Consider the following 288,358-nt stretch of genomic DNA (forward strand, 5'->3'; position numbering starts at 1 on the left):
TGGCAACATTGGCTAAGTTGTACGAGAAACCCTCGGCTTCGAATAAGGTATTTCTTATGAAGCGTTTGTTTAATTTGAAAATGAATGAGGGAGGATATGTAGTGGAGCACTTAAATGAATTTAATACAATTACCAGTCAATTGTCTTCGGTAAAAATTACCTTTGTAGAAGAGGTTAGGGCTCTCTTGATTTTATGTTCTTTGCCAGAAAGTTGGAATAGCTTGGTTATGGCTGTAAGTAACTCTGTCTCTGGTAAAAATACTTTGGTATTTGATGATATTGTTGGTGTTATCCTAAGCGAGGAAATGCGAAGGAAAAACACAGGTGAGACTCCAACATCATAGGGTAGTGTTTTGAATGTGGAGAACAGAGGAAGATCAAAGGAAAGAGGAAAAGGCCCTGGGAATGAGAAGTCACGAGGGAAGTCAAAGAAAGGACGCTCTCAATCTAGAGGAAAGAAAGATTGCTGGTATTGTGGAAAGCCTGGTCATCTAAAGAAAGACTGTTGGTCTCAAAAAAACAAAGAAGGAGACAAAAATGAAAATGATAGTAAGGAAGCTAATATTGCAAATAATACTTTACAAGATGCTTTAATCTTATGTTTGGATAATGTTAATGATTCCTAGGTAATAGATTTTGGGGCTTCATTTCATGCTACACCTCATAGAAAATATTTTCTAGATTATGTTCAAGGTGATTTTGGACAGGTATATTGGGGTGATGATGAGCCCTGTCAAATTGTTGGAAAAGGAAAGCTCTGATATCTCTATCATGACCCCAAATATCTTTGACATAATTCAACATGAGGACCCTTTATCCTTCATCCCTCCTGAGCCTATGGACTAGGAAAAGATAAAGATCAAGTTGTAGAATGGTAATGACTGGTTTCTGCTGGAGGTAAGACATGTTCCTAATTTAAGAAGAAATTTAATTTCTGCAGGGCAACTAGGTAGTGAAGGTTGCATAGTTACCTTCTCAGATAGTATGTGGAAGGTCACTAAAGGATCATTAGTAGTAGCTAAAGGTGCGAAGGTAGGCACATTATATCTATGTACAGGGAACACTTACTCTACCCTAGCTACTATAGATAAAGTTACTGCAAGGACAACAACAATAAATATTGCAAGAACAGATTCGATAATGTGGCACCATAGGCTTGGGCACATGAGTGAGAAAGGGATGAAAACCCTTCACTCCAAAAATCTATTGCCAGGACTAAAGAAGATTGATTTAGAGTTCTGTGAAAACTGTGTTTATGGTAAACAGAAAAGAGTCAGATTTTTCAAGGTTGGGAAAGAGAAGAAGAGTGAGAAGTTAGAGCTTGTGCATTCAGATGTATGGGGACCGGCTCAGGTATCATCTCTTGGTGGCTCTTGTTATTATGTTATTTTTATTAATAACTCAACCTGAAAAACATGGGTATATTTCCTAAAACAAAAATCAGATGTTTTTGAAACTTTTAAGAAATGGAAAGCTTTGGTTGAGAATGAGACAGGAAAAAAGTTGAAGTGTCTCAGATCGAATAATGGAGGTGAGTATTGCAGCAAATCATTTGAAGATTACTGCTCCTTAAATGGGATTCAAAAGCAGAAGACAGTTCCAGGAACTCCACAGGTTGTACATACTGCTATCTATTTGATAAATAGAGGACCTTCAACCCCTTTGGATGGTGGTATTCCAGAGGAGGCATGGATTGATAAAAAGGTAAATTATTATTTTCTAAAAACTTTTGGTTGCGAAGCTTTTGTCCATGTTGATAAAGAAAACAAAACCAAGCTTGATGCTAAATCTCAGAAATGTACCTTCATTGGATATGGGATAGATGAATATGGCTATCGATTATGGGATTTTGAAAATAAGAAAATAATTAGAAGTAGAGATGTTATATTCAATGAGAAGGTTATGTATAAAGAATAGATGCAGGAAAAGAAGTATGAACAAGACAAACAAGAATATGTGGTGTTGGATGAGATTCCTGAAAATGAAATGCCACAAGTACCTGATGCTCAGCAACAACAGATTGTCCCACAAACTCCTACAAGTGTTAGATGTTCTACGAGGACAAGTAGACCCCCTGAAATATTTTCTCCTTCTTTGTATTCTATTTTATTAACAGATTCTGGTGAACCAGAAGAATATGAAGAAGCAATGCAGGTAGATGCCAAACAACAGTGGGAGCTAGGCATGAAAGAGGAGATGGACTCCTTGATGAAAAATAAGACTTGGGACTTAGTCCCTTTACCTGTAGAAAAAAGAGCTTGCCTAACAAATGGGTTTATTGGCTGAAGGAGGAGGAAGGAGGTCAGAAAAGATATAAGGCCAAACTTGTGGTAAAAGGTTTTGCATAGAAAAAGGGTATAGATTATGATGAAATATTTTCTCCAGTTGTAAATGACTTCAATTAGAACTGTACTTAGTCTTGTGGTTGCAAATGATTTACATCTTGAACAATTAGATGTCAAAACAACTTTTCTCCATGGAGATTTGGAGGAGGAAATTTACATGTTGCAACCACAGGGATATGAGGTCAAAGGTAAGGAGAACTTGGTGTGCAGGTTGAAGAAAAGTCTGTATGGCCTAAAGCAAGCACCCCGACAATGGTATTTAAAATTTGATAGTTTCATGGCTGAACATGGTTATCATAGATGTCATTCTGATCATTGTGTATATTTTAAGAGATTTGATAATGGCAGTTATATTATCTTGTTGCTTTATGTTGATGACATGCTTGTTGTTGGGTCTAACATGCAACATATAAATGATCTTAAACAGAAATTAGCCAGGTCATTTGCTATGAAGGATTTGGGTGCAGCTAAGTAAATTCTCGGTATGAGGATTACATAGGATAGGAAAAATATAACCTTGAATTTGTCCCAATGTGAGTATATAAAGAAGGTGTTGAAAAGATTTAACATGCAGGATGCAAAAGCAGTTAGTACACCTTTGGCTAGTCATTTCAAATTGACTAAGGAGATGTGCCCAAAGGCACAGGAAGAGGTTAATAAAATGTCTAACATCCCGTATTCATCAGCTGTTGGCAGTCTGATGTATGCAATGGTATGCACAAGGCCAGATATTGTACATGCAATGGGAGTTGTGAGCAGGTTTATGAGTAATTCGGGTATGGAACATTGGAATGTTGTGAAATGGATTCTTCGGTATTTGAAAGGAACTACTATGAAGGCATTATGTTTCAAAGGATCTAATGCTACTCTAAGTGGATTTGTTGACTCTGATCTAGCGGGTGATATTGATTCATGAAGGACTACTACAGCGTATGTTTTTACTATAGGGGGAACTGCAGTCAGTTGGATTTCTAGGCTGCAAAAGGTTGTTGCACTTTCAACCACTGAAGCTGAGTATGTTGCTGCTACAGAAGCCAGCAAGGAGATGATTTGGTTGCAATGTTTTCTAGAGGAATTGGGTCAGACACAAGAGGATAGCCCATTGTATACTGATAGCTAGAGTGCCATTCATCTTGCGAAGAACTCTGTTTTTCATTCAAGGACAAAGCACATTCAGCTCAGGTACCACTTCATCCAAATTGTTTTGGAGGAGGGTCAATTACGGCTTGAGAAGATTCACACAAGTGAGAATCCTGCCAATATGTTCACGAAGGCAGTTCCACAGGAGAAACTGATTTCTTCATCAGTTTCTGTTGGTCTTCTTGATTGATAATTATGGAATTTATACCAGTCGAGTCCTAGTGTTTTATCCAACAAATGTTGCATGTACAATGGTGTCATGTAGTATCAGTCTCCAAGTGGGAGATTGTTGAAATGTGGTGACTGATCAGCAAAGTACTGTACACTCAGTACGTATCCTCGTCGAGGTTCGGGGTTGAGTCGGGCCCTGGGCAGGGGTTCGGGGAGATTGTTGAAATGTGGTGACTGATCAGCAAAGTACTATACACTCAGCACATATCCTCGTCGAGGTTCGGGGTTGAGCCAGGCCCTGGGCAGGGGTTCGGGGGCGGGAGCCCCGGAGAAATTTTTTTATTTTTTTTGCCTTTTTTTTGTTGATGAAAACTAACATTGTAATAAAACCCTAAAAAGGCCGACTTTGTTTGTTGCCCTAAAAACGCATGTTATAAGTGGCTGGGATGCTTAAGGCATTGTAAGGTTGATGTACTATTTTTGCTGGATAATAAGAAAGATTGGATGGCTGTGTATGGTGGACGTAACCCATTCTGGGTGAACCACGTTAAATCTCTATGTTATCTGTGTCCTATTTTATTCCTTTATCTTTTGTATTTAAATCTGCATATAATTGTTAGTTCATATTTGCTTCGGATCTGCTTGAAACCCTAACATTGAAGGGTCTCATTTGGTTAATTCTTAATATTTGATAGTTTTTAAAAACCAAAATAGTGTATGTTGAAGAGGTTTGTTCAAGTACAACACTGGGACAAAAACCATATGGTGAAGATTAGATATAGTGGTGAAAGAGCCTCCCTAGCTAATATTTTTGAAATCCATTCATGGTTTCAATTTGCATGGAAAGGATTTATATATACAATTGAAGATCAAATTGTGAAGTCTTGTAAGCGAGACAAATTGATAAGAGTATATATGGGAATTTACAACAAACATGAAGTATCCATTGGCATGAAATTTGAATCTTGTGAGGCAATTGTGACCACAATACCTAGTCATCAAGCATATTGAGAACTAGGTATTGGAATATTTGACTAAAATGGGTGTTATAAGTTCTTCACCTTATTTCCTTTTCTATTTTAGGTTATTTCCTTTTCTATTTTAGGTCAAGTGTGGGATTCATAGTGCCAATTGAGGGTTTTATACCTCAAATATCGGTCCAAAAAGAGGCATTACAGATTTATGTTAGTAGATTCCCCTTATTGTTGGTGGTCATTGGGTTTTTACCTTATGTTGGGTATTTAAAGTGGTTCATATTTGACATGAAATACATAGAGTTTGTTGGGTTTTTGGGTTTAGAATTATTATATTGAATAAAATTTCTTCCTAGTCATCAATATTCTATTGAGTTGGGTGTTAAGTTGGGTGACTAATATTCTCCTTAGCTAGGTGTTAAATCCCTTGCATTCTTGATGTGAAGTATCTCATGCTAAACATATGAGTTTAATCTTCATTATTGACTAACCTTATTGATTGGGTGATGCAATCACAAATGGAGGGTTCAAATTGGGCTATCCAACTTTGCAGTCTCAATGATCCAAAACACAATTATAACATAAAATAACAAGAACATGCAAAGAAGAATCCACACAACAAAGCCTCAAGACACAATAATTGTCCTAGAAAAATCCTTAAAGGAAAAAAAACCCAACATCAACATGAAACTCTTTATATTAGATTAAAAAACTAATTACATTCGCCTCAATGGATTCATACATGCTAGGTTGTAGCCTAGAGTTACAACAAACCCAAGTAACACCATGGGACATTCTATAGATAAGTTCATGCTTCAAACACCCATTCCTTTTAGTAGACAAGATAGTTTTGCTTCCTTCCTTTTGGCTCCTCATTTCCTTGTTTTCCCCAAGCAACAATCATAATTTTTCCTTATATATCATATGTAACTCTCCGAGACAATATGAGCCAACCACAAGCATAAAATTTCACCATATGTGTAATAGGCTAGGTCCAAAATCCCAGACGTTACTCTAGAAGAAAGAATACACTATATGTTATCGAATGACCCACTCCTCTTTACAAGCCTCTAATTTTTCTTCCTTCCTTTTACTTCCTAATTTCCTTATTTGTCCCGATGAACAATCATAATTTTTACTTATAAATCATCTGTAACTCTCCAAGACAACTTGAGTCAAACACAAGCATAAACCTTCATCATATGTATAATAGGCTAGGTCCAAAAGCCCACACATTACTCTAGAAGAAAGAATACACTATGTGTTATCCAATGTAGACATATTTGGTCTCAATCATCATCCATCGACTATTTCCAATGAGCACACATTACAACCCTCTAACATATGAAACCATAAGAGGAAGTTAGTTGGCCAACTTGCACAGTAACTACTTTGTCAAACTTTGTAGTCATGAAAGCTCAACTCTAGAAACTCCAAGATCTAATACGTGTAGACATACTCTCCTTCCAGATCATAAATCACAACTATCAAGTGTGGTAGAATGTGACACTCTCCAATGACCCCCTCATCCTATAAACTACATGGTTTACACTCTATCATTTCCAAATATATGTGTGGTAGCTCAAATATCTGGAAATTAGAATCTAAAATTCCTCCCTACCACCTCTAACTACCATCTAAACCACAAGGCTAGATAATTAACTATGATAGAATGCAATACTATCCAATGGCTATATATATAACACAACATCCAATCACAAGAAGATCAAATCTTCCAAATTCTCCTGCATGCTCCTACATCAAACTCCCTAGGTTAATTGAAAGTTGCCACCCTCACTTTTCCCTCTGCCTATCCTTCATTTGACTCTTAACTAATGGTTTGTACAAACATCAACTCCACAAGTTTGATGATATGCTCACAATTCACTGCACTCTCAATGGTCAATGGTATCTATAGGTCCTCACTACAACTTTCCTCAAAATGAAAATTCAACTCCACAAGTTTGACGTTCAAGTTACACTCATTGCATTGCCTTAATGGTCAATGGTTTGTATGGGTCATCACTACAAGTTGGCTCAAGATGAAAAATAATTATGACGTCACCTTTGAGTGACATCCTCAAGAATCTGACATAAATTTATTTTGTACACCTTACACAAATGTTTGGAAATGATCACCTTAACTTCCTTTAGATAACCACTAGATGTTTGATTATTCCTCCACAAATATAACCCTTACAGTTTCCTCAATTTCTTGATCCATATTTTATTTATTGTGTTATGATTCAATTCTCCTCCTCCCTTTCCAGTAGAATTCTCCATCTGTTATGCTTCACATGTACCCTTCCTTACTAAGGTTTGTTCTATCATCTCCAACACATGAGTACTTATGTTTGTAAATTTTTTGGAACCTACTTGGTATCCTTGGCCAATCTAGTTCATCAGTCCATCCCAAATCTATCTTTATTCAACTAGATTTAGATTCACCCATCCAACCTCTATTCCAACAAATATTTTTTGAATGATTCTTTAGTCCACATAAGGTACAAGGGTGTAGATCCCAACACATTTCTCTTTTATGTCCTCTTCTCTTACAATGAGTACACTACACATGCTACATTCCCAAAATTGATTTATCTTGAACTATAGCATCATTTTTATTCTCCTTGCCTTTGGTACAACCCAATCCTTCATGCTTTGGTCCAACTATTGGCTCAATGGGATCTCTAATTACTTGACCATGTTTTCCCAATCCCTTTCCCTTTATAACCCATTTTTTCATTATCCTGAAACTAACACTCTTTTCAAAACCAACTTGTGTTGTTTTCATTAAGAGTAGCAATAACATCATCCGCAATCTTACATCCTTCAACTACATCATACTTATCATATGTATCATTCAATGAACAAATCAAACCACTTATATCACAAGAGATATCACACTTTGGAGGATTTGATCTTAAGTGGTCATTATCCTTTTGTAATTGATCATTTTGTTCTCTCAAATTTGATATTTCCTTATTTTATAAATTGTTTTTGCCTTCTATCCTCTTTAATATTTCTTCCAATTTATTGTCCTTCTTTTTGATCTGAAGAGACAACTCTGCCCTTTCTTTTAGTTCTTCAACACTCCTTTCAACATCCCCAAATAGTTCCAATTCTTCTTGTAGTTTCTTATTTTTCTTTTTCACATCCCTTAACTCTTCTTTAATAATACATATCAAATGTTCCTTGTCCTTCTTTACTCTTTTCCCAACCTTCTCCATTGAAATAAAATGTTAAACTTCAAAGATTGAAATGACTTACCAATATTTGTTGCAATTAACTGGTTCTCCTTGGTTATTTGGTGGCTTCTACATCGTTCTTAGATCTCCTTCTTGAATGCTTCAATGAATTGAAAACTTCCTCTTCTTCCTCAACACACCCTAGTAGTCAACCTTTCTCTAATATCATTTGATGTATCCAAGGATGGAGGGTCTGAAATAGATTGTCTAGCCTTACAGTCTAAATTTTGAACACAATTATAACATAAATAACAAGAACATGCAAAGAAGAATATGCACAATAGAGCCTCGAGGCAAAAGAATTATCATAGAAAAACACTCGAAGGGAAAAAATTCCCAACCTCAAGATGAAACTCTTTATATTAGATTACAGATCTCATTACATTCGCCTCTAGTACCTCATACATGCTAGTCCATATCCTAGATTTATAGTAAACTCAAATAACAATATGGGACCTTCCACATATAGGTCAGTGCTTAATCCATCTCTACTCTCATCTCCAACACCAACTCCTCTTTATTGGCGTCTAGTTTATCTTTCTTGATTCTAGTTCCTTGTTTCCTTGTCTACCCCTAGGAATAATCATAAGCTACACTTGTATATCATTTGCAACTCTCCCAGACAACTTGAGTTAGCCACAAGCATAAACCTTCACCTAACATGCAACATGCTAGGTCCAAAAGTCCACACATTACTCCAAAAGAACATGTTATGTGTTACCCAATATAGACATATCTGGTCCCAATGGTCATCCACGTGCTATCTTTGATGAGCACATGTTAGAACCCTCTGACACATTAATTCAAAACAACAACCTAGTCAACTAACTTCCACAATAAATACTCTATCACTTCAAACTTTTTAGTCACAGAAGCTCAACTTCATAAAGTCTAGAATCTGATACGTGTGTAGACATACTCTCCTTACAAATTGTAGAGAACAACTCTCAAGTGCAATATAATGTGGTACTCTTTGTTTACCCCAACATCTTGTAAACTAACATAGTTTCTACTTTTACATTTCCAAATATCTTTACAGTAGCTCAAATCTCTAGATGTTGGCATATGTGCAGAGCATGATGACATGATGATATTGTATGTTGTCATTGATGTCAATATGTTGAAGTATGAATCGGTATGGTGTAGGAAGCAAACTGGTAAGAGAACCGGTATAATGATGTAAACCGGTATTTGTGAAAACGAGAAGCGGTATGTTTGTTCAAGGTGAACCAGTATGTTGGAATGAGAACCGGTAAATGAAAGTTTTGTATTGGGGTTTCATTTGGCATGACTACCAATTGGTAGTCTCAACTTCAAGGTTTCCAGTTGATGCATTCCAAGCTTGTGCGATTCAACCGATGACATCTTGTGATGAGTTAGCATTGTATGAAGACCAGATAAGTGTTGCCATGTCAGCCTTGTGCGCGTGAAGGATTTCCTTGAGGATCTTGTATGGAGAGTGATCCTATCTACCTTGGGAATGTGTGACGTCTTTGTAAACGGTGGAGAGCGCGTGATGAGTTATCAGCTTCCTAGAGCGACAAAGAATGAACATTGAAGAACATCTTGAGTTTTGTTCAAGACTGTTGTATTCGATGCAGTGTGATTAACGGTAAGGATTGAACCAAGTGGATTGTAAAACCTAAATGTTTAGGGTTTAGGGTTTATGCTACCAACCTATCTGTTTCCTATAAGGTCGATGATGGTTTTCATTTTGAAGTTGTTGGCAAATGGTATGTGTGTATCCCAATGAGTGATACTTGATTCTTGCCAGACTGGAGAAGTGTGTTGATACCTGCAGAGTGTGATTGCAAAAGAAAAGGAGCTTAAGTGGATCTGCCTTGGCATTGAGTGTTGTTATCATATCAGTGTATTACCTATTGACTTCTAACCATTTCAACAGTTGGAAAATCCCTTAACCCAGTAGCTTTAACAGGCTTTTGTGTAAATCCTTTAATAGGGTGACTCAATCCAATGAGTTTTTCAAATCCTCTTGTGAAGTAAACTTTAACAGGGTTCTAACCTTTAACCGAGTATTTAGCCATCCCTTAACCGGGTGATCCCTAGCAAGATCGGTTCCTAGCAATACCTATTGTAAAATTCTCTAACCGGACTAGGCTCCTAACATAGCGAACTTCAAAAGAGTTCAATAACAGCTTGTGGGTATTCATCCCCACCGTGGTTTTTCCCAGTTGGGTTTCCACGTGAAAAATTAGTGTGTCATGTGTGATGTCTTTCATGTGATGGTTTAGTGTTTTATGTCAAACTGGTAAAATATGTTGAACTAGCAGTCATTATATTTCTGATGATAGATTACCTGTTTATGCATAAGGGTGAAGTGGAAATGAGGTATTAGATTGTATGGAAAGCTAAGGGTTACCGGTTTATGTCTTTGACATTCTTACTGTGTTTTACAGGTAGTAATCTGGTTTAGACCAGTGTTAGTGCTTGTTAGTCAAAGTGTAGTGTTTGCAGTCAAACCGGTTCAGGAAAAGTGTTTTTGCCTGTACTGATTCACCCCCCCCCCCCTCTTAGTACGGGTTTGGTACTAACTGTTCATCATTTATTCATCAATTGGTATCAAAGCATCTTCCAGGTCCTCTATGTTGTAAGATTAACCGCTTGAGGAAAAGATCCTACTCTAATGATGAAGAGGGAAGGTCCAAAGTTTAACAGAGACAACTTTAAAATATGGAAGGACAGAATGAAGATATACATCAAAAGCATGGGTGCTCAACACTGGAGCTATGTTGAGAATGCTTATGTTATCCCTACCAGTACTCTCACCGATGATCAAAAGAGAAGATTCGGGAGAATGGGCAAGTCATGGAAGCCCTAATCAGTAGTCTATCTGACATTGAGTTTATTGATGTTCAAGATAAAGACAATCACAAAGAAGTATGGGATGCTCTTGAGAATATCTATGGCAGTGATGAGCATGTGAAACAAGCTAAGGAAGAGAGCCTTAGGGGAAAGTTTGAAGACATGCGGATGGTTGAAGGAGAGACCATTCAACAATATGGAATAAGAATCAAAACTGTTGTTGGAGACATCAAGAGTGCAGGTGCTATAATAGATGATTCCACTGTTGTAAGCAAAATCTTGAGATCCTTATTACCGGTCTATGCAATACGGGTTGCTGCTATTCAGGAGTTGAGGTCTATAGGCAAGACAAAGGTATCCTTAGACTCCATCATTGCTAAGTTGATAGCTTATGAGCTAAATAATTATGATGGCAGTATTCAAAAGACTGAATCAACCTTTAGAGCATTTGCTGCACCATCTAGAAAGGGCAAAGAAGCTAGTACCAGTGGTGAACCAAGACAAAGCAGATAAATGGATGATGAGGAGATCCTGATGGAATTTGAAGCTCTTCTTGCCAAGAGACTTCCTAAGGGAACCGATAAATACATAGCTAAGCTTCCTTTGAAATGATTTTCTTGCAATAGAATAGGACAAATTGTTGTAAACTGTCCTAATGGTGATAAAAAGGACAAACCAGAGAGGTTCAAGAAGTTCAAAGGAGGAAACCGGAGAAACTATTTTATAGCAGTTGATGAAGGTGTCACTGATGAGGAATCAGAAGATGAAGAAAGTGAAGACATTGTGTTTGTGGCAGTTAAGGAAGATGTGTCAGACAAGAAGGCTCTTGTCTCCTGCTTTGATAATTCCAATGAGTGGATTATTGACAGTGGTTGTTCTCACCATATGACTGGTGACCGAAGTAAGTTTCTATCTCTAGAAGAGTTTGATGGTGGTGTGGTTCATTTTGGTAATGATGCACCATGTATGTTAAAAGGTAGAGGGTCCATCTCTCTGAATGGAAAAAGCAGTGCTGACAATGTGTATTGGGTAGAAGGTCTCAAACACGACCTTTTGAGTGTTGCCCAATTGAATGATAATGGACTCACTCTGAAATTTAGAAATGGAGTGTGTAAAATAAAAGGTAAAAGTGGTGAACTGATGGCCACCGGTATGCAGACCAAAGGTAACCTATTTCAGCTGAATGCAAATATCAGTACATGTCTAATGGCTAAGTTTGATGATAGTTGGATATGGCATAGAAGACTCTGTCATGTAAACTTTGATAATATTGTGAAGGCCAGTAAGATCAAGGCAGTTAGAGGATTGCCTATGCTTAGCAAACCGGAAAATCCTTTGTGCAGAGAGTGTCAACTGGGGAAAATGTCTTCCTCAACCTTCAAAGGTAAATCTTTCACTACAAACAATTTACTTGATCTTGTGCATACTGATTTGTGTGGTCTTATGAAAACTAGGAGTGTGCAAGGAGATAGGTATTTTATGATTCTTACTAATGATTGCTCAAGAATGATGTGGTTCACATTCTTGAAGGACAAGTTTGAAGCCTTTGGAAAGTTCAAAGCCTTTAGAGCACTGGTTGAAAAAGAAAGCGGTAATAGGATCAAGTGCCTAAAAACTTATCAAGGAGGAGAATTCACTTCCAGCGAATTCAACAAGTACTATGAAGAGAATGACATCAAGAGGCAACTGTCTACCCCCCGAACTCCACAACAGAATGGCCTAGCAGAGAGAAACAACTGGACTGTAGTTGAAGCAGCTAGAACTATGCTGATCCAAGGAAAAGTTGCTCACACTTTTTGGAGAGAAGCAGTGAGCAGTGCAGTCTACACAATGAACTGGGTACTCATCAAAAAGGGTAAGGATAAAACACCTTATGGGTATTGGACCGGTAAGACACCAGTGGTAAGCTACTTTAGAGTGTTTGGCAAAAAATGTTATATCAAGAGGAGTGAACATCATAGCAATTTTGATGCTAAATGTGATCAAGGAATATTCCTAGGGTATTCCACAAAGAGAAAAGCTCTCAAATGTTTCAACAATAAGACTCAGAGAATTGTTGAAAGCATCAATGTTAGAATTGATGAAACCTTTGAGAAACCTGAGGAAACTGACAGTGAGCAAGTAGGAGATGAAACGGTAGTAACCTTCTGGGAACCAGATGCAAAACAACCTAGCACTAGTAATAGTGCTCCTACACTGGTAGATGTTGATGTTGATGAAGATGAGGATGAAGAAGAAAAGCAAGAGGAAACAACTAAGATCATTCCTAGGTATGTAAAGCTGAATCATGATCCAAAGAAGATCATAGGAGACAAGGATGCAAGAATTCTTACAAGAAGAAAGGTCAAAGAAAACTCTTGCATGATCTCTGAATTTGAGTCTAAAACATTCAAAGAGGCACATAAAGATGAAGACTGGATCAAGGCAATGGAAGAGGAACTTGACTAGATAGAAAAGAATGGAACATGGTCTTTGGTACCCAGACCTGAGCATAAAAATGTCATAGGCACCAAATGGGTTTTCATAAATAAGCTGAATGAAGATGGCACAATGGTAAGAAACAAAGCCAGACTCGTGTGCAAAGGATATGCTCAATAAGAAGGAGAAGACTATGGAGAAACCTTTGCTCCAATAGCCAGATTAGGAGGAGTTTGTATGCTTCTTGCATATGTAGCATTCAAGGGTTTATATCAAATGGATGTAAAATCTGTATTCCTAAATGGAATACTAGAAGAGGAGGTGTATATAGAGCAACTAGATGGGTTTGCCCTATCAGAAGACAGTGACATGGTATGTAGGCTACATAAAGCCTTGTATCGACTAAAGTAGGCACCTAGAGCATGGTATGAATGCTTGCACTCCCATCGTGTGAAGATTGGATTTGAGAGAACAAGTGAAGATAGCAATATCTATTTGAAGTTAGAAGGAGATCAAATTCTAATCTGTGAGGTATTTGTTGATGACATAATTTTTGGAGGAGATGACAAGATGAGATGATTTTGCAAATGAGATGAAAAAGGAATTTGAGATGTCACTTATAGGGGAGATTAAGTTCTTCATTGGACTATAGATTCAACAAATGAAAGATGAAATCTTTATCACTCAGTCCAAGTATGTCAAAGAGGTGTTGAAGACTTTTGGCGTGGAAGACAGCAAACGGGTTGGTACATCGATAGTGACCAGCTGTAAATTATCAAAAAAGGATGACTCAAGGTTGGTAAATGAGAAAGAATACCGATCAATGATTGGTAAATTACACTATGTAGTACATAGTAGACCGGACATTGCACGTGCAGTGGGCATTACTGCACGGTTCCAGAAAAGCCCAAGAGAATCCCACTTGGTAGTAGTCAAGCGGATTCTGAGATATCTGAAGGGAACTATTGACTATGGATTATGGTATCCATACATTAATGATTTCAACCTGAAAGTGTTTACAGATGTTGACTGGGCTGGTAATGTGGACGACTAGAAGAGCACAACTAGTGGTGCATTCTTTCTTGGTGGTAGACTAGTCTCATGGATGAGTAAGAAGCAGAGTTGTATCTCTCAGTCTACATCAGAAGCGGAGTATGTTGCAGCATTTATGAACTGCACCCAGACAATTTGGATGAAGCATGTATTAAATGGCTTCAAAGTTCCTATATCTGAACCGATAAGTATATTTTGTGACAACACAAGTGCAATTAACATCTCCAAGAATCTGGTTTTACATGCTAGAACCAAGCACTTCAAGCTCAAGTATCATTTCTTGAGGGAAAAGGTTCAGAACAAAGAAGTTGTATTGGAACATGTTTCCAGTAAGGAGCAGGTAGCAGACATATTCACCAAGCCTCTACCGAAGGCTACCTTTCCCTATTTGAGAGTTGAATTAGGGGTGTTGCCCCTTCAAGAGGTGAACTAAAGGTGTGTGCTCCACATTAGTCAGGTCACATTGATATATCTTTTTCAGGATTGGTGTGTTGAAGGATGCTACTCCTTAGGGGGAGCAACATAGTGGAACATAGATGTGTATGCCTCCACTTTGGCATTGTTGTAAAATGGGGAGAAGATGTGAAGTGGAGAAGATATCTGCAGTATTGGGGAGAAGATGTGAAGCAGAAGCAGAAAGATATCTTTGTATATTTCCATCAATGCTAAAGGGGGATATTGTTGGCATATGTGCAAAGCATGATGACAAGATGATATTGTATGTTGTCATTGATGTCAATATGCTGAAGTATGAACCGATATGGTGTAGGAAGCAAACTGGCAAGAGAACCGGTATGATGATGTAAACCGGTATTTGTGAAAATGAGAAGCGGTATGTTTGTTCAAGGTGAACCGGTATGTTGGAATGAGAACCGGTAAATGAAAGTTTTGTATTGGGGTTTCATTTGGCATGACTACCAGTTGGTAGTCTCAGCTTCAAGGTTTCTGGTTGATGCATTCCAAGCTTGTGTGATTCAACCGATGACATCTTGTGATGAGTTAGCATTGTATTAAGACCAGATAAGTGTTGCCACGTCAGCCTTGTGCACGTGAAGGATTTCCTTGAGGATCTTGCATGGAGAGTGATCCTATCTACCTCGGGAATGTGTGAAGTCTCTGTAAATGGTGGAGAGTGCGTGATGAGTTATCAGCTTCCTGGAGCGGCAAAGATTGAATGTTGGAGAACGTCTTGAGATCTATTCAAGATCGTTGTATTCGATGCAGTGTGATTAACGATCAAGATTGAACTGACTGGATTGTAAAACCTAAATGTTTAGGGTTTAGGTTTTATGCTACCGACCTATCTGTTTCCTATAAGGTCGATGATGTTTTTCATTTTGAAGTTGTTGGCAAATGGTATGTGTGTATCCCAATGAGTGATACTTGATTCTTGCCAGACCGGAGAAGTGTGTTGATACCTATAATGTGTGATTGTAGAAGAAAAGGAGCTTAAGTGGATCTGCCTTGGCATTGAGTGTTGTTATCAGATCAATGTATTACCTGTTGACTTCTAACCATTTCAACCGTTGGAAAATCCCTTAACCGGGTAGCTTTAACAGGATTTTGTGTAAATCCTTTAATAGGGTGACTCAATCCAATGAGTTTTTCAAATCCTCTTGAGAGGTAACCTTTAACAAGGTTCTAACCTTTAACCGAGTATTTAGCCATCCCTTAACTGGGTGATCCCTAGCAAGATTGGTTCCTAGCAGAACCTATTGTAAAAGTCTCTAACCGGACTAGGCTCCTAATAGAGCGGAATTCAAAAGAGTTCAAGAACAGCTTGTGGGTATTCATCCCCACCGTGGTTTTTCCCAATTGGGTTTCCATGTGAAAAATTAGTGTGTCATGTGTGATGCCTTTCATGTGATGGTTTAGTGTTTTATGTCAAACCGGTAAAATATTTTGAACTAGAAGTCATTATATTTCTGATGATAGAATACATGTTTATGCATAAGGGTGAAGTGGAAATGAGGTATTAGATTGTATGGAAAGCTAAGGGTTACCGGTTTATGTCTTTGACATTCTTACTGTGTTTTACTAGTAGTAATCTGGTTTAGACCGGTGTTAGTGCTTGTCAGTCAAAGTGTAGTGTTTGCAGTCAAACCGGTTCAGGAAAAGTGTTTTTGCTTGTATTGATTCACCCCCCCCCCCTCTTAGTACCGGGTTGGTACTAATTGTTCATCATTTATTCATCACTAGAAACTCGAATCTAACACTCCTCCCTACCAACTCTGCCTACCATCCAAATTGCAAGGCTAGATAATGAGCTATGGTAAAATATAGTAGCCTGCAATGGCTATCTGCAACACAACATCTAATCACAACAAGAAATTCAAATCTTTCAAATTCTCCCAAATGCTCCCGCGTCATTGGGTGATGATATTTATGGTAATGCGAGTCCCTTGTTTCTAGTATAGACTTACTTGTTGTGGGTTCTAGTAATTGTGGCCATTTGTATAGTCTTCTGTGTTGGTCTATTCCATGTGTAGCTAGGCTACACATGTTATTATTAGATTGGAGGGAAGAAAGAGGGTTGTTGGAAAAGTCTCGGGTCACCATAATGCCAGTGTGAGGTTTGAAAGCATCTAGAACAACGTGACAGGAGGAGCATGAGGTCCATATAAAGCTAGTTTAGGCTAGGAGATGCCAATATAGTTTCAATAAAGGCTTAAATCTCCTATTATTAAGCTTAGGAGTTTATATTTGTTCTTCTCTATAATCTACTCTTTATTGTAGCAACTTGTCACATGTATTTTAGTCATTTGAAAAAAGTAAATTGTTGTTATTTTTCTTCACTATATTCATTTTATCAACATAGTTATGAGAATCTATGTGAATTCAATGTTTAAAAAATTCATTCAAACAATCTCCACATAAACTTGCAAAAATTAAAAAAAACATTTTATTTACACATACATGCAAATTGATTGACAAAATGCTCTTTAGGGAAAACTGTAAATTTTGGTTAAAAACTGAAGAGGGTCTTTAAATAAAACTTGGAACACTCTAAAACAATACATTAACAATTAAATGAAGACAAATAAATAGGTTACAAAAAAACTTAATCATTGGTAGTTTTAAAATGAAAATGATAGTTTCATTTGAACTTGTATTAGTTGAGCCATGGACCTTTCCATTAGAGAGATCAACTTTGATTTAGTTGTTAGGTTACTTAAGAGAGAACATGTAGCATTAAGACATATCACTAAATCAAAATAGTGGCAAAGGAAAATTTGAATAGAATAAAGAGCATGTAAATAGAAGAAAAAGAACGTGTAAGAAACAAAATACCAAGTGGATGAGTAAAGAGTATATTAACATGCAAGAGCATCTAGACATCGAAGTGCGAATAAAAAGATATGATATAGATGGTTGGGTGACTGAGTATGTGTAGGAGGAAGGATTGCTAGAAGAGGAGGAAGAAGAGGATGGCGACGAGTCCAGTGGCTTGGACTTGGGACCCTTTGTGCAAGGAGAGAAATGGATAGAGAATGATGAACAAGATATTGAGGAAATTACAAAATGTTCTGCCCATGATGCCTGCGCCCTAGAGTGTATAGTGGTGGCAAAGGCCCTAGAAATCAAAATATTATGGAGGACGAAGGAGTATGGGGTAGAGGATGGAGAATATGAAGGTGCTACGCGTTTCAAAGAGGTGTTAGCCATGGAAGACATTGTTGTGGACGACGAAGGTGTTGCAAATCTAAGGGCTCATCTGGATGGTGGTTTTGGCTACTTGGTGGACAAAAAGGCAAAATTTGTTTAGATTTTTTGTTATGTTAATATGTTGGTCAATAGAAGTCATGGCTTCATATTAGGCCACAAGTCATGTCAATGGATAGATAAAAGGATGATAGGATATAAGTTAGAGTATAAGGCTTTGGTGAATGTTCAATCTTCTACTTTGGGGTACCATTTTTGGGGTTTTGGTGTCCCATTTCGATGTATATGAGTAGATAGGTCTTTGCATGCACCATCTCTTTAGAATGTGACAAAGGTAACAATGCAAACTGGTTAAAATTGATGATGTATAATAACTTTTTGAGATCAATATAGTGTGTGTTGGCCCTTACCAACTATTAAATTACCAAAAAAAAAAGATATGTGATAGAGAAAGTCAAGACAATATTTTAAACAAAGCAGCTTGGGTGAAAGAGAAAATGCTATTAGATAGTTTAATATCAATATGATCAAAAGTAAAATAATATATATGAGCAAAAATAAAATAGAAAGTGAAAATGTCAATAGCTCAACTAGGGACTGGCTTGCATCATTTTATGCACAAGATTGAAAGATGGACAACATCTAAAGAAGATTAGATAAATATTATATGTTATTTTTGCACTCCAAGATTAGTGGACATAAAATGACACCACATTATGGAATGTCTGGATTGCAACTACATCTAGATCAAATACATTAACATTTCGAATGTTGACTCCTCATCTACTTTATTTAAAAAGGAAATATAACAAAAAGAACGAATCAATTAATCAAGATTCATACTAGATAATCCAAGATACAAGTAGATACCAATAATGAATAAATCAAATAGTCTCAATACATAATAATTATACCTAAATTAACATTATTTTAACCCTAACATCCTATATAATACTTGCTTTATGAAAAGATTTCATTCTATTCCTCTTTTTAAAAGTGGTGATATTAATAACCCATCCAACTACTGTACTATTATGGTCAATCATCTTTTTGGCAATCTTTTTCAGAGCATGATAAAATATAGAATCAACAACTAGGTAGAAGATGAAGGAAAAAGAGCAAAAGGCTAGGTGAGATTTAGGCCAAGATGCTCTGTCATTGATCATTGGATCACCCTTAGACACTTGATAGAAAAAACATGGGACACTCAAGGTGAGGAAGCTTATTGTTGTTTTGTGGACTTTAAGAAATCCTTCGACGTGGTACCTAGAGATAAATTATGGAAAAAAATGGAAGAATTAAGTTTCCCAAATGTGTATAGTGTAGTAGTGCATAGACTCTATGAGAAGGTTAGAGCTAAAATCAAGCGAAGGAATGCTCGAGTGTTTTGATAGCAACATTGGTGTTAAACAAGAATGCCCTCTATCCCCCACTTTTTTTCATCTATACATTGATGAGTTGGAAGAATGGTTAAGAAAAACAAATGGGGAAGCTATCTAGTTGGCTTGCTATGCAGTGAAGATACTTTTATATGTTGACAAACTTAACCTAATTTCAAAACTAGCTCATGGGTTGAGGAAACATCTAAAGGCCTTAGAACACTTTTTTCAAGAGGTTAGGATGCATGTGAATATTACCAAGATAAAAATCATGATTTCCTCATTAAATAAAAAAGATAAACAAATCACCTTTCTTTTTGAAGGTAGCCTATTATAAAGAATACAAATATCATCGGATTGACTTCCAGTATAAGCTCAGTTGGGAGACTTGTAGAATGAAAAAGATAAAGGGGAGATGTAAAGCCTCATACTTACTTCAAAATAGGTTCATAAAAGATTAACTTTGGGATTGAAAAACCAAGAAAACTCTTTTTGGTTTGTTGGTCAGACTGGTTGTCCTTTATGGCTATTAAGTGTGGGGAAGCAACATGTCAAGTTGTACTTGGATACAATTACTAAGAATCCAAAAACATCTAATCAAAGGCAATCTCAAAGTCAAAACCACGATCTCATATGAAATTATTTTTCTCGAACCATAATTTTTTTCATTGGAGGCATCAAGGATAGCCCGATTGATAAGTTATTTAAAGATGGTTGAAAACATGGATAACTATCATTGGCCCAAAATAGTTGTGGAGGAGGTGTTAGACCATAGGAAGAAAAATTGGATGGAGCAAAACAACAACTAACTAAGCAAGTGGGACATCAATTTGGATGAATGTCCTAATACTAATGAAGAAATTAAAATTATGTAACAACAAAATTTTAAATTTCCATGTGGACAAAACAAATTGGATTGAAAAAAACATACTACGTCAAATATTTTAACCCAAATAAAGATCACAATGACAAAACATGTTTAGGGGTGGATATTAAAGGAAAAGTGAGGCTATTAGTTGTGTAACTGAGAATGAGAGCTCATCACCTTAGACGTGCGATCAATGGGTGGAAGACACCCAAGGAAGCTTGAGAAGAGAGAGGTTGTGTATTCTATAATAAGAGAGAGATGGTTACAAAATGATACTTTATTATATAATGCACAACTTATGAGGATATTTGTACTCAAAATTAAAATAGTTTAGAAGTTGACAACATGGACCAATGATTAACTAGACTAGCTTCCTAATTAAAATTCATAGTAGAAAATCCAACTTAAAAAAATCTAAAGATAAATGAAGGTTGCTATTTTTAGTTTATTGGAATGTTTAATCTTGTGAATGTTAGTCATTTATTCATTCCAAGGGGACATTGTTTTTATCTCTAAGAATGAATGAATAAATGAAACAATTTAATAGCGTCCATAAGGCCGAAGTAGCCTATGAGACCCAATAATAGCACACACCCCTAGAAACAGAGCACCAAAGCTTTAAATAATTCATAAGCTCCTCATTAAATCCACCCTTCAACAATGAACTTTGATCACTAGATTTGTTGTTTTGTCCAACTTTGTTTCCTCAAACAAAATGTTAAATTATCCGTTTTTAGAATGTCCTCATATTTTTTATGGATGTCACTATATGTTAGGTACTCTATGACAAATTGTATAGAGTGGAAAGATTAGACAATGTGTGAAACCATTAGCTTAAAGCTCCATCTGGCTAATCGCTCTGTCTCTACCACTCACATGTTGTAAAATAGGCATATGCTCTTTTCCCACTCTTCTTTAGATATCATCCATCTACCTATTTTGCACTTCAAGTGATGAGAGCTAGCTCTTAATTGAGCTATCAACATTTTTGCTTCTCATTTAGTATATGCTCCTATGCAGGATTTTTACTTATGATCTCCTATTCGATTGAATTCTTTGATATAATAGACTTTTTTACGCCCATTTTTTTACCATAATCTACTCTGAATTTTTCCCTCACAAACTTTTTTATTTCCTCGTTGGTATCTAGACATTCTTTAATATTAATGTCTCATCTGTTCATCCATTTGTCATTTTGTTTCATCCATGTGTTATTCCTTCTCTCTAGTTTTTCCCCTGAAATAATCTTAGGTCAATGATTCTTTTTCATATTTTGAGTTTTCTTTAGGTAACTTAGAAAACATACCATCATTGATACTTATGAAGAAAAAGTGCTAGTTTTAGCCAATAGAATCTCATATGAGACAACAATTTTAATTTTGAGACTTCTTTTGATTATATATTTTTGAATTCTTTCTACTTGCCTCCATTTCTAATTTGACATGCTACTACCCCTAATTTCGCATCAGTATAGGATCACCAGAATGACCAACATACCAAAAAGCATTCTATTGGTTTTCCAGTCCCATAAATTTGCATTCCTACATCTAGTTTGTAAGGAATATAGCATTTTTCATTCTCCTTGAATTCCTTTTTCTTTGCATGTTTCCTAATTGAGTTTGTAACTTTGTTATGAAAATAGATCCAAAGATTCTTGTACTCATTCACCGCTTCTAATGGATTGCCTTAAAAAAGAAAGTTATTTTGTATCTTTTTATTTCTTTTCAATTAGCAGGTCATCACTTTGGTTTTACAAGAATTCACTTGCATCTCAACCTCTTGAAAAAATGTTTCAAGTGCTTTCTCAAACCATAAGCAATTTTAGCTATTAAAATGAGGCCATCTACAATATAGAAGTAATTTTATTACATATTTAGCCAAATAAACTCCTTCCCCACTAATCTTGTTTAGCCATTCTTCCAACTTATCAATGTATAGCCCAAAAAAATTTGGGGGAAAGTGAACAACCTTGTTTGATACCAATATCTCTACCAAAACACTTTGACATCCCATTTGTGGTTCTAATTTTAACCTTGACATGCTCACAAAGCCTATGAAGCACCACTCTAAGCTCATTTAGAAGTCCTAGTTCCTCCATTCTATACCAAATTTTGTCATGTGGCACTATATCAAAGGCTTTTCTAAAGTATACAAAGCAAAAAAAGGCCTCACCACCTTGTGTATTCCATATTTTCTCAACTAAGAATCTAATGGTAACACCGTGGTCAAAAATGGAATTGTTTGGTCTAAAACTAGCTTGTCCTTTAGCTTTTTTTCCTTCTTTTTTTGCCCAACTACTAATTTTTCATTTGATCATGCTTCTAAAAAATTTCTCAAGGAGGGGATTAACCATTGTAGTGCATTAGTTGATGGATTATTTACATCTTCACTTTTGTGAAGGGGAATCACCACACTAGTCGTCCAGTTTTTTGGAAAGCCCTCTTGATTGTCGTTGTTGAATATATGATTGATATGAGGTGCAAGGACCTCAACGCCCCATTTTAAGTGCTTTTCTTGCAGCCCATTTGTATCCTATGGTTTTCCCCCTACTAGCCTCTTTATGCCTTGTTTGATATCTTCAATGGTGAAAATTTTAGTAGTGGCATTGATTACCGAGGGTTTATGTGTATCTTGTCCATGTTCATATAATATCTTTATGTATTCAAGCCATTGTGACCCAATGATAATATTTTCTATCTATTTTATCTTTTGTTGCGACTCTTTTCAAAAGATTTTGGGATTCTATTTTCCAAGGGTAATCAACTCCATCCTTCTTATGTTCACATACTTTTCTTTTTGACATCTTAATAGTTTTTCATACTCTGGGTTACTTTCCTTGCTCATCCTACCTTCTTGTAGGTTTCTTTTTGCTAACTTGCACTCATCATTGAACCAATGATTCGGCAAGAAAATATTTTTTGCCTCTCTTTTGGTTCTACTTTTCTTACACTCGTCTAAAGCCTTCTGGATTGTAATGTCCCCACTTCGAAATACAATTTAATGGTAAATTATAATAATAAAATAAAAATATAAAATATAAAATAATATAATTGAATTTTTATTTAAGTTAATGAATGATCAAAGACATGAAATGAAAAGTTGTCACTCCCTCAAACATGAGATATAAAAGGGAGAAGAGAACCTCATTTGAGGGGGATAATTTAGGAATTAGAGGGGAAGATCTAATTTAAATAAAAGTGCAGATCTGATTGTGAAAGGTTGTGTCCCTTTCAAAGGGGCATAATTATTTAAGAGTTGCACTCTTTCAAAGGGTGTTGATGGTGAAAGGGTGTGCCTCTTGTCAAAGGGCATACATGGTGAAGAGGTGTGACCCCTCCTTCACATTGAGAGATATAAAGGAAAGAAATCCAAGCATCCAAGGAGATCACCATCAATCAGATCAAATCAGAATTGTTATTAAGTTATAGGCAGTAACATCTTTGTTCTTGGTTGGGGATGTTCTTAATATGTATGCTTAATATATGAAGCCTGATAATGTTCTTATGTAGAATTCAGTAGTAATATTAATATAGACTGCAATATGTATGACAATCATACTTAATCCATAATACATGAATCGGGTGGAAAGAAGTAGACTGCACTCAGAATTACATCAACGTCACAGGCGGATCATACTTACAGACATAGACCTTCAAAAAGCCACACCGAAATTGATTGATTGCTTATAACAACATCTAGGTAAGATTACCAGTGACTTCCTTATGCAGATAGAAAACACATACAAATAGCTTAATATGCAGATATATACAAAAGTTCGATCTACACTCTGAATCTGAATGAAAAAAGAATCAAAAGGGAGAATATTTTAGCAAAACTAGAAACAATAAAGGGACTGACAAACTATTTTCCTTTCAAGAAGATAAATGAACCCTCTCTCTAACCCTCCCTTATTAATTGAGAATAGTAATCTAGGGCAAGATTTAGGGCAATCCCAAAAGGGGACATTACACGGATTAGGGAAATGTGTGTATCCTTTCTTACAAGATGATGTTTCATATAATTTGAATTAATCTCATATTCCCTAATAGACTGCTTAAGAGCACCTTTGAAGATTTTTTAATTTTCTTGATTCATGAGAATTCTATCTTGTGATTATGTTTTATTTTGTTTGAAATGGATTTGTCACCCTTGTTGCATATTTATATATGATAGCTTGCTTTGAACATATAGGATTATGATACAATTTTATCCCTATTGGACATTCTCCTATCTCTATCTCCTTTATCCTTGATGTGCAATCTTGTGAGACAATAACATAATCCACAACACTTTGACTGTTGTATGTGTTTACAAGTGACGTTTCCTGAATTTGGCTATGCCTTCATACCATTACACATGGGCATGTTGGGAAAACTACATAATCCTAGTAATTTCACCCCATAGTAATATTACCTTTGCTATCTTGTGAATTTCTTTCCCAAAATTGATCATTCTTTTCTTCTAACCATAGCAAGTCATTTTTTTTCTTTGTAGTTTCCTTTCAAATTGAGGGCTTGGTTGTTTGCTGTCCTAAAATTAAAGTCTCCTATTATTAGGATTCCCCCCATGACGTTAAAACAAAAATGTCTTTCTTTAGTGATGTATAGGGATCTTCTCGATCTAGATTCCCTTTCTTATATGATTTTGATTTGTTTGGAATGAAGTAATACATTCCCAACCTTATCAAAACTTGATTTTCTGTTATTTTTAGCCATATGTAATGTTTGTTTGGGTCTTACTTCTCTAATTTTATAAATATGTCCTAAGTTTCTTTAATTAGAATAGTAACTTCGCAATGCCCTTTTGTCGCTATTAGTTCTTTCATTCCAAAGTGAGTTTTTTTTGTATCTTTCAAACTTTGGAACTTTACACTCATCATGCTCATGTGTCTTTGTAAAGAAGATAATATATTTACCTTTTGCTATAGGCCCTAAACTAGGCCCTCTTCTCCATGGGTAACCCCTACAATTTGAACTTATCATTGTTGAGTAATCTTGGAGGGCCTTGTATTCTTATTTCTTGTGTGCTATCACTGATTTGGGCCTTTCCATTTTGTAGCCATGCCCATTTCCCAATATCTCTTGTTACCTTTACTTTTTCCCATTATGTCATTCTTCCTTCTTGTTGAGTTATGATTATATTATCATCAAGGTATATTTGCGTACCTTTTGTTGGCATTGTGTTGTCATTGATGTCAACTGATATAGCATGTTACCGGTATAGGAGGACAACCGGTATGAGAAAATTGTTGATATGTTGTCTTTAATGTCAACCGACATTGTGGTGTCTTTGGTGTTCACTGGTATAGCTGTCAGTGTTATCAACTGGTAGAGTGGATAGTTGATATTGAACAAGCTTGGGAGAGAAGAGACCGGTGAGTGATATGAACCGACAAGCTTGTGACTGGTAAAGTTTGTTGGAGTATGGAACAATGAAGAGCTTGCAGGTCACCGGTACGCTAGTATGATGCCATCTAGCAAGACTCCCACCAGATGAAGTAAAGGTTGACATAGAGTGCGTTGCTTCAGTGAGCAAAGATGACATATGGAAAAGCTACCGAGATATATGTCAAGTGGAAGATGTATCCTCTCCTCAATGAAGTCACATTATTACCGATAGGTGACATAGATGCTCCTCCATCGATGATTGGCAGTTGAAGTGCAATTGTTTATTCTTTCCACTGGTAAGTGGTAATATCTTGCTTATCCCACAGTGTGCATGGCATACATCATGACTCTCCGGGATAAGATATTCAGAGTAAGAAAAGGCAAGTGATTAGATGCATAGACCGAATGACCAAATTGGAAGATGAGGAAGCCTCCAGAGGTTGAGATCTGAGATGTACACTAGATCAACATGTGAAGTCAAGATGTGCTACTGGGACAGAGAAGGAAGAGTTGAGATGATGAGTTTTCCACCTTGGCAAACCGATTGAGGGGAGAACCAGTCAAGTGAAGATGAGGCTTTGTAGCTGCACACAAGGTGGTTACCAGTATAAAGCAAAGGGCCAAGAGGCAAGTGGAGTGCTCCTATTCAGGTGTTAAGGTACATGACGAATCACCATGGATATCTACTGCTAGTCAGCAAGGTTGATGATCGGTAAATGTGATACATTGACAAGACAAAGAAGGTGATGGCAAGAAGGTCAATCGGTAAGGTGAGATGTACCGGTAGGGTTAGATGATTGGAAGGTGTGTACCGGTTAAGTGTTTCGTCAGTGATCCTGTCTGAACTGACATAAAGGTCTAAGTTGACGAATATCGATAGAGGTGCCACGTGGAGTCGAGGTGACATACATGCATGAATTGGTAGATGAAGTGTGCACCGACGAGGTAGTTACAAAGTTGTTTGATATTAAATGCAGACCCCATAAATCAAGGGATGTGTTGCAGAGGTGTGCGGCTCGAGGAAGGTTGAGCATAGGTGATCCATGGGATGCACTGATCGATGTAGAGTGTCCAGGTGCAAATTGAAGTTGGTGATGCAAACCGCCGAACCATTTATGGTGATTGACCAAGTGCTAAGCCGACGAACTGTCCGTGTTTGCTAAGTATTGGAAGAAAGGAGATATGGTGGAAATGCCTGATTGCTTGTAGGTTGTCAATCTTCGTGCAGAACGAGATCTGATTGGATCCGATACTCCTTGTGATTAGTGCAAGAAACCCTAGTGCGCCAATAGTTTGAAGTTGCATTTTGGCGGGAAAGCTCAGCTATTAGTATGTAGGCAAAAGACCAGATAGATTGATGTTGCCAGAAAGTGAGGTTCTAGATATAGAAGATTAAAGTGTGAGTGTGCATCTAGAGTCAATCAACCGGAGTGTCATCGAAGGTCATCGAAGTGATTGAGTGAGTGAAGATACAACCGGTGGCAGGGTTTTAGAGAGGCTTAATCGATGAGGTCAAGTTAACCGGTGGACTGTCACTATATATGACAGTAGTGTGAATAGGCTGTATGTGAGTTTCAACAAGAAGGAAGAGAGAGGAAGGCAACACAAAGTGAACCGGTGTAGAGTGAGTATTTGGGAAGAACTGACGGGCAAAGAACAGAGCAGGGTTAAACCCATGAGCTGAGTAATTGGTGATGAGGTGCAGAGTATGACAGGTTAGTAAACTGGTAGAGCATGAACTGGTAAGGCAACAACATTGTGTAGAGGAGAACAAAAAGAGGAAAAAGAGGTCAGACTGGGTAGAGATAGAGTGGAAGAGGAATCAGAAAGAATAAAGCTAAGTACCTATGGTAGAAAGGAGCAGTGAGATAGAGGAGTGAAACCGGTAGAGAGAGAAGTCATTAGTTGAGGTTACAAAATACTTTTGTAACCAGATTATAACTAATGTATTATTTTATGTAATCCATTGAAATCACTGAGTTGGAGCTCGGTGTAGGGGTTGGTGCTCCTTGGGTTAGTGCCTTAAAATCAGGGGTTGGTGCTCCTTGGGTTGGTGCCCTAAATGTTGTAACCAATGTGTTTATTGTGAGGCTAGATTGGAGCAGTAGACTCCAACAACATTTCTCACCGAGGTTTTTCCCATCTTGGGTTTTCCTCATATATACCAATGTTATGTGATGTGCTCTTTGTGTGGTTGAATTGTGTTGTCTTGATCTATCTTACCGGTAGGTTTGCTTGGTCCTTAGGTGGGTAACCGATAATATCTCTTGGGGCTAAAAGGGGTAAGAATTTAGAAACAATTAATTCACCCCCCCCCCCCCTCCCCCCCTCCTCTCTCAGTGGCATCTTGTGTTCAACACCTTTGAGGAACCTTTTGTTTCTTAGTATCATGTTCTTGTCTTCTATATTATTCAAAGTAACCCTTACATGTTTGCTCTTGTTATATCTTATCCATTTTTCGATCCTTTGTGCTTGCTGAATTCCTCATAGTCATTGCGGTTGATTTTTAAAATAGTCTCTTGTTAACTTTTTTGTGTTTTCCTTCACTCCATAATATTTTAACCTTTAATGAGAATATTTACAGCCCTATCATTTTCATCCTTTTGTTCTTGTATCCGCTTCCTTACTTGCTTTTCTATGAACTCATTTTATGTGCTTGATGTTCCCTTCATCACTTGAGTCCGAGATTTGACCTCTTCTATTTGTTCTTTTAGTTGGTTTTCTTTTAACTCTATGTTTGCCATTGCCGATTGTATCTCTTTTATTTGTGGATCACTATTCCTTTCTTTCACTTTTATCTTGCTCTGTTTTGATTTGCCTTAACCCCTACCTTATTGAAAACAACTCTTGTTTACCCTTTTCCATGCTATTTTGTAACTTGTATACTTGCTCTTTGAGTAACTTGTTCTCTCTCATTAGCTTCTAATTGTTTTCCACGATGTCCTTTATCTTAACGTGTTCAAACTGACTCCTTAATTTTAGAGATTGAAGTCCTTCATGATCATTTACCCACTTAAATATAAATTTGAGAACCATGTCAAAGGTGTTGAAATATGACTATATGTATTTACGAACCTTCATCATTTTGTATTTTATTTGTTGATTGAGTTTCAACCTCAAATTGTTTTGCAACTCATGTCAAAAAAAGACATCGAACTCAACTTTTCCTTTCCTTTATTATATTTTTGCATGCTTTGAAATGAATTTTATCAAATTTTCCTTCTTTTATTCTATTTTTGCATGCTTTGAACTTGATGAATGTTATAACTTTTCCTTTCCTTTATTCTTGCATGCTTTGACCTTATGAATTTTATAACCTTTCCTATCCTTTATTCTATTTTTGCATGCTTTGACCTTGATGAGTTTTATCGTATTTAATGTTTTAAACACTGTTTTTGGTAGAATAGAAGATGATGCACTAGTTAGCTGCTGTCAACTATCAGAAACACGACCGCCGCCCCCAAAAAGATGGAATCGACGACGATAAGCATAATGGGAAGAGACAAATTACATTCTGAACTTTTCAGTTGCATAACCCTCATGAATTGTCCACATAATGACGATACAGAATAGTAGCCTAAACAAACATCAACATATAATGGAGTGAACGAAACAAAAAGAGAACATACAAGAGCAATTACTTGTTCATTTCCTGCTACAGGGCCATGGAAGCTATCGCAATTTCTACCAGAAGTAGCAATCTACTCCTGTTAAATCTCAGAGCAAGCCGTCATTTATGGAGGCCATCACATCTCCTCCTTCCAAGAAAACAACCGAGATTACCTTTCCAATCCCGTCAATGTGGCCTTCAAATCACTGCATGTAAAAAACTAAACGTGCCCTGCCCGAACGACGACGCCCACGGGCCCGACCATTCAGAGCACCATCATGATGGCCACCGTCGCCAGCACGGGCACGACCATTCAGTGCACCACCATCACGGCCATCATCACCAGCACGGGCACGTGCACAAAAACCTTGAACACGGGCAGGAGGACGGGCAGCTGAATGCGGCTCAGAAGGCTCTACTAAATTTGGCCAAGGCTAGTGGATGGGCCAGTTTAGCTGATTTATTGCGGGAAAATTTCAGGCTTTGCTCTTCTGCCATGGTTTTGCTGCTGTTGGCGGCTCTTTGCCATTATGTTCAACCAAAGGCAGCAGCGAAGTCAGCTCAGAATGCGTTAATTGCACTCGCATTTCCTCTTGTCGCGGTATTTTATTTTTTCCCTCAAAATTTTCATCAATTGAGGCAATCCAAGTCGTGTCTTTTTTGCTTAAATTGTTTCGAGCCTTGAATTAATTTACTATTGTTCTTCACAACTTTACAACGCTTTTCTCTTTTGTACAAGCTTTTCAGTGTTTCTTATACTTCAGAATCTGAAGTGGCATTTCTATTTCAAGCGTGCGTTTTGTTGTATGCTTTAGTCGTTTATAAGTTTAATTTTTATTTGTTACCTCTTGATCACTTTTTGCGAAATGCCGAAATTTTAAATGTTTTCTCTCCTAGAACGTGAAAAGAGTATTCAGTTAAAAAATTTGGAATACAAATTCTTGTTATTTGCGTTTGGCGGCCTTTTGCCCTTACGTTCAATCCAAGGTAGCTGCTACATTGGGGTTTAAAATGAGGTAATGGCGATCACATTTTCTCATGTTGGGGTAAGCATCAAAGGCCATTCTTGCATTACTCAAGACTTTCCTTCTTTGACTAACTCCAGCAGGATTTGCACCACAATTTCTCTAGTTACAGCAATCTAGGTCTTGATATCCTCTTACTTCGTATGTACCAATAAATTTATATATTTTCTCTTCTTGAATTCAGTTATAGCCAATTGTCTTCTTATTTAAGATCCTCTCACCTATCACTATTTCTATTTTAAAATGTCTTCATTTTCGTAAACCTCGGCAATGTTTCTTCTTTTCTCACAACCTAAAATTGCGTTTGTGAATCAATGAAGAACCTTATGATAAGGATGGGAGTTAATGGAGTACAATTCTACAAGCGAAAAATACCTTTATACTTTTAATTGCCTAAGCCTCCTTGCACAGAAACCCTTGGTGGGGAATCAGCAATTTGGAATTTTATCAGATGTAAACTCCTGTTTGTTCCAAAATCGAGACGGTCAATTTCGCAGGCAGCTTTTATTTGTAATGATACTTGGTTGAAAAGAATCCCATTATGTCAAGATGGTGAACTCTAAGTTTCTGGCTGATTTTGCAATTGTGCAATTGGGATGGTATTTGTGTGTAGCAACTACGTGATTGATGGAGATGGCTTCAAGATCTAGAAGAATCTGGATGGTCCTCTCTTGATGTTGCTTAAAAAGGCTTAAAAAGCTAAGATTTTGAATTGTTAGCTTGATAGCTGGTCTTTTACAGAAGGGTCCAGGTAAACTGACTCGAGGAGAGACAAACCTGATATTGTAATGGTGGAAGTAGCATTACTAGAGATATTACTGGAATCATACAGAAATGAGATGGATATTCCAAGTAAAAAGATTTGGTTACACGGGACTATTGAAAGCAAGTAACTTTCTTTGGTTGGCTCTGCAGTTTGGAGCACTTAAATAGGATAGATTGGTTAGTTGAGATTTCTATAGGCCATCTATCTTCTTTATGGTGAAGAAAATGAAGCGAGCAACAAACATAGCATATTTGTTGCTCTCAAACTTAGAGGATTTGGATTAAAGTCATAGATAAGGGGAGTTTTGGTCTTTCCAAGTTAGGAAAGATGTCTGGTTAATGATGGGGTGTGTTAAATTAAAAGTACTCCTCTTGGATATGCTTCGAGTATCTCACCCATCATCCTTATTTGGAGTTATATCAATTGTTAGAAACAACAGAAATGTTGAATGTTCCGGATAACTGAGAGGGGGTGTGAATCAGTTATCAATTAAAACTTTATTAAATTTTCACAGAAACAGATCTGGCAAATATAGATTTCAGATTGCATAACCATGAACAAATGATACCATGAAAAGAACACACACAAGAGACACCAAGTATGACATGGAAAACCCAAGAAGGGAAAACCACGGAGAATGCTAGTTCTCAGAATAAAAACACCTGTTAGGGTGACATCGGTTAAGGTGACTTTAACAAGGTGGCTCACTGCCAGAATTGCTCACTGCATGTGGGCTCACTGCCCGGCTAAAACCGGCAGAAAAAGGAGGGCTCACTGCCCAAAAGAAGAAAGAAAGAATCCGCCATAAGAGGCACAACTGCCACTCTGCTGCAATGCCGGAAGAAACCTTAGGCTCACTGCCACCGGTATTAAACAGCATCAGCAAACAACCACACTGATCAACCACTTTATATTGCTAGAGATAGACCTTCTTTTTACAATCAACTTCCTTTTGCTAAAACTTTCTTCATGATTTTTCATTACAAGTGATCTTTATATAGCAATCTCCAAAATATATTTTTCAAGTCGGCCAAGGAGACAATAACTCATAATTCAGAAATAGGTCTTCAAACTAAGCATTCTCACGGTGGAGAGGAATGAAAAGTGCACCACACCACAATGCAACAACATGTTATCCAAATGCCACAATCACTAGACCAAAAGATAGAACATCTGGGGTTAGCCGGACCAGGTAAGAACACTTCTGGAGCACAACAACACATGCCGAATCAGAATAATGAAGATATATGCACTAGAAGCATGAAACTAGAAATGCAACAAAAGAACTAAAGACGCGGAGCAACACGGAGCTTTGCAAACTCTTTTAGACAAGCATCATCAACACAGCATAAACTTCCGGAGAATACCTTCCGGACCACCAAACCATGAAAGAAGAATCTCAAAATGTATCTGCAATAAGTCTGAACATCCAAAGCAAAACCAAGCACAGAAACAGAGTCAATACGTTGACATCAATGACAACCATACTGAACCATCAATCATCTTCACATTTGCAACAGAACATTCAAGGAAAAGGTCAGATTGATCGACTCCTTATTTTGCATGAAGGATTTTAAAATCCCTTTTCTTGGGATAAACAACATGCTATTGGTTCTTTTGGGTTGAGCCTTACTAAAGAAATATAACAATGTTGGGTTTTTTTATGGTCTTTTGGTTTGATTCTATACAGCTCCATGCTTCATTGAGCGATCTTCCCTAACAGGGATATTTTCACTTGTACTATGTTTGAAGGCTCAGGGTTTAACCACTTTAGTTCTGCTCCCTCTTTTGTGTTCAGTTGCTTTTTTTAATCTAGAATCTTTACATCCAAGTGGTTATCCTTAATTCTTGTACTCTGTGTTGCATTGATCTATGTTGGTCATTTGTGACATTAATATAACGAAATTCTTCCTTTGTGGCTCATATATGTGCTTGGGATGCTAAGATGATGGGAACTTGTTGTTCTAAAGCCAAAACTAAACCAAAATGTAAGAAACTAACTGTTATTAGCCCTCAGAATGTTAAAAGCTTTATAGAATATAGTTCACACCCCGCCTCCCCCAATCTCCTTCCCTCTCAAGTGTGACACTTGCTGGAAGTTTTGTGTTTAAAGCTGAAAGTAGCATTTGAATTTGATGGTAAAGGGTTGAATTGTTTTGAAATTTCAGAAATGATTGTCATCTTTCCTCCTGTTTGATGTTCTTTCATTTAGCAAACTAGAGTTGGAAGTTTGATCAATATCCAGTTCAAGTTGTATTAAACCAAAAGCTACATGTCCTCAACTGCTAATACTGTTGGTTTTGTTTCATCTGTAAGATTTAATCAGAGCTTCACAGTAAGGTGTCTTGTACAAAGATGGATCTATAACATATTTGCAGACAAATAAGCTTTGGCAAAAAATCAGTATATAAAAAAAAAACAATGCAGGAAAAATGTATGGTATATGAGTGGATTAAAAGCTGGATTTGAGAAGCCTCATTTTGACTCCAATTTGATACTTAAATAGCAAAGTTTTTAATTAATATGGTAAGATGGTCATATTTAAATATTGTACCATAGTGTGGAGCTCCAGCTTCTATGTCACGTTCCATTATTTGCTTATTTTAATAATGAATAAAAACTTGATTAAGATATTTATTTAGTTAAATTTTAATTTATTGAGTGGATTAAGTTAAATAGAATATTGTTATGCTTAAATTATATAAAGTGATTAAGATAGATTTTAATGATGTTGCAATGTTAATAATGGAAATTGATGATGATTTAGACTAGATATGTATGATGATAATGATTTTTATTTTAATGGCTGACCTATTAATGTGCAAATGAGTTTAAGTGGATGTAGGATTAGTTGAAGACAGGAACATGGTAAAGGAGAGGGGTCCTAGCCATTTGAGTAAACAATGTCCATGATGAGAACCATATCACACACCACGTAGAGCACACATATGAATGATATAATGAATGCTTCTATCTAAATGCCATGCATACATATGATTATTGATACTTATGAATGACTAATTAGAAAAGAAAAAGTAAAATGTCTTACCTTTTATTTACCTTGCGCGTTTGCTTGATAATAGGTACATGATGGAGTACTATGATAATATGTTGTCATCTTTGTTTATCATACTGTGATATATTTTCAAAATAAATAGTGCCATAACAAGTGTATTATGTTTCCCTTCTATAAACAATTGCACATAGAAGCTTATAAGTTCACATATAAGCATGATTACATCGCCATAAGAGTACGAATATATGGGTGCATATGAGTATATATTTATATGTACATGTATGCACTCACATAGCATATACCTGTGACGGTATAGGTGCGCCTATACGTGCTTATACAAGAAGCTGACGTTGTTACTATGCCATGCCTCATAATAACTTGGAGGCCGATTATACCAATAATCACATCCATTAAAATATTGCAAATGATAATGGTCACATAGCACTTACAATGTCTTAATGGATGGAGCTCTTTTTTTATTATTATATTTCATAATGCTGCAATGTATTGCCAAATCGAATGCTATCCATAGCATTGCATTATAATACTCCCATTTCAAATGTTGTTCTTAATGCTTCAACATATAGAATCTAGAAAATGATATGTTTATAACATCGAATGCATATTATTAGCCAAGTTCAAAGTGAGCAAGGTGGCCGCCAACTTAAAATCAAAATGCCATTGAATCTTTTAAAAAGAAATAAGCCGAATCAGTCTGTATTATAAAAGCCATGAAACAGCTCATACCAAGTGGCCGCAAGTAGGGAAATGACCTGTACAATATTTAAGTTTTGTAACAACCACGCCCAAGAAAAGAAGGACCGATAGCTATGTTTGGTTAAGAATATCATTTTGAGAAGGAAGCCACTATCGTTTTTGGGCTGCAAGCCCATTATTTTGCTTTCAGAAGCCAAACATATTTTGCATGAAAGATTTTCTGAACATAGGCATTCAAGAGGTTTCATCTTTTCATGTAGAACAAACAATATAGAGACAGAGAAGCAGAATATATCTGCTTTGCCCATCACTGCATAGTAAAGCTCACATTTTCATCACTCGAGTCAATATTTTTGAGTTTGAGAAGGGGTGGAAACAAACATAAGAGGGTTATTGAATTGGCAAGGCGTCCAAGTTGAGAACAGTGGGTCGCCAGTATTCAACCCAATCATCTTCAGTTATTCAAGCAGTTTTCTACAATTCTTTTGTGTTTTTCTGAATTTATATAATGAATCTGGGTAGAATCCATATCATCATGTGAAATCTGAAAGTGTGCTTTTTCATAAAAATATTGCATTATTAAAATCTGATAGGATATTGTTAGCACAAATGAGCGCATAATCAGATGTATAAATACTTAAGAATCAATACATCTGAATATGTAACCATTTGGGTATCCAGAGAACCTTAGGTGAACTTGCAACATAGACGAACTATTCTTAGCTGTCCTTTTCCATGACAGTTTGTGATTAACCTTAGATTCTGAACATATGAGACAAATAGATAAATAGCTAGATACTGATTACCAAATCTGCAATCTTCATTATAAAATTTAAGAGCAACAGTAGTAAGAAACATTAGCATCATTCTCTGCATTAAACAGATTAATAAATCATTCAAAAACCACAGAAATTTAGAGGACAATTACCTTCTTTTCTTGACAATTTGAGAACAAGATCGTTACTACAGTTAAAAAGAGCAAAAAACATAGAGATATCAGTAACCTTGCATCATGTTCATCTGAAAATTAGTTAGTTATGAAACTGAATGAGGTAGGCAAAATTAGTTATAGTAGAGAATGTATACGCATATATAAATATGTACATACACATAGGCTATCACATATATGTATACTTCCAGTATACACACATGCGATATACCTTCTCTTTAATTCTAATTTAAATTCTTCTTTCAATTAATGACTGTTGTATAAATCTGCTTTTGTCCTCATTACGAAACTGAATGTTAAATGTAAAATTACTCATAAACATGCATAAATTCTGATTTCTTACTTATCGTGTATTCTTAAAGAACGTATGCTCATATATATGCGTATAATAATATATGTACATGTCATTATATACATACATGTGTCATACCTTCTTCTTAAAATATGTCATTGATCTCAAAATGATTATATTATTGCCTAACGATGCATTGAAAATTTGAAACAGACATATGGAATTATAGAAATGCATATGGAAGTCATATAAACAATCTCATTGGTAATGCATTGTAATAGCCATATACTAAGTTACCGATTCGGGTACGGATTCGACAATTTTTTTTTCTTGGGTACAGGTACAGGTACGGGTATGTCCGTACATATATGTATATATATTTTAATTTTATGTATATATGTATACATATATTATATATATGTTCAAACATCAAAATTATATATATGTTTTGATGCATTTCATGCATCAGAAGGGGCGAAATTAGGGTTTATATGTTAAAAAAAAATTAAAAAAGGTGTTTTTTTATTGTTTTTTGTGTTTTTACGACCCATGGGCCCTGTTTTTGGGAACCCACAGGCCTTGGTTCTCCTGGGTCCACTCGGGTTCTCCTCGGGTTCCTCCTGGGTCCTGCCCAGGTGGCTGGGTTTTATATGACTTTCATGTGCATTTATATCATTCTATATGGCTGTTACAATGCATTACCAATAAGATCATTTACATGACTTCCGTATGCATTTTTATCATTCTATATGGCCTAAGATATCGGTTCTTGGCAAAATGGGCTGGGTCCGGGTCCTGATTCTTGCCCGGTCCTGGTTCTCCCCGGGTTCTCCTTGGGTTCCTCCCATGACTGGGTTCTCTTGCCCCTACGGAAGTCATGTAAATGATCTTATTGGTAATGCATTGTAACAGCCATATAGAATGATATAAATGCACATGAAAGTCATATAAATGTTCTCATTGGTAATGCATACAAAAGCCACATAAGATGATGAATTAATAGTAATGCATCAGAAAGACATGTAGGAGCTGCATTAAATCATCATGTAGAATGTGAATATGTTTAAGATGCATACGAAAAGCCATGTAGGAGAAGTGAGAAGTCTCTTCATAGGAAAATTCATTAACATAGGATGATTGGTGTTTGATACATTGTATGTGGGATAAGCTATGTTTTCGGGAATGGTTGTTGAATGTAGAAACAACAGAGAATGATGATCCTCTTTTTGGGAAATCTGTTTTTAAAGTGCTTTGGCCAAAGCCTAGTTCATTGAAATAGATGAATTGCCTAACAAATTTCACTTAATATGTTTCTTTGCCACATCTGATAATATTTCGTTGCATACTCATATAGTAGATGTGCATGTAGATGTATCAAGCTGCACGATGGTTTCCATCCTGCCATTGTTTTTAGGTAGCTAGGCTTTTCGTTCAAGGTTGGTGGTTCTTCATGTCAGGAAGAACTCTGGTGAAGCATAACTGCTTTGTGGTTGGGCAAAAAAGTACTTGAGCCATGTTCCTGTCCTTAGCTAGTAGATGACCTTGTGGTTGGTAGGTAGCAAGCGAGGACGATTGTATTTCTAATTATTTGTATCTTGAAATTTGTACTTTTCTTATATTGTTATCGTCATGGCAAGTAGCTCATCATCTTTGTACTTAGATTAATATATGTATATGTGCTTTCCTGGAATAAGCACTTGAACTCCATTGGGCACTTGAACTCCATTGGAAATTGTAATTGTAATATTTATTTTATATTTATATGGAACGTTTGATTATAATTAATATTTGATGATGTGTTAAATGAGTTATTTAAATATTTTTATATTTTTTATTTCCGATGTCCTTACATTGTATATTTATCAGATAATTTTCTAATACTATTTGTGCTTATGGTTTACTTTGCTAGTAAAGAACAAATAGAATCTTCAACCATAGTATGTGGCTGACCCTCTAGATTTTGAAATGTAACAGATATCAGCAGCACTTGATGCATTAGTTGACATTGCTGGTGGAAAAGTTAATATCCATGTACTAATGGCCTCAGCTGCATTCGCATCTGTATTTATGGGAAATGCCCTGGAAGGCGGATTACTTCTCGCCATGTTTAGCCTTGCTCATATTGGTAAGGTATTTGAAGTTGTAATTGAGTTTTTTCTAGTCTAGTATACAGGTTTAGGTAGCTGTTCTCTCCATTGCTTGTACTGTGTCATACTTCTAAGAACTGCTTTCTGTAGCGGAGGATTATTTTGCAAACCGAGCAATGGGTGATATCAAGGCACTAAAGGAAAGCAATCCAGAGTTTGCTCTTGTTTTGGATACATTTGATGCAACAGCACCTCTTCATTTTTCAGCAATAACCTACAAACATGTTCCTATGCATGATTTGGAGGTGGGATCATACATATTGGTTAGAGCTGGTGAGGTATACAACTATCTGAAGTGTTGCTTTTCAAATTTTATGTCTGCATTTGTTTTGATGCAAGTAAGTCATTTTGCCAGTAGAATTTTGTTACAAGGTCTTCTCAGGCATCAAGACCCTTTACTTGGGTGGGGTCATTCTCCAAAGTTCCATAGAAAGAACTCAATAAATTCTGAAATTCCTTAGAATATAAATGCCTTTATGTTTCTTATTGATATCCTTCATGTGTATCTGAAATTTCAAGCTAACTCTATTAACAAAAGTAATTACAATATTTATCGGAAATTGCATAAAAAATCATATGAAGCGCCAAAAGGGATTTCACTCCATGGCTGGAACTGCTCTCCAGTTAAGGTCATAAGTTCTATGTAAAAAAAGACTCTAAATATGAATTGAGATTTAAACACTTGGGCTTTCTTTTTGGCACAGAACAATAGAATCTAGTCTACCTTCCATTATGGTCTCAAGAAACATGCATGCCAAGATGACAAGCATTCTCTCTGATTGATATACACACATACATATAGATATCCACATACACATATCCATACACACACAAAACCATTCTCCTTTTAAGGAAAATATAACCGTTCTCCAATCCACCAATTATATGGTTGGTAACCAGGTCAAATCTGCTGGTGTCCCTCCTTGGATTAAAAGGACATACATTTACATACTTATACACACATACATATCTATATACACACGTACATATAGATATACACATACACATTCACATATCCACACACACACACAAAACTATTATCATTTTAAGGCAAATATGATCGCTCTCTAATCCACCAATTATATGGATTTTTTGGTTGGTAACCAGGTCAAAACTGCTGGTGTCCCTCCTTGGACTAAAAGGATATATAAATTTACATACACACACACCCGCACACCCACACTTGTGTGCATGCACACACTCACACACATGCACACACATATATCTACACACATACATATAGATATGCACTTACAAACACACAAAACAATTCTCCTTTTAAGGCAAATACAACTGTTTTCCAACCCACCAATTATATGGTATTTTTGGTTGGTAACCTGGTCAAAATTGCTTGTGTCCCTCCTTGGATTAAAATGATATATACATTTACAGACTTAAACATGCACACATGCACTCACACACATGCATGATGCACACACACACATGCACACATGCCCACACACACACGCATGTCTCCACACACACACACGTCTCTGTATGAATATTGACAAATAAAACTATATTAATTGTGATGAAATGCTGCAAAACTGCTTATTGTACTTTAATAATGATAAGCTAGTGAAGGAGCAAAAGATGACAATAAATCATTGTTCAAGAGAATACTGCTAAAGGAAGGATATAAAGAAAGAAAGGGCATTTGTATGCACACACACATCTATATCTCTATAATCCTATATATATTGATAAATAAATTTGTATTAACCACGATGAAATGTTACAAACTGCCTTTTGTATTTTGAGAGCAATAAGGTAGTGAAGGACTGAAAGGCAACAATAGAACATTGCTTGAAAGTTAAGAGCATACAGCTGGATGAAAAGATACAAAGAGAGAGTGAGAATTCATAGCTTTTACAATGTAAGCATTAAAACTTATGGTTAATGCAGAAAGCAAAAAGAATGTAGTACTAAAGAATTTTCAGCAATTACATTGTAAGGCTATTTAACTGAAGTGAAATACAAAATGGAGAGTGTTCTGAAACCAGCTGTTAAGATTTTGTGCTGCTGCCAATATTAAGCATTAGGTCCTCCATAAGGGCTATGGTAAAGGATCAGATTATTCCCAGCAGTGTTGGGTCCAGTGGCATTGAATTCTTTGGGCTATGTGTCCCAATCTATAGATTGATACGAAGATAATGATATTCTTGGCTATGCTTGATTGGACCATGTGAGTTTTGTTTTGAACTTATTTAGTGGTGCCCTAATGAGTAAAGTATGAATTATTCTCAACCTAATAAAAGAAATTTGAGGCTAAGCTCATTCATTGGACTTGAAATTTGAGGCAAGCAAATTGTCCATTCTCATTGACCAATAAATGTTTCGGTCCAGATTAAAATAGGATGTTATATTAACAATTGCATGTCATGAGTTTTGAAGCTGATAAATAATGTTAACTCATCATGTAAATGAATTAGGCTGTTCCTGTTGATGGAGAAGTATGCCAAGGAAGATCTATGGTTACTGTTGAACACTTGACTGGAGAGGCTAATCCAATTGACAAACAAATTGGGGATGTTGTTCCTGGGGGTGCAAGGAACTTGGATGGTATGTTGATAATCAAGGTATGCTTGTATAATCCTTACTAAGTTTTAACATATCAACAATGTTGTTAAATTTGCTGAAAAACCACCTTACTATTTGTTTATCTAAAAGTAGTTTACTTAAACATATGGGAAATAAACTTAATTTATGATCTTTTATGTGTTTATAATATCTTTCAACATGAACTACTTATTTGATTTATGTACTGAAAAAAATTGCTATTTCTTAAGCCAAAATAATTGTTCTAATTTTTAAATAATTATATTAGTGATCTATCAACATATGTCAACATTGTTTCTGAGGGGCTCCTGGATAATATTGATCTCTACTAAGAGTTTTAACAGTAATCATAAAAGAAACATGATTTAAGAAGAGTGCAGGTATACACTCAAAAGTCCAAGACACATGCAGTGTGAGACATTCAGATTCATGGAAGGAAAAGAATAGAAAAGAAAAATAGAAGACAAAATATTCTAACTAATCTGTTATATTGAATTGTGCCTTTCTGAGCGAAGGAAGGTGACAAAGTCATGAGCTTCAAGACACACATGTCAAAGCCTAGAGTCCAAATATTCCAGACTTTTTTTAGCTCAAAACATATCATGATTTATATGAAACATTTAATTACTTGTCTTACTGCAGGTTGATATGTTTCTTGCTCTCAACTTCAACCAGTTCTTACTATATTTAGTCCTGCCTTTGTGATTGAACACTCTGTCAAACCAGTAGCATGGATCTATAGAATATTTCCTCCCATTCTTTATATTCTTAGGATGGTTATATGCCAAAAATAAGCTAGCAAAAAATTACCTATTTGATAACTCCTATACCATGCTTACAGAAAGATTAAACATGACATATTTTAGAGCTGCTTCTATAGCACAAGTATGAGTTGCATACCTATCTTCACTCAATATGTTAATTTTAGAAGCATGCAGTAGGAATGATATCTAGATTTATGCTATTTTCTGTTGCACATATATGGTATAAGTTGAAGGAAGCAATAGCCAAAATTTAATGTCACAAGACAATCCTTGTTTTGCTCAAAATCAATGAAATGTCTTCACAGCTCAACTTCTAGAACAACATACAGAAAAGATAATAGGAGAATGAAATTCACTGCAAATCTAACACCAAAAATATTGCCCAGCTCAAGCGGCTCATTGAGGAACTCTTGTAGCAGGAGTTATATTATTTTTAATATTTTTAACATACCAAACATTATTTACAAAGCAATGATTTATTTGGCTTTAGCATAACTATCATATGGTTTTCAGGACTGAAACTCATACAACATATTGCCTGAATGATGGGGCATACCTGAAATGTTAATGGTGAAGTCTCAAAGTCCAGTGTTCTTTCTTGTACACCCCTTCTTCCTGCCATCGTGTCTCTATGTAACCAATGTTTCCTTAGCACATTTATTCTGTTTGAGCTGTGACACAGAATTAGGGCATCATTTTTGTCTTCCTACCTGCATACATGATTTCCAATTGCTGTCTTTTTTAATTGCTAGTTTTTTTAAAACAATCAATAAACAGTGTAATTTCCTGTACTTTCAGTGTTACACGATTTGACAATGTACATCTTCTTATCTAGAGCAACTTAGGTCTTAACTCTATGGCTTTTCTCAAATCTCACATTAGGTACATAACAACTGTAATCCTTAATATTCTGCTTCATGTCATGACCCCAGCTATAACATATTAATCATCAAATAAATTCAGAAAATTGTCTTACTCCCTAAGGCTTCACAGTTTTCTATAATCTAATCATGCCAAGGCAAATAGAAAGAAAATACTGACTCTATCCTATTGATCCAATTCAACCCTGATGCTTATGATAATATATACCAAATGACTAGTATGGAACAGCAATGATAAGTTTAAGAGCAGGTTTGTTTAAAGATTAAGAAAGTTTAATAGCCTGTAATGCCCCCTACAGCGATCACATTATCTGACAGTCCCCTGTGAAAACCTAATCAGCAAATGGAGTTTCATTGAACACTGCATCGTCTACTTTCAGGGCTGGGAACATAGAGGACGATATTTGACAGTAGTGTCTGATCGATAATATTGTGCAAGTGCCTAAATGTGTGATTGATAATCATATCCAGTTTGATGAGATAGCATTGTGTTGTGCGTTTTGCACACACCCCTGTCCCAGACAGGAGACCCCCCCCACCCCCCAATTTTTTTTGTTTAGTCTGCCCGATAGAGAGAGAGAGGGCATGTGATTGAAATTGCATGAGAACCCTAGACTTCACATGAGATCATTAGTACCGAAATGCAAAGTGGAAATACAATACTGGCAAATGTCGAGGGTTTACAATATAAAATCGACTCTACCCAAGCTTTCAAAATCACCCAATGTATCCCATCCTATTGTCGAGCCTGCAATTGCCAAAAAATCTCGACTTTGAAATCGCCGAACTTCCACCAAGAAAGTAGAGCCCGAAATAATTTGAAGAAAGGGTGGTCGCGTTAAGATCATATTTGTTGACTTCCTCGCATTTTGCCTGTCAATGCCGAGTTTATCCCCCCTTACCGGCTAAGTTGCGCTTTTAGTCCAAAGGCCGAGTCAAAGAAATTCGTGCATTTCTGTTCAAAAGCCCGAATTCTTCCAAACAAAGGGGCGAAAGAAACTCGACATTTTTACTGGTTTTGTGAGATATAAGAGAATCGCACTTTTTCACCCAATAGGCCAAGTTTCCAAGCAAAGGAGTTGCTTAAAAGAAAAATTGCACATTTCCTTAGAAAAGCCCAAGTTTGGTAAAGAGATGAATTCTCTTAAGAAATTTGGCGTTTATAATAAATTTGCAAAGTTTGGCGATTAAAGTGTTTTTGTTAATGTCTGTAGCTGCAGGAGATTTCATTATTCCTGTGATGATTGTGAATCTATATTGTTCGACTATCTTGAGTTTTGCGTTTGATTCTTTGGGTTCTTCCATAGCTGGAAGTGTAACCGTTCCTTTGATAACTGTCACCGACCTTTGTGTATTGATTATGGCTTCATGGGAGCCTTGTGCTTGGTGGCTGCGTTTCTTTCTTTATCGTATTGCTTCCAATTAAAAGGTTCGGTTGATACAATGTTTGTGTGGCTTGTTTGATAACGGTTTATGAATCGGCATGTAATGTAACTGCCACTAAGCATATTGCATGCCTTAAGCATGGGATTTTTGTCTACCTTTATCTGGTTTAAGCATGGGATTTTCGCCTACCTTTATCTGGTGTGTGGTGGATTGATTTTTTAGAGGTTCACGCATGAAATTCAGAAGAGAGAATACATTTGATATATGCTTCTGTGATCATTTGCATGATGAGTTTTTATCAGTATCTTCTTCAGCGCTTCAGTATTTTTTCAGCTTCTACTGTTGATTGTTAAGTGCTAACAATCTGTGTTTAGATCATTTCTTGATTAAGCTTGAGAGCATCGTATCAAATTTGTGCCTTTAATAAAGGTTGATTTTTGGTGTGGATGCATTTTTCACCCTCAGGTGGAGGGTTTTCCCAGGATAAAATTTTGTGTATCTTGTTCTTGTAAGATTTTCTAAGTTTCAGATTGTTGTGTCTTACCTTTCTTATTCTAACATTAACATGGTATCCGAGCCAGGTTTGAGGCCGTCTCCCTCATAGGAGGTCTCAGGATTCTGGGAGGGTTGCTTGTTTATTGTTTGGTGTTATTCAAACTATGTTTTTTTGAAGACTACACCTTTCTCTAAGTTGCAACTTTATTTCTTCCTATTTCGAATTTCATTTTCCGTTGATCTTTCACAGATCGACAGGACTTCGCCAGAGAAGCAAATCAGAGTAGGCCCTGCCGATATTATTCACAGCCCTGAGTTCAAGTTTTGCATAGTAAGTTCAATGATGATCGCGATATTGTGTTTGGGGAAACTCTCTGTCAACCGACGTATTGTTCGTGGACTGCAAAATTCTGCTGCAAATTTCCACTCTGAAAGCTCAACCTCTATATTGCTCGTCATTTGAGTCTGGAAAGCTCGTTGCTGGTTCGATCTGCTTCGTTTCCTTCTTCAAAGGCGAGCGGTGCAGAAAATGGTGGTTTCAAATCCAGCAACAGGATGTCTAGCAGGTGGAAGGAAATGTTTAAGCTAAGCAACAAAGATTATTTCTGCACCGCATCAAAGGAAGCCGAGGAGGACGACAATGAAGAGAAACCCCTTGTTTCTTCATGATCGCGGTGGTCGTTTTCAAGAAGCGGCGGTGAATTATGAGGTAACGTATTATTTTGTGCTTTGCCGTTTTCCATAAGCAAATCTGTAGTAGAACGCAAGTCGAGGCCGTTCTCGGAACCTCCTTTCTGTTACAGAAGCAAATCCGTTGGAGCTCAGTCGACCTTCAAAGAATCTGAGGCTCTGGTCTCGGGTTCGAAGCCCGCTGATATAGCCGATTTAAAAGACGTCAAGAAAGGTCCGCCAAATCTACCCAAGCACAAAGGCAGTCCAGGAACGACAAGGAGAAGCTCCTCTGTGAGAAGCTACGAGCGAGGTAGTCCTGGAAGGGGGAGCAGGAGGTTCGTGGTTCGAAACTCGAAGACGCTTGTTTCTCCATGCCCTGGAAAACCCATGGCGGATGGGTTGCTTAAAAGCCATTGTAATGTTTCAGGAGTGAGCATGAAAGTGAATCCTGTGCTGAATGTGCCGGCCTACATTGGCCCTATGAGAGGCAAAAACGGCCTTGGATTAAAGGGAATTATTTAGAAATAGGTAACTGCTCCAACATACGTCTTGATCGCTTGAACACTAAAAATATTAAAATTGAGACAAGAGGGCTCTCTCAGTGAGAGGGAGCAGACTGCAAGGAGATTTTTGTTCTAATCTCAGGATGGTCATATTCCAAGGATCATGGTCTTTTCAGCTTCAGAAGGAGTCTGTTATTTCATTAGAGGCAACCTTGGATGAGGAGGTCAGAAGGTTGATATCAGGTTCAGAGGGAGCCACGTCATCATGAAGATTTGGTTAAAGCATTTTTTCTCTATGATAGAGAAATTTGAGGTGAAAGCCCTTGCTAATGAGTTCTTCTCTGTGAGGGAGAAGTTCGAGGTGCAATCCCTTGTTAATGCATTCTTCTTTGCGAGAGAAGTTTGAGGTGAAAGCCCTTGTTCCACCCTCTGGGAGTAACCATGGTGGATGTCATGTCGAGAGACTCCATGAAAACATCACGTTGAGTGACTCCGTGATGAGAGCTTGTGTTTATTTCACACACGGGAGTAGCCATGGTGAACATCATGTTGAGTGAATCCGTGATGCTATCATGTTGAGAGAATTCGTGATAAAGTTTTGTTTTTACACATATGGGTGTAGCCATTGTGTTTGTCATGTTGAGAGACTCCATGACTTGAAAATCAGTAAATGATATCTCCTTTGCTAAGAGGGAGTGTTAATGTTTGTAGCTGCAGGAGATTTCATTATTCCTGCGATGGTTGTGAATCTATATTGTTCGACTATCTTGAGTTCTGTGTTTGATTCTTTGGGTTCTTTCATAGCTAGAAGTGTAACCGTTCCTTTGATAACTGTCACTGACCTTTGTGTATTGATTACGGCTGCATGGGAGCCTCGTGCTTGGTGGTTGCGTTTCTTTCTTTATCGTATTCCTTCCAATTAAAAGGTTCGGTTGATACAATGTCTGTGTGGCTCGTTTGATAACGGTTTATGAATCGACATGTAATGTAACCGCCACTAAGCATATTGCATGCCTTAAGCATGGGATTTTCGTCTACCTTTATCTGGTGTGTGGCGGATTGGTTTTTTAGAGGTTCACACATGAAGTTCAGAAGAGAGAATACATTTGATATATGCATCTGTGATCATTTGCATGATGAGTTTTTATCAGTATCTTCTTCAGCGCTTTAGTGTTTTTCCAGCTTCTACTATTAATTTTTAAGTGCTAACAATCTGTGTTTAGATCATTGATTGATTAAGCTTGAGAGCATTGTATCAAATATGTGCTTTTAATAAAGGTTGATTTTTGGTGTGGTTGGGTTTTTCACCCTCAGGTGGAGGGTTTTCCCAGGATAAAATTTTGTGTATCTTGTTCTTGTAAGATTTTCTAAGTTTCAGATTGTTGTGTCTTACCTTATTCTAACATTAACAGTTTTCACATTTCTTCTAATGGGCCCGAATTTCTCCTTGGGTTAAGCGCAAGAGCCAAACACAGGCAAGGAAGTTCGGCGCTTTTAAGAAAAATGTGAGTTTGTGCGATAAAGACATTCTCACGTTTCTCTTAAATTGTGAGTTTGTGTGATAAAAACATTCTCACACCAAGTCTCTTCCAAACAAAGGAGCGAAGGGTAAAAATGTTAATTTTGTGGATCAGAATTAAAATTTATCTTCTTCTACGTATTATCTATCACTGAATTGTTGTATAAATCTGATTGTCTTCTTTTATGTTGTAGGAGAGGAGGAGCATTTTTTTTCAATGTACATTCTCACACATTTCATTTGGTATATGTAGTGGGCTGGGTACGGTCAAGCGATGCCTTGACCGGCCATGTCTTTTGGACATGGCCGATCAAGACATCACTTGATTGTGCCCCCTCACGATAATAAATGTTTGAATGAGAGACTTCATTTATCTCTCATTCAATCATTTATCTTACCGAGGCTATCATGCATTAACACTCCCTCTTAGCTAGGTAAGATAAATGTAAAAGGTATTGGGAGCAATATTCATAAATCATATGATGCTTATCTTGGGACCATAGTTTCAAGATGTGAATTGCCTCTGTCGGCGATTCTATTCACAAACTCTTGAGTGGATTGCCTCTGTCGGCGATTCTATCCATAAGCTCTTGTGTGGATTGCCTTAGTCGGTGATTCTATCCACAAGCTCTTGTGTGGATTGCCTCAGTCGGCGATTCTATCCACAAGCTCTTTGTGTGGATTGCCTCAGTCGGCGATTCTATCCATGAGCTCTCACGTGGATTGCCTTAGTCGGCGATTCTATCCATGAGCTCTTACGTGGATTGCCTCAGTCGGCGATTCTATCCATGAGCTCTTGTGTGGATTGCCTCTGTCGGCGATTCTATCCACAAGCTTTTACGTGGATTGTCTCAGTCGGCGATTCTATCCACAATCTTGAGTTATTGTAAGATCGTCACCTTCCAATAACCTCAAAAATACTAGTGGAAATCATTTGGAAGTCGTCACTTCCTTATGATTTACACAGGGCCCATAAAATAATTATTAGTATTAATAATAATAATCAATATTTACAATTTTTACCTCAGAAGTGCTCAATCTTGATTAGTAAGCTCCCTCTCAATCACAAGGTATCTTGAGTTTCTTCTAGAGAACATATTTTTCTGAACATATGTCTGAATTTCTTACTTCAGCAAGGGACGCTTGTAGTTCAAGTTTGAGAGGACAAGTTCTTGCAATGTGGCCATATTTGAGACTTTCAAGGAGATATCAATCTGATCTTAATCGGATCTTCCTTCAGGCGGTTAGGCTTTATAGAAGGAAACCTGGCTCTGATACCATGTTAATTTTGTGGATCAGAATTAAAATTTATCTTCTTCTATGTATTATCTATCACTGAATTGTTGTATAAATCTGATTGTCTTCTTTTATGTTGCAGGAGAGGAGGAGCATTTTTTTTTCAATGTACATTCTCACACATTTCATTTGGTATATGTAGTGGGCTGGGTACGGTCAAGCGATGCCTTGACTGGCCATGTCTTTTGGACATGGCCGATCAAGACATCACTTGATCGTGCCCCCTCACGATAATAAATGTTTGAATGAGAGACTTCATTTATCTCTCATTCAATCATTTATCTTACCGAGGTATCATGCATTAACAAAAAACTTTGCGATTTTAATAGTTTTGCAAGAAGTGAAGAAGTTCGCATTTCCTCCCCAATTCACAAGCCAAAAGCATATTGAAAAAAGAGGAAGGGCTCGCGCTATTCACATTCTCCCTCAATATGCCGAACTTGCCCCTTATTTTGCCGATAAAAAATCAAAGCAAGATCCTAAGGTTTTTTGCATTTGCACTTAAAAGGCGGAGTTTTACCCTTTCATTGAATCAGCCAAGTAAAGAGAAAAGAGGGGATTCAAATTAATTTAAAAAGTGAATATTTTTTTAATTTTTCCCTCTTATTCGTCCAAACAAAGCCCGACATTGCCTTAATTTTTTTTTAATATTTGTTAAAATTGTTTATATTTTTAGAGGTGATTGATTCAAGTTGAAATCGATTGTTCGCAGATCGATGTTGTTGGGAAGAGCTAAGGTGGCAACCTAAGGCGCAAATTGAATATAGGATCTCGATTGAGCTGGGTGATGAAGATGATGACGCACAAAGACTACCAAAGGGCGGTGTCAATGAAGAACATGTTGCGGGGTAGAGGCAACCACAACACAAAAGGACCAAGGAGATGATATTTCAAGTCTTTGGAGAGTAGTGGTATACTTAGAATGATACCAATATATGCACACTCAAAAACAACTCAAATTGCACAACAAAGAATATCAAAAAATCCATTGGCTTGTAAAACTGAATTGTTCTAATGTAAATGACTTAATTGATGCCAAATAGTGGTCGGTAGCTGAGGAGGTGGTTGGGAGGACAACAAAAGATAACTAGGCATGTGTTAAAGCTAGCTTCTAGAAGGCAGATTGCAGCCTTTGAATGCAGTTAATCGTGGCCTTTCATTCAAATTGTAAAATCTATAAAAGGAAGATGCCTCTCTTTGTAAAGGGTTAGATTTTAGTAGTTAGATCTTTTAGAATTAGGTAGCCAACAAGTTAGAAGTAGTTGTAGTTAGCAGATTAGGAATAGAATAGAGTTGTAAGAAATTGTTGTAATGACAACTAAAATCAATATATAAACATTGAAGAATGGTGTTTGTTATTTTGGTTTTCTTCTATTTGCATGATTTCCCTTCAGCTGGTTAAGTTGAGTTCAATGGTTTTAATGGTGAAATGTGGGGGGTATTTGATGTATTTCCGGTTCATACCATTAGGACCTGCTGATTGTAAGTCACCGTGTATGGTTAGTTTGAACCCAAAACTGTGCTTAGTTCAACCATGGGTATTTGTTTTAGGCTGCGCCAGAATTGGGTGCCTAAAAAAATGTCCATAGTCTGAAAACCTTTAATTTCCTAGGAGCTTGCACTGTTCTTGTTGAGTTGTGAGGGTGTCTCTGGCAAAACAATGATTAGTTTATGGAAATCTGTCTACCCGCTACATTAATTGTTATCATCACTGTCCTTAGGATCCCTAAACCCTTCCCTTTTTCATTTATTTCCCCTGTCTGAGAATCGCAACATTGTCAGATGCAGACTAGCTTGTTGTAAACGTAAGTCCCTTGTGTTACCAGCAAAACACATCAAACCGTTGAGTTATCCCGCAATGAAGACCTGACATTTGGAACCTTGAGGTTGTCCCCTTTGATCATCTAAAACAACATTAGGGATTTCCTTATTCAAGAGAGGATAGGATACTCAACATTCTATTTTGTGTTGACCAGAAGGAGTTGGTAATCCGACTTTAGCCACGTCAACACATTGGTTAGCATTAGTTATGGTGAAAGGATGCATTGAACCAAAGGTCATTGCCATTACTAACAGGCACCATGTTTAAAAGACACTACTCTCCTCCATCAATGAAGAAGTATTAAAGGACAATTCCAAGCAAGACAAGAGGAGCATCGAAGTATCTGCATTTTCAGCAAGGGAAACAATCACGTACCCTTCAGACAGAGACATACAAATCATTTTATCAACAATCTGAATATTCATATTAATTTTGGTGGTATGATCTACATTATGAGTAAATATACATTTATGTGCAAAATAGTCTTCATATGATTTTAATAATGTCATCTCTTCTGTATTAAGTCTGATTATACATTTCTAAATCTGTATATTTACGTAATAAGATAAAATGAATCAATCCTTTAGAATGGCGAGCAATCAGACGTTCTATTGTGCAGGGGAGATACAGTACATATAAGTAGGGCAAGTAGCCAAAGGTCCATCTGGGTTAAGCAGGAGGTCAAATGATGGATGTGCTTCCATACCCCTGAACTCCAAAGAGTTAAGCAGGAGGAAGTAAGACGGATGTACTTCCATGCCCTTGAACCTGTTGGATTGGCTCAAAGGTACCTGTATGATCTCCCATGGTACTTCACAATAGCAATGGATTGATTGGATGGAGCTCCAAAGGCATTAACTGAAATTATATGTGTACATTGTTGAATATTATGTTTATTTTGTGATACTAACTTGGTTGCAGGCTCAAGATTAAGATAGTAATTCGACAATACACATTTCCAAGCATCATCCAAACCCTAATTAGGGAAATTTACTTTAGGGAAAATTGAGTAGGGTTCCTGTAGGGGATATTATACTTCAGCATATTTTGTTTTTCTTATGTTTGTTTCATGTTCATGTAAAGTCAAAATAAGTAAGGTATTTCAGATCTTCCATTAAGTAAAATTGGTATAATAAATGATAGTTATTAACAAGTGTCAACTCATTGCTAGAGAGCAAGGGCTCTTCTAGTCATTAATTATATTGCCTCATTTGGTTTTCTCCTGGTTGATTTTGTCGATTGTGTTTATGCCTTCCATAGGGGATTTAGGGTCTTGCTAATAGTTCTTGTTCTTGTACCTTTAATACCTTAAATGGTCCTTAAATGCAAGTTTTTTCCTTCATAGCACAATTTGCTGCAGTTAAGAAGATTTCATATACAAGTTACCGTGCCCTAGACCAAGTTGCTTTCCTTCTTGGAGTGAAATTTCCAAGTTTTACCTGTAATTGGAGCCTGAAACAATGCAATGAATAAGGACTGATGATGGAGAGTGATTCAGAGTTATATATTTGTCCTTGGTCTAGTCAATTGCATGTTTTTCCCTCAAATTGGGAATGTGCAGAATTGCCCAGTTGTGCCAATTCATCAACTGTGAGTTGCATGCTGGTTAGTATGCTACCTTTTACCCTTTGAGGGTCTTCTTAGCATTATGTGATTTTTTTTCCCTTGTCCTTACTAGTGCACATTTATTGAAGAACTATTGAATTACCTGAGGGCTTGCCATCTATTTTGTCTGTGTTTGAGGCTAGAACAACACATTCTCATCATTTATTTAAAATTATTTATCATGCCATCTTGTCCAAATGTCTTTTACACTAATATGCTTGTATATAAGCTGTTCTTACTTGTGCTAACACTGAACAACCTCCACTTCTTCTACTTTATCTATATGCTTTTAAATTAAATGTAATGGTTGGTTCCTTTTCTAGTACATTTTGATCTTGTGGTTGGTTTATGTATGTAGTTTGCTTGATTGGAGGAAATCTTGGACTTTGAAAGACATGGCTTCCTCAAACCTTAAGTATTGTTTTCAAATAAATAGTATTTTTAACTAGTAATTACCATATGTTTTTACTCATTTAATATATTCTTTTCCAGGCAACAAAGACATGGAATGAGTCTACATTGTCCAAGATTATGCAGTTGACTGAAGAAGCACAGTTAAACAAACCAAAGTTGCAAAGGTGGCTTGATGATTTTGGCGAGCGTTACAGCCAGGCTGTTGTGGCTGTATCTTTTGCTGTAGCTCTTTTAGGCCCATTTCTGTTCAAGTGGCCTTTGATGAGCAGTCCAGGTTAGTAACAATCATAATGCATTTAATACTTATCAAGACCCTAAGTAAACCATTGATCTATATCCTTGGGAATGATGGCATCACCAACATGTATGTGTTTTTATATTCCTTATAACTCTACCTGATTATACATTCATTCATCATCTCTTTTAATATCCATATTGTATGAGTGTGTGCATTCTAAGACAAGCGAATCCAAGGGGAAAACTGAATGTATTTGAGAAAATTTTGCTCAATGATTTCATTAATGATTGAATGTAATAATATGCATGCAAAAATTTAGCTAGCTCAAGGTATCACTTATAGACACAATTGTTCAAATTATGAACCCTATTGATGCATCAAATATCAATATGTAAAATGTGTCCCACAAAGCTAAGTCAGACTTAATTCTGTTTTTCTTCTTTTTCCAGTTTACATTACTGATTACACATATGTCTCCACCAGACCTGTCATAGCAGATTCATATGTACTCTTTTTTGCCATTTTAAACAGTTAAGACTGTCCTCACACACCCAGTTGCCTATTTCATCCATGATGACACTTGACTGCTGTTGTAACATGGTTAAGTGCTCTTTTCATGGTGGTTTGTAACTTTAAAAACTATGTTTTACTGCTAGGTGCTTCTTTTTTGTATGTTTGTCTTTTAAACCCTTTATTCCTCTTCTAGGCATACTTAAAAGCTACGTATGTCACTCATTAACAGTTTCAGGTACGCCTTTTACTCAATGCTGTCACTTAACACTGGTCTTTGTGCACATGGTTGCCTGTTTTATCCATGTTTCTCACTTTACTAATGGCTTCTCATGTAGGGATGCCCAAAGATCGTCTCTGTCACTTTAGTTATCTTCTTTCACCCCTAGGCACACCCTATACACATTGCTGTCACTGGATGCACCCTTATCACTGCTTTGGCAGGCATATTAGCTCCATCTGTCACTTAAACCTCCTTTAGGCATGCTTTTGAACTGGCATAGTCACCTATCATACTCATTTGGTGCTTATTTTTTGGTGTTTGGGTGACTTGAAGAGCTCAACCCTTCTTCTAGATGCCTGTTTTTGTATCTGTTGTCACATGGAAGATTTCTATCACTACTGAAGCGTGCTTTCCTGCTCTGCCACTAACACTTGGCTGATAGACTCTCAGTCGCACTTGACAGGGATTTCTGTGACTAAAGTCAGCTGAAACTCCTCTAGGGCATGCATTCCTCCTGTGCTTGCCATTTGAATGTTCTAAAGGTTCTCTCTATTTATGCGTATTGACATGCATGTCACTTAAACTCTGATCAAACTCTTTCTCCCCCTTGAAACTTGACAACTTCCTGCAGGTGCTCCAACATGAGTGTTTTTGGTTCTACAAACAGCTTCTCGTGCTTTCTTTTTCTTGTCTTTCCATGTTTCCTGTTCTTATGCATGCTCTGATAAACAAACAATGCAACCTGTTGCCCTCATTTTTGTTTTCAAAAATGAAGGACCATTACATGAAATTTTTGTCAAAAAATGAAAATTTTACTCTATGGCACGCTTCCTGAGGCAATAATTTTGCCTAATCCTCAGTCCATCCTCGAACCACGTTTCGAATTTCATTGCATTCTGGGTTCGTTTGCTATGTCTTTCCTTCAATTTCGGGTTTTTTCTCCCTGATTGCGGGTGGGAAATTTTCCTTGAATTGCAAGTTTTAATGATTTCTTTTGTTTTGGTCTTTGTAGGGAAGTTTTTGGCTAATTACAAGTGCACTATATTGAAAAAAGAACTTGTAACTTACTTTTTATTTCCCCCTTGATGCTTTTTGGCTTTTTAAGTTATAATAGGGATTTTTTGGATAAGTTACAAGTTAACTTGTAATTCTTTTCTAAAACCCCTATTTTAATGTCTTTTGCTTGTAATAGGGATTTTAAACTCCTATTACATGTGTTAAGTTATAAAAACTTGTTGTAGGGATCTTATTTTCCCTTTACAAGTAACTTGTAACTTGCACATCTCTCTCCAAAACCCGATTTTGCCTAGAATTGAAATAAAGTGACAATTTTAAACTTGCTATTGTGCCCAAAAAACCCGATTTTCTTCATAAAGTGCAAATTGGAGAATTTTAAACTTGTAATTGCATTTCTAAAACCCGATTTTGCCTTGTTGAGGGAAAAGTGACATTTTAAACTTGCTATATGGGAAATAAAACCCGATTTTCTCTACTGCATGTAAATTAAAACTTGTATTTCTTTCCCAAAAACCCGATTTTCCTCTCCTAAGACAATTTTGTCACAAATTCTTCCCAATTTTTGTGGAGAAATTCATGGAGCAAGGAGGCGTTTTTGTTACAAGGTGATTTGTGTGAGCTATGGGACACGTTGTTGCTGATTTGGTGAATGATTCAACCCTTATTTTCTGCCAAACGGTTTACCACGTGATCCCTTAGACCCACGTTTTGGGGGATTTAAACTTTACAAAGCTGCAATCTCCTAGGTCGTTTTTGCCTTTCATGCTAAGACATTGAGGTTAATGGAGGATTGACCATTTCTTGTGCCATTTAATTTGCATTTGGTGCCACATTTTGCTGCCCAAGGCGTTTTGGTAAAACGTGGCAAGGGTTAGAATATGGTTTATTCTCTATTGAAGAGTTCTTCCCCCTTCTTTCAAAGATTGATCATCTTTTGAAGAGGCATTTTTCAGTTTTGAAGCAAGGTATGATTTCTCTTCTTTTCATGTTTCATTTTCTTGTTTTCTTGTTTTTTCTTTCTAGTTGTAAATTTGTGTATATATTTATTTTGCCCCAAAAATCGGTTTTGTGAGAGAGATTTTCCCCTTTGTAAAGCAATTTATGAATTGCATTGTTTTTCCCCATTTTCCCTCTTTACTTGTATTCGGGATTTTAAATCCCGATTACAAGTTGGATGAAAATCATTGTTCTTTCCTTACGGTTAAAAGAATTTAACCATCTTTTGTTGAAATCCCAAGTTGCAAAGATGAAAAATACCCATCCTTCCAAAATCGGGTTTTTGAGAACCGGATTGCATGTCCAAAGTTCTTCCCATTTTCTTGGAAGTGACATTCCCAAAATCTTCCCATTTTTATCCATCCATATCGCCTATATCCGTACTTTCCGTTCACGTCATTTCCCGCAAGTCTAATTCTCATTTTTCACTCATTTTTCCATTTTCCGTTTTACAAGTATACTTGCATTCGGGTTTTAAAAATCCGATTGCATGTGCATTCTTCCCAACTTGTATACTTGTAAAATTTTCTCCAAGATCCGAAATTGGTCAAAGTCAAGATTCCTAGCATTTCCCATTTATTTTCCATCTTTCTCTCACAAAATCGTGAAGTGCAAGGGTTGGAGTTCTTCCCATTTGAAGAAAGAAAACTGTTAAACACTTTTAAGTCTTCATCGTAGTATACCAGGTTGTCCTTCAATGTCAGATTTACCTTCATCTCCAATTCCGAAGAAGATGAAGTATAAATATGACAAGTACCAGAATGAAGTTTCACCTTCGCAAGTTTCCTCTCCTTTGCATCGCATAAAAGATACGAACATAGGGCATGTGGACATGTCAGAATTTGTCAAGGGAGTGGAGGATCTGCAGGATAGTAATATGCAGCGGTTGTTGGATAGCCACATCCATCACGCATCCTCTTTTCCAGTGGCTGCCCTAGAACTTGAATTTGTTCTCTTGCGCCCATCACTTTGACAAAGAGACAAGAACCATTAAAAATGATGATGGTGAAGCAATAATCCGCCTTGATGCAAATACAATTGAGAAAGTCTTCAGAATACCACCAACACTTGTTTATATGGAAATTTCAAAGGATAGTGCAGCTGAGTACTATGTCAAGAGGGAAAAGAACTGCAAACGTCATATTAACAGGTGGATTCATGAGCCACGAGCCGCCTTCTCAAGGTGGGCTAAGTTGTACCACTGTGACTTTAAGTGGAAAATTGGAGACATCATAACTCTCCTCAGCAGGATGATGGGTCTTGAACACTCCAATGTTTTTGAACCCTGGATGTATCAGTTTACCATGTTCATTAGGCAATCCCATCATATATCATGGGAGAGAGATTATCAGTGATGCTTTGTGCGAGCAACTTGCAACAGTCCCTACCACCATGACTTTCTACATGAACTCATACTTAGTGTATTTGGCAGCGTCACTCAGACATTTCCCTGGTCTTTCTACCAAGGGTGACCGCTCGCTTATACCTGTATGGGAATATTATGATCAACTGCCTTTGAGACCCAACAGATTGCATTTCAGAAGAGTTCAAGATGCATTCTTTGGCTACTTCATGTGCCAGCTTGACAAGACTCTAAAGAACATAAGGGTGTCAGATGAGGCATGGGAAAGAGTGAATGACTATGGTTGCTTGTTTCTTCAATTCCCGACCTTTACCTATATGAGAGTCGGATGCTATAGTGGGCAGCCATACATGCTCCCTAGATACCCAACTGATAAGATCATTCTTATGGAGTTGGGAAGACAGATCATGGCTGTGCACGCTCATCAGTCTGTTTGACATAAGGTCGGAATGGGGATTTCTACAACAAACCCATTGAAAATTGGCCGGTATTCTCTTGTCACATCCGTCAAAGCCAAAGCTATGGAGACTGAGATGCAAGAGATTAAATTCAAAAGGTTTAAGTCTAGGGCAGATTTTGATTATCGGGGTATGAAGGAAAAAATCAAGAAATCCTTCATACACATGCATTGTATTGAGGATATCTGGGTAGATCTCCGTACAAAATTGGAGGTTCTCAAGATGGATTATTGCAGGCTTATTGTTGAGCAGGTTATTGATTTGAACTTGGTTGATATTCCACAAGGGATGATTGATGATGGGCATGTACTTGATCCCGAATATATTTCACGAAGGGTTGAGGAAGCTCCACTTCCTTTAATCCAATGGTTGCATAAAGAATGCACGTCCATTCTTGAAAGATTTCAGCCTATCTTGGCTAACACCAACACTTGGCTCAAAGGTAATGGTGTTAGACTTGTCAAGATCAAGGTTGGGAAAGAAAATGACTCTACGGGGCCTCTTGGACGTAAGTCTGAGATTCAAATTGACAACAAGGAAGGTGCATCATCTTCTGGCACCAGGATCAAATTGTGTGTTAGTCGGGCAGTAGTGCTTCCTCCTGAGGAGGCAACTGTTCGTAGAAAGGAAAAGTCTCGGTTTCATGTTCATGTGATCGATCTTGATAATCCAGAAGAACGACAACAATTTGATGATGCTCCTAAGTCTCTAGCTTTAGATTCCCTACATGAGATTCCTTCCTCAGTTTCCATTGAGATGCCTCTTTCTCCTCCTGACATAATAGTGGAAGAGTCTCCTCAGAATGCCGTTCCTATTTCAGTATTTGAGCCGCCTCCTGATCATCAACAAGAGGGTGTGCTGGAAGTTCCTGAGGATACTCCTGCATGTATCCAGTTGTCAGAGATTGATACCTCCACTTTTGACTTTGAGGAATTTATGAGGCAATCTTCATGCCCATTGGTTACTGAGCAAACCATGGTCGCCATCCAAACAGATACTCCTCCCAGGGTGACCATGGTTGTTCAAACAGAAATTGCTTCTCCTTCGCTTTCAGCAGCTACTCAAGGAGAACTAGTTGCTTTACCTCCATGGCTTAGTTCTTTTACCCCAAAGAGGAAGAAGAAAAAAATCTCTCCTGATGTCTTGGACTATCAGCAACTCAAACAGTCTAGGCCCAAGGTTGCTAAAAAGGCCAAGACAATCTCAAGAGTGACTGTTGATAGCAATAAGATGAAAGTGGCAGAAATTGTTGAGCCCCTTGCGGATAAGCCACGTGAGGAAATGCAAGCTGCTGATTACAGGGTTACAAGGATAGAATTGGACAAACAAACGCATGAAGTGGTCAAACACTATGCCCAACAATCTGTAGCCTCACTAGTGTAGCGGTATGACAAACTTCTAGCAAAGAAAGACAAGTTAGAAGAGGAGAATCGACAACTTGTTGCAGCTGTTCATAAAATTACAAAACCTGCTGGTGAAGGGAGTAATACTGCAAGTTCTTCCGATTCCCAAGAACCGATTTGTGGAGTTGAAAGAGCTGCTCAAAAAGTACAAGCTTTGGATTCTTGGGTGGATCAACTTCATGATCTATGTGCACAAGGGCTAAAAGACATTTTCCAAATGATGTCTAAGTTGGAGACCATTGAAGAGAAATTGAATCATACCTCCGACACTTTCAAACAGAATCTGGAAAGGGTTGAAACGGTAGTTTGACAATCTGGCGCACCATGCCCCAACAACAGTTGAGTGTTCTTCAGGAGCATGCCATTATTTCTTCTAGGGTCATGTACTTGGAATTTGAATAACTTTTGGAGAATAAAGCCCTTGTTCTCAAATCCCTCATTGAGGAGATTGATGATGCAATGAGATTGCGGGTTGAAGTATTCCAAGGTATTGTTTCCCACTGTGAGAAGGCCTCTTGCAACATAATCAGTCAGAATGGAGAGCTGATACCAGAAGAAGAAGTGCTCGCAGATCTACAGATGAAGATTCATAATTAATGGAGGAGCGAACAATTCTCAGTTGCTTCAATTCAGGTTCTGATGAAACATCAAATCTTTTTGCACGAAATCCAGTCCATCTTGGAGAAGAACAACTCTATGCTTCTTCGATGTCATGATGCCATTGTAAAGACCATGGTTATTGCCAAGAACACCCACGAACCGAATCCCACTGAGCTACGAATGATCATCCAGAAGTTCGAAGGATTCATGTCTTCACACGCTGCAGCTTAAGTGTTTTTCAACACTTAGTTGTATTTTTCCAGAATTGTAATCTCTTAGTTGTAGTTTTTCTTTTGACAAGTTACATGTAAAAACCTTTTATAAATTGTCAGTCAAGTCTTTACTTGCACTTTTGTAATTACATGTAAGGCAACTACAAGTTGTTTTCAGTTAGGACTGTAGTTGGAATAGTCATAGTTAGTTATTGAATAATTCTTGGTGGTTGAGAGAATTTCTCAAGTTAGTTGGGATCCTCCCACCTTTTTCTCATGATTCTTCTCGTATAAATACTTGAGAGGAGTCTATTGTAGTTTTTATCTTTTGGAAAGCAAGCAAAAAACTCTGCCAAATTTGCAGCAAAAAAGTCTTTGAGCTTTTATGTGTAAATTGAAGAATTGAAAGGAATAGAAGAAAATTGCTCAAGCTTTGAGTCTTTGTGCTACATTCTTGAGTTTGTGTTCCATATTACCTTTCTTGCAAGTGTTTCTTTGAGAACTTAATCGAATCTAATTTGCAGTCTTTGAGCTGCAAGTATTGGAGATTAATTTAGTTAAAGTAGAAGTTCTATTGGGAAAAACCTGTAAGACTTTGTGCTTACACTTGTTCTTAACAGAGTTTAGAAGTAAGTAGATTTTATGAGAAATAGCTGAGAGTCTTGGAGCTCACACTTGTTCTTGCGGTCTTGCGTAGAAAGAATAAGATATTTTAGTCTTTGTGCTGTTATAATTTGTTCTTAATAAAATTAGTATGGAAAAGGGTAGTTAGGACTTTACATAATCAAGACTTTGAGCTTGATATTGCTGTCCCGTCCTGAAGGAAGTGACGAAAGTCTTTGAGCTTTCAGGAAACTTCATTTCCTTTCTCTCATTTCATTTTGAAAGTTGTTACTGCTGTTTTATATCAAATCGCTATCACTTTTCTGTGAAGAGAAAAGGATATTGCCTTTCTTGAAAGAAGACGAAAGAATGCTGTCTCATCTTATTTTATTTTTAAAGTTGTAGTTAGGTAGGGGGAGCCTTCCCTTAATTAAGAGAGTTTTTATCACACACTGTGGTTGAAACCACAATTTTGTATATTTCCCCAAGTGTACAAAATTTTCAACCAACACCTAGAAGACTGGTAACCTTGCTTAAGATGGAGCGTTCAGCATAGGCAGCAAGAACCAAAACAAGGCTTTCAGTTCCCACATCCAATACCTTGATAAATAACCTCAGAAAGACAGAAGAAAATGATGTCCAATAGATGAGTTTTGTGGGTGCGTAACAGGATATAATGAGCATGCAACAATGTCAACAAGAACCAAAACAAGACTTTCAGTTTCCACATCCAATACCTTGATAAATTGCCTCAGCAAGACACAAGAAAATGCTGTCCAAAAGATGAGTTTTGTGGGTGCATAACATGATATAATGGATATTGTTTTGACCAGTTCTTTTATATTGTTGGATTGTATGCATCTGCTTACAAATTCAAATGCTCCTCATTGTCTTTGACATGTTCTCTTTTAGGGGGGCTACAGTAGTTCAAAGTTTGATTCTTTCTTTTTAATTCTCAGCTATTTTCTATATTTTATTTAGTTGTTTTATGTCTTCCCTGAATTCAAAAGACTGAACTATTGAGAACTAGATAAAGGAAGTTTAATCATGTAGAGATGATGGTTTTTAAAATTTTGTGGTTCTTCAAATTCTATAGAAACATGTCTACTCTTTTCCTGATATTGTTTTGAATAGAAGATTAATTAACTGAGTTTTGTGTAGGTGCTAGAGGATCCATTTATAGAGCATTGGGCCTTATGGTAGCTGCTTCACCATGTGCATTGGCTGCAGCTCCTCTAGCTTATGTAACTGCAATTAGTGCTTGTGCAAGTAAGGTAACGACCATGGAATTTTGGTGGAATGTTAGAATAGGAAAAAAAATTGTATATTGGAGACTCATCTTCTGAACAAGTTTTATGTTACTTTTGATTGTACTTAGATGCATTTGTGTTTGTGTGTCTTGAAAATAAGGTTTTTCTGAGTTTAATTTTGCTAATATTCAGAGTTTATGAATGATATATTTAGAAAAAGGGCATGCATGCAAATGATCATAAGACTTAAGAGCACACCACTCCAAGAGATGAGCAAAAAAGAAAAATTGATCCACATTAGTATAGGATCAGTCATTGTTTGATGGACCAGTATTTGAATCAACAGTCAAACTGAGAAGTAAATATGCTTTGCGTATGGATTCCTTTGTAAATTCATCTCATGGGTGAGACATATGGTCCCATACTACTTCGTTGTTGAGACTTTCCTTGATGTTTCCAATATGTTGATTGCTAATCTACAAATATGAACCCTGTATCATTGAAAATCTTCCTTTTGTTAACAATTGTTCTGGCATCCAAGCTTCCAGTGGAAACCCTGGTTTTATGGTCAATGCTTTATCTTTTCCATAACACCATAGAATATAGCTCGGAACAAATGACATACATATGTTTATGATCCAAAAATGTTCTAGAAAACATTCAGTTTTAGTTAGTTTATTGGATCGGCCATCTTGTATTAAGAAGTCAGTTTCAGTTTGATGGTGTCAGTGCAAATTTGCAAGGTGAGAATCAAAACAAGGGAAATAACAAGGGCACCATGCTTGACTACAACAAATGGAAGATGTATTTGGGTTAGTGAAAGAATTGCTTGGGATGAAACTGCCAAACTTTCTTGACAACGGGGCAAAAGCATTGCCTATGGGAACAGGTCTGCAATAGAGTTGTCAGCAGTGAAATTTATTAGAAAACAGGACAGCTGAGCCTCTTTTGTGGAGTTTAATCAGTTCTTCTGTCATTTCATATGAGAGATGTTTCAGTTCCTCTTGGCAACTCTTGTGCTCATCTTATGTCATAAATACACGCATTGGGGTGTGCACTAGCTAATGAAGGATTACTGTGGGAGCAGAATTGATAATTGTGAACGAGTTTGAGGATTACAATCCGATTTCACTGTAGGTAATTGCAGGGTTGCAGTCCTTAGCCGTAGGTCTAGTCCTTACTTGTTGAGTCAACAATAGTTCCACTATGTTGGAGGTGAGGGGACACATTGAGTCATTGAAGAATTTCTTGATAGCCATCATGAACGGAATCCTGCTTACTAAAACATTTTGATAGAGGATTCTTGCTAGAGTTGTCATCCCTGGGGTTTCTCTATTGTAAAACACGTGTTATCCTATTCATGTGATGTTGCTTTCTTTTACTCGCTTATGTTTGATTGTTGGAAGTTGCTAACATGTATAGCACAAGTTCAGTAACAATTGAATATGTGCATAATGAATGGATGATGGTTATAGAAATCAGCCGTAGGCTGTAAGAACATCAAAGTTTGCAACCTTAAATGTTGCAATATAGATTATTACATTTTGACTTGAGTTTTAATCTATTGTAGGGACTCAAGGGGATGATAATCAGTAGATCAAAGACTGGTTGAACCGTTGAACCAACTTGGTGAATCAATTAATTTGTAGTTTGAGGTGCCTACTGGCCTAGGTCAGTGTCAATGGTCTCTGATTCCTAAGACGATGGATAATAATTTGGTAGTAGAGGTTGATACCAGTGTTACAAGAATCTGCCAGAATCACTGAGTCTTGCTGATTTCTGAGGAGAGGCAGTCTTGCAGAGTCTATGAGCCTCGAGACTTGGACTCGTCGAGTCTGACTGAGGCTAGCAGAGTCTCAGTAGACTGGCCAAGTCTGACCGAGGCTAGCAGACTCTCAGCAGATTTGTGCATTTAAGATTTATTTATTCAAGTCTCTGAATTTCCTGGTTTTTTCAATTTTCTGAATCTTTGCTGAGTTTTGCTGAGTCTGGGTGACGAGTCCGAGTCCGAGTCCAAAATCAGCTTGCCGATGTTGAAAATAATAGCTAGTTCGGATACCTGACTATGGCAATTTATTATTGTTAAAGACAAATGTATAATTTCTCATGTAATTCGAACTATTGGGCTGGACCCAAACATGTAACGTGGAGGCAAATAAATGGTCTGGACCCAAACATGTAACGTGGAGGCAATTTTGGGCTGGACCCAAATATGTAACATGGAGACAAGTAAAATGTAACTTGTAAAATAACAATCCAATTTAAATAAATAAACAAGCAAGCCGACTTGAGGTATTAGCGCCAAAGGTTGGATGTAAAACCAACAGCAAATGAAGTCATTATCACCTTCATCACAGCACATGCAATCTGCTCTCCAATATTCGGCAATCTCTCTCTCTCTCTCTCTCTCGTGCGAACTTGCTTCTCATCCATTGTGTGAAGGCTGGCTGTTAGGTGATGCAATCAAGATCATCTTGCGAAGTTGATGAAGACTCGCCTTGTAAGAATTTGATGCTGATGATAAGGGCTGCAATCTTCATTATCATATAAAGAGAAATTCAGATCTGCTAACTTGCTGGTTGAACAGCAATCTGAGATAAGCACACTTGCCTTGTAAATTGCCTACATTTGAGATAATACATATTGTACTTTGTAGCTGGGTTTTTCACCTCCAAGAGGGAGGTTTTCCCAGGGTATTGGTGTGTCTTGTCTTGTGTTTTCATTGCTGTTACTGTTCTGTTATAACCTGATTATTTAAAATTAATATCTGATTGCTTAAAACTCACAGCCGAGACCGAGGTGAATTCGGGTCTTGTAACTTTGGTTGATACAGAGGCTGGCTTTGAGATTGTCTGCCCTGTTCACTGGCATGTTGAGGGAAGAGTTTCTTTATTTCTCCCAAGCCCAAATTTGGCAAACCCATATGAGATAGTCTCAATTCATGCATGTCATGATGCACATGATCAGATCAATACAAGACATTTTTTAGGTGATGGGGTCATTTGGCTGCTGCAAGTGGTCCATCTTGTTAGCATTTTAATTCATCATTTTCAAGACAATTCAACAGGACTTGTATGTGAGGTAAAACCCCTCTTTAAATTATAAGGGGAAGCTCCTTGAGATCTAAACTAGTTTAGGGGCCTAAACAGTAAGCTATAGAGAAAGTATACAATTATTGACACCATATGTTACTTCAAGGTGTTTTCCATAAATGAAATAGCTAACTGCCTATCTTTTTGTCTTGGATAGGAGCAGAAGACTAGAAAAAACTCTTGTTTCACAAGTGAGATTTTGTAGATCTTACAAATGGAAGCATATAACCTAAACACAACAAGAACACCTTCCTATTGGCTAAAATAGAGACTAGTAGTGTAGTGCAAATGAGATCTGAAAGGAAGAACAGCTTCAATGTAGGATGACATGATTTTCAAAAACTAAACAGCCAAGTTGAATGCAAAGCTACCACTTAGATGAACAAACAACGTCAATACAAAGCTGATGCTATTATTTAGTTTCAAATTGATTAAAGAAATCACGAACACAAGAATAACAAATTCAATGATATTTCACAAGCACAAGCATAGCATCAACTATCATTAAGAATGTTTTGTGCTCAAATTTGTAGGATACAAGTCACCCAAGTTTTGGCATTTAGGATAATCATTATTTTATCCCAAAAACAATGTTTTAAAGAACAAATGCCTAAAGCTCTTGAAAAACAAGAAAGAAATAACTTTAGAATAGAAACTAATTTAAAGAAAGAATAAATAAAAACTCACATTCAAGAACATAAAAATAGGCCTTCAACACTCCATCTAGAAATAGCAACATTGGAAATAATAACTGCTGTAAATAGCAACACTAGAGGCAAATTTTGTCTATGATAAATGAATGGATCACTTGAGATGATGAGATTCTGTAGAATTATGTTAATAATTTCACTGTTTCAAATATTTGTGTATGCTAGGTGTTGACGTGTCTAAAGTCGCGGAACTACGACTTCATCTGGCCAACGCAGAATAGAAATGCTAAGTATCCTATCCTCTCTTGAGATAAGGAAATCCTTAATGCTGTTTTAGATTGATATGACCTCAAGGTTTCGGTTGTCAGGTCTTGACTTCAAGATCCTAAATGCTGTTTTAGATTGATATGACCTCAAGGTTTCGGTTCTCAGGTCTTGACTTCAGGATAACTCAGTGATTGATGTGATTTGCTGGGAGCACAAGGGGACTTATGTTTTGCAACAAGCTGGTCTGTATCTGATTCTCGGACTGCGAAATAAAAGAAAAAGAGAAGGGTTCAGGAAGCCTAAGGACAAGGATGATAATAACTGATGCAACGGGTAGACAGATTTCGATAAACCAGTTCTTGTTTTGCCAGAGACTGTTTGCCCTCTCGGGTGAATACTTAAAGCATAAAGTACGTAATGCAGAATAATGCCATAGATATCAGACAAGTATCAGATATGTTATTCCATTCATAAGTGTCTCCCCTCACAAGTTACATTCGGAAGTATATAAAGATACCGAGGGGGTGTGAGCACTAACTGTCGCACCGCAACTGCCACCCCTCGGTTGCCAACTAACCAACACAATTACAACTTAATTAACTAGTTTTATTTCCATGTACAATATTGCTGCCAACATCATCCCCCCCAAAAGAAAAGAAGTCGTCTTCGGACGACTTAATACAAAATAGAGATGACATTAAACAGAACTGCTAATGCCAGTCGAGCCCGGAACTTATACATCTGCTACGTCCTCGCCTGAAAACCCTTTTCTGCTACCATCCGATGCTCAAGTGTGGATTTCACCATTATTGCTTCTTTTGACATCCAAGTCCTCCTGTGCCTTAACCAAACTTCTCTGCAAACCACGCTTTTCAGTCTCAGCCTCCACCAACTGCTACTCAAATGACACTGTCTCCCTAGCCAATTTGTCCTTGATAACCACCGACGTTGCCCTCTCGGCATCCAACTCCTGGGTACGCTGAGCTATGTCTCACACTAGTACTACCTCCAACCTGGTGGTCAGCTCCTCCCGAGCCCTCTTTGCATCCACCAAGGCAACTTCACGTCCAGCCGAGACATACTCCGAGTTCCTCAAAGCGTACCATTCCTGCCTGGAGGTGGCCACAACCCGCTGGCACAAAGGCTAGGAGACGCCTCAAATCCTCCATCACACTCCCCAAAGGCTGCTAACTGAACTGAATAACTCTCTGCTGTCATACAATTGCGTGGACCTGCAATGCCTTCCCTCAAACTTTGTTTGTTCGCAACCTCCAAATCCGTCTCCCTCTACGGCTTATGGCTTCCCCGCCAATGCTTAGCTGCAGGCTTCTTTCTCACAGTACGGACAACCACAACACTTCCTGTGACATCTCTAATGCCCTTCGCCCAACTCCAACAAGTGTACTGTAGCTCAAAAATAAACTGGGGGTCTGGGGGCAATGCCCCCAGCGGGGTCGAGGGGTAGTGCCCCCGCGGGGTCTGGGGCAGCGCCCCCCGCGAGGTTCGGGGGCAGCGCCCCCGCCGCCAAGACCAATTTACAACCTTCAGAACCATACGAAAGTCCATGGCGCACATCATTTCTGTGATATTTTATGATGTCAAAACCCTTCTTCTCCACTCTAATATTTTCAGTGTCCTGGTTCCAGAGGTCATCGAATAATTTTCCAATCTGGTCGTTGTCGTTTTTTTTTTTTCCTTTGTAATGTCCCCGATGTCACCCTGTACGGTCAACAACAACACTGACACCTCCAATCGTACGACCACCTTCCCGTGCGGTCAACACCCTTCCACTGTACGGCTATGTGTTTGTTTGTGCGGTGTTGCGTTTATGGTTGCGTGTCTTTCTTCGTGCATGACGGCTGTGGGTTTCCTTTGCCTTTTTTTTTTTCTCTTTTTTTTTTCTTGTAATGTATTTTTTTCTCGGCCGTACTGTCAACTGTCGTACAGACTCGTACGACCGTATGTTTTTAAAAAAAAATAAAAAAAATCAATTTCCCAATTTAGTTGTCTAGAGAGTCGTCGGCTCGGGTCCCCTGTCTCTGGGATCGCCCTTCATCCTTCTCGGTTTTCCTCGCCCAAGAGTCTCTCGCGTTGGTCCCATGCCTCTCAAGTCGCCTGCCCGGCCTCTCGAGTCCCCTTCCATCCTCTCGGGTCCCCCTCCGGCCTCTCGGGTCCCCCTCCGGCCTCTCGGGTGTCCTTCCGGCCTCTCGGGTCCCCTGTGCGCTTCGCGTGGTAGGGTTTCAATTTGGATCCGTTGGTGGCAAGTCTATTTTCAATGGCCATCCGAAGACCTGGAACCACAAATTCTACAGGGACCACGGTCTCCTTCCCGTACATAAGAAAAAGAAGAATAATAAAGATTTTGAAAGCTGCGGCCTTCCACACAGGGTTCCAATCGTTGCCAATAATCTTGGGATTATCTACGTCATTGAGGTTTGGAGCGTCTCCCTTCCAATACTCTTTGTATTCCGGCAGGTACACCTCCTCTGTTACTTGCTCTGGTTCCTCCACTTCGAGCCTGTAGCTCTGGAACATTTCATAATCCTCCATCTGCCAATGGAAGAGCCCGTTCAATGACCTTGTCTCATCCTCGGAGCACTCTCCTAGTTTGAGAATCCCTTCGTCATTGGGCTCCCTGCAGCCCCATCCTTTGTCCCTCGAGTAGCCTTTTCCTTCACCCTCCGATTCCAAAGATGATGTCAGTTCCTCGTCAACAACCTGGGTCCTCAGATCAATGGTGTACTTCTGCCCCCCTTCTCCATAGAAAGGGTGTTCTTTTTCCAGTCGTGGTTCACCTTTGCTGTAACCAGCCACCCTCTGCCTAAGATGGCGTTGTACCCCTTCTTCTTGAGTGGGATTACCACAAAATCTAGTATGAAAGGTTGCGTGCCGATGGTGACCGGCTGGGCCATCAGGGTGCCGAGTGGCTTGATGCCGTGCTGGTCTGCACCTACCAAGTTGAACGTGGATGGCCATAGTGTTGGCTTCCCTAGCTTCTTCCACGTATCCTCTGGCAGTACATTCACCCTCGAACCTCCATCCACGATGGTGTCTTTGAGGATAGCCCCGAGAATTCCCATCTCTACTACAGCAGCCTCGGCTGACTGGAACTTCCGCCCATGTGGCACGCAAAGGTGCCTGTGCAGTGGTTTGTATGGAACTAAAAATGGCGGTTCTTAACTGTGGCATTGTTTCTAGAAGGTCCTTTACCCTTATAGGTACTTCCATCTGCAGTACTTGCCCAATGATGTTATTTTCCGCTTCTATATGGGATGATGTACTCGCCACCTCGTTGTCCCGTCGTTCGGCTGTCATCTCACGTTCAATATTGGCCTTTGCCTCCCGTAATCTCTCCTTCTCCGTACGGGGGTCGGGATAAGTGGTTTTTTTCGTCTGGGCGTGGGTGATCGCCAGTACTTCTTTCTCACCAGTCTTCTCAACCTTCTCAATGTTGAGGAGATTAACCCCTGCCTGTGGGTAATTTGCGTCCTTATGGTCGCCTGGCCCACACCATCGGCAGAGGTGCTGAGGGGTGGCTTCCTTCGTGTAATCACGGGCGAAGTGCCCCCACTGATTACAGGCCCTATATTGGATAATTGGTCGGCCCTTGGCATCATACTGGATACGGCTTCCGTTATTGTTATTGTTGCTATTCCTTCCGCCACCGCGTCTGTTGTCTCGGTAACCTCCAGATGATGCCGTTGTGTTGGTTTGCTGGGCCGTACCCGCTGGTGCGGATGTTGTGGCCTGCTCCATGAACAACACTTGGCTCATTTGCGTACTTCGGGTTTTCATGTTGTATGGGCACTCCTTGGTGGAGTGTCCCATCACTTGGCAAATTTCGCAGAATGCCTTCTTCGGGCAAGTACCCTTTGTGTGCCCCTCCTCTTTGCACTCAGTGCACCATATGTCCCCTTCGGTCCGACTGGTGCTTCTCATTGTTTTGAATTCCCTCCTCATTCACTCCATGTCTTTCTAGAGCGCTTGCACTCGTTTCCCAGCCTCGCTGTCACTGCTGCTTTCCTGTGACGAGTCATCCTCCTCGGACGAGCTATCCTTCTTCTTCTTCTTTTTCTTCGATGTCTTGGTCTCGCTCTCGAGATCCATCGCTCTATTGTATGCGTCTTCGTACGATGTAGGTGGAACGATTTTCATCTTCTTTCAGAGGGAATGCTTTAGTCCCTCCACGAACCATCGCTTTTTCAACCCATTTGCTGGGTGACTCTCCATTTTTCCCAATAGTTCCTTCAGCCGTCGGCTATAGGCTCGGATAGTCTCGTTCTTGTTCTGCTTCGTTCCATAGATCTCAGTGACTATTTTGTTGTCATCTCTCAGGAGGCGGAACTCTATCCCAAACTCCTTCTTCAGGTCGGGCCATGTGCCGACTTTGGCCTTGTCCATATTTGAGTACTAGTCTATGGCCACTCCTCTCAAGGTTGTTGGGAATTGTGTTACCCATTCGTCTTGGTCGGTAACACCGTTCGCTGACCATATGGTTTCGCATGTTCAACAATGGCGGACGGGATCTTCCTTCCCGTCGCCATTGAACTTCGGCAGTTTCTGTTTACTCCCCATCGATGGGGGTCGTCTTCCTGGAGGTGGCTGAGGCTGTGTCTGGGCCCCTGCGCCGCTCCCTCCGGTGTCGATGGTGTGTCCTGCGTCGGTGACTGGAGGTACGGTGTTTTGCTTGCCGAGTGTGGCACCTACTGTACGGTTATCCTCCCCTTCGTTGTCACCCGCGCCCACTCCTGGCTCCCTTTGGTGATCCTCACTTTGTGGTGTAAGGAATAAGTTTCTAAACCGATCCCGAGTCTCTTCGACTAGATCTCTCCTTAACCTTGTTTCCTCCATAAACTCTTCGTGGCTCCGCACCCTAAGGTGTTCTGGTGACACGTAGAAATTTCCGTCAGCTTCTGCACCCTCTGTGACACCTCCTTGGTTCCCCTCGGGCCACCCTTCGGTAGGTCGTCCTTCGGCAAGTTGCCTCAGCCTCCGTCTCCGTTCTACTCGCTGCTCCAGAATCAAGGGTCTTTGCGCGGCCTCCCACTCGTTCGTTTCTGCTTTTTTATTTCTATCTTTATTTAATATATTGGGCATAAATCACTTCCGTACATAGCAAGCACACGCCATGTACAAAAAAACTTATTATTTTTCCTTTCGGCCACAATTTATCTCAACATTGTGTTGGGATTATTATAGGGTTCAATTTCCCCTTCGCCGATTGTTCATCTCATCGACGGGTAGGCCCATCCTGTCTGTGCGCCATCCGCGTTTTCCGTTCCCGAGTACGTCTAGGCAACGACGCCAAATGTTTGCCCTCTTGGGTGAATACTTAAAGCATAAAGTACGTAATGCAGAATAATGCCATAGATATCAGACAAGTATCAGATATGTTATTCCATTCATAAGTGTCTCCCCTCACAAGTTACATTCGGAAGTATATAAAGATACCGAGGGGGTGTGAGCGCCAACCGTCGCACTGCAACTGCCACCCCTCGGTTGCCAACTAACCAACACAATTACAACTTAATTAACTAGTTTAATTTCCGTGTACAATATTGCCGCCAACAGAGACACCCTCACAACTAGACAAGAACAATGCAAGCTCCAAGGGATGAAGGATTTTCAGACCAGAGACAAACACCTACAATTGAATTAAGCACAGTTTGGGTTCAGACTAACCATGCACGGTGACCTACAATCAACAGACCCCCAATGGTATGAACCAGAAATGCATCTAATACCCCTCTACACTTCACCATTATAACAACCGCTGTAAATAGCAACACTAGAGGCAAAGTTTGTCTATGATAAATGAATGGATCACTTGAGATGATGAGATTCTGTAGAATTATGTTAATAATTTCACTGTTTCAAATATTTGTGTATGCTAGGTGTTGACGTGTCTAAAGTCGCGGAACTACGACTTCATCTGGCCAACGCAAAATAGAAATGCTAAGTATCCTATCCTCTCTTGAGATAAGGAAATCCCTAATGTTGTTTTAGATTGATCAATGGGGGATGACCTCAAGGTTTCGTTTGTTAGGTCTTGACTGCAGGATAACTCAGTGATTGATGTGATTTACTGGGAGCACAAGGGGACTTACGTTTTGCAACAAGCTGGCCTGTATCTGATTCTTGGACTGCGAAATAAAAGAAAAAGAGAAGGGTTTAGGAAGCCTAAGGACAAGGATGATAACAGCTGATGCAACGGGTAGCCAGATTTCGATAAACCAGTTCTTGTTTTGCCAAAGACACCCTCACAACTAGACAAGAACGGTGCAAGCTCCAAGGGATGAAGGATTTTCAGACCGGAGACGAACACCTGCAGTTGAACTAAGCACAGTTTGGGTTCAGACAAACCATGCACGGTGACCTACAATCAGCAGACCCCCAATGGTATGAACCAGAAATGCATCTAATACCCCTCTGCACTTCACCATTAAAATCCCCGCACTCTAAAATTTAACCAGCTGAAAGAACCCATGCAAACAGACATAAAACAAAGACAACAAACACTATATTTCAATGTTCATATATTTGCTTCAGCTGCCATTACAACAATTTCTGCAACATCTCTATGCTATGCTTAAATTCTAATCTATTCTAACTTAAAAATCTAACTATCTAACTCTAATTGTCTAACCCCTTTACAAAAGAAAGGCCTCTGCCTTTTATAGAATTTACAATATGAATTAGAGGCTAGGATGGATTGCATCCAAGGGTCCTGATCTACCTCCCAGAAGCTGGCAGCCTTAACCAATGCCCATTAAACTCTTAGTCATCTATTCAACCACTATCTCAATTACCTGCAACTGTCTGGATTCAATTTGAGTCTATCCGGTGGTTGGACATAACTAACCTGTGTCCCCTTTGTTTCAAAATATCTTGAGTGGGGCCCATAGGCAGTTTTACAATAAAACAGTTTCAATTTTCAGAAACTGGACTTCTGGAATATCTTTCAGCTGTGCACTTTTCTTGAGAACGCATGATCGATGCATTCAGAGTGTTCTTTGGTCTTTGGTCCTAGTGGTGGACTTTAGCTTTGTTCAACGACACGCTTCCCAACGCTCGGTTCAGATCTCGCACTCCTGCAATGCGTTCCTACATCTTCTTCTTCAGCTTTCAGCGCCTAGCTTTAATTGCGATCCTTCTTCGATTTGCACTTCAGGCTTTTCTCCTGGTTCTCTGCGATGACGTCCTGCGACCTGCCAATAATTAATCTCACTTTACTAAATCAATTTGAAAAATTAAAATTAATTTAACAAATATTAAATTTTAATGTCTGGCCCAAGAAGCTCTTTGTGAGATGTATCTTTGAATGTTCTCGCTTTCTTCTTTGGGAAATCGGGACCTTTAGGCAAGTTGAGAGATTTCGTTTTGAGTTAAGGCCACTTCTTTTGAATTCATTAGGGCTTTAGGATTAAAATGCGCGAGTTGTCACTTGGTTGATCCCTTGGCAAAACTCAACTCTTTAGCCAAATTGCGAACGCCTTTAAAATACTTTCTCCTTTTACCTTGCAAAGTTCGGCCCTCTGAACCAAAATGAGAGTTTTTGGCTTTTCATTTTAACGCCATCCTTGTGAAATTTCGTGTGATTTTACCTTTAATCACCTAAGTCCTGGAATTTCGAGAATACTGGAGGTTTTGCAAGATATACCTTTTAAGTTTTAACCTCCCTTCAGGCAATTTCGGATTCAACGAGTGAAATTCAAATTTTATTTAAAACCACGATGTTTGCCCACTCAATTTTCGGGCTCTTAGCATTTTGCGAGTTTTAAAACTTATTAGAGTCTCTTTATTTTCGGGCTATGAGGCCATGATTTGAACTTCGTGATTTTAGCCTCTAGTGATTTTCAGCCTGAGGAGGGTATTCAAAAAGTTTGAAGTTCAACGCTTTTCACTAACTTTCTTCCCCCTCCGCGATTTTGGGCTTAGGAAGCCTTTTGAAAAGTTTTGTCTTATTTCATCACACGATACTTCATATTTTTGGCAGGGGAGGCATTTTTAATTTTTTTTAAAAAAAGTCAATCATTCTCCCCTTTTCGCGTTTTTCGGCCTGGAGAGGCCTTTTGCAAAATAACACCTATCACGCGATTTATTTCGTGATCTTCGGCCAAGAGGGGTGTATGAAAAGTTTTTAAGTTCAACGTTCTCATTTTCGCATTTTCGGGTTGGAAGGGGGTTTTGAAAATGTCGGAAAGTTAAAACGCCTTCCCTCCACCGCGATATCCATTTTTGGCCATTTTGTCCATTTTGCAAAGTTTCATTTTAAACGCTTTTACTTATTCCGCCTTTTCAGCTTATTGAGCCGTTTTTCAAGCCTTACGATTTTCGGCCAAGGGAGGTAGATTTCGCGAGATTTGGAAGACTTTAAGTTTTGGGCTAAATGAAGTGTTTGATGACAGACGCAATGGCAAAATGAACTTGCCCTATGACTCCGGATTTGCAGGGTCAAGATGGCTTCGAACTACGGAATGAATCACTCCCTCGCGAGGGCAGAATGAGAGGGGGTCCCCTGTCAATGACGGGGATGGGTGTGCGATACGCACAGCACTAGGTAGCTAGAGTAACTCAGTATGTTCCCTGATGTAATAAGATGTTGATTAGACAATTTTATTTACTTTCTCATTTATGATATTGCTCTTCCAAACAGCATATTAAATATCAACTACGTAAGTTTGATATCTCAATATTTCAATATCTTCCATCATGCATACCATTACAATGCATTGCCATAAGAGTTTCCTGGTATTTCCAACTAACGGTTACGCTTAATACTAGTAGCCTGAATCCCATCATATGCTATGCACATAATCATTACTTAGAGCCCCTCATGATAATTATTAAAATCCCTTTCTAAGTAGCTGTCTGCATACTACTGTTAAGACAATTCAAAGTCTTAACATTTGGTATAATAGTAGGAGGGTTAGTGATTTTAACATCCAAGGATGGAAATTAAACTCCAGAAAAGTTCCGAGTCTTAGGATAGGCACATGAATCGAAATTTTTATCCAGTGTACATCTCTCTTATTTCAATTGGATGGTCATTGTATTGATATGAAAAGTGCTGTTAGGGCAAGTTATATAAAACAGTGAAGTTCTTTTTTTCAAAAACAAAAAGTAGATCTTTTTGGATTTTCCTGATAAGGATGCCTGTCACAAACGATGGGTATGATGTAATGACTGAAAGAATGCAAATTTCTAGTTTATGTATATTAATTGGTCATTTCCTTATGTGCTTTGCTTTTGATTTGTTTGTAGTTCACAGTTTCAAAAGTAATTATCATAGGTTTGACATTAACTTTCCAGATGAAATTTGATTTGCAGGGTATTTTGTTAAAAGGTGGACATGTATTGGATGCTCTTGCATCTTGTGATACTATTGCATTTGACAAAACTGGGACTTTAACCACCGGGGAACTTGTTTGTAAGGCAATTGAACCAATCCATGGACACAGTCTATCTAACCAGAAGAGCAACAATGGTAATGCTTGCTGCATTCCAAGCTGTGAACAAGAAGCACTTGCAGTAGCAGCTGCTATGGAAAAGGGAACAACACATCCTATTGCAAGGTAGAGTTCTCAAACCTAGTTTTTTGTATGGTTGCTCTGGGTGTAGTCATGTACATTGTATGATTAAGCCAAAGCTGTATGAACTATTCCTTATGAGAAATTTAATTATTAGTTTATGTCATAAAAAATGGAATAGTTGGGGGTCACGATGTTCTAAAACTTTTCTCTTGAGAAACCGACATTTCTCAGACTGTTTGTCATCTGTAACAAATGGTGGGCCATATCATAAAAATACATTTAAACATTCACAAACGTTTTAATGCTATCCATTATTGAGTAACCATATCATTTTCTGTCGAGTAATTCCTGACTTGATCTGTCACCCAGCTACTTTCTGGGATGGCTTATGTTCCTGTTAGGGTGTGTTTTGTTCTGTATATTTCATATTTTGTGTTCTGATTGATTCATGAAGAATCCTGTTTGGTGAAAGTAAAAGAATGTGGCAATTAAGATGGTTATCCCATGTGAAAATTGTTCATTAACACTCAGTGATGAATCTGAATGTGATATATATTTTGCAGTTGCATAAAACTCAATGACTTGTAACATATTTGTATGATGGTAATAAATCTTTAATGATTGTTCCATGCATAGTTCGAAAACTTGGACTCAACAAAAACTTGACAGTCCAAAATTTTGATATGGACTTGGCAGCCCAAAATTTTTGGCTTGGACTAGGCGAAAAATTGGCTTAAAAATACTTAAATTATAGAGCTCACACAAGTCTATTTTGATTAACAATTTGTCATAATTCAAAGCTTACATCTCATAATGATATAGTACACATGATCCTTGAACACACTCAAATTTCATATTTTCAAATTTTTAAACATTGTATGATTTAAATTTTAATTTCAACTAAATATTATCTACAGATTTCGCTTCCCCCTCCTAATGCTAGTACTATCTAGCCTCAAATTGGAAGATAAATCTGAGTTTTTATGAAGAGTGAATGATTTCTAAAGAATGCCTTACTGCAGTGCCTCCATTGCTACTGCTTGTCTCTCCAATTTATCAAGATCTTTGGTAGTGAACGTTATAACTACATCTTGGAGAGTCCAATTTGAATATGGATTGATGTCATCAAAATCAATGACATCATGTGAAGGAGCCTCCACCATTTTGGTTTGAAGTTGAAGTTTGTATTGAACAAAGACAAGGTCATTGAAGTGCTTTTGGATCAACCTATTTCTTTTCTTGGTGTGAATGCTGTCATATAGGCCCTAATTGTGAAGCACTATAGGATTGTGAAAAAACACAAGTAGCTAGACTTTGTTGATTTGGGTTCCAACATCAAAAATCTCCCACCACAAATCTACAAGTAAAGCATTTATAAAATCATAAGTACTAAGTAAAGGTTCAAATTTTATTATTAAGGTAAGAACTAAATTGTATTTGTCAAACAAGTTTGTGAATAAAAGGCTAATTCTTTTTCACTAGCTATTGGTTTTCCCTCCATCGAGTCTGTAAATGTGAAGAAATGAGTCTCCCCTTTGCACTGCTGTAGACCTCCAACTCATCTAGAGTTATGTCTTTAAGGTCTTTGTTGAGTGTCATCTCTCTATGCATGTAGTTCGATTTGCCATGACTTGCTTATCAGCCTTAAAGTTATTAGAAAAATTATTATTTACGATTTAGGTAGTATGCCATGACATATTTCAGCAATAGAGTTGGTTTGTTTATTTATGATCAATAATACATAAATGATTTTATATTTCCTCTTGTTTCCACCATAATAATGCAAAATCACCTTGTTGGTCCTATCCATGGCCTCGTATGATAACCCATTGGCTTGTTATCCTCATTGACCAAATGCAAAACCTTGTCCAAAGGTTCTATTACCTAAAAGTTGAAAACTAAATTATAATTTAATACAAATCCAAGAAACAACAATAGAAAACATCCCTCCGGCCCGATAAGGAGATATAAGAAGACAGAACCCAGCGGATGGAATAGGGAGGGATTTAGATCTTATAATGGTAAGATATTAGTATCAGCAGTTCAACTGGTTGTTACAGTCTGGTATGAGTTCTGTGCATAATATAATAAGCGTGGTACTTATATACATATATTTCTGCATACTGATTAATAGCACTACACTGTTGTTATAATTAATCCTATATATATAACATAGTAAATATTAGTCACAGTACTTATTAATCAAACAAATATAACAAGGAAGGAATAGGAAGGCAAGGATACGGTCAGGCAAAAGGGTGTTGCTAATATAAAATAATAACTGTTATCACTATATATGAAATACAACATTTTAACTCAGTCACTTATTAACATAGCAATATTGATAATGTAATATAACATAATGACAGTGTAGGTTCCAGACCAAGTTTTATTTGACATAAATGTCCTTCTATTGTTCTCTCTATGTACTAAAATTGTAATTCTAGGACAGAATATAAGAGGGTCCCATTAGGGGACATTACAGTAAACCTGGGGAGAGGTTCTAATCCTTGCACTCTACCATGGCTCCTTGCTAGACAGAGAAGGCTGTGCTAGTAGATGGCAATGACTCCTCCACCTCATCAATGTTATCCACTGACAATCCGTTAGCTACTTTTGCTGCAGCCACATCCTCCATTGCATGCCTCTTAAAATCAAGAATCTCATCTTCAATAAACAATGGGGGCTCTTCTCCCTACCCAATCATTATAAGGATCAGTTTCATCGAAATCGATGACCTCCTTTGATTTGTCCTCGACCTTTCTTGTGCAAAACGAAAGGTTTTATTGTACAAAGACAAGGTCATTGAGGCATTTTAGAGTTAGTTATTCTACTTCTTTGTGTGAATGGCCTCAAAACAAACTCCAAGTGTATTCACAACAAGATGCACTATCAGGTTGACACAAAATGCGAAGGGCTAATCTTTGAAGATCTGGTTTATTGGCACCATAATCATTTGATGTCAACAAAATCGACGTCTTGTCAAACTACCCTATCTTCTAGCCTTAACATATCATCCAACCCACATTAACATATGTATTGCAAAAAAAATCTGAAACATATCTTTATTACAATCTTCATATGTACATTCACACAACAAAATTCCTCAAGAACAATTATATATGTTGAAGATTTCAACAAGTAACAAAATCCAGAATTTTTTCAAGGGTTTCTAGGCACCTCCTGCCTTCATGTCTTTAAATTTTTATGCTTTTGTACCTTCTTGGCTTCACTCCTATTTTGAACTCTGATTTTTCCATTCATTTTACAGCTCTCATGGCTGCCTTGAACACCTACAACACAAACTGCTATCCAAAACATGTGTAATTCTACATTTAACTACTTTGAACAATCAACAACCCGAAGAAAAATAAGGGCTCTCTTTACATGTAACCATGATATTGATGAGTGGATGATGCCTAATGTCTGTCCACCCATCCATGACTATGCTGTATCCACTTGTGACCTAGGATTCCTTCATATTCTCCATTAAAATATTAATTTAGGAATATTTCTTATCCAAGATTGTGGTTCTCGATTTAGTCTCCCTTGGTGGCACATATGATGGTCCTGCTTTTACTATCTTTGCCACAACTTCCTCATAACAAGGAGAGTGAGCCACATGGAATGGAATACTATGGGCAAGAAAGACTTTGCCAATGGCATCACCTGCCTCATTTCTATAGTAGATTGAATAAGTTTGCTAGTGGGTTTGGAGCATCACTTGTCACCCTGCATTTCGTCTTAGACTCTTCATCCTTGAAGTAGAAGAAATTGGAAAATGTGCAATTGTAATAACCAGCCCTGTTCTAACCCAATTTCCCTTAAAAATAAATGAAGCTTTTTTTCTAATCAACTACCAAGACATTCTGTCAAACAGTTTGCTTGCAAGACAATGTTGGTTTTCTATATAAAGTTTAAACAGATCTCTTTCAGTTATTCATGAGATAATATTCACAAAACATTTTGGACAATGTTTCATTAATGTTTCCAGTGTCACAAATGCTGATAAATAAGATCAGAATCTCCAGTACTAATCTGATTGTAAATGCTTGCTTCAATCATTACACGATACTCAATAAAATTGATAAATGCAATAAGAGTAATTAAACTCAATTCTGACCTTCTTACACTTGTTTAAATCTGCACATAGACCATAACAGCAAACTGGAAGTCTTTTAAATTCAGAAGTCTTTGCTTTGTGAATCAGCAACTAGAACTGAGACTGAAAATATATGAAACTACGCACAGCCAGAGCTCAATATTAGCCTTCAAGTTGCCTCCTTAAACTTCAAATTTATTTTGTCCACAACCAAACAGCAGAAAGGGAACGGTTTCATATTTAAAAATCAAATACTGTAGCTGCAGCACTGTTCATGACCACTGTAGCATTCAACACAGACTCATTACCTCCCAGCAAACTCCAAGACGGGCAGTTAGCTGGAGCTTCATGACCATAAATTCATTCCCCCAATTCTTCAATAAATGCTTCTTTCATAATAAGATTGGCCCACAATTTTCCCTTTTTATGTTCTCCAAACCCCAGCAGCTGTAGACCTGCAAATAAATGATATTTCCAGCTCCTTCTCAATGCCAAATACCTGCAATAAGCTCTTGAAGCCCAAATAACTCCTCAAACTGATCATTGAAGCACAATGTGAATTCTGAAATAAATCCACCAATAGATGGAATTGGGTTTTCGTCCAATCCAAAAGAACCCAAGGGTTTCCTTCCTAGCGCACAAAACCGAAAGTTAGAAGCTCCCAATTTCTCCAAGAGAAAATAATAAACCAAGCTTGCCTGGAAATGAACTCTCAAAAGTCTTTATAACCTTTTCAAGGTGCTTCACTCTTTTCATCAATCAATGTGGGATAAATAAGTCAATTTTAGATTCCCATTGTAAAGTACATGAAGCTCCATTCACTTTTCACTCAAAATTGCTCAGAATCAGATGCAACTGAAAATGACTAGGCCAAATATCATCAGAGTCCTTGAAATATCATTGTTAGCTTTCGGGACCATAGCAAAATAGGCTAATGACAACATTGCTCCCAATAGGTTAGAAAGGGGACATTACAACAATTGACCTTTAATACAGTGCGAAAACACGCAATGGATTTCAAAGAATTGATTGAATGAACAGAATGAGCAAAACGCTCATAAATAATACAAGCTATTTACAAGAATAGCAAGTTTCTAAAAGAAACTGCTGAGAAGATCGAAGACGATCTTTCTAAAATAGAATATACACTGAATGAGCATTAATACTAAAATTAACATATTTTAATATTCTATTACCCTCCCTTAATGCTCAATCTATTAACTACACCTATAGACCCCCTGAATTTTACAAATTTATCAGGACCAAGGGGCTTGGTGAATATGTCTGCTGGCTGCTCCGAGGTAGGAACATACAGCAACTGGATGGATCCGTCTTCAACCAGCTGTCGAATATAGTGACAATGCGTTTCCACATGCTTGGTTCTTTCATGGAAGACTGGATTCTTGGCGAGTTTGAGCACTCCCTGATTATCACAGAACAAGGGAGTAGGACCTGCCTGGGAGACATGCATATCCGCAAGCATTCGCCGAAGCCAAACCGCCTCACAAGATGCCTTAACTGCTCCCCGATACTCTGCTTCCGTCGAGGAGAGAGCCACTGCCTGCTGCTTCTTACTAGTCCATGTGACAGCACCAGATCCCAAACTAAACACATACCCTGCTGTAGACTTACGGTCATCAACTGAACCTGCCCAGTCAGAATCTGTGTAACCACTGAGTATAGGATCAGAACTCCGAGTGTACAGAAGTCCATAATCAGAAGTGCCACTCACATAACGCAGCACACGCTTCGCTGCTAACCAATGATCAGCCTTGGGAGCTGTCATGAAGCGTGAAATGTAGCTCACTGCAAAACTGATGTCAGGTCTAGTAGCAGTAAGATAGATGAGACTGCCCACTAGTTGCCTGAACAGAGATTCATCCACAACTGGTGAGGATGACTGAGCTGAAAGTTTGAGCCCGGGTTCCATAGGAGTAGAGGCAGGTTTGCAATCCTGCATTCTGAACCTGTCCACAAGACTTCTGGCATACTTGGACTGAGAGAGAAAGATACTGGTCTCAGTCTGCCAAACTTCAACTCCTAAGCAGTAATGTAGAAGTCCCAAATCTGTCATATCAAAAGTGCGGCACAAATCCTGTTTGATCCCAGTGATCAAATGTGCTGAACTGCCAGTAATGATTAAGTCATCCACATAGACAACTACAAACAGAATATCATTACTAGTATGCTTGATATACAGGTTTGCATCAGATGGACTCCGCTGAAAGCCATGATCTGTCAGGTACTTATCAATTTTCATGTACCAAGCCCGAGGAGCTTGTTTCAGACCATAGAGTGCTTTGACTAGTCTACAGACCTTCTGTTCTTGACCAGCAACCTTGAATCCTGGGGGTTGCGTCATGTAGACTTCTTCCTGTAAGTCACCATTCAAAAAGGCACTCTTTACGTCCATTTGATGGACTTTCCAACTGAACTGGGCTGCTAAGGCAAGAACGAGCCGTATGGTACTCATTTTGGCTGTAGGAGCAAAAGTCTCCTCGTAGTCAATGCCTTCTTTCTGTGAGAACCCACGAGCAACAAGACGAGCCTTATACTTGTCTAGGGTTCCATCAGCTTTGTATTTTACTTTGTACACCCATTTGCAGCTAATGGGCTTCTTCCCTGAAGGAAGATCAGAAAGGGCCCAAGTGTGATTCTTCTGAAGACTCTGGAACTCAGCTTCCATAGCCTGTTCCCACTCAGGTATACCTTTAGCCTCTGAATATGTCTGAGGTTCAAAAACACTGTGTATGTTAGCCATGAGAGCAAAATTGACTGTATGCTGCTGTTTGCTCTTATTACGGGAGGTTCTACCCTCAATGAGCTCAGTATCCCTAAGATCACCAATAGTCTTGGCCCACCATTTAGGCCGGAGAGTAGAAGTGCTAACATCTGGAGGAGCTGGAAGAGGCTCAGGATCAGGAACAGGAGCAGCAAGAGGAGGATTATTCTCCGGAGGGAACTCAGGTAGTGCATCATCGAAAATAGATTCTGCATCATCCCTCCCATCAGGCGAACCTAATGGGATAAGAACACGGTGAGGCTGATCCTCAGAATTCTGCTCAGAAGAAGGGGACTGAAAAAATCCTCTGTCTTCATCAAATACAACATCACGACTGAAGATAAGACGTTCAGTGTCTATATCTATCAGTCTGTAGGCCTTATGGTGATCACTGTATCCTGTCATCATAAGTTTCTGGCTTTTGGAATCCAACTTGGAGCGCTCAGCATCTGGAATCCAAACATAGGCAACAGAGCCAAAAACCTTCAGGTGGCTGATCTGAGGCTTCCGACCAGACCAAACCTCTTCTGGAGTCTTCCCCTTAACAGCCTGAGTAGGAGAACGGTTAAGAAGGTAGACAGCAGTAAATACTGCTTCAGCCCAATACTTATTCGGAACACTCCTGTGTTGTAACATAGAACGAGCCATCTCAACAACCGTACGATTGCGACGCTCGACAACACTGTTTTGCTGAGGAGTGTAGGGTGTAGTCAACTGGCGTTTGATGCCATGGGTATCACAGAAGTTGGAGAATGCAGAAGAACAAAATTCCCCCCCGTTATCTGTCCTAAGAGTAATGATACTTTGTCCAGACTCTTTTTCAACAAAGGACTTAAACTTCTGAAAGATACTAAATACATCTGATTTATGTTTAAGAAAGTACACCCACATCTTTCTACTGAAATCATCTACAATAAGCAAAAAATATTTGCAACCAGTAACAGAAGATGTATTCATAGGACCACAAATATCAGCATGAAGTAATTGAAGTACCTTAGATGCGCGCCAAGACTTTCCATGTGGGAATGAAGTTCGATGCTGTTTGCCAGCTTGACAGGCGCCGCATACTCCAAGATGCTGAGTCTGAATATCAGGTAACCCTGAAACAAGTCCCTCCCGAGACAGCTGAGAGAGATACTGAATGTTGAGATGTCCATATCGCTGATGCCACAAAGTGCTAAGAGGAGAAACACGAGCTGCCAGAGCCACTTCAGGAGAATCACCAGTGTCAAGGAGCCTATATAGGCCATGATCCTCTAGACCAACAGCAACAGTAAGACGAGTCTCCCGATCAATGATGGAGCACTTGTGAGCACTGAACACCACATCTAGTTGAGGAGAATTCCTCATAATCTGGCTGACAGAAAGCAGATTAAGTTCCATTCCAGGAACATAATACACATTCAAAAAAAGAAGAGTCCTGCCACCAGACTGTATCTGAACAGTGCCTCTGCCAACAACTGTATACTCCTCACCTCCGCCAAATACAACGGAATCACTGAAAGGTGAGAAGTCTGTAAACCAGTCACGCCGATGAGAAAAGTGACGTGATGCACCAGAATCGATGTACCAAGCAGAAGACCTGGCATGATCTGAAGACCTCTTAGCCATAAAAGCATAAAAGGCGGACTCCTTCTGCTCGGAATGTTCTGCAACATGCGCCTTCTGGTGTGACCCTCCCTGCTTCTTTTGTTCAGAAGCGAGCCTCTGACGGCAATCTTTCTTCATATGGCCGTACTTGTGACAGTAATTGCACTGCACATTTTTCTTCTTAGCTCCATCCTGTGTCTGAGAAGAGCCTTTCTGCTGAGAAGACTGAGAGGACTGAAATTTGCCTTTATCCTTCTGAAAGGATTGAGCTGTGAAGGCATTTTCCGAGGAGGCTGATGTAGTACTACTACCAAATTGCTGTTTCCAACGATCCTGCTGTAGAAGTTTGGTGCACAGTTCTGAAAACTTCAAATCAACATTAGTGGAAGTAATATTGAGGGTTTCAATGAAGTGTTCATACGATTTCGGAAGACTTTTCAAAGTGATTACAACCATGTCTTCTTCCTCCATAGTCCGACCAATAGCTTCGAGTTGATCTCGAATGTCCTTAATCCTCGTGAGGTGCTCCTGTAAGGACATACGTTCGTCCATCATAATGGAGAACAACTGATTCTTCAGAAAGAATGCTCGGCTCTTGTCGGATGTCTCATGCAATTCCTTCAGATGCTTCCAGATGTCAGAAGCTGTCTTGCCGGAAGGAATCTGCGGTAACTGATCATCAGTTACTGAGAGTTTGAGAAGCATGACTGCCTCCCGATTGCGTTCATCAAACTTATCTTGATCTGCACCAGGTGTACCAGGACTGAGTTCTTTGCCCAAAACAAGCTGGTCAAGACGCCTATATTCAAAAATGTTCAACATACGCTGCTTCCAGATGTTGTAGTTATGACCATTAAAGCGTTGACTGCCTTCGAGCATCAGATTGGTGAGAGAAGCCATTTGCACGGTTCCCAAGAAAAATTCCTGGCTGACCCAGAAAAATCCAAGGACAACCCAGAAAAGCGTGCAAAAAACCCAGAAGGATTCTCCTGTCAGAATCTGGATTCGCGGGCTCGAAAATCGAGGCACAAAAATCGAGGCACCCAGAAAAATTGAACAACAACCCAGATTAGGTTTCGAAAAACCCACCACGAATCTGCAAGAAAAACTGAACTTCGATAAAAAACGGAAGGAAAAACTTCAATCGAAGTTTGCAGAGGTCCGTTTCCACGCGATAGTGTAGAAAAAACAGTTGCAGGTGGCGCCACGGAGATGACAAAGGCCGAAGCCTGCAGACACAAACAGATTACGGTTGCAGGTGGCGCCGCGGAGGTGACAAAGGCCGAAGCCTGCAGACACGAACAGATGACGGTGCCTGCAGACGGGTTCAGATCGCGACGCGAGCAGATCACAGTGCTCGCGGGTTGCTGGTCGCCGAACTGGTCACGAACACAGGCACTGTTGCAGGTCGCGGGAAGAGATTGCAGGTCGCAGCGCCGGAAACCACGAACCACGAAGCCGAGGACGAACACAGGTCGCGAAAAAACGCGACAATCCTGCAGCTCGCGCGGTAAGACACGACGCAAACCAAAACGACGATCCCGCCCAGAAGCCAAAAAAAATATTTTTCTTTCAAAAAAATAATTTCGAAAATTTCCACTAATTGGAAATTAGGATTAAAAAATTTTCGAAAAAAAATTCCTGTAGCTCTGATACCATAATACAGTGCGAAAACACGCAATGGATTTCAAAGAATTGATTGAATGAACAGAATGAGCAAAACGCTCATAAATAATACAAGCTATTTACAAGAATAGCAAGTTTCTAAAAGAAACTGCTGAGAAGATCGAAGACGATCTTTCTAAAATAGAATATACACTGAATGAGCATTAATACTAAAATTAACATATTTTAATATTCTATTAACCTTTGCAAAGTAGTAGAACTTTGTTTTTGGTAACCCCTCGTCCCTAGTGGCAAAGAAGAAGATGTAGGTGCATTTTCTTCACTAACACCTCATAACTTATTTATCTCAGCCCATTATTTGAAATTTTTGGCCAAATTCTCACATACTTCTACACGTTTGCCTTGGATATGGAGGTGGGAATCAACTCTAGTAATGCTGCCTTAAATTTCAACATTACAAAAGTGGCACTTTGACAACCTAGTACTCTAGATGCCATAGACTTTGTGACTTTGTTGCAAATTGTTGAGAGGGGACTTAAGATTAAAGGGACCTGTTGACGGGTGTTTTGTGACCACACCAACACAAAATAAAGTTTCCAACGGTCACTCTGTCCTCTCTTGAGCAAAGACCCCTTGTATGCTAAGATTGCGAAGATCATAGAGGTGACTCCAAGGTTCCTATTGTGAACTTGCAACTTTATGCTGGATATGAGCTCATTTGGCTTAGTGTTTTATTGGTAATCCAAGGGAGACTTACGTGCAGTGAAAAGGACTTGAACGAATTTGCATTTCAAGGAAATTTTATGAGTGGTTTGGCATTGATAAGTGCTTTTTTGGAACTTTTCTCAATAAAACGTGGAAAGTAAATAGGGAAGGGTTTAGGGAGATTCTAATCTAATCTAAGGAACTCAAAAGACAACAAAGGCTCAAGTGAAATTGACCACACTTTGTTTCGCCAACATTAGACAATTACACAAAGAGAGGTGCAATCTTCAAAGGTTGTGCATAAGATTTTCATATCACCAATGAATACCATTGAGACGAACAATATTCATTCGATAATCGAAGTTAGCCATACATATTCATGAGGCTTAGTCCAACCTTGCATTGCAAGTAGAAATCATCTACTTACAAAAGGTGCGAGCATATGATTTTACCATGAATTAGTGCTATCTATCTCATTCATCTAAGTTTGTGAAAACAAATCTAATTTAAGTGAGGAAGAGAAACCATGCAATTTCAAAATAACTCAAGTAATCACCAAAATCAATGAATCACTCTTATTATCTTGATAGCTTAAAGAAACAGTTTCTTACAAATTTTCCCTCCTTTACAAATGAAGGGGTGAACCCCTTTTATAGGCCCCAAAATGAAAATGGATGGACCAGATTACAATAAGATCAATGGCTAAGATTTACCCATGCAAAACCCTAATTAGGGTTTGACCAAGAGTGACCATATGTGGTGCGAAGTAGTGGGAATGGTTATAAATAAGGAATCACGCCCGTTTGTTTTTAATAAACCATCACTCCTAAATTTGGTGTCCACCTTGCATTAAATGACCCACTAATCCATCAAAGCACCCACAATGCAATAAATGACCCATCACTCCTTCATGCATTTAATAGATTCTCATCCAAAATAGGACGACCATTATCTCTCTCGATGACAAATGCGATGAATCTGGTCATGACGACCTTGACGTTTCCTACGGAGACACTTGGCACGGTATCCAACTTGTATTCCAACATGGCAGTATCCTTTTCACACTTGGAGGAAAACTTCTCCTATCTTGGCACAACCTCCTCGGTCTTGCGCTTTGTGCTTGAGAACAAGGAAACATTCTCCAAATGTTCCTACGAGAAGGATTCCACAAAGAAGAATTCATGCAGTGTGTCCTTCAGGTTGTCCACTGTTAGCTCCTCGTCAGTTAATCTTTTTACAAACAATGCTTCGATGGTATTGAGGATTTCCTCTTGAATTTTCTTGACCGCTGTCCTCAATAGAGCTGACACCATATTAGATCTTTTGAAGAAATTCCTTCCTAGTACTTACTGCATAGAACCACTGAGGGAAGTCATATGCGTCATTTTCCCAGATGACCTCTCCATCTATTGACGCCTCTCTGGGAGTCTCCATTTGTGCCTCAAGACGTAGAATAGTCAAGTTTTGATAGATGTGCGTATCCTCCCATGAATTGTCCACACTTTCCAATCTACCAAGGATAGTCAAGATCCTCCAATAGAAATGTGCCAAATCTTCAATGAATTTGCTAGCTGTAGTGAAGACGTTTTCTACTCATTCCTTAGAACATTGAGCCATTTTCCTTATTTCTTCTAGCCCATCCATTGATTCCTTTGGAATAGAAGAGGGAGGAACAAAAGTCTGATCTTCCTCTCTGAATGGACGCATCAAGCATCGTACATTCTCACGTAAGGCTTTTTTTTTCACTCTTCAACTTCTTGTTTTTCTCTTCCACTCCTTTAGTGCTAGGGAAGATTCATCAAATTCTTCTATCACTTTGCCTTGGTAACACGCCTTAGGTCAATCGCTGTAACATCATACTCTTTTGGAGTAATCTCATTTCTGTCCTTGTCAACCCTGGGCATAGCTCTATGCAAAGTCCTGGATCCTGATTCATCTCTCGTAACTTTAGAGAATTTCTTCATCACTTTCTTCTTTGCTGGCTTGCTTATCCTGTTAAGAAATTCTTCAATCTCAAGTGTAGGATCTATTTCTTCCTCTGGTTCTTTCCTCATTCTCTCTTTCAGCCAATCTGGAGCAGCTGCTTGCTGATCTTGTATCTCAAGTTGTCTGTGAAATGTCATAGTCTTCTTCCTACGTTTGATTTCTTGTTACTTCTCCTGTGAAGATGTTGAATTTTTGCACACTTGAAGAGCTATTAGGCAACTATGCTTCCTTCAACCTTGGCCTCTTTTGTTGTGGTTCCTCCCTTTGAACCTCCTTCCTTTTCCTTGTTTGCGAATTTCCAAGAACACTTTTCTCCTTTCCATGTTCTATCCTTTCCCATGGAATTGCTTCTTCTTGGGCTTGAGCTCTTGATGATCCTTCAGTGGCCTCATCTTGGGATTCCAAGTCTCCCATCAAATTGTAAGTCGGGCAGACATTCTTTGCCTTCAACTTTGTGATGTGACGTTCAACTCAGTGCCTCATGAATTTCATAACTGGCCTCCTAAAGATATCCAAATCATCAATTTTTGGTTCTGACCAGTTAGGTGCTTGAATTGGCTTATCTTTTTGCTTTTCATAATTTGGGTGAATGATATTCACATCTTCTTCTATCTGGTTCAGCACTTGGATGATTTCTCATATTCTTATCAACTTAAGAGACAATTTGGAAAACATCCTTTTTTCTCATTTCATAGTTATCCTTGGCATTAGCCCAATAATCCTCCAACTGCATCTTATACCTGTGCTTCACGCAGTTACCATCCTTGTCTTATCATATGGATTGAAATCCACCCTTGCGGTGTGATGTGCAAGGTGGTAGAATAACAATTCATCCGTTGATTTCTTTGTTGTTGCCAATGATGGGATTGTTTCATCATAATCTCCCATGAGGATCGAAAATTTGAGCCCACTCTTCTTCTTCTTTTGAATTTTGTCATAGGCAATCAGCTGTCTTGTTACATCCAACGACACCATTTTATTTGTTGGATTCCTTGGGAGTCTATAGGGTTAGACAGAGAACCCTTGGACCTTGATATAAGTAAATCTTGAAAACTGAATGCACTAGACCCCATACTTATTTACCAACTTCCTCGCTTCTTGTGACAACCTTGTGTGAACACCTCCTTGCAAAGATCTGACAATGTGCATGGTGCTGTACAAGTGCAACTATGGATAGCACTCATAGACTTTCAGCTGTCCTGGACCGCATCCCATAGGTCCTTTCCCTGATAATTCGCTGAACTTGCCCATTCTAGCCAACATGTAAACAATATATGAGATCATGTAGAAGGATTGGGACTACTTCAAATTCCTCAGCTGCTTGTCCAAGTTGTTGCTTGTTTGAAGTCCATGCTAGTGAGTTGCTTTGGCATATTTGAAATGTGAGGCTTTGGCTTATGCATCCATTTTCTGCTGACGATTCCAGCACATCTCTCAATGCTAGAATCATAAATCAAAGTCACTCTTTCCTTGGTCTTGTACATCATGGATCGGAATGTGGGGATTCCAAAAGCTTCACTGATTGCTTCAGCAGTAAGAATTGCCAAGAGCCTACCATCAGGTGCCAAAATCGCTCTTCTCCCAGCGTCATAATGTTTGGCACATTCCATGATTACCTCCGGGCATTGGATGGCAGGAGGGAAGCCGACAACTGCTACAATTCCGCTTCTAACTATCTTCTTGTGGGTGGCTGATGGAGGATGTCCATCCTGACCAAATATTCTCCTTCTGAATTCTCCCAACTTGAATGTTCCCAAGTTGTCACCGACTTCTCTCCATTTTGAAATAATCTGTCTTAGGGGGGAATCCTCTTTGTTCATTCTTGATTTGTGCCTGCCTGGAAGTGTTTGGCACCTTGCCAGATTTTGCCATTCCACTTTTCTTCATTTTTGCTCTTGCTTCAATTTCTCCAAAAACTTGATGTGAAGAATGAAGCCTTAAACCTTGTTTAAATAGGAATCATCCACCTAGCTGTTAAGTTGGCAATGAGATAATTTTAGCAGTTGCATTAATTCATTCCAATCACACTTCATGTTTCCTTAATGAGAAAGAGACAACTTGTTATTCCGGTGGACGCCACTCGTCATACTTGACTTCAAAAATAGGAACTTCCATAATATCTTGAGTTATGCTTCATTAATGCGGTATATTTCATTTTTGCATGTTACCAACTTGTCTTTTACAAGATTCTTTCTATCCTGAGCGTATATGATATATTCGGGAGGATTTCCTTGCCTTGGAAAAATTTAAAATTTCATGATTTTCTCCATTCCTGAGGAATTCTTGAGCGCATATCAATCCTGGAGGAGGAAAATTCCTTTCCTCGTGAAATTCTGCCATTTCATGTTCTGCGAATGCTTGGGCACGTTCTGTCCTGAAGGAGGAATTTTTTGACACTTAACCATTTTTCCATTTTCCCATTTTCCAAGAATTCCGTCCTGCTAGGAGCCCGGAGGAGAAGAATTTCCAACACTAAGCCAATTTTTCACTGTTTTCAGGAATTCTGTCCTACTTGGGAGTCCGGAGGAAGAAATCTCAACACTTAGCCATTTTTCCATTTTCCCGGAATTCTACATGCATGGGCACATTTGAACCCTGATGGAGGAATTTTGTGTTTTTTGAAATTTCCTCCACTGCCAGTGATACAGAACATATTATAAAGTTTGGTGCTCAAAGTATGCAAAATGCACTGAATCAAGATCTTGTTTGTGTGTGAGCTATGGCCATTGCTTTTCAATGAACATGGAAGACCATTGTATGATAGACAACTTTAATTTGTTGGACACTCATTTGTATTAGTGAGTGATGATTGATCAAATTGAGAGTTTCTATGTATTACTGAATCATCTTGGACACATCCTTTCAGAACTACGTAATTGTCATCAAAACAAAGTCCTCTATAGAAACATTACAGACTCTGATACAAAATATATTGTAAGGTTTGGGCTCAGATGTATGCCAAATGCACTAAATCAATCTCTTATTTGTGTGTATGCCATGACTATTGCCTTTTAATCATCATGGAAGACATTATCAAACAGAAGAGAAAAATCTGCCAAACTGTTGCTTTTTATTTAGCAATAAAAAGTTCTGATTGATGGATTTGAGAGTTTAAAAAAAAATGTAAATCAAAGTTAATTGCCAAAGACTGAATCCTTTTGGTATTACCTTTTCAGAACTAGTAAGTTAATTACATAATTGTGATCAAAACATCTTATAAAGTTTGGAGCTGAGTATGCAAAATTCACTAAATCTTGCTCTAGTTTGTGTGCAAGTATCATCATTGCTTTTTACAGCATGGCAGACATTATTAGAAAGACAATTATTTGCTGAGTTGTGGACTTATTTACATCTTGAAACAAGATACTATTGCCATGTCTTAATGAAGCCAAAAGCTGCACACTACTTTTTTCTTTGTTCAGTAGTCCCTTTAGCCTCATAAACATGAACAAGCAAATCTCTAATGAAAGTATAGATAGCAATTTTTCTTAGAGTGTTAACCTCTTAATTATGTTGGAGCCATTAATTAAACCAAAACAGAGAATCTAGCTGTTTTTATTTTGCTTTGTTCTGAGTGTCGGTCTTGTGTTATTTGATACATGAAGTTTTGTTTGTGTACTGTTTATACTGGAGATATATATTTTTGTCTAATGCATATGATAATTGTCCTGCTTTTGTTGACAAATGTTATCACTAGATTTACTATTTTCCTTTCCTTCTTTCTAACATAGAAAATGTAACAGAGCAGTGGTAGATCACACTGAGGGAAAAGAACTACCTCATGTATCGATAGAAAAATTTGAATCTCTCCCAGGCAAAGGTTTGGTTGCTACGTTATCTGTTGTACAGGTACATTTTTTAGCATTTAGTCAGATGTTTTTGTAGTTTGTGTTCGAGTTTTTTTTGAAATTATGGTGTTCTTCGAGTTTCACTTCTTTTCAGCCTCATTCATATGAATCATGTGCAAATTGACATACTGGTTTTCTGTTTCGAAAAAACATGCAAATTTTTTTAAAATTGAAGTGTAGATGGTGAGAACAAATTAGATATTTAAGTTTTGCAGACATGCGATATACAATGTTTATAAAGCATGTAAAAGGCTAATAGATTGTAAAATCTTATTTAGATCAACTTGAAGGAAAAATACAACAAATTATTCTGATATACCTGACATAAATTGATATCTAAAAGCATGGACAGCAAACAGATGGAGAAACGTAAACAAATGCCTTTCTTATACTCAGTTGCAATATATGCCATATAACATTGAGCCTTTTGCTTATTACAGACAAATTACATCTAGAAGGGGTCAAGACAATTGTACCAGCTGGACACAACTGCTGTACACATGTATGATGTTGGGCTTAGGCCTATGAACATTGCACTTAATTTAATTGTAACTTTCATAAAATCAAAGTGCTTTCTATTTATAGACAACAAATGTAGGTAAAGCATGACACGTATGATCTCTATCAAAATTCTTTTGTACATTAAACCTTTACTTAAGACTAGTCAAAGTCCTCGTGGATGCAAATCAAACACAAGTGCAGGCCTCAGATGTAGAAGTAGGTTCTCTGGATGATGAAAGAAAAGGTAATAAAATAAAGTCTATATAGCCAATGTAGTAGAAGGTTTTACTTGTTGTCTCACTTGGATAATTGTACATGTTGACAGAGTGCAAGACAACAATATGTATTGCATGGGTGATCACATACCAATCATATGAAATTGGTAAGCCAAAACCTGAAAGGTCTAGAAATAATTAAGGCCATTTACAAACCATGTAGGATACCTCCCATGTCAGTCATTTTTTGGAAGGATTTACTGTTGTTGAAGTCAAACCAAAATGTCTTCGTTGTTTAGCTAATTGACAATCAGTGCTGACAAAAGTTAAATACGATAATGCAGTTCAGTTATTTCCACAATTCATTACTTCCATATGTCTTATATCTTCTGGTCAAATTGCATACGGACTGTTCATCTTTCAACATTTCAAGTCAACAACTAGCTCATCCTCAAGGTTGAGATTTTATTTTCAGAGAAAATCAATGAATACACTCTTATTATACCTATAGTCAATGATTTTAAGTCAGACATGAATACCCATAATAAACATTTGATAAATGTTTGGGTGGAAGACATGTTGGTAAGCTTTGAATTATCTATGTTCCACTCAATGTTTATTTGTTATTGATATTTTTGATGATGATGTTTTTCGGCCTCATATTGCCATTGAATCTCAAGCCATATTCTTGGTATAAGTTCTTTGAATTTCAATCGCTTGTCTCAGCAATTTGGAACCTTGAAATAATAACATTAGCATCCTTAAGGCAAATGTTATGCTTTGTTGGCTGACTTTTTTTAACATATTATGGTTCATGGATATTTCTTTTTAGCCTCGAATAGATTGACTTGTTTGATCTATGTATGACAACAAGAACAGCGTATTATGTATATGTCTTGGAATAAATATGTGTTTAGTGCATCTTATACTGAACTTAGAAGATTCTTAATATGGTAGGGTGGCAAAGATTGTCCTTGTGTGTTTCTTTTAATGAGCATTGGAAATATTGTTTGTAATACCTTTGAGCATGGACAATATCAAATTTTCTAAGGGCTGGAGTTTATATTATGTTAAAGAACTGTCAAATTTTGAGAAGGATGGTGATCTCAATGCGCTTAAAGGTACCTGACTGTGTGTATCTTCTTTCTCTATACTTAGTGCAAGAGCATGTCATCAAATTCTTTGAAACTATCTTCATTGTGAACTACATTGGACTTGGAGGCATTCACATCTGTTCTGTTGCTTTCCTGCAGTTTGTTTAGGAGTAGATTTTGCTAGTCAATTGGGATTCTTTCTCAGATTTCTAGTGAGTTTCATGTAAAGATTGCTCATCTGTAGTGAGATTGAACTGATGTTCCTTTTTAGCCTTCGTATTTTGTTATAATCCCTACAAATTTTCTCCACAAACTTGTTTATGCTTCAGTTCAAACTCATAGATATTTTGTCAAACAATTCAGAAATCATAAAATCAATCAATAAATCTGATTTGAAGGGTTTAAAAGAGCTGCAACTCTTAATATCGATTTCAAGAATAATCACAAACAGTATCTGTACTTGAAGATAGTCATTGACAGTTTTACAAATACTTGGCATTCAACAATTAATTGCTGATAAAAGTTTATTATGCAAATACGCAGCTGAAAGGTAAATTTTGCTAACCTTTAATTCTTGAAGACTCTCGTGTACATAAAAAATTTGATAAATTGATCCTTTTTGGCCTCATACCTGGTTGTAGAAAATGATTCCCAACCAGAGATGTCCAAACCTTTTTCTTGCATTTTTGATACATTACTGATCTGGCGAGTCAAGTTCTTCAATGAGTTGGCATGTACTTGCCTAGTTTTCGACGAGTACTAACCAAAACACTTGGTATGAATTTCTAGCAAGTTTATCTTGTGAATAATCAGGAGTTAAAATAAGTCACAAGTACTTGGTGACTCGCCAAGTTAGCAATCTATGTTCCGACTATTAGAAATTAATTAAAGATGCATAAATGGCTGCAAAAAGTTCCCACCAATAGTTCGTAGAGAATAACTACAATTGCAATGCAACAATTTAGCTTAAAAAATCCATTCAACAATTAAAAAAAGTCTTTTTAACCAAAACAGAGTGCCCTTTTCTTTTCCTCTACTTTCTTATGTCTTTTCCTGTTACAGAATGACATATTATTGCCATATTTTCTCGTGGGGATGTGGAACATCAAAAAAAGGAAGGCCAAAAGACACTTTCTTGGCTGTTAAAAAACAAACGATGATATTTTACATCTTTTTAAATTATTGTTGAAACAAATTGACGCATTTTGGACAATTTTGGCACAAGAATAATGATTGTATGAGTCTACTAACCCTCCAAATGCATCTGGTCATGAATTACATGTCAAAAACAAATCATGGAAGACGGGTAAATATGGGTTTTTCAAACTAGGAAACCATTGGTAGTTCTTTCAACAAATTCTCCATGCACTATCCTCTTCTCAGCCATATGCTCTTTCACAGCTGTTTGACTCCATGAACATGTATTGACCACCCCTAAATTTTTATTGTTATTTTACCAAACATTAGGAAAGATCAACATGCAACGTGACACAATAACATTTCTGCCATTATAAAGATTGACGGATCAATACAAACATATCAACAATGTGATTTACTGATATTAAGTACTTGAACAGAGAGCATATATAAATTACAGTTGATCATTTTTCCACAATGCCCAATAAAATTAGAACAATACCGTTTGAGACTACAATGATGTACCGTAAATGAAAAGGTCTAATAGGCTGCAAGCAGGTCTGGCTTGCACTTATGTCTACTGTTCAGGAGCAGAACCAACTGGCATGTTAACTGGAAATGCTCAGAATTTCACTTACACAGTATGCCCAGGTCACTTAGCAGTGATCAGGTCAGCATCGACAACTCCAGTCACAATAAAGATGTTGCAGGTATGACAGCCACCCCAAACACTAAAACTCCTCAAAGGCAGAATACACCATCCAAGGTTGTTCTTCAACTTCAACACACTCAGTACCTTTAGATAGCAGCTTGTGGCAAGGAAAACCCTGATAACAGTAACCAAAACATGCACAAAGACACCTTCCAGCTGTCGCAATAGGCCTGATATGTTTGCAGCTGCTCCAGTCACTGTAAATGGTCAAGTGTAGGCAGCTACAACTCCATTATTAGTGTAGGCAGCTACAACTCCATTATTCATTTGCAGACATTCCCAGATCAGTTCTGGGTGCTGGAACAGTTAAGATTCAAATCTGCAATACGAAACACCCAACCTTCAAAGAAATACCTGCAATCTTCACCCTTTAGCTTGGCACCACCTTTAGAAGGGATTTCAAGCCCAAAGACTCAGCACTTCACCTGAGAAAGTCTCATGCCATGCCTCATTGGTACCCTGTAGGGCCTTCCTAGGAATTTGTACCTGTTTTTAATCACTTAAAAAATGCTCCCAAACAGGTCACCCAGTTGTTAAGTTGACTTGCATTAAGTTTTGTCACCAACAGTTTTCAAAAATTCGCAAGTTTGTTTTGCTCCTGAGTTTTCACCTAAAACTTGCAAAGAAAACTCGTTGAGTTTTTCGCAAAAATTTGGTGAGTCTCTGGCAAAAACTCAGCTGCATAAAAATAAAGACACCCAGACACATCAAAGGCTTGCACTCCCTCTATCGTTGTTTTCTTCTCACATCTAACACCTTTTGCAGCTTGCCATTGCTTCCCCTCAAACCCAATGTGTTCTCCACTCCCAAACCCCCACTAATTATTTGGATCTCTTGTCATATAAGAAATTTGATTATAGTGAGGGGGTTTAGGAGTGGAGATCAGAATCAAGAACTTAGACAACTAATTTTATCACTATCATAATATCATCTACGTTACTTGGGGACACATCCCTAGTTTTTTTTTCAAGCGTCCCATCTTGGGGACAGGGGACTCCTAGGGGATGTCCCCATAAATTCTGCATATGGACAGTGAATTTTGACAATGAATTCTATAAGCAATTTGACTTTGACTCTTAATTTAACACAAATTTGGCATAAGAACTCTGCTAGTTCTTATATGTTAAGGTTCTATAATGTATATGTGCATGCTTTATCCATGTTTTTATATAATATTTTTAATTTCCCTATTTTTATATAGCCGTCTTGTTTGCCGTCCCCTAGCCGTCCCCAAAATTGGCAAAAATATCACTGCCCCGGAAAGGTGTACCCCTCCCCTGCCGTCCCCATCCTGGAAACTTGGGGTAACATAGAATATCATTGATCAATGATGAAACATCATACTATCAGTATCAAAGATTTAAATGTAATTATTAGAAATTTAGAACTTCGAGACCTTTCACTAGACCAGGGGAAAGGAAGATGTAAAATGTTGTAATATGCAATTTATGAATTATGCTGAATCATGATGATGTTCAAAGGCAATCATCATAGATTTGTAATAGTTGTCAGCTAACTATTATATCAGGATTCCACATGAGAATGTGATTTTGTACTCAATTTGCATTCATATTAAATAAAATTTAGTTGAAAACACTTGTTTACTCATTTATGGACTTGCTGAATACATCTTGTCATTGAATTTTGCAAAAAAAAATGTAGTTCTAATGAAATTTAAGCAATTTTTTAAGTTGCCAAGTTTTTGCTGAGATGTATTTTTCGGGCTTGCCGTTTTTGCCAAGTCTGAGTTTTCCAACTATGCTTCAAATCACACTTCCCAATGCACACCAAGTTGGTACAGCCCAACTAGGGCATAAGGATAATCCTTCAATTCTCATGGACAGCAAACGCTCACTGAAAATGCAATGAAATAACTAAAAAAATCTCTGCAATGTTCATTAAACACCAACCCAAAAATTAGCTTTCAAAATACCTTGAATGTTTTTTCTTTTTTCTGTTTTGAAACCCTTGTTTGAAACTCTGTAAATAATTTTAATGGTGACCCCTATGTAGAATCACTCAGACCAGCTAGGGACCATCTCTCAGATCCAAAGCCAGTGATTTGATGAGGGTTTTTGTTCTCAATCAATCCTCGGAAGAACTCTTCAGTTCAATCCTACAACATCCTATTATGTGTACTCTTCTACATAATGAAAATGAGAGCCCAAGACATTTTATAGAGTCGGAGGGAAAATAATCCAATTTGAAATTTAAAATAAGATATTTCTTGCACAAACACCTTTTTGAAATATTTAGATGTCTCGAGTGTTAGCCCCCTTTCCCTTGGCATCCACTTTAGGGGGACATAATGTTACTTTATAAAATTAAAACACTAAAGTAGTATAATATATAACCCTAGCCTTATAATTTTAGGGCATAATTTAAATATTTTCAATCAAGTTATGGAAAGCACCACCAACGTACCCAAAGCTGAAACTGACCATGCCAAGAAGAAATTGAAGCTGAGGGAAGATGTCAGGTGCCAAAATACGAACTTACTAAAAATAGGCATGCTCTCAAACAAGTGTGGGAACAACCCAAGAGGCCAAAAATGCTTCAAAAAGCATCATTGCAATTAAATCACCAACTGAGCTCAATGCCATCATTAGATACCAAGGAAAACTGAACCCAAGCTCTCCAAGATCTTAGCACACCCAGAGGCTTAAGAGAAAACTTGGAAATGGGCCAAACGCTCATGGAACAACATTGCGTAAAAATGGGGACATTTTAGAACATGTGTAGTCTTTGAATATAGTTAACTTTTTTAGCATGAATAGGTCCATATTGAAAGTAGCTTGTACAGTTTATAGCATCATGGTTTCTTGTCACTTGGAAAAAGCAAAAGCTATTCAAGTTGTCCTCTAGAGGTGCCTCTAATGTGAGCTTTTTAGGTGGAAGAGGTGGTCTAAGTCTTTATCGTTTTTGTTTTTCCTTTGAAGATGCCTTTGATATTGACAAGCTGGACCATTTGGCTGAAATTGTCTTTTTAGATCTATCACATTAGTCACTACTCTTTGCAAGAGTCTATAAATAGAACATGAGATCTTTGTCTTGATTGAATCTCTTCTGATTTTGCTAGAGGTAATCATGTTAGCTTCTAACTTGGCTACTCACTCCTAAGCCTCTTCAAGCTCATCACTCATAGGATTTGATCATGAAAGCATTTTTTGATGGAAGGGCATTTATAAATAAATTTAGAAGGATTTCAGGAGATTTGGTTCTTTCAACATGATGCTTTGAATTCTCTCATGGGTTTGTTGCCATCCTTCTTTGCATTTGATAGTTAGGCAAAGAGAATATGATTGTCTCTAGTTTGAAGTGTGAAAAAGTTTTCTCCTGCATGACTTTCCAACTTTTGATTGAACTCGTAGTGAGATGGTGGAACCATTTCCATGCTCCTCCAACCAAGGTTCCGACAAAAAACCCTTTGTGACATCTATGGGTCACTTCGAAAATATTGCAAGCTATAGTGAAATTGAAAATATATTTATCAGGGTGGCATTTTCTGTGACAATGGAATTTCAAATTTGCTCGCCTTGAGCCTTGTGGAAAAGTTTTACACTTGCACCCACAGGACCAATGCTAGCTCCCCATAACAAAGAAGCAAAGGAGGGCCATTATGATTATAATGGACATTGTCACTCTTTGCTTGAAGTGGTTCTTTATCTAATGCAAAAAGGACTTCTATGAGTTTAGGAATGGGCAAAAAAGAACTTTTACTTTAGTATGATTGATCGAAAGCTAGGAAGTTAGAATCAAAGGGATTAATTCTCCTTTGCGACCTTTCTGAAATATCCCTGACACAGTCTAAATATAATTTTTTGTGCTTTCCAAAATTGTTGTACCTTTCATGCATCAAAGTTAGATCAAAAGGGAAAAACATTTTACCTTGAATCTCATTCAGATTGAACACCAAACATTTATTATTAATAAGATTCAGCTATATAGACTTTTCAGATATAAACAAGTTACAGCGATACAACAAGTTACAATACAGATCTCATATTTGGTCTGCTAGTATTGACTACGAAGTACAGAGCGATTCATTGGCATTGGAAGTTGCCAATCCACCTGGAGATGTCCCATGATATTAAGCTTCACTTCTGAGCACCCTTCGATTGACCACGATGAAGCTGTAACCCCTTTAATATGATTCTAGTCTCATGAATAGCCCCAGTTCCAATTATAAGTGTGGCTTGCTGCAGATAATGTCAACGCTATGATCGTTGTCACAAGTCCTTGATATGAAAGGTCAGCTGCGCAACCCGAATCTCAAATAACAATCCCCTATCGGATGAATACAGTTCTGTGCCAGGATTGCTGTAATGTCCCCATTTTCATGAGCATCAAAGTTCGAAGGATTAGCCTATTATTTGGACTCTCGTAGGCTAACATTTGGGATAGAGAATCTCAATGACAGTTCCACTTCTTCAATTCAGTCTTGGTTTCAGTTCCAGGGCCTTTGCAGTCAGTGTATGGGCTTAGTTGAGGGACTTACTATTTATAGTAAGTCAATTTGACAATTGTGATATTTTTAGTCAGGGCACTCGGACACATGGGGGTTATTCAGTGTTGACCCCAGCTTTTGACGGCACGTCAAAAGACTTAATATTGACTGAATATTGAGGGAATTATAAGCCACTTAAATATTATAATGTGACTTTATAAAAAATTAAAAGGTCACTTAAAATATTAAAAGTGATTTTAAATCATTTAAATGTAAAAGTGCGTCCAAGATGAATTTAAACTATTGAAAAGTGATTTAAATACATTTAATGTATTTAAAATTGCATTTGGGCATACTTTCTTGGAATTTGTGCTTTTGGGGTTATAAGGGAATTGAAGGCAATTCAAACTCATATTATTGATTATTAATTATTTGACATTGCTTCATATTTTCTCTGTGGATTGTCTGAGACAAGGGTTTCAAAGGGTTTGCTATTGAAGAATGTGTTAATGCATGAAAGCTTCGGTAAGATAAATGATTGAATGAGAGATAAATGAAGTCTCTCATTCAATCATTTATCATATTGAATAACCAGCAAAAAAACATCAAGCTATTTTCATCTGATAATCATTCCTCTCTATATTGAATCTACTTAGTCAATCAATATCGATAGCATGGTATATCGGTGATCACTGATGGTTATTCGGGTTAACTATGTATTCCGATTTACGTCGGATGTGTTCCTTGCGATAAACAAATAATTATCAAGTGCGTTCGGGTGGCAAAGTATGCACCGCTTAGGATATATAACTGTTAGTTAGTGATTGGTGTCAATTAACATGGACACCGATTCCCATCGGTTAATATGCCAGGCCAACCCCATCGTAAATACCGATTAGCATATACTCTATGTTACGTGAACCCCGATTACTATCGGGCTGGTAATAAGTTAAACACCGGTTGATAACATATACCAAGGGGTGCGATCAAGTAGTGTCTTGATTGGTCATGTCCATAAGACATGACCGGTCAAGGCACTGCTTGATCCTTCCTCTAACATATATGTATCATTCGATATTTGTGAAGAGGATATTGAAATTGATAAATACTCCTCTCACCTGTCAAATAAAGAAGATAGTCAGATTCATAATAGAGATAGAAAACTACATAGATATAGAGAATACATTAAGAATACATCTTGCATATTGAATTGTAAATTGCACATCATTTAACATGGTATTAGAGCTATAGTTAAATCAAACCTGAGGCTGTTCAATTTTACGTAAAATTCAAATCAAGCATATATTCAACATCACAATTCTCTCAATGGCTAGTGCTATCAGATTTGAAGATAGACTCGGAGAAGGTGATGACTTCTCCGCATGGAAATTCAGAATTCAAATGATTCTAAAAGAAAATAAAGTCGAATCATTTGTAAAGACTGAAACTGTAGAACCTGAGACTGAACCTGACAAAGCAATTTGGAGAGAAGGAAATGATAAGGCCATTAAAATCATAGTTGATGGAGTAAGAAACAATATAATGCCCATTATAAGGAAACATGAAACAACCTTCAACATGTTCAAAGCACTTGAAGATGCCTTTGAGATATCTAATGCCAGTAGAACCTTGGCTTTAAAACGAGAAATAAATCACATAGCCATGATAAAAGGAGAATCAGTCAATGCCTACTTCATGCGAATATTTGCCCTAAGGGATGAACTGGCAACCATTGGATATGAGATCCAAAGCAAAGAATTAACCCTCATTGCTCTAGATGGGTTGCCTAGCATATGGGAAACATTCGTCCAAGGCATTAGTGCAAGGGATGAATTCCCAAAATTCAATAGGCTAAAGGTTGACTGTCTCTAAGAGGAATCAAGGCAAAATAAGAAAAGAATCAAACAGAAGAATATAGATGAAGATCTTCAAGTTCTAAATACGACCTCAAACAAGAAAGGCAAGCAGACACAATTTAGGAAGAGAAAAAGTCGTCACGGCAAGAACTCCTTCAAGAAGGACCTTTCTCAGATTCAATGCTACAGATGTGACAAATTTGGGCACTATGTTGCCAAATGTCCAGAAAGAGCTAAGCAAGCCACATTTGCCAAAACAGGAAAATCAAAAAGGGAAGATGACTCCGAGAAGTATGTACTCTACTCAACACTTACAAAACAAGCATCAAACAAGGTTAACTCCTGAGTGATCGACAGTGGCTCATCCAGACACATTACAGGGTTTAGAGAAGTGCTAGACTCCATGATAGAGGAGAATGATGAGGAAGTGACTATCGGAGATGATTCCACACATCCAGTCAAAGGAGTTGGAACCTGCACCATCAAACTAAAGTCAGGCGTATCATTACAACTTAAAGGAGTACTATATGTCCCAGACATCAAGAGAAACCTAGTCTCTATATCAGCACTAGAGGATAATGGGTACAGAGTGACCTTCATGGACAACAAGGTGTTGGCTTGGTCAAAGAATTCATCTATCAAGAAAGCTAAAACCATTGGTCAAATACAAGGCTACCTGTATGAGCTGTGCACAGAGCTCAACCTAGCCCTAATCCATGAAACTACAGATGCTAATGAAGTTTGGCATAGAAGACTCGGTCACCTGAATTTTTAGAGCTTTATCATCAATGGGAAACCTTGTCACAAGCCTACCTAAGTTAAAGCAATATCATTCAGGGGCATGCAAGGGATGTGCATTAGGTAAAAATGATAAAGGTGTTTTTCAAAATGGTACCTGGAAAACAAGCGAAGTTCTAGAGTTAGTTCATTCTAATATATCTGGACCTATGTCTGCACCTTCTTTAGGGGGATGTTTGTATTATGTAATATTTGTTAACGACTACTCTAGGAAAACTTGGATCTACTTTCTGAAATGTAAAGAATCAGAAGAGATCCTTAATAGGTTTAAAGAATTCAAATCACTAACAAAGAACTAGGGAACTACACAGGAAATAAAATTAAAACTCTAAGAATTGATAATGGGGGGGAATACACATCAAAATGATTTAAAGAGTTTTGGTAAAAAATCAGGGATTAAGAGGGAGTTAACAATACCTTATAACTCTCAACAAAATGGGATAGCTGAAAGGAAAAATAGGACAATCGTTGAAGTTGCCAAAGCTATGATTCTTGATCAGAATCTAAATGTCAATCTTTGGGCAGAAGCAACTAGCACTGCTGTATATATTCAAAATAGATGTCCTCACTCTCATCTTGAAGATAAGACCCCTGAGGAAGTATTTACTAAATCAAAACTTGACATTAGCCACCTTAGGATATTTGGATGCCCTATCTATATTCATGTACCTAAGGAGAAGAGATTAAAATTAGAGCCTTCTAGGATATAGTGAAACCTCCAAGGCCTACATAATCTATATACCTGGTCAGAGGAATATTGAACTGAGTAGGGATGTAATCTTTGAAGAAGACTTAGCCTTCAAAAGAGCCCAAAGCTCAATAGAACCTGAAGTCTATATCTTCACCCCTAGAATAGAGGAAGACTCTGCTCCTGAGCTTCAGAGGGAGAGTCTTGAGGAAAATGTAGGTGAAACTCAAAACCTACCTAGAGAGAACCTCAAGAAAAGACCACTATGGGCCACCAAAACTGTAGAAGAAGCTCAGAAGTATGCTGCTCCTTTAGGAACCTTCAAAAGAAGTATACCTAGAGCAACTTGAAGGGTTTGAAATTTATAATGCAGAGTCTCATGTGTGCAGACTCAAGAAAGCTCTCTATGGGCTTAAACAGGCTCCCAGGGCTTGGTATGAAAGAATTGACACCTATCTCTCAGGACTAGGCTTCTCTAAAATAATGCAGATCCTAATCTCTACTACAAAAGAAATAAAGGTGATATGCTAATGTTGATTCTATATGTTGATGACTTATTAATCACAGGAAATGATTATCCTATAGATCAATGCAAGAAAGATCTATCCAAAGAATTTGATATGAAGGACTTAGGACTCCTTCATTACTTCCTAGGATTGGAAGTATGGCAGAATCCTGACAACATTATACTAACCAAGGAAAGTATACCTTGGATATTTTGAAGAGATTCAGAATGCTAAAGTGTAGGTCCATGACCTCTCCTATGGAAACCAATTTACATAAACTTAAAGAAGCAGCAACAGAGGCACAATGCACTAACTCTACTCAATAGAGACAAATGATTGGGTCTCTGATGTACCTAGTGAATACAAGGCCAGATATCTGTTATGCAGTTAATGCCTTAAGTCAGTTCATGTGTGAACCTAAGGAGATACACCTGGTTGCAGTAAAACATATCTTGAGATACCTACAAGGTACTCTTAACCTTGGTCTCAAATATGAGAAAGTTGACATAAATCCACATGGATTTACAGATTTAGATTGGGCTGGAAGGGTAACTGACAGAAAAAGCACTTCAGGGTGTTGCTTCAGTCTAGGTTCAGCCATGATATCTTGGATCAGCAGGAAGTAGTCATCTGTAGCTCAAAGCTCCACTGAGGTAGAATACATTGCAGCTTCTATGGCTGCTCGAGAGGCAGTATGGCTTAGGAAGTTGCTTGTGGGGTTGTTTGGAGAACCTATGAAACCCACTATTATACATTATGACAATCAAAGCTGCATAAAACTTTCAACTAATCCAGTGTTCCATGACAGATCCAAACATATTGAGATCCCATACCACTATGTGCGAGATATGGTAGACAAAAATGTGATTCAATTAGAATATGTTTGTACAAGAGATCAAACGGTAGATATTCTGACCAAACCTCTTTCCAGAGTGAAGTTTGATCACTTCAGAAAAGGTTTAGGTATGATAGAAAGGTAATTTGCTTTGTAATCTGTATTTACATATCAATAAGATGTTTAATGTGTAAACCTCTTTGTTATGATAGGACATTTTAGATTTTTATCCCCTGGGTTCATATCTAAGAGGTGACGATCTCTCAAGATAATGAACTCTTGTATGGAGACATTATAAGGTGACGATCTTATAATGTCCAAACCAGTTATCATGTTGGATCTCTGGTGTGTCATGGATGAACCATGATTGTGTTGTGGTAAAACATTTATATGAGATGTTAGTGCACCTACCACAACTTGGATAAAGATGAGAATTGAATATTTCTCATATGATTATCCTTAAGTATTGCATGCTTAGGCAATTCTGATATCACATGCTAAGGTGATATCCTATCATCACAAGATTGATTTGATTGACACTTTGTATCACGTGTTTAGGTGATACTTCATATCATGTGATTAGGTGATATGATTCCCTAGAAAGTTAGATTATGTGAAGGAAAGCTAACAATCATTTGAATTGTGATGCTTGATATACTGCTCTCATTTATCTTACCTAGCTAAGAGGGAGTGTTAATGCATGATAGCTTCGGTAAGATAAATGATTGAATGAGAGATAAATGAAGTCTCTCATTCAATCATTTATCATATCGAATAACCAGCAAGAAAACATCAAGCTATTTTCATCTGATAATCATTCCTCTCTATATTGAATCTACTTAGTCAATCAATATCGATAGCATGGTATATCGGTGATCACTGATGGTTATTCGGGTTAACTATGTATTCCGATTTACATCGGATGCGTTCCCTGCGATAAACAAATAATTATCAAGTGTGTTCGGGTGGCAAAGTATGCACCACTTGGGATATATAACCGTTAGTTAGTGATCGGTGTCAATTAACATGGACACCGATTCCCATCGGTTAATATGCCAGGCCAACCCCATCCTAAATACCGATTAGCATATACTCTATGTTACGTGAACCCCGATTAGTATTGGGCTGGTAATAAGTTAAACACCGATTGATAACATATACGAAGGGGTGCAATCAAGTAGTGTCTTGATCGGTCATGTCCATAAGACATGACCGGTCAAGGCATTGCTTGATCCTCCCTCTTGCATATATGTATCATTTGATATTTGTGAAGAGGATATTGAAATTGATAAATACTCCTCTCACCTGTCAAATAAAGAAGATAGTCAGATTCATAATAGAGATAGAAAACTACATAGATATAGAGAATACATTAAGAATACATCTTGCATATTGAATTGTAAATTGCACATCATTTAACAGAATGTTCATTCTTCATGGATCTGTGATTCTGAGGCTGTGAAAGATCAATTGGTTACTGAATTATTGCAAACTGAGAGGGCTTCACAGAGAAGTTTTTATGTGCTTCGTCAGAGTTTATTTGTGTTAGTTATTTGCAGATTTTGAATAAGGAGGGAGGCATTACAGGCTAGACGCCTCATTTGTAGAATTCAATCAATTCAATAAGCAGCCATACCAGTATTTCTAGCTAGCTGTACCAATTAGCTTGGCACATGGGGTTCTAGAGAAAGGTGTTTTGCTTGGGAGGCTGGAACGCCTACCCAAAGTGCATTCTGAATGCACATTTCCCAATGCCTAGTCCTTTCAAGCTATTCCATCACTTTCTGACTCAGAGAAATCACATTCTGGAATTGTACGGCCTTTTTGGTCAGTTTCCCAGTTTTGGCTAGCAAACACCAAATTTCTTCACTTAAAATAAGCTAAGGACCCACGAGTATGCAATTAGCAGTAGAATTTATTGTAGCAGGTATCTTATTCATAATATAGTTGCTGTTGCTCTCAATTTTATTTCTATTTGGTTTTATGTGCAATTCTTGCCTGGCACATGTGTTATTTTTGCTTTAAAATTGTTCAAAAACCTTGAAAATCCAAAAACACAACAGCAATAGTATTTCAGGAGAGTTAGAACCAGTAGGGTTCTTACAATTGCCCAATGTAGACCAATGCGAATGAAACTAAATACCATCAGATTTCTTCCTCACACGAAGAAGATATCTTTATTTTCTTTCATGGCAAAACTTTAGGAACAACGGCTGATATAAGGGAGCCAATTATATTATTCACTCCGGCAATACTTCCCACTTGATACCAATATTTGCCCTTACCAAATGAGAGTAGCCTGACACCTTAACATCCCTCTTAATTGAATCGACCTTTCTAATAATCTCTGCATAATTAACACTTTATGATATAAATCAAATGGCCATAGGAAACATAATATCGAACTCCCCCTAATATATCCTTTATTACAGGGACTCCTGGAAATTTGTCTCCACAGGAGACTTTACAAATTTGGCACAACTGAGGACTCCGTCACGAATCCCCCCCCCCTTTTGGAAGAACTAGGGTTTCTTCTAGCTCTTCTGACACTCTTGAAGGTTTTCGTCTCCAGAAAATCAATAATCGTTTGTCAAATCATAAGCATACCCAAAACATCATCACACACCCCCTTATAAAGATCTCTGGGAAGAATCTAGAAGATAGGCCGACTTGATGGAGAAATATATTTTATAAACTGATATTATAATAATATTTTATGCTTTATTATTATTTAATTAAATTAATTAATATTAAGTCATCATTTATATATTTTATTTATTTTTTTGGCAACTTAATAAAAATCAATTTAATTAATTATCACTTAAAAATTGGGGACCATACATAGTAATCCTTGTAAGCTAGATTTTTTTAATTCCAAGTAAGAGGTAAAACCGGTCTTTCTACTACAAGATTAGCTTTTCATTCTTCTTCATCTAAGTTAGTAATAGCTACTCTCCAATGCATAGGACTTTTCTTTTAATAAAAAATAGAGCTCTTTAGATTGTCCAAAATATTTTCTTGTTCATATTCATTCCAATTCAAGTTAGACTGCAAAATAGGTGCTCAGCTTGAATGGTCATTGTTGTGGGATAAAACTTTAAAATACACACACCCCTTAGTGGGTGCCAAAAATTATCGGTGTTTTAATTTGTCTCTTGTAAGACAACACGAAATGAAACAACACACGACAATAACCTCTCTTCAAATTAGCAAGGGAATCTCTAAGATCTAAGTGCTACTCCTAAAACTTAAGGTTATGAACAATAGAGCATCCTGTCCTAATCCAAATTTGCCTCATGGCCTCCATCATTAAACTCACCTTGGAATATTCTTTTTCAAGGATGGTAGTACTTAGTATATATTCTCCATGGGGAGTAAATGTGGGACCAATAGAAGCTACATCTTTGAACATTTGTTTGAAGTACGAAGAACATGCTACATGGAATGGGATGGCATGGGCAAAGAAAAAAATGGCAATGGATGAATTTGCTACTTGAAACTGCCCCTACCTTCTCAACAGCACTAGCATTTATCTCTCCTTTTATAGAAACATCACCATTACCATTACCAACCATAGAGGGAATAGACATAGCTGATTGTGTTGGTGTTATCACACCCTTAGATTTTGCTTCTACCTCAATATGCAATCTATGGACCTCCACTTTCTTATCCTCTTCTATATCTGGACCCACCTTAACTCCATGTCTTGTAAGGCCCAAGAGATGAGAATATACCCTTGTGTAGCTCCCTCTAAAATCTATTATGCAAATGTGACACAAGCACTCTCTACTACCCCCTAAATTTTCGATCTTTGTCTAGGGTTGTCATGAATCATAAAAGATATTTTTTGGAATTAAAAGGGCCTTTTGCATAAGGTTTGGAAATGGTGGAAGGGTACTTAAATGGGTTTTGTGGCTGTTCTGTCTCACCCACAACACTCCAACCCTAATGAACCCCCAATTGAGCTTGCAAGTCAACTTTTCTTTTTTCCATCTCATGTTCACTACTCTCACTGCTGCTGTTCATGTTATTTTGTGAAATAATAATACAAGTGCAAACTGAAAATTGAAAATAGAAAAAAAGTTCAGACATATTTTCCTTCAAACAAAAAAAATAAAAAAAATAAAATAAAAGAATCACTAACTTGTTGCACTTCTCTTGCTATCTCACTCCTCACCGCTCACTGATTTTGATTTCTCCAGCTCCACCCACAAACCTTTGAGACGTTTAAATGCAGTGAGATAGCCATGGGGACAATCGGGGAACGATTGAGATGTTCTCAGTTGTCTTGAGGATGTCTAGCCATCCCCTCACTGTCCACCCTTTGGGGTGTTCCCTGCCATCTTAGAGATGTTTGGCCATCCCTTCATCGTCCTCCTGTCTTAAATGTTTTGAGGATGGCTAGGGTAAAAAGGAAAAATCAAGGACAAACAAGTATGTCCTTGAGTTGTCCTTGCATCCCCAGAACACTCTTGAGATGGACACGACTAAAAAACCTCAGGGATGCATCCTTGGGAAACATAGGAAAGATAGAAAGTTCTGAAAAAACATGAAAAAATCTGAAAACACTTACCTTTCATTGAGTAATCTCTTTTGTGTAAGCTAATCCCCTCTAATAGCACTTAGCAAACACATTCTATGCCTTTGCAAACCTTCACCTTTAAAACAAATACTAGCAAGTGTCAAGAATGAATAATGGCAACTTGGAATGATATTGGAGGTTTTTATATCCTATGTTTGTCAAATGAGTTGTTTTATTTATCCATATTTTAGGGTTTTAAAAGTGATTTAGGTTCACTTGAAAAAAATTGTTTCAAAAACTTTAAAAAAAATTTGGGCACATTTTTACATTTGTTGGCCACGAGTTCAGCCCTTCCATCCTGGGTATCTTGTGAGTGTGTCACCCTGCCTCTGTTCCATCCCAGTTCTAAACCCATCTTGTCTGGTACAGCAATGGGGGCATTTTTTGAAGGACTCGGTAACAAGTAGTAGTTCTTCCTTTTATGTCCACTGTGCAGTTCAACCTAGAAACTGGTTGGTATTGATACCATGTTTGTAGCTATCTTTGTGTTTGGAATTTTAATATCTGTGTTTCAATTATTGTAGGTTGTCCTCAATGTATGACTCTGACATAAATTGTAGACGTAATAGATTGAAATGACACGATTAATATCTCCGAATTTGATTTTAATTGGGAGGCTGATGTTTCTCTGAAGGCATAGTTGTAATTTGTAACAGATTGGAATGATATGGTTAATAACTCTGAATTTGATTTCAGTCAGGAGATGATGTTCCTCTAAATGCCAGACTTGGTTCACTGGAGTATATTACATCTCTGTTCAGAAATGATGTTGAGTCAAGGCAAATAAAAGAGGCAGCAAGTACATCTCTGTATGGGTGTGATCTAGTACGTGCAGTGCTTTCTGTGAACAAAAAGGTAAAATATGACATGGAGCTTTAAATATGGCTCATGTTTCTTTTTGACCTATGTGTTGATTTTCTTTTTCTAGTAGGACTCAACATTTTTCTTTATTATTTGTTACTTGTCAGGATGTTTCAAAAGATTGATAGGCAATATTTTGCTGTTTTCATTTATCTAAATTCATTGTTTTGTATTTGAACATAGGTGCTTTGCCTTGAGTTCTCTAATTATTTTAATTATTTATTTATTTTGTTATTTTCTCTCCTGGGTTTTTAAAAATACTTTTAAATTACATCCAAGGGCCCCTTTTTAAATTATATCTTCAATAAAGTGTTAAAAGCACTTTTAAAATAATATTTAACTGGCTTTTTTTGAAGATGACATAATAATAAAAATAATATTTTAAATGGACCCAATTATGTCATCTTCAAAAAAAGCCAGTTAAATATTATTTTAAAAGTGCTTTTAACACTTTATTGAAGATATAATTTAAAAAGGGGCCCTTGGATGTAATTTAAAAGTATTTTTAAAAACCCAGGAGAGAAAATAACAAAATAAATAAAAAATTATTTTTGTTTTGAAAATGGTACATGACAAAGTGCCACGTGAGCAGGGTTGAAGTAAGTCAGCAATAGAGGAACCAAATAGGGAAAACATGATTTGAAAAAAACAAAGACAAAAAGACAACACATTGCCTACTACTTAGTTATTTAATACATGGGTTCTTACTATTTCTGGAATGACTTTTGTATTATTTGTTAGCTAAATTATAAGGAAATGAGACGTTTCCATAGATGCCTATAAGTTTTTTGTGTGTCTATTGTATACTATATTATAGTGTTCTTGTACCTTTCAATGCATCTTCAGAAATATAAAAGCAGTTCCAGTGGGAAATTTGAGTGGTATTCTTTTACTTGTCCTGATGTTAAAAGAGAGAGTTGTAAATTACTCTGCGAATATGTTATGGTATTTATATTACTCCCTTGCAATGCTGTTGTAATATTGACTACTTACGCAATGCATTGGCTAAAATGTTGCTAACTTAAAAGTTTTGTTGTTAGTTTCTACAATGTATATTGTGTACAAATTTGTAGATTAAATCTACAGTTGTGCTTGATTTTGTTAGTTATAAAAACTTATAGTAAGTAGTTACAAAATTTGAAACCACCCCAATAATTGCAGGTGTAAAATACCCCATGCTACGGTGAGAAGCATATTTCCAGGACAACTAAGAGTAGACTTGGGAGCTGGAAGTTGATGCTCCACTAGGAGTTTCTGACTTTGGGCAACATAAGATGTCCAACTACTTCAAGGATTTTAAGCTTCTACAGTGCATTATTATTGTAAAAAAACTAAGTTACCGGTTCGGGTTCGAAGAACCCGGTACGCCGGTACGGCAAAATTTTGAAAAGGGGTTTGGGTTCGTTTGGGTTCGTTAGTACAAAAACATGTAAATTATATATATATGCAACCTATAAGCATGAATTAAGATTAGCATGTCACATAGCATCATATAAACAACAAAACCAACATAAACTTGTAATCGTAGCATCATGATCATACCATAACAGCATCATATACATCAAGTCTAATATCAAAATGATAAAATATTCAAGTATCATTGTTTCAACTTTCAACAATTTAAAGTTTGATCATTAAATGGATTCAAACTAAGAACATCCAAGTTTAATTTTTCAAATTGAGGACCTGGATTTTGCCGGCAACACCCCCAACGGGGTCAAGGGGCAACGCCCCTTGCGGGGGTCTGGGGGCAGCGCCCCTTGCGGGGGTCTGGGGGCAGCGCCCCCAGCGGGGTCAAGGGGCAGAGCCCCTTGCGGGGTCGAGGGGCAGCGCCCCTTGCAGGGTCCCGAGGCAGCGCCCAGGGCCCCCGCCGCCAACACCAAATCACAACCTTCAAACCCACACGGAACTCCATGGCGTGCATCAGTTTTCTGTTTTTTTAAAACGTCTAATTTTCTGCTTATTAAGGTTATAACTTTCACTTTTTACAAGGCGGAATTGAAAAAAAAATTAAATTTGCATTGTTTTTTGACTTTACAGGCCGCCCAGCCACCCAGGTTCGACTGGGTCTGCCCGGGTTCAACTGGGTTCGACTGGGTTCGACCAGGGTCGAACCCACTCTGGGTTTTTCGAACCCTGGTCGAACCGGACCCGTACCACGGACCCGGTCGAACCCGGACCCGTACCAGGGGGGCCCAGAGGCGAACCCGGTAACTTAGTAAAAAAAGACATCTTTTTCTTCCAGATGATAACCGTGATAAGATTTTTGGTTATAGAAGCGAAATATATAGTTCTTTACGGTAGAAAGTAAATTGTTGAAGATTTTGGTAATAGTTGAGTGTAATGTCCCCTACCCAATTAACATAATTAATCTATTTCGATATACTAAAATTGATTGAGAGACTAATCATGAAGCCAGTCATTGATATTCTTCAACTTATTAGTTATTAACAAGTGCTTATTTATTTTCCTCATTAGATGATTGATTTCTTTTTCATAGTTCTTAATATAGTTATCGGACCCTGCTACTACTTCAGTTTTAAGGGAGAAGGGTCTATGTATGTTACCAAAGCCCTTAGAGATCAAATACAATAGGTTCCCTCAAAGTTTACAGATCCAAGCCCTTACCTATCTTGGGTCTATACCCTCAAGGCTTATGGGTCACTGATCCCCCCCCTATCTTGGGACTTAACTTGTTGCTTGGATTTAGACTGCCCCTCTTTGGAACATCTCATTCCCATCTTCTTAAATACTAACAGTAATAACATGATTTAGACTATAAGTATACTAATTTCTTATTTATTTTGGATATATATGAAATTAAGTATTACTGTCATACATATTGCAGTCAATATTAATATTACTATTTATTCTCCATAAGAACATTATCGGGCTTCATATATTAAGCATACTTATTAAACACATCCCCATGCATACAACCAAGAACAAGCATGTTACTGCCTGTAACTTAATAACAGTTCTGATCTGATCTGATCCATGGTGCTGTCACTGGATGCTTTTGATTCCTTTCTTTTATATCTCTCAATGTGAGGGAGAGGTCACACCTCTTCATCATGTATGCCCTTTGGCAAGAGACACACCCTTTGAAAGAGTGCAACTCTTCATTATTTCTGCCCTTTGAAAGGGACACAACCTTTGACAATCAGATCTGCATTTCTTATATAAATCAGATCTGAACTTCTCATTTTTCCAAATTCTCCCCCCCCTCAAATGAGTTTCTCTTCTCCCTTTTATATCTCATGTTTGAGGGAGTCACAACTTATCATTTCATTCCTTTTGACCATTCATTAACTTCAATCAAATTTTAATTTTTTTTTATTTATATTTTAATTAATTTTTATATTAATTCTTTTGTATTTAATTATTATTATTTATTATTAAATTGTATTTCAAAGTAGGGACATTACATTGAGGCTGACTAGTAGAAAGAAAGAAAACATTAAGCATAGAAATCTGTCCTAGCTGGCCCTCCAAGTTTCGGAATGGTGAAAACTCAAAATTTCTCAGAGATGTTTTGATAGTGAGAGGTGAAAAATCTATTGTTTTTAATTTGCTTGTGATCAAGGTGGTCATCCAAGCATATCCTATAGTGTTTTAAACTTTTAGAGGCATTGCGTATCACAAATGATAGGGAATTCAAGCACATATAACTATAGGGCCAAGTTAGTGTGATATTGCCAAATACATGAGAAAAGAAAGGTTGACAATGTTGACATATGAAAATGATAGAACAATCTTGATGAGTTAAATGAATTGAAGGGCAACCTATGGAGAGTCAGCAAAAGACAGTTTTATGATAGAAACTATCGAGAATTTGCACCTTGAAGGGGGGTTGCCTTTGTTTCATTTGTCTCAGCTTGCATGGGGGCCTACTATGTGGTTCCTTTTGTATATTAGAGTAATATTATTATATTTAATGGTCTTTTAAGTTTAGTTAGTAATTTTCAATTTTATGTCAGTTTGTCTTTTTAGTAACTTCTGTTTAGGCTTCTTTCGTGTTTCTATTCTCGTCATCTTGTATTCTCTATTTAAGGTGCCTTTCGTCTCCTCCTGTAATTATTCAGTTTTATCAATAATATTTACATGGCATCAAAGCGGGAAAAAGATCCTTTGACGAATTTTAAAAATTTGTGCCTCTTACCTGGAATTTTTTCCAGATTTTTTTTAATCATTTTTTAATGAAAAATACGTGGTTTCCTCTCAGGCGTTTTTTTGGTGGGTTGTATTTTTTGAACTTCGTGGAGGTTTTCTGGGTTTTATACGGGTCATGTGAAGATTGCATCTGTTGTGAGAAAGAAATCACATTTTTATTTGAGGATTCGCGGGTTTCCTTCTCTGATTGTCGAGGTTTTTTATTTCGTGCCAACTCTATTTAGGGTTGCCAAGGGTCCCGTTCACAGTGATGGGTTTGCAAATCACTGCTACAAATGGCGCGCAGTGTTTTTTTGGAAAATCATGGCTGGGTTCAAGTTTTTCCTGTGCCGGTGGAAGATAAATAGCATCGAGTTTTCTTGTTGAATGTTGCAAACATAGATTTTTTTATTTATTTTCATGCGACAGTCTACTGGTTTTTTCTTGTGCAATGGGTCTACTGCACGATTTCGAGGCAAAACGACATGTTTTTTCTCTAACTAGGCACTCTTTTTTTGTCTTCTGTGGGTTTTGGTCTAAAACTCATCGTTTTCTCCTTCCAAAACACGCGCAAGGGTTTTGCTCACACGGGGTGCAAATTTTGCACAAGTACCGGTGCCTAGACCAAATTGTTCTAGGTACATATACTTGTCCTATAGTGGCGGACAAAGACCAGGACAAGTTTGATGAGTGTAACCGAGAAGCGGTTATGTTGCTAAAGCTATCAGTCACCAACGAAATGCTTCTAGAAGTGCCGTTTGGCAAGACAGCTGCCGAGATTTGGATGCATTTGAAGGATCTCCATTGAACGTCAGAAAAGAGCCGAGCATTCTTTTTGAAGAATATGCTATTTTCGATCATGATAGACAACATTCGCTATCAACGGCAAGCCATTGGTCGCAAGATGGATGAAGAGGCTATGGTGGTAATAACACTCAAAAGTTTACCACGATCCTAACAACACTTCATTGAAACACTTAACATTACTTCCACGAATGCTGACTTGAAGTTTGCTGACCTATATGACAAGCTTCTGTAGCGAGATAGGTGGAGACAACAGTTTGGTAGCAGTAGTAGTGACACAACCAGTGTGGAATAGGCGTTTACTGCCAAGGACAAAGGCAAAGCTGAGTCCACTCAACAGATAGGACAAAGCAAGTCTGAGGAGGGTTTCAAAAAGACTATCACGTCACTATTGTGGTAAGCTTGATCATATCTAGTGGTTCTGCAAAAAGCGGTTGGCTGATCAGAAATCCAAATAGGGCGAGTTTCAACAGTAGGCTCATGTCGCAGAGCATTTTGACGAGGATTCCGCCTTCTATACGTTCATGGCCAAATGGCCTATAGATTTTGTCTAGTCTTTTGTAGGGTAGTTAGTGGAATGAACGTTAAGGGAGGGTATTAGTGTAATATTATTATATTTAATGTTCATTTAAGTTTAGTTAGTAACTTTCTATTTTATGTTAGTTTGTCTTTTTAGTAACTTCTGTTTAGGTTTCTTTCGTGTTTCTATTCTTGTTGTCTTGTATCCTCTATTTAAGGAGTCTTTCGCCTCCTCTTGTAATCATTCAGTTTTATCAATAATATATACATTGTATCCCTATTGGCACCAATGTGGCTGTTGTGATGTCCATATTTAGGCTTTCTTTTTCCTTATTAATGTTTGTGCACTATTATTTATATTTTAGACACTTTTACCCTAGTCTTGTTTTGATGTCGTGTTACTGAATCTTTCCCCAAAAGCCTTGGAATTGGATACGAATCACACCCAGTACGGAATTTGGTACAAAACCATGTGGATTTGTCTAGGGTACTGCTCTTTTTGTCTAGAATTGTCTGTGTACATCCATGGATGTACCTAGGTGATTCTAGATGAAAAATACAGTATCCCAGACAAATTCAAGTGATTTTGCAAGGATTTTTATTTTATTTTAATTTTTGGCTCTTGAGCAATTCTATAGGAAGTTTGAAGGGTTTACATGGTGTTTTTTTCATATAAAATGGATATGATGATCTTAAATGTGTTCTGATGTTGCCAATGAGAAGCTTTTCCATTGATATGGAAACATATTGAAATATAGTCATATTTGAAATGGGGGCATATTCAATGCATTATTTTGTCTTCGTTTGCCCAACATAGTGTTTGATCATTCATGATTTTATAGTGTTCACTATTAAATGTAGTACATCGATGAGGGTATCTTTTATACTTAGACTATTTTGAACTTGGTTCTACCCCTATGAAATTCAATGTTTGTAGTTTGTAATTACTTTTTCCATTTGTTCTCAAGGACATAGTCATTGTGTTTGAACCAAACTCAACTTCTGTTTTCCTAGTCAGTTTGCAAGGTCATTAGTGTCAAAAGTTTTTCTCTTCAAACTAACAATTTTCACAGGTTGATAAGGATGCAACAATTCTGAAATGAAATAATGATGAAAATCATAAGTTTTAGAGGCAATATCAACAAAAGACAAGGGTGATCATAAGGTATAAACAAGAGTAGATCAGTAAGAAGTTAGATGGCTCCTATCAAAGTCACCTAGAATGCAATAAAAAACTGGTTCAAATGACATAAATTTCTGCCTTGCAATGTGGGTGAAAATTTCCACCTGCTATACATCAGAAAGTTCCATCCCTAGGACAAATTGGCACTTGTCAAAGATGTTGGCACTTGGCACACAATCGGCCAGTTAATAACTCCGGCAGGCATGGCTCTACCAAGTGAAACCTCTGCCAAACAGACTTTAAGTGGCAAACATCAATCTTTGTCACTGCCCATACACATTATTGTAAAGCTTGGACCATCAAAGAATTCCACTGAGAATGGATCTAACCGGAGGTGGTATGCACCCAGCCTGGCAAAACCATTAGTCAGTTCTGTCAGGCACACTTAGGACTTGGTTCAGCCATTGATTATTTTCACCAAACAGCAATCTGAGGTGGCAAATGTTACAAGTATCTTTGCCTAGGTATTCACTTAGGCACACTTTTTAGTGGGTTAAAGGCATTAAGCCATATCAGATTGCCACTGGGCAATTGTGACTAAAATTCCGCCTTTGTTAAAGGGCCAAAGTGAAGCAAAACTTTTCTCGAAGTTCCAGGTACACATTTTCATTGGCAAACCATCTGATATCTCAGCCAAACATAAAAGTATGATTAAGTGTCAATAAATTGTGCTTGGCATGTTAGAAAGTGGCAAATGTGAACAAGGCGTGCACCATGATGTCTAAGCCACTAAAATGTTCTGCCTGGCCTTTCAAAGATGGCTAAATCAGTTCAGAATTCCACCTTAACACAAGAAAGTGGCAAAAACATGCCAAAGGTATGCCTGGGTAGTGATCAGCAGCAAGTATTCATAATAGTGAAGCTTTTCGATCAGGTCAGTCATATTTGTATGAGTTGTAAGAGCAATTTCTGTATTAGCATTCATACCTGCTGCATACCCATCACAGATAGTCCTTTCTTATTTCACTGTGCATTTATATCAAATTCATTAAATTTCCAAAGAATTTTCAAGAAAGACAGTGCCTACATGAGCATAAAATCCTACAAACTGCCTGTTTAACAACTTTAAGACAATGTGACCATGGAAATTTGCAATCAAAGTGTTTGAAGTTTCATCTAACTAGAGTTCTCGTTTATTCCAATTGCAAAGTGATGCCTCTAGTGACATTGATGTTAAGATCTAGAGGTTTGACAGTTGACCACATCACTTTGAAGGTAAGGATACAAAACAACCCTTCTAATTAATTGGATCATCAGAATTGTTTCTTGTAGTAGTGAATATCTCATGCGATGAAGAATATGGATGGACATAGATGTTGACGTGTCTAAAGTTGTGGAACTACGACTTCATCCGGCCAATGCAGAATAGAAATGCTAAGAATCCTATCCTCTTGAGATAAGGAAATCCCTAATGCTGTTTTAATATGATCAATGGGGATGACCTCAATGTTTCAGTTGTCAGGTCTTGACTATAGGATAGCTTAGTAGTTGATGTGTTTTGTTGGAAACACAAAGGGGACTTACGGTTAGATGGAATTGGTTTCGTACAGGTTCCCTAAAGTCTTACAGTCCTATCTCATCTGATTTGCTTCTAATTGATGCTATTTTAGCTTGACTGGCGGGCTTCTTTAATAAAAAAGGAAAAAAGGAGGGATAAGGATAGAGAGTTAATAAGAACAGCTAACTAATTTAACTGAGACAACATATTTTAACACATAGACGGAAGTCTTAAAATAACTAGAAATTACTTTGCTAGCTAATTAGCACGACTAGGCAAAAACCAGTGCAATCATCTAAGGATTTTGAATTTTCAAGCTACTAAATACAATTGATGGACTCTTACACCCATTCATCCAAATCTAATAACCGAAGTTAGCACAAAAGGGGCTCAGACTAACCATGCAGAGGAAACAATAATCATCTATTTCCTAATGGTATGAACGAAGATTTTCCATCAAATACATGCATAAATAACTGTCTGAAAGTAAATACAGTTGTAGAAATATAAAATAAATGGAGAAGAGGACCATGCACTCACAGTAAAATAGACACAGCTATAACATCCATTATATTCTGTATATATTTTGCCAGAGTTTTTGCAACAATCTTTGTTTTCTGCCTCTAACAAAGGAGAAACTAACTCCTTTATATAGAGTTCCCAAAAATGGATGAATGGCCATGATTAAACTTAAACAAGCGGGCCAGATTCATCCTCTATCAAAACTGCCCATACCCATAAATGGGAGGCAAAATATCAACAACAACAAAAGGAGAAACAATAACTACCAAAAAGGTAATCAATAACTACCCAAAAAGCTGCTCCAAAAAGTGCACATGCACGGAGCTCAAGATTTACAACTATTTTGGTAGTTTGGAATGAACTTTATGTTTGAAAAGTGCTTTTTAAGATTTAAAAAAGAAACTTATATTTTAGGAAAGCACTTTTTCTTTTCCTGTTGTGGACTCTTTTTCAATAAATTCAACCTCGTCGTGCAAGTACTCTCCCCAGATATCCCGATCGGCTGCACGCTCTACCCGAACGTAGTTCTGGAATCTTAGGCTTAACTTGAACAGTTCGGTTGTTGGAGGCATAGGAGGATTAAACAATTTATAATGAATACCATCTAGGAGGCTATCTACATTCTCCAGCTCTTCTCTCCAGTATGATCTATGATTCTCAAAGCACGATATATCTGCCTGTAGCCCACTAGCAAAATCCAGGTCCTCCATGGAGTAGGTGACCCTGGCTTGCAGCCTGTCCTCCCACTGTGGTTGCACCTCATTGTCCATCATACTACTTTTCCAACCAGGAACCATAGATCTGAGGATCTTTCACCAAGATCCTTCACGTTTGACAAAGCGTCTTCGCACTTATCTTGCATTTTGTTGATATTATCCTTCATGTCGTTCTTCATGCTGAGAATTCAATACCATTCCTTGAAGGTATTGACATCATAGGGATCTAGGATAATATCAAGTGTGGGGATTTGAGAGCAGGTCCAAAATAGAGCCCTTATGAGGGACAATGCCTTGGCAATCGCCTCATGAGTTTTATAACATTCTTTCCTTAGCTTACACATTTTGATAAGAGTGGAAATCCTATGGAGAGCAATTTCTCGCAGATCTTTCAAGATTTGCTCTCCCTTTTCCTTAATGCCTTGAATCCATTCCCTGACAACCTTGGCGGTATCACGTACTCTGTCAAATTTAGTTGTGGTCCTTTGTGTTAATGCCAATGGGGGAACATGGGATTCAGTGGCATGTTGCAACGACTTCAGCAGGTGATCAATATACCCCTTAGCTTGCTAAGCACGAGCTCGGTACATGTCTCTCTTAGTGGTCATTTCGTCGAGCTATTTGAGCATATTCTGCACGAAATCCTTGAACTCTTCCCTTTCCTGCTCTTTAGTGGCTCACCCTATTAGGATGGTCGCAATGCTATAATCGGCTAATGCAATTTGATCCGCTGGCTTATCTATAGGCGGGGTAGCGATATGAATGGTGCGGTTCCTCTGCTCATCCTTAGTTATCCTGGAGTAGGTCTTGGGCTTTTTCTTACCTTTGGACTTTATCTCTCCTATGCGAGAGAAGATATCCTCCAGGTTGATAAGTGGCTTGATAGTTGCTTTCCGCTATGCATGAGCAATTAACCAGTCTTGAGGGATGGTTTGTCGGGATGTTATTGCCAAATTCCCACTTTGTTCCTTGGAGGTATCAACTAGCTCACTGCATAGCTGCAATTGATCGGTCATAGAAGGAACGAATGTAGTATCCAATCCCTTACTCATGGCTGAGTTCTCCCCTACCTCGCTAAACAACTGCCGGGTATCCCCTTGTGATGGTTGCTCTTCAGTTTTGTCGGGCTCCTGGGTCTCATCCCCCTTTTGTTCTCCCTCAATGGTGGTGTCATCTTTTCCGGCGCTATTCAATTGCAATTCATGTCGACTTCCTTGTGTGAGCTCATGCTTACTAGCCTCTTGATTAGGTGCAATTTCTCCCTCAACTTGATTTCTAGGTTCATCAAAGCCAACGACGCCTACCTCTGCATCTGGCTCACCTTGTGCCTGAGGATTATTTGCCTCGAACACATCAACATCACTCTGTGAAGGCGGAGCAAGTATATAGTCAAGTTCAACTACATCATCTTCCGAACTGGGGTCTTTGGATGACGAACTAACTTCCGACCTCCTAATAGGTATCTTTTCTCTTCTGGTTCTTTTTGATGTCTGAGTCCCCCTATTGGCTCTTGCTTTCTTCCTCTTTTTTCCAGGTTTCCCAACCTTTTCCTTTGGTGCGCTTGAGGTTCCTTCATCCTCCGAAGATTGGGAATCGAGACTACCCATCAGATTGTATGTAAATTCAATACCCTCATGGGTCAGTTTCTCTATTTGCTGGGATAACCAGTGATCGGTATACCTTCATGGAGCCTCCATGACCGCCTCAAAATCAGTAATTGGATCGTGAGTCCAATCAATGCCTAGCAAGAGGTATTTTACCGCCTCAAATTCTTGGACTTGCAAGCAATTACCATAATCAGTCACTTGATCTGGGACCTGACGGTACTCATAAAGCCGCATTTGCTGGACACGTAGCCTAGAATACTCACGCCGTCGGACCTCATAGTCATCGGAATAGTTGCTCCAATAATCCTCAATTGATGCCTTCGCCCTATAGCGCCTGCCATATGCCCTCTTTGCCAATTTATCATGATCAAAGCACTCCCTAGGAAAATGTTCCTGTAGGCCATAGGACGCTAATTCAGCAAACACCTCCTTAGCTTGCATTGAATTTTTGAAATACACATCGAGGGCACCCAAGATCATGGGGAAGGTGAATCCAGACTACTTCTTATCTCTGAGTAGGCTGCCTGTTGGGTGTGTCTGTCTTGCAACCTCCATAAGGACTATTTTGTCCATTGGATAGCGTGGAAGTTGGAATGGTGCTCCCTCGAAGCCTGCTATCCTGATGTAAGTGAACCTAGGGAATTGGATAAACCATGCACCATATTTCTGTATCAAAATGGTAGCCTTCTCTGAAAGCCTTATGTGCAATCCTCCTTGCATCAACCTGACTAGGCGCATTGTAAAGGCATCATTGACACGCTCATACTGATCAATTGCGTAAGCAATGTTATTCTTCTCTCTTTGAGCTATGTCATAATAATGCAGTTGAGGGTAGCTTTCATATACTTTTACCTGATTCGGTCCATTCCCGATCTCACCTTTCTTGATTAACCCTGCTAGTGGTTGGTGTCGGGCAAACATGTAAATTAGGTAGGAAGTCATGGTGAAGTACTTCTTTTCTTCAAGCTCGACCAATTGTGTATGGATATTGTCGTTGATGATCTGAGCCTAGTCGAACTTGGACTTCCCAGCAAAGACCTGCTCAGTAAACTAGAACATCCATTCCTCAAAAAAATTAGATTGAGGGAGTCCCATAACCCGGCTGAGTAAGGTGACCATATCAGCATACTCATTATAAAAATCACTTCTGGGGGTCTTTTTACTGATCCTAATGCTTGGGGGCCTTCTTTCTTTGTACCATTCTTCGTTTATCAATGTCTTGCATTTAGCGGGATTCATGTCATAAGCAACCTATGCCTCATCAATAGATGTAGCAACAAGATTATTGGGAAATGGGATATCAAATGCCTCCCCAATGGCCTCAGGTGTGAAATCAGCTAGCACCATCCCCTCTAGGACCACTAATCTGGTTTTTGGCTGATAATGTCTGGCAGCCTCAACCACTAGTTCATAATTTTGCACGACTGAAGGGAAACCTGCTGCCTGAGCAATACCACTCTCCATCATCCGCCTGGGCTTGCCATAGGCGTTAGGAGAGTATACCCTGTTCTTGAGATCCTGAATGTCTATGTGGCCCAAATCAGTGTCACCTATGTTCTCCCATATGCTCTGGACCTTCGACTCCCTAACTCCTCCCCTTTGGTATTGGTACTTCATTTTCTCGCCTCTGCGGGGAATGTCGGACTTGGAAACCCGAGACGTTTCGGTTGCGCCAGGTGTCTTTGAGGATTCTACCACCAATCTAGGCATTTATCTTGCACAACCAAACATGGATTACAAGACGAGATAAAGGAAGCGAACGGGTTAGCCAAAACAGAGGACGATGTTAGCGCATAAAACCAATGATCAATGGGAACACCGAATTTGAAAAAAGCATGACGTTTTAATAAGGAAGAGCTTAATTAATTGGAAATAAAACGCTACTTTGAAATAGGAAATTAAGTTGGTTCTGTTTTAAAATTTGCTACTTGGAGCGGGTTCCAAAAAGCGCCACTTTCGACCAATTATGATGGTACGGGCAAATGCTCAATTTTGCAGCTCAGGGCTCGGATGTTTTAATGATTGCCAATTTTCGCATTTGGAAAAGAGTTTTGCCTAAGTTCAATTTTTAAGATATTCAAAATTTCTCTAAGTTTGAATTTTATTTCAATGGTCAATTTTCCAAGCCGGTTTTGCTTTTGCGTGCTATGCTTGATACTTTCAAAAATTATGACCAATTTTGCATAAATTAACGATTTAAAGGAGGGAATCGAATCCTACATGGTGGATTGCCCAATTGTAGAATGAACTTCGGAGACTTGGGTGGTTTTGCAAATTGTTGCGCCTTTGTACTTTTCCCTATTGCGTGATATTGGATTGCAAGGATTTTGCAAACTTGCTGAGGTAAAATCTCGCCTCTCTATCTTCCCCTAACTCGCGTTTTCGAGTTGGAGAGGGCAAATGAAAATGCAGAGATAAAACCCTATCACTCGAATTCGGACTGAGAGGGCCTTATGCAAAGTTCGAAGAGTTATAACGCCATCCTTTGCCTTCGCGACTTTCATGTGTCTGCCAATTTTCGGGGTAGAACCACTAAAATGCACACTTATAAAGTGACGCCATGCCCTATGTGTTACGCGATTTTCCTTTCCTGCCCAATTTCGGGGGGAAACTACCTTTTGAGAAGTTAATGAAGTTTAACACCCTCTTGTTTTGGCATTATCGGGCCAAAGTCACAAGATTAAAACGCCTTTACCTATTCTTCTGATTTCCATTTGCCTGCCCATTTTCGGGCTGGAAGCATAAAATGCAAACTTTTTAAAACACCTTTTATACATTTCGCGATTTTCAGGCAAGAGGGGTGTTTTGAAAAGTTTATCACTTTTCGATTTTGGATGCTTGGCGATTTTCGAACTAGAATGACCTTTTGAAAAGTTATTAAAAAAAGACGCCTTTTATCATTTTCGGGTCAAAAGGACCTTTTGCAAGATGTTTTAAAGTTTCGCGATTTTCGGCCAAGTGAAAATGTTATAAATTATAAATGCCTTTCTACTAACTTGCGATTTTCGACCAAGAGGGGCCTTTTGCAAAATAACTCCTCTTCACTTGTCATTTTCGGGGTAGAAGGCTATTTTGCAAAGTTTTTTAAAGTTTGTCCTTTTCTTGTATTGCGCGATGTTCGATTGGAAAGGACTTTATGAAAGTTTAAAAAAAATCAATGCCCTTTCAACTTGCATGATTTTCCTCTTGTGATTTCGGGCCAAAACAGACTTTGAAAAGTTTTCAAGTTTAATTTTTAACGCCTCTCTAGTGATTTTCGGGTTGAAAGCACCTTTTGAAAATTCTGCGATTTCCATGTGTTTGCCCAATTTCGGGCCAAAACAATCTTTTGCAAACTTTACAAAACGCCTTACATATTGGTATTTTTCGATTGGGGGGCGATTTTATAAAGTTGAGTTTAACGCCAAATTCAGCCTAAAAGGCCATTTTGCAAGCCCATAGATAACTGACATTCTCGCCCACTTAGCCAATTTTCAGGCTTATGCTAAAACTAGTCTCCCTTGGAAGAAATCTTGAACATTTCAGATTGCGAGACTCTTTGCAAATTGACCCCCTGGCCTTGCGACTAAGAACTTACGAATGCCCCATCCCCTGCACGGGCTGATTTAATCCTCTCCTCGCGGACGGGATCATGCCTGACCTTTTACGAACTCCTTCGGACTTAAGGAACCGGGCGGGCTTACTCTCCTGTAGGATCATTGGTTCACTACTACCTGCTGCACCCCAAAATGGCAGATAAAAATCCAAAATCCTACACTGGGCGAGATGAAAATTGGAAAAGAAACAAGGGGGACCCTGTCGGCGACGGGGAGTGTGTGCAAGGCACAACAATAGACAGTTAGGGTTTCCAATATATCAAGAGGATGATTTGTTTTATGTTTCTTTTATTTATGAAGGATTTAGGGTTTGGAATTCTAAAATTTCCTCGCTTCTCATGGGGACTGTCAAATTGGATTGATGGAGTTGTTAGTAGATTCGTGGTGCTAGCGTTTTAGTTTTTTTCATATGGTTTCACCATATTGTAGAGTATATATTTGTTGCTTTAGAATTTCGAGGACATTCATGTGAAAATTGCTATTTTTAGCAATTGTTAATTATGGCAATGAATTTTAATAGTGTTTTTTCCAATGAGGATGAGGGCCTATTTTATTAGTGGTTTTAGAATTGATTTGCTTTAAATTCCTTCTTTCCACTTTCTATGCTACTCTTGCACGGGTTTACTTTAAAACATCTATTTTTGGCATATTTGATTATTATTCTCAAATTCTTAAAAGAGATTCTTTTTAAAAATAAATAAGTGCCTTGGGCACAAGACATTCTTAATGAGAGTTGACACTACGCTTATGCCATAAAACTATTGTTCAAACCAAATATTTTAAGGTTGATTGTGTAATTGTTAAAATTGTGTGTTGTTGTTAGTTTCAAATGCTTCTTTACATTGAATGGCTAGTCTCTATTTTAGCCAACTTGAAGGTGTCAGTTGTGTGTTTAGATTATTGTTTCATTCTTAATATCTAAAATCTTGTCTTCAAGGCATGATCGTTAACAATGCAATCTATGTATCTGTGTAATGTCCCCTCATTGAAATAGGATTTATTAATAAATAATAATAAATTAAAATATAAAAGAATAAAAGTAAAACTTAATATAATTAAAATTTAGTTTAGTTTAATGAATGGTCAAAAGGCATGAAATGAAAAGTTGTGACTCCCTCAAACATGAGATAGAAAAGGGAGAGAAGAGAACTTCATTTGGAGTGAAAAGGGGATGAAGAAAGAAAGAAAGGGAGCAAAGGAATCAAGGAAGCATTAATGGGAAGAAGATAAGGAAGTGACACTTTTAAAGGGGCAGCAACGATGAAGGGTTGTGACCCTTTCGAATGGTGGTAATTGTGAAAGGTTGTGACCATCATGAAGAGGTGACCCTCCCTCACATTGGAGGATATAAAAGGGAGAAGTTTTCAATTGAGGAGGAGATAAAAAGGGGAGATCAATTTGGGGAATAATATGTTATTCTCAAGGGCAACAATCAAAAGTGGTGACTCAATTCTTATGAAAGGTGGTGATCCTTCCACCAATAAAGTATAAAGGATAATTTATTCCAAGCATTGAAGGGGACTTATCAATCAATTGAGGAAAGCAATAGAATTAACATCAATTCTCCTAAGAAAGCAAAGAATCTTTAGCAGTCAAATACAGATCAAACCATTCAGCAATATCACTCATCCAAGTTAGCAGCATTCAGATTTCAAAGATGGAAACAACATCAATTGAATCTGTCCAAATTACCACAGCAGACTGAAAATACATTAACTGCAGTAATTCTACATGTATAATGGGCAAGATTTAGTGTCCTCCCTACAGGGGACATTACAAATGGTATCAGAGCATGATCTCGCCAGCCTGCAAGGTAAGGATAAATTGATTATGTATTCTCATCAATGAGAAGGGATACACTAACTTTGTCCAAAAATATGGCAAAAACTAAATGACAATGGCAAGACAGTATGAGAGATTGTTAAACATACGTGTATTGCGCGAAGAAGATAATCAAGTATATAATATATATACCAGATTAAGAGAGAATATTATATGAAGATCTAAGGTGAAGTATATTAAGAGTTTGTAACAGACCTTTGATAAGAGATTGTGGATACTTTATGATAGTCTTATGATCAGATTATAGAAGACTCTATAGCAGATTTGTGGAAGAGATATATTGTGAATTGTGGAATAATGATTACTCCAAGGGATGGAACTGGTCATAGTTGGACGTTCTTGCTTCTTGTGGGCCAAGTGATGAATTAATTACCCCAAGAGATGGATTTGGTCCTGGTTGGACATTCCTGCCTCTTGTGGGCTAAGTGATGAACTGATTACCCCAAGAGATGGATTTGGTCTTGGTTGGACGTTCTTGCCTCTTGTGGGCTCAGTGATGAATTGATTACCTCAAGAGATGGATCTGGTTGTGGTTGGACGTTCCTACCTCTTGTGGGCTGAGTGATGAATTGATTACCCCAAGAGATGGATTTGGTCCTTGTTGGATGTTTCTGCCTCTTGTGGGCTGCGTGATGAATTGATTACCCGAAGAGATGGATCTGGTTCTAGTTGGGCGTTCCTGCCTCTTGTGGGTTAAGATATGAATTGATTACTCGAAGAGATGGATCTGGTCCTCGTTGGGCGTTCCTGCCTCTTGTGGGTTAAGATATGAATTGATTACCCGAAGAGATTGATATGGTCTTGGTTGTTCCTGCCTCTTGTGGGCTAAGTGATGAATTGATTTCCCCAAGAGATTGGTATGGTCTTGGTTGGACGTTCTTGCCTCTTGTCGGCTAAGTAATGAATTGATTACCCCAAGAGATGGATCTGGTCTTGGTTGGACATTCTTGCCTCTTGTGGGCTAAGTGATGAATTGATTACCCAAAGTGATGGATCTGATCCTGGTTGGATGTTCTTGCTACTTGTGGGATGTGATGCAAATGGCCATGACTTGGATATTGTGTGCTCTCGAGCTTAGTTGTGTTGGGCAGTTTATTGGTGCCTTTTTGAGTTCCTACCGAACTAAGCAATGATTGGTTATAGGTTGATTAGCTAGTCATAATGTTTATTGTAATTTGCCTGTTCACCATGTCTACATATATTCATGTGTATGCTTTGTGTTTTCATGTGTATGCTTCATGTTTTTATGTGTATGCTTTGTGTTTAGTTCAGGCCTAATGCGTTCCCAGCATATCTATTCCATGAATCTCTATGTTTATTGCCTTGGGTTGATCTAGAATATGAGAATAACAAGAGTAAACCAAAAATATAAGAATTTATTTAGTGTAATAGATATGTGCCATGCTTCTAATCCTCATCTTAATATACGTTAAGATCACCCATGTTATAACACAAAGAGATATCCATAGTATGGTGCAAGTGCTGGGTTAACCAAATTAAAAAAGAAATGCCAATCTCCAAGGGTTGAGTTATTTGGTTCTTAGAAACCTACATTGCTTGAGGACAAGCAATTTTGGGAAAGGCGGACTGTAATGACCCCTTGTTGAAATAAGATTTATTAATAAATAATAATAATAAATTAAAATATAAAAGAAAAAATAAAATTTAATATAATCAAAATTTAGTTAAGTTTAATGAATGGTCAAAAGGCATGAAATTAAAACTTATGACTCCCTTAAACATGAGATAAAAGGGAGAGAAGAGAACTTCATTTGGAGAGAAAAGGGGATGAAGGAAGAAAGAAAGGGAGCAAAGGAATCAAAGAAGCATTAATGGGAAGAAGATAAGGAAGTGACTCTTTCAAAGGGGCAGCAATAATGAAGGGTTGTGACCCTTTCAAATGGTGGTAATTGTGAAAGGTTGTGACCATTATGAAGAGGTGTGACTCTCCCTCACATTGGGGGATATAGAAGGGAGAAGTTTTCATTTGAGGAGGAGATAAAAAAGGGGAGATCAATTTGCGAAATAATATATTATTCTCAAGGGCAAGAATGAAAAGTGGTGACTCAATTCTTATGAAAGGTGGTGACCCTTCCACCAATAAAGTATAAAGGAGAATTCATTCCAAGCATTGAAGGGGACTTATCAATCAATGGAGGAAATCAATACAATTAACATCAATTCTCCTAAGAAAGCAAAGAATCTTCAGCAGTCAACTGATCAATCCATTCAGCAATTGCACTCACCCAAGAGAGCAGCGTTCAGCTTTCAAAGAGGGAAACAACATCGAATTGAATCTGTCCAAATTACCACAGCAGACTGAAAATACATAACCTGCAATAATTCTACAAGTATAATGGGCAAGATTTAGTGTCCTCTCAAAAGGGGACATTACAATCCGAGGCTAATGATAAGTCCCTTATTAATCATTTCCTAAAAAAGACTGAGCTAAGGCAAAACAAAATTCCAAAATTCAAAAATTAAGGCAATGACGATGAACAATTCAAAATCAAGACAATAAAACCAATATCGCCATACCTCAGGAGAGAGCTAACTCTAGAATGCAAAATAAAGGAATTCGCCTAGGCAAAATTTGAAATAAGATGGTCTTGATGTGATCTTCAAAAGAACGTTCCTCTTATCAACTTCGCTCAAATGGAAACTTCAAGTTCGCACCACCTTGCTTTGAAATAAAATTCGCTCCTTCAAACACACTCGCACTTCTCCCTTTGATCGCATTTGAATGATAAAATGGTGATGTGAAAATGAAGATTCTCACCCTCCCTTTATAGCGCTCACCTCATACTTACCTTAAGGCCGACTTTGTGAAAATAAAGCAAATTAAACGATTTTTTAATAAATAACAAGGCCGACTTTTATAAACCAATAAAATACCAAGCGCTCCTTTTGATTTTCTATTAATTAATAAATAATTAATTAAATGCCTTTGTCATTTAAATTAACAAATTCGATTTTTTACAAGGCAAAATAATTTAATTAATATCAAGCGCAATATTTAAATGCCATTTAATTGAATTTTCAAAACTTATCGAATTTTAGCATTTAAATAAATTCAAAAATGTTTGTTTAGCGCCCAAAAATATGAAAATGGAAGGGACGTACCTCATCGCCCTAGTCCCTTGGAGAGGGACAGGAGCGATCCATGATTTTGTCTTGATTTTTGCATTTTTTTTACGTCCAACTCCTTCATCTCCACGTTCAACATTGATCATTTTGATGGTCCTTCGAATTTGATTGCCTTGTGTGCGTTCATGGGTCCCTTTTGGATGTTCATCGCCCTGGTCCTTGTCTTGACTTGGATTGACCTTGAACTTTGGAGGAACGACCTTGAACTTGCATAGGAAGTATCATCACCATTGTATCGCCCTGGTCCCTTGGAGAGGGACAGGAGCGATCCTCCCTTTATGGCCTTTATTTTTACTTTGCCAGGTTCCAAGTTTATATTCAACGGACTCGTCATGCTCTACTCCATTCGTCCATGCCCTGACATTGTCTGCAACTTGGCCAAAAAATCAATTACAACAAAAATCGCTCTGGTCCCTTCCTGAGGGACAGGAGCGAACTGGGTCTTAGCACTCTTGTGGACGTCTAAAAAAATCTTCAATTTATATTCAACGCGTTCATCTCCTGTTCTTCCTTGCTTTTGAACGTACACTTGTCTTGATTTTAGCTCGGATCTTGCCTAATGAAGGAAATCGCTCTGGTCCTTGGGAGAGGGACGAGAGCTACAAGGTACCTCGCCCTGGTCCCTTGGAGAGGGACAGGAGCGATTTTAGCATTCTAGGTCATTCTCCTTCATTTTTGCATCTCAAATTATATTCATTTGGCAAAGCATCTTCCTTTAGACCTCTTCAAATTATCATGTCATCAAAATCTTGCAAGGACAAGGCGAAATTTGATTTGTAGCTCCGGTCCTTCACTGAGGGACAGGAGCGATTTTCCTCCTGGAGGCATTTCTGTGCTCATGAAAATCTTCAATTTATATTCAATGGAAAGATATCGCCGTTCTCCATCACTTCCAATTCGTAATTCATCTTGACTCTGCAGGAATAGTAAAATATTTGAAAACGAGCTCCCGTCCTTCACTAAGGGACAGGAGCGATTTTGCTCCTACAGGCCAAAATAACATGATTTTACACATTTTAACACTTCACAAGGCGAAAACAAATCATTTCCAATGCCCAGGATCAAATATCAAAGAAGGTCAAAATTTGGTCAAAATATTCAATCGGACAAAAATTCACATTTCACTTTCAATACTTAGACAAATTTAAGCTCTGCATCAACATTCCAATTGAAAATTAGACCATTCTGGCGAATTCATTGCATTCAAAATTTGCATCCTAGAAAAGGAAAATCAAAAAGCTCTCAAAACTGACTGGATTTTGGTCCGAAAAGACGGTAATTAGAACCCTAAGGCTTGACCCTAAATCCAGACAACTAACAAACTAACAAAACCCTAGAAAAGCAAAGCGAAAACGAGCAAAACGAGCAAAAAACATGGGTCCCCATTTGCAATGGGGCGATGTGTGAAAACGTCACAACATCTAGTTAATTAAAGCTGTCTGATTTTGTGGATAGTTCTGCCTATTCTACAAGTGTTACCCTTGGAATAAAACAATCACAATTTTTTATGTGCAATCAATTGGTATTTACTATCATATTGTATTGAAATTGCAGCTGGTAATGCAATAGTTTAGTAGTAAACATTTAGCGCCATTGTGTTAGATTTTAATAGAATCAAATTGGTAAAAAATACCTATTAACAACTGCACTTCAGACTAATGAAATTAATGCCATTAAGTCCAAACAAGTTGGAAAATCACAATGTGGTTGGGGGGTGGACCATGAAACCAAATGATCCCCCAATTTGCGGAACAACAAGAATGAGGGAAGCTACCATGGGAGGTAATTGATTGTAGAAATCCATTAGACTATTTTTAGTGCTGAAGTAGAAGTGCAAGTCAAATTCATAGTTGCGAATAAAGGAATTTACACATCCAACTCACTTCAAAGAAATGACTTACGAAAGATTAGTGGGTTGAAGTTTCTAGGCAACTTCCTCATCCCAAAGAAGGAACTACAAATCTCTCTAACCAAGTTAGGTTGGAGGTTGCAAAAGAGGAAAGTTTTCATTTTAAGGAGAGTCTAAGTACTTTTTTCATAGGAGCATAAAGAGAAGCATAATAATGTAATAGTTAATACCCTTGGTAGTGAGCCAATCTGCCATTCGAAGAAATGGATTGGAGAGAAGAAAGCTTTAGGGCAATGGCAATAATGTACAAATCACCCCAAGTCTATAGAAAGGATGATGATTATGATATGTTTGAGCATGTTAAGGGAGCAAAGGAAAGTCCAAATTAGAACTTCTTGAGGAGAAAGTTCCAGTCACTACAGTTGCATCAAGGATAATTATCGGTGGTAACTCCACTAGCTAGTCCAAGTGTGGAAAGGAAAAATTTGCCTATATTGACCGACAATGGATCTAAGGATCCTGTATGGCATTGCAAGACATGTTTGATTATTTGTATTGGCAATGGGAAAATTGATCAAAATTATTGGCTATGTTCATTATCAACCACCCTTAGAATAATAGCAATTGATTGGCTCACAAACATCAAAGTAATTGATAGATGTCTATGATGAAAGTTATGACAAGGCTTACAAAAAGAATTCCGACTTCTTCAAGATGGCAATGAAATTGTTGTTGAAATATAGAATACTAGACAAGAGAAGCATGAGAATGTGTAAGCATACAATCTAGGCTCAAAGAATTTCGTGGGAAATTGGATAAACAATTGGTAGATGGATTGAAGAAATGTTTTTTTTTAAAGGTTGTGACCTTCATTACAAAGTAAAATGAAAGTTGTGCCAACATCTTTGTATAAAGATGCATACAATAGGGCAATGGACATTGTCAATGGGGTTGTGCTCTAGTGGCAAAGCTATAGGGTTTACAAGATGGAGATCCATGTTTGAATCCCCAAAGTGACATCTAGTGTTGGAATTTGAAATGCTGGCTCTTGGACTTCCATTTTGGCTTCTTAGTCTAATATGCTGATTGGGGAGGAGGTACCCCTTGTGATCTCTTCTAGACTCGGGCCTGGCTAAAAATTCTGAAACTTGCTGATAAAAGAAAAACAAAAACAATAAGGCGATGGACATTGAGAGCGAAAAAAAAATGCCTTCACACTCTTAAAGAAGGAATGAAGAGGATGACGGCTTAGATGCAAGCAACTTTGGTGAACAAGGAATGGTTCAAAATCTAAGAAGAGATTTGCTACCAATGATGAAGATACCCAAAGGTGAGACCAACAAAGAGACGAGATGGTTTGCAAACTATGAGATGGAAGGCCACACCAAGGCTAACATAAAAATCCCTTTGAGGCTTTCAGTGAAATTGTGTCATTTTTCCCATGTTCATATCATTAAACAATTGGTAATCTTCTGATAATGTAGGTAATTGTGATTTTCTGGTTTATACATTTAGTTTGCAAGGATACTAAGCCTGAAATACATCATAATTATAAACAAATCCTTCAGTAACAACAATACAACATTGATAATTCAACAATATGCTGCAAGCAATGTGAATCTTATTTTGCAAATGATATTCAGAAAGTTTCAGAAGTTTATAAGATTCTTTCTGACCTTATACAGTGCTATCACATACAAGATTATGCTGGAAGGCAAATAAGTTTTGTTAACAATCCAAGCTTTCAGTTGCAGAAGTTTAGATGACAAGAATAGAGTCCACCATTAAAGAAATCGTATTGATGAAGAATGCCCATGGCTGATATAGAGTGTCCATGCCACTTGTGTAGGATTTGCGATTTGAATATTTAATCAAATAGTTGCCTAACTCTCATGGTTCCTTCCCACTGATCTGAATGCCATTCCAGCAACCAAATATAATGCCAAGACCATGCCTGATATATTCCACGCTATTCCTCATGACTCTCCAAAGTGCTATTGGCCCAATATGTTGATGATTAAACTCCTATGCAATTCCTAAAGTTTTCCATGCCAATATTTTATTGCTCATAATAATAATACATTCTCACGCCACCATGTGGAAGGTTTTATCACCAAAGCTTTACACCATGAATTGCAAGGGAAAACCACACTAAACACTTAGACAACATAATCACAAATGCTATACAATAATTCTACCCAATAGTGACAGATGATCCTGGTAAAACACCATGTCTATTTTCAATATACCCAGAAGAATACTCGAACCAGGGAGATGATGAAACCGCTGTTTCTCAGATTGCACCAACATTTCAGTATAAACTTCATTTGAACAATTGGTGGAGAGACCAGAATAGTAACAAATGCTAGATTTTGAGGTTTATATAGGTACTAGGAACCTAAGGTTTCACACTAGAAGGAATCAAAATGAGTTTTGAGATACATCTATTGTACAATGGAGTATGGCCTAGAATATAAATAAATCCACATTTACCTTTGATTGGATACGTTGGTGTGGACTATGCAAGTTCTTTGGATGAGAACTTTACTTCAAGCTTTGTTTTTTTTGAGATCTTCCTAATATCATCAGGGAGTAAAAAGAAAACCACTGTTGCTTGCTTGTTGATAAAAGCAGAATATCTTACCACCTATGGAGCTGTTTGCAAGAAGATACGGTTGTGTAACATCTTGGCAAGAACGGGCATCCTATAGTTTTGTTTTGCAACAATCAAGGAGTGTTGAAGCTTGTTTGTAATCTTGTTTTTCATGAGTGCACCAAACACATTGAGGTTCAATGCCTCTACCTTTGTGAGTATATGCAACAACATGTTTAACTTTGAGCAACATGCTAACATCTTTACCAATTCTCTTGCAATAGTGAAGTTCAAGTTTTTTCAAAACTTCTGGATTTTCGCTCTTGAGAAAATGATGTAATAAGAGGGAGAATTGTTATTAAATATCATACTACATTGCAATAAATAATAACCATTATAATTATTGTTAACCTAACAACTCATTGGTGGTTGGTCTATTCCCTTTTCAAGCCAACATTTTTCATTGTATATATTCCTCGAGTCAATAATAGGATGCTCATTGCTGAAAAATAAATTGAATGAATGATTCAATAATTGGATGATTACATTGAACGATATACACATATATATAGAGGTTATAAGACGATGTTCTATAATTAGAACATAACGTTAAAGTAAAAGATTAAAGAGCTAAAAGCTAATTAATTAAAAAGAAAAAGCTAAATGCTAAATAAAGCTTAAAAGCTAATTAACTAAAAAGCTAAATGACCATTAAACAAGGAACTAAATATAGGTGACTAAAATATAATTAAATATTCTAATACCCTCCCTTAATGGTCATGCTATCTATCACACCAAGCTGCCCTCTAAATTTGAGAAACTTTGCCGGGCTCAAGGACTTGGTGAGGATATCTGCAGTTTGATCTTCTGTAGGAATGTACTGCAGTATCACTGATCCATCTTCAACATGCTGGTGGATGAAATGACAATGAAGCTCCACATGCTTTGTCTGTTCATGGAAGACTGGATTTTTGGCTAATTTTAGAACCCCTTGATTATCACAAAACAAGGGAGTAGGTCTTGGTTGAGACATTTGCATGTCTGCAAGCATCCTACGTAGCCAAATTGCTTCACACGCTGCCTTAACAGTTCCCCGATACTCTGCTTCGGTCGAGGAAAGAGCTATTGCCTGTTGCTTCTTGTTGGTCCATGTGATTGCACCTGTACCCAAGCTGAAAACATACCCAGAAGTTGACTTTCTGTCATCAACACAACCTGCCCAATCTGAGTCTGTAAAACCAACCAGCCTAGGATCTTTGCTTCTACTGTACAGAATGCCAAAATCAGGAGTGCCCTTCACATATCTAAGCACACGCTTCGCTGCAACCCAATGTTCAACTTTTGGAGCTGACATGAAGCGAGAAATATAGCTCACAGCATAACTAATGTCAGGTCTAGTGGCGGTGAGATAGATGAGGCTGCCCAAGGGTTGCCTGAATGAAGACTCATCCACTATAGGTGAATCTGATTTGGCTGATAATTTGAGCCCTATCTCCATAGGTGTAGATGCAAGTTTACAATCTTGCATTCGAAACTTATCTAGTAGGCTCTTGGCATACTTTGACTGAGAAATGAATATGTGGCTATCAGTCTGCCAAACCTCTACACCGAGACAATAATGGAGAAGTCCCAAATTTGTCATATCAAAATGTTGACAGAAATTCTGTTTGACCTGCATGATCAGATGTGCTGCATTGCTAGTAATGATGAGATCATCAACATAGACTACTAGAAATAGAATATCATCACTAGTATGTTTGACATACAAATTGGGATCTGAAGGACTCCTCTGAAAGCCTTGATCAATCAAGTACTTATCAATTTTGATGTACCATGCACGAGGACCCTGTTTGAGGCCATAGAGTGCTTTGACTAGTCTACATACTTGGTGTTCCTTACCGGCAACCTTGAAACCTGGAGGCTGCGTCATGTAGCCTTCTTCTTGCAAATCACCATTGAGAAAGGCACTCTTGACGTCCATTTGATGGACTTTCCATCCAAATTGAGCTGAGAGAGCGAGGACAAGCCTAATGGTACTCATCTTGGCTGTGGGAGCAAATGTCTCTTCATAGTCGATGCCCTCCTTCTGTGAAAACCCTTTTGCCACCAACCGAGCCTTGTACTTATCATTCCATCAACTTTATACTTGACTTTAAACACCCATTTGTAGCCAATGGGCTTCTTTCCTGGAGGAAGATCAGACAATACCCAAGTGTTGTTTTTCAGAAGACTATGTTGCTTCGCTGCCATAGCCTTTTCCCATTCAGGTACACCTTTAGCCTCTGTATATGTTTGAGGCTCATAAATATTGTGAATGTTGGCCATAAGAGCAAAATTAACTGTGTGTTGTTGGCTCTTACCTCTAACGGATCTACCCTCAATGAGCTCATCATCATGAAGATCACCAATGGTCTTGGCCCACCACTTAGGCCGGAGAGTAGAAGTACCAACATCTGCTGCAGGATGAAGAGTGCTTGGAATATCTGGAGCAAGCTCCTCTAGATGTGGATCGAGAAGATCTTGAGGAAAGTCAGGGGGTGCAATGTCATGCCTGGGAAACCCCACAACTTCAGAGTCAACTAAATCCCTCCCATCAAGTGGAGCTAAGGGAAGACGAACACCCATACTTACAGCCTTTGGAGGGTGATCCTCAGTGCTCAAATCAGGAGAGGAAGGCTGAAAAGGCCCTCTTTCTTCATCAAATACTACATCTTGACTGAATATGAGGTGATTAGTGTCTATATCAACCAGCCGATATGCCTTGTGGTTGTCACTGTAGCCGATGAACATCAATTTCTGACTCTTTGGATCCAGTTTGGTGTGCGTGGCATCTGGAATCCAAACATAAGCTGTAGAGCCAAAAACTTTCAAATGACTGATTTTGGGCTTCTTGCCAGACCAAGCTTCCTCCGGAGTCATCTTCTTAATGGCCTTTGTGGGAGACCGGTTCAGAAGGTAGACTGCAGTGAAGACCGCTTCTGCCCAAAAGTGTTTTGGAACATTTCTATGCTCCAACATAGACCGAGCCATCTCAGTGACTGTATGGTTTCTGCGCTCAACAACACCGTTCTGCTGTGGGGTGTAAGGTGTGGAAAGCTGATGCTTAATGCCATGTGATGCACAAAAGTTGGTGAACTCTGTAGAACAAAATTCCCCTCCATTGTCGGACCGAAGAGTGACTATCTGACAGCTAGACTCTTTTTCCACTAAGGCCTTAAATGTTGGAAACATGGTGAACACCTCTGATTTCCGCTTAAGAAAATAAACCCACATGCGTCTGCTGAAATCATCAACAAATAATAGAAAATACCTACATCCAGTGACTGATGGAGTGTTCATGGGACCACAAATGTCTGCATGAACGAGTTGCAAGACCTTGGATGCTCTCCAAGCGTCTCCATCTGAAAACGGAGTCCGATGCTGCTTTCCAGCTTGACACGCTCCGCAAACTCCATGATTCTGAGTTTGAATCTCAGGTAATCCTACGACTAGATCCTCTCGAACCAACTGAGAGAGATAGTGGACATTGAGATGCCCATATCGCTAATGCCAAAGAGTGCTGATGGAAGTACTCCTAGCTGCCATGGCGAGCTCCTGAGAACTAGTAGAATCAACAAGTCTATAAAGACCATGATCCTCAATACCAACTGCAACTGTAGTACGAGTCTCCCTGTCAACAATGCTGCACTTGTGCAACCCGAAGACGACATCCAACTGTGGTGAATGCTGCATAATCTGACTGACTGACAGTAGATTGAGCTTCATACCAGGTACAAAGTATACATTGAGGAATATTAAATCCCTCCCACCAGATGAAATCTGAACATTGCCCTTGCCGACAACAGTATACTCTTCACCTCCACCAAAGATCACTGAATCAGTGAAAGGCATGTACTCTGTAAACCAATCCCGACGATGTGTGAAATGTCGAGAGGCTCCAGAGTCAATGTACCAGGCTGATGATTGAACATCATCAGAGGAGGGTTGGGCCATGAACGCATAGAAGGAAGATTCCTTCTGATCAGGATGCATGGCAGAATTGGCTTTCTGCTTGGACCCTCCTTGTTTGGATTGTTGGGATGCTATCAATTTCCGGCAATCTTTCACCAAATGGCCATATATATGACAATAGGAACACTGTAAGCTCTTCTTTTTGGAAGACTGCTGAGGTTGACCTTGACCTTGTCCTTTCTGTTGGAAGGACGAAGCTTTACCCTTGTACTTATGCGAAGCTGAGGTTGTGAAAGCCTGTTCAGTGGATGAACTAGCGCCGCTTCCAAACTGCTGCTTCCATCGATCCTGTTGGAGCAGCTTGTTGCAAAGATTAGGTAACTTCAAATCAACACTAGTAGAGGAGATATTGAGCATATCAATGAAATGCTTGTAGGATCTGGGAAGGCTTTTCAGCGTGATCACTACCATATCCTCTTCCACCATGGTTCGGCCTATAGCTTCTAACTGATCACGGATGTCCTTGATCTTCGTAAGATGTGCTTGGATAGATGAGTTCTCATCCATCATGATAGAAAACAACATATTCTTCAGAAAGAAAGCTCGGCTCTTGTCGGACGTTTCATGAAGATCCTTCAAAAGATCCCAGATCTCTTTTGCTGTTTTACCTAAAGGCACTTGTGGGAGTTGATCATCTGTGACGGAGAGTTTGATAAGCATGAGAGCCTCTCGATTCTTCACATCATGTTTGTCTTGATCATCACCTGCTGTTGTAGGACGAGATTCCTTGCCCGAAACAAGCTGATCAAGGCAACGATACTCAAAGATGGTAAGCATATGCTATTTCCAGGTGTTGTAGTTGCGGCCGTTGAACTTCTGACTGTGTTCCAACATGATGTTGGTTAATGATGCCATCACGGAAATTGAGGTTGATTGAGGTCAACTAAGTGAAAGCAAGAGACAGAAGAATCTGAGTTTAAAAAAAATCAGAATAGAAACCGCTGCTGAAAAAACTGAAACTCTATAGGAGAATTCTAGCACGAATTTCAAGGTTTGGAAGAAACCCAAAAAATTAAAATTTTCTGCACACTTAAAACAGCATAAATGGTGCCCAAAAAAAAGCAAAAATCGCAATGTCCACAGAAATAGCAGAAATTGTGAACTGTTTTTAAATTCCAAGGCAAATTTGCTGGCACAAAAATCGAGGCATGGAAAACGAGGCACCCAGAAAAATTTGAGACCAACCCAGAAAAGCTCTCGAAAAACCCACCAAGAATCTGAAAATAGAATGCAGATTCGACGGCTTAAAAATCGAGGCACAGAAAATGATGCACCCAGAAAAATCTGACAACGATCCAGTTGAGCTCTCGAAAAACCCACCAAGAATCTACAACCAAAATAAAATTTCGACTTGAACATAAGGGTCAAAACCCTAGTCGAAAATTGCAGAAACCCTAGGAAAATTGTCAACCTGCAAAAAAAAAAAAAACTGCCCAAGAAGAGAAAAAAATCTCTTCAAAAAAAACTTCGAAAAATTTTAATAATAAAATTTTTCTAAATTTTTAATTTCCATGCTCTGATACCATGAAAAATAAATTGAATGAATGATTCAATAATTGGATGATTACATTGAACGATATACACACGTATATATAGAGGTTACAAGACGATGTTCTATAATTAGAACATAACGTTAAAGTAAAAGATTAAAGAGCTAAAAGCTAAATTAAGCTTAAAAGCTAATTAATTAAAAAGAAAAAGCTAAATGCTAAATAAAGCTTAAAAGCTAATTAACTAAAAAGCTAAATGACCATTAAACAAGGAACTAAATATAGGTGACTAAAATATAATTAAATATTCTAATAATTGCTTCCCAATTCCATTATTCATAAACTTGTGATTGTGATTGAATATTGCTTGATATTTACTTGTAGCAATAGTACTACAATAATTACTGATTGAGATATGTGGCCTTGTATTCAAATATCTGCATTCAACTCAACATAACCTATGCGTTGTTGATCTAGTTCTTTTGTTAAACTCTCAACTTTTAATCTTTACTTTTAGCTAGAGAGTGTACACATTTGTTAGATATTGTAGGTTTAATCTGTTGACGTGTGTTTTGTGACACTCTCAAACACAGAATAAAATACTAAGTATTCTATACTCTTGAAGAAGGAAGCCTCAAATACTAAAGATATGATCAAATAAGGTTAATTTAAGGTTCTTATTGTCAGGTCTTCTTGTTGCAATGGATAGGCTCAGTGAAATGATGTGATTTGTTGTTCTCACAAAGGGACTTACGCTTTTCACTTCTACAAAGCAATTGGTACTTGAACATTCGATATAGTAATTTAGGTGATGCTTTCTTCCTAAACTAACTTAAACTTGTACCAAACAAAGATCAAAAGGATAAGGGTTAGAGACTCTAATCTAAGATCAATGAACAATGATGATAATGGATAGTGCTTAGATAGACAAATTCCTTAAATCAAGCTTTGCTTTGCCATGAGGAAACAACTTCACAAAATTGATGCAATCTCCAAAGGTAGTGAAATATTTTCATATTGTAAAACATTCATCCAAATACCGAATACTGGCACAATCCAAATGAACATCCACAATTGAACTATTGCTAAATAAGGTTCAAACTAACTATACACGGCAATTTGCAATCAACAAATTACAAATGGTATGAACCGAAATTTTATTGAATAACTTTACATTTCACCATTAAAATCAATCAATTATAAGTAAAACTTGAGAAGTAGAAAACATGCAAAATGCTGAAACAACACACAAAGGTCCACCATATCTTCAATGAAAATTATGTATTTATTCCAGCATAGTCTTGGCAACAATTTCTAATCTCCTCCTACTACTTCTAACCACTTCCTAAAGAACTATTAACCTTTACAAATGAAAAGGCCAAGCCTTTTATAGACTTCCCATTACAAATTAAGGGCCTAAAATTGATTCTAAATCAATGGCCAAGATAATTCAATGAAAACCTAAGTGGAGTTGGTTATAACTACCACCTCATATAGTTAATGCTATCCAATGAGAAAATTACATGTCCTCGAATATATATCCTTTTGAGGAAAAGGACAAATGAGAAAATGAGTTGTAACATCATATTAAATGTCCAATGAGAAAATTACATTTAATGCCATCCACTGAGAAAATTACGTCCTTGAATATATATCCTTTTGAGGAAAAGGACAAATGAGAAAATGAGTTGTAACATCATATTAAAATGTAATTCAATGTGTCCATTTCCTTCTTTGTAGGAGTCAGGTTCGATGAATCTGGACATGTTGACCTTGAATTATCATTGGTGGAGATGAGTAGATGCCACCTCAGCTTATATGTTTTGCAAAGTTTCTTCTTCCTCCATCTTTGTTTCAACTCCACTTCTATATCATCATAAAGAAGTTGCTTCATCTCCGGCAATATCTCTTGGTACTCAACATCATCCTCTTTGTCATAGTTGTATCCTCCATGTTGTAATGATCTTCTTTGTCAACTTCTTTGAATATCTTGATGTTGTCTTCCATCAATCTTGTTAAGTCCTTTATCTTAGAGCATTTCGCTCCCTTGCATTTCTTAGACCTTGACATCTTCATGTGTTGAGATATCTTCATCTTACTCCATCGTTCACCATCATCCCATTCATCATTCCTTGCATCAATCCTGAAAAAGATCATAATTGTGAATGAAACCCTAGGTTAGTAAAATGCAAGAAGATTATGATAATCAAATGAAAGTTCAACTTTGCATTCCTAATTTGTTTTGAAGAACCTTAAAAGAATTTTCATGATGATCAATCTTCTATGGAAAGTTGTGAAACAATATCAATAACAACATAAATAATTTATAAAAATTGCTTCATAAACCCTTCCATAGTCTGGAAATCAAACTTCTAAACCTGGATTTCTTATGGAATTGCTGTCTCAGATCTGGAAAATGCTCAAAATAATGAAGAAATTGCTCAGATCTGTATATTAACAACTGGTCATTTCCTTTCAGAAATGACCTCCTTTAATTACTTCTGATCTGATCCTCGATGAAATTCGTCCTACCTTGCCTTGCTTCTCCTTCAATACTTTGTTTTGAAATTGGTTTTCCTTGCATTGTATTTGCTCCTTCATTTCATTATTATGGGTAACTGATTATGGACATCTATATTTATTGTTTACAGTTTATGTCCTTCCATAGTTGATACTTGGAGCCTTTGGTCATTTTTGTTATAATTCTAATATAATATGTATGCATATTGACAATGAGTATTTGAATTTTGTTAATTTGTTTGTCGATTCTCAAGTGAAATCTCAATTCAAGTCTAATGCTCTGTATTAATTTTCTAGAATGTCTTTGATGAATGCTTTATCAATGTTATGATAGGCATATTTGAAATTTCTCTATATTTTTAAAAGTTTCCCTATTTTTTTAACAGCCGTCCCCTTAAAAATGGCTCAAAAGCACCCCCGTACCGGAAACACGTCCCGCCATCCCTGTCCTGGAAACTTGGTGGAACATAGATCCCAAGTTCTCACTTGATTCTATTTATTGTTATTTTGAGCAAGGACTTTTGTTTGACCAAAAATATGCTGTGTTGACTAGAATTCTTTCTGATTTGACTTAACACTGCTGTTTTCACCAGAAGTTTAAGTTGGCTAATTTGACTTGCTATTTACTGTTGTTTATGCCCTTTGATATTCTTTAACAAACAAAACTAGCAATTGGGATGCTGATAACCGGATTTCAATAGGAAATATCTCTGAAATGGAGCTTGTGGGTAGGCAATCCTCCTCAATTGCTCTGAGAATAGTTAGACATTTCCCCCTTATTTGCTTAAAAAAAAACGCAAGAGAAAAAAACAGAAAAAAAATATCTTGCTTGGACAGATTAGATATTATTATAAGGGTAGCTGCAATCCATCAGCAATCCTTATAGTCATGATCGTGTAAAATAATCTCACAATGAAACGGGCTTATATTGCTCGGACATCCGAGCAATATTATTTAGGAAACCATCCAATTTTTGTCCTTATCAACTTGCACTAAAAAAAGAGATTCTTTCTCTGTACAGATCCACTCAGAAAGTCAAGGCTAGAGAAACAATCTGCTTTTACCACAGAATTTGTTTTCCTGATATTTTAGTTTTAGAAATTATCTATGATGGCTTTAATACTGATTTGTAGTAAATTCTATTTGGTCTTGGTGTCAACTTTGAAGAATTATTATGACCAATTGAAGAGATTTTTTATAATATGATGCATATTTTATGAGAATACGAAGGGAGTGATTTTGAAATAACATGTTATTGTTTAAAAATTTCAATGGTTAGCATTATGACATAATGCTTTTTAACTGTTTTATCAGTTGCATAGAAAAATCTTATATCATAGGAAAAGGGGGTTTTATAAGTAGTAATCCACTTTGAAAATGAAATTTTCCAGGTAACACTTTTTCATTTTGAAGATAAACTTCGTCCTGGAGCTGCAGATGTTGTATCTACTTTAAAAAAAAAGGCTGGCATCAATTTAATGATGCTGACTGGAGATCATGAATCAAGTGCATGGCGTGTTGCTAAGGTTGTTGGTATCGATGAAGTCCATTTTGGTTTAAAGCCTGAAGATAAACTCTATAAAGCGAGAATTCTCTCGCAGGATGCTGGTGAGTAAGAATTTTGAGTAAAAGCTCCTAATTTTGTATTGACTTAAGTAATGGCAGAGAAATTTGTTCATTTCTTTATATGCATTCATTTAGTTTGTGTTGGAAAGGGTCATCATGGTTAACCATTCGTGACTTCTTTGTGTTTCTGTCCACTTCTCATTTATTTTAATTTGTTATCATGACCTTTTAATGTTCAAGTTTCACAAATCATATCTATGCTTCATATTAATTCTATTCAAGCAGACAGTTTTATAGAATCTCATCAGGCTCTTGGTTCAGTTGTGTTAATTTTATCTTCTCTTTGGGCATTTTGGGAGGTTTTTGAGGGCATGGGTTACGTTCTTCATGAATGTCAGACAAGTCACATCACTGACCAAACTCCATGCATCCAATGCCACATCTGCAAAATCTCCACTAATTCTGCACCAATTTTTTGCACGATTTACCCTTCCAACAATTGTTGCTTCACACTGTTGGTATGGCTTAGTGTATAATGCAATGCATGTGCACTTTGGTATATCTTGTTTAAAGAGTTTTCAGATTTCATTGGACATTGCAAGGAGATGACATCTTATAAATGATTACAGAACATTCAAGTATCAACTAGGATTTTTATCATAAGAAATTTAATACAGATATCTTCTGGAAGATATAGAAATGAGTTGATATTTCTGACTTTATTTAGCAAAGATATTCATGCAAACATCTGAAACAATACATGGATATTTAGATTTATTAACAGCAACAATTCCAAGGAAATTCAATCAGCTTGATGCACAACCCTCAGTATTTGAAAACCAGCGACACAAGGAATATCTGGAATATGCATAGAATCCTGCTCTTGTTCAGACCTGAAGCAAGGTCGGCCCTCAGAATTTTCCAGCACCTTCACACGCCCTTGGGAAAACACCCTACAGCCAGCAAAGTATGTTGCACCTGAAATGATGAAGGGGGCAGCTCAGAAGAATCTTTCCTAATTCGAGACTTGCTTGGACTCACTCTCCACATTAAGCAGGGGTAGATGTTGGTGACCAGCTTGCTATGAAGAATACCACGATTCCACCTCTTTTGCAGCAGAGATCATGTTGCTCAGAAATTGTTTTGAAGCTCCAAAGAAACTAATTCTTCATTAAAATGAATACAATAATATAGAGTCCTGTCCAAGGAAGCCTCATGTCCCAAAGAATGTAGTAGTTTGAACCCACACAGGAGAATAAATGCCATGATCAAGCTTGAAGACCACATTGCCAATAGGGACACTTGTCTATGGTTTTCATGCCAATACCCAAGGGTCCATGCTCAGCAATAAAGATGTGTCACACAAACAGCAGCCGATAGTCTCAAAGACTCACACCATGACAATAAAATAACCAGTGCCAAGGAAGAAATGGGTCACGCCAGGGAAAGACTGTAATGAAATAAATAAATAATTAATTAATTATTATGTTGTATATTATTTAAGGCACCTAATAATTAATTAATAATTTTTTTTTTTTGATAGGTAATAGGCCGTAGCCGCAATATTTTGAATTATTATTATTATTATTATTATTATGTTTGATTATATTTGACCCAAGACCTTCCCCATTCTATGGAAGGCCAAGAGTCACAGCTTAGAATTCCACTTTAGATGTCCCTATTGGGAATTGAACTTGGGTCTCCACAGTGAGAACCCAGTGTTTTAACCAGTTAAGCTCAACCCCTTGGACAATAATTAATTAATAATTATTGAAAGTTAAAGTGATTTTTGATGGAAAATAAATCAAAATGTTAATCACCTTATGACTCAACTGTTAAATAAAATGGTTGCCATTAAATTATTATAAAAAAGGTGGCATTAAAGAAGATTGGGAATTATTTTATTGGGAGAGCTTGTTACAAGTTCAAACTCCGAGGATGGAAACCCTTGGAATTTTGGGAAGTGGACGAAAACCCATTCCTAGTTGGAGGTGCCAGTCAGGCATTTCACAGTGTGCTTACAGGTCGGATTTGTTGGAAGAAAGTTGTTTGATTATAGATGTGATGATTTTAGGAAATGCTTTGCATTTTGAGACAAAACACATACATAAACAATAGGCTATAAAATACCCTAAACATTTTGCATTTTAGGATTGCACACAGGGATGCTGAAAATACCAAGAAAAGTGCATTGGCAAATTTATATCTACAACAATGGAAACAAAAAGAAAATATTGTATGCATGTTATTGAAGCTAATGAATGAAAAGAGTAATTGTTTCCTAACTCAATAAAAAATTGCAGATTACATGTTAGTGCATATTACTCCCATGTCACTAGACTGCCACGAAAGGATGCATGCCACAACCATGAGAATAAGGTGGACGGATTCAAATATGGGATGAAAATTTGACAAAGTATAAGGGCTTCATAATCCAACTGCTTGTATGATTAATTGAAAGGAGAAGACAGCCTACTGTATATGTTTCTGTTATTTTTGTGAAACATTTATGATTCGCCTATTTTCTACAATGTTTGTGCTAAGTTCTGAAGAATAGGCATGGTATACTTGGAAGGCTTTGAAGGCTGATTTCAAATTGTTGTTGTGAAGGTTTTGGAACTGGAAGTATAATATTTTTAAAGCCGTGTAAGGTTCTAGTTGAAATTATGTATTTCAATTCTTTATTTTTTGGCTATGGACTTGAGACTGCCACTATGTAAAATTTTTATTCATTACAGCAAAGAGGATGAATTTGTCTGGTATAAAATTTGTAATAAAAGAATTTTTCTATGGAGGACTTAATATTCTGTAGTAACTAAGCATACATTTTATAATACCACATAGTATTAAACTAAAGATACAACTCACCTTCTGAAGATGTAAGGAATGAGAATAACAGATTATGCCAGTATTTCTTTAGTTGATGTCATCCTCAACTTTGTGAAAATTTTATGTTACTTTTACAACATTCTAAGTGTTGAACTTTTTATTTTGAACAGCTAAAGGTTTAATAATGGTGGGTGATGGTATAAATGATGCACCGGCATTGGCTGCTGCAACCGTGGGAATTGTTCTTGCACAACGTGCCAGTGCCACTGCAGTTGCTGTAGCAGATGTTCTTCTCCTACAGGACAATATTGGTGGTGTGCCTTTTGTTATTGCAAAAGCACGGCAAACAACTTCCTTGGTAATAAAATCTTTACAAGTCTATCAATGCAGAACTATAGCTCTTGAAGATTTCAAAATATTGTTTACTTAATTAGATATTACTTCCATGTTTCAGGTGAAGCAGAGTGTGCTACTCGCATTATCATGTATCTTTGTTTCAGCGCTTCCAACAGTGATGGGTTTCTTACCTCTTTGGTTGACGGTATAGTAAATGTGGATGCTCTATCTGTATGTGAATTTATATGTGTGGGTACATACATTTCAAATGTCAAATCTTCTCTTGTTATATGTTTAGGCGGTGATTGTCACTATAGTTTACACAACAGGTTAAAATAAACACTACTCCCATATTGTTTTGGCCTGATGCAAATGGTTTTGGCTTTTACATTTGTTTTCAAACTATGATATATGAAATTTGAATGCAAATCAAACCATGCTGCACCCAAGAACAGCAGGGAGGACATTTTACAAGCTGGCTAACAGACATCTGTCTAATTAACCTACAACTTTCAATAAAAAGTGCAACGGAAATGTTAATAGGAGAAAAAGGACCATCACATGTTCAATGTAAGAAAGAGACAGCGACAACAGAACTTCATTTCTCCTTGAACATATATAATAAATATGATTACAATGCTGGAAACGAGAGAAATTCTTTCTATCCCTGTGGTCCTAATACAGAGATGAACTGCATGCCATGAGATTGTGAATATGTGATTGCCAATAACCATCTTAACAATTTTGGTGGCAGAAGGCTTTAGAAGGTATAAACTAATTTTCCAAAGAATCGAATTCTTTACAGTTATAGGCTTCAAGATAAAATTACAATCAATTCAATCTTCCAATGTTCCAATGTTCTATCCTTGGTGCTATCATGAATTTGAAAATGAGACTCGTGACATGGCTCAAATCAAGTCTAGTGGCTTTAAGGTATATTAAGCTCCCCACTAGTTGTTTGTAGGCTAATTCATTAACTGATTAAGAGTCAATGTTTGGCTAAAAGATTCAGCCCTTTCTTGATAGGTGTAAATGAGATTTAACAATCTGTTCTAAATTTGTCAATCAAACTCCTGGCATATTTGATTTATGAGACAAAAATGCTACTCTACCTGTTTGCCAAATTTCAACACCTAGGCATTATCGTAGGAGGTCTAGTTTAGTCATGTCAAAAATTGTATTCATATTACATTTGATCAGTGCAATAACATGTCGTATGAACTGTAATAATGATTTCATTTACATATATGACTAATAGAATGAGATCATTGCCTATGCTTTTGACACTTGTTGGAATCTAAAGGACTCTATTGGAATCCTAGTTCATCCAAATTCTTGTCAATTTTGATGTACCATGCCTTGGTTGCCTGTTTTAGGGCATATAGAGTTTTCTTCAATCAAAACACAAGATGGTCCTTCCTTGAAACCTAAAAAACCTATGTTTGATATATATATAGATTTTTTCCTCCAAATCTCTATTGAGGAAGACACATTTCATGTCCATTTGATGTTAGTGCAATCAATTTGAGTTGCCATGGCTAGGACTAATTGAATGGCTCCTCATAGTCGATGCCCTCTCTCTATGAGAACACTTTTGTGACCAACCATACCTTGTACTTGTCTAGTGTGTCATTTGCCTTGTACTCAAACTTGTACTCCTATTTGCAAGCAATGGGTTTCTTCCCTAGTGGAAAATGTGTGAAATTCTATCTAATTTTCATTAGATTCTCTCATTCAATTGCTATGGCCTTTTCTTGTTCATTTTTTTTCTTATTACAATCTCAAGGAATACCCTACCAGGGTCTGCAAATCTCAAAGAAGAGGGTTTTCCTTAATCCTATGTATTTGACCAAAAACAATCCTTTTCTCATGGCGTGTCCTCCATAACTAAGATACCATGTTCCATTGTCTCACTTTAGGTAATAGTAATAGAGGAAAGGGTAGAGCCATCATCGCTACCAATGACTAGTTCTTTGAATAAATCTTCATTGAGATCATGGAATATCTAATAGATTGTATCCATATTGCAATAGTTAATTAAGTTTTTTGTCAGCCCTTAAATAAAATTCTCGACAACCTCTTTGCTTTTAACAAGCCTAGAACTTTTCCTCTTCCCTATCCTTCTCCCTACCTCAAATTGTACCAAGCACCATAATCCATAAAATTTGTCATTGATAGAGTAAGCAAATAGCTAAATAATCCTTTCAAAACTTTCCAATAGAAAAACAGTAGTGAGAGGAAAAGCAGTGCCAAATTCACAATTTGGTTCCTTTCCCAAGTGAGACCATAATTTTTCTAGGACATGCTAGACAAGGATTAACAAGAAGGCAAACAAGGGCAAACCACTTCCCACTGAACTAAGATATCAAAAGATCTCACATTACAACTTTCAGGATCTTTCACAAGTCCCAACCAATTTTTCCTTAAATTGAGTATTTGAGTAAAAACAAAGCTACTCCTAATCCAGAAGGAGGTCAAATCAAAGAAAAGTTAAAATTCTTTGTCTACACAAAGAAATAGAGCCCTTCACACAAGAGAAAAGCCACATCTAGATAATTGAAAAGTTTACTAGAATCAATTTAGTGTGTTCCAACCTGATCTAGTATGCAAGGGTTGTTGAAGTAGAATTCCATTGCTAATTCACCGTATCACTATAAAGAGAGTGGTAAGTGGAATATAAAAGACACGAGAGGATTTATAGCTTCCCCATGCAATCACACATGATAGCATACAAATACTGTACGAACAATGGGGTGGGCAAATGCTTGAATGAACTTCAAAATAATCTGATTTCCTCCTAAAGCAGGTAAAATCCTGATCATGAAGACAAAATTTAAGGTCAGTTTTTAGCTAAGAGGGGCTCATTTAGAATGGATTCTTGTATCATTACTTTGGTCTTCTTAGAAGAAAACATCTCAATGCCAAGGATTGCTAAGTAATATGCAACTTGGTTCCCCTCACTTAGTATCTTTGATTGAAATGTGCAACCCAATTCTCCTCCCTTTGGATGTGCATATATTCTTTGATTGAGATGTCATGGATGAGATAGTCCTGTACATTGTTGTTTTTCAATGGCGATTATGTCTCTTGAGAGCAACATCTAAAATATGTGAGCTGCTTTCCTCTACCAAATTGCGTTAACCTTTATTCTTAGCAATTTGACATACAAGTTGTGGGCCTTATAATATACTACCATGAAATCTCAACCTCCTCCAGCCTAACTTGTATTTCCCTTAGAAGCATAATCAAAACTTAATTTGATGAAGATTCTTCTAGGTGCTTTTGAAATTGGCTTAATATTCTTCTTTTTCTTTCCACCACCCCTTAACAAGTAATTTTATATATGTTTTTCCTGAGAGAGGACAATAATTTGATTCTTCTATTTGTATACATGTATGTATTGAAGTGAGTGTAGTTTTGCATGTAAATGGCTAGCCATGTTTCATTCTCAAATCTCTTGTACAAACAAATATAGTAACTTTGAGGAGCAAGAACTTTGGAAGTATCAGATAGAGAGAGAAAAGTAGTAGAAAGAATGCATCTCTTATAGTGTTGTAAGGAGATGCATCTTCAATCCTTTGATATGTGTCTTGGGGATTAGGATGTGTTTCTGGTATTGGAAATGGATATAGAGATGTCCCAAAATGCAAGAAATGTCTCGCTTGTGTTTTCTTCTGCTCCCTCATGAAAGCCCCGAATTGTGGGTCTCAGCCCCTAAAATGCACAAAAATTGAAAAACAAAAAAGAACTCTAAAAGCATCATGTGATATTATTTTTGTCATTGTTTGCACTATGATTTTACATTTCTGTTAGGTGAATTGATTTTCACCACAATCTAAATTGTTGGATTTTGCTGTACGGCCAGGGAGCAGTTGCAAACAAGAGATGGGTTAAAAGAAAAACCCAATTTTGTAATAAATATAGTGGGTTGACATGTGAAATTTCAAGCTGCAGCATAGAAAAACAGTGAACATTTGAAGAGATTTTAGAGGTGTGAGTAGAGGTGGAGCAAGGTTGTTTCACTTTCAAACAATGTTTTCTATTCTTAGACAGTCCATTTTCTATAGTTTCTTTCTTTTCTTGAATGCATTCCGCCTGTTCCTTTTCATTGTGTATTTTCAATGGAACTTCTTCCTTGTCACTACATTCCTCCCACCCTTGTTGGACAAATCTCTTGCATCCTTACCTACAAAATGCCATTTAAGCTGTCATTAGTTTTTTTCAAAATTTTCTTCTCATGAAACTTGATGTATATTCAAAGTTTCAATGTATCTATATACTTGTAGTGATAGGGTTAGAGGAACTCCTTTTGTTTCTTCTAATGTACCTCCATCTAATGTTGATGATGATGCTTTTTATTAAGAGTGATATGATGATGAATTTTGATTTTATTTTTTATATTGTACAACGAAATTTCATAATATTCAAGCTTGACAAATTGACATCAAAATAAATTGCATATATGTAGTGGACGTTACAATTGTCTTCTTCTTCTTCTATATATATATGTTATGTAGAGGTGCCCAAAGCATGCCCAACCCCAATTTTTTGGTCATATCAGCATAACTAAATCCATGTACCCATATTGGTAGCTTAATAGTTAATAATGAACAATGCAATTTATTATGACATTCAAGTTTGACTAATTGACATTGAAGTAGTATTTTATATATGTATGTATGTATGAAGGTGCCCAAAACATGTCCAACACCAATTTTCCTTGTCATATCAGCATAATAATATCCATGTACACCCATATTGGTAGCTTAGATGTGGAAATATTGCATAAACAAGATAGATGAAATTATCAGAGTTCCACACAGTTTCCTAACAAGGGGACACATGGACAAGTTTCGGGGATAGTCGTACCAAGGGCCTAAATTTGGGGATGATGATTGAGTGGTGGTGTGTGGGGAGGGGGGGGAGGGGGGGTGTGTGTGTTGCTAATATACAAATTGAGGTGAATTGAAATCTTCACGGCGAAATCTGCAATATTATATCTCTTTGATTGCCCCATGAAAGGCAAACTAGTTTTCACAAAGTTAAAGGTTGCAATCAGTATGTAAGCGTGTGCCATATAATAAGTGACCCAGTGATGTCCCCAACGAAGGTGGCAGTGTTGTGGGGGAACATTTCCCCCAAGTCCTCTTGTCCCAAAAATGTCCTCATCCTAGGGATGTGAGGTTTTTTGGGGGGGACACTTCCTTGTGGAACACTAGAAATTACCATTGTTGTAGGATTGATGTTTGGAATCCAAGTTCTTAAAAATAAATGTGGCAAAATAACTCCACCAGTTGCACTTGTAACAAAAGAATAACCATAATGAAGAAACGATATCTAATTGATACATTACTCTTTTATGGAAGCACTCTTGCTTAGATTCTAGAAGAAGTACACTCTATTCATGGCCTTGAGTGGATTGTAGAGGATGGGAAAAAATGCCACCTAGATCCTGTTGATGTGTTTTTTATGCGCATGCAAACACAAAATAAAATACCCAAAAGTATTGTATCTTCTCTTGAACAAAGCTTCTCAAATGTTGAAGATTGGCTTAAGGATCACTTGAGACAACTCCAAGGTTCTTGTATGTCAGGTCTTGACTTGTGGATAAGCATAGTTGGTTGATGTGATTGCTGGTATCACAAGGAGACTTACATTGAATTGTTGGATGCTTGAATCGCTAGAACTTGATCATCTGATGTTGCAATATGATGATGCTTTTTGTCCTAGACTAGCTTGAGTTTGAAAAAATGGCAAAAGATGAAGGGTTGAGAGAGTCTATTCTAAGACCTAGAATGTAAGAAGATGAGTGAATGATCAGATGGAATCCTACTGGGTGAGCTCTCACCATCAACTCGAACAATTTGACATAAACTCAGTGCAATCTTCTAAGGACATTTCAAAGATGTTCAAATCATTACCATCGAACTTGATCACCATTCAAGTTAATGCATAAACAATGGACGCGTAACAATTTGAATTTAAGGTCATATCATTCCAGTTGACCACACAAGGCACACTTACAATCAACAAGAGGCTAGTGGTATGGACTAAACGATTCCACACAAAATGCATTCAACAAATCCTTCCATCCAATCTAATCAACATGAAAGCAAATTGAGAAGTAGAACCACAAGGCTTGTTGAAATAACAAATTTCACCACAACTTCAATGAAAAGGGTATCTCATTTACAAGTCATAACAACAATTCTTCCTTCTCCTAATCTAACTTCTATTCTAATCTAGCTACCATTTTAGCTCTATTCACTATTCACTACTCTATTCACTAACTACTCTTCTATTCACTTAACCTTTACAAATGAGAGATTTGAGCCTTTTATAATGCTCTCAATACAATTCAATGGCTCAGATCAATTTGAGATCAATGGCCGAGATTTTACAATGAAAACCCTACTTAGGGTTTGTTACAACAAACTTAATTCTGGCTAATGAAATAATTGCAACACTTTGACACATGTCATCTCCAGAATATTCAGCCAATGGATAATAGGGGTAGGTGCCTCGAAGCTTGTAGGGGTAGGTGCCTCGAAGCTTGTACCATCACGGGTGAGTCAAGTACATTGCATCTGGACACGCTGAAGTGAAGCTTCTTTGATTGGTGGAGTAGTGCCTGGGATGATGACTAGGATACCACTTCAACTTGCACTTGCAGGCTTGATAGATCATCATGAAGGAATACTCAACATTATCCAGTTTCAGCGATGATGATGATGATCTTCTAACTTTGATTAACTCTTCTGAAACAATCCTCTTGAGGGCTTCAATCATGGAGGTGTGAGGTGTAGATCTTATCTTCTTCTTAGTTTTGAAGTATTGATGTTGCCTTGGAACGAATTCTTGATGGCACAACTGCTTCTCTTCTTTGGAATTCTTTCTTTGCGACTCCCTAGTGCTGTGAGAGTTGAGATTCCTCTTGGGCATTCTATGCTTGTAAATGAAGTTTTCTTCCTTGCATGGTGATGTAGATCTTACAATCTTTCTCCTTCCACTTTGCAATCACCATCCTCTCTCATCTACCAAACAAAACAAACATGATATCAAATACATAATATATAACTTTGATAGTTCTTCTTAACTTGATACATGCCTTGATTTTATGTGTTTTGCAGGTTTGATAAGAGGATTTAGAGAGAATTCGCTTTCGTGAAGGAGTTATTGAAGTTGTTTTTCGCTCCTAGAGAGGAGCTTTTGAAGTTCACTCTACCCCCTGATGTTCATGAAGTTACCCTTAACTTGTCTTTGAACTCACTTTCATTCATTTATCTTCATTCTATGGGTTCCAAGGTTGAGCCTTTCCACCATTTATTGATGCAAATATGATGAATTGCCCTTAGGGAAGACTGCTAGAAGAAATTCGCTCCCCCTGCTCAGTTTATGAGGTTCGCTTTCAACTCAAAATCACTATTTCTTTGCATATGAAGTTAATTCTTGGAGGTTATTACATGAAATTCTCTCTCAAACTCATTCTCATGAAGTTCTCTTTCCATCTACAAGACATGAAGTTCGCTCATATACCTTGAGTTGTGAAGTTTGCTCTATTAATTTTAACACTTTCAGATTAATATAAACTTAGAAAACCAGAATTTAGTTTCTAACTAAATTGATTAGATGAAAGATTTATAGTTTTCCAGATTTAGGCATAACAAAGAAATGAACAAAATAAGAACAAGACACCGTTACCCTGGGAAAACCTCCTAGGAGGAAAAACCCAGCCAGAAAAGATCCTCAGATCTGATTATGGATTATATTCATATGAAGATTACAACACTTATCTCAAGTACTTGAAGATGATTGAACTTAGGGCTGATAAGGTCTTCCACAAGACTGCACTTTCATAAGCATCAAGTCTTCAAGTCTGCCCCCTTTAACACTTCCAACAGCAATCAGGTCCAAACCCTAGGTCTGCATTATATTGCATCTGGAGTCTGCACTTTGCTGGACTGCAACCTTAGCACCTCAGTTCGCACTCCTTATGATGGTATTTGCACTTGAATTTCGCACCTTTAATGACTGATATAATTCGCTGATGTATTGCTTCTTCAAATTCGCATTAGGCAGATGTATATATTTTGCATGGAAGAATATTGAATGTGTTTGAATGAGGTGAATGTATCTTTACTTATATGTGATGCAAGATCCATTTATGTCGGCCTATGATAAATTAATCACCTTTAATTTATTGTATCTCTTTAACCGAAATGCATTATTAGATAGGGTTGGCCCTATTAATGTTAGCATGTTATCTTGCATGAGGCATGCAGTTTTATCAAGTAGCGTGGGGTTTTATGAAGTGCCGTTAGGTATAGGGCCCAGCCCTACACGTTGGAGAAGGGGCTGGCCCCCTTGGGCGGATTCCAATGTTGCCCAAGGCAATTGGAATCCGCCATTCCCTAATTACAATCAACATGCTCATCTACCTCAAGTTGTGAAGTTCGCTCATGTACCTCAAAACATGAAGTTTGTTCATTCCTTCTAGTTCATGAAGTTCGTTCACTTATGCTCAAAGATGAAGTAAACCTCTTGAGGGCTTGGAGATGAAGTGGATTTCAAACGAGCTTTCCTTCAATCATTTTGTTGCATATTGATTCATTCCTTAGGTTTTGCTCAAACTCACACTCAAACAAGGCTTTTAGGGAAATTTTGCTTTAATGGTGACAGTCATCAAATATGCTCCTGAGGGTATGCACATGAAGTGAAGGTTTGAACTCACTCATTTCACACCTCACACAAGGCTATCCACCTGACTCCTAGCCTTTTGAGCACCTATACCCCTCTAATGCAAAGGCTAATAGCTAAGGGTCTAACACGATCTAGAAAGTAGGAAAAAAATGGGGGTCCCCATTTGCGATGGGGCGATGTGTGAATACCTTACAACAAATCCTTATAAGAAAAAATGTTATGTTATGATTGTTACATTTGGGAGTTGGTTTTCCAATTGATGTACACAACGTGCTTGACTATATGTTAATGATTGAGAACTTGTTGAGGGAGATCTCTATTAGGTCATTTACCTAAGTCATATTGTTGTCCATATTGGGAACGACACATTAAATTCTTTTGATGATGTGAATATATGACAAATTTCTATTGTAGCTTTGTGAGTTTTCTATTGGTATTTTTGTAATGAGTATTCAATTTGTTCTTGTTGTGTATAAATCATAGTTTGAAGTCTCAATAAAACTCACCGAACTCATAAGTCTTTGAGCTGTCCGAGTCAAGTCGACCAAACTTCCGAGGTGAGTTTGGCTGAGTCTTGGAGAGCACTCGGTTGAGCTCTGCTTCAAGATTCTTGAGTCTTATGCTCAAATTCTTGAGTCTTGAACTCAAACTCTTCTGGTGCTTGAACTAATAGACATAGCAATTGAAATTTCAAATTTTGAGAGTTTGAGGGTCATATGTCGTGTAATGTTTAAATTATGGCAAAGTAAGAGTCAAATTAGACTTTTATGTTCTCTAAATGCATTTATTTATTTTTTTGTGTAATTATGAGGTTTTTTTTGTTGAGTTTGTGCCGAGTTTTTAATAGGTCCCAAGTTCGAGTCAATTTTTGGACTCCAACTCAAGTCCAAGGCCGAGTTTTTGAACTATGGGACATATACTTAAATTATGTTTTTTGTACTATAAAAAAAGGTTTTTACTTTACTATCTTATGCCATGGTCACGTCACTATAAAATAATTAACTCTTGAGGTTTCTTTTGTTGTTAGTGTTGGGATTTCCTCTTGGATCTATTTTAGAGATTTTTGCTACATGCCATGACCTTAATCTAATCAACCAACTTCCACCCAAGTTCCTGCCTTTATTGCATGGGGAGTACTACCAAGAAGTAGCCCATAGTTTGAAGAATAGTTTGCATACTAATACTTGACTCGGTCTTGGAAGACCAGATTTTTTTATATGGCAACTAAAAAAGTTCTTAAATTTCTTTAAAAAAGAAAAATTTTATGCAAAATAATCAACTCTTGAGGTTTCTTTTTTTGTATAGTGTGGGGATTTCCTCTTGGATCTATTTTAGAGATTTTCGCTACATGCCATGACCTTAATCTAATCAACCAACTTCCACCCAAGTTCCTACCTATATTGCACGAGGAGTACTACCAAGAAGTAGCCCATAGTTTGAAGAATAGTTTGCATACTAATACTTGACTTAGTCTTGGTAGACCAAATTGTTTTTATATAGAAACTCAAAAAGTTCTTAAATTTCTTTAAAAACACAATTTTTTTGCAAAATAGATCAAATGAGTCTACAATACATTGAGGAGATTCTATTAGGTTTGAATACAAATTAAGTACAAAATATCTTCGTCATGCAAATACAACATCTAGTTGATAGCTATTATGAATTTATGATGATTTTCTTGGAAAATCATCGTCATGGATTTCATATCCATGTAAGTTACAAATTATAATCATTTACAATTTCCTCTTCCCCATTCCAATGAAAAATTGGGAATAAGGTGAGGGTCTATTCCTCACGCTCAATTGTGGTTTCGCACTTAGCCTAGATGGCTATGGCTCCATCTTGCCACTAGATAGCACTAACTCCTCTATCTCCTGTTGTGCACAATTTGCAATGACGCCATCCAATACAAACTCTCCTACTTCAGTTACATCTACACCCTCCACAAATTGTCCTTTATAATTATCAAGATCACTGTTAATGAACATGGGTCTCCTCATCATACACAATCTAGACATTGTAGGGATTAACTCATGCGAATTGATAGGCTCCTATGTAGATGTGTCCACTTTTCTTATGCAAAGATGAAGGTTGTATTGCACAAAAACAGAGCATGGAATTATTGTGGAATCAATATATTGTACTTCTTTGAGTGAATGGCCTCAAAAAAAATCTAATTGCATTCACATCCAAAAGCTTTACAAGGTTGAGACAAAATTTGGGTGCCTAGCTTTTGAAGCTTTGGGATATTTTGACCCCAATATTTCCACCAAGAACTTGAAACTAAGATACTCAAAAATTGTAAGGAATATTAATAGTTGTAATTTGTAAATTGTAAGATATCAATAAAGACTTATCTTTGTTACCTAGTGCTAGGGTAGATCTCCCTCAGCTAGCTAATGGCAAAGCAAAGAGCCTCCCCCTAATTTGCGTGTAATTCTACAACTCTAAAATAATGAGGTCTCTCAACTAAACCTTGGGTGTCATTCTTTCAATGCGTGTTGAGAGGCCATCCACTACCTCTCCATTAACATTGGTGAGGCTAATGAATGGGTTGGTGGAATCGATTGTTCCACCTTCAATCAATCATCTCCCAAAAGGAATCAAATTTGTTTCTACCCCCATAAAAATATTGGATGGCCTCATTGGTCCTATCCATAGGCTCATAAATGTATCCCACCGGATTTTTCTCTCTAGCTTCCAAGTTCAAAACCCTCACCTAAGGCTTTGACACCTAAAAGCAAATTGAAATTACAAACTTACAATTAAAGTAATACTTGGAAAATTGATAATAAAGGTTTCAATTTGAATTTTAAATTGAATTTTGAAGCTACTGTGATTATCTCCTTGGTTCTCTTTGCAAAGCATCATCAAAAACTATCTTTTAGTTCTCCTTCAGTCAACCTTCTTTGAGTCTTGCAAAGCTTGACTTACAAACATTTGCTTCAATGGTGTCAATATATTAGAAATTATTTGTGATGTGGCAAAGTTAGTTTAAAACCTCGTGAAACCCACTCAAATAAGCTCTTTTTCATTTGTGTGATTTCTCATCAAGCTAAGAACCTAAAAATGATTATAAATGTATTTTGTTATGTACCTAGCATCTTCCACAATTATTCACCTAATTAAGTTTACTTATTTTCTCTAAAACGAGTTCAAGGCAATGGGATGAACAAGGTGTTTGAAATAGTGATGGATGTCTCTCCTGAAGCATTCTACTAGTCACTCTATATGCCATCACATTATCAATTTCAACTTGCACCACATTCTCAATGTCCACCTCTAAGTCAAACTCTTCTAGCATCATGCTCAAAGTGCTTACATTCTTTATTTTGTTATAGGCATCAGTTCACTTTAGGAAACCATCTCATGGTTCACCATTTGAAGCCACCAAAGAATTGATGAGGGTGCAGTTCCATCCATTCATCCACCCATCTGAACTTTCACCTCAATTTCTTTTGATCTTCCAAAGTTGTGTTTGCATCTATAATAGCATTCTAGAGCAATCAACCACTTAAGTATTTTGCAAAAGGGCTTCTTACCCTTTCCCTACAATTGTCTATCCATTAACTAGATACTTCTAGTATGGACCTCACCACATTGAAGAGAAAGTGGTTGTAAAACTAAAAATTAGCACATGCCTTTTTTTGTTGGTGTTCTTCCTTGTGCAACCCTATACCTTGCAACAAAGGTTGTGCTCTAGGTAGGCTACTAGGCACAAAAAGCCTAGTGACTAAGCTTTTCTTAAGTTGGATGAAGTGGACGTGTTATGTATGCATGAACCACAATTAGAGCCCACAATGTTTGTCATATTTATCTCCATTTTCTCTACAAAGTTGGAATTAATGACTACCAGTATGACTGCTTGTGCCTTCATCTTCTCTAATTTCTCTTCATCCAACAATTCAAGGACTGCTTGCCTCTCTTGTTTTGCCTCTTTTGTGGCTTTTTTACATGACTTGTATTATAGTTAAGAAAGCTCGCAATATGATACTTGAGGCAATTGATTGCTCCATTAAGCTTCTTTGTGCACAAAAGGAAATCACATTCCCCTAGGATGATCCCATCACAACATTTCCAAGCAAGGTGTCTACTTCCAACAGGATGAAGTCCACTTGTTGATGTGGAACCTGATGCACGACAGGTACCATTGTATGTTAGCTTGCAACATGTTCAAATCCCAAAAAATAAAATAGTTAAGAAATCAGCGATTTCAACAAGCAAGATAAAATACAATTCAGATAGACTACATTTGACATGCAATACAGTAATTGAATAGCAATAGTATTAATTAATTTAGCTAAAATAACATTTTTTTAAACTCTAAAGAATAAACCCTATGTTTTGGAGGAGGAGAAAAACCAGCAATTTCAGTCACAAAAAATTTACGTAAATCAGCAATAAGAATTACCTAAATTCTAAGTTGCTGGTCCTGGTTCGAGCTCGGATTTGGGTTCGAGATTCTTGTTCGGCAAATTTTTTTTTGGGGTTCTGGGTTCGTTAGTACAAAAACATATAAAAATAAAAAATATATACATATATGCAGCAGTAGTTAAGTTCAAAATACACCACTATGCTAATAGTCAAATAACATAGCAAAATACACCATCATATATTAAAGTTTTAGTTCAAATAACATTGCAAAATAGTAAATACACCACCATAAAAATTTTTTTGTTCAAAAATAATAATGTCAGGCTACAACAATCAGCCATCACTGATCAAATATCATATGGATCATCAAAAATATCATCATCATCTTCCATATGCTGTGATAGATTAGAAGAACCACAAATAGTGCCATTGGGAGTGGCACTAGCACTAGCACTGACGTTGGCACTGGCAATAGCATTGGCAGCAGTACTAGCATTGCCAATCTCATGATTAGTAGGTAGCTCATGGTCATCAATGTCATGAAGTCCAAGTGCATCAAGGCGGGCAATTGACTCATCCAACTCGGCTGTTCCGGATCAATATCCCACTACTTTTACCTTTTTATTGTTTTAAGTCATCCAATTAGGGTTGGGAGGGTTGAATATGCTTTTCTGGCATTAAAAAATGATTTAAAAAGGTAAAAAATTTTCACTTTAGTACCGAATTCTTCTCGGGTTCTGCAAAATCCTCCAAAATTCTTCTCGAGTTCTTCTGGGTCCGGCAGGGAAGAACCCACAAGGCATTTGTAGGACCCTGTTCGGACCCAGGGAGGACCGACCTAGGACCAGGACCCAGGGGGAACCGGCCCAAGTTTCGGGGGTTAGAGGCAAGGAACCCGATAACTTAGCCTAAATTGAATACAACACATTCAAAATTGTAAATCTTGTTTACAAACCTAATATAACATGCTAGAAACAATTAATATTATTGAAAAAAAAAACTAACCTGGAATCCCAAAATTCTTCAAATTTATTCTTACAATTCACTATAAAATCCTTCCAAATCACTCAAGAATGCTCAACTACTATGTGACTTTCACCTGTGGTTGTATAGGATTTAAAAAGGCCAAAAAACCTTGTTTTTTCAGGTTGAATGAGTGTTATTATAACTCACCAAAAAATGTTCTGGTGAGTAATTTGCCAAAGCTTTTGGCCCATGAGTACCCATGAGTTTTGTGAGTACTCTACATGTTTTTCTACTATGGTTCTTCCTACATTGACATGTTGAACTATGTATGGCAAGTTTTATGATCGGACTCACCAAGTACTCATAGCCTGACAAGGCGTAAAACTCACTAGAAAGTCTACTAACTGTTGTGACCATTTCACACATCGCCCCATCGCAAATGGGGACCCCCTCTTTTTGCTCGTTTTTCGCTCGTTTTCGCTTTCGTTTTTAGGGTTTTGTTAGTCGGTTAGTCGTCTGGATTTAGGGTCAAGCCTTAGGGTTTTAATTTTTGTCTTTTCAGGCCAAAATCCAGTCGTTTTTGAGAGCTTTTGAGCTTCCTTTTCTAGGATGCAAATTTTGAATGCAATGAATTCACCAAATTGGTCTAATTTTCAATTGGAATGTTAATGCAAAGCTTAAATTTGTCTAAGTATTGAAAGTGAAATGTGAATTTTTGTCCGATTAAATATTTTGACCAAATTTTGACTTTTTTTGATTTTGATACTGGGCATTGGAATTGATTTGTTTCCACCTCGTGAAGTGTTAAAATGTGAAAAATCATGTTATTTTGGCCTGTAGGAGCAAAATCGCTCCTGTCCCTCAGTGAAGGCCGGGAGCTCATTTTCAAATATTTCATCATCCCTGCAGAGTCCAGACAAATTTCAAGTTGGAAGTGATGGAGAACGGCGATATCTTTCCATTGAATATAAATTGAAGATTTTCATGAGCACAGAAATGCCTCCAGGAGGAAAATCGCTCCTGTCCCTCAGTGAAGGACCGGAGCTACAATTCAAATTTCGCCTTGTCCTTGTAAGATTTTGATGACTTAACAATTTGAAAGGGTCCGAAAGAAGATGCTTTGCCAAATGAATATAATTTGAGATGTTGAAACGAAGGAAAATGACCTATATTGACCAAATCGCTCCTGTCCCTCTCCAAGGGACCAGGGCGAGGTACCTTGTAGCTCTCGTCCCTCTCCCAGGGACCAGAGCGATTTCCTTCATTATGCAAAATCCAGATAAAGGTCAAGGTAAGTTTACGTTCAAAAACAAGGAAGAACATGAGATAAATGCGTTGAATACAAATTGAAGATTTTTGGGACGTCCATAACAGTGCTAAATGCCTAGTTCGCTCCTGTCCCTCAGGAAGGGACCAGAGCGATTTTTGATATAAATGATTTTCTTGCAAAGTTACAGATGATGTCAAGGCATGGACGAATGGAGTGAAGAAGGACGAGTCCGTTGAATATAAACTTGGAACCTGGCAAAGTGAGGTAAAGGCTACAAAAGGAGGATCGCTCCTGTCCCTCTCCAAGGGACCAGGGCGATACAATGGTGATGTTACTTCTTATGCAAGTTCAAGGTCGATACAAGTCAAGACAAGGTGGCGAGGGACACTTCAAGACGTCTTTAGCAAGCACAAACATTCAAGGGTCGTCGCAATGATGAAATTCGCACCCTATAGCCTAGATCGCTCCTGTCCCTCAGGAAGGGACCAGGGCGATGTTGAATGCATTGGTCATTTCATGCAAAATTTACGTAAGGACAAGATGTTGCAATGTTTTAGAAGGTCCATGGTATGATAAAAAGATGATATACAAGGGTTTTGAACGTAAAATGATCATCATTTTGAGCATGGAGACTATATCGCTCCTGTCCCTCTCCAAGGGACCAGGGCGATTTGCTTTGGATTCCTCGTTTTGCTTCAAGTTCGAGCTAAGTCAAGACGTCATAAGATAGCATATGGTCCAAGGCATCGTTTGAAGATAATTCGCAAGAGTGTTGAACGTCCAAACATCGCCAAATAATGTAAAAGCCTCACATCGCTCCTGTCCTTTGGACAAGGACCAAGGCGATACTATCAAAAAACACTCACGTTCCTTCAAGATCAAAGCTAAGCGAAGTTAGGTAAGGTGAAGGACGACGCTTGAAGGACATCGCAAAGGAGATCAAAGTGTAAAGTTGCCAAGGTCAAGGAGAAAACGTGGATCGCTCCTGTCCCTCTCCAAGGGACAAGGGCGATGGTCCCTTTAATACGTCCAAACACATAATGAAGACAAATGGAATAAGCGCAAAAGGAATGGGCATAGATGTTATTCGCTAACAATGAAAGATCGAGGAACAAAGATGCATATTGAACGTGGAAATTTGGAGATCGCTCCTGTCCCTCTCCAAGGGACAAGGGCGACGAACACTCAAAAGGTATTTAAGTACGCATGCAAGATGATCAAATGCGAAGAACCTATCAAGATGATCGATTTTCAACGCGAAGATGAAGGAGTTGGACGTAAGAAATGCAAAATCAAGACCAAAATCATGGATCGCTCCTGTCCCTCTCCAAGGGACCAGAGCGATGAGGTACGTCCCTTCCTTTTTTCCAATTTTGGCGCCAAGTGAGCAATTCGAATTTTCCTCAAATGCTAAATCAATTTAAAAATTGAATATCCATTTTATTTAGCATTTAATATGGCGTTATCTTTTATTAATTATTTTTTGCCTTTATTTAAAAATCGAAATTCACATTTAAAAAAACGCAAGGCATTAATAATTAATTAATTAATTAATAAAAATCGATTTGGAGCGCTCAATTAAGCAAGTCGGCCTTGTTATTTTATTGCAAATCATTTAAAAAAAATGGTTTTATTAAGCAAGTCGGCCTAAGGGGTGAAAGGATGAGCGTGCTATATATGAAGGGTGAAAGATTTCATTTTTACATAATCATTTTTTCATGCGAATTGAGGAGAAGTGAAGATAGTGCGAATATTATCGAAGGTGGCATAGACACTCCAAGGGTGGTGCGAATTCAAACCAAGGGTGGCGCTTAGTTATCAAGGGTGGTGCGAATTTGAAGACCACACCAAATGCGAACTTGAGGAGACATTAAGGCGAATTTGCTAAAGACTTGGAGGATTTGTTTGAGCGATTTGTCAAGGACAAATTTGAAGATCATTTAAGACCACGTCTAAGGCGATACTTGAAGATCACGTTCTCTCGAAAGGCGGCAAAGTCAATTTTGAGGAGACCACATTGAAGACTATTTTATACTTCAATTTTTGCCTAGGCGAATTTTGTTTTTGCATTCTAGAGTTAGCTCTCTATCGAGGTATGGCGATTTTAATTATTATTGCTTTATTCATTCATCGTCATATTTCAAGTTTTGAAATTTTGATTTTTGAATTTCTCTTAGCTCAATCATTTATTTTAGGAAATGATAACTCTAGAGACTTATCATGATGTTTCCTAAAAAATTTATCTCTCTTATTTACGTTATTTATTGCAAAATCTATTTCTTATAATGAAATGTTGTGTAGGTATGGCGACCCCGAAGGCGGGAGCATCCACCAGTCGCTCGGCTCTCATGAAAGAAGATCAGAAGACCGAAGAAGTGGAGACCAAGATCGTGTCGAAATGGAGCAACATTGGAGATACCAACTTGGGGAACTTTAGCACGAAGAAGTTTCGAGAGGTCCCTTACATTGGCAAGCCATCACCTGTCGCCCGGAGAGTAATAGAGAGTGGCATCATCAAGGCGGCCGGTTTTCCTCCAGCTATTCAGTGCCACGAGTTGATGATCGAGTGTGCCCGTCACTACAATCCACAGTCCAGGACAATTGTGTCCAATGAAGGAAACACTTTGGCGTACCTCTCAGAGGAAGCCATAAGTGAAGCCTTCCATCTTCCAGAGCACAGGGACATGATATACAAGAGCATTGAAGGAGCCAGATCAGTGTACGATGATGATCCAGATGCTTGCCTAAGCATAATTAACAAGAACTGGCTACTCAAGAGTCGTCCCCGTCTAAGCAAGGTACCGAACACACCGCATCGGATTGATTTCCAGGAGGAGTACAGAGATGTGATTACCATGCTCAACAGAGTTACAGGAGCACCTCATGCCTTCTATTTTGAGAAGTGGATGTTTTACTTCATCCAGGTGATTGTTCAAGGAAAGGGTATAATACATTGGGCTAGAATAATTAGTCATTGCTTAGACGTACAGTTGAGAAGACTCAGGGCTACTAAGTCCTTCCACATGAGTTCATACGTCATCTATGCCTTAATCAGGAGCGTTGAGTACGCAGGACTACCTCACAGAGGAGTGATTGGAAGAGGACCCGGCGAGGTCAGAGCTTGTGAATCCTATACCTACTTGCATCATCCGCTAGGAAAGAACTACAAGTTAGTCAATGATACTTTCACGATGAACATCACAAGGACGTTGCAAGGACAGATTCACAACAGATTATCTCAGGATGCCCAGGAGTTCATCAAGAGGTACGGTGCTTGGTTCATTCAGTTTCCCAAGTTCACTTACATTAGAGTGCATGGATGTCCTTTACCTCCATACATGTTGCCAAGATATCCGACAGACAGAATTGTGTTACTTGAAGTAACAAGGCAGTTGGCAGCATATGTGAAGGCATTCAGACACAGACATCAGAATGGAGTTCAGGTACCTATTATTTTGGGTAATTCAGTTGAGGTATGTCCTAATGTCTTAGCCATGGATGACGCAGAGAAGGAGTTAGCCTTGTATTCTTTTCATCTTTTGCTTGGAGGAATAGTTTTGATCCCCATGGACATTTAGAGGAGACAGTCGGTAGAAGATTTAGACATGAGCACCAAATTGAAGATTTTATGATGAACCTCCTAGATGATCTTGAAGTGAAACGTAAGATACATTCTAGATTGCCTTTGGATTTCATCAGGAAATGCAGGATTTACAGAGTGGCCGACCAAGCTCAGGACAATGGCAGGCACATCCAGTCTTCATATGATAGAGAAAGCAAAACAATAAGTTTGAATTGGAATGAGCCCGAGGTCGTGGATTTAGATGATTTGATGGCACCAGTCTTGTCTTGTACTCGCAGATGGGTAGACGTTCAGCATCAGAAGTTGAGAGAACAAGGCATAGCTATGTCTTTCACTTTGGAAGATAAACCAGCTGAAGGTGGAGCAAGTGTTAGTGAAGGCAATCCTAATCCTAGGAATTCAGGTGAAGGTAACCTTCGATGTGCCAGTGAGGGCAATCTCCATTCGAGAGGTTCAAAGAGAAAGGAAAGATCAGAAAAGAAAGAGTCTTCCAAGAAAAAGCAAGGTGCTAACAAAGATCAAACACCAGGTACTTCTTCCAGACCGGAAAATAGAACAGTTCGAGTGGAAGAGTCCATGGAGTCGATGGTACAAAATGACAGGCAGGAGGAAGGACAGGCACAGCATGTTTCGTCAGATGGATCTCTCCAAGACTATGATTTAGAAGAAGATAATGAAGTGACATCTCCTCCCAGACAAGAAGAAATAGTACATAAAGAAATTCAAGTTCAAGAGACAAGATCGAATATCCCAGATTGGTTGAAGGAAAGATTGACTAGGGTGATCGTAATTGAGGACGAGGACAGTGCAATTGATTTAGAGAGCCTTGTTGGACGTTCACATATGACAACAGAGAAGAAGAAGGCTACAAAGATGTCCAAGATGATTCGAGATGAGACTGGATCCCGAAAACTACAAATAGCTACACCGGCAGCAGATAAATATGAGGGTGAGATCCTAGCAGAGGATTATGATATACAGACTTTTGAGTTAGGACCATCCACAGCAGAGCAGACTTTAGATGATGCCACCGACACATTTGAGGCATTGAAGGACAAGTTTAGAGAAGAGGTGGAAAAGAATAGAAAGCTTGAGAGAGAGGTCGGTGCATGGAGGACATATTTCAGTCACATCAATGAACCTTTGGGACGTCAGGATCCAGTTAGATCACCAGTGCAGGCATTGCCCCTTCAATCGATCAATGAAGCAGAAAGATTCAGGAACCTGGTCCAGCGTACATGCAGTTGGATGGATAGATCTCATACAGTGGCTATAGAATTTGTTACAAGGATGTCGAAGATCATTCATCAGGCTATCCAAGTTCTTGAGATAATCCACAGATTGATGGCAACAGTAGCTGCATTTGCCCATACCAAGGACGTTGTCGTCCCTGTCTTGAAAGTAATAAGACACACATCCAGAAGAATTTTAGCGCAGGAGAGGATCTTAGAAGGTGATTCTCATAGTTTGTTTCAGTGGTCAACCTTACTCCATATAAAGAGTGTTCTCTTCGAGGACATCAGTGTTAGATGTGGTCAAGTTGAGGAGGTGATCAATCCGATCCAGGACAGAGTATTTGAGGTACTTCGTACCATTCTTGGCAGAAGGATCGAGGTCGAGACAGATGTGGATATCCAGGAATTTGAGGATAGAATCAAGATCATCTTTCGCAAGGACGCAGATGTTACAGATGAGCAGTATGATCAGATGTATGCCACCATGCTCCTGATTGATAGAACAAAGGAACTTGAACCTACTTGGGACGCAGCTCTTCTAGATGCATTCGATCAGGTCATCCACTTAGAAGAGAGTATCAAGAATCTTCCCGAGATTCCAATCACAGAAATCGAAGGAATCGTGACAAAATTCATTGCATATGCTAAGAAAGAGAATTGGAAAGGGAATAAGATTCTAGATGAAAGGTTGTTACAGATGACATGACATCTTATTTCTCATTGGTTGATACCTCCTAGATTTTTGTGCCGAATTTAATATTTGGCTATGTATTTAATATTGTTCAGTAAAAGGGAGGTCATTTGTAACAAACCCTAATTAGGGTTTAGGTGTCATAATCTTGTCCATTGATTTACTTTCAATCTGGACCTTTCATTGTAACTGGGGATGCTATTTATACCCACATTTTTCATTTCATTTGATAATAGTGAATAGTTAATAGTCAAATAGTCAGATAAGAGTGAAATAGAGAGGTTAGAGTTAGAAGCAATTCTTATTTTGTAGCAAGATTGAGTCTTGAAGAGAGAAATTCAAGCAATTGTTGTATATGATGACTTGGAAATCAATAAAATATTGAAGTTATGGTGTTTTGTTGCAAATTTCTTGAGTTATCTTCATGGTTGTTGGATGTACTTGAATCACGCTCAATCAAAGTAGTTTGTTAATTTGAAAGACTAAGTGTGAGATTTGATATTTGGTAGGATTCGCTATCCAAACCACTAGCTTCTTGCTGATTGTAGGAACGCCTTGCGTGGTCGACTGGAGAACATTTTGAGTCCTTAACCTTCAAGCATTTTCGTATCTAGGATATGTACCTTCGTAGTAGTGTCCTTGGTCTTTGATGCATTGAACATCATTATTACCTTAGAAGATCGCACTAATTTCAATTGAGTTGTTATCTTATGGCAAAATTGAAGTTGGTTGAGTCTTGCCAAATCTCATTCATGCTAAGTCATTCATAGGGTTAGGCTAGATTAGACCTCTCAAACCCTATCTTTTGCTTTTTTTTTCGAAAGTTCCTTTAGTTTAGTAAAATCTTCGAGCTTTGAATACGTAAGACCCCTTGGAGGAAACAGCAAATCACATCATACCACTAAAAAGCTTGTCCACACGTGGAGACCCCACTAAAAGAACCTTGGAGTCCATCTAACTGATCCTTTTTGCAGATCTTCAGCAGTTAGAGACTATTTTCTCAAGAGAGGATAAGATACCTATTGGTATTTTATTCTGTGTATGATTGTGTATAAAATACACGTCAACACTAACCAAGTCACAAGTTTAGCTACAAGTAACTTATTTTTCAAAATAAAACTTGCAAAGTCTGCGAACCATGATTCCAAGCAATGTTACAAGAGTCCAATATGCTCAAAACTTGGCAAGCTGATTTTTGATCGAAAGAGACACTGCAGACTTGGCAAATTGAAAAACCCGTGAAATTAAGAGATTATTAAGGATTTAAAATTTGTTTCATGCACCTTTTAATAAATAAACCTTAAAGATACAATAAACTCATCAAATAGAAGCTACTTTGATCACATACACAAGTATACATTGATCATGTAAGTATAAACACAAATTTTATTTGAAGATATGACACATTTAGATATATAAATATTGTCAAATGTATACAAAACTCATGGAATATGAAATCCATGGCATCAAAAGCTCAAAACAAATATCAAAACAAAAACTAGAAATCTATGGTTAAAAGTAGCCGACATCACTCGACCCAATATTATGACAAGTCTTGCATAGGTGTCTAAGATCCTGGATTATGATGCAGCCATGATATCTGCCTATGTCCCAGTGACACTCACCCCAACATCCGAGTTGTCTACACATGATGTATCCTCCTCTACCATGGCTACTACCTTTGTGCCTCTATCCACCTAGTCAACCCAATCAAGGCCCTCATCACTAAAGACAAGATCCTCAACCTTAGCGACCCAATCCGATTGTGGATCAACCTCCTCTAGTGTGATGGGTGATAAGTCATTGACCAAAATCTGTTTGTGGCGAAGACGAAGGTTGTAATGAACATAAAATAGATCATTCAACCTATGCACTGATAGTCTATTGTCTTTCTTGGAGTTTATGTGTTCAAACATATTCCAATTGCACTCACAACCTGAAGCACTGAATAGTTGGCTCAAGACTCAACTGCAATCCTCTGAAGATTTGGTCTTTTCGCGACCGAGTTTTTCCCATAGGAATCCTTAAGTGGTGAGTCTGGTGAGCAACTGACTGCCAAATTTCCCTAATCCATTCAAGGTTGCTTGCCTTGTGACTTGCAAAGTTTGGGCAAATTTGGTAACTATGGTTTCAAGAATGACCTTGAAAACTGTTCATGCCTTGTCACTACTCTTTATATCCAAGAAAATGTTATGCAAAATGGGACAAATGTATTGTGCATCTTGTCAATTGTATTCAATAACAAGACAAATGCATTGTTCATCTTGTCAACTTATTATTAGTGCGCTAGCCAAAGGAAGGGTGATCAAGATCATGCATGAATCTGGGTACTTGTGGTCGACATTGTAGAAACAAGCAATCTAGGATGAGAGCATCGGGAAAGCCACCATTCAAGGTTTTGAGAGGACTGACCTTGTCTATAGAACCCAGGCCAGGCCTGTTGTGCCCAACTGGCAAGCTTGTGACTATATGAAAGAAAGTGAAACTGCATTTCAACATTTCAAGGCCCCCCCACACGAGTACCTCTATGAAAATTTGTCATAAGCTCTACCAGTTCATTCATTGCCTCTGTTGTGTTGGTGTCTGTTTTATCATCTACCAAACATTAGAATAAAGTACCCAAAGATAATTTATCCTCTCTTGAAAAATCACCGCGTATGCTAAGATTGCTAGAAGATCATATGGCGATTCCAAGGTTTCTTTAGTTAGGTCTTGACGTGTGGATAAACTCAATGGGCGTTGTGATTTGCTGGTAATACACAAAGGGACTTACGTTTAAATGAGTTGTCAACAACTTTGGGATTTAGATGGATTTATCAATTAAAGCTCTTTGTCTTTTTGGGATTTTCGGGATTTAAGACTTCAAAAAAGGTAAAAGAGATAAGGGTTGAGAGATCTACTCTAATCCTATGAATTCCAGAGACGGTATTGATTTGGTGAACTCAGTAACCACACTTTGCTTCGCCTCACTTAGGACAACTACACAAAGTGTATGCAATCTTCAAGGGATGTGTTTATGATCGGAAGTTTAAGCATACACAAAATGAAAAGCTAAGACTAACTTTGCATAGTAAATGGAAAACATCCATTCACCAAAAGTATGAGTGGAGATATACCATTAACCAATACTTATCAGATCTTTCATTCAATCTAATAACATGAAATAAATTTTAACTATTTGGTAGATGAAATTGAAAACCTTGCTTAATCACTCAAACAATAGGGATTACAAATCCTTAAGAGAAAGCACACATGTAATATATTATCTGAAAAATGACCCTCATGCAACATTATTTCAAAAACCTCACTCTCCAAATGAGAGGAGGCAACCTTATATAGGAGTCCAAATTTTTTGAACGACCGAGATCGAACAATGATCAAGGGCTCAGATTAAAAGTTCAAAACCCTAATTAGGGTTTCCCCAAACTCTAACAGTTAAAATGAACAAGGAGGAGACAAGTGGCACAACTGCTATTCTCACTGAGGTGAGTGTCCAGTTTCCTTCTTTGTAGATTCGATGTACCTGGACACAAGAAGTTGCACCTCTATGGTGACACTTGGCAAGTTGCTAATTTGGAAGTCGACCATATCCACATCATTAGTATAGGTGGCGAGAGCATCTTCCCAGCCAATTGCTTGTGTTAGGAAATTTTTCGTCTATGCTTATGAAGCTTGAAACTCTGGAGATATCCTCCTTGAGAATTGGCCCTGAAACTTTGAAGAAGTTTCCTTGAACTTTGGCCCTTAAATTCTCTGCACGCAGATGCTTCTCTCGCACCTCATCCTATTGCAATATCTCAATTGTCACAAAGAAGACCTTGTCTTGAATATCTCTGATGGTCTTTTCAATTTCTGAACACTTAGCCTTGGGTTTTTTTAAAGATTCAACCCTTGTAACCAAGGCAAAGTACCAAGAACTGAAATCATATAGGTCACCAGGCTAGATGACTTTTCTGTCTACAAGATCCTATTGAGAAAGTCCTCTGATTGCTTCAAACATGGAATGATTCTTCTCTGAATATCCTCAACATCTTCTCAAGCTTCGGCTGTGTCTTGAATTCTACTCAATAAGGAAGATGTGGAGTCATGTGTTGATATTAGGTTCTCAATAAGTATGTCAGCACGTTCTGAGGCATCAATCGTCCATTCCTTAGCTTCTCTGAAAGTTGTCTTCATGTCCTCATAATCCTTTAATGACTCTTGTGGAAGAGGTATGGGCAGAGTAACTAGTACCTCCTCCCGATCTATAGGTTTTGTCAAATGTTGAACATATCTCTTCCATTACTCATTTTCATCTTCAACCTTCTTTCTCTTTTCTTTTTCCTTGGCTAGTCTTGCCTTGAGAGCGTTGCAAGAATCGTCAAAATCTTGGATCTCTGGGGCTTGAGTAGGCCTACCCAAATTCACAGTAATGATTTTATAATCCTCAAGAGTGATGTTATCCTGAGTTTTCCCTGCCTTAGGTACTGCCATCTGAATTGTCCTGCATCCTGCACTATCTCTTTGAATTAAAGAGAACCTCTTAGCTAGTTTGGGTGGTCTTATCTCAACTGGTTTACTCACCATAGCTAGGAATGTTGTTGTGTTCTCTTCTGAATGAGCTTCCTCAGGAGCCTTAGCCTTTATTCTTTCCCTCAACCAATCTGGAATGGTTGACTGCTACATACCACTCTCATCAAACTTATCCTCTATTCCCTTTGGTCCTGTAACTATACCATCTAGGAATTCCCTTGGCGACTCAGGTTCTTCAACTTCTACATTCCTAGCAGAATTTGGCTCTTGAGCTGGTTCTTCCATTATCTCTTCCACTGAAGGGGAAGGAGCTCTTACTTCATTACCCCCTATATCAGCATTCATCCTCTGTTCATTATCTGTAGCCTTGACTGGAGCAGTGGATGCAGCACTTAAGGTCAAATGACCCTCATCAGATTTATACTTTCTGCTTGCATCTCAAACTATCTTCTTTCCTTTACCCCTCAAAGAATTTTCAGTGGGTTCTTTCTTTTTTTTGGATCCAACACTTGACGAAACACCATGGTTTGAAGACATTGATTCATTGGTTCCCATGAGATCATATGTGAGATTGATACCTTTGGATCTAAGACCCTTTGTCTTCTTCGTTGCCCACCATTTTGAATATTCAATCACTGGTCTCATGAGGTCGCTCAAATCAGACCTCTCAGAATCCGACCAATCGACAAGGGGCTCATTTCTCAGTTTATCAAAGTGAGGCTGCTCAAACTCGGGATCATCTTCAAGCTGATTTGCCACTCGAAACACTTCTGTTACTCTAATCAAATTCAGGGGAAGTCTGGACCACAATCTCCTTCTAATTTCAAAACTATTATCTGCATTAGCCCAATTGTCTTCGAGATCAGGTCTATGCTCGAATATCTCTCCATCAACCTTTTTCATCTGGTGAAAATGGTCAAAATGTTTTTTGGCCTTATACTAGAAGAATGGGTACCAAGCAAGCTCCTTTTCAACACTAGCGGCAGCCTGTGATGACGGACATGTCTCCAATCCATTTCCAATAGTGAGAGAAGATGTTCTTGCCTTCTTTTGCTTCTCTCTCTAAACAATCATATAATTTTCAAGTTGCCTAACAACTTCAGCAACACTACCCTGTTGGTTGGATACATAGGTAACTTGTAAGGAGGTCCAGAGAATCCTTGAATTCTCAGATAAGTAAATCTAGGGTATTGGATGTACCAATGCCCGAATCTGCTGATAAAATCTTTAGATTCCTGAGAGAGCCTTTGATGAAGACCACCTTGGAGCATCCTAGTAATATGCATCAAGAATGTATCATTGACTCTCTTGAAGTGAAATTTTTCCTCCAAGTGCAATTGTGGGTAGCAATCATAAACAACAAACTAATTCTCCTTATTTCCCAATTCTCTACAGGTGAGTCCTCTATATTTGTAAGTTCGAGCAAGAGAGTACACCAAATAGGAACTCATATAAAATGTCCTTTTCTCCTCTAAGTTCTTCTGTTGGTCATCAATATTATTACTTATAATTTTTGCCCAATCAATCATCTTTGCTCCTGTAGTTATCTCGTTGATGAAGTAGTACATCCAAGGCTCAAATGGCATGCCTTGTGGACTACCCATGACTTTGTTTAATAAAACTATCAAGTCTCCAATATCTTCCTTGAAATAGACTCTCACAAGATCCTTGGGTAACTTGGAAGCACCCTTCCTTGGCTTATCCAACCACGAATGGTTGATAGGCTTCATATTCTTCAATATTATCTTGGTATAGCCGTGTTGCTTCCTCCTTGGTCATGTAAACAGGGTTATGATACTCAAGGATGTGGAAAGCTTCCCTGATAGCAGCATCACTAATGTTTGCCAAGACTCTCCTGTCAGGTGATATGATCTCTCGGTCTATAGAATTGTAGTGTTTAAAACATTCTACCACCAACTTAGTACACTGCATCGCTGGAAGGAAACCAGCAGCCTATACGATTCCATTTCTCATCATCTTTCTGGCAGTCGCTGTAGGCATCAAGTTGTCTAGGCCATACATTTGCTTCTTGAATTTCCTTAGGTTGATATGTCCCAAGTTAGTGTCTTCGACCAGCTTCCACTTAGACCTCATCTTGGATTCCGGAGGGGAATCTTTATCCACCTGAAACTTCATCCTGGCTATGAGATATTCCAAAAGAAATCTGCAAATCAATCAAACCAACTTAAGTTAAATTCTATACTTTTAAGCGTAGTTTGTGAGTTTGGTGGCTAAGTAATCTGTGGTTTTTACTTTCTTTTCAACACTTAGTCACAAAAAATGAGATTTTCCACACTTGACCATTAAGGTTTGATTCACTTCAAAATCAGATTTTGAAATATTAAGTTCAAGAAATTCTATTCAATATTACTTCAACTTGCTCCGGAGGGCAGAAAATAAGAAAGAGAAGAAGATTAATCTGTGAAATTTACTCTTTCTTTTCAACACTTAACCACGTTAAAACCTTGATGAACTTTCACCTCCAAAGAATGAAGAAGAATGAGAAAAGAAGCCGTCAAAAACAACTTTCAGATGCTACACTCAGAAAATCAGTGGGTTTTGCCTTCCAACAGTAAGAAATTTCAAAATCTGAGTATAATTTGATGGACAAAACATTAAAAACTCAGGCTTCTAGTCAAAATTTCCTCAAAACACCCTCAATCTGCAAAAAACACTTCAAAATAACCTTCAACCTGCAAAAGAAATCTCAAACTTGCTCTCAATATGCTTAGAACTTCAAACTTCATATGTGAGAATGAAGGAATGAATAATGTATTTGTAATGAAGTTCGAATCTGCAGTTAGAAACACAATATCTTCTCCACAAATTTGTTTCTAATCTCATTTCAGTCTTTGCGTGTTTCTATTTTCATGCTTAGTTGTTTGGTCATCATTCCTAAACTTGAAATCTTATCTTGCAACTTCAAATGCAACTTTCTAATTCAATTTTCAGTCCCAAACTCGAACTCATCTGCCGCATACCCTTCAAAGAAATTTTCTATTTTTGGCTTAAGTTCGAACTTCATGAAGATTGTGATGACATTGTTAAGGAATATTCTTTAACTTTCAAATTTTGGCAAGCATCTCCCTGGGGCGGACTTTGTTTGACTTGTTTCAACCTCCATCAAAGATAGGGCAGACTTGGAGAGAGTTGGGAACCTTTCCCAAGCTAGCATGGCGGACTTCTTGATGTTGTTTACCATCATATGCTGATGTAGGGCAGGCTTGGTGAACATTGTGGCACCACCCCATACTCTTAAGTTCTTAACCATAGGGCAGACTTTACTGATTCTCTTCCCCAGTAGAGGAAGGTGGACTTCATTGATCACTGTGAGCTTTACTTGCAGCAGGGCGGACTTTATTTGACTTGTTTCAACTTCCATCAAAGATAGGGCGGACTTGGAGAGAGTTGGGAACCTTTCCCAAGCTAGCATGGCGGACTTCCTCACTTCCTTGCACCTTCTTCATGAGTGGGGTTCACCAAACTTATGCATATCATACCCTCTCTTTCTAGGGCGGGCTTTGTTTTTCATTTGACCAAGGTAAGGGTGGACTTTGTCATCTTTATGGCACCGACATCAAGGCGGACTTCATCTCATTCAAGGCAAGGCAGACTTTCTTTGACTTGTTTCAACCTCCAACTCATGATAGAGCAGACTTTGTGAAGATCATGACCCACCTCACCTTTCCCAAGGCGGGCTTGAACAAACTTGTGCACCAACATCAAGGTGGACTTCATGAAGATCAGGAACCACGTGATCAAAACTTGAAATCTCCATAACTTGTGCAAATTTTACCAGATTATCTTGAAATTTGAAAACTATACTTCATTCATTCATCGAATTCCTCAGGGTCCCTAAAATTTAGGAAATTGGCTTTTTGGGTCAAAACTTGGATTTAGGAGGAATTTGTCGATCATTTGGTGTATCTCAGTGTGAATAGTGCAAACCCTAGATTCACTTTCTAAAAATAAAAAAACAAGGTTCCCAAAAAAATAGGAAAAACTTTCTAAAAATAGCCATTTCAGGGATCGTGCTCAAAATGCCAAAAATGAAACTTCCTAAAAAATAGGAAAAAGCAAAAAAGCAAAACCTTCCCAAAACGGAAAGTTGTCCAAATTAGCTCAAATCAATTGCAATCTTCGTCCTTTGGGCTTTCTAGACACAATGACAACGTCTAGACTCTGCTCTAATCATGGCTTGCACACACTGACTCATAATGTTCAAAACTCAGGTCGCTCAAAACTGACAAACTTGGCAATACTGACGCAGGGAGGTCACGAGGCTCTAACAAAACCCCTAGAAAGCAAGAAAAAGGGAGGGTCCCCATTTGCAATGGGATGATGTGTGAAAAAGGTCACAACATGTTGTGGAGTCTATAATTTGCAGACTGCTTGATGGAATGTTGGTATTGATGCTAGCAGAGTGGAACAACTGTTGGACTTATTTTTTATATTGTTTACAAGAAACAATATGTAGGACTTGTGTTACTGTATATAGTATATGTCAATAGTCTTTGGAGGTGCTTTTTGGCATCTTGGTTGTTGCAATGTATGGCCAAAGTACTTCTTAGAAGATGGAATCCTAGCGTCTTGTTATTTTGTCCAAATCATAGTTTGGGATGTTGTAAACATTACAACTTGTTGATGGGGAAATTTTGCACTTCCGTCAACACAAAATAGAATGTACAGAGTCTATCCTATTCTCTCTTGAATAAGAGAACCTTGTATGCCTTTTGACTGTCCAAACAAGGTAACATCAAGGTTTCTAATGTCAGGTCATGACTAAGCTTAGGATAACTCAAGGCTGATGTGATTTGTTGGTAATCTCAAGGGGACTTATGCATCTGACAAGCTGACCTGCATCTGATATGGCCATCTGATTGATGCTCCACTTCTCAAACTGGATAAAATAAAGAGCAAAGGGATAGGGTTTAGAGAACCTAGGGACAATGATAGTAATGGTTGGTGCTTCGGGTAGATAGATTTCACACAAAACTAGTTCCTTCTTAGCTAGAGATACACTCACAACACCATAGAAACGGTGCAATCCCCAAAGGAAAACAAAAGGATTTTCAGACCATGAACATTCATTTGGACACCCAATTCTGGCGCAATCAAAACTAATAGCAATAAGAGGCTGTCATGTCCCCTTTCTAGAGTGGACATCGGAGACGGAGGAGTTGGCCTATCATTGGAGTCTCGTAGGCTAGCAGAGGTTGATTGGGACTCATTCAGTGCATATAGTGATTGGATTTTGGCTTTACAGGCAGTTTGAAGCCAGTTTGGAGCAGTTCCTAGATTTTAGGGGGTATCCCTAAATTTTAGGAGGTCGTGACAGTTGCCAGTCGTGAGGTTATTCATGACCTTTTAGATGGTTTCAGTTTCAAAGAGATTGGGCTTGTTTCCTAAATTTTAGGAACATCCCTAGATTTTAGGGATGAGACTACCAGTGAATCCTTGATTTCCGACTTCAGTCACAGACAGGTGACAGGATGATTTTAGGGTTTGTAATGTCAGTTGGGCATTTTGTGGCTATTTGGGTTATATTTTTAATATTTCCTAAGTTAGCGTTTAATAATTAAATAAGGCTAAGTTGTTAGCCATTTTGGAGTGATAAGGGGTTTTTGGCCTCATCTGGATGCGTATCCCTTGGTGTGATAGCTCGTTGGAAAGGTCTTGGACTTTTCTAAATATTTCTCTTTTGACTCAGATCCTTTCGGTGAACGGATTTCTTTATATTTGAAAAAAGGTCATTTTCTATGCACTTGACAACTTAAAATGAGAAATATAACATTTTAACCCTAAACGCCCCATTGAGTCACTTTTAGGGTTTGAGCTTAGTGGGAAGGTGTTATAAGGAAGTTGAGACCTAATTCTTATTATCTTTTACACATTTTACATCTTGGATTTGAGATTTGGCTCTGGAAGAGCTTTTCAGCATCTGGGACGCCAACCCCAATGCCTTGCCTGTTTGGGACGTAGCCCCCAATACAGTGGTTTGGATTTGTTTGCAGCTATTAGCATCTTGGAGATTGTACGGCATTCTTTCTGGAGGTTCAGCAATTCTGACAGAGTTCAGCGTAGGGTTTGGGGTTTCTAACCAGTTGGGTGTACTTGGCAGCCGTACGGCTGTACCTGGCAGCCACTTTCCTTCCCACGTGCAGCACTTGGAGGGCTGGAATCTTGCCACAAATTCATTCCTAGTTATGTTACTCTTTCAGCATCCAGGTTGGAATTATTCCTGATTGTAATCTTCCTGAAATTATTGGAAATCTTCATCTGGTCAAATATTTGATTTTATATTCAGAAATCTGCCTTGAATCGAATTTGTTTTGGCTGTATATGAACTTCATTTTCAGTACTTTGTTCATGTACTTGTACTTCATTATTTACTTGTTGAAAAATCATCAAAATACAAAAAGAATTCAACCCTTCTGCAACTTTTGTCTATTTCTGAAAGAAAATATTAATAAGTAGGAAAAATCAATTTAAATAAATAAAAATTACAGCAGATTGGTAAAAGAGATCCATCAGGGATCTTTCAGTGGTATCAGAGCTTTGATCTTGCCAGCCTGTTGGGTGAAGATCAAGAGTTCTAATTCAGATTTGAGTTTAGTTTGGTTGAAAATCAAATCGGACATCATGACAGGGTTGTTTAGAAATAAACAAGCAGGAAAAGAATTTGAACAAACACCTTCAAGGAGTTCCAAACAGTCTAAGGGTACAACTCCTTCAACAAGTACAAGGAGAAGGTCTCCTGCCAAGACATTCAATGATATAGTTATGAACAACTATGATAAGTATTGCTCTCTTCCTAAAAAGATACGTGACCACCTTTCCTTCACACAATTCATGGGTGTACCAGTTGAAGATGACTTGATGTTTTCAAGTCCACGTCATCAACCAAGAACAAAACAAGAGTCAATTGAGAGCAAGGGAAGCAAAGGAAGAGGAGCAGATATGATGTTTACCAGTGAGATTGGTAGGAAACTATTTGAAGATTTTGAGAGACATGTAGATCCAATTGGTGCCTCTTTGGTTGGTTACAACGCTGTCCCATCATTTTTGGTGGAAGATGTGAAGGAAGAGTTTGTAACTTCAAGCAATACACAAGACATTCATGAGAGGTTTGATGAGTTTTCAGATTGCCCAAAGACTGATTTTGAATCAGCAATTGATGAAGAACATGAGGTTGAAATGGACAGCGTAAGTTTGGATTCATTTGTCACACTACTTCCTCTTCTCAATTGGGAAGACCATGAGGAAAGTCGAAATTTAATGGTGTGTAGTGAATCCAAAGATTTGTCACCACAGTATGATCATAATTCTGAAGTCCATAACAGCAGTGACGTAACTTATCTTCCTCAAGATATGACAGCCTTTGGTCATGAAGAGAATAGAGATTTGCATTCTACATTTGCGGGTGCTTATGGTACAAGCATGGGTTATGCTGATGCAAATAATACAACTCACCATAAGTCTGATTTTGTGTACTTTGGGGCAGCTGATATAAAACATTGCCAAAAGTTGAACGAAGATTGGTTACATAGAGCTGCCCAAGCAAAAACGCTTGCTGCCCAAGCAAGACACCACCTCCAAAGAGTCAAAGAGCGTCACAATCGGTTAGATGACGCAAGGATACAAAGAGAATCATCCATTAGATCTTTATTTCTTCCAAGGGAAGAAAAGGACAGCGAAGATATATTGAATGGAAATAGAAATCAGTTTGATTTTCTGAGTTTGATCAGCAATTTTCCTTCATCTAATGAGTCAAATTTGAAACCTTGCATTGAGAACATTCAAGTTGGGAAGACTAGGTGTGAAGTTTATGAGTTGTTAGGTGGCATTCATAGTGGACCAGCCACTGAAGGTTTATCCATGTTGCAGAACAAAAACATCTACTATTCATTTGTGGACTTGTCACCTCTTTCATATGATAGGGCAGCGATGTACTTATTAATTGGTGACTCAGTTTTCTTAGATGTGATAGTGGGCTATGAAGATCAGCGTGTAAGAGACTATATTTGGTGCATGGCTAAACAATATATTTATTTGGCATCCTCCAATGAAGACATACTAACTTGTGGAGAAATTGGGCAAGTTGCAGCCGCTGATCAAAGGTTTTGGAGAGGTTTCCATCACACTTTGCTTGTTGGAAATTGTCTTATTGATGGGTCCATTTCAACATTGAAGATTGGTGGTATTTATGGTTTCACAGTGGCTATAGAGAGACACGGTATCGAGGATGCCTCTTACTATCATTGTCTCTTCATGACAGATGGATGTGGATTTAGTTTTATTTGGGATCCAGGTGTTGATTCATTTGATACAGTGTCTTATAGGGATTATAGTATGTTGCTCCAGATATTAAGATTATATGGCACTTATATCAGAGGAGAGCAGCAGGAGCAGTTTATGTCCTACAGGTGGTTTGTGTGGGATCATGGTATAGACATGTGTAGTACCTTCCTTTCGTGGATCCTACATGGGTTGCTTCACTTCAGATGTATAGATGTAGTCGTGGGTGTACAATGGTTGTTGACACTTGGACGGTATGTTCGGAATATCACGAGGATGGAGCTGGAGTTTACCCACTATCCCTCTCAGTTTATCGAGCAGAGTGGGATGACAGTAGATCCACAGGTTGATTGTCATCAGATAGCTGGCGTGGATGAGTTATGTGATGTTACTCCTAGTGAGTACTTTGAGCCAGTTGATGTGGCAATTTCACCTGATTCTCTAGACAGGGTGATTGTTTCATTGCTAGTTGGTGATTACATATTTTTAGATGCCAGCTTGGAGAGTGATGATTTTAGTCAGTATTATATATTGTCTAGTGAGTTGGCATTAGATCTTCCGGCACATCAGCAGCAGTGTGTGGCAGTTGTGTGTCACTTGTGTCAGATGGGGTCAGATCACAGAGGGTCTTCCATGGATTGGCATTCATTGGATATTATGACGGATGTTATGCATGTTGGTGATCACAGACACACTAGTGGTCTTGGCATTTATGGATATTTGATCTATGGAGATGATATAGTTTTCCATTGCTCACTTGAGGTATTCAGCGGGAGCTATGCTTCGCTCTGGGACCCAGACAGTGTTGATTTGACAGCACAGGTGCTTCAGCATTTTGAGGAGCCATTCCAAATCGGGGCATTGCATGTTGTTTATATCAGAGATGAGCAGCAGTTACATGCAATGATTTGTTTACATCTTATTTGGGATGGTGGAGGATTGGTGTTTCAGTTGCTTGTGGGCAAGCAACTCTGAGAGGGGAGGCTTGTCATGTCCCCTTTCTAGAGTGGACATCGGAGACGGAGGAGTTGGCCTATCATTGGAGTCTCGTAGGCTAGCAGAGGTTGATTGGGACTCATTCAGTGCATATAGTGATTGGATTTTGGCTTTACAGGCAGTTTGAAGCCAGTTTGGAGCAGTTCCTAGATTTTAGGGGGTATCCCTAAATTTTAGGAGGTCGTGACAGTTGCCAGTCGTGAGGTTATTCATGACCTTTTAGATGGTTTCAGTTTCAAAGAGATTGGGCTTGTTTCTTAAATTTTAGGAACATCCCTAGATTTTAGGGATGAGACTACCAGTGAATCCTTGATTTCCGACTTCAGTCACAGACAGGTGACAGGATGATTTTAGGGTTTGTAATGTCAGTTGGGCATTTTGTGGCTATTTGGGTTATATTTTTAATATTTCCTAAGTTAGCGTTTAATAATTAAATAAGGCTAAGTTGTTAGCCATTTTGGAGTGATAAGGGGTTTTTGGCCTCATCTGGATGCGTATCCCTTGGTGTGATAGCTCGTTGGAAAGGTCTTGGACTTTTCTAAATATTTCTCTTTTGACTCAGATCCTTTCGGTGAACGGATTTCTTTATATTTGAAAAAAGGTCATTTTCTATGCACTTGACAACTTAAAATGAGAAATATAACATTTTAACCCTAAACGCCCCATTGAGTCACTTTTAGGGTTTGAGCTTAGTGGGAAGGTGTTATAAGGAAGTTGAGACCTAATTCTTATTATCTTTTACACATTTTACATCTTGGATTTGAGATTTGGCTCTGGAAGAGCTTTTCAGCATCTGGGACGCCAACCCCAATGCCTTGCCTGTTTGGGACGTAGCCCCCAATACAATGGTTTGGATTTGTTTGCAGCTATTAGCATCTTGGAGATTGTACGGCATTCTTTCTGGAGGTTCAGCAATTCTGACAGAGTTCAGCGTGGGGTTTGGGGTTTCTAACCAGTTGGGTGTACTTGGCAGCCGTACGGCTGTACCTGGCAGCCACTTTCCTTCCCACGTGCAGCACTTGGAGGGCTGGAATCTTGCCACAACTTCATTCCTAGTTATGTTACTCTTTCAGCATCCAGGTTGGAATTATTCCTGATTGTAATCTTCCTGAAATTATTGGAAATCTTCATCTGGTCAAATATTTGATTTTATATTCAGAAATCTGCCTTGAATCGAATTTGTTTTGGCTGTATATGAACTTCATTTTCAGTACTTTGTTCATGTACTTGTACTTCATTATTTACTTGTTGAAAAATCATCAAAATACAAAAAGAATTCAACCCTTCTGCAACTTCTGTCTATTTCTGAAAGAAAATATTAATAAGTAGGAAAAATCAATTTAAATAAATAAAAATTACAGCAGATTGGTAAAAGAGATCCATCAGGGATCTTTCAGAGGCTCAGACTAACCATGCAGAGGGACTTACAGTTAGCAAATTCCCAATGGTATGAACCAAAAAATCGTTAAGATATTCTCACACTTTTGCCATTAAAATCACTGAACTTTAACTAACTTTGATGAAAAAACCATGCAAACAAGTAAATGCCAATTTCAAAACACCATGCTTCAATGTTTTATTCATTTGCTTCAATTGCCATTACAACAATTTCTGCTCAGCAATTCCTATTCTACTCCTAATTCTAACTTCTACTTTGTACCTTCTAAACTTCAAACTATTTATTTTTTAACACCTTACAATGAGAGAGGCACTAACCTTTTATAGATTTTACATCTTGAATCAATGGCCAAGATCCAATCCATTCAATAGCTCAGATTTGCCTTCTAGAAACCCTAACAACTTTCAGTTAATTGTCTCAACAATTTCCAACCACCTTTCAACTACATTCCAACTGCTTTCAATTAATCCCCCTAGAAGACAAAAGTCCACAGGGCTCAAGACAAAAAGACAAATTTGGTAGCTGGGTGAACAATTAACTTTAGGCCCCCTTTTGTGTTGCGTTAAATTGGGCCCTAAAGTTGTAATTTTACAATAAAATAATTGCCATTACAATAAATTCAAATTCTTGTCATCTCCAGCTGTTCATACTCCATTTCTGCATGCTCCTATAGCACTCCGTGTCTTGTCACTGTCTTCCAGAGTTTTGGGAATGATCTCATCCTTGTACTTTGTCTTTGGTGACCTCCTTGCTTCATCACGATCACATCTTCAATTGGTGCCCTAGATTGTAGTGTTGTGGAGCCTCCCTTTGTCCTACGCATCTCGACGTCGCCTCTTGGTGGCCTCTATCCCTTCGATACTTTCATCCTTCTGACTCCCTTTGGTTGTCATCCATCCTGCATAGACAAGCAATTTCAAGAATCAATCACATTTTCATTTAGTCATTCATTCATCACTCTCATTTTGACTACCATCACATTCATTGGTCCCCTTGCAACATTTTAGCCTTATTGAACATCATTCTGAAATTATGTCCCATGAACTAAGAGCTAGGAAGGTCACTTTGGCCTTGGAAAGGTGATCAAGAAATATGACCTAGGACCAACCTCGGCACTAGGATGAGTTTTGGGAATAAAGGGCTTAGTCTAATTTGAAGTGCCAACACCACATGAAATATCCCCTTGAAACCTGGACTTAAGACTGCTGCAAATGGAGAATTTTCTCATCCAAACCCCTAAGTTTGGAGAAGGCTTCAAATTTGGTGTTGAGAATCTTAGGAATAAAGCATATTCTTCTTTTGACTGCTAATGCCGAGTCTTGAGGAAGGAAAGCTCAGTTTAGAAAGAAATTCGGTGTAAAACTCAGTGATGGGAACATGCTTTAGAATAACACTTAATCCAGCCTTTGTGCAACCACTGAACTTACAGGGCTAGGGGCAAAACTCGGTCAAAACCTTGGCCTTAGGAACTTTTTTAGGAACAAGGCCTAATCCTCATTTAACTGCCACCACCAAATTTGGAAAGCAGGAGTGAAACTTGGACTTAACCTCGGGGGTAGGAAAGGTTTCAGGATTAAAGGCTTTATCCCAATTTTGCTGCAATCACCGAGTTTGGGAAGAACCGGGGCAAAGTTGGGTGGTAGTAGACCCTTTTAGATTAAGGCATGCTTCTGATCAAGGTGCAGAATTCACTGTCTGTGCCCATGAACTTCCTCCATCTTCTGATATTTTTCACAAAGTCAGAACGTCATGAAGAAATTCTGCTTTGAAGTTTGGATTTTGACCCTATCTTCAGCTGATTCTGTAAACTTGGGCTAAAGTTTGCTCCTAGGAAACATTTTAGTATCCAGCTTATTCCAAATTTTTATGCAAGTACCGAACTTTGTAGGGTGATGGGTGAAACTCGGGCTAAAGTTTGGGGTTAGGAAGACTTTAAGGATTAAGAGATTAATCCCATTCCAAATGCAACCACTAAATTTTTGGGGGATTTGTGGAGAACTTCAGTGTAGGGAAAGGTTTTTTGGAATAAGGTCTTATTCCAATTATGAGTGCAAACACCGAGTTTTTGGGGAATACTCCAAAATTTAATTCCAAGTGTGGGCTGGCCTATATTTTGCTGTGTTCTATGTATCCTCTTGGATCAAGTTTTGGCCCTTGGATGATCTTCTTCCCTCCTTATGGCGTTGATCCAGTCTGCCTCTCTCTTTATTCACTTTGCTCCTTTCATGCTTGGACTTCACCTTACGCATCATTCCATGCTTCTTCACTTGCCATGCATCCTCACTTGCTTCCAAGATGCAATGCAAGTAGCCCCAAGGCAACACTATCTCAACTTCAAGCCTAATGAGGATTCCTAAATACCCTATAGCTCAATGGCCAACTCTGACAGTAACTTCCTCAGAGTCATTCTAGCTGAAGCCCTGCTCTTCTAGTCTGATTTTCTATATTCAGGGGATATATCTTGGCCTAGGCTTAATATTTCTCAGAAGGACAAAATTGCCTCAAAACACTGGCGAAGCCAGTAAAAGAAAGGGGGTTCCTGTTGGAGACGGGGAGTGTGTGCACAGCACAACACAATCCTCCAAGCAATACATTGTAAACCTAGTGGAAACAAGCATGCGAGGGAGGACCTTATAAATGCAATAAAGGACAAAACTTTAAGGACTAGGTTTGAGGTGTCAATCATATGAAATATCACAAAGCATACCTCAAGAGAGGATAGTCACAAGCCATACATGCAAGCTCAAAAGGAGTTGTGAAATTATAATATTATTGTTAAAGTATGTCAAATCTTTTACAACGATCATGGAAGGGTTGAAAAAACTCCTAAACATTATATTCCGACCTCCAAAAAGAACCCTCCATATTCTTTTGGCTCTTAGATGGATCAAGAATGCTCTTTATTAAGTTGCATACTTTACATTAATTCCTTTTCACATAAGTAATTGCCAATACCAATTGTGTTGTAGCTATCAAACAGTAATTGAATGTGGAATGTAGGAGAATACCAGTCCATATAAGATTTCTGGGCACATTGGCCTTCATTTTGGGCCTCCAATCTCCACAAAAACATGTGCAAATACAAACTACAAGATCTATCTGTATATATCTCTGTATGAATGAGTAAAGGATGTCAATATCGAATGGAAAAAAGAAGGTTGGGCATATTGGTCATAATTCTGGATCCCAAAGTTATAAAAAACATGCATTATAATGAGCTGGATTTTCAATTTTGTGTTCTTTTATTGAACAAAACATCTGGGCTAATATATGCTCTAAATAGCAAAGTTAGGGTACCCAGCAACATTTCTTCATTTCTCAAAAACTGCTTCATTCAGGAGGCCATAATCTTAGATTTCCTTCTCTGAATTGAACACTTTTGCCCATTCCATTGTCAAGAGCTTTCTCTTAGCAGGTAATAGCCCATACTCTGGATATATATTGGCATAATCAACGGGCTATCAAAGTTGTCCTTGAAAATCTACTGCAACACTGTAGGAGAATGAATCTCCCTCCATAATCTGATAAAGATTAGTAGAAACATTTTCGATGTGGAGATTACAGAAAATAGCTCTGAAGGTTTGGTTGAGCCTCATCTCCTTTGGTGTTTCTCCCACCAGAAACCTAAACAAGCTTTGCTTGTCCTGCAAAGGCTGTCAAAACCTTGTTTGTGGTCATCAGCTGGTGCTCAAAAGATTTCTTAGCAGCTGACTCTGCTGAGCTTTGTTGCCTTGTTAGTTCAAATATTCTAAGCTTGTCTATATTTTTCTGGCTTTTCTTAAAGAAACTGATTCATCCCTTGGAGCTTTTTTTTCCATGAATAATGATATCATCAACCCTGTTTACATCTGGTTTTAATAATCATGGGATCTTGGTTTCAAGCTATTCTCTATTAATATTTGGAGACTTACGTAGGGGTTTAACAATAGCTAGTTGAGATTTTTCTTCTTGGATATCTTTTTTATTTTTGAAGCTAGATACAAATTCCTAAATAAGTTATTATTAAAGGTAGTGCTCTTAATAATGCACGTCTTTACATAAACTAATCAGAAAATGTAATTTTTTTTCAAGCAATCGTAATTATGTGTTTCTAAATTTCTATTTCTTAGATCAGTTTTTCTTAGGAAATTTTCACTTTACTATTCATCTTTTTTTGACTGTCTCCTCAGAGGATTAAAATCATGCTTACGCCATCTATTGGTGTTCTTGCATTGGAAAATATGGCAACCATAAAGCATTTTAATTAATTGCACGCAAGTTAAATTTGATGTTTTTAGATATGGCACACAAATAGGGTTTGATTGATTCATCTTTTTTCTCTGCAGGTTTTGTTGCATGAGGGTGGAACACTACTTGTGTGTGTCAATTCAGTCCGTGCATTACATAATCCTTCTTGGTCATGGACCCATGACTTAAGAAGACTGGCAAATGATTTTATTGCATTGCTAACAAATACATTGAAAAGATTGACCTCTTCCAACAATGTTCAAGCAGCATCATCGTAGCCCACTATGTAGGCTTTGGCTTTGTATTGTTTATTCTGTATTTACTAGTTTTATTGTCATTCACATCAAGGTCACTGAAGGGAATTGGAATATTAAATGTTCCAGTCACTTTTATGAAGTGAGACCAATAGCAATGAATCTTCTCTTTCCTCATCATATGGTGACCTTTTTCTACACTAATGAAAGTATCTTTTATGGTGGAGGCCTTCTTTCCTTGTTGAACTAATTCGCAAGAAACAGCTAGTTGTGTTACGAGAAGGTTGTAAAATTTGCAATTTGTAGAGAGGGGTTAAAAACTATGTTAAGCGCTAACATGGATGCTTAAGAGCTACAGAAGTGTTAATCATAATGTCTTTAATCTTATTAAATACATATGTTGTAGCAACCACAGAGCATATAAGAAATTCTACAGATGCAAGAAATAAGATTATATTTAAAAACTTTATTCCTTTTCAAAATGCAGTATTGTTAATGAGACCATCCATGAAAACAACAATAGTGAGTTCAGTTCCAAAACATCAAAAATCTATTGAATATATATGCAGGAGCTCTAGGAGAAATGAAAAAGCTCTTCAGTTGTAACTGAACAATAAAACATCTCTTTACTCTGAATATGATTGTTTTGGAAATTGTATATGATGAGCTTTTTGGTATATCTAGGGGCAATGAAGAACCAGAACCCATGTATTGAAACATAATCTTGTGTGAAAATAAAGGAAAACGTTTTTCTCTGGCAGGAAGAATGAAGTAACCTTTCAATATTCCATTGGGACGGCTGTGAACTATGGCACTAGTGACACATTTAAAAGAAAAGTGTTGCTCTGTACTAGCATTGATGGATGAGATGTAGGTGGCAGATCCAAATAGAGGAAAAATATTATACGGCAGGGTTTCGTGTTTAAAATGTCGAATCTATATTAAAACCTAACTTTTATGCATCACATGTGCTACTTCAATGCAAGGAAACTGCTTTTAGATGTATCACCATTGGACTTTTGTGGTATCCTAAATGATTTATTCAGAACCTTGTATTGTCATCACGCTCATGATGATGGATCTGCCAAAATAGAAGATGATGGCTGCATGTTAGGGAATGATGATGATATACAAATCACAGCAAATTTTTATTCAATTGTAAATGACCAATATGTGAGTGTAAATACATGTATCTTGGAGTATAGGCCTTTTCTAGTCCGTATATGGATTAGACTTGAGTTTATATAGTATTTCTGAAGTTACTGTTAAGAATATTTATGTAAATATGGATGAATTTATAAATATCTAATAATTAGTTGACATAGTGCCAGTCTTAGACTAAACGGCAGTTGTAGTTTACTCTACATGGCTTACACACCCAGTTGAGTACACCAAGATTAACTATGTGAATCCTAGATCTTTGCAAGATGGGTATTTGCCATTTAATTAGTTTTTATTTCTGTGCTACATCTGTAGCAAACTTTTGTTAAATCTGTGCAAAACTTGTGGATAAGGTAGATCCTTGCAAATCTAACAAGTTCATATCAAAATTCAACACTGCACAATATCGTCTAAGCTAGGAAGGAGTGAATGCCTTTAGGTATTACACAATAATTTTTATTCTAGTGTAACATTTGGTGTACGGAAATTTTAATGATGTTCCAAAATTGAATTTATCTTTTATATTGCTTTTCTTAACACATTGGTGGATCCACTAAAACATGGAAAGAAAGGAGTCTAACTTACATAGCTAACCTTAGGGCTATAAGTTAAGCCCAATTAATTGATTTTGGTTTTAGTTGGAGCCATTTTCCCATGATGAAGTTGAAACATTCTTGTTTGGAAGGTATTAGATAATAAGGAGAGAATCTAGCCAGATAGGACAGAATGACTAGTTTGAGCATATTCTTGATGGCCAAGGAATGTAATTTACAACTTTTTATTGCCTGTTATTCCTATTTAAATGGAAGATTTGTAAAGTTGGATGCACTGCTGCATTTTTGGTAAGTGATCAAAATTTTTGAAAAGGAAAATTTGACACTAGTTTGATAGCTTAATCCTCTTAGTTGAGCAAACTAGGACCTACAAGTGGGAAGAGTGTACATGAAGACTAAAATTGATGGATTGGCTGGTGCAATGTTGGTAAATAAGATGAAAAAAAGAAATTATTTGTGAACGTTTTCAACAATGAGATCAATAACATTAGTAACACACTAATCAAATATACCATAGTTATGGATCTATCTTGATTCCCAAGGACATTAATGTTAACAGAATGCCTGGAAGAGTTGGAAAAGTAGACGTGACTGACAGTATAACCACATTCAGTCTATTGAAAGGAAATGTTGACACCATTGGGCTTGCTAAAATCTTGAGGTTGTTGAGAAAATGAAGCAGCTGCCAGAAAAAAGTGTTGGATTACTAAAATGAAGGGATTAGTCATATTGTGTTTCTAAATCTAGTGTCTTCGAGGAATTGTCTCTATATAAATTTGTTGTTGTTGACAATGATAAAATGAAGGGATTAGTCATATTATGTTGCTAAATCTAGTGTCTTTGAGGTATTGTCTCTATAAATAATTTGTTGTTGACAATGAGGAGATTGAAAACATTAGGTGAGACTATTTTCATATGTACCATGTAGAATGGGTATTCCTCGTTTCACGGGGGAACGAATGCTAATAACACGCATGATAGAATTTAGAAATTATGTTACCAAGGGAGCTTTTGGTATAATCACATTCAAATTATTTGAAAAGTGTCAACTGAATATAGTGAGGATATATTTGGTTAGTCTTTTTACTTCTTGAGGTTTTCTAAGAGGCTGACAACACAAGATTAAGATTGTACACCCTTGTCTCATTTACTATATGTACATACATATCTTTTGAGCTTATTGAAAAGGCAATTTTGGAGTGGAATAAAAATATCTGAATACAAATTTCTTGACACCAATTTTTGTGGCAAAATGTCTTGGAGGTCATGATAATTGAAATTTTTCGTTGCAGTCTTTGCAAGTGTACCCTTCTAGATGGTTTTCATGGAATAAATTATTCATGCAAATTGGGAGGATAAAATGCAATATTTCATCATGAAGTTATTTTCAGCTTTCTAATTAATGTTGAAGTCCTCATAATTATAGGTAGGTGTCACTTGCAAATTGAATATCATGCAAAGGTGGTTACATAATTTATAGCAATATTGAAGTGTCATAATGTATTAAGGAAAAGTCCCTTTTTTGTGTTAGCAAGGTTTATTTTTTAAGGATGGGGACACTCCAATTAATTTTTTTAAGAAGATCCATTCTAATCCTTCAAATGCCACCAACATACCTTACTGCTCAAGCATTGTAGGAATGTATTACTTCTGAAGTCTTCCTTCCAGTTATGTACATAGCTACAAGGAACATTGCTCCTTAACCCTTCAAAAGGAGTTTGCCACCTATGTCCAAATGGGGGCAAGCAAAACAACACAAAATTTGGTTGGAGCATACTCATTAAACAATTAGGATTTACAAGGTTTTTTTGCTAAATCACATGGGTTCAAGAGCCCATTTAATGAACCTATTTTTTCATTATGTAAAGAATTTATGATATCTAGTATCAAACATCCTTTAATCCGAATATTATATTTAATTAAATTTACACTAAAGGCATTCCCCTTTATGCGAAGGGACGAGCTACCTTTTTGGATCGAGGACTACGAACTTTTAATAGGGATTATAGATGAATGAAATGATTTAAGCCAAACATAGTTCTCATTGCTAATTGGTAAAAGTTGTCACTAATGAGCAAATGGAATGAATGACATCCATCAAATCATAACAAAAAGGGGGATTTTAGATAGATGTTGCAATCTCCCTAGTAGTCTTTTATTCATGGGTGATCTCTCATATGTCCATGTGGAGCCACATAATCACGTAGGTCACAAAAACTACCACATGGACTATACGAGCACAAGGCACATGACTTGTTTGGCATAACGCCTCAAAGATGTGTTTCTTGTTTGGCATAATTTCTTTCCCAGTTCTAATTTGAAATAGGAATTGGTTGTAGCAATCTTGCAAGAAAGTCATACTCTACTTTATGTTTTTGACTAGTTATGCATTCTCTAATATGCTTAAAGCTATCCCTCCGCAGTCCCTTCCAAGGCAAATTTTCCTTAACCTATCTATATGTTTTTTAATATCTCATATGCCTTACTAATGGTGTATCATAGAAAGCTCTCAAATTTTTCTCCTTCATACTTGACGGTGGAATTAGGAGACTTCTATTCTTATGGAGGATAAAACCATCTATTGTTATGTATTTATCATCTTTCACTATACCATCAAGAAGATTAGTAGCAAATACATTTTTAATATATTCTACCACTATAGTAGTCTTCCAATTGGCATAAACAATAAAAATGGAACATAGAGTTGGCATCCTAGAAAGTGCACCAACAATTACATTCTTTTTACCTTTCATGTACTCTATGTCAAAATCATAAGGTTGAAGCTTACTAATCCAATTTGCTATATATCACTCAAATTACATTGGCCAATGAAGAACTATACACTATTGTTATTTGTCTTCACTTCCAATTCCCACAAACCAAGTACTATTTGAGCATGGTGAAAGTAGGCCTAAAGGCCAATATTTCTTAATCATAAATGGAGAATCATTTTTCTAATTTGTTTAACTTCCTACTTTCAAATGCTACATGATGCCCCTTTTGTTAGATTTTAGGTAGACTAGAGCAATAAAAAATATTAAATATAATGCTAAATAAAAGGCAAAAATAACAATTCACAATAACATAAAATATGTGTGGTTCACCCAATGTGGGCTACATCCAAAAAGAAATAGTCATCTACTTTCTTTTATTGTCCAATGAAGAAGAACCAAATTACAATCTCATGATTTTTTGCATTCCGTATCTACTTGTTTATCAAGCCTTTTGGCAATTTACAAAGGTCATTGTACATAACAAAATAGCAATTGACTCTTTTATTAAACAATAGGCAATTTTTTCTTCAAGGGCGTTGCCCATAGTAGATGATTTTGGGACATTGCCCCTAGACCCCTACTGTGGGCTTCACTCCTAGGCCCCTTCTAGGGGCGATTGTCCCCATAGTCCTGTAAGAGGAGCTCTTCCCCTGACGCTCCCTCGTTAATTAACTTGGGAGAAAAAAACGTTTGTCAAAGTCACCAAAATTTAAGCTTGACAACATGATTGGTCACCACATACCAATGATTAGGCTCAAAACAAAACAATCTCCCATTTGGAGATCAATCGCAGAGTAACACCATTGTACCTATAGTTACCACTAGTTCAACACACCTAGATTTGAGTTGTTTTTCATTTCCATTATCATGATTGAAGACCAACAAAAATTAAGCAAAGAACTCAATTTCTCTTGACTTACTACCTTTGTTAACATATCTACAAGATTTTGGCTCATGTATATCTTTTTCAACATCAACCATCCATCCTCTCAAATTGATTTTATGAAATGGCACCTAAGTTGTATATGTTTAGTCTTAGAATGAAGGGTTGAGTTGTTTGTAAGATGAATGGTTCTCTAATTATCATTATATAACATGCTATTCTCCTACTACTTTTCCAATTCCTCCATAAACCTTTAACCAAACCATATCTTTACTAGCTTCTATAACAACATATTTTTCATAAAAAAAAAGATAGAATGAGGAGCGATGAGGGAATAGGTGGGAAGGGCAATTTCAAATCTATGTGTAGGGAGGGAATTCTAGGTTCAAATCTAGAGGTAGAAGAGGATGAACCAGATGTAGGAAGAGAGACAAAGTGATTCGAATGGTGTCTTGGTAGATAAGCTTGATGGGGTAGAGGGGGTTATTGTGGATCCCAGAGGACTTGTCGCATCCTATCCGGTGGAAGCGAATATTTTGGCTCAGATTCTTGGGGATCCATGTGTGAATGTTGAGTCGAAAAAGGGGAAGTGTAAACCGAGACTTGAGTTGAAGCATAAACCGTGGGTTTTGCTTTTTGGGGTGAAACCCACTGGTAAATCTTCCCATTCTCTAGTCTACAACTTATCAGGTCCAAAGTCGCTTAAGTTCACCATTGTTGTTCTTGACTCAGTTATTGATTACAACATTTCTCTAATCGGCTCCTCCTTAGTTGGAAAATTTATGGGACCAAGACTCAATATTGAGATTGTTAGATCTTTTGCAAAAAGAAAATGGTGTCTTAAAGGTCAAGTGGAGGTCTCTGCTTTACCAAAATGATTCTTCTCCTTTGGTTTCTCCTATGAGGAGGACGTGGTTGCTATTTTGTGTGGGGGAGCTTGGGTTATTGGCAAGGCTTCCTTGGCCTAGAAAAAAATGGTCCCCAAAGCTAGATCTTTTGGACTCTAAATTTAAAGTCATCCCAGTCTGTGTTCGTCTTCCTAGATTACCAATTGAGTACTGGAATGAAGATGTTTTTAAGGGTATAGCTAGTTCTTTTGGGGAACTTCTTTCCATTGATCCTATGACTGCTACAAGGAAAATGCTAGTTTATGCTAGAATATGTGTTGGAATCATCCAATCTAAGGATATGCCCACATCTATTGATATTGTGTCAAAGCTTGGCACATGGGAGTAGATTGTGGAGTTTGAGACTTTACCGTTTGTCTACTTTAACTGCAAAAAGTCTAGCCATTGGGTTAAGAAATGTTGTGAAATCCTGAACAAAGTTGTGATGCCTAGTGAAGGTAAAATGAAAGTTTGGAAAGCTAAACCCAAGGAAGGAGGCAATATCTCTAATAAGCCAGGATCATCCTCAAGGACCACATTAGTTGATCATAATATCAAGGAGGAACAAAATATTGATGGGAATCCCACCAATCCTGAGAAAGATGATATTATTGTGGGAGCTACCCTTCATGAGAGTAAAGAGGGAGATCGGGTTTATGGAGGGCTTAGCGTGGATAACATCCCTAGAGTTGAAGGGAACTTGAATATGATTTCTTCTATAGGGAATAACAGGGACTCTGTCCCCCCGAACAAGGTTGAAAGTATTGATACTTATGTGAATGGTTCAGGGATGAAGGAAAATGGGGATCATCCTAAACCCAAGAATGGAGAGACTAAATATTTTGATGATTATGTTTCTCTATCTCCTCAAGTGACTTTGTCTACTTTTGGAGATCAAAGAATGCATATGCTAAATGGTGAATCATCTATCTTAGTTGATTGCTTTAAGGAGTCCCCAACTCTAGGGGAGAAACCTAGCCCTTCTAAGAAATCAGGATCTGGAAGGCTAAAATATAGTGATAAAGAAAATAAACGCCAAGAGGAATTAGAGGTGGAGGAGGATCCACCATTTTCACAAGTGGAAAGGAAAAAGGGAAACAAAAAGGCAGCGACCTTTGGAGTTTACATAAGAAATAGAATGAAGGTTGACTATGGGAATACTAAAAGCTTAGGACACAAGTCTTCAAAGTATTACAGATGGGATACAAAAGACTATCCTTGAGATATGTCTAAACAACAACCCCTTAAACAATGACGATTATGTCTTGGAACATAAGGGGGCTCAATAGCCTGCATAAGCAAGATATTTTGTCTAATTTCATTAGAGATCATAAGACAGATATTATGGTTATTCAGGAAACGAAAATGCCAAGAGATAAAGTTATGAAGATGAAATACCTTGAGAATTGTGGAACACATTGTAATAGTTCGGATGGAGCTTTAGGAGGTTGCACCATTTTTTAGAATGAAATTTTTTTCTCAAGGACTTTTATAAGTGAAGATGCTAATCATATATCTGTTAGATTGAAGCATATTAGAGATGACTTCTCCTAGATTTTGTCCAACATCTATGCCCCTAACAATAAGTCTGCTAGGAGGAAAATTTGGAAGAGTTTAGCTATTTTTAGAGAGCAATTTCAGGATGTGAATTGGATAGTCATTGGTGACTTCAATACTCCTCTTCAGGATATGGAGAAGTTTGTCGGATCTCAAATCCAAGCAGATAGTGAGAAGGACCTTTTGGATTTTATTAATAATCAATGCCTCCATTATCTGGATTTCAGAGGGGCTTCCTTTACCTAGACCAACAAGCATGCTAGTACTGATCTCATTCAGGATTATGCTTGATTGTGCTCTTATTTCTAATGGTTGGTTTTTCAAATGTGTGCACTCTTAATGCTCTTTCCAGAGTTGGTTCTGATCATTACCCCCTTAGCTTTCTAGTGGAACCCATGTCGGGGAAGAAGAATCCTCTCTTCTGCTTTGAGAGAATGTGGACCCAACACCCACAGATCAAAGCCAAATTTTTTGAATGGTGCAACATAAAAGTTGAGGGTTCTACCATGTTTCGTGTTGCTAAAGAGCTTGGTATGATTAAGTCTAATATTAGAAAATGGAACAAAGATTGTTTTGGAAATATTTTTCAAGCCAAAGCTAGTATCCAATTAGATCTAAAAGATATCTAGGATAAAATTCAAAAGGAAGGTTATATTGGAGATTATTTATTCAAGGAAAATGAGATCCTTATTCAATACCATGACATTATATCTAAGGAGGAGGATTTCTTGAAACAAAGATCTAGATCTATTTGGTTGGCCTCTAGGGACAAGAATACTAAATTCTTCAATATGTCAACACTAAAACACAAGGCTGCTAACATAATATCTAATATTCATAGGTATGGAATAGTTTTTGATAGGGAGAATTCTATTAGAGAGGAAGCAGTGCGTTTCTTGTCCAATATGTTAAAGGTTGAGGATTTTCTAGATGAAGTCAAATAGAAGAATTTCATTGAAGCTATTCCTAGACTGGCAGATGAAGATTGTAACAAACATCTTGGAGCTATATCTTCCCTTCAAGAAATTAAGAAGGAGGTCTTCTTGTTTGAAGGAAATAAGGCCCTAAGGCCTGATGGTTTTCCTATGTTTTTCTTTGAATAGATGTTTTGGGAGATTGTGGGGGAAGATGTGGGTAATGTGGTTAAGGAATTTTATGGTTCCAGAAGAATTTTAAAGGATATCAATTCAACTATCATTATGTTAATTCTGAATTATCTTGGAGCATATTTGTGTGAGGCTTTCTGTCCCATCAGTCTTTGTAATTCTCTCTACAAAATCTTTTCTAAAGTTTTGACGTCAAGATTATTGGAGGTGTTCCCTCATTTCATCGCCGCTTAATAGAATAGATTTGTTCCTAGTCATCAGATATTGGACTCCATCATCACAATTCATGAGAATATCCATTCTCTCGAGAACTCCAACTGTCAGGGTTTCTTGCTTAAACTTGACCTATCAAAAGCTTATGATTGGGTTGACTGGAACTTCCTTATTAAGACACTAGCTTCTTTTGGATTTTGTTGTAAATTCATTGATTTGATTTGGCAACTCATTACTACTTCTAGATCTGCGGTGATCATTAATGGGGCCCCTTCAAATATTTTTGAGGTCTCCAGAGGACCTCGTCAAGGAGATCCTTTATCTCCTATCCTTTTCACTCTTGTGGTAGAGACTTTTCGAAAATATATGCTCAAAATGATTAGAACTGGAGGATTAAAAGGATTAAAACCTTCGTCTGATGTGCTTATGTGTCCACACCAACAATTCGTGGATGATACCATTGTTATGGGGGAAGCCTTGGTTGGGGAAGCACGATCTCTAAAAGAAATGTTGGCGGATTATATAAAAGCTTCAGGACAATGCATACATTATTCAAAAAGCTCACTCTACTTTATTAATACTCTTGAAGCTAGACAAAAGAAGATTTCTAACATATTGGGTTGTTCAATAGGTAAGTTACCTACTATTTACTTGGGTCTCCCACTCTACTCTAAAGTGCCCGATTCTTTCTAGATATCTTTGATTGATAAATTTCACAAAAAAATGGCTCGATGGAAAGGTGCTTTGTTGAGTCAGGCTGGTAAAGTTCAACTCTTAAAAGTGACCCTCCAAATTCTTCTAGTGTATTCCCTTGATTTGTTTAAAATACCTTCTAAATATGTTGAAGCAATTGGAGGTATTCAGAAGAAGTTTCTCTAGTCTGGAGTTGAAGAAAAAAAGAGAATGCCTCTTGTGGCATGGGACTATGTTTGCAAAACTAAAAAATGTGGTGGTCTCGCTCTGAGAAGTATTTTGGACTTCAACAATGCCCTCCTTGCCAAGCAGATTTGGAGAATCTTTAATTTGAAAGGGGAATGAAATGTTATATGGAGAAGGAAGTATCTTCAAAATATTGATTCAATTAAAAAAAAAATTGGTAACTAATGAAATCCCATTCGACTCAGCTCTATGGAATTTTACTGTTCGAGCGAGGACCATTGTTAACACTGAAGTTGGATGGAATTTGGGGTCTGGTAGGGAATTTAAATACTTGAAGGATAGCGGGATTGACCATGGAATTCTTTGCAATCATACAACTTTTAGCAAGTATATGGAAAGATGTAAAGTTAGATTTGGAAATTGGGTGGCTAACTACTTTGAAGATAATAAGTGGGTGGGTTAATTTGTCTGAAGTTAATGCTGATTTGCAACCTCTTCAGTTGTCACTCTTCTTTTATGCTCAATCTGAATGAGGAATCAAATGGTTTGCAAGGGCTTCTCTTTGGGAGAATTTTCAGTTGCTTCAACCCTGGCTTCTCGATTTGAGAATCCTCATCCCCCTCCCCCTTGGGTTGGTGTTTGGTTTAAATTTCTTATTCCAAAGATTAATATACTTTTTTGGATTGTTGCAAAACAAATTTTTGACAATTGATAATTTGTGTAAAATAGACTTTTATCTAACTAACATATGCATTCTGTGTATGAGGGAGGCAAAATCTAATTCTCACTTATTCCCGCACTGTGATTATTCTTCCAAAGTTTGGGGGTCCCTAGGGTAGTTATGGAATGTGGATTAGGCCATCCCTTCTTCTCTTGTGGAGTCCTTTGCCCAATGGAGAGTGGTGACTACTAATTATTCCTTGAAGCTGCTTTAGTCCTTGTCCATTCCCCATCTGGTCTGGAGTCTTTGGAAAGAACATAACAATAGAATCTTCAAGAATACTGCTTCACCTCTTGTAGTTGTCTTCAATAAAATGCGAAGTGCCATTTCTAAGAACTATTTTTTTTCATGGGCAAACTATAAATTCAAGGTGAATAGTGTTTCTTCATATGATGCTGAAGTTGCCTCTAGATGGAGCATAAAGTTAGAATATCCCAGTGATCCTAGACTTGCTAAATCGCCTAGGGATAATGCTCATTGGATCCGTCCTCTAGTTGGATGGGTCAAAACTAACTTTGATGGGGCGGCTAAAGGAAATCCAGGGCCAGCTGGGTGTGGGGGACTGATTAGAGATGAATACAGTAGGATTTTATCAGTGGTCGCACTCCCCTTGGGTTGTCAAATTAACCACCTAGCTGAAGTTGTGGCGGCCTACCATGGGTTAATGCTGGCTAGAAATATTAATGCCAATTTAGTTTGGCTGGAGGGGGATTCTAACAACATTATTCGATGTCTAATGCGAAAACAAAAATCTTCTTGGAATATCCAAATATGATCAATAAATCTAGGAATATTATAAAGTCATTCCAAAAAATTAAAATCTCCCACGCCTATTGTGAAGCTAATGGGTTGGTTGACCACTTTGCTAATATGGGCGTTAGGAGTAATGATAAAAAAGTATGAGGGCTTGGTGATTGTTTATCAACTGAAGTTAAGGCCCGGTTTCTATATGATTTAGACTAGGAAAGACAAGTCAATATTCTTGAATAAATGCATATGAAACCTCTTAATATGATGGCTTGGATTTTTATGATTAAGCGTGTCATTATTTTTCTACTCCTATATGCTTCACATGCTTTCTGGGTATTTTGTGGCCTATTCTGGAGCTTTCTTGCCCTGTGCACTACTATCTTTGTTGATGCCATGGGAGGAGAAAGGAAAAGGGTTGAACCCTAGAATTGTGATTAGATCGGGAAGAATAAAACCATATGATGCATATTGGATCGTGGTGGGATTACCCTATTCATAGAAAGATTGCATGGTGCAGATGCTAATATCATAAAGAAATTAGCCAAGGGTTTGAAGGATGACAAAATCTAAATTGGGGGTAAGAAGGTTGAGATAGATGAGAAGTTAATTGCTAAGGTCACTGGTCTGTCAATGGAAGCTGCAAAATTCTAAAGAGAGAGGAAAATGTCAGATGCTCTCAAAAGATTTCCTAGAAATAAGAAGGAAAGGGAAAAGATGGCCAAAGTGGACAAGATAAACTACGATACAGGTAAAATCAAATCCATTTGGCGCTTTGTTCTTGTTGTTTTAATGATATATGTTACCCTAGATGGTAGATATAATAGTGCCTTTGGACATCATTTTGTTCTGCTAAACCACTTTAGGCACAAAGTGCAGATTTCTTTCCCCTTCTTTCTACTTGCGTCCATCAATGCTAGCATTAAAGATCACAAAAAGAACAAAAAATTTCTTGTCCTTCATGGGGGTTTGATTTTCTTGATCCATGAACATATTAAAACCTTGCCCTCTCTTTCATCTAGGGTTCCTAAAGGTTCTAGCGAGTCTGAGGAAGATGATCATGTTAGCCTCTCCTTTGATGAGGAGGAATGGAATACTAAGATGGAAGAGTTTGATTTTGGATCAAAAGCTTCCTTGAAGATTGGTCACAAAGTTAAGAGATGTAGAGAATCCCCTATGTCTACCTCTAATTTTGATTCTTTGCCCTCTCACAAATCTATACTAGATACGTCCATTCCTGCCCTGAACAGGAGTGATAGACCCCCTTTCTCAAAGGACCTCAATGTAAATTCCTCTTTTCTCAGCTTGGATAGAGAGATCCCAAATGATGTCCTATCCATCGTCTGTGATTAGGCTGCGGATAATTTAATGATGTTTAAATGGGCTTTCCATGAGATTAAGGACATCAATATCAACCTCTGGGCAATAAACAACAAACAAGAAAATCAAGGTACAAAATAGTGGACTAGAGAAAATCAATTGTCTACTCCATGCAGAAAACGGTGAGCATTGTAAGTGAAATAAAGAAAGACTATGATAGCAGAATATCTTGTCTAGGAGAAAAACTCAAGGACGAGTATGAAGCTAGATTGAGTCAGATGGAGAAAAAATTCCATAAAATTAATGAGAACTTGATATCTTTAGTTATAGTCATAAAGTGGTGAAGAGTTCTGCTGAGCATAAACACCATGGTTGGGAAGCTCGAAACTCTAAATCAGGAAGGGGCTACTGTGGATGTGGATTCCATGGATAAAAACAAGAGGAAACAATTGAGCCCTCTAAAAGAACCAGAGCCAATCTAAAGAAGAAATATGCAAATCAAGAAATTTAGGAACTCAAGAAAATTGCTTTAAATATGACTCAACTGGAAATTGAGGCCGTGGAGGCCCTTAAAAACTTGTACTAGTTTCTTCCTTTTTGCTATCTCATTGCTAGGTTTTGGCTTGTTGTTGGTCTTTTGCTGACTCCCAGCTGGTTTTTAAAATAGGTGTATCTCTATGCATCTTTTTGATGTAGAACTTTGTTAAAGGTTTTTGAGTCCCTTCAAAATATGTTTGTTTCGTAATTAAAAACAACAAATATTTTTCTTTTGTTGTTGCAAGTGCAATGACCTTTTACAAGCATGAAATCGAACTAGCTATGATTTTGCCTACAATAAATGCATACCCTATGGTGCTCCTCTTGCTATTGTTATCACCTACTAGATCTTAATCAACATATTCCTATAGAGTTGAATGAAAACCTCCAAAACATGATTTCTAAGTTGTAGTATGTCTCAAATACCTAAGAATCCATTTTATTGCATTCCAATCCTCTTTTCTCGGATTGTTCATATACCTACTCACAACTCCCATTGCACATGCAATATCCAACCTTGTCCACACCATTGCATACATCAAGCTAGTAACTGTTAAAGATTATAGAACCTTGGATATTTACTCCATCTCCTCTTTTGTCTTGAGACATGTCTCCATAGTCAATTTGAAATGACTAGACAAAGGTGTACTAACAAGTTTTGCATTTTTCATTTGAAATGTTTTCAATAGCTTCTCTATGTACTCACTTTGAGACAATGCTGATGTATGATTTTTCCTATCTCTTGTTATTCTCACATTGAATCAAGTTTATAGAAAATGACAATTATTTTTTCTCAATCTCATTTATAATGCATATTAGATATGGAAAAAAACATGTCATACATATCATAACAAAATAATATAGCTACCATTATCCAATCTCTTCAAGTAAACATAATAATTAGAATGGCATCTATTATAACCTTTTTGAAATATAAAACAATCAAATTTTAAGTACCATTGTTAGGGTGCTTACTTTAAGACATACAAGCTCTTCTTTAATATACACGCTAAGTCCTTCTTACCTTTGAACTCATATCCTTGTGGTTGCTCCATATAAATATCTTCCTCCAAATCCCCATAGACAAAAGTTGTTTTTACATCTAATTGTTCAAGATACAAGCCTTTTGTAGCCACAAGACTAAGAATAGTTCTATTGAAGCAATTTTAATAATAGTAGAAAATATTTCATCAAAACCTATACCTTTTTTTTGTGCAAAATCCTTTACAACAAGTCTTACCTTTTACCTTCATATTATTCCTTCATCATATAAAACCATTTGTTTTGCAATCCTCTTTTACATTTAGGCAACTAAACCAAGTTCCAAGTCAATTTTTGTATGAAAGAGTCCATTTCCTCTTTCATGCCTTTCTCCCACCTCTTTTTGGTTTCTACTTGCATTGCTTCTTCTAAACCAAGTCCCAAGTCAAGTTTTTACATGAAGGAGAGTATCATTTACAAGGTCTACTTATTTTGATAGATCTTCTTGCAAGAATTTGAGTTACCTGTTGTTGTTATCATTGTTGAATATTTTGATTTTCTGGCACCTTTGGAACAACATTTTTCGAGATTTCATCAAGAACCATATATTATGTGTTTTCCTTTTCCTATTTCTTTCTTTACAATTGATCTTTGTACATGAACTTCTCATTGAATATCACATATCTACTCTTAATGATTTTGTGATTTCATAATCTCATAAACGATAACAAAAATTAGTAACTCCACATATCTATTAAAAGTACACATCTTGGATTTTGCCTCAATATTTATTCTTGTGTAGGGGAAAAAGTGACACTAAGCAAACATGCCCTAATCTCACTTTCAATCACACACTTGTGGAATACGAAAGAGCCTAGAGGTATCACACAATTGGCTACTTCTTTTTGTGGAAAAGAGAGCCACGGGCTACCTATTAGGATTTCTATTCCTTTGTTGCAAATGATAGATAGAATGATGCAAGTTCAACTATTAACCCTAAAGTGTAAGTATGAACTAGTAACTTTGAGCACAAGATTGTAGAATTGAGATTTAATGATGAACAATTGTAAGGATAAGAGGAGAAACGTAAATGTGGACCTTGAATGGATTTGATTCTGCAAGATCTGCCGCTAAAGCCGGAAGCCTGAAATACTGAAGCTGCTACCTCTGAAACTGCTAAAATTCACTGAAATGGACAGGGACCAGGGCGCCCAGTGCCCCTGTCCTGGCAGGACCAGGGCGCCCCACGCCCCTGTCCTAGCTTTCTGGGTTGGAATTTGGTGTGAAGTTCTGTCTCGGTCCGCTTTCGTCGGATCTGCAACTTGCGACATCCTTCAAATTCGGAAATCTGCACTTATATCTGAAAAGGGTTGTAGGTGGCTATATAGGGTTTTGCCTTAGTCAAACCCCCGTTTTGGTGATTTCCACCTCCACGAATAGCCAAGTTGTATAGTAAAAGTTGTGTGTGCAGACCTTGTGTGTGTGCAAGATCCTAAAATGAAAGTAAGCAAACTAGAGTAACCTATAAAGTAAACCCTAATTGCTTGTAATTGACAAAGTAAAATGCTCTAAATCAAGATGCAAAGTGATCTAAAGCATGAGTGCAAAGGATGTAATGAAGCTTGTGCAAAGATATGAAAACAACATGAAACCATACCCAACCCCAAGGGAGGGGTACAAGCCAATCTTTAGTCGATGATCTCTTATTGTTCTTCTATGTCTTCAAAGCCCTAAGTTGATGAATGAAATTGAATGCTTGATTAATGGATGTTGAGTGTTGTTGAAGATCCCACAAGACTTTCTCTTTTGCTACAATGCCTTCCTTCTTATTGCTTGTTGTTGTTGTCTCCATTCATGATTCTTCCTTATATGTCTCTTATGCTTTCAATTGAGAAAAGAGAGTCTTTATATAGGAAACCCTAGGTCTTAATTTCACTTTAGGCCGACTTAGAGATTGAATCTCCCGCCAATTTCTTGGGGTTAAGCTTTATTTTATGATTGGATCGCGCTCCTAAAATTTTGGGAAAAATGTCTGGGACCGTGTGCACTCCAGGCGCCATGGTCCTCTCCGGGCGCAATGGTCCCGACAACTTTTCACCAAATTTTCAGGGCCGTCGGATATGATGATTTTAGAGAGAATCCCGAAGTTACAGCTGATTTCAAGATGTTTTGACCCCCAAAATTAGGCCTTAAAGTTCAAAATAGGACCTAATTAGGGTTTTAGATTAAATGATGTATTGGAAGAACAAAATGAAAGGGGCACACTTTAATGAAAAGGGCCCAACTTTATGATATGGGAGATGATAAAATAGAACCTTAGACCTAATTAATTTAATTAATTAAGTGCTAAAGGGGAAATGCAATGCAAAATGCAAAATGCAAAACTAGGTGTGAAATTGTACCACCCTAGCAAATGCGTACAATTTACGATGCTACAATTCTATTTTTGTCAATATGGACGAATGCTTCACAACCATAAATTTTCAAAAATGAGTTGTTTACCTTTTTACTCATCCATGCCTCCTCTAGAATACCACCATTTAAGAAACTTGAAGACCTTCTATTGTTAAGTAAACAAAAATATCCACAACATCTACTCATAATTGTAACTGTAATCCTAGGTGCAATCTCATACTCACATGTTACATGATTGTTCTATTATCATTCTAGACACACCATTTGCTTGTGGTGTTTCTAGAATTGTCTTCTGTCTATGAATCTCATGGTGCGAATAGTAACTATCAAATTATATCTTGCAATATTCACTTCCATTATCTAATCTGAAACACTTTAACTTATTTCCTATCTCATTATCAACTAAAGCTTCCCATTTCTTAAAAGTATCAAATACATCATATTTTCTAGGAATAAAATAAACCAGTTTTTCTAGTTGCAACATTGATAAAAGTAACATAATGATAAGAGCCACCAAGAGATGATACTTGAGCTAGTTGTCATACATCTAAATGCACAAGGTCTGAATTTCCACTCTTCTTTTCCTTCCCAACTTTGAGAAATATGACTCTCTTTAGTTTTTTTATAAATACATTTCATGAAAATCCAAATCAACCTTCTTCAAACCTAACAATAAATTCCTTGAATGGAGTATCTGCATCCCCTTCTCCCTCATGTATCCAAGCCTATTGTGCCATAATGTTGTATTTGTTCCTATGGAAGTTAAGGAAATAGAAAACTTGAATTACTAGTACATGTACCTACCTATTCTTCTATTTCTATTATCAGTGAATCTTTAGTGACCTTCCATGAATTTCTAATAAATATAACCGTGCAAACTTCACTTCCCAATTGTCTTGTTAAAATTAAATTTCTCCTCAAATCAAGACCATGCCTCAACTCTTCCAACAATCATTGGTTTCAATTTCATAATTTAATATGTATTTGAACCTTTCCAACAACTTTGTTGTTAGCAATTGACACTCATCTAGTGGATATCGATGCTTGATTAGTGGTTTAGGGTTGTCATTGATGGAAACTCTTCTTGAGATTCCTATCCGGTAATCACGGATCTTGATATTCGGAAGCGAATGTCAATCAGTAGCCACTTAACCGATATTTTAGGTCGAGGAGAGCAATTTTGGTCTGGAAGCTTCCGATGATTGCAGTGTTATGAATCATGCATGGGATGATTGGGCCAACATAGAGATATCATTTTATCATCGATTTGGTGATCCACATTTTTTTGGGTGATCCGGTCAAGCCGTCGTGATTACACGTTACTTCATCAGGCCGACTTGATAAACAATTATTTTGTGATTGCAGATATATAAGACCGGTGTAAAAGATATTTTTGGTGTGTGGTATGATTGATATGTGAGTGAGTGGTGATTGAGAATCCTTTGTAGTTTCACATGTACATTCTTGATCCGGTAGCTAACCGAGACAATAAATAGAGAAAATTTACAGAGCAGATACAGTCAGAGATTTGGCACTTAACCGAAACTCATCCAGGCATTGTTAGATGATATTTTGGAGTTATTTAATTGTATTTCATCAATATAATTGATCAGTAAGGCAGTGAGCCTTCCGGGGTTGTAGCCCTTATTGTAATTGAGTAGTGAGCTCTAGGCAGTGTGCCTAAGTTCTTGTGCATTCCCCCTCATATAATATTGTTTTGCTACTGGCCATAGTGGAATAATATAGCGGGTTCAAATCCCATCGTGGTTTTTCCCATTTGGGTTTCCACGTAAAAATCTTCGTGTTATGATTTTGTGGTTGGTTGTTCTGCATTTTAGTTTCATGCTTATGCTGTCGGTGGTTTAAAGTTAAATTAAAAAATTTGAAAACCGGTAGAACATTGATTCAACCCCCCCCCCCAACAATTGGTATTAGATCCTAGTTCCTCTGAGGAAGTCTAACCACCTAAGGAAGGTTTGGGAGATTGAAGCAATGGATTCCGGTTTTCAGAGATAGTTTAGTGTGGCACTTGAGGATCTTGATACAACAAGAAATGAGATCAGCTCCTTAAAGAGAAACCTGAATGCAACTGAAGACTTCATTAATGACTTGAAGGATCAAGTGAAGGATCAAGTGAACACTTCAAGAGACAAGAGGAAAGATCTGATGGACAAGCTGAAGGAGAAATTAGATCAATGCATGGAGAATTAGGACAAAGTTCTCAAGATTGAGAGAGAGAATGTTGCATTGAAGAATGAGATGCAATCCATTGCGATGAAGGTGACTAAGGATATTGAGGACCAGAAGAATAATGAAGAGAATTTGAATCAATCATTGAAGGAAAGAGCAGATGAATGCTTCAAGCTTACCTATGAGAATGATCAGTTGAAACTCAAGTTGAAACAATCAAGGAATAATGGTCAAGAAATTGAAAGATAGATTGTTGACCTAAGAGATGAACTTGCTACTGCAAATGAATACAAAGGCAAATTCAATGCTAGCTCAGTAAGGCTAATGAGATGTTGGAAAGTCAGAGACATGGAAAGGACATGCAAGGACTTGGATTTGAGAAAGGAGAATCCTCTGGATTTGGACAAAGCAATGCAAACCCTAAGAACAAGAATCCTCCGATAAGACAACCTAATTCTCATAAATTCAATGGTAGATGCTTTAATTGCAATAAATTTGGTCCTTTGTAGAATCAATGCAGAATTAGGGTGAATAATGGAATGAATAATGTGAACAATGGTCCTACCTTTACCGGTCAGTGTTTCATATGCAATAATTTTGGTCACAAGTCAAACATGTGTAGATCAGCAATGACTAATTTTCAAAACAAGAGATGCTATGCTTGTGGGATGTTTGGACATATCTCTAACCAGTGCATGGTGAGACCAAATCAAATGAACTTTAGACCCATGTAGAATGTTGTTTTCCGTGCATGCAATAAACCGGTCACATTGCAAAATATTGTAGAAGCAAAAATGTGAACAAGAGTGCTCCAGTAGACAAGAACAAAGCATATGAGAAAGGAAAGGTAATGGTAGAGGAGATCAGAGACAAGCATGGAAGATGTGGGTCAAAAAAGATGAATCCAAGGCACACAATGGATCTGCACATGAATCCAGTGCAAGATCCTCATCTAGTAACTAGGGCTTTTTGCCTTAGGGGGAACTTTTCATGCAGATTCTAAGAACCCCCTCTTCGGAGATTCGCAATCAATTCCAGAAGGTTGCAAAATGCCTAAATCATATATGCATAAGTTATCTTGAAGATTTAGTGAAGATTTGATGCTTCGGTAAGAGACTCCATGAAAAATCAAGGTAACCGGTTGCAACATTTATTACAATGCAAAATTAGGTTTTCGAAGGTTAAAAAGGCATTTCAAAGCTTTATTTCTTACAATGCGATCAAGAGAAAGTGCAGAGTAGTAGAGAGAAGTAATTTGATGATCTAAACAACTATTACAATGATCCTAAAGCGAATTTATGTCCCCGATTGAAAATTGAGGTATTTATCCATTTCAAGCTATGAGTTTTTGGAAACCATAAGTTCTTAATGGCATCAGTATCTGGAATTGCTACCCCACTGGTTGTGGAAATCAAGGATAGGGCTCAACCCATTTTCAAGAAACATCAAATCAGTCGAGGATGATCCAGAAGGAGCGTTTTCCTCTGTACCCTATGACGTTCTTCATAATGAGGACATCAGGGCATATATCCACTGCGATCTTGATGAACTCGATAATGCTGACATGTTGACCCTGTACAACAATCATCTGGTAGACAACTTGGGGAATCTCAAGCTGAAATATCAGTATTTGCAGGTCAAGGGTTTCTCTCAGTTCGTACACTTTTTGACATTTGATGAGAAATAATGGATTCGATAAATACTCAAAAAAATTCACGACGAATTTATGTGGTTGGATAAGCCTTATAAGATCACTATGCAAGCAATTCAGGCCGTGACTTGTCTGAGCATATCTAGTGAAGTTCGTATCTTAAGGAAAATATCAAACAACACTGTGATTGTCGCCATTGGTTCTCAATTTGATAGCAGAGCTATGACAACGAATGACATTCTAGAGCATGATGTCAAGTTTGCATCAATGGTGGTTGGATATAAAGTATACTAGTCAAGTAGACAAAACTCTGTCTCTGGTACAACAATATACTCTTCTTATCAGATGTTGAAGGAAGATAAGAGGTATGATTTATGTACGGTTCTCTTGAATGATTTACTAAGCAATTTGAAGAAAATTAAACAAGACAAGAAGCACACCTTCAAGTTTGGCACCCTTATTATCTGTTTGGCTCTATATTTCATGAATGAAATTCCCGGTGTTCAAGGAAAGGTCTAATGGGCCTATGACAAGTCAGTTTCTATGCAAATCAAGGAAGGGATTATGGGGATTGATGATAACACAATGAGGATATCCACTTTGTGGGGTTATTTCAAAACTTTTCAAGCCATAATGAAGAACAGAGAAAGAATCCCAAAAGAGATAGTGGAGAAGTATGAGGAAACAATTTGCTTTATGGTTGATAAAGACCAATTTCTAATGGAAGAAAGAAAGGGAGAAAAATGCTTAGATGGAAGATAAGGAGGAATCCGAGAAGCCTAAGGCTGAACCAGTTTCCTCTAAAGCCAAGCCAAAAGAGACCAAGTTTTCCCCTACTCCAGTAGTACCATCATCAGGACAAAGCTCATCCGAAAAGGGAATTTTGAAGCAAAAGGAGAAGTCTAAATGAACCTATGTTGTTGTATCTCCAGTAGCATATGAGATTGAATTAGATGAAGAGCATATAAGGCTAAGAAGAAGGGAAAATTTGTAAGGGTGGTGAGGAAACCATAATCTGGTGGAGCCTCGTAGAGAAAGAAAGCTAAATCCGAACCTACCCTTACCGGAAGACCCTCAGGGAAGACCCAAGAGGGAAGACAGATTATAACTCAACTTGATAAAGATCTTGAATACAGTGATCAACAAAGTAAATATACATTTGTTCCTGCAATGATAACAGATCAATTGATTGATGAGATAATTGTTGATGAAAATTTGAAAAATATTGGAGCATATTATGAAAATCTTGTTGAAGTAGATCAGAGAAAAGTTGAAGGAGCTGTTGTTTTGTATTTACATAACTTTAGTAAAATGTTGATTGAGATGGAGAGGAGAATCCGTAAAGATCTATACAATATAGTTGATGCGAGGAGACTGACTGCTAGCAAAATAGATAAGGAAATGAAAGAAAGAGAATTGATTAATGTTTGTACCTGTATCTCCCAAGATGAAGCCAAAAGGCTCATTGAGGAAGCAAATAAGAATGAATTCAAAAGTAGAAATAGGGTGAATAGGTTGATGATTAGCAGGGTTGAAGAGGCGAGGAAGGAAACTAAGGGTACCTGGAAAAGAATCATGAAGAACAATACCTTGTATAGTGATGCAGTTCAGAATTCCCATCCCGAAGTAAAGGGTATGTGCACAAAGATGGTGGTAAAAAAAGTGGACACCACCCAAAAAAACATGAAAAAATAAGTAGCGCGTACGCGGTTATAAATTTTGAAATCACCATGTATGCGCTTAAGTCCATTGTTCCCGAGCCTAGAAAAGGTAGCGCGTACATGCTTCTTTTAGAAAAGTGAGTGCACACGTGCTACCTTTAGGAAAGTGAGCGCGTATGCGCTACTTTTAGGAAAAATGAGCACGTATGCACTAATAAGCCATAAAGGACCGCGTATGCGATACTTGTAAAAAAAAGTTAAAAAAAAAAACTAGGTCTTATTTTTCCATGACAACCACGTTTTTTTCCCCATTTTCTCCACCAAACCATGAATAGGGTGCCTCATTTCTCCTCCAAACACTATGGATCAAGGTTATTTTTTGTTAATTTTTGTCTTTCTTTCCCGTTTGTTCAATTTGTTTTACATTTTGAATTTAATTTCATTAATTTTGATTAGGTTTTTTCATTTTTTGTTTCAAAAACCAAATTTTGATAGTCCACAACAAGAACAAAAAAATGCACCTCCTAAAAACCCACAAGATACACCCCCAATTCCTCCTTTTGACCGCACACCTAAAACATAGGAGCAATTAATTAATCAGTTAGGACAAAATACGTCTAAAATCAATAAACTGATTGATAAATTGAAAACATCCAAACTTGAGCATCATAAATCCCTCGCCACTAGCCTAGAACGATTAGCTAGTGGTGCCATAGCTGTTTCCACACAAATTACAAAATGGGGAAACTTTAGGGATAGGTGTCGTCAATACTATGTTGATGGGTTATCATACGAGGGAGTGAAAAACAAAAATATTAGTAAACAACAAATATGTGCCCTTTTTGTTGATTCTAAAACTAGTCAGTCGTTACCTCTTAATGCAAAGAGGTTTCCCATACATTGGTGTACCAATGTGCATATGAAGAATCTTTTTTGGTAGAGGTGGTGGATGGTCTTTGATGATCCACCTTGTAATAGTTATGAGGCATCATTGTATTTTTTGAGAAAAGTATACTGTGATTTTGTGCTCAATGTGCGGCCAAACTATTTTGACATGAGAGAGTTCCATGGTAGAGGTGGCGGCTCTGCCCAAGATAGATCTGGAGCCCGTAGGCAAGTAGACCCGAAGAGTCGTCGCCGCCTAGCACCCAAACCCAAGGTGCATCAGGTTGTCCCAGTAGAGATGAAAGAGTCGATGGAGCTACATACTCTTCAGGCGGCCACAAAATTGACTGGTGCCATCATCCAAGATGGGACGTTTTTAGCACACCCTATTGTACTAGATGATGAGCCATTAGTTGCTCCAGGTGGTGACAAAGAGACCATTCAGCATATGTGTGTCAATTGAGTAGGGATATGCTCAGGGATAGATGATGCGACTGATGCAGATGGATCCACATCTCATCTGTGCACGATTTGCGGGAGTAGATGTTAGGCCCGCACGATTGAGGATTTTGCGCTGACAGATGAGTTGATGGACATGGTGTTTGCCCATCAACGACAGACACAGGTGTGTTGATTTGAATTTATATCATTTTATTTATCAGTCACTTTAAATTTGTAATTACATAAATGAATTTTCATTTATACATCAATTTAAATTGAGACAAATAATATGCATTTCAGGATGCAATAGTGGTATCCCATACTCCTCCCCCAGTTACTACAACTGCAAATTTGATGCGTGAGGTATAAATTTTGTAACATGTTAAAATAGAATAGTACACTTTGAATTCAAAAATATTATAAAATATACTCACTATCTTTAATGCTTGGTCCAATTTTTGGTTTGTAGGTGTTGACAGGGGACCAAATGTCCTAGATGATGACATCACGGTCTCAGCGATCGATTTTGGCCTACAAGGCTATATGGTATCATATTTTGTACAACCCTTTTTATGTATTGTTTTGATGGAATATGCAAGTCATTTCATTTTATATTTTTGAAATTATGTTTAATATATTATATGTACTAATATCTCATGTTAATTTTGTTTTTTTAGGGTACCCCCTCCATGTCTAGGCCTCGTTCTATGAAAAAGAATTCCTCGAAGACGCCAAAACGTGGGAAGATGGTAATTGAACACATTTTTAGTTGTACAATTGTTTGAAAATGTTGAAATCAAGTATTAGTTGGGGTTTGTAGATTGATTAGTGTTTTTTGTCTATTTTACATGTACAACAACCATTGAGATATGTGGATTTGTTGAATGCATCTAATTCGCCCGTGGATCAAAAGAGGGCAGAGGTATATATCTCTACTTTATTTTCTTGATTTCATGATTATATGCACATGTACATGTGAACTTGTGATATATTGTAATCTTATAATTTTTCATACAGGAAATATCAATAGCTGTTTCATCAATGGCGAAGCCTCCGTGTACTGGAGAAGAATCTCAGGATCTGGTACACTTTTGTTTGATATATTACATTAATTATTTTTAACCTACAATACTTATCATTATATTAATTATATTTAATCTTTGATCATTTTTTGTATAGGTAATAGCGACAGTTTCTTCATTGATGGTGAGCCATCCTCAGTCCATTGGAGAAGCATCTCAGGCACCGATACATCATTGGTCTCTATATTATAGCTTTTAAGTGTTTTTGATATATTTATGTTAGTACATTGTATTAATTGTACATTTAATCTACAATAGACCCCTTTGCGGTACAACCATAATGTGGATCCTTTTAAGTATGTCTTCAAGAGAACTCCTAAGAGTGACAAGGAGAGGAGAGCGAAGACATTAGCTCCTAGATCAACCAATGAGGTAATATACATTTCAATTGCAAAGGAATTATAGTTAAATGCATAGTTATGTTGTTAATTGTGAACTATTTTCTACAAAAGAATTCTAACTTGGCTTTTGAATTGTGGTTTTGCAGTCATCTACAGAGCCACATACTGCATCGAAGAGGCTTGATTTTGATGATCCACCACAAATTTAGGATCATATAGTGTTAGTTTTGGTTATAGAATGACCAATACATGTAGATATATTCTAAATTTTTATTGTATATCGATTTGGACATGGCATATGCCACATTTTTGTAATACTTGTATTGACTTGGCATACATGCCTTTATATATATAAATGTTGATATTCGATCCAATAAATGTGTACTGAGTTCATTATTTTGTATTCGTTGTATTTCTTGGCCCTCCTTTTATAAAGATAATTGATAATTTCCTATGTAATCAACAATATGAATATAAACAACAAAAATCTATGATATAAAACATTGCAATCGTCGAATATGATTTGTTTAAATTTCTAAAATGTTGAATTAACCCTACAAAACTCCTTGTATTTAGTTCATTATTGTGTATTCACTGTATTTAGTGGCTGCCCTTTTATAAATTTAAATGAATATTTGCCTATGTAATCAACAATATGAATATAAACAACAAAAATCGACAATATGAATATAAACAACAATATGTGTGTGGTGCGAGAGCACCTCACGCTCACAATGGTCAAATTTTGGTTGTCATGTGCAGAAAACGACGTTACGAGTGCATTCAGGTGGGCAAGTTTATGCTAGGCATGCTCCTCTCGTGCATCCCAAAGCGTCTGAACGTTAAGAGTCATACCCTACCGATGCGATCTCTCAAGTGCCTTGAGTCCAAAAAATTGTCAAACTTTGACGGACTGTTTCTTCCAATCCTAGAAACATATGATCAATCTGTTTGAACCTGTGGGGTCGTGTGAGGCTCCTCTACAATTGCCTATCTCAGTTTTTGATGACTCAGAGCCATTTTCAATTGGTAGCATTTTTTGTCCGCTGCAAAAACCATTAGTTGCATGCAATGCAAAGTTGTAGGATAGGCTAGAATTGATTCGGTTCGTCGTGTGCACAAATTGACACCACGAGCATGTCCAGGTGGGCGATTTTACACTAGGTATGCTCCTCTTGTGCATCCCAAAGCACTGGAACGTCGAGAGTCATACCCTACCAACGCGATCTCTCAAGTGCCCTGAGTCCAAAAAACTATCAAACTTTGACGAACTATTTCTTCCAATCTAGGATAGATATGATTGATCTATTTGAACCTGTGGGGTCGAGTGAGGCTCCTCTACAATGGCCTATCTCAGTTTTTGACGACTCGGAGCCATTTTCAATTGGTAGCATTTTTTCACCTGCTGCAAAAACTGTCAGTTGCATGCAATGTAAAGTTGTAGGATAGGCTAGAATTGATTCGGTTCATTATGTGCACAAACCGATGTCATGAGCACATCCGGGTGAGAAATTTTACGCTATGCACGCTCCTTTCGTGCATCTCAAAGCGCTAAAATGTTGAGAGTCATACCCTACCGATGCGATCTCTCAAGTGCCCTGAGTCCAAAAAATTATCAAACTTTGACATACCGTTTCTTCCAATCCAGGAGACATATGATCGATCTGTTTGAACCTGTGGGGTCGAGTGAGGATCCTCTACAATGGCCTATCTCAGTTTTTGACAACTTGGAGCCATTTTCAATTGGTAGCATTTTTTTGCCTGCTGCAAAAACCATTAGTTGCATGCAATGCAAAGTTGCAGGATAGGCTAGAATTGATTCAGTTCATCGTGTGCACAAAATGACGTCACGAGAACATCAGAGTGGGTAGGTTTACGTGAGGAATTCTCCTCTCATGCATCCCAAAGCGTTAGAATGTAGAGATTCATACCCTACCGAAGCGATCTCTCAAGTGCCTTGAGTCAAAAAAATTATCAAACTTTGACAAACTGTTTCTTCCAATCCAGGACACATATGATCGATCCGTTCGAGCCTGTGTGGTCACGTAAGGCTCCTCTACAATGGCCTATCTCTTTTTTTGATGACTTAGAGCCATTTTCAATTGGTAGAATTTTTTTGCCTGCTGCAAAAACCGTTAGTTGCATGCAATGCAAAGTTGCAGGATAGGCTAGAATTGGTTTGGTTCGTTGTGTGCACAAACCGACATCATGAGCGCATCTGGGTGGGCAGGTTTATGCTAGGAATACTCCTCTCATGCATCCCAAAGCGCTAGAACATCGAGAGGCATACCCTACCAACACGATGTACAAGTTGCTTGACAACTTTTTTGACAATAATGACAATTTTTGTTCAAATTGTATCTAGACTCAATTTATGACCCCTATGACCTGATAATGACTCAAATAATCCTCCATGGTTATACAAGAATCAATAATGCTCATGATTGACCTTATCACATCACATAAACTCAAAGCATAGACACAAAAAATACTCACAAAACATTGTCACATATTATTCAAAAATTTATCTCTAAATATGGTCAAATCAACTCTTGGTTATTTGAATATATAAAAAAATACCTTACAAATCATCTCATGGGCTTTAATACAAAATTTGGCATTACAATATTTGCGATTCAGCTCATCGCCATTTTAATATACAAAATTTGACATAATTATGCCCCTAAACATGTAAAAATCAGCTCATGGGCATTTATATATACAAAAAATGAATATAGAATAATTCATCGATGATATATATAAAATTCTCAATATCATTCTACTCTAAACTATAGAATCAATCAACTGAGCCTTCAGGATCGGCTCTAACCCGTATTGTGTCAAGTATTGCCTCGTGGTCAGCTTCATGAACTTTCCATAAAATCTTGTTATGAGGTCTACCACGATACTTTATCAAATGAATATTGTTGCAACAACAAGGTTAGAGAAATGAAGAATATGTCTGTGTGTTTCAATGTCCTTGAACAACCAAACATTAGAATTCTTGATAGGGTATCTCCTAAGCCATGTTCATGTCACGACAACAGACCTGATTGGGTACTCAATACCCTCTCCATCAATGATTGTGGTTGTCAATTTTCTTTTTGGCTCAACACAACGACACAAATAGTAATTCGTTCCTTCTTCATTGTTCTATTCTGCAACAACTACATACACATGACCTGCATTATATAAAGTGTTAATTAATACCAAAAATAAAGTATGATGTACAACAAAATGAACCAAAAAGAATACTTGCAAAAAATTTAACTCAAAAAATCACCTGAATCCACTAGGTCAAATACATGGTCAAAATCCACTGATGCCTCCGTCTGGCTCAATTGTAGTGCTTTGGGAATTTAATATGTATCAATGGGAACCAATGGTCTACAAGACCATTTGTCAACCCACTCTTGTGATTCACATTCTTCCCATAAACAATACATGCATGGAGAGAAAAAACATACCATCTATCTCATATAAATTAGTAGTGAACTTGAATTTGAACTCATAAATGAGTGCATGTCACTTGATCCTGTAACTATACAACAATCTAGATAGTTTTCAATGTTAGATTCAGTGATCAACCAAAAATATCTATGAACCATTGACGCACCTAGATTACTTGGACACATAGTAGACTTACACCATCACACAATTGTTTCTGCATCTATCAACTCAACACCACCTTTGTACTTCAATTCTTCTCTAGCTAGGGATCTTTTTACCCATGCTCCTGCACCATCGTGCTCTCCCTTAACATGTCTAGCCTCAGTGAAATTTCAAAAATGTTGTACACCGCTTGTCATATGCATCCTTGTCAACCAATAAAACATCCTTACATTCTTGAATTGTGCGGTGCAATTATCTGACTATATTAAGTGTCGGTTGTATCATATGTTCCTTTCCCTTAAACTATCATAGAAAACTTTAAAGCATCCTTATACAAACTCTGATGAATGAGTACGATCATCATTTATGTAGAAGTGATACTTTCTTACAACCTTTCTATCTTCCTATGTGCTATCATTTGCATGCATGAATGCTATGTGTACAAAAATAGAAATTTGTGTAGAATGATAATACATAGATTTCACTTCATTTTGAGGTTGTAGTGTATAATTTTCAGCAAAATCAACGATAGAGACAATGGTGCCAAGAGGAAATGTGTCCTTACATAACTTGAATTTGTCATCTAACCATCAATCTCTATGTGTATTCACTATGTACTCATAAACTAGTTTCTCTTAAAAACATTTTCATAAATTCAGCTACACATATATCATTTTTCACTAGCTCACATCTCTTAAAATCTTTTCCATATTTTACTCCATATGTGATTGTCTTGTATTTTCCAAAAGAAACTAGTTTCCTACCAATTTCATGTGTGCTCTCCAAATATACACATCTTGGTAAATTTTGCAAACCACCACATATAGCACAAAATCCTTCCAAACAAGGCATCTTATAATAAATGCAACCATCATGTCTATTACATATCACACTTGAAATAAATTCTCTTACTGACTTAGGAGGTGCTTTCATATTGCATTCTTACAAAACATCGTTAGTGTGCAAAGTAGAACAAATATGACGAAAAATATCACAGTGCATGGAAAATTCAATATGCATCCTACAACAACACGTGGTGCGTACATGACTAATCTTAATATAAAAAGTTTTTGCCATTTCAAAAATCTTTGAGAAATTTTTATTTGAGGAAACTTTTGAAGGAATCTTTCATAAAATTTAGTTTGAGTCATATCCAAATAGTGTTTGGCATGTGGCTCACGATTTGTAGACCCAATTCGCCTTCTAACAACATCTCTTTGGTTGGGCGAAACTCTTGTGTTGTCATGCCAAAAATTTTCAATTAATATTCTTAGTGCATCAACAACAACCTTGTCTTTGCGTGGTAGTCTACCCGAGAATGCCCAAAGAGAATTATTGTTAAGTTCCTCTATTTTTTCTCGCCTCTGTAATGCTTTACTTAATGTTCTACTAACATTTAATGACTTGCTTGTTTTTCTTATCAAATGATCTTTTTTTATTTTCTTGCTCATTATGGTTGATGTAATGACACATCGAGTAGCATTAGAATCTTTAGTATGTGATTTTGAACCAATAGCTTGATATGCATCAAATAGATTTCTCACAATAGTTCTTTCACTGTTACTTTCAGATGATCATAGGCCTAGAATTTTCATTCTCTCTCTAAAATTCAAATTTTTAATCATTTGAACAATTAATTGACATCTTGTGGTTTGATTTAAGCTTTCAAAATAGTTTTTCCATATTATTTTAACCACTCTCCTACAAGTTCGTTCATTCATTTTATCAGGCATTGGCTTCAATATATTCTCATCAATGTCAATTAGATACTTTGGTTTCCTACGAATGATTCTAGGAGGTGTTAACATTGGTGCATTATGTACATTCAATTCATCAAATAGAGAAGGTGTATGTTCATCATTTAATTGATTATTCAATGTGGTATCTTCTTCAATTGCATTAGGTTCATATAGTAAATCAAATGTATCTTCTTCAATTGCAGTAGGTGCATTATGTTCATTTGGTAAATTGAATTGAGATGTTGAGGATTACATGCCTTCTTCTCCCATTTTTCTTATGTCACGTAATTTCTTCATACGCTGCCTTTGTCTTTCCTTTTCAACCTCTCATTGTTCCATCGTTCCTTGCTTGTTTTTTTCCCATGGTTGATATCGGTTGTCCTAAATAGAATCATATTACATATATATGTAAATAAAAGTTCATAAACAAACAAATAACCATAAATATGCATCTTATCATTATTTTTTTGAATCAAAGCTATTAAAAAATCACAATAATATTGACAAAACTAATAAGAACAACAATTCAATCATTTGAAATCATGCAAAAACAAAAAAATCACTTACTTCTATGTATAAAACAATGATAGAAGTGCAAACATAGTTGCAGTGGGGCCTTCAATGACCTTAAAAACTTTTTTTGAGGCAATTGAGGCTCTTGGGAAAATAAAAATATGTCTAAGTACCCTGTACGCGCTATATTAATAACTATGTGTGCGCTGTTAGTCCATAAAATGTTGGCAAGCCCATCGATATTTTTTTCCACTCTATACTAATAAGTAGCACATACGCGCTCCTACGACTTAAAAATGTTATGGCAAGGCAGTGAACTAATAGGCTCAATACCCCATACGTGCTTACAAGTTATAAGTAGTGTGTACACGCTCCTACACCTTAAAAATATTATGGCAGGGTAGTGAACTAATAGGTTCAGTATCCCGTATGTGCTATTTGTAGTAAAAAAAATGTGAAAAAGAGAGAGAGAGAGAGAGAGAGAGAGAGAGAGAGAGAGAGAGAGAGAGAGAGAGAGAGGGAGAGAAGAAGGGGTATGGAGGAAGAGAGAAGGGGAGAGAATAAAGTCTCTATTTTTCACTTAAGTCTCTCTCTCTCATTCTCTATCTCTGAAGTCTCTTCCTCTCATCCTCTATCTCTCTATCTCAATCTCCCCTTCTCTCAGGTGTATCTCTCTCTCATTCTCTCCCTCTCTCCTCCCCCTCTCTCTCTCCCTTTCTCATTACCTTTCTTTCTCACTCTCTCCCTCTCTCCCTCTCTTCGCACCTCTCTCTCTAGTCTCTTGTACTCTCATTCCACCCCTTCCTCCCTCTCACTCAGACTCTCTCTATCTCTCACCCTCTCTCACCCTCTCTCTCCTTCCCTCCGTCCACCTCTTAGGTATCTCTTTCTCTCCCAATCCCTCTATCCACCTCTTAGATCTCTCTCTCTCTCTCTCTCTCTCTCTCTGAGTCCCCTTCTCTTTGTTGCTCTCTATCTCTATCTCTCCCTTTATTTTCCTCTCTCTCTCTCTCTCTCTCTCTCTCTCTCTCTATCTTTGTCTCCCTCTCTCTCTCTCTCCATCTCTCTTTCTCTCATTTATCTCTTGTCTCTCCCTCTCAGTCTCTATCTATCTCACTCTCCTCCTCTCTTAGGTGTATCTCTCTCCCATTCCATCCCTCTCCTTCCCCTCTCTACCTCTCTAGGGTAATGTGGTATTCTTATGGGTCATATGGTATCCTAGACATCCATGCATGTGTCCTAAGGGTTCATAGGACACCATATGACTCCTTAGGACACCATATGACCCATAACGACACATAAGAGGTCATATGGAGTCCTAAGGGGTCATAGGACACCATATGACCCCTTAGCACACCATACGACCCATAATGACACCAAATGATGTCCTAAGGGGTCATAGAACACTATATGACCTTTTAGAACACCATACGACCCATAACAATACCATATGGACTTCTAAGGGGTCAAATGGTGTCCCAAGGGGTCGTCGGAGACCATATGACCCCTAACGACACCATATGGTGTCCTAAGGGGTCATAAGGTGTCCTAGGGGTCATAGGACACCATAAGACACATAACGACACCATATGGTTTTGTAAGGGGTCATAGTACACCATATGACCCTTATAACACAATATGACCCCTAACAACATATAAGGGGTAATAGGACACTATATGATCCCTTAGCACACCATAGGACCTATAACAACACCAAATAGTGTCCTAAGGGGTCATATAACACCATATGACCCTTTAGGACACCATATGGTGTTTTTATGTGTTGTATGGTGTCCTGAGGGGTCATATGACATCCTATGACCCCTTAGGACACCATATGGTGTTGTTGTAGGTCGTATGGTGTCTTAAGGGGTCATATGGTGTCCTAAGGGGTCATAGGACACCATATGACCTCTTAGGAAACATTATGACCTCTAATGACACCTAAAGGGTCATATGGTGGGCTAATAAAATGATATATTATTTAAAGTTATGAATAGAACATCATACAATAGAACATCAGTAGTTTAGTTTTGATATAGCTAAGTTAGACCATTATCAGCATAAGAGAGACTCCAAGCGAACAAACAATGAGGCTTCACTAGAAAGAAAGTGTAAGAGCTTGACCTAACCCTAAGAGTACTGCCTTTCTAAAACATACGATGCTCTTAAATTTGCAAGGCTATAGGATTGATCTCGATTGTGACTATAGGAATTACACACTTGATTTCTTTCATGGGTATGTACCCTTCCAAGCCTTTTGACAAGTGACGATCATCATATACTACCACTGCCATGCTTACAATAAACTTCATTTTCTTTAGATGACAGGCGTTGTGTAACAACATGGGAACTCTCGCATACCCACCACTATCATTATTTGTGACATCATCTGTGTTACTCTCCCTCTTTCTCTTCCTATTGGTTGTTTCCTTCTAAAAAACATATTGCAGGTAGTCTGACTCATCATTTTGCTTTGTTGACACTATTTTCCACATCTGCTCAGCTCATTAAAAACACATTCGAGAAGAATATTACTATAGGTTTCCTTGTTTGTCACAGTAATGCACTCGTGGTTCAATTTTAGACCCTTCTTCCTCCTATTCAATATACGCACACAAATCCATCAGTCAATTTTTTTAGGAGAGCATACATGACAAAAATCAAAGAGGAAGTTGTAGACAAGAAATAAAGTCACTTACTTCTATAAAAGTGCAGACACAGTTGCAGTGGGGTATGGAGGGAGGGAGGGAGAGAAGAAGAGAGAGAGGGATGGGGTATAGAGGGAGGGAGGGAGAGAGAGAGAGAGAGAGAGAGAGAGAGAGAGAGAGAGAGAGACACCTTGTATGCGCTTGAGAGGGGGAGACAATACACTTATATGTGTGTATATATAGTTAATATATTATATATATACATATATATATATATATAAATATTATATATTATATATTAAAATTATATATTATATGTATATATACATATTATATATACAGTATCATATTATACACACACCCAAAATTTAAACAAATGTAGCGTGTACGCGCTGTTTATAGTAAACATAGCGCGCACACGTTGTTTATAGTTAAGATAGAGCGTACACACTTCTTACACCATAAGTGCCCTATACGTTCTTTTTATACCATAAGTACCCCGTACGCTCTTTTGACTATTTAGGCTTGGAAATAGGCTTGGATGACAAAGCTACAGTTTGGAAGTTTGATTTCCCTCCACTTCCCCCCTTTTTGATGTGTTTTATTTTATCAACTTGGTTTCTCTACTTTGTCATCATCAGGCTTACACTTCATCAAGTGGGTATTTCTAAAATTGCCACCATATTTTCGTCCATCTTCTGAGATTTATAACCATATAATTTAAAAAATAAAAATGAACAACAATAACATATTATTATTATTGAATTTCTTTTACCAGTGTCTCCATAGTTCTCACAGACATAGGTGTGCCATTTTTTTAATAACTTTTGATATACTTATCCAGATTTAAAAAAATTTATATATTATTGTAGTGCACTTGATTCTTTACAATTTAAAAAAAATAAAATTGTATTTTGGATTTATTTAGTGCAACTTATGCTTCGCGCACGAACAGGTACCTAATTTTCAGGATGTGCTCGATTGGAAAAATCATAAAAAAAAATACTCAAGAAATTAAAAAAAAAAACATCTTCTAGTGCTCACTCTTAACTATCTTTCTGCCAAAGGATTTGTTAAAATACTAAATATAACTGACTTTTTTGATGCGCATGTCAGACATTATGTATGTTTTTCAGAAAAAAATCAGGGTCTATTTTTCGTGCGTGAAGGATTTGACCCCCTTAATCTTTATCAAATTTTGAAAAAGTTTAGTAGTTTGGAAACTAGATTCAGAGTACTACAATATTTGTTCTTTGATTATCTTCATATCTTGAGTGGATGACTTTCAAATTTTGCCTCCAAGTTCAGGTTCACCTGTTTTCAAAAAAAAGTGTCCACTTATATCCCCTTTTTGACCACCATCTTTGTTCACTTACCCTAAAGGAAGGTGTCTCTAATGATCTAAAGGATGAAACTCAGACTGAGAAGCATCCAGAAGACCAAGGCCATATATCACTTGATGTTGAGATTAGTGTGAATCCTCTAGTGGTAGATAATGTTGGAGAAGTTCCCAAGATTCAAAAGGATGATACTGCACCAAGTGGCAACACCGATGCACATGATAAAGGGGATGGTGATGGGAAAAGGAGCTAGAGAAGACAAAGGTGCGAGATACAGAGGTAGATAAAGGGAAGGGAGTTGTTGATCCGGCAATTGACACGAGTCCCCTAGTCACAAGCACTCTACCCCAAATCTCTATCAATCTTGATGGTCCTCTAGATCTTGGACAACTGTCTCCTACTAAAACGTTGATGCTTTTAGTAGCCATACAAGATCAGGCCAGTCAGGATCTGGTCAAATTAGAATCCGAAGACAAAAAGATTATTTTGATATCTATTGATGTGTTGCAGAAGGTGGTTCCGGACTAGCCCCTCCGGTAAATTATTACAATTGATTAACAATGTAAATACCAATTTTGATTCTTTGGAGAAGTCTACTACTAATTGAGTATTAGATATATTCAAGGAGGTAAGAATGTAGACATTTCGGAAAATGATAGAAGATGACAACATAAGATTGAATAAAAGTTTACAGACTATTTCAGATACATTGGCTAAAGGCAGTAAAATATATGTCTTGTCTTATTTTGCCAAAGTTCACAGTAGATATAGACATGCAAATAAGTGTTTGCCAAGGTAAACTTGTTGGTATTTCATAGTCTTTTGATCCTAATATATCCCTAACTAACAGTGTAGAAGGGTAGATAATGGTTCGCAATGATCAAATCTCGAGCCTTAATGCAGATAAGGACAAAATTTTGAGGAGAGTTGGCGAACTCTAGAATTTTATTACCCCTCGACTGGACACCATGTTTAGCAATAAGGTTGATTGTATAAAGGCTATGCGACAACTTGTTCCATTTGAACTGAAGGATGTGGAGATTCATGCATATGTTTTAAGTGCCTTCATTACAGTTTTGGATAACTTGAAGAGTTGATGGGACACTCACCTAGGATTTTGAAGACCATTTTTGTTGATATCTTCAAATACTTGTAAAGCCTCTGGTAGATATCTCTGAATATAAGTTTTGGATAGCACCCCATCTTGGCATTGCTATCAAAGGGGGATAATTAAGGTGAAAAATATACAGTGTAATGTACAAAGCATGTTATAGGTTTCAGAATTATTTATCTAAGGGGGAGCCTTAGAAATTTTGATCTGATGTACAGGTTTCAACATAGTCATTTTTCACGAGTGTTGCCATCAATGCCAAAGGGGGAGATTGTTGGCAATTGACACTTATCCAGCGGATATTGATTCTTGATTAGTGGTTTAGGGTTGTCATTGATGACAAATCTTCTTGATATTCCTATCCGGTAATCACATATCCTGATATCCGGAAGCAAATGTCAATTGGTAGCCAGTTAATCGGTATTTCAGGTTGAGCAGAACAATTTTGGTCCAGAAGCTTTTTTTTTATTGTGGTGTTATGAATCATGCATGGGATGCTTGGGCCGATATAGAGACATCATTATATCATCAATTTGGCGATCCACATTTGTTTTTGGTGATCCGATCAAGCCAACCCATGATTACACGTTACAACATCAGGCTGACTTGATAAATGATTATTTTGTGATTGCAGATATATAAGACCGGTGCAAAAGATCTTTTGGTGTGTGGTATGATTGATATGCGAGTGAGTGGTGATCAAGAATCCTTTATAGCGTAGTTTCATGTGCACATTCTTCATTCAGTAGCTGACTAAGACTTGAAACAGAGCAGAGTTGCACAATAGATATAGTCAGAGATTTGGGACTTAACTAGAACTCATCTATGCATTGTTAGATGCTATTTTAGAGTTATTTCATTGTATTTCATCACTATAATTGATCAGTAAGGCAGTGAGTCTTCCAGGGTTGTAGCCCTTATGTAATTGAGCAATGAGCTCTAGGCGGTGTGTCTGAATACTTGTGCATTCCCCCTCATGTAGTATTGTTTTACTACTGGCCATAGTGGAATAATATTGTGGGTTCAAATCCCACCATGGTTTTTCCCATTTGGGTTTCCACATAAAAATCTTGGTGTTATGATTTTGTGGTTGGTTGTTTTGAGTTTCTGCATTTCAGTTTCATGCTTATTCTTCCGGTGGTTTAAAGTTAAATTAAACAATTTGAAAAACGGTAGAACACTAGTTCAAATATAAAATCTGTCACATCAAATTCACATTTAAATTCCTTTACAAGAAGAGCTTGTTGCTCTAATATACCAAGATTGAATCCAAATGTTTCAAATGATCTTCTCACTTCTTGTTGTAAATAAAAATTTTAGAACACATTTTCTCAATTTCTCACTAAATACTTGATTTTACATTACTTGAAAGCAGCTTGAGCATTTTTCAAGACAAAAGGCATGACAAAGAACTCAAAGTGTCCAAAGTGACAAATGAATGTTGCTTGTCCGTATCCTCATCCATTAAACAAAACTAGTGGTATCCTAATATCAAATTAAACGTTGAAAAACACATATTTATGAAACCGATCAAATAGTTCATTGATCTTAAGAGTGGGGTATCTACATTTGATTGTCTTCTTGTTCAAAGATTTGTAGTCAACACACAACCACATGGTGCCATATTTTTTCTTCACAAGAACAATGTATGGAGAAACCTATCAAGTGGTAGTCCTATAAGTAAATCCCTACACACCACACTAAATTTATCCAAATTTTGTAAATATCAATATGGTAAGTGCATTTATTACCCATGAAAAAAATTGGATGCATCACATGCAATCTTGCTACTCATGCAACTTTTCCATGACAAAAAGTCCTCTCCATTATCTTAGTTGTGGCAACTCGTAGTGTTCCATATCAAATACCTCTAAGCACTACACCCTTCCCTTCAAATTTAAAGTAAAGTTCTATGGAATGATAGTTCTATGAAAATTCACTAAGGGAATTGAACCATTATACACCTAAAATCATGCTAGACTATCTTGAACCAACAACATAGAAATTGTCACATTCCTTATGATCTCAAATGACTAATGCTAGCAAGAAAAGTGGGTCATAGATTGGAGTTTTGAGACCAAGGAATTCTATATAAGTTGTATTTATAGCCCAATAGAAGAAATCAAAATGATTAGAGTTTGAAACATAATATGCTATTCATACCAAGCTACCAATATGATCTATTGACAATAATCAATCCGAGAGTATACATATAATACCTCTAAATTATATTCATGAGTATTCTAATAAATTATTGTATTTGTCCCTTTCATACATGTTCTTGTTCTTCTTACATTTTACTATATCTTACTCTCTTTTACATATATCTATCGTTCATAAATATATTTTGTTTGGGATGTGTCCCTTCACATTGCTATTCATGTGATAATATGTAAATGCGAATCTAAATAAAATAGAAACAATTCAATGTAAGTTCCAAAACCCACACTCACACTCACTCAATAGATCCTAAGATCTATGCATAAAACAAATGATAAATAATAATACCACAAAAAAAATTAGATTGCTCCATTGTTACTTGACAAAACTTAGATTATTGATGTAGATTGCTCTGATATTTTTAGCATAACCTTGATATTAACATGATAATATGAAGGCTTGATGCTTGATAATGATAGTGCTCACGTAAATGCTAGTCAAAACTACCCTTGATAATAATGCTAGCTCTAGGATAGATTGATCATGATATGGTCTAGTAGAAATGAATGGGTGAAAGTATCTTTATATGCCTCACACATTTGATCAATGGTGTAGATTAATTTGAAAAATCAATGGATGAAATTTTCCAAGAAAGGGAAAAGCATATAATTAGTACATGGATTGATGAGGTGGAAGGATAAAGAAGGCTATAATGCATAAAGGAAACAATTAAAAAAATATATTTTATTTATACGAGGTAGGAAAATTAAATGAATTATTTAAAATTTATTTAATTTTAGAGGAATTGTTAGCTAATTAAATAATTTAAAAAAATATCTAATTATAGTAGAACAAAAGATGCATTAATTAAATAATATAATTTTCTAATTAATAGTGGAAGAAAAATAACGATTTAATAAATAGTGGAAATGTTAGCTTGATTAAATCATTAATATGGAAAGAATGTGAGAAGGTGATGACATGACAATATGACAAATGTATTAGTCATTTTTAGGTGTTTACATTTTGCCCCTCTTTGAGATAATACTTTTTATGTTGTTGTTTCAAAGAAAAAATATACTAATGACATACCCTAATGATAGGATACATGCGTAAGATGGATAGGATATGTAAATGTGCAAGTGAATGAATGTACAAGATCAAAGATCAAGATTAAGATAAAATAAAAAATGATAGATGTAGTAGGTCAAAAGATAGATTAACAAGAAAAAGACAAAATGGAAAAAAAGTCAACAACCAACATATCTCTTGCCAAAATGATATGCTTAGTGTAGATAGATAGCGTCTAATATATGAAAAATACATCTATCAAAGTGTAGATATCTAGATAAGGCCTAATATATGGAGGATACATCCATCAAGGAATGAATAGTTGAATATAGATGGATAAGATATAGATTAGGCAAGCAGGTATGGAGGAAGCCGAATTAGTTCAACATCAATCCCTCACTTATGATTTTATTGAAATCTCAATGTCTTGTTTCGTGAAGTGCAAAGTTTTTCTTTTGGTTATTGTTTGAGTGTATGTATATTTTTTTTCTTGAAATAAAAATGTAGATCCACTTCCATGATTAGGTCAAGAAGATGCCCACAATTAGGTATGAGGTATGGTGAGATAGGATGGTTGGATGAAGCATTATTGTGGTATGATTGAATCTTGTATCAGGCTTGTTGATTCCATAATTTGAACTTACAAGTTTGATTTTCTTGTTGTTACCACTGTGAAGATGATTTTGATAAGGTTGTAAAAGATAGCTAGATAGGAGAGCTAAGAGATATATTGAGATCCAATGTGAGATGCGAAGACATGGTGAAGCAGTCATCGGTAAGGAGGGACCTCAAAGAGATCAATCTGGACCGATCAGCAAGAGTAAACACAACAGAAACACACATATATGATGGAGGAAATACATAATAGGTTATTTTATTGCATGAAATTTGATTACATCCAATTGGTAACAACTGGGTTACAACATACCAACACACAGGCCTGGTAGAATAGGTCTCACTAGGACCTTGAATTGAAATATCTATCTTTTATGTACAGTCTAGCTATCCGATTCGTTGATTTTCAATTACTTCCATTCGAAAGTATAATTACAAATACATATACCGATCCAAAGGATCCAATAGTCCCAAAAGGGATCAAAACCCTAAGAACAAGACCTAATATGAAAATAACGAAGGTCGGCCTTTGCCAAGAGATTCCTCCGAAAAATCCAAAGGATGAAACATAGAAGGTCGGCCACATGCCAAGGAAAAATGAGATCAATGCCCAAGGCTTTGCAAGCTTCAGAATGAGTTCCGATAGATCACCAAAATAGGTCTCAGGAAACTGGTAACAAAGGAACAATCGGTAACAAGAAACTATCATGGAAACCAGTAGCCTTATCTTGTCGGAAAGTGATCTAAATGTGATGCAGTCTAAAATAAAGAAAGATGATCAAGTCTTCAAGTAGAATCCGACTCCACAGGATCTGGTGAGCCAAAACTAGGACACACATAAAGGAAATATGAAAACAAAAAACAAAACAGAAATGAAAATGTGATGCAAGATTGCTGTGAACCGGGATGCTTTTGCATCAGACATCTGGGTTTATTGAAAAAGTGAACCTCTCACTTTGTTGGGGTCAAAGGAAAACCAAGGCGGTCTGCCTCTACCTAAGAAATCCAAGATGAATCTTCAATTGGACTGTCCTTCCACTTCACAAGATATTCCTTATACTCACTGCTACGGGTACTACGCCCAATCCTACTGTCCAAAATCTCTTCAATCTGATTTGGTTCCTTCCGAGGCAACTATTTCTCCAAGTCTGCAACACTATCCTTATTGAATTCTGGTTCATGGTACTCATGAAGATCCATAAATGTTGAATATAGGTGAAATACTTAAACTATATGTTAGCTCCACTTCATATGCATTTCCAGAACTAAAAATCCTCAAAATCTTACAGGGTCCAAACTTCTTCATTTGCAACTTATTATAAGTTCCAACATGGAATCTCTCTTTTCTCTCAGATATACCATTACTTCATCGCCAACTTCAAATTCTTTATGTCTCCTTTTCTCATCTGCCTTCTCCTTATATTTGTTGTTCATGTCTTCCAAATGTTGTTTAACCTGAATATGCAATGCTACCATGTGATCTGCAAAATCTTCTACTTCTGAACTCTTCTGGTCTTTAGTGCTAATGTCTCTCAATTCTGCTATACCTCTAGGGTGCACTCCAGTAACAATCTCAAAAGGTGTTTTTCCAGTACTTCTATTCACTGAATTGCTGTAGGCAAACTCTGCTTGTGCAAGGATTAAATCCCAACTTCCAATTTTATTTCCCACTAAACATATCAACAAATTTCCCAAACTCTGGTTAACAACCTCTATCTGTCCATTAGTCTGTGGATGAAAAGTAGAACTGAACTTCAAATCTATCTTCATCTTCTTCCAAAGTGTTCTCCAAAAATAGCCAACAAACTTAGTGTCTCTGTCTAAAACTATGCTCTTAGTTAATCCATTTAATATCACCACTTCCTTGAAAAATAGGTTTGCTACATGTAATGCATCTGATGTCTTCTTACAAGGTATGAAATGAGCCATCTTCAAAAATCTATCCATTACCACAAATATAGAATCATCCCCTCTTGGTATCTTAGGCAATCCAAGTACAAAGTCCACACTTATATCCTCCCAAGGTCTTACCGATATTGTCAAAGGTTTATACAATCCCACATTCTGACTACTACCTTTTGCAAATTGACAAACTCCACAAATCTGAACATATCTCTTAACATCCTTATGAATTTGGGGCCAAAAGTACTGCTCACTCACCAATGCAATTGTTTTGTCAATGCTAAAATGTCCAACTAGTCCTCCGCTATGTTTCTCCTTTATTAGGTTCTCTCTCATGGAACTCTTAGGTATTCCCAATTGAACTCCCCTGAATAACATTCCATCCTGAATGAAGTAATCCAACCATTTGCTTCTATCTACCATAATCGGTTCTCTACATGCTTTCCAAGGTTTTGCAAAATCTTGGTCTTCATCATACAAGGTCTTCAAATCTTCAAAACCTAATACTGTCACTCTCATCTCAGTCGAAAAATTCCTTCTCCTACTCAATGCATTAGCAACTTTGTTATATTTTCCACTTCTATGCTTCAACACAAAGGTGTAACTTTGCAAGAATTCTACCCATCTCATATATCTCTGATTCAACTTACTCTGATTGTTCAAATACTACAAAGCTTGATAATTTGTATACAACACAAACTCCTTAGGCAATAAGTAATGTCTCCATTTCATCAAGGATTGAACTATGGCATAAAACTCATGATCATACACTGAATATCTCCTCTGGGCATCATTCAATTTCTCACTAAAATAGGCTACTGCTCTCCCTTCTTGACTCAAGATTGCTCCTATTTCTATTCCACTTGCATCACAATCCACTTGAAATACTTTATTGAAATCTGGTAAAGCTAACACATGTTTCTCAGTCACTTTCTGCTTCAACAGTTCAAAACTTTTGTTTTCTCCAGTGGTCCACTTGAATTCCTTTCGATCTCCTCTCATGGTCTCAGTCATAGGGTTACAAACTAAATTGAATTTTCTGATAAACTTCCTGTAAAAACTAGCCAACCCAGGAAATGATCTTACCTCTCCAATGCTTTCTGGTGTAGGCCACTCAACAATGGCTTTCACTTTCTCAGGGTCCATCTTCAAACTATCCTTAGATATCACAAATCCTAAATAGACTAACTCATCCTTCATGAAAGTACACTTCTTGATATTGATCAACAACTTTTCCTCTCTCAACCTCTGCAAAACTTGTCTTAACTACAACAAATGCTCTTCTTTTGTCTTACTAAAAATCTGAATGTCATCCAAATACACAATAACAAACTTACCCAATAATTTCTTCAATGCCTCATTCATTAGCCTCATGAAAGTACTCAGTGCATTAGTAAATCCAAAAGGCATCACCGAGCATTCAAATAGTCCTTCATTTGTCTTAAATGTTGTCTTCCACTCATCACCTTCTCTGATCTTGACCTGATGATATCCACTCTTCAAATCTATCTTTGTAAATTATTTTTCTCCACTCAAACAGTCCATTATGTCATCCATCCTAAGCAAAGGAAATCGGTATTTCACTGTGATCTTGTTTATTTATCTTGAATTGGTACACATCCTCCATTCTCCATTCTTCTTAGGTTCTAATACTGCTAGTACTGCACAAGGGCTCAGACTCTCCCTGATCAAACCTTTCTTCAACAACTCTTGCACTTGTCTATTCAGTTCTTCATTCTTTGTCGGTGTCAACCGATGTGCAGCTTTGTTAGGCAAAATAGCTTTGGGAACCAAGTCCATGCAATGACTATTACTCCTAATAGGTGGCAATCCATTGGGTACATTATCTGAAATGATATCCTCATATTCTGTCAGCAAATATCTTATCTCTTCTGGGTGTTCTCCTTCCAATTCCAGTCTCTCAATCTTCTTAGGAATTAAGGCAAAATACACATTCTCATGTCTCAGTCCATCCATTAATTTCCTTCCATCTATTAAACAGATTCTGACATTTGTACAAACTACATTCTTCAAAGGTTCCTCCAAAGGTAACAAGGTTTTCTTCATCCCATTGGCCACAATAGTGTATGTATTCTTCCTTCCATCATGTATTGCATGTTTATCAAACTGCCAAGGTCTACCCAACAAAAGATGACAAATATCCATAGGCATAATATCACACAAAACTTCATCATGATAATTTCCAATTTTCAATTTCACCAAACATTGTTCACTTACTAACAACTTATGTTCATCCTGAATCCATGCTATGTAGTAAGGCTTAGGGTGTTTCAATCTCTCCAATTTCAACTTATTCACCATCTCTTATGAAACAAGATTATCTAAACTACCACTATCAATAACAACTTTACAACACTTATCGGATACCTTACATCTGGTCTTGAACAAACTCTTCCTCTACAAGGGCTCTCCATCTCCTCCGGTATGACACAAAGATCTCCTCATCATCAACAATTATCCATCTTCCAGTTAATTGTCTGATCTAGTGGGGTTATCTTCCACCACTGCTGCTCTTCTAGTAGCCTCTATATTCTTACACTCAAAGTCATGATGTCTTTCTCCTCTACACTTAAAGAAAGTTCCTCTAACTGTCATCCTATCCCATCTTCCAAAGTTCTCATTTTGGTAATCATCTGGTTCTCTCCTTCGGTATAAATTTATATCATCCTTCCGATATGAATTACCTTCTTTACTCACTTCCTTGTCCTTGTTCCGATCTGTACTGGTTCCTCTTCCTCTAGTATATCCTCTTCCTCCTTGAAATCTTCTTCCGGTAAACCTTCCACCTCTACCTCTCTATCTCTTCTCATGTCTTTTGTTCAATTTTTCTTTAGCCTTCAGAGCATACTGGTAAGCCTCTTCAACACTCTCCAATTTGATCACAATGAGTTTATATTGTATATACATATGCAACCCATTCAAATATCTTGCAATTTGTTCAACTTCATCATCAACACATCTGGATCTGATGTTACTCCTTCACACTAGATTCTTTCTGTCTCAGATTCTGCAACTTCCGAAACAAATCAACTTGATAATTTGTTGGCACAAACTTTGATTTCAACTTAGCAATCATCCTATCCCATGTCTTAATATTCTCTTTACCTCTTCTCTGTCTATCAACTTGCAAATGCTCCCACCAAAGAGACACATGGCCTTTCAACTGGGTACATGCATATTTCACCTTCCTCTCTTCTGTAGTGTTTTCGAAATCAAAATATTTCTCCATCTCTGAGATCCAATCCATCAATTCATCTGAATCTAACTTCCCATCATATTCTGGTGGGGTAAAATGAGGTTTAGTATTTGCCCTACTCAAAACCCTTGAAAACCTTTCTTCATTTGGATCAACCGTTGGTAGGTTTACTTGTTCTACTAGGGCTTCTTCTCCTTCATCTTCACTCACATCTTCAATATGTTAGCCTCTTCTCTGGGATGTCTCGAAGGCTTTTAACCGAGCTTCTATTCCTCACAGAATCTCCATCACTACAGGGTTTGCATTCCCACGCACTCCACCATTCCTAGTTCCTCTTCGCGCCATCAATTCACACTAGTCCTCTGCAATTGAAAGTTGGATCCCCAATCCACCACCCTACAACAAAAATTTAGGACACGCAACCTTCGAAATGAAACTTCGCTCTGATACCACTTGAAGCAGTCACCGGTAAGGAGGGACCTCAAAGAGATCAATCCAAACCGGTCAACAAGAGTAAACACAATGGAAACACACATATATGATGGAGGCAATGAAAAATAGGTTATTTTATTGCATGAAATTTGATTACATCAAACTGGTAACAACCGGGTTACAACATACCAACACACAAGCTTGGTAGAATAGGTTTCACCAGGACCTGGAATCGAAAGATCTATCTTCTATGTACAGTCTAGCTATCTAATCCTCTGATTTTCAATTCCTTCGATTTGAAAAGTATAATTACATATATATATATACCGATCCAAAGGATCTAGTCGGCCCAAAAGGGATCAAAACTTGAAGAACAAGATCTAATATGAAAATAACCAAGGTCGGCCTCCGCTAAGAGATTCCTCTGGAAAATCCAAAGGATGAAACATAGAAGGTCAGCCACATGCCAAGGAACAACGATATCAACGTCCAAGGCTCTGCAAGCTTCGAAATGGGTTTTGATAGATCACCAGAATAGGTCTTAGGCAACTGGTAACAAAGGAATAACCGGTAACAAGAAACTATCATGGAAACCAATAGCGATATCTTGCCAGAAAGTGATCCAAATATGATGTGGTCTGAGAAAGAAAGATGATCAAGTCTTCAAGTAGAATCCAAATCCACAGGATCTGGTGAGCCAAAACCGGGACACACAGAAAGGAAATCTGAAAACATAAAACAAAACAGAAAGGAAAATGTTTTTTTTTTGGTTGATGCAAGATTGCTGTGAACCAGGGATGCTCCTGCATCACATGGATATGATGAGAAATATATGATAAATAATATAGATAGGATAGTGAAGATCAAAAGAAGGAAAAATGCATTTGGATAGGATGAGGGATATATGATGTGATGGATGACTTAGAGGGGTATGAAACTTTTGAAGGAGCGAGTTTGGACGCTAGTCTAGGTTGTACCTTGACATGTGTTGCTTGGACATGGATGGTTGGATCTTGAGATGGATTAGGATCAAGTTAGCCTGCAATAATGAGTCTCACTATTTGGCCAAATTAGGATAGTGAAGTCGACATTTTACACCAAATCTTCACTTTTGACCACCTATAGCAGCTAAATCATGAAAAGTTCAAAGATGACAAAAACTAGTTATTTGTGACATTTTTTTCCAAATTCCTAAATATATTAAAAAAAAGATAAAAAATCAATGAATCTTTTTACATAACCTTCAATAACTTATTATTTTATCATAAACAAAATTTTGAAAAAGTGATGTTTATGTCAACATGCATATCTTTTTTATAGAAAGGATAAAATTCTAAGTTTTAAAATACATATTTGTCACATCAATATCTAGAGGGTGGATATTTTTCATTATTTATTTTTGTTAGACAGTTCAAATAACCGGAAGACAACTGAGAGGGGGGGAGGGGGGGGGGGGGGTTGAATCAATTTTCACAGATTATTGGAACATTCAACAATTAAACTTCAATACCGGAACCCAAAAAATTAAACCAAAATAGCAGTTAATCAATTAAGCATAAACAATAATCACATAATAAAAGCCATCCACACAACACCAAGACTTGTACGTGGAAAACCCAGTAAAGGAAAAAACCACGGTGGGAAGCCTACCCACAGTCAAATAATACTTTTGTAGTAAGTATGTGAATTACAATTGAGGGGCCTGCACTTGTAGGAAGGCCAACAACCTAGAGCACACTTCTCATCACAAAAGGAGCCTCACTGACTACATAGAAATCCAGACTACAATCCAGAGAAGTGTTGAACTACGAAAGATAACATCTCCTATGCCTGAGTATAGTTCTGGTTAAGCTCAATACCGAAGGACTAAATCCTCTTACATAAAGCCAATTCGATCTCCAATGATCAACCAACTCCTTTGCCTAAATGATATTACATTATTCACACATTACATTCCTTGACCATGACCTCTTACATTAACCATGATGATCTACAATGAGATCTTACATCTATATATACAAACCCTCGACCATAAACAATTAGTTCGGCCACTAGACAATGAACCAATTACATAATTATAAATCATGTTGGCCTTAAGCCAAGCAAGTAATATCAACACATAAGACATCCCATAAATACAACAATAGGTCCTATCCACATGTTACATTAAAGTCGGTCCATAACCTAGATCAACCGGGACCAAGTATAGGTCCACACACTTCAACAATTATCTCCAACCACCAAGTCTCGAACATGATCACCAACAACATCCTGAAACTCCATTAGAAGCTGCACCAACTCCAATAATGCAATTCATCAAATATCTCCATCAAAAGATCTGTTGGTGAAACCCTCACCGGAACCAGAAACCAATCTTCTAAGCAAGCAAGATAGTATTTGATCACTAGACCAAAACCAACTGACCAAATATGAATATAAGTATCATGAAAAAGCCAATTCCATCACCAAATTATACCGAAGCCTACCGGATCATGCTAGATCCAAGTTAACCAGGAACTACTCAACCTACCGGGACCAGAAGGGTGCCGGTAAAGCATCCAAACATCTAGTGTTGGCATCAATGACAAAACATCAATGCAACACATAATCAATTCCACCAAATGGCCAACAATATCCCCCTTTGGCATTAATGGCAACACTAGATGTGAAAAACATCTAAGTACCAAGAAATGCCAACTAGTCTCCCCCTATGGAAGACAACCAGCAATCACCTGCATATAGCTTTGAATAACTCTCCCTTTTACTTTTCATATCTCTCTCCCTTTTACTTTTACTTTTTCTTTCTTTGTCTTTTTCACATTAATATCTCCCCCCCTTTGACATTAATGCTAGAAATCTGACATAAATATTAAAGCAAAAACATAAGCCTCTGAATCTCAAAGCTAACTACTCCCCCTGAGCAATAGAATTCCACATCAGTGCCGAAATGAATAGTATCTCAGATAGTGCATGACAGACTGATGCCAAACCACATCAATCAAGTCTCTACCGGAGGGGCATAAAATCCGCATATGTTTCTCAAGTACTCAAATGATTCCTTTGATAAAGGTTTAGTGAAAATATCTACAATCTGCTCTTTAGGGTTCACATAAACTAGTCTAACTTGATTTGCTTCCACCTTGTCCTTCAAAAAGTTATACTTGATAGATATGTGCTTTGTCTTAGAATGAAATACCAGATTCTTTGATATATCAATAGCAACAGAGTTATCACAGTGAATAACTACCGATGCATCACAATCCACCTTTATATCCTTCAACATTTGTTTCATCCATAAAACTTGTGTACAGTTAGTAGCAACAACAACATACTTAGCTTCAACAAAAGATAGAGAAGTACATGACTGTTTCTTGTTGATCCATGAAACCAACTTTTTTCCAAGAAAGAAAGCTCCATCGGAAGTATTTTTCCATTCATCAACATCTCCAGCCCAATCAACATCTGTATATGCACATAAAGTAAAGTTATCATCCTTAGGGTATCATAAACCATATTCTGGTGTACCTTGCAAGTATCTAGAAAACCTTTTCACTACCATTTCATTATTATCTCTAGAATCACTTTGAAATCTTGAAACAATACAAACAACATTCATAATGTCAGGCCTAGTCCGAGTCAAATAAAGCATACCTCCAATCATAGATTTGCATCTTGTAGGATTTACCAGTGTAGAAACATCTTTTCTTGTCAATTTCTCACTTGTAACCATAGGAGTACTTACCGGTTTAGAATCTCCCATACCAAATTTCTTCAATAATTCCTTAGCATATTTAGTTTGACAGATGAAAATGCCTTTGTTAGTCTGAGTAATCTGCAAACCTAAGAAAAATTTCATCTCACCAATCATAGACATCTCAAATTATTTCTCCATATTCTTAGAAAATTCTATGCATAACTTATCTTCACCTCCATAAATAATGTCGTCAATAAATACTTCAACAATCAATATATCATCATCAGTGATTTTATAATATAAATTGTTGTCAACACTGCCTTCATTAAAACCAAGCTTCAAAAGATATTTATCCAACCTTGCATACCAAGCTCTAGGTGCTTGTTTCAACCCATATAAAGCTTTCCTTAACCTGCAAACCATATCTGTATCATCTGATAGTGAAAATCCATCAGGTTTCTCAATATAAACTTCCTCATCAAGATCCCCATTCAAAAATGCACATTTAACATCCATCTGATAAACCTTGTAGTTTTAATAAGCAAGATAGGCAAGAAATAATCTTCCAACTTCAATCCTAGCTATAGGTGAAAAGTCTCTTGATAATCAATTCCTTCCTTCTGAGAATATCCTTTACAAATCAATCTAGCCTTATTCCTTATAACTTGACCATCCTCATTCAATTTATTCTTAAAAACCCATTTAGTTCCAATAACATTTTTATTTTTAGGTCAGGGAACCAAAGTCCATGTGTTATTTTTCTCAATCTCATCTAATTCTTCTTTCATAGCTTTTAACCAATGTTCATCTTTACATGCTTCAATTACTGATATCGGTTCAACTTGTGAATTTAAACATACCTTATTAGTTTCCAGTCTTCTTCTTGTCATCACTCCATTGCTCTTATCCCCAATGACTTGATCTTCAGAATGATTCAATCTCACATACCTAGGAGTCTTTTTGTATTTTGTTCCTCTTCCCCATTCTTCAATTACTGTAGAGTTCTCTGATATTGCCAGAGTAATTGGTTAAACTCTCTATTTTTATAAAGGTGCTACCAATTCATATATAATCATTTCCACTGCCGGTTCCTTCTCATAAACTCCGATGTGACTTCTGTTCAGTTCATCTACTTTGACATTAGCACTCTCCACAATTCTCTGCAATCTCTTGTTATAACATCTATATGCTTTTCTTTCATTAGAATAACCAAGAAATATGCCTTCATCACATCTAGGATAAAATTTCCCAATAGTATCATCTCTCCTAATATAACATTTACTACAAAAAATTATGAAATACTTAACTGTAGGTGTATTTCCAAACCATAATTCATAACATGTCTTAACGGTTTCCCCTTTGATAAGTACTTTGTTGAATGTATAAACTGTTGTAATCACTGCTTCTCTCCAGTAGATATGAGGTAGATTAACTTCCATAATCATTGTTCTAGCAGCATCTAAGATAGTTTTGTTCTTCCTTTCCACAACTCCATTCTATTGAGGTGTCCGGGGAGCAGAAAATTGTCTTCTTATACCATGCTTGTCACAAAAGTTATTAAACTCATCGGATGTGATTTATCCACCATGATCTGATCTCAAATATTTAATCTTCAATCTTGTCTTAGTTTCCACTTTAGCCTTAAAGATTCTAAACTTTTCAAATGCTTTAGATTTTTCTCTCAAAAAAGTAACCCACATCATTCTAGAATAATCACCAATGATTAGCATGAAATATTTATCACCATGAAAACTTTTAACTCTAGCAGGGCCACATAAATTGGTATGAATAAGATCAAGAACATCATTTGATTTATCTTGTATACTCCTAAAAGAGATTCTGACCCATTTACCCATTTGACATTATTTGCATACCGAATTATAGGGCTTCATAATCTTAGGTATATCCCTAACTGCCTTAGTTGAACTGATCTTCACAATGCAATCAAAATTCACATGAAATGGCCTTTTATGCCATAGCCAACTCTTGTCAATATATATAATCAAACATGTCTTCTCACCGGAGTTCAAATGAAATATATTACCTTTTGTTTGTGTATTGGTTGCAATTTCCAAGCTAGATATGTTAATGATTTTGCATTTTCCATCCTTGAACTGTAATTGAAATCCCTACCAATTGTCCTACACTCAAAATATTATGCTTCAAACCTTCAACATAATAAACATTGTCAGTATTGTTCTTACCATCCAATGATATAGTTCCTTTTCCTTTGATCATACATGCCTTGTCATCTCCAAATCTAACTAGTCCACCATCAAATTCTTGCAAAGACAAAAACTTCCCTTTATCTCCAGTCATATGATGTGAACAACCACTGTCAATTACCCATTCTGTTGGTTGAAAATTTTGTACACTTGGGGAAATATACAAAATTGTGGTTTCAACTACAGCACACGAGTAAAAACTCTCCTAATTAAGGGAAGGCTCCCCCTATCTAACTACAACTTGGAAAATAAAATTGGATGGAATAGCAATCTTTCTTTTTTTTTTTAAGAAAGACAATATCCTTTTTCTCTTCACAGAAAAGGATAGCGATTGAATAACAACAGTAACCACTTTCAAGTAAAATGAGAGAAAGGAAGTGAAGTTTCCTGAAAGCTCAAAGACTCCGGTCACTTCCTTCGGGACGGGACAGCAATATCAAGCTCAAAGACTTGACTATTGGAAGTCCTATCTACCCTTTGCTATACTAAATTTTACAACGAATAAAAGATAACAGCTCAAAGACTGAAATAATCTATTCTTTTAACACAAAGACAAGAACTAATACAAGCTCAAAGACTTGCTGTTATTTCTTATCAAACAGTAATTTTCCTCAAGAATAGACGCAAGCTCAAAGACTTGCTGCTCCTTCAAGAGAGTTTCCTATTTTAATTAATCTTCTCTACTTGCAGCTCAAAGACTTCAAATCAGATTGGACTAAGCTCCTTTAGAAACACTTGGCATAGAAGAAATAAAAGATTCAAACTCAAACATGTAGCTCAAAGACTCAAAACTTGAGTAGTCCTTCTTTATTATTTCTTCAAAAACTTTCAATCCACATACATAAGCTCAAAGACTTCTTGCTGTAAATTTGGCAGAGTTTTTGCTTGCTTTCCCAAAAGATATATTTACAATGGACCTCTCAAGTATTTATAGAAGAGGAGCCTTGAGAAAAAGGTGGGAGGATCCTAACTAACTTGAGAGATTCTCTCAATCACCAAGACTCCTTCAATAAATAACTGAGACTTCATTAATTAACTAAGAGTCACTCTAACTAACCAAGACTTATTCCAACTACAGTCCTAATCGGACATAACTTGTAGTTGCCTTACATGTAATTACAAAAGTACAAGTAATGTGTAACTTGTATTTTACAAAAATTACTTTTACATGTAACTTGTCAAAACGAAATTACAACTAAAGATTATGAAAGAGAGAAAATTCAACTAAGTGTTGAAAAACACTTAGGTTGCCTTTTGTGAAGACATGAATCCTTGAAATTTCCGGATGCTCGCTTGTAGTTCCTCGGGATTCGGTTCATGAGTGTTCTTAGCAACTACCATAGTCTTCACAATAGTGTCGTGACAGCGGAGGAGCGCGGAATTGTCTCTATCCACGATGGATTGGATCTCATGCAAAAAGGCTTGATGTTTCATCAATGCTTGAATTGAAACTGCCGAGAATTGTTCACTCCTCCATTCACCATGAATCCTCATCTGTAAGTCCGCAAGAACTTCTTCTTTTGGAATTAGCTCTCCATCCTGACTTACTATATTGCAAGAGGCCCTTTCACAATGTGAGACAATACCTTGATAAACTTCATTCCGGAATCTCCTTGCATCACTGATCTCTTCGATGAGGGACTTAAGAACAAGGGTTTTGTTTTCCATGAGTTCCTCAAATTCCAAGTACATGACCCTGGAAGAGATGATGGTGTGCTCCTGCAAAATACTCAGCTGTTGTTGGGGCATGGTACGCCAGATTGCCAGACTTGTCTCAACACTTTCCAGATTCTTTTTGAAAGTGTTAGAAGTCTGATCCAATTTCTCCTCAATGGTTTCCAGCTTAGACATTATTTGAAAAATGTCTTTTATCACTTGCACACATTGATCATGAAGGTGATCAATCCAGGAATCCAGTGCTTGTACTTTTTGAGCAGCCCTTTCTACTCCACGAATCGATTCTTGGGAACCGGAAGAACCTATGGAGTTACTCCCTTCAGCAGCAGGTTTTGTGATTTTATTGATGGCTGCCATGAGCTGTCGGTTTTCTTCTTCTAGCTTGTCTTTCTTTGCAAGAAGATCGTCACACCTTTGCACTAGTGAAGCAACAGAAAACTGAGCATCATGTTTAATGACTTCATGTGTCTGCTTGCCCAATTCTACCCTTGTAACCTTATAATCAGCAGCTGACATTTCATCAAGTGGTTTATCTGCAATAGGTTCCACAATTTCAGCTACTTTCATCTTGTTGCTATCAACAGTTACCCTGGAAATAGTCTTCGCCTTCTTAGCAACTTTGGATCTGGACTGTTTGAGTTGCTGGTAGTCGAAGGCATCAGGTGAGATCTCTTGCTTCTTTCTTTTCGGGGTGAAAGAACTAAGCCATGGAGGCAAAGTCATCAACTCACTTCCTGTAACAGCTGTAGGCAAAGGAGAAGCAGTTTCTGTTTGAATCACTGTGGTCACCCTGGGAGGAATATCTGTTTGAATAGCGACTATGTTTTGCTCAGTTACCAACGGACATGAAGATTGCCTCATGAATTCTTCAAAACCAGAAGTGGAAGTATCAATTTCTGATAACTGAATGCAAGTGGGATTATCTTCAAGAACTTCCAACACACTTTCTCATTGTTGCTCAGGAGAAGGCCCGTACGCTGAAATGGGAACTGCGTTCTGAGGAGACTCATCAATGAGCAAATCAGGAGGAGAAAGAGGCGTCTCAATAGAAACTGGAGGAATGACCTCATGAGGCGTGTCTGAAACTGGAGACTTAGGCGCATCATCAGATTGCTGCCCCTCTTCTGGATTATCCAGATCGATCACCCGAACATGGAACTGTGATTTCTCCTTCCCACGAGTAGTTGTCTCCTCAGGAGGAAGCACTACTGCACGACTAACTCGTAACTTGATCCTTGTGCTTGAAGATGAAGCACCCTCCTTATTATCAATCTGAATCTCAGACTTTCGTCCAAGAGGCCCTGTAGAATCATCTTCTTTACCAACCTTGATTTTGATAAGTCTAACAGCATTGCTTTTCAACCATGCGTTAGTGTTGGCCAAGATAGGCTGAAATCTGTCAAGAATGGAGACGCACTCTTTATGTGACCATTGGATCAAAGGAAGTGGAGCTTCCTCAACCCTCCGTGAAGTGTATTCAGGATCAAGTATACGCCCATCATCAATCATCCCTTGTGGGATATCTGCCAAGTTCAAGTCAACAATTTGCTCAACAGTGAGCCTGCAGTAATCCATCTTCAGGACTTCAGCTTCTGTGCGGAGATCTGCCCAGATGTCTTCAATGCGATGAACATGTACAAAGGATTTTTTGATCTTTTCCTTCATACCTCTATAATCAAAATCAGCTCTAGGTTTGAACCTCTTAAGCTTGATTTCCTGCAATTCAACCTCCATGGCCTTAGCCTTCACAGATGTGACAAGGGAGTATCGACCAATTTTCAATGGATTTGTGCTGGAGATCCCCATTCCAACCTTGTGTCTAGCAGACTGAAGAGTATGAACAGCCATAATCTGTCTACCCAACTCCATAAGAATTATCCTATCGGTCGGGTATCTTGGTAGCACGTATGGTTGTCCATCATAGCACCCAATCCTCATGTAGGTGAAGGTGGGAAATTGCAGGAATAAGCACCCATACTCAGATACCTTGACCCATGCCTCATCTGATACTCGCTTATTTCTGAGATCCATGTCAAACTGACACATAAAATATCCAAAGGATGCGTCTTGGACTCTTCTAAAATGTAGTCTGCTAGGTTTCAAAGGCAGCTGGTCATAATATTCCCAAACTGGTATGAGAGAGCGATCACCCTTGGTAGAAAGACCTGGAAAGTGTCTAAGTGATGCTGCTAAATATACCAAATAAGAATTCATAAAGAAGGTCATAGTGGTAGGAACCGCTGCAAGTTGTTCGCACAAAGCATCGCTGATGATTTCACCCCATGAAATGTGATGCGACTGCCGTATGAACATGATGAATTGATACATCCATGGCTCAAAGACATTAGAGTGCTCAAGGCCTAACATTCTGCTGAGAAGAGTGATGGTGTCTCCTATCTCCCACTTGAAATCACAACGGTACAACTTTGCCCATCTTGAGAAGGAAGGACGTGGCTCATGAATCCACCTATTGATGTGGCGCTTGCAATCTTTTTCTCTTTTCACATAATACTCTGCTGCACTTTCTTTGGTGATTTCCATGTAAACAGGTGCAGGAGGTATTTTGAAGACCTTCTCGATTGTATCCGCATCAAGACGAATTATGGCTTCACCATCATCATTTTTTATGACTCTTGACTCTTTGTCAAAATGATGGGCGCATGCAAGAACAAATTCAGGTTCTAGGGCAGCCACCGGGAAAGAAGACGCATGATGGATATGGCTGTCCAACAGCCGCTGCAAGTTGTTATCCTGTGGATCTTCTACCCTGTGAATGAATTCTGCCATATCAACATGCCCTATTTCTGTGTCCCTGATGCGATCCAATGGCGAGGAGACCTGGGAAGGTGTAACCTCATTCTGGTATTTATCATATTTGTATTTCATTTTCTTTGGAGTTGGCGATGCCGGCAAATCTGACATTGATTGCGAACCTGGAATGCTGTGATGAAGACTTAAAAGGGTTAAGGCCACATCATAATCAGCTGCAAATATCATTCTTTCTTTTTTCAAATGGGTAAAACTTCGATCTCTGAATTTCACGGTTTTGTGAGAAGAAGAGAGAAGACATGTGGAAATGGGAAAATCTTGACTTTGACCAATTTCGGATCTTGGGGGAATTTTTGCAAGTATACAAGTTGGAAAGTATATACATGCAATCGGGATTTTAAAACCCGAATACAAGTATACTTGTAAATTCGAAAATGGAGAAACGAATGAAAAATGGGATTTTGACTTGCGGGAAATGATGGAAATGGAAAGTGCGGATATGGGGAACGTGAATGGATAGAAATGGGAATATCCGGGATAGTCATTTTCATGAAAATGGGAAGATCTTTTCAACATGTAATCCGGTTTTCAAAACACGAATTTGCAAGAGAGAGGTATTTCACATTTTTCAAGCTTGGAAATTTAACCAAAAATGATTAAATTTCTCAACCGTAAGGGAAGAACAACAATTTCCAGCGAACTTGTAATCGAGATTAAAAATCCCGAATACTAGCTAAGATGGAATTTTGAGAAGAATAATGCAATTTAACAATTGCATTTCAAAGGGAAGATTTGTTTCATGAAAACCAATTTTAAGGGAAGAACAACACATGTGAAGAATGCAATTAATAACAAAAAAATGAAGAAAACATGAAAATAAAAAGAAGAGAAGAAAGGAAGAACATACCTTGATTGGAAAATCAAAATGCTTCTCCAACAATGCAATACTTCTTGAGATGAAGAAGCAAAACTGAACTTTTAAACCCTTATCACGTTTTTGTGAAAATGCCCCCAAAAATGGTAGCAATCTTAAACTTGCAAGAGTAAAATGCCAATGAAAGTGTTCATTTCAAGTTTGTTGCAACAAAACGATCAAGGTATTTGCTAAAGCAATAATACCAAAGGTGTTTGAAGAGGTATCAATGCCAAAGGATTTAAAACGCAGCCAAGAGAGTCACGTTTTTGTGAAAAACGTGGCATTCATTACACATTACACATTCAATGCACCATTAAATGGTGCGAAACCTTTCTTACCCTCCACGCCTTAGGAAGAAAGGCCAAAACGATTTAGGAGTGTGGGCAACATTGAAGATTTAACCGCTCAAATCGTGGCATTCATGAGGCACGTTAAAAAAAAAACGCAGTTGCTGTTTCTTAGGGTAAAAACCAGCGGATTTGTCCTTGGAATGGCATGATAGATTTCCAAAAATGCAAGAAGATAGGATACAAACCCAAAACGCCTCATTCATCCAACGATTCATCCATGAATTTCGCTTTGAAAAAGTCCAAAATCGCTTCCCTCTTGCATTTCGGGTTTTGAAAAACAAATGACAAGTTCGATTTCTTCAAAAGGAAGCAAATCGGGTTTTAGATATAAAATGACAAGTTCGATTTGCACTTTTTCCTCTTTCATGCTTAAAATCGGGTTTTGGATATAAAACAACAAGTTTAAAATTTCACCTTTTCACTCATTAAACCAAAATCGGGTTTTTTTGGACAAATGACAAGTTTAAAAATTGTCAAAAATGAACTTTATGTTAAAATCGGGTTTTAAAAGACAAACTGCAAGTTTAAAAATACTTGTAAGGGGGAAATAAAATCCCTACAACAAGTATTAAACACTTGCACACATGTAATGGGGATTTAAAATCCCTATTACATGTAAAACCCATTAAAGTAGGGGTTTTTTGGACAAACTGCAAGTTTACTTGCAGTTGAGCTAAAAAACCCCTATTTTAACTAAAAATGACCAAAAAACAACAAAAAGATAAAAACATTAAATGGGAAACTTAAAATAAATTACAAGTGACATATTTGAAATAAAAAATGCACATGTAAGTGATCAAAAATTCCCCTACAAAGACCACAACAATGAATATCATTAAAACTTGCATTTTGAAGAAAATTCTCCACCTGCAGTCTGGGTTTTAAAACCCGAAATTGAAGGAAAGGCATGGCAAACGAACCCAGAATTGGATGAAATTTGAAACGTAGTTCGAGAATGGACTGAGGATTAAGCTAGTCCAAGGATTAGTCAAAATTTTGCCTCGGGAAGCATGCCATAGAGTAATAATTTTCATTTTTCATAAAAATTCCATCGTAGTGGTCCTTCATTTTTGGAAACAAAAATGAGGACAACAACAGGCTCTGACTGGGGAATTCTTTCGTTTATCCTTCAAGATTATGAGAGAAAAGAATCCAGAACTCTAAATGCCTTCCTCTTATCCATTGGGTCATAGAGTCAAACAAAGCAAAAACAAACAAGCAAAAGGCGAAAAACAAACAAGAGAAAGACATTATTTACAAAAAGTTACCTCGAATCTTCATTCAAAGTAATGCTTCAAATGCTGACCATTATATGGCAGCACAAATGGAGTTCCATCATGATAAGACAAGATAAAACTATCTTCTCCAGCAATACGGTGAATGGTGAAGGGTCCTCGCCAAAGAGAATCAAATTTGCCATGTAAGCCTTTCGGTTCCCTTCGCTTATCCCAAAGCAAAACACGATCACCAACTTGGAATCCTTTTTGTTTTGCTTTCTTGTCAAAAAGAATTTTAACTTGTAGCTGATGCTGAGCAATTCGGTCTACCACTTGTGTTCTTTGTTCTTCCAGTTGGGAAAGATACATGATCCTTTTATCTAAAGCATCCTCATAAGTTTGATCCTCAATTGCTTTAGATAACTTGAGAGCAGGAAGTTCCAAAGTGATGGGTATTTCTGCATTAATCCCATAAAGGAGCTGAAATGGAGACATACCAATAGCCCTTTTGGGTGTAATCCTGTCTGCCCATAAAGCATCAAAAAGAGCCTTATGCCAGGACCTTTGATTTTCCTCCACAAGCTTGCGAATGATAGTAATCAAATTCTTGTTACTAGATTCCGCTTGACCATTACCTTGAGGATAATAGTCAGATGAATGAGTTAACAAAATATTATACTCAAAGCAAAATTGTGAAATTTCTGAGGAAGAGAAAGTAGCCGCATTATCAGTCACAATCTTGAAAGGAACACCAAACCTGGAAATAATATTCTCCTTGAGGAACCTGCATACTACCTCAGAAGTAGTGTTCTTTACTGGTATGGCTTCCACCCACTTGGTGAAATAATCAGTAGCTGTAAGGACATAGGAATGACCCGCACTTGAGGAGGGATTGATCACACCAATGAAATCAATGCCCCATTGCCGGAAAGGTTCTTCAACAATAACCGGCTTCAATGGTAATGCTGCAAGCTTTGGTTTACCTACAAACTGCTGACAATGTACACACTTACGTACCCACCGAAAAGCATCTTGAAAGAGTGTAGGCCAATAATATTTTGCTCTCAAAATTTTATGAGCGGTCACTGGGGCAGAAAAATGTCCACCACAAGCCTTGTCATGAAAAGATTCCAGCAATTTAGTTTGTTGCGCTTTGTCAACACAACGGAGGAAAGTACCGTCAATGGCTTTCTTGTACAAACCAGCATCCCATAATATGAAGTTTGCAGCTTTCAACTTGATACTTCTCTTTTCCTTGAATGTCAAATGTTGTGGACATTCGCCATAGGTCAAGAAAAATGCTATATTAGAGTACCATTCATCAGTAGTACTAACAAACAACACCTTGGGAAGATCTTCTGAATCATTCAATTCTCGCTCCTCTGGAATACCTTCCGCCATCAGCTGACAGAGTCCTCTTCCTCGAACGAGCTTTGTAGGCTTGATTTCCAAGTCATATTCTTGGATTTTAGCAATCCAATTTCCTCTTTTTGTACCAAAATCCTGTTGTGTTAAGATAGATTTGACTGATGTATCAGGAACTAACACAACGGTATGAGAATTCAAGATGTAAAAATGGAAATTCTTAACTGCTTTTACCACCGCATAAGCATTCTTCTCAATAGAGGAATACTTGAGTTCATGAGACTTCAAAGGACAACTCATGAAAGCTATAGGAGATTCAATTCCTTCTGAATTTTTCTGCATCAAAATGGCTGACAAAGTATGCTCGGAAGCATAGCTATACATAATGAACTCCTTGGTGTAGTTAGGACAAACCAACACGGGTGCATGAGCAATTGCATCTTTAATTTCATTGAATGCCGCTCTTCCTTCAGAATTCCAATGGAAAGAAGACTTTCCTTTCATCATGTCCACAATATGACGAGTCTTCTCTGCAAAGTCAGGAATGAATCTTCGCAAAAAATTAACCTTACCAAAAAAGGAATGAACAGCAGTCTTGTTGGATGGCAAAGGTAGATTCTGAATTGATTTAACCCTCTCAGGATCAACTTTTATACCCTCCTTGGAAACAATGTGACCAAGAAGTTTTCCCTCTGTCACCCCAAAAACTGACTTCTTGGGATTAAGAGAGACGCCATGCTTGCGACATCTTTCAAGTACATCTTGTAGATGAAAAAGATGATTCTCACGATCTTTAGAAAAAACAGTAAGATCATCAAGATATACTACAATATATCTTCCAACAATACCACGGAAAGCCAAGTCCATAGCTCGCTGGAAAGTAGCTCCTGCATTGATCAACCCAAAAGGCATTCTTCGGTATGCAAACGTACCCCATGGAGTGGTGAATGCAGTCTTGTGTTGATCAGGTTCACTAACCTCAATCTGATTGTATCCTGAAAATCCATCTAGCATAGATAGCATCTCGGAACCTGTCACCGTTTGCAAGACTTGATCCATGATTGGCAATGGATAATTGTCTTTGAGTGATAGCTGATTAAGATTTCTAAAATCCACACAGATACGTATTTCTCCATTCTTCTTACGCACCGGTACTATGTTTGCCAACCATGTTGAATGATGGATGGGAAAGATAATCCGAGCATCAAGCATTTTTTGAACTTCAGAAAGAATGGTACCTGAAATCTTTGGATTATATTGGCGTTGCTTTTGTCTGAAAGGTTCCGCACCAAGCTTGAGAGGAATGTCATGCTGCACTTCCTTGGGTTGGAAGGACTTTAGATCATCATATGAGTACGCCAAGACATCATGATATTGACACAAAAGTTGAATAAACTGATTTCTCTCTTCTAAAGTGCAGTTATTGCCAATATTGACAAACTTTGGATCTCCGTCAGATCCAATATTGTATTTCTCATATCCCATAAGAGAGTCAGTACCCTCTTGTTGTCGTCTCTTGATATAACGATCATGTTGATTGAAAAGTTTTTCAAGAGAAACCAATCCCTTAGGGATTTTATTTCCTTTCAGCTGAAGGATATTTTCATCTGATTCAGATGATGTATCAGGCACTGGATCTGAAGACGAAGAAGAAGGAGAATTACTTCCTTCAAAATACAAGTTGTTGAAACCATCCTCAGCTTGCAAGAAATTATTAATCTGCTTATCATCATTGAAGATCTGCCAATGATCCCAATTATCAGGCACACTTGGTCTGCAGATTATCTCAATGATGTATTTATCCTGACCAAAGTCAAGATGTGGAATTAATGAAGTAGCTGAAACAGCAAGAGAATCAGCTCTATCATTGTATTCACGAGGAACAACTGAGATATTGAAAGAATCAAACTCTTCAATATTCTCCCATACCAAATTGCGATAATGCTTGAGCCTGTCATTCTTAGTCTGATATATATTTCTCAATTGACAAACAATTAATTCTGCATCGCCTTGGGCATGAAGGTTTCTGATTCCTCTTTTCAATGCAACACTCATTCCCAACAAGAGCGACTCATATTCAGCCGTATTGTTGGTATTAGCAAATTGTAATTTGAAAGAGTAAGGGAAGATCTCTCCCTTGGGAGATATAAGAACTACACCAGCTCCGGATCCATTCGTAGCACAGCTACCATCAAATTCAAGAGTCCATACATCATTTGAACTGTTGTTTTCATTGGAATGATTAGAGCTGCCTTCCTCCGAGATGAGTGCATTGTGAAAAGAAAAGTTATCATCTTCTTCCATAGGAGAGGATGAACTTTCCTCTTGAACAGACGAAGAATGAAGCTCTTCTTGTTGAGGAGGTGATGGAATACTTTCATCAGCAACTGAAGATGCGACCTCTTCAACCATAACATATGAACTGGATGACCCACCTTCTGATGTTTGATCCTGATCAATATCAACAAAACTTTCATTTGCCGAAAGTAATGAAATGTCAGAGCTGCTAGAAGGATAATCTTCAGCAAATTCTGAAATTTCATCAACATGGAGGTAATAATTACCAAAACCTGAAGATTCAAAAAGAATCTGAGCATGAGGGTCATTAGATTTGACAACCGTGTACTTGGTCTCTCTTTCAGGAATTAACTTCTGCACAACACCTTTGACAGGTATTCTTGCTTCTGTCATATCCATGTTGAGTTCACCTCCAACATCTTTACAAAAATTACGGCCAAGCAACATTCCGTATGATGCAGGAACGTCAGCCACCAAGACAGTCATCTTTATCTTATTATCCGGAAAAGCAGCAAATGCAAATTGTGCGTCCTTGATTTGTCCAATAAGGGGTACTTGCTTGTTCTCCATGGAATAACAATGACCAAAAGTTTTGGTCAAAGTCAGCCCCAAAGCTTGAGCAACTTTCGCGGGCATGACGTTATCAGAAGCACCAGAATCCCAGACACAATTGCTTAATTGAAAACCATTGATCAACAAGGAAATGTAAAAAGGTTCTATTTTTCCCTGGGTGGTAGATGGAATGGTTACCAAATGATTAGGCAACTTCTTGGGTTCTTGTGAGATAGTGTTTTCAAGTATAGGACGAGTCTCCTTGCTTCTAACAAAATCAGCTAATCTATCAAATTGATCAGGATTAGCTTGCAAATACTCAACTTCGGACATCTGGATCTTAGTCTTCCTAGCATGGTCAATAATATCAAAGGCTTGAAATGAACCAGCTAGAAAAGGATTAACATTGTCTGATAATGTTTTGGGGTTGGGCATACTGGGCTTGGGATCAACAGATGAAGCAAGAGGAGGACTTTTGTTACTTACTTGGTTTTTCGCTGCATCCTTTGAAATATAAGGCAGCGGTGTTCCTCTTTGAGCAATAACAACAGGTGTTTGTAAATCACTTGCGATCTTTGCAGCTTCTTCTTGCTGGGCCAACCGGGTCTGGGATCTTGTCGTTACAGCAAATGCTTGGCTATGAGTCCTGTCGGCAGCAACAGAGTCATCATAGTGCATGTAACGTATAGTAGAGTCGCCAGTCACTTCTTCTTCTTCTTGTTGAGGAAGAGCAACTTCATCGGACTGATAATCAAAATAAGAAGACTCATTTTGATCAATCTCATAGTAACCAACTGCTGCCCTTGAAGGAGGTGGCTCAAGCGCAAGTTTCTCCAGAGGGGGAGGCAACTTGGGTTGATTTTTGGCAGCATAACTGGCAGCAGCATTAGGATATGTCCTTCTTGGGATATCCTTGTATGGTGCGGGGTAGGAATTCTGAGACACTTGCTTCTTCAAAGCAAGAAGTTCATTTGCCAATTTCTGTACCATTGGATCGGTAGAACCAGAAAATGAACTATCCTGGTGCGAAACTCCTTTGAACCGATTAGAATCCTTCTTGATCTTACCAGCTAAGATCAAGTCGTCCTCAATTTCAGTAGCCATTGATTGAGCAACTTCTAAATCAGCAGGAGATGCTCGTCTTAAGAAGAAACTAACCTCAGGCAATTGAGTGTTGATGAAAAAACACTTGAGGTTTTCAGGAGTAGGCTTAGAATTAACGGGAATTCTATTTGCTAATTTGTTAAATTTAGCAATGAATTCACGCATGCCTTCATGCGTATCCTTCTTCATTTGTGTCAACTGGGCCAATAAGGCGTGCTCATCTTCTGCAGGCTTAAAACGTTCCTCGAACTTGTCTCTCAACGAGTTCCAGGAAACAATTGAACCAGCCGTAAGATTGAAAAACCAGTCGGCTGCAATACCTTGAAGAGTCTCTATGAACAACCGAACAGCAACATCTTGATGTTCAACCCCAAGAACACCACATGCCATATAAAAGGACTTGACATGTTCATCTGGGTGTTGCTTTCCATCGCCATAAAATTTGGGAAGATTTTTGCGCGAACCTTGTGGAAGCGGATGAAGAGGCGGGGTTAATGCCAAAGGCCCAAAAGCTACTCCCCATGGACCGGGAGGAGGAAGTGGAGGATTAGCCATATTAGGTAATGAAGGAATTAGTGGTTTGAAAAAGAAGGAAGAATTTTCACTTGGGATGGATTTCTTCTTCCTTGAAGGAGGATAACTTGTGGTTCGTGAAAGGGAAGATGTACTAGCGAGCAAAAAGTATCTAGCTCTTTCAGCAACAGATATTTCTTCTGAATGTTCACCTTTCTTCCGACGAACGTAAACACGCGAACTTTCCAGCTTAAAGAAATGAAGGAATTTCCAAGATCTTCTTTCAAAATGGTAGGACACTAGTCTTCAAACGAAAGCGTGAGGCTCCCGAATGCGTCCGTGTCCCCAGCAGAGTCGCCAAAAAATTGTTGGTTGAAAATTTTGTACACTTGGGGAAATATACAAAATTGTGGTTTCAACTACAGCACACGAGTAAAAACTCTCCTAATTAAGGGAAGGCTCCCCCTATCTAACTACAACTTGGAAAATAAAATTGGATGGAACAACAATCTTTCTTCTTTTTTTTAAGAAAGACAATATCCTTTTTCTCTTCACAGAAAAGGATAGCGATTGAATAACAGCAGTAACCACTTTCAAGTAAAATGAGAGAAAGGAAGTGAAGTTTCCTGAAAGCTCAAAGACTCCCGTCACTTCCTTCGGGACGGGACAGCAATATCAAGCTCAAAGACTTGACTATTGGAAGTCCTATCTACCCTTTGCTATACTAAATTTTACAACGAATAAAAGATAACAGCTCAAAGACTGAAATAATCTATTCTTTTAACACAAAGACAAGAACTAATACAAGCTCAAAGACTTGCTGTTATTTCTTATCAAACAGTAATTTTCCTCAAGAATAGACGCAAGCTCAAAGACTTGCTGCTCCTTCAAGAGAGTTTCCTATTTTAATTAATCTTCTCTACTTGCAGCTCAAAGACTTCAAATCAGATTGGACTAAGCTCCTTTAGAAACACTTGGCATAGAAGAAATAAAAGATTCAAACTCAAACATGTAGCTCAAAGACTCAAAACTTGAGTAGTCCTTCTTTATTATTTCTTCAAAAACTTTCAATCCACATACATAAGCTCAAAGACTTCTTGCTGTAAATTTGGCAGAGTTTTTGCTTGCTTTCCCAAAAGATATATTTACAATGGACCTCTCAAGTATTTATAGAAGAGGAGCCTTGAGAAAAAGGTGGGAGGATCCTAACTAACTTGAGAGATTCTCTCAATCACCAAGACTCCTTCAATAAATAACTGAGACTTCATTAATTAACTAAGAGTCACTCTAACTAACCAAGACTTATTCCAACTACAGTCCTAATCGGACATAACTTGTAGTTGCCTTACATGTAATTACAAAAGTACAAGTAATGTGTAACTTGTATTTTACAAAAATTACTTTTACATGTAACTTGTCAAAACGAAATTACAACTAAAGATTACGAAAGAGAGAAAATTCAACTAAGTGTTGAAAAACACTTAGGTTGCCTTTTGTGAAGACATGAATCCTTGAAATTTCCGGATGCTCGCTTGTAGTTCCTCGGGATTCGGTTCATGAGTGTTCTTAGCAACTACCATAGTCTTCACAATAGTGTCGTGACAGCGGAGGAGCGCGGAATTGTCTCTATCCACGATGGACTGGATCTCATGCAAAAAGGCTTGATGTTTCATCAATGCTTGAATTGAAACTGCCGAGAATTGTTCACTCCTCCATTCACCATGAATCCTCATCTGTAAGTCCGCAAGAACTTCTTCTTCTGGAATTAGCTCTCCATCCTGACTTACTATATTGCAAGAGGCCCTTTCACAATGTGAGACAATACCTTGATAAACTTCATTCCGGAATCTCCTTGCATCACTGATCTCTTCGATGAGGGACTTAAGAACAAGGGTTTTGTTTTCCATGAGTTCCTCAAATTCCAAGTACATGACCCTGGAAGAGATGATGGTGTGCTCCTGCAAAATACTCAGCTGTTGTTGGGGCATGGTACGCCAGATTGCCAGACTTTTCTCAACACTTTCCAGATTCTTTTTGAAAGTGTTAGAAGTCTGATCCAATTTCTCCTCAATGGTTTCCAGCTTAGACATTATTTGAAAAATGTCTTTTATCACTTGCACGCATTGATCATGAAGGTGATCAATCCAGGAATCCAGTGCTTGTACTTTTTGAGCAGCCCTTTCTACTCCACGAATCGATTCTTGGGAACCGGAAGAACCTATGGAGTTACTCCCTTCAGCAGCAGGTTTTGTGATTTTATTGATGGCTGCCATGAGCTGTCGGTTTTCTTCTTCTAGCTTGTCTTTCTTTGCAAGAAGATCATCACACCTTTGCACTAGTGAAGCAACAGAAAACTGAGCATCATGTTTAATGACTTCATGTGTCTGCTTGCCCAATTCTACCCTTGTAACCTTATAATCAGCAGCTGACATTTCATCAAGTGGTTTATCTGCAATAGGTTCCACAATTTCAGCTACTTTCATCTTGTTGCTATCAACAGTTACCCTGGAAATAGTCTTCGCCTTCTTAGCAACTTTGGATCTAGACTGTTTGAGTTGCTGGTAGTCGAAGGCATCAGGTGAGATCTCTTGCTTCTTTCTTTTCGGGGTGAAAGAACTAAGCCATGGAGGCAAAGTCATCAACTCACTTCCTGTAACAGCTGTAGGCAAAGGAGAAGCAGTTTCTGTTTGAATCACTGTGGTCACCCTGGGAGGAATATCTGTTTGAATAGCGACTATGTTTTGCTCAGTTACCAACGGACATGAAGATTGCCTCATGAATTCTTCAAAACCAGAAGTGGAAGTATCAATTTCTGATAACTGAATGCAAGTGGGATTATCTTCAGGAACTTCCAACACACTTTCTCATTGTTGCTTAGGAGAAGGCCCGTACGCTGAAATGGGAACTGCGTTCTGAGGAGACTCATCAATGAGCAAATCAGGAGGAGAAAGAGGCGTCTCAATAGAAACTGGAGGAATGACCTCATGAGGCGTGTCTGAAACTGGAGACTTAGGCGCATCATCAGATTGCTGCCCCTCTTCTGGATTATCCAGATCGATCACCCGAACATGGAACTGTGATTTCTCCTTCCCACGAGTAGTTGTCTCCTCAGGAGGAAGCACTACTGCACAACTAACTCGTAACTTGATCCTTGTGCTTGAAGATGAAGCACCCTCCTTATTATCAATCTGAATCTCAGACTTTCGTCCAAGAGGCCCTGTAGAATCATCTTCTTTACCAACCTTGATTTTGATAAGTCTAACAGCATTGCTTTTCAACCATGCGTTAGTGTTGGCCAAGATAGGCTGAAATCTGTCAAGAATGGAGACGCACTCTTTATGTGACCATTGGATCAAAGGAAGTGGAGCTTCCTCAACCCTCCGTGAAGTGTATTCAGGATCAAGTATACGCCCATCATCAATCATCCCTTGTGGGATATCTGCCAAGTTCAAGTCAACAATTTGCTCAACAGTGAGCCTGCAGTAATCCATCTTCAGGACTTCAGCTTCTGTGCGGAGATCTGCCCAGATGTCTTCAATGCGATGAACATGTACAAAGGATTTTTTGATCTTTTCCTTCATACCTCTATAATCAAAATCAGCTCTAGGTTTGAACCTCTTAAGCTTGATTTCCTGCAATTCAACCTCCATGGCCTTAGCCTTCACAGATGTGACAAGGGAGTATCGACCAATTTTCAACGGATTTGTGCTGGAGATCCCCATTCCAACCTTGTGTCTAGCAGACTGAAGAGTATGAACAGCCATAATCTGTCTACCCAACTCCATAAGAATTATCCTATCGGTCGGGTATCTTGGTAGCATGTATGGTTGTCCATCATAGCACCCAATCCTCATGTAGGTGAAGGTGGGAAATTGCAGGAATAAGCACCCATACTCAGATACCTTGACCCATGCCTCATCTGATACTCGCTTATTTCTGAGATCCATGTCAAACTGACACATAAAATATCCAAAGAATGCGTCTTGGACTCTTCTAAAATGTAGTCTGCTAGGTTTCAAAGGCAGCTGGTCATAATATTCCCAAACTGGTATGAGAGAGCGATCACCCTTGGTAGAAAGACCTGGAAAGTGTCTAAGTGATGCTGCTAAATATACCAAATAAGAATTCATAAAGAAGGTCATAGTGGTAGGAACCGCTGCAAGTTGTTCGCACAAAGCATCGCTGATGATTTCACCCCATGAAATGTGATGCGACTGCCGTATGAACATGATGAATTGATACATCCATGGCTCAAAGACATTAGAGTGCTCAAGGCCTAACATTCTGCTGAGAAGAGTGATGGTGTCTCCTATCTCCCACTTGAAATCACAACGGTACAACTTTTCCCATCTTGAGAAGGAAGGACGTGGCTCATGAATCCACCTATTGATGTGGCGCTTGCAATCTTTTTCTCTTTTCACATAATACTCTGCTGCACTTTCTTTGGTGATTTCCATGTAAACAGGTGCAGGAGGTATTTTGAAGACCTTCTCGATTGTATCCGCATCAAGACGAATTATGGCTTCACCATCATCATTTTTTATGACTCTTGACTCTTTGTCAAAATGATGGGCGCATGCAAGAACAAATTCAGGTTCTAGGGCAGCCACCGGGAAAGAAGACGCATGATGGATATGGCTGTCCAACAGCCGCTGCAAGTTGTTATCCTGTGGATCTTCTACCCTGTGAATGAATTCTGCCATATCAACATGCCCTATTTCTGTGTCCCTGATGCGATCCAATGGCGAGGAGACCTGGGAAGGTGTAACCTCATTCTGGTATTTATCATATTTGTATTTCATTTTCTTTGGAGTTGGCGATGCCGGCAAATCTGACATTGATTGCGAACCTGGAATGCTGTGATGAAGACTTAAAAGGGTTAAGGCCACATCATAATTAGCTGCAAATATCATTCTTTCTTTTTTCAAATGGGTAAAACTTCGATCTCTGAATTTCACGGTTTTGTGAGAAGAAGAGAGAAGACATGTGGAAATGGGAAAATCTTGACTTTGACCAATTTCGGATCTTGGGGGAATTTTCGCAAGTATACAAGTTGGAAAGTACATACATGCAATCGGGATTTTAAAACCCGAATACAAGTATACTTGTAAATTCGAAAATGGAGAAACGGATGAAAAATGGGATTTTGACTTGCGGGAAATGATGGAAATGGAAAGTGCGGATATGGGGAACGTGAATGGATAGAAATGGGAATATCCGGGATAGTCATTTTCATGAAAATGGGAAGATCTTTTCAACATGTAATCCGGTTTTCAAAACACGAATTTGCAAGAGAGAGGTATTTCACATTTTTCAAGCTTGGAAATTTAACCAAAAATGATTAAATTTCTCAACCGTAAGGGAAGAACAACAATTTCCAGCGAACTTGTAATCGAGATTAAAAATCCCGAATACTAGCTAAGATGGAATTTTGAGAAGAATAATGCAATTTAACAATTGCATTTCAAAGGGAAGATTTGTTTCATGAAAACCAATTTTAAGGGAAGAACAACACATGTGAAGAATGCAATTAATAACAAAAAAATGAAGAAAACATGAAAATAAAAAGAAGAGAAGAAAGGAAGAACATACCTTGATTGGAAAATCAAAATGCTTCTCCAACAATGCAATACTTCTTGAGATGAAGAAGCAAAACTGAACTTTTAAACCCTTATCACGTTTTTGTGAAAATGCCCCCAAAAATGGTAGCAATCTTAAACTTGCAAGAGTAAAATGCCAATGAAAGTGTTCATTTCAAGTTTGTTGCAACAAAACGATCAAGGTATTTGATAAAGCAATAATACCAAAGGTGTTTGAAGAGGTATCAATGCCAAAGGATTTAAAACGCAGCCAAGAGAGTCACGTTTTTGTGAAAAACGTGGCATTCATTACACATTACACATTCAATGCACCATTAAATGGTGCGAAACCTTTCTTACCCTCCACGCCTTAGGAAGAAAGGCCAAAACGATTTAGGAGTGTGGGCAACATTGAAGATTTAACCGCTCAAATCGTGGCATTCATGAGGCACGTTAAAAAAAAACGCAGTTGCTGTTTCTTAGGGTAAAAACCAGCGGATTTGTCCTTGGAATGGCATGATAGATTTCCAAAAATGCAAGAAGATAGGATACAAACCCAAAACGCCTCATTCATCCAACAATTCATCCATGAATTTCGCTTTGAAAAAGTCCAAAATCGCTTCCCTCTTGCATTTCGGGTTTTGAAAAACAAATGACAAGTTCGATTTCTTCAAAAGGAAGCAAATCGGGTTTTAGATATAAAATGACAAGTTCGATTTGCACTTTTTCCTCTTTCATGCTTAAAATCGGGTTTTGGATATAAAACAACAAGTTTAAAATTTCACCTTTTCACTCATTAAGCCAAAATCGGGTTTTTTTGGACAAATGACAAGTTTAAAAATTGTCAAAAATGAACTTTATGTTAAAATCGGGTTTTAAAAGACAAACTGCAAGTTTAAAAATACTTGTAAGGGGGAAATAAAATCCCTACAACAAGTATTAAACACTTGCACACATGTAATGGGGATTTAAAATCCCTATTACATGTAAAACCCATTAAAGTAGGGGTTTTTTGGACAAACTGCAAGTTTACTTGCAGTTGAGCTAAAAAACCCCTATTTTAACTAAAAATGACCAAAAAACAACAAAAAGATAAAAACATTAAATGGGAAACTTAAAATAAATTACAAGTGACATATTTGAAATAAAAAATGCACATGTAAGTGATCAAAAATTCCCCTACAAAGACCACAACAATGAATATCATTAAAACTTGCATTTTGAAGAAAATTCTCCACCTGCAGTTTGGGTTTTAAAACCCGAAATTGAAGGAAAGGCATGGCAAACGAACCCAGAATTGGATGAAATTTGAAACGTAGTTCGAGAATGGACTGAGGATTAAGCTAGTCCAAGGAATAGTCAAAATTTTGCCTCGGGAAGCGTGCCATAGAGTAATAATTTTCATTTTTCATAAAAATTCCATCGTAGTGGTCCTTCATTTTTGGAAACAAAAATGAGGACAACACATTCATCCTTGTCTTTAATTTTAGCAGCAAGTGCCTTCTCCTCAGGTACATTCTCTTCCAGTGTCGGATCATCTTCCTTGATATCCAGGAACACCCCTTCCTTCCCATTGTCGAATCCACTAGCAGAGTCTTCTATCGGTTCATCATATGAATCAGTAATCTTCATCCGTTATGTAGCATGATTTGTCTCTATTTTTCTTGTATTTATACTTGTTCTGATATCCAAGGTTAGGCTTAAATGATCTTTTAACTCTTTCTTCAAATCTTCAATTCCTTTCAGGACATCTAGATGCAAAATGACCAATCTTATTAAATGCAAAACATTTAAAAGGTGTTTTTCCTTCATACTCACTTCCTACCGGTCCTTTAGGTACTCTTGTAGAAAATAGTGCTTCAAGTTGCTCAAACTCATCATCTTCTCTCTTCATATCTTCTAACTCTTTTTCATATAAATCTTTCTAGTCTTGCTTACTGGTTGTAGATGTAGATGCATGAAAAGCAGGTTCAGTATTCACAGCTCCAGAAGGTCCAAATTCCTCAAGCTCAAAAGAAGATAGTTTCTCAACCAAAGTATCTCTATTGACATATGTATTAGCCATTGTTCTCAACTCATTAATAACAATATCCTTCATTTTGTAAGTCAGTGGTAGGGCTCTCAGGACTTTAGAAACAATTTCATCTTCGCTCAGAGTTCCACCACAACATTGAATTCCCATAACAATCTCATTTACCCTTTCCATGAATGCAGTAATCCTTTCATCTTCTTCCATCTTCAGGTTTTGATATCTCACTCGATAACCATCAAGTTTAGAAATATTCATTGTAGGGTCATCATCATTGAGAATCTCCAACTTATCCCATATAGCCTTTCCAGATGATTTGTCAGTTAATCCCATTAGTTGCTGATCAGAAAGTGCACACAAGAGGGCTTCTCTTGCTCTACAATCATTCTCAAGCTCCTTGTCCAGGTTTTCTGAAGGAGGATTGCTAGATCCCAGATTAAAGGGTGTGACACCATTCTGTGTGATCTCCCAAATCTCCTTGCCAAGACATCTTAGACGAGTCTCCATCTGAATCTTCCATATTGTGTAATTTGTTCCATCAAGCCTCAGAACATCCCTTCGAAAGATAGCTCTAGAAGAATTGGATGAACTTGAATTGTTAGTCGCCATAGGATCTTCCTCAAGTAGTGAAGCTTTCTGTAGAGAGGATCAAAGCTCTGATACCAATTGTTAGACAATTCAGATAACCAGAAGACAACTAAGAGGGGGTCGGGGGGGGTGTGAATCAGTTGTCACAGATTATAGGAACATTCATCAATTAAACTTTATCACTAGAACCCAAAACATTAATACCAAAATAGAAGTTAATCAATTAAGAATAAACAATAATCACAAAATAAAATCCATCCACACAACACCAAGATTTGTACGTGGAAACCCCGGTAAAGGGAAAAACCATGTTGGGAAACCTACCCACAGTCAGATAATACTTCTACAGTAAGTATGTGAATTACAATTGAGGGGCCTACACTTGCAGGAAGACCAACAACCTAGAGTACACTGCTCATCACAAAAGGAATCTCACTAACTACATAGAAATCCAGACTACAATCCGGAGAAGTGTTGAACTGTAAAAGATAACATCTCCTATGCCTGAGTACAATTTTGGTTAAGCTCAATACCGAAGGACTAAATCCTCTTACATAAACCCAATTCGATCTCCAATGATCAACCAAATCCTCTACCTGAATGATATTACATTATTCACACATTACATTCATTGACCATGACCTCTTATATTAACCATGATCATCTATAATGAGATCTTACATCTATATATACAAACCCTCGACCATAAACAATCAGGTCAGCCACCAGACAATAAACCAATTACATAATTACAAACCATGTCGGCCTTAAGCCAAGCAAGTAATATCAACACATAAGACATCCCATAAATACAATAATAGGTCCTATCCACACGTTACATTAAAATCGGTCCATAACCTAGATCAACTGGGACCAAGTATATGTCCACACGCTTCAGCAATGATCTCCAACTACCAAGTCTCGAACATGATCACCAACAACATCCTGAAACTCCATCAAAAGATGCACCGACACTACTTCGCAATTTATCAAAGATCTCCATCAAAAGCTCTACTGGTGAAACCAGAACCAGAACCAGAAACCAATCTTCTAAGCAAGCATGATAGTATCCGATCAACAAACCAAAACCAACTGACCAAATGTGAATATAAGTATCATGAACAAGCCAATTCCATCACCAGATTATACCAAAGCCTATGAGATCATGCCGGATCCAAGTTAACCAGAAACCACTCAACCTACCAGGACCAAAAGGGTGCTGGTAAAGCATCCAAACAACTAGTATTGGCATCAATGACAAAACATCAATGCAACACATAATCAATTCCACCAAATGGCCAACAATTTTTGCATGTATTTATTAATTAATTTTTGAAGTTGAAATAATTATAATTTGGATAGAGGTGTATTGCCATATCACATAAACTTTTTGTATGCATTTGAATTAAGTTCTTCCTTTTTTGTTGAAATGGGGACATTAATACCCAGGGAACAAATTTTTTCTCTATTTTTTAATATTTTTCCATATGTGAAACCACTTTTGCTTTATCTTTTAGGGGATCAAATGAATTCATTTAAAGTTATGTTTTGTAAGTATGTCCTTATTATAAGCTTTCCAAATAGTGCAAAATCATTATTCAAGGTTACAAATGCATAAAAGAATTAGACAAAGGAGAAATTATAGGTTACATATGTGCAATAGAGTCATAGAAGTGTAGTTTCAAGTGACATACGCAAAACAAGAAGTTGTAGATAAAGAGAAAGATTACAAAATTGTAGTTTTACTCAATATTCTCATTTTTTTCTAAAAGATATTCCTTTGGAAGGAGTTTCAGGCCATAAATAACCATTTCAATGCATGAACATAAAATGTTGAAGGTATTCACAACTTTAGATCCAAGAATTTAAAGAAATTTTTTATTGTTTTTAATGTGTTTATGATTTTTTATGAATTTTTGCAATGAAATATCCAAGTACATACAATAAATGAATGCAAAAGATATACTTCACTATAGCTTAAATATGGATAATTATCCCCTTTTGGTTTTAAGTAGGGAGGATAATATGAACACTCAAAGAAGAAAGACATGCGAAAAATCCTACTCAAATGGGTGTTTAATCATTGTAGGCACAAGGTACCACAAGAAAAGATGGCCAAAAAGGCCCACTAGGATTTAAAAGCTAAACTAGGGGTATCCTCAATATACCACAAGGGTAAATCAAGGCCTAATTACATGGGTGAAATGAAACATTAACAAAAATCTAGGAGGAAAGGGTAACCTACTATCCACCTTCACTTATTTAAGGTATAAATTTCTTAAAGGCTTAGACCAGATTGATAATATTCCACTTTCAAGGGGCATGATCTTTTGATTCACCCTCTGATCTTTATACTCTATTCAAACACAAGAGATGAGGTCATCCCCTAGAGTGATCACCACTCTAAGAATGCCTCCTAGAAAAAAGAAATGCAAGATCACCTAGTTTTGATCCTCAAGATCTCCCTAGGATGCAAGAGGAAAGCATACATAAGTATACCTAGGGGATCAAAACACACTTGTTCATTCTAGATCCAAAATCTAAATATGAAAGGTTGATTTTAGCTCAATGCCAATATGAATAAGATGTTGAACCCAAGGTAGGGATAAAAGGGGGGTGGTGAATCAGTCTTGAACAAAATTAATGCAACATATAAATATTTAATGAACAACACATATCTAACAATTGAACACCAACAATTTCTACTTGGAAAACCCAAACAGGGAAAAACCACGGTGAGCACTTGCCCACAAAATATATCCACTATGTATATCAGATTACAATGAATGAGCTCATTGCTCCAAACTTGTAGACCAAGGCTAATTGCTCTTGGAGAAAGATAAAAAAGGAGGACTTGCAAACCTGAATCTAACTGAAACAAAGCAAGATACAAAAAGATTTGAAAAGAAGGATCTCCTGATCATGAAGTTTCTTTGAACCCTGCATCAAGGGACCAACATCAACATACACAACTCAGATCTCAATTGTCAATACTTTGTCTCACACTTCTGCCACAGTCTCAAACAACTCACACATCATTCAATCACAACTCTTCTTCTCTTCTCTTCACCAAATTTCTTTCACTATCTTCACTACACATACTTCCCACACTTCCACACATTCGCATCCATACAACTTAATCACATACATCCTTTATATACAAGATAGATCATCAAAGCTTGAACCAAGTTGGCCTGAACCAAAATACACCTTCCAGACCCAAAAAAAACATGTTGATCCACTCCTAGAGAAAGAGAGAACCAAAACACATCTTTCAATTATCAATCCATTGATCCAAAATCACTAGAACACAACTAACAACATATCAACACACAACACATCCATATAGGCAATTAATAGTCAAAACATATCCTCCAATGCAAATAACTCCACTTCAAATCTCCACATGCTATGACAAGAGCCATAACACATCCAATAACCTTCCACAAATCTTATCCAGACCCAAACATAGGTTTAACAAAGAAATATCACAATCAAGTATGAAATAAACCACAACTTTTAGAGAACACAAAGATGTTTTTGGACCACAGAACTATCACATCCATAATACAAAAAACATAACCAAAGAAGATAACAATATCAACAACACATTCTGGACCTGAAAACTTCTGGAACAACCAATAGAAATACTGCAACACCAACAACTATCTAGACCAACAAGTTTGACATTAATGACAACCACAACAACACATACTTCCAACAATCTCCCTCTTTATCATTGATGGAAACACTTGACTAAACTCAAGAATTGACCAACCTACAAAACAATACTGCTCTATCTCTCTCAAAACTACTCAATCTCTCCCAAAACTTCTCAATCTCTCTCTCTTTGCCATCAAAGACAAAGGCCATAGCAATACTACACACTCCACTACTCCCCTTAAGAGCAGCCACAACATCAATCCAGAAAAATAAATAGGCATGAAAGCTCCCCCTGGAAAGGTGGATCTTCATAATGCATCTAGCTAGAAGGAGGGGAAATAACCCCAAGATTCTCCCAAAGAAACTCAAATGTATCCTTTGCCAATGCCTTAGTGAAACTATCTGCTACTTGTTCCTTTGTAGAAATATATTCCAATTGAACTTCCTTCACAACAACCTTCTCCCTTAAGTAGTGATATTTGATTGAAATGTGTTTTGTTCTTGAATGCATAACCAAATCCTTTGAAATGTTTATTGCACTTGTATTGTCACACATAATAGGAATTTATTCATCATATGTTAACTTGATATCTTTAAGAGTTAGTCTCATCCACATTACCTAAGTACAACAAGATGTTGTTGCAATATACTATTCTTTAGTAGTAGATAGGGAAACTGAATCCTGTTTCTTATTGAGCTGGGAGACCAATCTATCTTCTAAAAGGAAAGCACCATCACTAGTACTTCTCCAATCGTCAATAATTCTAGCCCAATATGCATCAGTGTAATATTTAACATTAAATCTCCACCTTTTTTATACCAGGGTCCAAAATCTATAGTACCTTTCAAATATCTGAAAATTCTTTTCACAACTTGCTCATGTGTCACCTTTGGATTTGCCTGAAACCTAGCTACCAGACAAACATGCTACATGATATATGGTTTGGATGTAGTCAGATATAGCAATCCACCAATCATCCACCTTTAATTCTTTTGATCAACCTCCACAGACTCCTCATCTTTGTTCAACTTGCATCTAACAGTTAAAGGAGTTGTAACCACTTTAAAATTGTAGACACCTAAAAGTTGCACAACAAATTAAGTGAATTTTACTCATTTAATTATCCATATTTCTTCCAATTAATTAAATCAAGATTTAATTAATATCCAAATTTCTCTAAATTAGCCTATTATTAATTTGGTTAATATTTCCCTTCTTCTATCCTAGCCATTTAATTAAATTTACACTTAATTAAAATCTCCCTCATATCCATTTAATTAAATTTATATTTAATTAAAATCCCCGCCCCCCCCTAGCCATTTTAATTAAATCTACATTTAATTAAAACCCCTTTTACATGTAAATAAATCCAAATTTATTTAAAAATCCCCCCACTTGAAAAATCCTACAAATGCAAGTTGCAACCAAAATTAAAATAAATAAATTTTATTTTAATTAAATTATTTTTTCCTTCACCCACTTGTAAAATCCTACATCTCCAACTTGCCTCCTAAACCTCTTCTAGAGCCTTCTAGATTCTTCTAAACCCTTTTAATTATCCTAATCAACTCCTAATCATGTCCTTTCCCTAAATTTGAGGAGGCCACTTCTCAAATTTGGAAAAAAGTCTTTTAAATGCATTTAAGACTTTCATTTTCTTCAAAAATCTAACTTGTTGAGTTCCCCAAATTTGGAAGGACTCTTACAAATTTGTCCCCAAAGTCTTCCTAACCATTAATGGTTAGCTCAACCTTCCCACATGGTTAGAGACTTTCTCTCTAACTTAACCCTCAGCTAACCCAAGGGTCTCATCAAGAACTCATGACTTTGACCCTAGTTATCCTATTAACCCTTGCACAAGAGTTTACCCCTTGGGTAAAGGTTTTATCGATTGGTTATCCACTAACCTACCCATAACCTTACCTCCTAAGGAAACCTTCATGTCTCCTTAGGCATTTAATGCCTCTTACATCTCCTCTCAAGCCCTCTCAAGATGATATTTGTCAACTTGAGATTGGACTGAATCCCTCACATGGATTGATAACTTTAAAGCCTAGCCCTTGTTGAGATTATTCAATCTCAACCCTCCATTGCCCTATTTTCCCTATAAATAGAGCTCTCCTTCTTCATTCTAAAAAATAAAGTCTTTTGTGCATCAAACTTATAGTCATTTTGTAGGTTAAGGAGCTCTCTTTGTTATCTTCAAGCATCAACCATTCATCTCATAGCATTTTATTTTCATTTAGATTAAATGCATATCCTTTTCTAGCTTAATTAACTCATCTAGTATCATTTAATCTCCAATTTGGAATTAACCTAGTTTCATATCTTCATCATCTTGAACATTTAGTCTTGCATTTTGCATTTCATCTTAATCCATCATCTTAGCTTTCACTAGGATCTTAGTTGCATCCATTTTGATCCTAGAATAATTTAAACCTCGTTCTCTAGGTTTTCATCCAAGAGATCAAGTGCTCTTCCAAGTGAGGGCCACTTTGAATCTTGAGGATCTTTAGAGATAGAGGAGCATGGAACGTGCTTAGAGTTTGGTGATCAAAGCTAGCTTCTTGGTTTTGGATTTTGATTTCTAACGTCTAATATAATGTTTCATGTGTATGTTTGAAGTGTTCTTCTCTATTGCAGGTTGATACCACATTCCAGGCATACATTAATTGGCACAACAACAAATCTCAATTTCTTGCAAAGGATTAAAAAGAACAATCAACTTTATTATTGCAAGTTAAAAACAACAAGCCACAAATTTTCAATTTGCCAAGCAATATACTTTCAAGCAAAACGTGCTTTACTTTATGCTGACCAGGATTTCAATTTCCTAGTTAGACAAGAAATTGATTTGTGGGATAAAAAGAACACCATGCTTGTTGGAGAAACATCTCCAAATAGGACTTAGCTAAAAATTGCTTTGAAAAGGTTAAAAATAATTTTGATTGTTGTGTCTTTAGTGGTAGGTGTATGCTCTCCCCTTAATTGGGTGATCAAAAAGCCAAACCCACTTTTTCATTTCTTTATTTACTTTCAAGCATTAAATCCTTTAGAGGTCCTGCCTTCCCAAAGCCTCAAAAGGGCTAGTGAGAAGGGTACGACCCAAGTGGGTAACGACTTTATCACCAATTTTACCAATCCACTATAATCAAATGTGGAGGCTAATGAAAATCCCCTCCAACGGAAGTGTGTATTTGATAGCCTTCCCCTAGTATCCTTGTGATGCGAAAAGCTTTTGTTCTAAAGGTTGGGAAGCCTCTTAATTGAGTTTATCATTTATCGGTCTGAACAAAATCCTTACTACAAACCTTAGCATTAGAATCTTTGAACCAAGTCATTTGCCATACATTAGAAATATCATATTTCAAAGGTGGGGAAGAATCTGCCCCCAATATTACTTACCATATATGTCCCAAGATAACTACTCAATTGTGAAGCAATTCACTTTGGGTTAATTTCTGGCAAAAGGCAGAAAGTGGGCGCCCTCTAGGGGGTGACAAGGTTGTTTGAGCTGACGGAGTATCGAGACTAGTGGGTTATGATATTGTTGATGACCTTTGAATAAAGTGTTTATCTGATGTGTCCTTTATTATAAATCAAACCAGTGAAAACATTGGGGATTTGAAAATATCCTCACAAAAACATACACTCAATGTTTAGCATAGGGATGATCATTGTTTTCATGTGTGCTATGTCTTCTTGTTATGAACATTGAAATATCTTGCAAATCAACCAATATAACAATAAATTCAAAACAAAGATCAAAGAGCAACCTTAGAGAGAAAATAATTTCCAAATCCAACAAAGCACCTTTTTGAGGTGGTTATCAACTTTTCAACTATGTTTAGGCAAGACTTTCATCCAATAAGATTAGGGGAGTATCAAACTAAGTGATTAAGAGTTTATCATCCAACTATCTCAATGACAACAATACCTAGCTAGGTATTCAAGTTAGTCAAATCAAGTTTCCATATTAGGAGACTTTATCCATATCATTTGATGTGCTTTGTCATAGGGGCCTATCTAGCAAATCCTCTATTTGACTTACTAAGCTTGAGTATCTTAAACAAAGTATCCATCAAGTCAAGAAAATCAACCTATCTAAACTGAATCTTTGATCACTCATGTGACCATCCCTTGTCACTTGAAAAGAAGAAGCTTATTCAAAGGAAATGAGTCCTAGCCTAAATCAAGACCAAGATACCATGGCTCTCCAATCTAATCTGATTTTTTATCAAGATCCCACCTATCAATAATCTTATGATGATCCCCTAAGATTTTGGTATTCCATCCACGATGATCCCCTTTTATCTCAAGAGAAGAGTCCCATTCAACATCCACCTCCTAAGCAAGAGCATGATATCCCTTCCATCTCCTTCACTAATCTAATTCAAAATCAAGAGAAAAGAACAAACTCAAATGAACCTACTCCAAGTCAAGATCAAGATCAAGGAGTCCTTTCATCATCCAAATCCATTTTAGGTCCTTTCATTCCAACGTCAAACTTTTCATCATCCAAATCCATTTTAGGTCCTTTCATTCCAAAGTCAAACTCTTCATCCTCCAAATCCATTTTAGGTCACTTCATTCCAAAGTCAAACTCTGCATCCCTTTCATCAATCTTGGGTCCTTATTTCCATCCATCCACCAATCCATCACCTCAAATGATCCATAAGAAAGATCAACAAAGGCACCATCTTTGAACTTATTTCAACCATCTATCTAAACATCTTTCCAAAACTATTCTTCAATCATTTCCTTTATCTATTTTGGGTCCTTATGTCCAAAAAATCAGTTTTCCTCCATCTCTTCACCACTTCTCGATTTGTGTACCAACACTCATCTTGAATACATTTGCATCTATCCTCGCACAAATCTTCAAAAATTCTATCTATCATCCAACACCTCTTTTCTATCCTTCCATCCCTTTCATTCAATCTTTTGCATAAATCCTTCATTTGTGTCATTTTGTCACATGCTTTCCTGTTCTCGAATCTCATGTTCATTCCTTTTCCTAGATATCTATTCATGAAACGCTTCAGAATTTGAGGTTGTTCCGTTTTAACATTTTCTTTTGGTTGGGATATGTAGCGTCCTAAAATTGCGACACTTGCAATTTCAACTGCATTTTGGTCTTCACGATGGCGACGCAACACGGAACCTGAATGGAGACCCCGAAACTTGTCCACGACACCAAAAACTGCATTTTCAAGCACCCTGGCCTGAACCTCCTTTGCACCCTGCTGTCCCGGGAGGTGGGACTATAGCACCCAGCACCCTGGTCCCCCAGCACCAGGGCGCCCAGCGCCCTAGTCCCTGGCCCTATTTTGGGCCCGGTCTCCTATGGGACTTCGGGTCTTTTTGTTTGCAAATTGGAAATAATATTTCCTGGTCGGCCTAAGGTCGGAAAAATCAATCTTTTAACCCTAATTGGCAAGTATATAAACTACATTTTCCTCTCCCATTGGGGTAAGAAGGTCATATGTGTACAAGCGTGGAAACTATACTCAAGCATTCAAGCATTCAAGCATTCATTCCAAGTCTCCATTCAAGGTTAAGTGTTGCATTCAAGACAAGGATTCAACCATTGAAGAGGAGATCACATACTACATGCTACATACAACATACAACATACAACAATACAACAAACAACAACATCTATACCTTCGCACATAAGGATACAAACATCCTTACAACAAGGTATTAGTACTTGTTTTACATTACATACATTTACATTTACAGCAATTTCTCATTTCTTGGTTAATTCCAAAACCGGGGTTTGACCTAAAGGCAAACCCCTAATCCCTAACCCCCCAATTGTCCTCGCTTTTCTGTGTGTAGGTTGCAGGTACGCAACTGAAATTGAAGATCTGGAATCCTTGTGCAGAGACGAACAGATCCCCCTTCGTTTCGCGGATTTTTCGGAGGACCGTGGCGCTCGGGCGCCATCGTCCCGGCAACTTTCGCTCAAATTTGCAGGACAGCGCCGTATCGACATTTTACTGCTAATTCCAGGTCCGCAGCTTCATACTGTATTCCTATCTCAGTTTATAAGCGAATCTTTCTCACTTTCTATACATTCCTAGCTTAATTCTTCTATGCACATTCTTTACAAAAGAGGGTAGCCTTGCTGTCATAACCCTTGAAACTCATATAGAATCCAATCTTGCATTGCGTGGGATTGGATCTTGTGGGTTTCAACCCCTCTTTTGAATGTAAAGTCCCTCCTAAGTGAAAACCATCAACCCTAGTGACTCTCCCTTCTCTCTCCTTGGAGTTGGAAGAGGGGAGAGCAACTAGGGTTCGATCGCGATTTTCCGCTTTACATTTTGGTGAACCCGACGTGAACATCCTTTCTGATTATTCATGGTTAGATCTGAAAATTGGATTCCTTGATTACATTTCCATGTTGATCTTTTGCAAAATTTTAGAGGTTAATTGCATAAAAACCCTAAATTTTCTTTTTAGTAATTAAGCTTGTGAAATGTCTAAATGTTAATGCTTGTTTCAGATCTACCCTTCTATTACAAATTATCAATTCATATCTATGCTTTAATTTTGAAAATTAAGTGGTTAAGTGTCAAAACCCTAATTTTTGAAACCCTCTTGATTCAACCTTTGTCCGACAATTTCACTGATCAAAACATCTCCAAATCAGCTGTAACTTTGGATTCCGCAATAAAATCACAATATCTTTCATCCCTGAAAATTTGGAAAAAAGTTGCGAGGACCGTGTGCACTCCGAGCGCCATCGTCCCCGACATTTTTTTCAAAATTTTGGGAGCTAGATCTTACTGTATTTTCCTGCTAAAATCCAGAATTTTGGCTGATTTTATCAATTATAACACTTTCAAAATTAAAGTCAAAGTTGGTCTAGGGATTGCTTGGATTAACGCTTCTAATCATTCAAAAATCATTGAAACTGAAATTTTGTGTCAAAATTGTGTTCTTACTGTCCTAAATCTAAAAAGTGTGTTTGCATTCATTAAAAATTTCAGTGCTTTATTCAAATTTTTGCAATTTGTAACTTTTGAAGTTAAGTGCTTAATTACAACAACTTTAATTTTCGCTTTCAAAATTGAATTTTGCGTGAAATTGAGTCAACTTTTGAATTTCAAAACTTGCATTGCTTTCGGTATTCCCTCTAAAATCATAAAATTCAAAATTTCAGTTTCCCTCTCTTTTTCAAAATTCAAATTTTTGCATTTTTCGACAATCTTGGTAGGGTTCAATTTCGAGATTGCAACTTTAATTTGGCCTATCTACAGATCGTAAAATCACTCAATTTTTTCAGATTAGCTCTAAAATAATCATAACTTTCATCCCTCCAAATTTCGAAAAAAGTTGTCGGGACCGTGTGCACTCCGAAGCGCCACGGTCCTTGACATTTTTTCTGAAATTTCGGGAGATTGTCCTGATTATATTTAACAGCTTAAATCCAGAAGATTGGCTAATTTTACTGAAAATTGTTACCTCTAAAATCAAAATTTTCTCTCCCTCTCTAGTGCATGAGTTTTACAACAATAAGTCCTACTTACACTATTCCTGTTAGACGAAGCCTGAGAATTAAGTCTTTCCAAGGTTTAATTACTGAGGAGATGGAACCTAATTTGAATGGTCTTTTTAATGAGGACATGGGTAATTCCTCTAATCCTCTTAATGATGAAGAAGCTCTCCATGAGGTTTCTGTAGAACAACTTTCAAAATTGGATAACCAATTTGACGATTTTCGATAATGGATGTCTCAAGAATACCCCGATAGTCAAGCTCTTCCTTTAATTGAGGGTCTAAAACGTATGCTTCAAAGTGATAAGAATGGAATTGATATTTTGCATGGTATTGCACACATTGTGGATTCGAATGTGATGCCTATGAAGAGTTGTGCTGAAAATTTGGGTTATACACAACCTCCTACTCAAGTCAATCATTCTATTCCTTTGATGACTTCTATTGCTAGCGTACCTACCTTTACATCAAACATAATGGCTACTTCTACACAAGACATTCCTCCTGTGATCACCAGTCATGGGGGCAATCCTTCTTCTTCAATTAACCCTCTTCCTTCATTTAATCCGACTTCTTCATTCATTCCTTCAATGAGTGTCCCTATTATATCTCTACAAATGAACATGATGCAAGGGGGCAATTCATTCAATCATTCCATTCCTCCTTGTAGTGTTCCTCCTGTCCAATCATCTCCTATGACTAATTATCATAGAGTCCCACCACCTTACTCTTTACCTTCTTTCAATAACATAACACCTCCATCTCAATCTAACACGTCTAATATGAACTCTTCGACTGAAGCGACCATTAACAATCTTGCACAAACTGTCTCTTCTTTACAACAACAAATTGCCTCTATGAATCAATCTAAGTTTAGTGTGCCCACATTTGATGTTGCGAGCCCACTTTCTCTTGACATTGTTTGAGCTATTCCCCCTAAACATGTTGAAATTCCACATTTGGAGCTTTATAATGGTAAGGGTGATCCTCTAACACATGTTAAGACCTTTCAAACAATATGTACTGATTTTGCTTATGACCAAAGGTTGCTTGCAAAATTGTTTACTAGAACATTAAGAGACAAAGCCCTACAATGGTATTGCTCGTTGCCTTCCTATTCTATTACTTCTTTCGAACAACTTGCAAATGCTTTCATTCAACAATTTCAAAACAATATAAGTCCTAAAGTTACTTTGATTGATTTAATGCATTGTAAACAAGGTGTTAAAGAAAAAAGTGACTGATTTCATTGGTAGATATAAGCATTTGTATGCTCAAATTTCTTTTCCAGTGCCTGATAATGATATTCAAAGAATCTTTATTGCTAATTTACAAAAAGATATTCGAGACAAACTCCTGTTTTCTGAGTTTACTTCTTTCCAACAGTTGTGTGCAACTCTTCACAATTATCAACTGACTGTGAGTCAAATGGAACAATCACATCCTATGGCTCCGAGTGATAAGGGTGATAGCAGTCAACAACCATTTGGGAAGTTTAAACCGAACAGAGATTCCATCAAATTCAATGAAAACATCATCAACAACAATGTGAATGCAGCATCAGGTGTGCCTCCTATTTCTAAATTTTTCAAGAAAGAAAGAAAGTATACTCCTTTGAATGAATCATTGCATAGTATTATGAATAAGTTATTGGAACAAAATGTGCTTACTCTTCCTCCTATAAGGCAAATTGATCCTGCAAAGATTACTTCACCTTATTTTGATAACAAAGCTTTTTGTCAATTTCATCGTCAGCCTGGGCATGATACTGAAAAATGTTTTTCTTTAAAGGGTAAAATTCAAGATTTGATTGATAATAATACTATTTCTGTTTCTGGAGTGAATGATAAAGGCAATACATCTGTAGCTCCTTCTAATCAAAATCTTCAGATTTTCACTGATCCATTACCTTCTCATACCTCTAATGCGATTGAGACTAATGATTCCCCTCTTTCATCTGATGGTCTTGTGTCTATGACTCCGAATGTGATTAACTTTGTAGAGCAGCAAGAAAACCCTAAAGAACCTTCCATCACATTTGATTCCAATGAAACCATTAGGGCACCTGATGGTCCTTTATACATAGTTGCAAAAGTCAAGAATACACCTTGTCGTGGAGTGCTTATTGATCCTTCGTGCATGGTTAATGTTATTACTGAAGAATTTCTTTTTACTTTGCAATTGAATCAAGTGATATATGACAAAACAGATGTGATTGTGAAACTATTTGATGCATTTTCTTCTCCTGCAATTGGTTCTATTACATTGCCTATTGAGGTCCATAACAAATCCCTTGATGTGAACTTTTCTATTATTCCATCTTCCGAACAATTTCGTGTGAAGCTTGGCTATCCTTGGCTATCTTCCATGAAAGCTATTGCTTCTCCTATTCACAAGTGTTTGAAATTTCCCCATAATGGTGAAGTTGTTACTGTCAATCATAGTCTCTTTAAACCAGCTGAAAGAACTTCTAGTGTTCCTATTGATTATTTTTGGCCTAAACAATTCCAATCCCTTCCTCTGCGAAGTGATCATCTTTTCAAATCTTATCAAAAGTGGAAAACAGATATGATCCTATCTTTAAGTGAACCTAGAACACCCAAACTTGATATTCCTATCGTTCTTAAGAAGGAAGTTCTTCCTTTGAAAGATAAAACTAATGTCTTTCCTCAAGAAGATTCCCAACCCGTTCCCATGGATGTGATTATGTCTATGCCTAATAAACCTTCTAAGAGTAGACCTATACCTCCTCGTCATGATGGACTTGGTCTTCTTCCTAAACCAAATATTCCTCCCTTATATGGAGCAGTCCCTCCTCCTTCTTTTTATAGAGAGAAGAGACCTTCTTCTTCTCCTATTATCCAGCCTAAGAGACCACAACCTAAACACCCAAGTGATAAGGATGAGAACATTCCTCCTCCTCAATCTTCTCCACTTCCTACTAAGACTAGACGAAATCGTTCTACACGTGAACGCCGATGAAAGCGTCGTCTTAGAGCTCAAGCAGCTGCTTCTCAAACTTTGCAATCTCCAAAAACACCTTCAACAAGCATTATTCCATTTTCTCCAAAATCTCCAAAACATAAGATGCATGATGGTCTTGATCCTGTGCGAATTAAAGACCCTATTTTTATAAATCTTGATGATGCTATAGATGAAAATGTTATTCATGATGAAAATGTTACTTCTCTTGCTTCTGATAGTGAATATGAACTTGTTGATATTGATAACCATTTATCTAATGAATTTTCTAAAGCACTTATCCTAGCTCCTAGACAAGAACAACGTGGCTTGGAACATGAACATAGCCCTTGTTTGGATCTTGTGATAGCTCCATCTGCTGTGTTGAATGTTCCTCCTCTAGTGTGTTCCCTGCCTTCCCGAAACATTGATCAACAAGATCGGGGGGTAGATGACGTGCTAGACTAGTTACATTAGCATAGCAGATTCTCTCCTCCTCTCTTGTGTTACTTCTTCTATATGTTATTCTCATTCTTCTATTTGTTGTCCTTAGTGTTGTCTACTTGAGGACGATGCAAAGCATTGAGATCTCTTTTGGTCTCTCTCATGTTGACTCAAAAGACACGTGCTCCCTTCTTCTAGGTGACTTTCCTTGATTGGGGAATGAAGAACAATTATGCATACATACATATGATATATATACATGAATTATCATACAGCATACTGACCCCGAGGAAAGCGAAGTCACCTCGTGCTTTGTGTTTTGTGTCTATTATCCTTGGGTTTATCTCACACTTGGGGGCTAAATCCTTGTGATAACGTGCTCCTTTCCTTTCTCATTTCTTATGTGTATCACTACGTTAAAACAATCACCCCCGTTGAGGCGTGTGCGATCGCTTTAACGTAGGGGGGCATACACCCTGTCTATCCCTTCAGGATACATGAAAATTTCTTGGAGAACTCAGCTTTGCCTTGAAAATTTTTGGTATTTCTCTTGCATGACTCATAGTGAGGGAACCTTACTACTGACAGTCATGGTTCTCCCTCGTGATCTTCCCTTTTACTTTGTCAATCGAAGTCGTAAGATCCTTAGTCCACTGGGGGCTTGGTGTGTCTTGCCTCCTTGACGTGGTGAAAGTCTTTCAATATTGTTTCCTTGTACTTTACCGGAAGTATGAGCATACATACTCCCGCTAAAGTGGGGGCTAAATGTAGCGTCCTAAAATTGCGACACTTGCAATTTCGACTGCATTTTGGTCTTCACGATGGCGACGCAACACGGAACCTGAATGGAGACCCTGAAACTTGTCCATGACACCAAAAACTGCATTTTCAAGCACCCTGGCCTGAACCTCCTTTGCACCCTGCTGTCCCGGGAGGTGGGACCAGAGCGCCCAGCACCCTGGTCCTTCAGGACCAGGGCGCCTAGCGCCCTGGTCCCCAGGACCATGGCGCCCAGCGCCCTGGTCCCTGGCCCTATTTTGGGCCCGGTCTCCTATGGGACTTCGGGTCTTTTTGTTTGCAAATTGGAAATAATATTTCCTGGTCGGCCTAAGGTCGGAAAAATTAGTCTTTTAACCCTAATTGGCAAGTATATAAACTACATTTTTCTCTCCCATTGGGGTAAGAAGGTCATATGTGTACAAGCGTGGAAACTATACTCAAGCATTCAAGCATTCAAGCATTCATTCCAAGTCTCCATTCAAGGCTAAGTGTTGCATTCAAGACAAGGATTCAACCATTGAAGAGGAGATCACATACTACATGCTACATACAACATACAACATACAACAATACAACAAACAACAACATCTATACCTTCGCACATAAGGATACAAACATCCTTACAACAAGGTATTAGTACTTGTTTTACATTACATACATTTACATTTACAACAATTTCTCATTTCTTGGTTAATTCCAAAACCGGGGTTTGACCTAAAGGCAAACCCCTAATCCCTAACCCCCCAATTGTCCTCGCTTTTCTATGTGTAGGTTGCAGGTACGCGGCTGAAATTGAAGATCTGGAATCCTTGTGCAGAGACGAACAGATCCCCCTTCGTTTCGCGGATTTTTCGGAGGACCGTGGCGCTCGGGCGCCATCGTCCCGGCAACTTTCGCTCAAATTTGCAGGACAGCGCCGTATCGACATTTTACTGCTAATTCCAGGTCCGCAGCTTCATACTGTATTCCTATCTCAGTTTATAAGCGAATCTTTCTCACTTTCTATGCATTCCTAGCTTAATTCTTCTATGCACATTCTTTACAAAAGAGGGTAGCCTTGCTGTCATAACCCTTGAAACTCATTTAGCATCCAATCTTGCATTGCGTGGGATTGGATCTTGTGGGTTTCAACCCCTCTTTTGAATGTAAAGTCTCTCCCCTAAGTGAAAACCATCAACCCTAGTGAATCTCCCTTCTCTCTCCTTGGAGTTGGAAGAGGGGAGAGCAACTAGGGTTCGATCGCGATTTTCCGCTTTACAGGATACACACTCAATCCAGAAAAGAACCACTTATCGTATCTTGGTACCGACATATTTTGATTACTATATCTCATACACTTAATCAGTTGCTCTAAATCAATGTGATCTCTTAGTCGAAGACATGGCTAGTGAAAAACATAAAATCTTGCTTCAGCATCACTGTAAATATCAGACCCATGTAAGTTTCCTCACTTACAAGCCAATGCAAGAAAAATAAAGAGCAAAAAGACAATATCAAAAGATAAAAATCATGAGCAATAAAATAAAGATCAAGAAAAGCAAAATGCAATGAAATACAATATCAAAATGCTTAGCAATGGGAACATGCAAATAACTCCATCGGGGCTATGTACGCCTGGATGGAAATGGAGCAATATTTGTGAGATTGCAATGATAACCTCATCAGGGCTATGGATGGTCGCTGGCAGTGAGGCTCTATCCAGGATGCTTTTGAAGTCACAGTAACTCATGTAGCTAGCCACGTTGGATTCTAAAGATTACAATGATCATATAAGCCGAAATGAACCCACTTGCACACACATGGGTAATCAAAGACTAAATACCTTGATCCAGTTTGGGATTCTTCTTCCCTTTTGAGTATGCTTCCTAGTCGCTAGATATGTTTGGTTGAATTTTTCCAGAGGTTCTAAGTGTGGGTTGGGTCTCTATCTTTGAAAAGTTCAAGAACACTTATTCAGGTGGTGCTAGATGTTGTGACAATCTTACATATTTCCTTTTTACAAATGAAAACCTCTATGTTTGGGGCCAAAGTTCATGCACTCTATTCTTCCTACCATATCTCCCATTTTCCTTCCTCCAATATCCATTACCCTATCTAAATTCATCCAGTGATATCTACGATCTTGCTTCACTTTATCCTTACCACCTATCCTACCTATTCATTGCTTCCATCATCCCTCACTATCTATGATATTTTCTCTCCTATCCATATCCTATCTCTATCCATATCCCCTTTTCCATCCTTGATCTTGATCAAAACTAAGGACAAAAACATGATTTCAAAAAAGCTCTTGATGTGTCTCCTCATAAGCTACCTCCATCTTTCTCCTATCCATTTCCACCTGAACAGTTCATTCATCCATTCATAATGTTCCTTCTTTCTATACATCAGGGCAACCAAATACATCTTTCTTCTAATCCAAAAAACTCCAAAAATCAAAATGTCCAAAAAATTAAAATAAAATAAAATCGACAAAATCAAATGAAAATTGAAAATCAAAGCATGAACGCATGGCCCATCCATCAAATCAAATCAACAACAGGAAAAATTGCGAAGTCTGCAATCAAACTGGTCACATGTATTGTTAATTAATTCATCACTTGAAATCTATCAACATTAACATGTCTTATACAAGGATAGGTACACTCGAAACCAGATAGATCGATCTCATACGAGGTAGTCACTCTTTGAAACCAAACATTCTTATCAATCATCAAACAAATAAAAAAAATGATAGATCAATATGACTTCTGGATTTTTTTCTAGTTAGCCTTATCTTTATCAATTGATGATAGTACATGTTTCATCTTTCAAAATCATAAAAATCAAAACGTGCAATAAAAGCAAGTGGTGAATTCCTAGAAATAGGTTCACTATTTGTGATAGAGTGGTTCCTCCATCTATTTGTACATATCATATCCACCCATCTAAGCCATCACCATAAATTCACAAATGCTTATCAATCCTGGACATACTTAGTGTAGTCACCATCCTTGATTTATCTGAATCAGTTATCCAAATCATATCCCACGATGGCTTGGTGATCAGTGTACATATCCATATCAAAGTAGTATCAACAGTAAGGGGCAAAATCCTGACCTCACTGGGGGCATTTCACCTTGAGGGTTTTAGACATCAGACCAAACATGTAGCAAGACACCAAGGATCAAAACAACCAACAAATAAAAATGACAATGCAAGATTACTAGATATCATGGAATTGAACAAAAGATCTATTTGCAAGATGTTTTACTTGACAAGAATGCATTTCCAATAGCATGCATGCTTACTTATGGTTGTTAATTTTTCTTATCATATCTCCTAAGTGACTCAAGGATGTCTCAACGATTAGAGAATCAAGGAAGGAATGTGATGTTTTCTTTGTCTATTGTTTGGGAGTGAAGCCTTCTATTATGCAAATTTTTCTTACGACATGATCGGGTAACATATCACTAAAGGCATTTCAGATTTGTATAGGACAAAGGTTAACTCTTGTCCGTTTTACGCAAGCAACACTTAGGTCGTCTTGGTTCAATTATAACTCGACGCTTGTGTCATATTGCAATATCAAAATCCATGTAAGTTATACTCAGGTTGTTATGGTTCAATTAGACCATGATGCTTGTATCAACTTTCAACAAATCAAGGCTCGATGATGAAAATAAAGGAAGCACTGGCACTTTGATCAAAACAGATGGCAACATTGAGAACAAGAATGCATATTAATATTTGCATTAGCTTCACATCATTACCATCTTAATCTTGCATTAGGTTGCATATAATTTTAATCTTGTATTAGTATCATTTCATTATCATTATCATCTTAATCTTGCATTAGCTTGCATATCATTTTAATCTTGCATTAGTATCATTTCATTATCATTATCATCTTAATCTTGCATTAGGTTGCATACCATTTTAATCTTGCATTAGTATCATTTCATTATCTTTATCATCATCATGTCATTCTTACATCTCATCATCATCATCTAGTCACATTCATCATTGCATCCATCACATGCATATCTATCACATCATCATGGAACCTTTCTTCACTTTCATATCTTCATCATCTATCTATCAACATCAACTTCAACATGTCATATACAGGATGTATCTTTCCTGAAACCAGACATTTTGATTAGGTCTTATACAAGATATATCATTCCTGAAACTAGACGTTTTGATCATCTTTGTCTTATACAGGAGGTGTCATTCTTGAAACCAGATTTAATCTCAATATTATCAATTCTATCAATCCATTTCATCTATCCATTCTATCATGTCTTATGCTGGATGTATCTTTCCTAAAACTAGACATTTTGATCATGTCTTATACAGGATATATCGTTCCCGAAACCAGACGTTTTGATCATCTTTGTCTTATACATGAGGTGTGATTCTTGAAACCAAAATTAATCTAAATCTGATCAATCTTATCAATCCAATCAATCTTATCAAACCCATGCATGTCATCAACTATCCACTCTTCTATCTTTAAAATAACATTCCTCTTCTTTTGAGAGATCATTCATGCCTTCAGTGCATGAACGATCTCCTGAGGGAGCATTATCATATCGAATCTCCATGTCAATTTCATATCGACACCAGCTTCATATCAAATTTTCATATCAAATCAATTCTTCATATCTGGGTCATTATATCAACAATTTTGACAACATCATTATCATATTGAATCTCCATATCACTCTCATATCAATGTTTCATATCAAAATCAATTTTTCATATCCAGGGAATCATATCAACTTTGGCAACATCATATCAAAAAAATTTGACGACAAATTGAGTGTTTTTCTTTGAATCAACATGTGGTCACACATTAACTCAAAGAGGGACAAAATGTAGACACCTAAAAGTTGCACAACAAATTAAGTGAATTTTATTCATTTAATTATCCCTATTTCTTTAAATTAATTAAATTAAGATTTCATTAATATCCCGATTTCTCTAAATTAGCCTATTAATCAAATTAAAGATTTGATTAATATTTCCCTTCTTCTATCAAAGCCATTTAATTAACATCTCCCTCATAGCCATTTAATTAAAATCCCCCCTCTAGCCATTTTAATTAAATCTAAATTTAATTAAAACCCCTTTTACATTTAAATAAATCTAAATTTATTTAAAAATCCCCCCACTTGCAAAATCCTACAAATGCAAGTTGCAACCAAAATTAAAATAAATAAATTTTATTTTAATTAAATTCTTTTTTACCTCACCCACTTGCAAAATCCTACATCTCCCACTTGCCTCCTAAACCTCTTCTAGATCCTTCTAGATTCTTCTAAACCCTTTTAATTAGCCTAATCAACTCCTAAACGTGTCCTTTTCCTAAATTTGAGGAGGTCACTTCTCAAATTTGGAAAAAAGTCTTCTTAATGCATTTAAGACTTTTATTTGGAAGGACTCTTACAAATTTGTCCCAAAATTTAAGTCTACTAACTTGTTGAGTTCCCAAAATTTGGAAGGCCTCTTACAAATTTGTCCCCAAAGTCTTCCTAACGATTAATGGTTAACTCAACCTTCCTACATGGTTAGAGACTTTCTCTCTAACTTAACCCTCAGCTAACCCAAGGGTCTCATCAAGCACTCATGGCTTTGACCCTAGTTATCCTATTAACCCTTACACAAGATTTTACCCCTTGGGTAAAGGCTTTATCCATTGGTTATCCAATAACCTAACCATAACCTTACCTCCTAAGGTAACCTTCATGTCTCCTAAGGCATTTAGTGCCTCTTACATCTCCTCTAAAGCCCTCTCAAGATGACATTTGTCAACTTGAGATTGGACTGAATCCCTCACATGGATTGATAACTTTCAATCCTAGCCCTTGTTGAGATTATTCAATCTCAACCCTCCATTACCCTATTTTCCCTATAAATAGAGCTCTCATTCTTCATTCTAAAAAATAAAGTTTTTTGTGTATCAAACTTATAGTCATTTTGCAGGTTAAGGAGCTCTATTTGTTATCTTCACGTATCAAGCATTCATCTCATAGAATTTTAGTTTCATTTAGCTTAAATGCATATCCTTTTCTAGCTTAATTAACTCGTCTAGTAGCATTTAATCTCCAATTTGGAATTAACCTAGTTTCATATCTTCATCATCTTGAGCATTTAGTCTTGCATCTTGCATTTCATCTTAATCCATCATCTTAGATTTCACTAGGATCTTAGTTGGATCCATTTTGATCCTAGAATTATTTAAATCTTGTTCTCTAGGCTGTCATCCAAGAGATCAAGTGCACTTCCAAGTGAGGGCTACCTTGAATCTTGAGGATCTTTAGAGTTAGAGGAGCATGAAACGTGCTTAGAGTTTGGTTTTTCAAAGGTAGCTTCTTGGTTTTGGATTTTGATTTTTAACCTCTAACATAATGTTTCATGTGTATGTTTGAAGTGTTCTTCTCTATTGCAGGCTGATACCACATCCGAGGCATACAACAATCATCAAAACAAAATTTATTCAACATCTCTTTCACATACTTGTTTTGTGAGAAAAATTCCATCTTCATATTGAATATCTTGCAACCCAAAAAAGAAGGATAACTAACCAATCATTGACATTTCAAATTCTTTTTGCATCTTTAGAAAACTCTTTACATAGTGTAGTGTCATAAAATTGTAACCCTAGCAAATTTAACCACATTTGAGGCCCTCACCTTGGTGATGACATCTCTTTCCTTGACCAAGACCTCTTCCTGCACTTTCACCCCATGAACCTTTCCCGTTTGAGCCCCGAGGTAGTCTCAGGACCTTGTCAATGCCCCAAGATAGGGTAGGACAGGGGCGTGGCGCCCCTGTCCCCACCTCTTAGGGTGGCCCTAAGATAGGTTTGCCTGACCCCTTTTGCATAATTTTCTCTTCAGGGATTGCACTCCTCTTTGTCGATCTTCAATGGATGAAAATTAATCCTCTAGGCATGTGTAAAAGGAGATTCAATTTCCTCATTCGAGAGAGGCGATACATGAGCAAGATAAGTATAATAATCAAAACTCAAGAAAAGGGTCTTCATCAAGTCCCCTTCTTCATTCATCCATTGGAGAAATATTACAACATTCATTTGCAAGCATGTGTGTGTGTTAGGGTTTTGTCATGTTACATGCCATTTCATGCAACACTTGTGATTCCATTCAAGAAGCAAAGCGATCATTGTCAACAAATTGCAGATCTATAAGGTATACATTTCCATTATTTACATTCAAGCATTTTCAATTACTTTCTTTCAAGGTTGATTCCTCAACCGAGTTTTGACTGAGGCAAACCCCTATCCACAACCCTTCTTCTCTTCCTTTTTGTGTGTAGGTTGCAGGTGCGCAACTATATTTTCGGATCTGGACTCCATTTACAGAGGCAAAAAAACCCTTTTCGTTTTGCAGATTTTTCGGAGGACCGTGTGCACTTTCAACACGGTCCTGATGACTTTTCTCCAAATTTGTAGGGCAGATCCATATCAGTCTAAATATCTCAGATCCAAAGTTACAACGCAATCCCGAATCGGTAGCTCCTCATTTCACCCATTTTATCTATCTTTTCTGCATAGTCAATAAGTTAACTTTCCCATTTGCAAAAGAGGGCAAATTACACTTCAACTCTTGCAATCCACTTGGAATTCACATCTTTGGATTTGGATCTAGTGGATTCAAGCCCCTATTTTGAATGTAAAGCTCCTCCAAGTAAAAATCATCCTACTGACTTCCTTTCTCTCTCCTAGGTGGGGAGTCACTAGGGTTCAATTTTTTACTTTACACATAGGCTATCATTTCCTCTCAATATAATGTCATCAACATAAACTATAACAATTAACAACTTATCTCCATCAATTTAAAAATAAAGATTACTATTTGTTGTACCTTTCCTAAAATTTTATTGAAATAAATGCCTATCTAATCTTACATACCAAGCCCTAGGTTCCTATTTGAGTCCATACAATACTTTCTATAATTCGCACACCATATCTAGATCTTTTGTCATTCTGAATCCATCTGGTTTCTCAACGTATACTTCTTCTAGATCTGCATTCAAAAATGTTAATTTGGCATCCATATGATAAACTCTTAAGTTCCTTTTAAGCATAAAACGCATGAAACATACGTATAGCTTCCATCCTTGCTACTGGAGAGAAAGTTTCTTCAAAGTTTGCCTTCCAACTAAGAATATCCTTTACATACCAGTCTCGCTTTATTCTTTTTAACTTTTCCTTTCTCATTTAGCTTGTTCCTGAACACCCATTTAGTTCCTATTACATTATTGTCCAACAATCTAGGTACTAGCTCCCAAGTCGTGTTCTTCTATATTTGATTTATTTCTTCTTTCATTTCTTTTACCCAACTCTCATCTTTACTAGCTTCCTCATAAGTCTTTGGCTTAGTCATTGATAGAAAAAAGGCTTATTCTTGAGCTTCTGCAATCTTCCTTCTTGTCTGACCACCTTTTGTCTTATCTCCAATTATCTGATTTTTTGAATGATGGTTTTGGACATATTTAGTAGGAAATTTTGTTTAGTATTCCTCTTCTTCTTTTTCTTCATTTGTTTCCTTTTCCTTTCTCTCTTTCGGATCACTTGTATTCTGTAAAATCACAAAAACAATCTCAACCTTCTCTGCTAGAAGACATTTTCTTTCTCTCTTATCCTTGATGTAGTATACATTTCCACCTATTCTAACTCCTTCTACAACCCTTTTACCTTTTCTTCTCTTTTCTAATCACACATCCAATGCTACTGAATGAAACTTTGTAATATTTTCTACACATCTAACACTTAACAAACTATGAATTAATCCTTCAACATAATAAACATCATCAGTTTTGTTCTTACCATCAATAGAAACACTTCCAATACCTCGAATAGTTGCACCATCTTCTCCAAAAAAATTCACTAATCCACCATCATATTTCTTGAGATTAATAAACCAATCTTTATCACTGGTCATATGATTTGAACATCCGGAGTCAATAATCCAAGTATTTGGTTTTATCTTAGCATGTAATGTAGTCTAGATTGTCTTCTCCTTTTCCAATTTCTCCAAAGCATTCTCCTTTTCTTCAATTCCTAAAAACAAAGATTCTTCATTCGATTCATCATCAATTTCATCTTCAGATGTATGTTCCTCTATAGAATATAAGCCCTTATTCTCTCTTCTATTAAAGTTGTGTTTCCTAGTTTTCTTTCTTTCTCATCATCATCCACTCTTATAATCTTCCCTGCAAGTGAAATGAGAAGCAAAATGTCCATTTCTACCACAAGAATTTTTTTATAGGTAACTTAACTTTTTATTTTCCAATGTCTCGTTGCAATCTTCTCAGAAAGTTTTCTTTAGCTTCATCCAAATCTCCATTGCATTTTGAATCATCATTTCTTGAAACATTAAATGTCGCTTCTTTCTTCTCTTTTCTCTTCCTCCATTTCTATAATTTCAAAGTCTTCTAAGGTAATGGTAAGCTAATCAATAGTATACTTCCTCAAGTCATTGCTTTCTTGAATGCCACACCTTATTCCTTTATAGGATCCTAGTAGGGTCAGCGGGATCTTCTAAACAACATCAGATTCATCCAAATGTCCATAGGTATCTCTAATACCATCAACAAGATCAGTAAAACTATGAATATAGTTGTCAATACCTTCATCTTCAAACATTCTTAGATATTCATACTTTTGCTTCAGATTCATTAGCCTAGCCTATTTTGTCTTCGGATCCTCTTCAAATGCCAAATGCAACTTGTTCCACACCGATTTACCTTCTTTCAATCCTTTTACTCTTCCAAATGTTGAGTCACTTATACAACTGAAAATTATAGCTCTAGTCTTCAAATTAGTCTCCTTTAAATTTATCTCATCCAAAGTCTAAGGACCACCCTACATAGGTGTATATCCGATCTGAATGATTTCCTATATACCATTCTGCAAAGTCTCCAAATGTGATTCCATTCTATCATTCTAGTATGGAAATTTTGTACCATCAAAGATTGAAACCTTGTAATGCACATCTTGTGCCAAACCAGATCTACCTCAAGTAGTTAAGATTAATCAAGAGCAACCTTTCTCTGATACCAATTGTTGAACCCAAGGCAGGACTGAGAGGTGAGAGGTGCATCAGTCTCAAACAAAAAATAGTGCAACACATAAACAATTAATCAACAATACATATCCAACAATTGAACACCAACATTTTCTATGTGGAAAACCCAAACAAGGAAAAATCATGGTGAGCACTTGCCCACAATATATATCCACCATGTATATTAGATTATAGTGAATGAGCTCATTTCTCCAGACTTGTAGACCAAGGCTAATTGTTCTTAAGGCAAGATACAAAAAGAGGACTTGCAAACCTAAAGCTAACCGCAATAGGGAAAGATACAAAAATGATTTGAAAAGAAGGGTCTCCTAATCATGAAGTTGTCCTTGAACTCTACATCAAGCGACCAACATCAACATACGCAACTCTAATCTCAACTATCAACACTTTGTCTCACACTTCTATCACAGTCTCAAACAACTTGCATATCATTCAATCACAACTCTTCTTCTCTGCACTTCATCGAATTTATCTGATTATCTTTACATCACATACTTGCCACACTTCCACACATTATCATCCATACAACTTAATCACATACATCCTTTATATACAAGATAGACCATCAAAGCTTGAACCAAGTAAGCCTGAACCAAAATACACTTTCCAAACCAAAAACACACATGTTGATCCACTCCAAGAGAAAGAGGGGACCAAAACACATCTTCCAACGATCAATCCACCGAGCCGCAATCACTGGAACATAACTAACAACATACCAACATATAATGCATCCATATAAGCAATTAATAGTCAAAACATATCTTCTAAGCAAATATCTCTACTTCGGATCTCCACATGCTACGGTGAGACCCATAACACATCCAATAACCTTCCACAAATCATATTCAGACCCAAAGATAGGTTTAACATGTAAGATCACAATTGGGTATGAAATAAACCACAACTTTCAGAGAACGCAAAGAAATTTCCAGACCACATAAGTATCACATCCATAATACCAAAAATATAACCAAAGAAGATAACAACATCAAATAATATTAGCCACACATTCTAGACCTAAACACTTCCAGAACAACTTGGAATAAAACAACTTTAACACCAACACAACAAGATATCTCTGCACCATAGACATTCTAGACTGACAACTATCAAGAACAACAAGTTTGGCATTAATGATAACCACAACAACACATACTTCCAACATAAGACATACCCAACAAGATAGTCTAATTAAAATAATGGTTTTAATAGATAGCAAAGATAATGATCACTTGAAATGTAAAAGAGATGCTTAGAACAAATAGAATTGAATTTAATCTTTTCCAATCTTGTTTGAAAATTCTTTATCCAATATAAAGAGCTCCAAGCTTGAATCTCAAGATGTGATACAATCCTTATATCATAAGAACAACTATAGGATGCAAAAAGAGAATGCAATAGCATCAAAACAATGAACAATAATGCTTAGATAGGATGCAAAAGCATTGTTTCTAATCAAAAGGGTTGATCTAGAGGTGCAGAAACACTCATTTCTGTGCAACAAGAGGATCACTACAGAAAGGAAAAAGCATTATTTTAGGAGTTCATAAGTTTTGATTTGTAGAAAAAAAGCATTAAAATAGGATGAAGAAGTGTATAATTTGAGTGCAGATGTTCAAGAATAAGTTGTATAAGTACAAGTATGGTGAATAGATGTACAAAATCTTAGTGCAAAAGTACATAAATAGAACAAAAGCATTGAAACACCACACAAATGTGTTAAATCATTGAATAGATATGGAGGTCAATAAACAAAAGTGACGAATTGGAAAAAAATATGCAGAATCAGTGAGGAATAGCACAAAAAACAAATGGATTTACTGAAACAAAGTACAAAAGCATAGAATCAAAACAATTCCACAAATTGGAATAAGGTTCCAAAAACTAAGAAATGAATTTTAGATGATGTTTATATATCAAATGTGTTGAATATCAACATAAAAGTGTTAGAAGTCACTTACGTTGTACCTTTTTAACCTGCACCTTCTTAAAAACATAATTTTCTTGCAAAATATTGTTGATCAAGGATGTGGGTTCCATCAAGCGCACTAGAAATGTAATGGTATGAAAATGTGAATCTAAATAAAATTGAAACAATGCAATGCAAGATCCAAAACCTACACTGACACTCACTCAATAGAGCCTAAGATCTATGCATAAATCAAATGATAAACAATAATACCACAAGAAATACCTTAGATTGATCCATTGTTACTTGATAAAACCTAATTTTTTTTAATATAGATTGCTCTCAATTTTTAACAACAACATTGATATGAACATGATAATATGAAGACTTGATGCTTTATAAATGCTTAATAATAATAGTGCTTATGTGAATGCTAGCAATTTGATCATGAAAGTGCTCCTGATAATAATGTTATCTCTACGATAGATTGATCATGATATGCTCCAATAGAGATGAATGGGCGAAGTTCTTATTTGTATGCCTCAAACAATATTTCATCAAGGTGGAGATCGATTAGAAACATCAATGGATGAGAAAATTTGAGATTGGGTAGGACCTATTATTAGCACATGGATTGATGAGAACAAAGTATAGAGGGGTGTAATGCATGGAGGAAAAAAATAAAAAAATATTTATTTTAATTAATTGAGGTTGAAAAATTAAACAAATTATTTGAAGTTTATTTAATTTTGTAAGATGTGTTATCTAATAAAATAAATTTTAAAATTATTCAATTATAATGGACCCAAAGATGAATTAATTAAATAATAAAATTATTTAATCAATTATGGAGGAAAAATGATTAATTAATTGAAATAATTAAAAATTATTTGATTATGAATGTGATAAAAATGATAACGAATCAATTAAATAATCTTTAACCATTTATATAATAGAAAAAATGTTAGTTTAATTAAATAATTAAAAAAGATCTAATTAATATGGATAGGAGAATGTGAGAAGGTGATGACAAGAAAACATGAAAAATGCATTACTCATTTTAAGGTGTCTACATTCTGACTAGGTCTAGTCAAATTTTTGTTCCACATCTTCTTCATGGTGGGTTGTAATAGTTTTTATTATTATTCTATATTTTGGGTATATGGAGGATCATGGGGGTCTAAACTAGGTCCTTAAGTGGAAATGAAAATTTAGAAAAATAGAGTTAGGTAACTGCACATATAAATTTGAATAGGTTATTTTGAAAATTATGTAAGAGAAAAATTTGTAACAAATTGAATATAGTTTCTAAGCTACTAGCTTTTTTGGGAAAAAAATAAATATATTTGGTAAATAATTGAAATTTCAATGTAGTAATACTAAATTTTTGAGGATGCCATGTCAACTAATGGTATAGTATTTTGCAAAACACTCAGTTTATTCACAATATCTATCCTTCATTGTTCCTTTACTAGTTCATTAGGTGTGATTTCACTGTTAGTGTTTTCTCTTTCACCTTCTACTTTTTTATGAATGTTTTATGATTCCTTAGCCCATAGATTTTGTTTGTTAAACATGAAACCGCCCATAGGGTTGAATTTTATGTTTAACTCCACATCTTTATGGCATATTTTCTTTGTCTTCTGAAAAGGGGGGGTTCCAGTCCTAGGAATGAAGCCTTCCGCGAGGATCTTTGGTTTAATTTCATATATTGAGTGGTTTGTGATAACTTTGATGGGTTCAAATGTTGATTTTTCTATCTCGACATTGGCTAGAATTCTAATATCAGAGGATTCCAAATAATTATCCTCTAGACCCTCAAAGCCTCCTAAAAAATCCCCTAATTTTTTAAGATCATGTCTATGGATTAATTCTACCGGCATATGAGGAAATCAAAACCACTTTGGAACCCTAAGTTTCTCAAAGTCTGCGGAGGAGAAATTGGGTTTCCAATTAAAGAATTTGAAGCAATAACCCTTAAAGAATCTATGATTATTTTTAAGTAAATTGTTTTTGAGATCCACAGTATTGCATTTGATAAATAAAAAATCATTATCTAGGCTCGAGATACTTATCTGATTTCCGATGATGGATTTCAACCATTGCAGGACCTCAGAGGAAGAAGCTCCAAAGCCAAACCATTTGCCGAAGAGCCCTCGAGCATTGTAACATTCCCACAATTCATCAATATATTTGTCACTTATTATCATAATGTTATCTGTGTTGAAGCATGACGGCTTTTGGATGTTTATAGGACATTGCTTAAGGGAAAAACCCTCCCTTCTTCTGAT

At 37.4% G+C, this 288,358-nt stretch overlaps 1 protein-coding gene across 1 annotated transcript; it reads left to right on the forward strand.

The window, feature by feature from the left end:
* Positions 1–28,894: 28,894 nt before the first annotated feature.
* Positions 28,895–186,957, forward strand: LOC131068487 (probable cadmium/zinc-transporting ATPase HMA1, chloroplastic). Its single transcript, XM_058003671.2, has 13 exons — positions 28,895–29,677; positions 37,816–37,966; positions 38,079–38,266; positions 40,421–40,567; positions 51,983–52,178; positions 60,689–60,801; positions 74,117–74,361; positions 90,854–90,959; positions 109,026–109,184; positions 142,631–142,847; positions 145,805–145,992; positions 146,089–146,175; positions 186,320–186,957. The coding sequence occupies exons 1-13, from the start codon at positions 29,132–29,134 to the stop codon at positions 186,497–186,499; spliced, it is 2,523 nt and encodes an 840-aa protein (XP_057859654.2). The 5' UTR covers positions 28,895–29,131; the 3' UTR covers positions 186,500–186,957.
* The last annotated feature ends 101,401 nt before the right edge of the window (positions 186,958–288,358 follow it).

Source organism: Cryptomeria japonica, chromosome 3 (assembly GCF_030272615.1).
Source record: "Cryptomeria japonica chromosome 3, Sugi_1.0, whole genome shotgun sequence".
In the NCBI taxonomy this organism is placed as follows: domain Eukaryota; kingdom Viridiplantae; phylum Streptophyta; class Pinopsida; order Cupressales; family Cupressaceae; genus Cryptomeria; species Cryptomeria japonica.

Bases quoted from the DNA above. Each gene is read 5' to 3' on its own strand.
- LOC131068487 (XM_058003671.2), top strand. From the start codon at position 29,132: ATGGAAGCTATCGCAATTTCTACCAGAAGTAGCAATCTACTCCTGTTA. The intron at 52,179-60,688 runs GTTAGTAACAAT...AGTTTTGTGTAG, and splicing joins GCCTTTGATGAGCAGTCCAG to GTGCTAGAGGATCCATTTAT. The intron at 145,993-146,088 runs GTAATAAAATCT...TCCATGTTTCAG, and splicing joins CACGGCAAACAACTTCCTTG to GTGAAGCAGAGTGTGCTACT.